We start from the raw sequence: 241,643 nt of genomic DNA on the forward strand, positions 1-241,643 counted from the left end.
AGGCAGTCTTGTATCGTAGTAGCCTTTTGCTTTTCAACTGTATAGCATTTGGATTAATAATTTTGCAGCAGTCGCGCAACTGTGTGACCGCTTTCCCAAATTAAGGTAGCTGAGGAACACTGCGCAACTGTGCAGCTGTAATTTGGACTGAGTGCAGCGCAAATGTGTTGCTTTTGGATTGGTTTTTGTTGGGCTTGGGAGGGGAATTGTGCACTTTTTCTCTACAGAAATCGGAGTGAGTCTGGCGCAAGCACGAATGACTTCTTCTAACCTGGAACATGTAGGAAGGTGTTTACATTTTTCACTATATTCATTTAATAAGACCCCTGTCATGTTTTAGTTTGATTCAATGGACATCTTGAACTGGCTTACTGTTAACTTCCATTAATAACCATCGTCAAGCCATGCTTTTACCGGCATATGCCTTGGCCCCAGAGCCTTACTGCTTTGCATCTTTAACAAATTAAGTTGAGTAAAACGTCATGTAGGTATTGTGAGTACTGTGGTGGGAGAATGTGTTTGTGTAGAAACCTCTTCGTTTCAGATCATTCTCTCGTCTCACTGTCCACTACGATTGCGCCTCCTGCATCTGAATGTATCAGCCGCCGGGAACTGTCAGCAAATGAGTGTGGCCACTGAATGAAGTACCTACCATCTCCCTCTAGTCGCTTGAGCTTAAAGTCAACCTCCGCCCGACGTTCTTCACCGTCTCCTCTCCCTCTGCTGTGTTTGTGCCCCTTTCCTTACCCCCTTTTGGTTTCTCAGGTGACAATTTCTCAATCCGAAGTAAAATGGTCTTGAATTGGCATCTGATCTCTCCCCTAACGGCGTGATGAAACACTGAGAACCCAGTCACTTTCAGATGAAGAGCCACAAGCTTGTCTTGCTGCTAATTGAGCATCTCTTCAGTTTCTTGTTTACTAAGTTAAGTCATTTTGGGTCCCATTTGACTTTGAACACACCATGGCTATGTGTAACTCAACCTTTTGACTGCATGCACATCAGCTCTGCATAACATTAAGATTTTCAGAATATGCAACCTAAATGTTCCATGTAGCTATTGCGTAAAATGGGCACATTCCAGTAGTTTTGAGTGGACGCAGGGAGGGTGGGGGCAACACTTTTTTCTTTCTTCCTTTCAGATATCTCTTGAGTCAACTTGTGTTTCTACGGAGCCCTGGGACAGCTCGCAGCTTCAGGGTCACAGGAAGTGCGTCTGTCTTGGTTTGATCCAGTTCTTGGAAGTAGAGAGCGTCAGTGTGGAGAAACCGGTTGGGCGCGGTTTGTACTGTTTCTGTCAGTCACAGTAAATGACAATCTCAAAAGGAGTTCAATTTCAGAGAATATCGGGTTCTGCGTTGGGTGGGGTGGAGGTAATTGTCCCTCTTTTCTTATTACAGCTTCAAATCTAAGAGCTTGATCCTTGCAAGTTTGACTAACCTCTGAATCTGGACCACGTCATTGATAAGAGATCTACATAATGTCTTGAGTTTCATGTATCGTGTCTGAAACATAGTAATGTTGTGGAATTGTTCTTATGACATTTAGCGCACCAATGAAGTGTCTTTCTGGGGGGGAGGGCACTTATATTTTCCTCTAGTTTCAGGCTCGCGACGAAGCTAAAGTCCTCAGGTTCGTGTAGAGCAGCAGGTACTAAGGGTTTTTCTTTTCCTGGGGGAACAAACCTTCTGGTTTTTGTTCCTCCAGGTTTTGCTTTTTGTCCTTCAACAAAAAAGCAAAAGACTCCGGTGGTGGCACTCCTGATATTCCTCAGGACGGGGTTCAATTCCCTGCGCTGTCTTTGCTTTTCTCAACCTGCTGCTTAGGGAATCTCGTTAAAACTGGCGAACCTAGGTACTTTTAATACGTTTAGTCAGATTGCTATTTTAAATAATTCAAGTATTGCGCCTTAAAATATTGAATAAAATTGCTGCCGTTATAGATGGGTTAGCTGACATCACAAACGATGCGCACGCATCAATGGGGCAGAAGTCCGTGAGTAGTTGTGATTCTGTATGGCCAGATGTTTACCAACAATGACAAACTGCCATGTGGGAGTCATAAGTGACTCGTTTCATCTTGTTCTTGATACCACGTCTGCTAAATGGCATATTGTTTTGACTGATTTCATATCAATGCTAATTTGGCAAATTTGTGAGCTAACCCACTAACTATGTATTTGAGACTAGTGCTCATTGTGCAATGCAATGCAATTGTTTTCAATTAACATTGACAATCTAAGCCAACCTAGTCTGTTTTGCCCTGTAGTTACACACGCGTCGGTTTTGTTGCTAAACAACCAACCAGTCAATTGAGGCTGTTTACAGGGTTAATATGGTCATGAAAATCCTGTAAATGTTTTAAATGGGTGTTTTGGAAAAGGAGTAAGTCCATACATTTTTGGGGAGGTTTTGGAAATTATTTTCATAATAAATAACTGTTCATGTAATTTAGGCAGTTAAATGTTGATTTTAATTTGTTAAAATACTTTGTATCGGCCAGGATCAGAATTACACTTTAGCGCGTCTGTTTTCGCTCATCACCTGCATGTGTGCGAGAAAGGTGGGCCGTTTCTCAAGGAGAGAGAGTCTGACATTGCTGCAGCAGGTAGGCCTAGCCTATAAAATAGGATAGAGAACAGGCTAATTAGGTAGCCAATTCAAAACATTGTACCATCTAGCTAACTGTTAGCTAGTATTAATGTTTTTCTCTTGTCTTTAACTTCCATTGACACTTGAAAAAGACCATTCAAAGTTTATTTTTAAAAATGATTAATTTCAACAATTTTCTTTGCCATTGTATTAGTTGAGAGTCGGTTAAATCGGGGTGATTCGAATCATGTGACTCAAAATAAATTTAAATTTATTTAACCAGTTAAGCCAGTTGAGAAGAAGTTCTCATTTACAACTGCGACCTGGCCAAGATAAAGCAAAGCAGTGCGATTTTAAAAACAGAGTTACATGTGGGGTAAAACAAAGTCAAAAATACAACAGAAAATATATATACAGTATGCAAATGTAGCAAGTTATGGAGGTAAGGCAATAAATAGGCTATAGTGCAAAATAATTACAATTAGTATTAACACTGGAATGATAATGTGCAAGAGATTATGTGCAAATAGAGATACTGGGGTACAAATGAGCAAAATAAATAACAATATGGGGATGAGGTAGTTGGGTGGGCTCCAGTGATTCAGTTATTCCGGCAGAAAATCTGATGTTCTGGGTGAAAACCGCTAACTATGGCTAATAGCAAGTAGCTAGTTAGCTGGCTGGCTAGTTTCAATTGGAGATTGTAGATAAAGGTGAGTAAATAATAGAATCCGTTCCACATTGAGTGAGGCGGGTTGCAGGAAAGTATATTTAGTAGAAGGATGAAAAGTGTGATAGGGAAATATATACAAAAAATTAACAGGCTATTGACATGGACACACAAGAGAACACGACCGCACTGCTACGCTATCTTGGAAAACCAAATGTAATAATTTTAGGAAAAAATATGAATTTAGCCTTTTGGGTATGTGGCTTTAACTTGTTTTGTAGATGCTCCCAGTTTATTTGGCCATCTTATGTATGGAATGCTGCAACTCAATAGCCTGCAAAGTAAACACTTCTAAGAAGACTAAACTAGAAAAGGTTTCCTGAATTTGTGGGCTTGCTTCAGCTGAATACAAATAATTGTAGCCTGCCATAGCCAATTGATCTATGAAATATATTTTTTCAAAAGGCAACTTATTTGGTTGAAATGTTATACGTCAAGGGTGGTCAACTAGGGCTGTAGTGATGACATTTTGTCAGCCGGTTAATGTCATGCAAAAGACTGCCGGTCTGACGGTAATTGACCGTTAATTAACAAACATTTAGCATCTCCTCCACACATACAAGCCGCTGATGCGAGCCTTTGGAACATCTACATTAAAATAAGTAAATCAATTTAATATACACCATCACAATAAATCCATTTATTTTATGCAGGTCTAAAGAAACATCATGATATGAACAATATGAGTTGGCCTACTGTATGTTCTGGCTATGTGCCATGCCATAGGCTGTAGGTAGGCTTGTTCATTTAGCAGACAAGATATGTACTGTGCCATTTTATATTATGTTGAACAAAAATGTAACATGCAACAATTTAAAATATTTTACTGAGTTACACTTCATATGGAAATCAGTCAATTGAAATAAATTCCTTAGGCCTAATCTATGGATTTTCACATGACTGGGAATAAAGATACGCATCGGTTGGTCACAGATGCCTTAAAAGAAGGTAGGGGCATGGATCAGAACCAGTCAGTGTCTGGTGTGACCACCATTTGCCTCATGCAGTGTGACATCTCCTTCGCATAGAGTTAATCAGGCTGATTGTGGCCTGTGGAATGTTGTCCCACTCCTCTTCAATGGCTGTACGAAGTTGCTGGATATTGGTGGGAACTGGAACATGCTGTCCTACACGTCAATTCAGAGCATCCCAAACATGCTCAATGAGTGACATGTCTGAGTATGCAGGAAGAACTGGGACATTTTCAGCTTCCAGGAATTGCGACACGGGGCTGTGCATTATGCTGAACCATGAGGTGATGGCGGTGGATAAATGGCATGACAATGGGCCTCAGGATCTCGTCATTGTGCATTCAAATTACCGTCGGTAAAATGCGATTGTTGTCCGTAGCTTATGCCTGCCCATAACCTCACCGCCACCATGGGGCACTCTGTTCACAACATTGGCATCAGCAAACCGCTTGCCCACACGACACCATACACATGGTCTGCAATTGAGAGGCCGGTTGGACGTACTGCCAAATTCTCTGAAATGACGGAGGCGGCTTATGGTAGAGAAATGAACATTACATTCTCTAAAACCGCTCTGGTGGACATTCCTGCAGTCAGCATGCCAATTGCACGCTCCCTTGAGACATTTGTGGCATTGTTGTGACAAAACTGCACATTTTGGTGGCCTTTTATTGTCCCCGGCACAAGGTGCACCTGTGTAATGATCATGCTGTTTAATCATCTTGATATGCCACACCTGTCAGGTGGATGGATTATCTTGGCAAAGGAGAAATGCTCACTAACAGGGAGGTGCACAAAATTGGAGAGAAATAAGCTTTTCGTGTATGGTAAATTTCTGGGCTCTTTTATTTCAGCTCATGAAACATGGGACCAACACTATACATGTTGCGTTTTATATTTTTGTTCAGTGTATATGATTTTATAGTAAGAAGAATATAATTGAATTTAGCTTAATAAAATGGAAATGATATTTTTCCCATTCTGGCGTGGGTGCGCATATGAAGTGGCTATGTTGAGTGTGAAAGTTATAATTTGAACCAGGTCCTATAGGCTACGCCAGGAGAGCTAATGGTTGTGCAGGTTTTTATTCCAGTCCCCCTCTAACAAACCATATTTGAGAAATTAGCTGCTCAATCGGACCTTGATAAACTGGCTCTGATGTGTTTCAGCAGCAGGGCTTGATCAGAATGGCTTGCACACCCAGTAGCGCTCCAGACTGTGGGTTGACCACGTGTTTTATACAGTTGTCTAATTAAGCAATAAGACCTGAGGGGGTGTGGTATATGGCCAATTTACCACGGCTAAGGGCTGTTCTTAAGCACGAAGCAACGCGGAGTGCCTGGATACAGCCCTTAGCCATGTTATATTGGCCATATACCACAAACCCCAGAGGTGCCTTATTGATATTATAAACTGGTTCCCAATGTAATTAGAGCAGTAAAAATAAATGTTTTGTCATACCTGTGGTATATGTACTGATATACCACGGCAGTCAGCCAATCTGCATTCAAGGCTCAAACCACCCACTTTATAACCGGTAATCTACTTTGTGGGGGGTTAAGAGCCTTGCGCAATGACAGGAGATGGTACATGGGATCAGAGAGCAGCATCCCACTGTCAATACCACATTACATATACTTTTTTTTATATATATACATACATAGACGCCGCCAATTGTTGGTCATGGAAATGTGGGTAAAAGTCATGAAATGCCATCTGTCGAAATGTGTATGAACCCTGTTTAGTATGCACCCCTCACGACAAAGGGTGAATATCAGTCATCTTTATTAATCCTGGTGTTCCGATATGCAGAGATGAATCTTTTGACATTTTACATATATTCAAACAATTGTCTCAATTACACAACCAACTATGCTTGAACGTCAGGAGAAACTGGAATTTTCGACTGGATTTTTGGGGGGGGTTTAGTCTATTGGTTGGGTATGAGGATCATGACTTGCGATTCGAGACATGAGAGAACTGTTGGAAATGGTGTCATTTACTGTATGAACATAAAATCAATTAACTGTACAAAATGTGTCCTATTATTACAATTAAAACTTGCCTTCAATCTTGACCTTTCAATTTCACTGGCTTTATTTGGGTTACACGTCTCGACGTGCTTTTTGTTTTTATAAAAACTCAAGGGAGTCTTGTCCCTAGAAGGCCTGTTACAGATCAGCACTGTACCAGAGGCAATGGTGCATGTCAGGAGTACAACCGCACAGAACATTCAGCGCGTCTCATATACTGCTTCTCTCATTTATTACTGAATATACAAACAGGTCCCGTGTGGCTTAGTTGGTAGAGCATGGCACTTGCAACGACCAGGTTTGTGGGTTCAATTCCCACGGGGACCAGTACTGGAAAAAAGTGCACTCACTACTGTAAGTCGCTCTGGATAAGAGCGTCTGTTAATTGACTAAAATGTAAACCGACAGGCCCATAGGACACAGTTTCCTGTCTAACAGAACACAGAGGGTGTTCTTTAATGGAAGCCTCCAACATAATCAGGAATTCCCCAGGGCAGCGGTCTAGGCATTACTTTTTTCAATCTTTACTAATGACATGCCAATGGCTTTGAGTCAAGCCAGTGTCTGTATGCGGATGACTCAACACTATACATGTCAGCTACTACAGCGACTGAAATGACTGCAACACTTAACAAAGAGTTGCAGTTAGTTTCAGAGTGGGTGGCAAGGAATAAGTTAGTCATTATATTTGGGACAAATCATTCACTAAACCCTAAACCTCAACTAAATCTTGTAATAAATCATGTGGAAATTGAGCAAGTTGAGGAGACTAAACTGCTTGGAGTAACCCTGGATTGTAAACTGTCATGGTCAAAACATTGATACAACAGTAGCTAAGATGGGGAGAAGTATGTCCATAATAAAGCGCTGCTCTACCTTCTTAACAGCACTATCAACAAAGCAGGTCCTACAGGCCCTAGTTTTGTCACAACTGGACTACTGTTCAGTTGTGTGGTCAGGTGCCACAAAAAAGGACTTAGGAAAATTGCAATTGGCTCAGAACAGGGCAGCACGGCTGGCCCTTGGATGTACACAGAGAGCTAATAATAATATGCATGTCAATCTGTCCTGGCTCAAAGTGGAGGAGAGATTGACTTCATCACTACTTGTGTTTATGAGAGGTGTTGACATGTTGGGTGCACCGAGCTGTCTGTTTGAGCTACTGGCGCACAGCTCGGTCACCCATGCATACCCCACAAGACATGCCACCAGAGGTCTCTTCACAGTCCCCAAGTCCAGAACAGACTAAGGGAGGCGCACAGTATTACATAGAGCCATGACTACATGGAAGTCTATTCCACATCAAGTAACTGATACAAGTAGTAAAATTAGATTAAAAAAACAGATAAAAAAACACCTTATGGAACAGTAGGGACTGTGAAGTAACACAAACATAGATGCAGACACATGCATACACACACATGATAACATACGCACTATACACAAATGAATTTTTGTACTGTTGATATGTTTTTTAAATCTAATTTTACTACTTGCATCAGTTACTTGATGTGTAATAGAGTTCCATGTAGTCATGGCTCTGTGTAGTGCTGTGCGCCTCCCATTGTCTGTTCTGGACTTGTGGACTGTGAAGAGACCTCTGGTGGCATGTCTTGTGGGGTATGCATGGGTGACCGAGCTGTGCGCCAGTAGCTCAAACAGACAGCTCGGTGAACCCAACATGAACACAAGTAGTGATGAAGTCAATGGGGATCCATAATAAATACAAATAGGTCCCATGATCACTTAGAAGAGCCAGTGGATTTATTTACCGGTACTGAAATATACATTCAGGAAGAAAGTCAACATTTGAACCACCCACTGCTTACAGTAGCCAGGGTGCCACTATGGCACTCTGCTTCCCCCAAGCGGTGGAATCAACTTCAGGGAAGGATCTGATCTATCCCGAGTAGCCAGCTTGCTAGCAGGCTGCGGTTCGCCATAGCTAGTTGTTTGCTTGATGTAGGAGAGATGTGGTCCTTTTTCGCTCGGGATCCAGTCAAAGACTTTAATTATGACATTTTACCGGACACTCAAGAAACGTCCGGAATATGGACGCTGCATCGGGGCAAGCGAAAGGTAAATACAATAGTTGGGGCATAAATATATTTGACAGATGTCTTGTTAGCTGATACAAGTTCAAGGCAGGACGCCATTCTTATTTTTGGGATGAAATGGATGTTTAATTGCCATAAGATTATCACGATGTATGACTATATATATATATATATATATATATATATATATAGCGTTGTGAGGATATGTATCGCCTAGTTAAAACAGCACGGTTAGCGAACGTTACTACTAGGCTAGTATAGCTAGCTAGCTAACTATATTTTGTTTATGCTGGGCCACGTATTCTCGCCACGTCAATCTCTGCTACAGTAACTAGTTAGCTAGCTAGCCACTGTTGTCACCTAACGAGCTAGCAACGTCAGCTACTTACATGCTCATGCGAAATGTATTTCGACAAACTGTCATGTCATTCTTGTTTTGACTGTTAACTAACTAACAGTAGCTAGATGCTAACGTTATCCGGCTAATTTGTCATCAAAGGTTCCGCTTAACATTGTTTGTTCCTTTTCCTTATTGTTCAATGCCATGCAGATGCAATGGTGGAACCTTTGATGACGTACGTGTGTAGGTGTCGTTCTGTGTTTCACCTGAAATAGGTAGCTAGTTGACTGAGACAAATTGTATGGTGACATGACAGCAACCCTTATTGCAAGGAACAGGGTTGAACAACACCACTCCTGTGAGTGTGATTGAGGTCTCTGGCCTCACCAGGGAGACTGTAACTTCAGCTCTCCTAAATCTCAATAACATCTCTCCTCTTACCAATGACGAAACATGACATTGTCACATTATGACATCTCCTTAGACGGGTGGGGAACCAGTATCGGTGTTTGTGTACGAGGTGTCTTCGGGGACAGAGGAACAGACCCAGCTAGCCAAGGCAGCGTTCAAACGCATGAAGACCCTCCGACATCCCAACATCCTGGCCTATGTAGATGGATTGGAGGTCTGTGTATTTCACCCCAAATGCAAATAGCATAACATCAGAATTTAGTTGATATTTAAAAGGCAAACAGTATTGCATAACACTCATTCTGTCACCATTTTCTCAGTCTTCTGTATTTGTTTTTCTTGTAATTGTTTTTCATGCAGAGTGTGGTGAGTATCAGTTAGTTCCCCTGTCTACCAGTTCTAGAGAGAAACAGGAGCTAGTGTGCTAGTCGTTAGTGTACTCCCTGTATAATAGAACCATACTTAAAAGACTAATGCACATTTTAACCAAGTCATCATGAATGCATTAATGTTGTCCCTTTCTGGTGCGTTGCAGACAGAGAAGAGCCTGTACCTGGTCACAGAACAGGTCACCCCCCTGGCAGCCCACCTGAAGGCCCAGTCAGAGAGGGGGGGCTCTGGGGAGCTAGAGGTGTCCTGGGGCCTGCATCAGACCGTGGTCAGTAGACTGGAGGGAGATGGGTGCTCTAATTTCCTCATGTGTTTCTGTATGTTGAGTGCTGCTTGTCCTTTAACAATCCTCTTCCACCTCTACTCCATTATCCTCCTTTCTCTCTATCAATCTCTTACTCAATGGAAAGATGACTTTCCATCTTCTCTGAGAAGGCCCTTATATATTAATCACATAGCACTGAATGTTCTCTAAACACCAGCCCAAAAGGCTCATATGAAGTCACAACATCAGCTGCTACAGAATCAAACAGGTTCACAGATATATTATCAGTGTGTCCCCGGCCCAGAATGGCGTCAAACTTTAACCATAGCATTCAACACTGGCAGACATTTGATACTGGCAGTTTAACAGGTCAAAGGTAGGAACAGCAGTACTCAGTTACAACAGATGATTGTAGACTAACTTTCCTCAAAGGAATGCATCTGTCTGCGTCTTCCCACACATCATGTTTATTACATATCAATCTATATCAAATCAAATACAGGCAAATAATTAATCAAATCATCTCTCACACACTCTATTTCCCCTTTGTAGAAAGCCCTTAGTTTCCTGGTGAATGACTGCCACCTCCTCCACAACAACCTGGGTATCTGGGCTGTGTTTGTGGACCGGGCTGGAGAATGGAAGCTTGGCGGTCTGGACCACATGACCCCTGAGAACGGGGACGCCTCCACATCACTACCCTCCGCCAAAGCTGTTCACCCTGACATGGACAAATACGACCCCCCTGAATCACCAAACAGTGGAGAGAAATGGTAAGGCAGACCGAGAATGAGTTAAGAATGAAAAAGACTGATTTCATGGCAAATTGTATTCCTGGTATCTCGCATACAAAGTTTTTAGTTCAATGCTTGATGTAATCTGAAGATACTTCATATTTGTATTGTCTGAATCCATCTCTCTGTCCTCCAGGGCTGGGGATGTGTGGCGGCTGGGCTGTCTAATCTGGGAAGTGTTCAATGGTCCACTGCCCCGAGCCTCCTCCCTACGCTCCCTCGGAAAGGTACCCTACACCCCACCGTTTACCTTCTAACATTTTACCAGAGCATCACACATTTTAAGGAAATCCTAAAGTGATTCTAATGTACTCCTGTCAAAAAGATCAAAGGTCATGAATTAATTGGAAGTGATGTGAAAACATATTATGGTTTGTTGTCCCTCAGATCCCTAAAGCATTGGTGCCTCACTACTGTGAGCTGGTAGGGGCCAACGCCAGGGCCCGGCCTAACCCAGCCCGCTTCCTCCAGAACTGCAGAGCTCCCGGAGGATTCCTTAGCAACAGCTTCGTGGAGAGCAACCTTTTCCTAGAGGAGATCCAGGTGCGATTCCTGACCCCCGTCCCCGCTATAGAAAAAGTTTGACACAATAGAGATGACACAGCTCTCATTGAAATGTGTTGACTTACCGATAAAATGTTTTATTTAGTGAAGTGTGAAATCTATCTTATCTATTCTATCTGATCCAGATCAAAGACCCAGCAGAGAAGCAGCAGTTCTTTCATGACCTGAGTGAGAACCTGGACTCATTCCCAGAGGACTTCTGTAAGCACAAGGTGCTGCCACAGCTACTCACCGCCTTTGAGTTTGGCAACGCCGGGGCTGTCGTCCTCACACCTCTGTTTAAGGTATGTGTGCTGTGGAGGCAGAGAGGAGGGATTCAGATAGGAGAATGGCTCACTGGCCTGGCATTGAATTGCTCCTCTCTTTTATGCAGAAGTGGGAAAACTATGTCATATCTATGTAAAGCATAATCATTAGAAGGGGTTTAGGTTAAAGGCATTTCTTCAGGGGAAACATGCTTTTGGCAACTAATCATCAATCAAATGTATTTTAGAAAGCCCTTTTTACATCAGCAGTTGTCACACCAGATACCCATCCAACCAGGCAGGATATAACCCCACCCACTTTTCCACAGCACAGCCCCCACACCACCAAAGGGATATCAACAGACCACTAACCCACCTCACGATCCCGAGAGGGCAGAAGATCATTCCTTCTTCCATGTCTCCTCTTTCTTTCTGTCTCTGTCAGGTGGGGAAGTTCCTGTCTGCGGAGGAGTACCAGCAGAAGATAATTCCTGTCATTGTGAAGATGTTCTCCTCTACAGACCGGGCCATGAGGATACGACTGCTTCAACAGGTACAGTGTACCACACATCAGAGTACAGAGACGGCCATTACGACAGAATGAGTGTTTGCTGCAGAACCCTTGTTTTATTCCTCTTTCAAACCCCTTTCTCATCCCTCTATTTCCTTCAGATGGAACAGTTTATTCAGTATCTAAACGATGCGGCGGTAAACTCGCAGATCTTCCCTCATGTCGTTCACGGTTTCACAGACACAAACCCAGCCATCAGAGAACAGACTGTCAAGGTATAACTGGCTCACCCAGTCTGTCAGACTGTGATTAACATACACTCACAAGACCAGATGGCTTCACTCACTCCTTCGTTCAAGTGTAACTGAAAGTGTTCCTTCCCTGTAGTTAATGGTGTTCCCAAAGGTCTGTTCTTGTTCTTTTCCTCCCTCTCCCAGTCCATGCTGCTGCTGGCCCCTAAGCTGAATGAGAGTAATCTGAATCAGGAGCTGATGAGGCACTTTGCACGGCTGCAGGCGAGAGACGAGCAGGGACCAATCCGCTGCAACACCACCGTGTGCCTGGGAAAGATCGCCCCCTACCTCAACGCTGGGGTAACTTGCACCTGCCTCCTGCTCTCTCTCTCTCTCTCTACCGGTCTCCCTGTTCCTCTCTCTCTCCCCCTCTCTCTCTGCCTTTCTCCCCCTCTCTCTCTGCCTTTCTCCCCCTCTCTCTCTGCCTTTCTCCCCCTCTCTCTCTGCCTTTTTCCCCCTCTATCTCTGCCTCTCGCTCTCGCTCTCTAGCTTTCTCTCGCTCTCTCTCGCTCTCTAGCTTTCTCTCTCTCTCTCTCTCGCTCTCTAGCTTTCTCTCGCTCTCTAGCTTTCTCTCGCTCCCTAGCTTTCTCTCTCTCTCTAGCTTTCTCTCTCTCTCTCTCGCTCTCTCGCTCTCTCGCTCTCTCGCTTTCTCTCGCTCTCTCGCTCTCTCGCTCTCTCGCTTTCTCTCGCTCTCTCGCTCTCTAGCTTTCTCTCTCTCTCTCGCTCTCTAGCTTTCTCTCTCTCTCTAGCTTTCTCTCTCTCTCTCGCTCTCTAGCTTTCTCGCTCTCTAGCTTTCTCTCTCTCGCTCTCTAGCTTTCTCGCTCTCTCGCTCTCTAGCTTTCTCTCTCTCTCTCGCTCTCTAGCTTTCTCTCTCTCTCTCTCTCTCTCGCTCTCTAGCTTTCTCTCTCTCTCTCTCGCTCTCTAGCTTTCTCTCTCTCTCTCTCTCTCTCTCGCTCTCTAGCTTTCTCTCTCTCGCTCTCTAGCTTTCTCTCTCTCTCGCTCTCTCTTTCTTTCTTTTAATTCATTGCCAAAGCAAGTGAAATAGATGATGAACAGTAAACATTACACTCACAAAAGTTTCAAAGGAATAGAGACATAGTGTTATAAAGATGTGCAAATAGTTAAAGTACAAAAGGGAAAATAAATATGGGTTATATTTACAATTTACAATCAGTGTTTATCAAAATTAGATTTGTTTTCGAATTCTTTTTGTGTCTGTGTAATCTGAGGGAAATATGTGTCACTAATATGGTCATACATTTGGCAGGAGGTTAGGAAGTGCAGCTCAGTTTCCACCTCATTTTGTGGGCAGTGTGCACATAGCCTGTCTTCTCTTGAGAGCCAGGTATGCCTACGGCGGCCTTTCTCAATAGCAAGGCTATGCTCACTGAGTCTGGACATAGTCAAAGCTTTCCTTTATTTTGGGTCAGTCACAGTGGTCAGGTATTCTGCCACTGTGTACTCTCTGTTTAGGGCCGAATAGCATTCCAGTTTGCTGTGCTTTTTGGTAAATTCTTTCTAATATGTCAAGTAATTATCTTTTAGTTTTCTTATGATTTGGTTGGGTCTAATTGTGTTGCTGTCCTGGGACTCTGTGGGGTCTTTGTATTTGTGAACAGAGCCCCAGGACCAGCTTGCTTAGGGGACTCTTCTCTGTTACGTTACAGCCTTGGATTAAATTATTTATTTTTCTCATCAATCTACATACAATACCTCATAATGACAGTGAAAACAGGTTTTTAGAACATTTTGCAAATTTATATATTTAAAAAAACAGAAATACCTTTATTTGCATAAGTATTCAGACCCCTTGAATTGAGACTTGAAATTGAGCTCAGGTGCATCCTGTTTCCATTGATCATCCTTGATGTTTCTACAACTTGATTGGAGTCCACCTGTGATAAATTCAATTGATTGGACATGATTTGGAAAGTCACACACCTGTCTATATAAGGTCTCACAGTTGACTGCATGTCAGTCACATAAGTTAGACGCATGAGTTTCGACTTTGTTATGATGAGTTTCTGGTATTGAGAAGTTCAGGATGTAAGAGAGCAGTTGACACGGATGGAAGTTTGATTTACGTTTATTTCAGTACTGGATCACATAATAAGACGAACGTGCTCTGCCTCTTATCATATGACTGACTTCCTTACCACATCTTTCAACTTATATAATGCCCTTCCTACTTCCTACCTACTTTTATCGTACCCAGTTGCTAACTATTACTAACTGCCACTCACTTCCTACATATCATTCCTCTCCTTGGTGTCGGGTGGCACCCTAGCCAGGCCATTCCATCACGCACCAATCCTAAAATTAGTAACAGTGGCCCCCCAATCTATCTTGCCACACTGACCTTCTAGTACTCACTCGTGACCGACATAACACATGGCTTGTCCTTGTTCTCTGTCCACATACAGCTTATGATTTCTCCATACATTAATGAATCTTGTATCACAAATCATCATAACAATTCCTATTTTTCTTTCTATTTGTTGTTGCAAAGAGAATTCCATTAATATAACATTAATTGAACCAAACAAACCAAACATACAAATGAATTCCTAACATCCTGACATCATTCCACAAAATACATTGATTCATGACCTCTACAATGGAATAAGATGATATAGATGAAGAATGAATACTCCTAATACCTTCCTGTATGTCTCTAATATTTCCCATAGCTTTACTTAAATTCCAATACCTTACTAATCCTGATGTCAAGCATGTACAACATGATTCTCCCCCTATAATTGCATACATTCCCCCTTATCTACTATAATTGCATCCAATGCTATGCGATTATCAATTGCAAATTGTCTAATGAGTTCCATCTTAGAACCAATAGCTTGAAAGGCTCCCTCACGACGCCAGGACAGCGGAGTCACTCACCACCTTCCGGAGACACTTGAAACCCCACCTCTTTAAGGAATACCTGGGATAGGATAAAGTAATCCTTCTACCCACCTCAAAATAAAAAAAATAAACATATATTGTAAAGTGGTTGTCCCACTGGCTGTCATAAGGTGAATGCACCAATTTGTAAGTCGCTCTGGATAAGAGCGTCTGCTAAATGACGTAAATGTAAATGAAAACCCATGACTGTTAATAGGTACAATATTCAACACTGTTCAACCCCTAATATGCCTGATGAGAGACACAGTATAACACTCCGTTTTCAGCCCCTGTTAAATGAGTACACCCCTGAACTAGTTAGGATTGAGATATTCAACCACAATATCTATATGACAGTTATCTCAATTGTACAATCAATATCCTTCATGCTGTAAATAGTTAGTTACTAATATATACTAATGATTTACTTAAATCCCTCAGTCATCTTATATTATAACCAAAACCAAATTTAGAATGACAATTCTTATTGATTCACTTGGTCCTTATCAATCAAAATTAAAACCCTCAACTTTATCACCCATTTCAACTGTCAGAATGTACACTTATATTACAGTATAAATATCCATAATTATATTATGACCTTCCTCATCCTGATAATAAATACAGATCATCCTCTCAATGCATTCTTAATACTATTAATTTAGCAGTGTATATACCTCCTATTCACATTAGCTAATTTAGATAAATCCAAATGTATTATCAACACAGCTAAGTAACCCCTTCTTTTTCCCGGCACTTAAATCTTCAGGCGTCTCTTCATTATGTTCTTCAGACATCTTCATATTTCAAAATGAATTGCCCATGACAATGTCCCAACTTCAATGTCTCATCCAAGTCACCACCTACCCTACAACCTCCTTTGTCTTGCCCATTTGCCAACCATTATACCAACAACATTACAAATGTTGTATTTGAACATACATTTCTCCATTCTCACTCAATGGTGGACTCCTTTCCCACTCTCTTGATATAAAAACATGATAAAATCCGTTGATAGCTTCAATTGTCTGTTTTACCCCGGTTGCCTGTAGAAGTTGTGCTTTACAAAAACGTCTTCAACGCCTCTGATGTTCATCTTCAGCCGGTACAGAGGTTGTTTCTTTTTAAGGTTCACACCATTCTAGGCCAAATTATCCCTGCTATGCATCAAGACACCATCTGTATTTACCTCACTAGAAGACAGAACATAACAGTTCATTTCATTTCTAATCCAAGAAACCATATAAGCATTGACTATATTACAAATTATTATGTTATACCAATTATTCTTAATACCAATTTCTAATATACTTCCCAATTTCTGTTCACATCACTCTGTGTAGTGTGTCCTTCTTTCAGCGTACCAATAGGGAAGTAGAGAGAGACTGCTCTCCACCTAGATTCTGTTCCGCTCTTACTTTATGTAATCCTTTACTGCCACATAGTCTCCATGGTGCATACAATGTCCAGATTCTCCTGTTAGGCTGGGCAGAGTTGCCTTCGCCCTTTGAAAAAAATCTTCAGAACATTGTTAGGTGAGGCACAGTATGCTACTTTATCCTGTCTTCATAACAGTCAGTAGCAACTTTGTTTTAGTTATCCATATTATCAATATCCAATCCATGCACTGACATTACGTCACCTCAATCGTTTAATCTATCAAACCCTTAGGTAACTCCAAAAAATGACTACCACGAAATCGTCTCACTATTCCTGTTAAATAAGTTAGTATTTCTATTTGAACCAAACCACGCTACAAGACTTCCTTTCTACATCACCAAACCAAATACTTTTTTCGTCTCTGTCTAAGCAACACATACCAACAGTTGAATGACACTCATAAACCCAGATTTGTTTACTCTATGCCATTGCCCCAATGCTATTGAAATGACACAGACATCCCACAAATAGCGCAATGACAATGGTTTGTCATCTTAACCTCTTATACACAATGAAGCACCTTCACGTCACCATCCTAGCTCCACAATAATAATTAGTTAAATGGAAACCCTACATTGGCTTTGTACAATATTACAACTTACGTCTATAAATTCCACTCCGTATGGGCAGTTAATTACTTAAATGTTATCACTACCAAAGGATCTAACAACGGTACAACTTAGAAAACCCATATTAATTACTCCCCCACCCATGACGTACGTCTACGTTTGGGTGAGCAAGTTAATACATATATAACGTTAGAAACTTCTAGGTACTCACATCAAAGAATCCCTTCGTGGTGTTTTTAACCAATTCTTAATAGACACAAATCACTTCTACAAACACTCCCAGCGGAACCAAAAAGAACAGACTGTAGTTTCAAGGACACTGACCTTCTAGTACTCACATGACCGACATAACACATGGCTTGTCCTTGTTCTTTGTCCACATACAGCTTATGATTTCTCCATACATCGTTCTATATTGTGGTAGGCGGTTTTAGCAACAGCTGTGCTGGACTGTGGTCGACATGGTTGATAGTTGTGATGGTATGGGTGGGGGAGATTAAAGTCAGGGACCAGGATGGTCTGTTGGGAAAAGTAAAGGGAAAAAAGAATGGCCCTGCTATTGAGAAGAGGGTGAAGGTAGTGAAAAACAAAAGTAATGATGTGTCGGAGTGGAAAGTTGTAATCGTGTTTGATGCGACCACGGGGTATCATCTACACCCTATTCGATTAACCAATGCCATTAAGAAAGAGATAGGGGAATTCACATTAGCCTGGTTCATTGGTAATGGTAGACTGTTAATATTCTGTGCTGACTATGTTCAGCAAGGGAACATTCTGAAAATGAAAACTCTCAATGGGAAGAAAATCATGTCCCTGGAGCTTTGGCTAAGCTGAGGGGGGTCATTTCTGGGGTTCCACTACAGTTGAAGTCGGAAGTTTACATACACTTAGGTTGGAGTCATTAAAACTCGTTTTTCAACCACTCCACAAATTTCTTTTTAACAAACTATAGTTTTGTCAAGTTGGTTAGGACAAGTAGAGGACATCTACTTTGTGCATGACACAAGTAATTTTTCCAACAATTGTTTACAGACAGATTATTTCACTTATAATTCACTGTATCACAATTCCAGTGGGTCAGAAGTTGACATACACTAAGTTGACTGTGCCTTTAAACAGCTAGCACAATTCCAGAAAATGATGTCATGGCTTTAGAAGCTTCTGATAGGCTAATTGACATCATTTGAGTCAATTGGAGGTGTACCTGTGGATGTATTTCAAGGCCTACCTTCAAACTCAGTGCCTCTTTGCTTGACATCATGGGAAAATCAAAAGAAATCAGCCAAGACCTCAGAAAAAATATTGTAGACCTCCACAAGTCTGGTTCATCCTTGGGAACAATTTCCAAACGCCTGAAGGTACCATGTTCATCTGTACAAACAATAGTACGCAAGTATAAACACCATGGGACCACGCTGCCATCATACCGCTCAGGAAGGAGACGCGTTCTGTCTCCTAGAGATGAACGTACTTTGGTGCGAAAAGTGCAAATCAATCCCAGAACAACAGCAAAGGACCTTGTGAAGATGCTGGAGGAAACAGGTACAAAAGTATCTATATCCACAGTAAAACGAGTCCTATATCGACATAACCTGAAAGGCCGCTCAGCAACGAAGAAGCCACTGTTCCAAAACCGCCATAAAAAAGCCAGACTACGGTTTGCAACTGCACATGGGGACAAAGATCGTACTTTTTGGAGAAATGTCCTCTGGTCTGATGAAACAAAAATAGAACTGTTTGGCCATAATGACCATCGTTATGATTGGAGGAAAAAGGGGGTTCTTGCAAGCCGAAGAACACCATCCCAACCGTGAAACACGGGGGTGACAGCATCATGCTGTGGGGTTGCTTTGCTGCAGGAGGGACTGGTGCACTTCACAAAATAGATGGCATCATGAGGAAGGAAAATGATGTGGATATATTGAAGCAACATCTCAAGACATCAGTCAGAAAGTTAAAGCTTGGTCGCAAATGGGTCTTCCAAATGGACAATGACCCCAAGCATACTTCCAAAGTTGTGGCAAAATGGCTTAAGGACAACAAAGTCAAGGTATTGGAGTGGCCATCACAAAACACTGACCTCAATCCTATAGAAAATTGGCGGGCAGAACTGAAAAAGCGTGCGCAAACAAGGAGGCCTACAAACCTGACTGTTACACCAGCTCTGTCAGGAGGAATGGGCCAAAATTCACCCAACTTACTGTGGGAAGCTTGTGGAAGGCTACCTGAAACGTTTGACCCAAGTTAAACAATTTAAAGGCAATGCTACCAAATACTAATTGAGTGTATGTAAACTTCTGACCCACTGGGAATGTGATGAAAGAAATAAAAGCTGAAATAAATCATTCTCTCTACTATTATTCTGACATTTCACATTCTTAAAATAAAGTGGTGATCCTAACTGACCTAAGACAGGGAATGTTTACTAGGATTAAATGTCAGGAATTGTGAAAAACTGAGTTTAAATGTATTTGGCTAAGGTGTATGTAAACTTCCGACTTCAACTGTATGTCCATAGATGATACAAAAGAAATGTAGAGGGGGGCATAGTGGTTGAAGCCAAAAGGCTGTTCTGTAAGAAAGAGGGGCAGAGAAGTGAAAGCCTGTCAGTATTATTCATGTTTGAGAAGGCTGTACCTAAGAAAGTACAGATGGGCTTCCTGGCTGTTAGAGTTTGTCCCACCTCCATTAAGGTGTTTTAAATGCCAAAGAATGGGACATGTAGGGCTCTGTGCAAAGGAAAGAAAAGATGTGCCAAGTGTGGAGGGGAACATGATTATGGTGAATGTGGGAACAATGCCAAGGTTTAATGTTGTAATTGTGGGGGGATCTCAGTGCAGCATTTGGTGGATGCCAGGTGCAGAAAGAGAGAGAGGCCCAAAGATGGCCTCCTGATCCCAGGCTGTGTCAAAGTCAGTTGTGACCAGGAGACCCATGAAGCGGCGCACAATTGGCCCAGCGTCGTCCGGGTTAGGGGAGGGTTTGGCACGCTGGGATTTCCTTGTCCCATCGCACTCTAGCGACTCATTGTGGAGGGCTGGGCGCCTGCAAGCTGACTTCGGTAGCCAATTGGACGGTGTTTCCTCCGACACATTGGTGCGGCTGGCTTCTGGGTTAAGCGAGCAGTGTGTCAAGAAGCAGTGCGGCTTGGCAGGGACGTGTTTCGGAGGACGCATGGCTCTCGACCTTCGCCTCTCCCGAGTCCGTAGGGGAGTTGCAGCGATGGGACAAGACTGTAACTACCAACTGGATATAAAGAAAAAATTGTGCAAGTAAAAAAAAAAAAGAGGCCCAAAGATCTCTTATGCAGATTGGTGGAACTATTAGGTAGAATGATGGAGATAATAGGGTTACTCCTGGAATAAGTAGACCTACTGTAGGAAATGTTGCTTCTGTTGGTCCAGACATGGATACGAGACCTGTTCAGAAATCTTGCTCTCACAAATGTGTCATTTCAAAGGACACCTTAATAGTTAATCAGATTGACTTCATAGTTTTCATTGGAAAGGTTATCAACCAGACTGCATTTGTGGAAAGAAGAACTGCCAAGTTGAAGATCATTGTGGAAGCGGCAACAGAGTTTTTAGGAGTAACAGATGTTACTGTCACCATGATTGTTGATACAGTCCCTTCGGAAAGTATTCAGACCCCTTGACTTTTTCCACATTTTGTTACGTTACAGCCTTATTCTAAAATGGATTAAATGAAAATAATTCCTCAGCAATCTCCACACAATACCCCATAATGACAAAGCGAAAACAGGTTTTTAGAAATGTATGCTAATTTTTTACAAATAAAAAAACAGATACCTAATTTACATAAGTATTCAGACCCTTTGCTGTTTGCTATGAGACTCGAAATTGAGATCAGGTGCATCCTGTTTCCACTGATCATCCTTGAGCTGTTTCTACAACTTGATTGGAGTCCACCTGTGGTAAATTTCAATTGATTGGACATGATTTGGTAAGGCACACACCTGTCTATATAAGTTCCCACAGTTGACAGTGCAAAAACCAAGCCATGAGGTCGAAGGAATTATCTGTAGAGCTCCGAGGCAGGATTGTGTCGATGCACAGATCTGGGGAAGGGTACCAAAACATTTATGCAGCATTGAAGGTCCCCAAGAACACAGTGGCCTCCATCATTCTGAAATGGAAAAAGTTTGGAACCACCAAGATGCTTCCTAGAGCTGGCCGCCCAGCCAAACTGAGAAATCGAAGGAGAAGGGCCTTGGTCAGGGAGGTGACCAAGAACCCGATGGTCACTCTGACAGAGCTCCAGAGTTCCTCTGTGGAGATGGGAGAACCTTCCAGATTGGTAAAAGCCAATTTGACATTTGCTCAGTACATTGTTTTCACTGAGGAAATGTACGAGTTTGCTGTTAATGAAAATGCAGAGGATTTTCCCAAGGTTGCTGTTGAAGCATATCCCACAGTAGTTATTGGAGTCAAATTTGTCTCCACTTTTGTGGATTGGGGTTATCAGTCCTTTGTTCCAAATATTGGGGAAGATGCCAGAGCTAAGGATGATGTTAAAGAGTTTAAGTATAGCCAATTGGAATTTGTGGTCTGTATATTTTATCATTTAATTTAGGATACCATCAACAACACAGGCCTTTTTGGGTTGGAGGGTTTGTATTTTGTCCTGTAGTTCATTCAATGTAATTGGAGAATCCAGTGGGTTCTGGTAGTCTTTAATAGCTGATTCTAAGATTTGTATTTGCTCATGTATATGTTTTTCCTGTTTGTTCTTTGTTATAGAGCCAAAAAGATTTGAGAAGTGGTTTATCAATACATCTCTGTTTTGGATAGATAACTCTTAGTGTTGTTGTTTGTTTAGTGTGTTCCAATTTTCCCAGAAGTGGTTAGATTCTATGGATTCTTCAATTACATTGAGCTTATTTCTGACGTCCTGTTACTTCTTTTTCCATATTGTACTTCTGTATTGTTTTAGTGATTCACAATAGTGAAGGCGTAGACTCAGGTTTTCTGGGTTTTTGGTTGGATAGGTTACTTAATTTCTTTCTTTAGGTTTTTGCATTCTTCATCAAACCATTTGTCATTGTTTTTAATTTTCTTAGGTTGTCTGCTTGAATTTGTTTAGATTTGATAGGGAAGCTGAAAGGTCAAATATACTGTTTAGGCTTTCTACTGACAAGTTTACACCTTCACTATTACAGTGAAATGTTTTATAAAAGGGAATGAATTTGTTGTTGCCCAATAGTTTTTTGGTAGGTTTCTACACTACTTTCCTTACATCTATAGCATTTCTTAGTATTGTGCTGTTCCTTTGGTTTTGATGCCGCATGATTGCGTGTTGCTTTGTTCAAGTAGACTGTGATTTTGCTATGATCTGATAGTGGTGTCAGTGGGCTGACTGTGAGGTCAGTGATAATGTAATCTACTGTACTACTGCCAAGGGATAAGCAAACCGTAGGAGTCCCCTCGAAGCCTACCATTGACTATGTACAGCCCCAGTGTGCGACAGAGCTGCAGGAGTTGTGACCCATTTTTGTTAGTTGTTTTGTCATAGTTGTGTCTAGGGAGGCATATTTTGGAGGGAATGCGGTCACCTCCAGGTAGGTGTTTGTCGCGCTGTGTGCTGAGGGTGTTCGGTTCTTATCCAGTTCTGGCATTTAGGTTGCCGTAGACTAGTACATGTCACTGGGCCTGGAAATGGTTGATCTCCCCCTGTAGGATGGAGAAGCTGTCATCGTTAAAGTTTGGGGATTCTGTTGGAGGGGATATAGGTAGCACACGTGAGGAAATTTTTTCTGTTGAGATACTCTCCTTATTCATTTCTAGCCAGATGTAAAATGTTCCTGTTTTGACTAATTTAATAGAGTTGGAAAGGTCTGCTCTATACTAAATTAGCATACCCCCTGAGTCTCTTCCCTGTTTCACACCTGGTAGTTTGGTGGGTGGGACTACCAGTTCTCTGCAACCTAGAGGGCAATTAGTGGGTCCGTCTCCTCTATACATTACATTTTAGTCATTCAGCAGACGCTCTTATCCAGAGCGACTTACAGTTAGTGAGTGCATACATTTTTCATACTGGCCCCCCGTGGGAATCGAACCCACAATCCTGGTGTTGCAAGTGCCATGCTCTACCAACTGAGCTACAGGAGGCCTATACCATGCTTCTTGTAGGAAGACAATGTCTGTATTTCCAATTTCTTTGATGAAGTCTGGGTTCTTGCTCTTTAGGCCAAAGGCAGATGACCTCAGGCCTTGTATATTCCAGGATGAGATAGTAAAAGCTTTGTTCCATAGTGTCTAGTGTTGTTTTCGTGTGGTTTAGACTCGAACCATTACAGTAGGAGTGAGCAGAGCATGTTGAGCATCTCTTTCTATCCTGTCTTTTTCTCTCTCTCTCTTTCTCTCTCTCTCTCTCTCTTCCCCGTCTCCCCCTTTTTCTCCCTCTCCCTCTCCCTCTCTCCATCTCTTTCATCTCCCTCTCCTTTCCTCCACAGACGCGGCAGCGAGTGTTGATCTCAGCGTTCTCTCGGGCCACTAAGGACCCGTTTCCCGCCTCTCGGGCGGCCGGAGTTTTGGGCTTTGCAGCGACGCACAACTACTACAGTGTGATGGAGAGCGCAGCACGGGTACTACCAACGCTCTGTACCCTCACTGTTGACCCTGACAAGAACGTTAGAGATCAGGTGAGAAGCACTACAAACATTTTACATTACATTTTAGTCATTTAGCAGATGCTCTTATCCAGAGCGACTTACAGTTAGTGAGTGCATACATTTGTATTTATTTTTTATACTGGCCCCCCGTGGGAAACAAACCCACAACCCTGGCGTTGCAAACGCCATGCTCTACCAACTGAGCTACACAGGGCCATTCCATATGTGTTATTTCATAGCCCCGACGTCATCACTATCATTCTACAATGCAGAAAATAGCAAAAACAAAGAAAAACCCCGGAATGAGTAGGTGTGCCCAAACCCCCGACCGGTACCACATCTTTACCCCTGCTACCTACATGTACATATCTACCTCAACGTACCTTGAGTATTTCTCTCCGTTAATACAGGCGTAATAAAGTTCACCAATTTTGTGAGAAAAAAAGTATATTTTATTATTATTTCTATATTAGTTATTTATTTATCGGGGGGGCTGCAGCCACCCTACTTCCCATGGCTATGCCTTTGGACAAAGGGCTCTAGACTGAATTAGTGCACTACTATACTATGTGGGAGAGAGTGGCTGTGTTCCGATTCTCTACCCTTCTGCAGAAGTGTACACTCGTTCACTCCCCCTCATGCATTTAAAAGCATTGGAGGGGTGTAAGCATGGCTTGAGTGAGTTTCCACCATATTCCTTACAGAGCTAGTATGTCTAGTCTGTGTAAGATCTAAACCATGATCTGGTCAGTCTGTCTGTCCGTCTGGTCCGGGGTCTGGCTGCTGTTGTCTGGTGGTCAGGACTGCAGACTGGAGAGCAGCCACCTCCGCTGACAACTCTACCACCTGTTTGAATGAGGCCTGGGCCTGTTTCAGGGTCTGAGGCACTAGGATTCCAAACCACTTCAGTGGGTCCTGCTGGGGGGTGGGTTCAGGTTTGGAGAAGGGAGCCTTACACAAACACCTTAGACATTGAAATAACTGCACTAGTACATTTAGCTTACATTCTGTTTAGAATCATTTAGTTTAGAAACACTCCATCTGCATGTGAAAATCTATTTTTACTTACTCTCTCATTTCACATTGCAACATTCCATCTGTAAGCAGGTTCCATCCAACCTTTTTGTGCGTGTAAAGTATAAAGAATGCCACGACGGGCCTGATGGAAACAGCTAATTTGGCAGTGAACTTTCCAAATATCGACAAAACAAAATACGCTAGACAAGGTGGGATCTTTTTGTGTCTGTAAAATGTATTATGTGAGAAATGGCGGTGGCAACGCTTTTATGCGCAAATGTTGATATACAGTGGGGAGAACAAGTATTTGATACACTGCCGATTTTGCAGGTTTTCCTACTTACAAAGCATGTAGATGTCTGTAATTTTTTATCATAGGTACACTTCAACTGTGAGAGGTGGAATCTAAAACAAAAATCCAGAAAATCACATCGTATGATTTTTAAGTAATTAATTTGCAATGTATTGCATGACATAAGTATTTGATACATCAGAAAAGCATAACTTAATATTTGGTACAGAAACCTTTGTTTGCAATTACAGAGATCATACGTTTCCTGTAGGTCTTGACCAGGTTTGCACACAGTGCAGCAGGGACTTTGGCCCACTCCTCCATACAGACCTTCTCCAGATCCTTCAGGTTTCGGGGCTCTCGCTGGGCAATAGGGACTTTCAGCTCCCTCCAAAGATTTTCTATTGGGTTCAGGTCTGGAGACTGGCTAGGCCACTCCAGGACCTTGAGATGCTTCTTACGGAGCCACTCCTTAGTTGCCCTGGCTGTGTGTTTTGGGTTGTTGTCATGCTGGAAGACCCAGCCACGACCCATCTTCAATGCTCTTACTGAGGGAAGGAGGTTGTTGGCCAAGATGTCGCGATACATGGCCCCATCCATCCTCCCCTCAATACGGTGCAGTCGTCCTGTCCCCTTTGCAGAAAAGCATCCCCAAAGAATGATGTTTCCACCTCCATGCTTCACGGTTGGGATGGTGTTCTTGGGGTTGTACTCATCCTTCTTCTTCCTCCAAACACGGCGAGTGGAGTTTAGACCAAAAAGCTCAATTTTTGTCTCGTCAGACCACATGACCTTCTCCCATTCCTCCTCTGGATCATCCAGAGGGTCATTGGCAAACTTCAGACAGGCCTGGACATGCGCTGGTTTGAGCAGGGGGACCTTGCGTGCGCTGCAGGATTTTAATCCATGACGGCGTAGTGTGTTACTAATGGTTTTCTTTGAGACTGTGGTCCCAGCTCTCTTCAGGTCATTGACCAGGTCCTGCTGTGTAGTTCTGGGCTGATCCCGCACCTTCCTCATGATCATTGATGCCCCACAAGGTGAGATCTTGCATGGAGCCCCAGACTGAGGGTGATTGACCGTCATCTTGAACTTCTTCCATTTTCTAAAAGTTGCCGTCTCACCAAGCTGCTTGCCTATTGTCCTGTAGCCCATCCCAGCCTTGTGCAGGTCTACAATGTTATCCCTGATGTCCTTACACAGCTCTCTGGTCTTGGCCATTGTGGAGAGGTTGGAGTCTGTTTGATTGAGTGTGTGGACAGGTGTCTTTTATACAGGTAACGAGTTCAAACAGGTGCAGTTAATACCGGTAATGAGTGGAGAACAGGAGGGCTTCTTAAAGAAAAACTAACAGGTCTGTGAGAGCTGGAATTCTTAATGGTTGGTAGGTGATCAAATACTTATGTCATGCAATAAAATGCAAATTAATTACTTAAAAATCATACAATGTGATTTTCTGGATTTTTGTTGTAGATTCCGTCTCTCACAGTTGAAGTGTACCTATGATAAAAAGTACAGACCTCTACATGCTTTGTAAGTAGGAAAACCTGCAAAATCGTCAGTGTATCAAATACTTGTTCTCCCCACTGTAATAACCAACATATCGAAGTAAACTTGGAGTCACGAGATGACATGTTTTGTGGTCCTCCCACTATGCAGTTTGTTAGGCTAAAGGTTGAATCCGTTATGATGAACTTCACAGGGTGAGCTTGATGCTCCTTTCCAATAAATATTGAGTGTCTTATTCTGGTGACTTGTTCGATACTTGGCTGCCATTTGACAAATTAAAAATAATCTTGTTCTTTTGTCCATAATAATCTCATAATATAGGCTATACCTGCACTGTATCTGCGAGCTGTTCGCTAGAGCACACATGCCAACACCAGAGTGGGTACATTAGCTATATAGCACAACATTTATGGTGATGAAACCATCAGTAGAGTTGAAAATGTGATGGAAATCCATTTACATTTTAGTCATTTAGCAGACGCTCTTATCCAGAGCGACTTACAGTTAGTGAGTGCATACATTTTCATACTGGCCCCCCGTGGGAAATGAACCCACAACCCTGGCGTTGCAAGCGCTATGCTCTACCAACTGAGCTACATTTAACTTGTATTTTGTATTCGTACATGGGAATTAAATGCAAAAGTTATTTTTATGTGCACTACGTCATCACACAGACTTTTGTCCACAACAAGTAATTTGATGGAACACATCTCTGGTGGGGAAATGCATATAATTTATTTAATGAAGATTTTAGAATATTCGCATGAAAATCTGTTGCTAATTGGATGGAAACCTAGCTTGTGAAACACGTTTTTTTCTGTCCCTCAGGCATTTAAAGCCATAAAGAGTTTCCTGACGAAGCTGGAGACTGTTTCTGAAGATCCAACCAAGCTGGCTGACATAGGTCTGTACACAGTCGCAAACCTCCAGGTCGCCAAAGACAACAAGGCCTCAAGCACTGATCTCACATTAAAGGGATAGTACTGGTTTTTGGCAATTAAGTCCTTTATCTTCTTCCCCAGAGTCAGATGAACTCGTGGATAAATTTTTTTGGAAGTTTGAGGTAGTTTTGTGAGCCAATGCTAACTAGCGTTAGCGCTAGCTGTACCGGAAGACTTCCAGTCATTGCGCTATGCTCGGTATCATTTGCTCGCGAAACTACACTATATACACTACCGGTCAAAAGTTTTAGAACACCTACAAATTCAAGGGGTTTTCTTTATTTTTTTACTATTTTCTACATTGTAGAATAATAGTGAAGACATCAAAACTATGAAATAACACATATGGAATCATGTAGTAAACAAAAGTGTTAAAGAAATCAAAATATATTTTATATTTGAGAGTCTTCAAATAGCCACCCTTTGCCTTGATGACAGCTTTGCACACTCTTGGCATTCTCTCAACCAGCTTCACCTGGAATGCTTTTCCAACAGTCTTGAAGGAGTTCCCACATATGCTGAGCACTTCTTGGCTGCTTTTCCTTCACTGTGCGGCCCGATTCATCCCAAACCATCTCAATTTGGTTGAAGTCGGGGGATTGTGGAGGCCAGGTCATCTGATGCAGCACTCCATCACTCTCCTTCTTGGTAAAATAGCCCTTACACAGCCTGGAGGTGTGTTGGGTCATTGTCCTGTTGAAAAACAAATGATAGTCCCACTAAGCCCAAACCACATGGGATGGCGTGGTAGCCATGCTGGTTAAGTGTGCCTTGAATTCTAAATAAATCACAGACAGTGTCACCAGCAAAGCACCCCCACACCATAACACCTCCTCCTCAGTGCTTTACGGTGGTAAATACACATGCGGAGATCATCTGTTCACCCACACCGTGTCTCACAAAGACACGGCGGTTGCAACCAAAAATCTCAAATTTGGACTCCAGACCAAAGGACACATTTCCACCGGTCTAATGTCCATTGCTCATGTTTCTTGGCCCAAGCAAGTCTCTTCTTCTTATTGGTGTCCTTTAGTAGTGGTTTCTTTGCAGCAATTCGAGCATGAAGGCCTGATTCACACGGTCTCCTCTAAACAGTTGATGTTGAGTTGTCGGTTACTTGAACTCTGTGAAGCATTTATTTGGGCTGCAATTTCTGAGGCTGGTAACTCTAATGAACTTATCCTTTGCAGCAGAGGTGACTCTGGGTCTTCCATTCCTGTGGCGGTCCTCATGAGAGCCAGTTTCATCATAGCGCTTGATGGTTTTTACGACTGCACTTGAAGAAACTTTCAAAGTTTTGACTGACCTTCATGTCTTAAAGTAATGATGGACTGTCATTTCTCTTTGCTTATTTGAGCTATTCTTGCCATAATATGGACTTGGTCTTTTACCAAATAGGGCTATCTTCTGTATACCCCCCTACCTTGTCACAACACAACTAATTGGCTCAAACGCATTAAGAAGGAAAGAAATTCCACAAATCAACTTTTAAGAAGGCCCACCTGTTAATTGAAATGCATTCCAGGTGACTACCTCATGAAGCTGGTTGAGAGAATGCCAAGGGTGTGCAAAGCTGTCATCAAGGCATAGGGTGGCTATTTGAAGAATCTCAAATATAAAATATATTTTAATTTGTTAAACATTTTTTGGTTACTACATGATTCCATATGTGTTATTTCATAGTTTTGATGTCTTCACTATTATTCTACAATGTAGAAAATTGTAAAAATAAAGAAAACCCCTTGAATTTGTAGGTGTTCTAAAACTTTTGACCGGTAGTGTATATACAAAAGTATGTGGACACCCCTACAAATTCGTGGATTCGGCTATTTCAGCCACACCTGTTGCTGACAGGTGTATAAAATTGAGCACACCGCCATGCAATCTCCATAGACAAACATTGGCGGTAGAATGGCCATACTGAAGAGCTCAGCGACTTTCAACATGGCACCGTCATAGGATGCCACCTTTCCAACAAGTCAGTTCGTAAAGTTTCTGCCCTGCTAGACCTGCCCCGGTCAACTGTAAGTGCTGTTATTGTGAAGTGGAAACGTCTAGGAGCAACAATGGCTCAGCCGCGAAGTGGTAACCCACACAAGCTCATAGAACGGGATTGCCGAGTGCTGAAGCGCGTAGCGCTTAAAATCGTCTGCCCTCGGTTGCAACACTCACTACCGAGTTCCAAACTGCCTCAGGAAGCAACGTCAGCACTAGAACTGTTAGTTGGGCGCTTCATGAAATGGGTTTCAATGGCCGAGCAGCCGCAAACTCGCACACAAGCCTAAGATCACCATGCGCAATGCCAAGCGTCGGCTGGAGTGGTGTAAAGCTCGGACTCTGGAGCAGTCCGACGAACGAATCTGGGTTTGGCTGATGCCAGGAGAACGCTACCTTGTGTCAGTTGTAAAGTTTGGTGGAGGAGGAATAATGGTCTGGGGCTGTTTTTCCTGGTTCGGGCTAGGCCCCTTAGTTCCAGTGAAGGGAAATCTTGACTCTACAGCATACTACATTCTAGACGATTCTCTGCTTCCAACTTTGTGGCAAAAGTTTAGGGAAGGTCCTTTCCTGTTTTAGCATGACAATGCCCCCGTGCACAAAGCGAGGTCCATACAGAAATGGTTTGTCGAGATCGGTGTGGAAGAAATTGACTGGCCTGCACAGAGCCCTGACCTCAACCCCATTGCACACCTTTGGGATGAATTGGAAAGCCGACTGAGCCAGGCCTAATTGCCCAACATCAGTGCCCGACCTCACTAATGCTCTTGTGGCTGAATGGAAGCAGGTCCCCGCAGCAATGTTCCAACATCTAGTGGAAAGCCTTCCCAGAAGAGTGGAGGCTGTTATAGCAGGGGGGACCAACTCCCTATTAATGCCCATGATTTTGGAATGAGATGTTCGACGAGCAGGTGTCCACACACTTTTGGTCATGTAGTGTACCTGTAACTTCCTTCATTGCCAAAATCCCAAACTATCCCTTATAAGGAATCTGATTACAGCCTTTGAGTCTCTAATATTACTTATCTCACTCTCACCCTAGAAAAGGATGTGATGTCATCAGCCCAGCCGGCTGGGGCAGCGGCCAGTTGGGCAGGCTGGGCAGTGACGGGGGTGTCCTCTCTGACCTCCAAGCTCATCCGGACCGGCCCGGGGGCAGAGGGGGGCGGCCTGGCCGAGAACACCCCTGCTGCTGGTGGTGGTACTGCCTCTCCTTGCGCCGGGAGCCCTGTGACAGATGGAGTACCTGGGGGTAAGGAACTAACTTATGAGCAGGATCACTCAGATCTTAGATATGTTTCTTTTTTGGTTAGGGTGGCATCCCCCATAGAAGCATAGGAAGAGCCGGCAAAGCTGGATCCATCCGCTATTTACATCCACCTTTCACCTCACCATTCTCTCCTCCCTCCATCTCTCCTTCCTCCAGGCGCTGAAGTTAAACCACCGCCGGGCTCCATGACTCTACCCATTGCTTCTGGCCTTGCTACCCAATCAGACTCTCCTAAGGTGACAGAGAAGGACGAGGAGCCAACTGGAGACCGGTGGGATGACGAGGACTGGGGAAGTTTGGAGGTAATTCACATGGATTGGATTTGTGGTGCAATTTGACAGTTGGGACCGTGGGACATCAACTGTCACAGAACATGGGAAACAGTGATGTTTGTATTGGAGAGGCATGTTCTATTTGATCAGTTAACTCATTCAACTACTCTTGCTCTCTCCCCCCCACAGGACCCAGAGAAGGTACAGGCAGCAGACCCAGATGACTGGAACTCCTCTGATTGGTCAGGAATGTCGTCAGTCAAAAAGAAGGCCAGTGTAAGAGGAGTACGTATCTGGTTTTCTCCAGACCTGAGGCTTATTCATGGAGGCAGAATGTTTGAATAGAGTCAAAGATAATGGCACATTGCATAGTCACGCTAGTTCTGTAAAGTAACTAACACTCGCACTTATCTTTTCTTACTAGCTCTGACTTTGCGGATTATATATTTTGAGGAAAAATTGACTTACTATGACTGAGATATGTGGTTCTCACCTAGCTATTTTAAGATTAATGTGGTAACTGTATTCTCTCTGGATAAGAGCGTCTGCTAAATGACTAATATGTAAATACATTCCTGTCTGCAATTTCCTGAAAGTTCCAACCTACTGAATAAGGGTTCATGATTTAAAACCGTGTGAGTGCTGAAACTTCATGGGGAATATTCATTCATTGCTGTCTCCATCTCCATCCAGGTGGGTCTAGCAACTTCTGAGGCAGTGAAAAAGCAGAGCTCTGATTGGAGCAGCTCGGGCTGGGACGCCGACGACAGCTGGTCCAATGAGAAGGAGGCTGACGGCCAGGGTCAGAGTTCACCGGGAGAGGAGGGGTGGGGCAATGACTGGGAGGAGGAGGGAACGACTGCTCCAGCCACTAAGAGTGCTGCTCTGCCGGAGGGGGTTCGGTTAGCCAGCGAGTATGACTGGGACAGTAAGGGGGCCACGCAGACTGACTTCCTTGCCAACGTGTCTCAGAGAGCAACGCCCACCCCCACTGCTACGGTGAGGAAAGGAGGGGGGGGCTTTATAAATAAAAGTTTGACAGGAGTAGGCTTTGTGTTTTGAAGAACTGACAAGCAGGTTTGTCAAAGTGGAGGTAAAAGTTAGGTGTTGATGCTAAGTGGGGAACAGTTGAGGTGGAAATGGGAGGACGTCACGATACAATACATGTTTTAATGTGTTTTCTGGTTCATGCTAGGCGGGTGATGGGAGTGCAGAGCCTGCTGTAGACTGGGGAGCCGAGGAGAGCTGGGAGTCTGTGGACGGAAGTCAAGGTGAGTCTCAACCTGCTCTAACATCTATCTCAACTCCATTATCTCTCTCAATGATCTGAAACCAGGGAGTCCTTTAATAATAATATAATATGAGATGCTATTCATGTTGTAAGCCCCAAGCCAAGCCCCAAGCCAATCCATAACAGCTGTCTCTCTGTTTCCTAAGCAGGCCTCAGCAAGGCAGAGCTGGCCAAGAAGAAACGTGAGGAGAGGAGGAAAGAACTGGAGGCCAAACGGGCAGAACGCAAAGCAGCTAAGGGTCCTCTCAAACTGGGCGCTCGGAAACTGGACTGACTGGAAGGAAGAGGAGGGCTGGCGGAAGACAGGAATCAAAGCAGACAGAGTGCTATGATGACTTTTCCCTGACTCCCGCAGAGAGGGTGGAATGTATGGAAGGTTCAACATTCCATAATCAAAAAAAGAAGAGGATGGAAGACGAGACACTGTGAACTTGACGACTGTGCAAGCTGCTCATTGGCTGAGAGGGGAGCAGAGTGCCAGAGGCTGAGGCATGTCTCATCCAGACTATTACCGGCTTTAAACATTACATTCACATTACAACGTAAATATTGTTTTTATATAAAAACAAAGATGTAAAGAAATGTACATAGGTGGTGCATTTGTCTGAATGTTTTTTTTTCCTTTTTTATTATATTGATATATAGTGTGTATATGCTGAATGTTTACTTCACATATACGCATAAATAGTTATGAAGGTTTTAGATAAGCTGTCAGTCACACTGCAGAAATAAGACTGATAGTCTGCATGCATGGGTCTGTATATGTGACTGACCTACCAAACGGCATATGGTACCTCCCTGTTGGGTGATGCTGGGACACGGTCAGCAGGGATAGAAATATGTTATGGAGAACAAACATTCCTCTCTCACATGCCAGGTCTATTCATGATATTTCTATCTTCAACGTTCCACAACGTTTGCCTACTGAATGTGTCCCTGGTCTCTGTTGATTAACGATACCTCACTGTACGCAGATGAATAATATACACCTGGCTACATCCCCTCGGTGCCAATCAGTTATTATTAGTGGTGGTGGGTTGACTGACTTGAAGCTTTCATATTCAGCATGGACGGTGTTATGCAATCTTACCTATAGATTCTTCCTGTATATTAATGGAGTCACTTAGCTATTTAAAATGAAATCATAAAAGTTCAAGATAATTCTGCTCATCAACTATCTTGTTATATTGGTACTGTTGGGTGGGTCAAGGGAAAGAGAAGGTTCTGTTTGTGCCTTTATTTGATGGCAGCACTGTTTACTGGGGTTAGGTGGTCAGATGGGCTGTGTTCTGTGATTTTGAAATATGTTGTGGGTGGCGAGGGAGGGATGTCCGTATGGGAGAGGAACAGACAGTGAAATCAGATGCATTGTTTTATAGAGAAGGAATATTGTGTACTATGAACAATTCCCAAAATAAAACCATGAAAATAAAGTGTGTTATGTGAAAGGGTGTGCACTGTTTTACTAATATATTCAGAACAAGTTCTACTTCTGTCAACCTTCAAATCCACTGGAAAATTCCTTGTGGGATTACAGAGGTGTTTGTTTTGTTTACTAAGACAAGTTTAATTTAATCAGACCCCAAACCTATTAGAGACCAAACAATGTTTATTAAACATTTACCAACTTAAAGCAAAGAGCAAATCAAGACCAAATCGACTAATCTAAAATGCTAATAAAGTTCCATTTATTAATTATAAATATATTTAATGAACTTAACTAATGTGCAAACTCAAGTTTTTATGGATCAAACACCGGTTAAGATTAAATATTTTCAATCCAACATTTAGAATATTTAAACGTATGAAATTGCTAGTATACTCAGTTTTTGTTCATAACACTGTTAGTCATAACAAAGCGATATAAGGTGCATGAAATGTATTCAGTGGCGACTTTAGCATGTAAATCTTGGTGGGGGGAAATATTTTAGATGCATGCCAGCAAAGCCACAACACTAAACAATACATGAATTGCACTATAACGGTGACAACCGGTGCCCACAAACTGTTAGGGCCTACATAAAGCTGTCCCAACAGCAGAGCTTTCTTTTCAGCACCATGGAGTGAATCAAAACGTATTTTCCCGAGAGCCTCCCGAGTGGCGCAGCGGTCTAAGGCACTGCATCGCAGTGCTAGGGACGTCACTACAGACCCGGGTTCATTCCCAGACTGTGCCACAACCGGCCGTGGCCGGGTGTGCCATAGGACGGCGCACAATTGGCCCAGCATCGTCCGGGTTAGAGGAGGGTTTGGCTGGTGGGGCTTTACTTGGCTCATCGTGCTCTAGCGACTCCTTGTGGCAGGCTGACCCCGGTCACCAGTTAAACTGTGTTTCCTCTGACACATTGGGTGTTAAGGAGTGCAGTTATGCGGGCCTCTCCTGAGCCCATTGGGGAGTTGTAGCGATGAGACAAGATCGAAAACATTTGGGAGAAAAAAAGGTTTCTCTTGAACTCACTGAAGTCTGAGATTTCCCAGTTCTGAGTTTCCAGTTGTTTTGAACGTGGCAGAAGTCATGCTGGATTGACAACATGGCTAATTTATTCAAACTTTTCTGGCCCATGGTTTTGAACGTTTATCCTTTTAAGCTTGGAAACGAGACCCTTAAACCCAGACTTGGACCACACACCCACTCCACTGAATAGCAGGCTAGTGATTGGTTTGCAAAGCTTGCAGTTAGCCACTGACTCCTTCAAACCACTCATTGTTGAATTTGCGATTTCCAACTTGTTGTGTAATGTTTATGTATAATGGCCGATGAGCACCGATACGTTTTTATCTATAATTTCTCTTCATATGACAAGGATTGAAAAGGATTTGCCAGTAGATTGTCGACATGATTCATGATGATGACTGCTTGTCTAGCTTTCTAGCTAAGATTTTGAAAGTATGATGTTGACATGATCAGTCCAATCAAAGCTACGGTAGATATAACGTGATTTGACGTAATTTTATCAGTGGCCAATGACCTTGAGCCTTCTTGGATGGGCACTTCTAATGTAACTCAATAGCAGCACCCAAGCGGCTTGAATTGTCGAGCTCTACCCTTAGATTTTGCAGTGACGTAGTGTCCCCATGAGTGACAGAACACTGAGCCAATAATGGCACAACTAGAGAACATTACCAACCCCTACGCTCCGTATTTTCCGCTGGCTGCCCCACCACCACAGAAAGCACTGAGCTAGGCTGAAACACCTGCATTTTGGAGCTGCCTTAGTCAAGAAAGCAAAAAAGAGACTGTTTGTATGCGGCTTTATTAACTCAATGATTCATTTTTTACATTGTTTGCTAACTGATATGTGACACGTTTTAATGCCAAAATAACATGCAAAACAGGCACACAAAAAATATATATTTATATATTTTTTAGCTAAACGGGCTCTGCCCCACCTGCCCTGAATGATGGGTCGCCACTGGATGTATCCACTCTGACCTGAACCAGGAGTAGTTCTGTGGGTCCTAGAGACAATTGACTTCATGATAGAAATATCAGAACTTCAGTGGAATACCATTTAATACCATTATAAACAGATCTCAGTCTCACTCAGTAGCTCAATTGGTAGAGCATGGCGCTTGTAACGCCAGGGTAGTGGGTTCGATCCCCGGGATCACCCATACGTAAAAATGTATGCGCACATGACTGTAAGTAGCTTTGGATAAAAGCGTCTGCTAAATATCATATTACATTACATAAATATGTTGAAACTTTAGTAGGGAATCAGCTAGCTTTAAAATCAGCTAGCTTAGTCTAGCAGCCAACAAGGCTATGGCACCTCCAAGGCTGTCTACCTTGGAATTATAACGAGACACTGTTCCTCATTTCATTTGTGCTTTCAATTCCTGTCTGTGTAACTCTAAAAGTTTTAAAAAATATGTATGGAAATACTCAATCCTCCCTTCTGAAAACCCCAGAATTATTCAAGTGACGAGGGCAGTAGTACTGTAGTTGAATAATGAATCTCTATTAGGCTTATTGGTGATTGGCTGCTCAGGAAGCTATCATACAGGTGCTCACTTATATTCTCCTTCTTTATTCTTCTTTTTGCTTCCGCCTCCAAAGATGGCCGCCGCGACACCTGCAACAGCAAGGACTCCGAAGCCCACCATCGCAGCCATTCCCACCGTTTCCACAGCCTGCTGAACCTGGGCAGAAAAAGACAAACATTAATTTGAATGAATGACTGATTCAGAAATAGTCATAGGTGCTTTGAATGTTTAACAATAAGTAATCCAGTTACTCTACACTCTCTTGACACACATTCATAGCTTGAGAATGTTATTATGGCTCACGAGATTACTCTACGCTGAGCAGAGTACACCTATCGATGAGCACCAGTCCATTGTACCTACCTGTCGAGACTCAGCCTTCCCATATCTCAGCTCTGTGACAAAGTGCTCACAGTTCCCCTTGAAGATACAGAAGGGCAGCTCCTGGTCAACATAGGCCTGGGCGTTTCTCAGTATCTCACGGATGGGTCTGACCTATAATAATATAATGCATGCCATTTAGCAGACGTTTTTATCCTAAGCGAACTTACAGTAGTGCATGCATGCATTTTCATATGGGTGGCCCCAGCGGGAATCAAAAACACGATCCTGGCATTGCAAGGACCATGCTCTATCAACTGAGCAACGTAGTGTCCCAAATGGCATCCTATTCCCTACATAGTGCATTACTTTTTACCAGGGCCCATGGGGTGCAATTTGGGACGCAGCCATACTGTACTTACTGGTACTGACCTTGTATTGCTGATCCAGCTGGTTGTTGATGCACCACTGATCATGCCCCACCACGTCCCATATCTCTTCCTTCTTCACCTTAGCCTTGTCACTGAGCACAGACATCATGCTGTTGGAGCTGGCTCCAGGCACCTCGGCTAGGGAGCAAAGAGACATGGGAGAGGGAAAAGTTCCAAGGGAGGGGGTGCACAGACAAAAGATGTCATAAAACATATCATCAGAGCCAAAGATGAGTTTAAAATTGAGTTTTGTCACATTAGTTTTTATCAGAAAGTATATATATTTTTTTGCGTTACAGCCTGAATTTAAAATGGAATAAATTGACATTTTGTGTCACTGGCCTACACACAATAACCCATAAATGGAATTATGTTTTTCAAAATGTTTACAAATTATTTACAAATTCAGTCAATAAGTATTCAACCCCTTTGTTATGGCAAGCCTAAATAAGTTCAGGAGTAAATATTTGCTTAACAAATCACATAATAAGTTGCATGGATTCACTCTGTGTGCAATAATAGTGTTTAACATGATTGATTTTTTAATTACTACCTCATCTCTGTACCCCACACATACAATTATCTTTAAGGTCCCTCAGTCGAGCAGTGAATTTCAAACACAGATTCAACCATAAAGATCAGGGAGGTTTTCCAATGCCTCACAAAGAAGGGCACCTATTGGTAGATGGGTAAAAATAAAGAAAAAGCAGACATTGAATATCTGAGCAAGGTGAAGTTATTCATTACACTTTGGATGGTGTATTAATACACCCAGTCACTTCAAAGATACAGATGCCCTTCCTGACTCAGTTGCCAGAGAGGAAGGAAACTGCTCAGGGATTTCACCATGAGGCCAATGGTGACATTAAAACAGTTACAGAGTTTAATGGCTGTGATAGGAGAAAACTAAGGATGGATCAACAACATTGTAGTTACTCCACAATACTAACCTAATTGACTGAAGGAAAATAAGGAAGAATGTACAGGATAACACATGCATCCTGTTTGCAACAAGGCACTAAAGTAATACTGCAAATAATGTGGCAAAGAAATGAACGTTTTGTCCTGAATACAAAGCATTAGGTTTGGGGCAAATCCAACACATCACTGAGTACCACTCTTCATATTTTGCTTTCCAACAGACACTGGGAGACAAATTCACCTTTCAGCAGAACAATATCCTAAAACACAAGGCCAAATATACACTGGAGTTGCTTACCAAGGCGACATTGAATGTTCCTGAGTGGCCTAGTAACAATTTTGACTTAAATCGGCTTGAAAAGATATGGCAAGACTTGAAAATAGCTGTCTAGCAATGATCAACAACCAACTTGACAGAGCTTGAAGAATTTTATTAAGAATAATGAACAAATATTGTACAATCCAGGTGTGCAAAGCTCTTAAGAGACTTATCCAGAAAGACGCACAGCTGTAATTGCTACCAAAGGTGTTTCTAACATGTATACAGTGCATTCGGAAAGTATTCAGACCCCTTGACTTTTTCCAAATTGTTAGGTTACAGCCTTATTCTAAAATGGATTAAATAAAATTGTTTCCTCATCAATCTACGCACAATACCTCCTAATAACAAAGCGAAAACAGGTTTTTAGAAATGTGTGCAAAAAATATATAAAAAACCTGAAATACCTTATTTACAAAAGTATTCAGACCCTTTGATATGACACTCAAAAGTGAGCTCAGGTGCATCCTGTTTCCATTGATCATCCTTGAGAGCTTTCTACAACTTGATTGGAGTCCACCTGTGGTAAATTCAATTGATTGGACATGATTTGGAAGGCACACACCTGTCTACATAAGGTCCCACAGTTGACAGTGTATGTCAGAGCAAAAACCAAGCCATGAGGTCAAAGGAATTGTCAGTAGAGCTCTGAGACAGGATTGTGTCGAGGCACAGATCTGGGGAAAGGTACCAAAAAATGTCTACAGCATTGAAGATCCCCAAGAACACAGTGGCCTCCATCATTCTTAAATGGAATAAGTTTAGAACCACCAAGCCTCTTCCTAGAGCTGGCCACCCGGCCAAACTGAGTAATCGGGGAAGAAGGGCCTTGGTCAGGGAGGTGGCCAAGAACCCGATGGTCACTCTGACAGAGCTCCAGAGTTCTTCTGTGGAGATGGGAGAACCTTCCAGAAGGACAACCATCTCTGCAGCACTCCACCAATCAGGCCTTTATGGTAGAGTGGCCAGACGGAAGCCACTCAGTAAAATGCACATGACAGCCCACTTGGAGTTTGCCAAAACGCACCTAAAGGACTCAGACCATGAGAAACAAGATTCTCTTGTCTGATAAAACCAAGATTGAACTCTTTGGCCTGGGATCAGGAAACCTGGGATCATCCCTACGGTGAAGCATGGTGGTGGCAGCATCATGCTGTGGGGATGCTTTTCAGCGGCAGGGACTGGGAGACTAGTCAGGATTGAGGGAAGATGAACGGAGCAAAGTACAAGCTTCTAGCATCATACCCAAGAAGACTCGAAGCTGTAATCGCTACCAAAAGTGCTTCAACAAAGTACTGCGTAAATGGTCTGAATACTTATGTAAATGTGATATTTCCGTTTTGTATTCTTTATACATTTGCAAACATTTCAAAACACCTGTTTTTGCTTTGTCGTTATGGGGTATTGTGTGTAGATTGATGACGGAAAAAAACAATTTACTCCGTTTTAGAATAAGGCTGTAACGTAACAAAATGTGGAAAAGGTCAAGGGGTCTGAATACTTTCCGGATTCACTAGTGTTTTGTGTAGATCGTTGACAGAAAATGACAATTAAATCAATTTTAATCCCACGTTGTAACCACAAAATGTGGGAAAAGTACTTTCTGAAGGCATTGTCTGTACTCTATATCTATGTAGGCTACTGTGTATAAATTGTTGAGTGCACTATATCTTCTAAAATAAAGATTTGACCATACTCAATATTATTACTCACAGGGTGGGGCCAGGTGAATGACAAAACCGTCACCAATGTACAAAGTCCAGTGCTGGTAGTTCCCTCTGAATATCTCTATCAGATCCCCTGGCTCCGGCTTCTCGTCGTACTGTCAAGGGAGAAATAATAAGTATGATTTAGCAAATCTGTGTATTGCCACATACAGGGGTGTTGTTGCTAGACACCCTCTTGTTGAAGTATGCAACTGCCAACCAACTGCCAAGTATGCCGTTCTGAAAGGGAAAGTGCTTAGATCAGGGAACAAAACTATTACAAGTTCTTCAGTCATGCAAACACTACCTTGTACAAACAAAATTTAAATATTTGCATAAAAACAGGTAGACCACACAGAGACAGTGGACACAATCAATATTTGGATTGGACATTACTTACCAATGTTGGCGCCATGGTTACTGTTATTTCCTTTCCACAGCTTTGATTTCCCTTCTGCTTGTAAATAACTTTCCGTTTCCTATTTCCTGAGCTTTTATCTCAACCCTGTAAAGTCAGAACGAAATCTATGGGTTATATTTTGGGGCCTGTTTTCCTAAGACATTAGCTAACAAAATATTAGACAATCTATTGGCTAATAAACTAGACAGTGATCTAATTTCACTATGTTTCGGTGTCAATAAAAAACCAGTGCCATGTATTCATGGATGCAAAGGGAAGCCAGGCTTCACCCAAAAATTGACAGAGAAAAAAAAAGAGGGTGGGGGGGGGTATACAGAAGATAGCCCTATTTGGTAAAAGACCAAGTCCATATTATGGCAAGAACAGCTCAAATAAGCTAAGAGAAACGACAGTCCATCATTACTTTAAGACATGAAGGTCAGTCAATATGGAACATTTCAAGAACTTTAAAAGTTTCTTCAAGTGCAGTCGCAAAAACCATCAAGCGCTATGATGAAACTGGCTCTCATGAGGACCGCCACAGGAAAGGAAGACCCAGAGTTATCTTTGCTGCAGAGGATAAGTTCATTAGAGTTACCAGCCTCAGAAATTGTGTGAATCAGGCCTTCATGGTTGAATTGCTGCAAAGAAACCACTACTAAAGGACACCAATAATAAGAAGAGACTTGCTTGGGCCAAAATACACGAGCAATGGACATTAGACCGGTGGAAATTTGTCCTTTGGTCTGGAGTCCAAATTTGAGATTTTTGGTTCCAACCACCGTGTCTTTGTGAGACGCGGTGTGGGTGAACGGATGATCTCCGCATGAGTATTTCCCACTGTAAAGCATGGAGGAGGAGGTCTTATCGCGTGGGGGTGCTTTGCTGGTGACACTGTCTGTGATTTATTTAGAATTCAAGGCACACTTAACCAGCATGGATACCACAGCATTCTGCAGTGATACGCCATCCCATGTGGTTTGGGCTTAGTGGGACTATCATTTGTTTTTCAACAGGACAATGACCCAACACACCTCCAGGCTGTGTAAGGGCTATTTGACCAAGAAGGAGAGTGATGGAGTGATGCATCAGATGACCTGGCCTCCACAATCCCCCGACCTCAACCAAATTAAGATGGTTTGGGATGAGTCAGACTGCAGACTGAACGAAAAGCAGCCAACAAGTGCTCAGCATATGTGGGAACTCCTTCCAAGAATGTTGGAAAAGCATTCCAGGTGAAGCTGGTTGAGAGAATGCCAAGCGTGTGCAAAGATGTCATCAAGGCAAAGGGTGGCTATTTGAAGAATCTCAAATATAATATATATTTTGATTTGTTTAACACTGTTTTGGTTACTACATGATTCCATATGTGTTATTTCACAGTTTTGAGGTCTTCACTATTATTCTACAATGTAGACCCTTGAATGAGTAGGTGTTCTAAAACTTTTGACCGGTAGTGTAAATCATGTCAAATTATTTTAAATTCATATTAACCCCTCCTACAGAATATGCTTTGGCAAGTTTTTGAGTGATGAAATAAATGTCAAAATATTCCATAAAAAAATAGTTTGAGTGGCAAAGACTCCAGTGGTCATACATAATTCATAGAGTCACCAAACATCTATTATTCTATGTTTCATTATTCCTGGTATATACTACTGGTTATCATTGCAGACACAGCCCAGAGAATGGGATGGTGCAATAATGAATTAGTCATATTTTGATAAGGTGCATGCATGGGGATGTCCAACTCACCCAGAGATATGCCCATGCTGTAGAGATACACCTAGCGGACTGAAACTTCACTGTTGTAGGCATAATACAGCTAGTGCTATCTAGACTTGCCCTGGCAAACAAATCCATTACATTAGCTACCTAAATGTGAAGTAAACTCAACTGAGGAGTAATATAGAATGGAGACTTTTAACTTGAAAATGTGCAGGATGCCTCTTTCCGGTTTCCCTGACTTCCGTTTTTTTATACTGTGTTATGCTTGTTCTCATAGCACTCCTCACAGGCCGTTTGGTGTACGTTTGTTGTTGTTGGTGAGATGAAACTGCCAAAACTCTGAAAGGTATTATTGTACATCAGAATTGCAACACAAGATTTGTTCAAGCCTAAAATGTTAGTCCGTAATCGTAACATGGTGTTTGTATGTTCAAAGATGAAATTTCACATTTACGTTTCATGTTTCACGCATGGATTTTCTTACGATCCTAACGATACATATGTTCAACCTTTTGGCAGCTATCTGGCTCCATATGTATCTCACCTAAGAAAGCATCTGAAAACAGCGCCCCTCTGTCTCTCTATGTGTAGGCCATCTATCTGATGCTGTCTGGTCCAAACGAGTATGACATTGTTGCCGACCATAGCATTGAATGGAATGCAAGGGAAGCCTGCGAGCATTTGGCCTCCCTTGATAAAAAAGTATAAAATAATTGCCAATCAGCATTGAGCTAAACTGTGCGAGCTCAACTGTGAATGGTCCTGGCGCACCAAAACATTTTTTAAAGGGAAGCCAGCTTGGATTTTGGCGTCACTCCTATCAAATCGCATTGAGCGCATATGTCATTGACAGAAACAACTTCAATTGTTGCATCTCGTTGTGTTGTTGTCCTAGCTAGCTAAAGTTGGCCCTTTCCTAAATTAGCCATGGATGGAGATAGGGATTTGGACTTGTGGTTTTACTTAATTCTCCATACTGGCCAATGATTATAATGGCGATTCTGATCCAACCATTAATTCATACATTGTTGTGCCCCTGGCCTGAGAGGATGGAAGTTCAACATGTAGCTAGATGTAGAAGGGTAATGTTAACTAGCTAACGTTCCTCATGAATGGAACTTAAGCTAGCAAGCAACCATTTTAGCCAGGTAGTCTAGACCAACAAAAAATAACAGTCTGTACTGTATGACAGTGTGATAGACCGTTTCCTCAACATGAAAGAGAGGAGGATGGCATTGGCGTTTCTCTACAAGTAGGGTGAGTCAACATATTTTTCTACTTGCAGGAATGCGCAAGGCACACATAAATCAGAACCATGGACAGCCACATCATATTTATCTTATCAAACAAAGGTGTGGGTGAATTTATTATGCCACTGTGTCTTATTATCTCGGTCTTTAGGCCTACATATCACGGTGGCAAGGCATATTAATTAACAGGTTATACAGCAAACAACGCAATTATCACAACACATAGGTTGTAATATGGCTTTTTTTATGGCTTCCCCAGTGATTTTACCCACGCACCACTACTGTAAAAAACATTCATTATGCAACGAAATAGCTAGCTACTGTAGCTACGTTACTGTAACTGACCACAGACGGCACACAACAGAGACAATGTTTGCGTGCTGTCAAGAGTCATGGCATGACTTCGATCCCAGTTAGCTAGCTATTTGTAATTCTCACAAGTATGTTAGTCCAGATAATAACTGAAATACTTGTACATTCTTATAACTTACAGTAAATTCGGTGTCGTGGCCTCGATGTTGATTACTTTACCTCGAACACATAAATAACGTTAGACGTCAACGATCAGCTGACTCGGAAAAAGCGAACAAATCCGAGGGCGTATCTGCTGGCAACGTGCGTGCTGACGTGGTTTCCAAGAACAGTGTCAGGCCAGTAGATGGCAATAAATTACCCCTCGAAAGACATGATAGAAGAAGAAAATAAAGACTTCCGGTTTTGGAGCGCACTTTTGTTATTTGTCTTGAACGTTGCTTAAAAAATATCATCATATTTGACGTGTAGAGTTGATTATTCGTAGTTTGTTACAAGGGGAGAGTTGTTCATGTTCTATTTGCAGTTTGGGAAGTTGAACGATGTCTGCCGTGTTTGACGGGACTTCCCTGACAGTCACCATGCAGACCTCTCTCACTCACACACCGCAGAATGCATTTAGGTGAGTTGCTTAGCATAGCTAGCTAGCTAGCATGCTAGCTAGCCAGTAGTTGGAGCTATGTGCAGTAGTTGGAGCTATGTGGCTGCTTCCCTACTGTACCAACAAGTTATACGGCTGTTATTATGCTAAGGTTATTGTGGAAAGATGCAGTGGTCAGCATTTTTCAAGCATATATATGAAATGTTTTAGTCTGAGAGAAAATACAAATGATACCAATTAGAATTACGTTTGTTTTTAGATTTTTTGCAACTGTGTGAACTTTTGTCTTGTGTGTAGCCCCCAGGAACTGTCCCAGGAGATCAAATCCTTCATCAGTGGCGTGGACCAGACCCAGGGTCGTAAACTCAGCGTCCGCGAGCATGCCCGCTGTGCCGTGCGTCTACTACGGTCCGTGCCTGCCTGTCGCGGGGCGGTCCTTGAGCACCTAAGGGGCGTGTACAACGAGCACGTCTCAGCCTTTCTTCACAATCTAGAGACGGACGGCGAGGGCGACGGGGACTCCAACTTGGAGGACGTCATCACGGAGGTCCATGGCGTCCTGGCGGAGTTCATCAAGCTCAACCCCCGAGCCTGGGCTCCCCTCGTCTCTACCTGGGCTGTAGACCTGCTGGGGCAACTGAGCTCCAAGCATGCTGGCCGTAGGGCAGCTCCCAACTCCTCCAGCCTCAATGAGCTGCTGCAGCTGTGGATGTCCTGTGCAGCTACACGTTCCCTCATGGAGGCCTATACCCAGTGCCTGGCGGCCATGATAGCCTGGTGTCCTGACCAATGTGTGGACGCTCTCCTGGACACCTCCGTGCAGCACTCCCCGCACTTCGACTGGGTGGTGGCCCACATTGGATCCTCCTTCCCGGGCACCATCATCAGCCGCGTCCTGGCCTGTGGCCTTAAAGACTTCTGCTCCCACGGGACGGCTGACAAGTGTCAGGGAGACAAGAGCAGCCGAGTGCCTAAGATCGGCTCTGTGGTGGGGATCCTGGGCCACCTGGCGGCACGGCACTCTGACAGCATCCGGCGGGAGCTGCTGAGGATGTTCCAGGAGAGCCTCAGTCCCCCGACTATACCCCCCAGCTCTGGGTCCACCTCCTGGGAAAACTTAGCCCAGCTCCGCAGAGCCACAGTGCCCTTCCTTCTCCAGCTGGCGGCGCTGTCTCCCTCTCTGCTGGGCGCCGTGTCTACAGAGCTGGTGGAGTCTCTACGGCCTCCAGTCTTGCTCCAGCTCCAGGCTGTTCTACAGGGCCTTCCCAGGGACGAGCTGGACAACATGCTGGGGCTGGCTGTCCACCTCATCGCCCAGAGCCCTGCTGGAGGGGCACACGTCCTCCGTTTCCTAGCCGACACGGCCACCCCCGCCTCCGTCATCATCTCTGGCCCCACGTCTTCCCCTCACGAGGGGGTGCGAGAGGCCTGCGACCGCCTCCTCCAGATGCTCCTGCTGCACCTCCACAAGCTGGTCTACACCCGCTCAGAGGGGGACGACGGCTACTACAGCCGCCCCCACTCTCCCTCCTCCCAGGCCCCCCGTGTGGTCCCTTTCCTGGAGGAGCTGCAGTCCCACGTGGGAGAGCTCTGTGCCGAGACGCTGAGACTGGAGAGGAAGCGTCATCTCTGGCTGCACCAGCTGCTGTGTCTGCTGTGTCTGCTGTCTATATACGGGGGCCCTAGCGTGGCCACGGAGGCCCTCTGTCAGCTGCTCATCCTGGCCCGGAACCCAGACCAGCTGGCCCTGGCCTGGCAGCTCCACACCCCACTGTCCGCCTGCCTGCCAGGCCTCATCCCTGCCGCAGTGACCCGCTGTGTGGCCCAGATCCACACACACACCCTGGGACCCAAGCAGCTCTGCCAGCTCCTCCTCAACCTGGCCTCCGCCGTGCAGAGTGTACAGGAGGAGGAAAGGAGGGGTCCAGGAGGAGGTGCTAGTCCTCAGTCCTCCATGGCAGTGCAGGTTGGAGCAGCGGTCTCAGGACACCTCCATGACTTCTGCCCTCTGCTCCTCCATGGTGACCCGGCGGTATCCCACGCTGCAGTGCGGCTCCTGTCCCGCAGCCCCCTCCCCCGTGCTTTCCCGCCTTCCCACCTGCTGCTCGTCTGTCGGGCCGCCGTCACACACTTCTTCCTGGCGCTGCGGAGGAGAGGAGAGGCAGGGAAGGGGACAGATGAAGGCCAGGGAGGAGAGGCGGTAAACTGTTCGGTGCTCCTCCTGTCCCGTCTGGTAGGTTACTCCCCTCTAACCCTCAAATGTGTCCTGCAGCAGCTGGTGGAGGGAGCTCTACATAAAGGAAACGCTGACCTGTTCGGAGGGCAGAGTGAGGCCATTGGAGGGGACACCCCCATCTTCCTGTCCCTGGCCCCTGACCGGGGGGGCTCCCTGCTGGACATCAACTGTAGGTTCGGCACCACGGTCAACTTCTCTGGCAGCGTGTGGTCTGTGTTCCATGCTGGGGTGATAGGGAAGGGTCTGAAGCAGCGCAGCGCTACACCTCACCCCGACCCAGCCAGTGTCATACAGAACGTCCAGACTCTGCTGGCTGTCGCCGTCCAGTGCTGCAGCACGCCATCTGGGAATGGCGGCAACGGTGGAGGCGCCCGACACCAGCCCTCCGTTCCCGACGAGCCGCCGCCCATCAACGCTGAGGCAGCCAAAATGATGGCGGTGACGCTGGTGGAGTATATCTGCCCCGACGTGGCCAACGGGGAACTGTCATGGCCGCCAGAGGAACATGCCCGCACCACTGTAGAACGTGACATACACATCCGCCGCTGCTTCGAGGCCCACCCTGTCCTCTTTCCGTTACTCCATGTTGTGGCGGCCGGGCGTCCTGCTCTCTGTTACTGTTCTGCGGTGCTCCGGGGCCTTCTGGCCACTCTGCTAGCCCACTGGGAGGCTTCGAGGGAGGCTTTGGCAGTGGACTCCCCGTGGCACCTCCAGGCCTCCTGCATGCTGGTGTCCTGTATGGGCGAGGGCCAGTTGTTGCCCCCCGTGCTGGGCAACGTCCACGAGGCTTTCCCCTACCTGACGCCGTTCGAGGTGAGGCTTCTCCTCCTGGCTGTGTGGGAATATGTGAGGGGCAACGGCCCCATGCCACAGAAGTTTGTCTTCAGTGCCGAGAAGGGCCTGTTCTGCCGGGATTTCTCGCGGGACGGAGACGTGGCAAGATACGTAGCGCCCATCCACAGTGTCCTGCATAAGAACATTGACCGGCTGGGGCATCTATGCTGGCGTTTCCAGCTCTGAACAAGGGAAGGAGAGAACTGAGGGAGGGATGGAGAGGGAAAGGGTGCAAGAAGGGGGATGGTTGGGATTGTTTGTGAAAAATTAGGATAGGGGTGGTTGGTTATAGGGAATTGTGTTGATGTTGCTTTGCTGTTTTCTTGTTTGTCGCTCAATAACTAATCTAGTTCTGTATGCACTCTGAAGCATATACTTCACCAAATGCTGAGCATGTTATATCTACTGTTTATCTCTCCTGTTTTGTATCATTTTCTAGATTAAGTAGAATTTTGTATGTAGCTGTTACTGTAGGGGGATAAAAACATGTAATATACCATAAATAAAGTACCAGGAAAAAGAGTGATGATCATATTTTTGTTGTTTCAAATATTTGGCCTTTGAACTTGACTGTCTACATTTTGAGTTACAGTAGTTCTGTGTTCTGAATTTCAATAAAACTATTTTTTTCTCAAATTGAAATAGAAATACAACTTTGTAATGAAAAGGTACAAACACAGTCTGCAGGTATATGATGAATTACTCAAATATTCCTTAAAATGTCTTTACATACAGATTTAAGTTTGAACCAGATCTCCTAATAAATGTGCAAGAGTGCAGCAAAGCTAAGACTGTTATTCTATCAACACTACACCTTTGCTGACACTTAATGCAATTTTCAATTCAGGAATTGACCCCAAATGTGCATGCCATTCTAAACAGAGCCATACATATGTAAAAGATGATTGGCTCTGATTTCCATATGCTCTGTGTAAATGGTTCACAAAGTGGTTTTATATTGGGAGAGCCTGTAAGTGTGTTTGTCCCTGAAGGAAAAAGATGCAAGTGCAGTCCAACCAGAGTAGTACAAATAAATGACAGATGATTGCTCCAGAACTGACCACCTCGAGCTGACGTGTCCGTGTTTAAGAGGATAAAGAAATACAAGGAGCGGAATATACCGGGTGGACAACTTCCGGAAGAATCATAAATACAAAATAATAGTTTCGAATGTAATTGACGATGAGAATTGTATATATAATCAATAAATATTGAAAATAATCCACCAATGTCGAATTTTGTCCTACATTTAAAGACTGCAAAAAAAATATTGTTACTCTCCACTATATTTGTTAGTTCGACGTGAAACGGGGCTGGGCCAAGGTTGGAACTAAACCAAGATGGCCGCCTTCGGAAGGTAAGACAAAGCATTTCGGTGGTTAAATTATGCATTTAACTAGTGGTTTCGAAAAATATTTCGCATGCACAGTGATTAGCTTGTATATCCGGGAGTAGATTGGTCGAGTTATCGTTTTACTGTCTCTAGCTAGCAGCAGTCATAGGAATAAGCGCGAGCCCTCTTGAATTGAAATAGCGCTCGGTATGAGAGCTCTAAGCAGCTAACCTTTCAGGATGATCTAACTAGCTAGATGATGGACGTACATGGGTACGCTAACTATTTCGAACGGTGAAATATATGTTCGTATCTGTCTTTTGTGTCCTACATTTTGTATTAGGACGAGGATTTAGCTAGCCTGCGACCGGTGTTGCCTAACTAGTTAGATTTGACAGGACCAAATCGACGTTAGCAGTTAGCTAGCTAACTGGCCAGCTGAAGAGATCTTCCAGCATTTTAGGACAGCGCGAGGCAGCTAGCCCAAATCACGACAAGGAGCCATGCTAGCCAGATAATATTTTTCCAAAGATGGGCTTTCTATTACCCATACATACTAACCAATTAACATATATAGCTAGCTGTAACGTTAGTGATTCATTATAAACATTTTAGACGAGGTTAATCAACAGGATAGGCTGCTTCCGGTTGTCATTTCAGCAAGTGCCATTTTTTATTAACGTTTTTTGAGGAAGTATAACTTGGTTAAAGTCAATTTTAGTGTACATTTCCACATACATTTCACCGTCTAGGCCAGTGTTGCCCAACTTTGATCCTTGAGTACAGCATACATTTTTGTTGTAGCCCCAGACAAAAACACTTGATTAAACTTGTCAAGGGCTTGATGATTAGTTGACAAGTAGAATCAGGACTGCTTGTCTGGGGGCACAACAGAAATGTGTGCTGTTGGGGGTACTCGAGGAGTTGGGAAACACTGGTCGAGGCGTTTATGACTCGTTGTCAGCATCATTATCTATCACTGTAACATTACAGAGCTGAACGTATGAAGTATTTCATTCTCTTAACATTTACTTCCCATTTTCTGTTTCTCTCTTCTGCCCTCTCAGGATGGGGCCTCTGTTAGTGTTGTGGCTGGCTGTCTGCCTCAGTGGGACCTGGGCGGTGGACCGGGGGAACTTCAAAACCTGTGACCAGAGTGCCTTCTGCAAGTAAGTCCTGGACGATACGCAGCTACAGCACTTTGCAGCATCATAGACATAGTCTACTCTCATTGATTGTGTACGGTCAGTGTCTAAGTGACTGATAGGTAATGTGTAAGCCCTCAACAAGTCTACCCCCATTCTCTTCCTCACTTATGGTCCAGTGTTCACAATATGTACTTCTACATCCACACAACATGTTTATCAGGGTTTGTGTTAACTCGATGTGTGTTTGTGCACTCAGGCGTCAGCAAGCGTTGAAGCCTGGCCAGTCCCCGTACAGAGCCCTGCTGGAGACCCTGGAGCTCACCAACACCAAACTCACACTGCAGCTCATCAATGACAACAACAAGGTTTGTTACACACACACACATACACACAGACTTTAATTCACAGATGATGTAATATGTTATTGTACATCTATACATATATTAACAGGTGTGTTAAAACCCCTTTGGGTCCTGGTCTCTTGTATTTTTTAGCCCTCATTCTACCCCTCCCTCTCTCCCCCGCTCCCTCAGGTGCGTCTGCTGCTTGAGCTCTATCGTCTCCAGGGCAACATGACCAGGGTGAAGATAAATGAGTTGAAGCCGTTGAAGCCTCGTTTTGAGGTCCCCGATGTGCTCATCAACGACCCTCCCACAGAGCCGTAAGTCTCACAGGCAGCCATCTGGAGTAGCGGGTGGGTGATGGGTGACATTGAGCCATGTGGATGGGGAGAATTAAATAATTGGTTAGGACAGAGTTAAAAGGAAATTTAGTTAGTGGAGGCTAGTGGAGGAAGCAGGAAAACACTACCTGAGGGCATGCAGTAAATACATGGCCTGGCTCTCAGGAAGTGGCTTAGATTTGTTGATAATGTTATAGCCTCCAGCACCAAGAGAGAATACATCTGTGTGAATGGACAGTGGAGACAAGATACACAGAATAATTTCATGTACATTATTTGTGTGTTTTCTGTTGCCTTATTGTTTCCACCCATTATTTTATCTCTTTCACACTCATCTCGTTCTCTCGCTCTCCCTCTTCTTCCTCAGTTTGTCTCTCCTGTCTCAGGATGAGAACGGGGTGGTTCTGTCTTTGGGGGCAGACTCTCAGCGGCTGATCGTCAGCGCTAAGCCGTTCCGATTGGACATCATGGAGGGGCGGGAGGTTCTTCTGTCACTTAACTCCCGTGGCCTGCTGGCCTTCGAGCACCTCCGGATCCGCAAGGATACGTGAGTGACACCCATACACACCCATATCCCTCATTTTATTTGTCACATTCACGTGTTTAGCAGATATTATTGTGGGTGTAGTGAAATGCTTGTGCTTCTAGCTCCGACAGTGCATTAGTATCTATCAAGTAATATCTAACAATTTCACAACATATACCCAATACACACAAATCTAGTAAGGAATGGAATTGAATAATATATACATATATGGACAAGCCATGACAGAGCGGCATGGACGAAGATACAGTAGAATATTATAGAATACAGTATATACATATGAGATGAGTAGTGCAAGATATGTAAACATTATTAAAGTGACTAGTGTTCCATTTCTTAATGTGGCCAGTGATTTCAATAGGCAGCAGCAGCCTCTAATGTGCTAGTGATGGCTATTTAACAGCCTGATGGCCTTGAGATAGAAGCTGTTTTTCATTCTCTCGGTCCCAGCTTTGATGCACCTGTATTGACCTCGCCTTCTGGATGATAGCGGGGTGAACAGGCCGTGGCTCGGGTGGTTGATGTCCTTGATGATCTTTATACATGTTTCTTTGTTTGTTTTCTTGCTTTTTCACTGCTTGGTATTGTTTCTCCATTTCATCATTATTTTCTTCCATTCTGTTCCGTTCTTCTCTTCTACCTTTCAGCATCTCCTATAAGATAAAAAGCAAAGTTAATAACATGTGGGAAAACATCAAGTGGGTATTCTCTAGGTAAATTCCTTCAGCTTTGTAGGTTTGCGTTTGTCTGTGCTGGCAATGTAGGAGTATGGAGTTGAGTTATACAAGTTTAGACATCCAAAAATGACATGCCCAAATGGCTCAAGGATGTGGTGACTTATTTTCCTGTCTAGGCATGAAAGCCAGTTCTAGGCTCACTACCATTTGGTTTGCTCTTTACCCGTCTTCAGAGTAGTTCACACGCCTTTTTCCTCCCACACTTTTTATTTTTATTTTTTATTTTTTACTTCAAACGTCTTCATGGTACAGCCTTTTCACCACTCCGTTGACCCCAACAGTCATGTTATATGTAGAGGCTGCGTAGTCTAATCCCATAGTACTGAGTAGACCAAAATCTATCTTTCTCAAGGCTTGTTTGTGCTGGTCAGTGTGTGCTGTAGGAGGAGGTATGTGTGTAATGCAGGGTACTGGTAGTATTTGGGGGGAGTCTCTTGGTGTTTAGCTCAAAATAACCACAAGGTAGGGAATTGTTCTCCTCTTGTTCCCCCTTGTCATTAGAGTGAAATCTTAGAGGGTGAAGTAGTTTGACACTAACTCTATTTTCATTCTAGTGAGAAGGCTGTGTGGGGTCATAATGATTTTCCTTATTTATGTTCCCTCTTCCCTGTGTGCTTCTTGTACCTATTGGGATTTGTATTTACTCAGTCTGTTTTGGTGACATTTCTCTCTCTCCCCCACAGTCAGGTAGACCCAGAAGGAACTGAGAAGAAAGAAGAAACTGATGCTGCCAACGAACCGGCAGGAGGAGAGGAGGAGGAGGTGTGTGAGGGTGTGAGGGAGGGAGAGGTAACACTGTAACCAAGGTTTCCCCCAGGCTTCTGATTTAGGATCATTGAACTGAACAAGAGATGCAGTTAAAGGGTTTTGTAACACTGCTTTCTATTGTACCATTACTGCCTTTGCCAATGGGCTGAAATCAAACCCCTTTCTGTTGATTTCCCCATTTTCTCTCTCTCCACAACAATGCTATTCTCCAATTATTTCCATCTGTCTCCACCATTGTTTGTTCCTTCCTTCCTAGACTGTAAAGGAGGATGAGAAAGTGGAAGATGGAATGTGGGAGGAAACATTCAAATCGCACAAAGACAGCAAACCCAATGGTACGGACACTTTTCTGTGGACCCGTAATTTCAATTGACAGGTGAAAGAGGCGGCTTGCAGTTGAAGACTTGGTATTCTGATCCTGGGTCCTCACCGCTCATCTCCTGGAGATATTATTTTATGATTGGATGAGTTTTATGACTTGCTTTAGTCACAGTGACCAGTCAGTGTTGATTTGGTTTTTAAATATATCCTGATTGGCTGTTCTCTCTCTTAGGCCCTTCCTCCATCAGTCTGGACTTCTCTCTGCCAGGGGTGGAGAACGTCTATGGCATCCCAGAACACGCAGACAGCCTCAAACTCAAAACCACTGAGTGAGTGACACTGACATTGGCCATGACATTGGTTCATTGAGACAGTAGTTAACTAAGACTACTGCATGTTTTCAGATGGTTTTCTAGCGTATGTATTTTCTGAGGGTGCAAGACATCCTTATACGCTCTGTTTGTGTATGCATTTTATTTTCAACGTTGTGGGTTGAAGATTTTTTAATTACACGAAATGACCAACTATATGACAGTACAATAATATATACGTATGCATTTTCCAGTGGAGGGGATCCGTACCGGTTGTTTAACCTAGACGTGTTCCAGTATGAGGTGTTCAACCCCATGGCCTTGTACGGTGCCATCCCTGTCATGCTGTCCCATAGTGCACAGCGCACCATGGGCATCTTCTGGCTCAACGCTGCTGAGACCTGGGTGGACATCAGCTCCAACACCGCCGGCAAGGTAAGACACACACACACACAGTTAGTCAGTCAATCCTTTTTCTCCAGGTTCCCACTGAGACTCACACCTCTGAGCCACCCTGTATATAGACATTGAAGGGTACTGTCAGAGAGAACACGCACCCTCTTACCCCTACGCTGGTTCTCTCTGGTTGTGCAGACAGTGTTTGGCCAAATGCTGGACTACGTTCAGGGCTCCAGTGAGACGCCACAGACAGACGTGCGTTGGATCTCAGAGAGCGGCATCATCGACGTCTTCATCATGCTGGGACCCACTCCCACTGACGTCTTCTCCCAGTATGCCTCACTCACAGGTCAGACTCCCACTACAGAAACCCAGTTCATATTCCCAGTCCACTTTTGCAGTTCACCAGTCTATTTTCTAAGTCCCTGTAGAGGTTAGTGTCGCAGATCGTGCCACTTCACTCATATCACCCTCACACACCTAGTCTCTCTAGGCAGACTGTTTGCTTCCGGCAATGTACAGTTGAAGTCGGAAGTTTACATACACCTTAGCCATATACATTTAAACTCAGTTTTTCATAATTCCTGACATTTAATCCTAGTAAAAATGCCTTCCCTTGTGTTAGGATCACCACTTTTATTTTAAGAATGTGAAATGTCATAATAATAATAGAGAATTATTTATTTCAGCTATTTCATCACATTCCCAGTGGGTCAGAAGTTTACATACACTCAATTAGTATTTGGTAGCATTGCCTGTCAATTGTTTAACTTGGGTCAAACGTTTCAGGTAGCCTTCCACAAGCTTCCCACAATAAGTTGGTTGAATTTTGGCCCATTCCTCCTGACAGAGCTTGTGTAACTGAGTCAGGTTTGTAGGCCTCCTTGCTCGCACACGCTTTTTCATTTCTGCCCACATATTTTCTATAGGATTGAGGTCAGGGCTTTGTGATGGCCACTCCAATACCTTGACTTTGTTGTCCTTAAGCCATTTTGCCTCAACTTTGGAAGTATGTTTGGGGTCATTGTCCATTTGGAAGACCCATTTGCGACCAAGCTTTAACTTCCTGACTGATGTCTTGAGATGTTGCTTCAATATATCCACATAATTTTCCTTCCTCATGATGCCATCTATTTTGTGAAGTGCACCAGTCCCTCCTGCAGCAAAGCACCCCCACAGCATGATGCTGCCACCCCCGTGCTTCACGGTTGGGATGGTGTTCTTCGGCTTGCAAGCCACCACCTTTTTCCTCCAAACATAACAGAATATTTTTTTTGTCCCATTTGAAATGTCAGAGAACCTGACATCCTCCCCAGGCCTTGTGCCATTGCATATAGGCTTAGGTACCCAGGCCTTCCCTCCCCTGTCTGCGCTGGCCTGCCACCATGGTCCCTCATAATACAACTATCTGTATATGACCACCCAGCTCTCGCTCCCCTCCAGGTACCCAGGCGTTCCCTCCTCTCTCTTCACTGGCTTACCACCAGTGCCGCTGGAACTACAATGACCAGGAGGATGTGGCGGCGGTGGACCAGGGCTTCGACGAGCATGACATCCCCTACGACTTCATCTGGCTGGACATAGAGCACACGGACGGCAAGCGTTACTTCACCTGGGACCCTCACAAGTTCCCCCAGCCCAAAGACATGCTGCAGGGTCTGGTAGACAAGAGACGCAAGGTGAGCACATTCATGTGTTACAGCTGTCTGGCCAGGGCTCCCTTGTAGAAGACGTTTCTGTCTTATTGGGACTTGACTGGATAAAAGGCTGAAGAATGAAAAAAGTAAAAGGTTCTGTGACACGTTGACAAGTTGTCTCATCTCAGTTTTGCTATTTTCCTTCTCCCTCATGTTCCCCCCTGTACCATTAGATGGTGACCATTGTGGACCCCCACATCAAGGTGGACAGCAACTACAAGATCCACAATGAGATCCGCTCCAAAGGCTTCTACGTCAAAAACAAAGATGGTGGAGACTACGAGGGCTGGTGCTGGCCTGGTAAGGGATGGGGAAATTAGTCTGATCCACAATCAAAGAAAGTGAAGGAAATTAATTACAGAAAAACACATTGCAAGTATTCAACATCTCTAATCTTTCCTCTTTCTATTCTAGGTAATTCTGGTTACCCAGACTTTACCAACCCTGAGATGAGAGCTTGGTGGGCCAGTATGTTTGCCTACGATCAGTATGAGGTAAGTCCCTTCTGCCCGGGTTTGACTTTTGCCATCAAAGCTGTTGCTCAAATACAGTGGGGAAAAAAAGTATTTAGTCAGCCAACAATTGTGTAAGTTCTCCCACTTAAAAAGATGAGAGAGGCCTGTAATTTTCATCATAGGTACACGTCAACTATGACAGACAAATTGAGAAATAAAAATCCAGAAAATCACATTGTAGGATTTTTAATGAATTTATTTGAAAATTATGGTGGAAAATAAGTATTTGGTCACCTACAAACAAGCAAGATTTCTGGCTCTCACAGACCTGTAACAACTTATTTAAGAGGCTCCCCTGTCCTCCACTCGTTACCTGTATTAATGGCACCTGTTTGAACTTGTTATCAGTATAAAAGACACCTGTCCACAACCTCAAACAGTCACACTCCAAACTCCACTATGGCCAAGACCAAAGAGCTGTCAAAGGACACCAGAAACAAAATTGTAGACCTGCACCAGGCTGGGAAGACTGAATCTGCAATAGGTAAGCAGCTTGGTTTGAAGAAATCAACTGTGGGAGCAATTATTAGGAAATGGAAGACATACAAGACCACTGATAATCTCCCTCGATCTGGGGCTCCACGCAAGATCTCACCCCGTGGGGTCAAAATGATCACAAGAACGGTGAGCAAAAATCCCAGAACCACTCGGGGGGACCTAGTGAATGACCTGCAGAGAGCTGGGACCAAAGTAACAAAGCCTACCATCAGTAACACACTACGCCGCCAGGGACTCAAATCCTGCAGTGCCAGACGTGTCCCCCTGCTTAAGCTAGAGTGCATTTGGATGATCCAGAAGAGGATTGGGAGAATGTCATATGGTCAGATGAAACCAAAATAGAACTTTTTGGTAAAAACTCAACTTGTTGTGTTTGGAGGACAAAGAATGCTGAGTTGCATCCAAAGAACACCATACCTACTGTGAAGCATGGGGGTGGAAACATCATGCTTTGGGGCTGTTTTTCTGCAAAGGGACCAGGACGACTGATCCGTGTAAAGGAAAGAATGAATGGGGCCATGTATCGTGAGATTTTGAGTGAAAACCTCCTTCCATCAGCAAGGGCATTGAAGATGAAACGTGGCTGGGTCTTTCAGCATGACAATGATCCCAAACACACCGCCCGGGCAACGAAGGAGTGGCTTCGTAAGAAGGATTTCAAGGTCCTGGAGTGGCCTAGCCAGTCTCCAGATCTCAACCCCATAGAAAATATTTGGAGGGAGTTGAAAGTCCGTGTTGCCCAGCGACAGCCCCAAAACATCACTGCTCTAGAGGAGATCTGCATGGAGGAATGGGCCAAAATACCAGCAACAGTGTGTGAAAACCTTGTGAAGACTTACAGAAAACATTTGACCTGTGTCATTGCCAACAAAGGGTATATAACAAAGTATTGAGAAACTTTTGTTATTGATCAAATACTTATTTTCCACCATAATTTGCAAATAAATTCATTAATAATCCTACAATGTGATTTTCTGGATATTTTCTTCTCATTTTGTCTGTCATAGTTGACGTGTACCTATGATGAAAATTACAGGCCTCTCTCATATTTTTAAGTGGGAGAACTTGCACAATTGGTGGCTGACTAAATACTTTTTTTCCCCCACTGTATCTCATTCCCGTCTCTGATCTCAGGGTTCCATGGAGAACATGTATACTTGGAACGATATGAACGAGCCTTCAGTGTTTAACGGACCAGAGGTCACCATGCATAAAGATGCCTTGCACGGGAAATGGGAGAACCGTGACCTCCACAACCTCTACGGACTCTACGTGGTGAGTGAGTGTGTGCCACATCTTCACTAGAACTGGGGCAATGGTAGACTTTTTCTTAAAAAATAAATAGTTGCACACTAATATACATACATACATACATACATACATACATACATACATACATACATACATACATACATACATACATAACCAGTCAAGTTTGGACACACCTACTCATTCAAGGGTTTTTCTTCTATATTTTTCTTATTCTATGTTGTAGAATAATAGTGAAGACGTCAAAAATATTAAATAACACATATGGAATCATTTAGGAACCAAAAAAGTGTTAAACAAATCTAAATATATTTTATATTTGAGATTCTTCAAATAGCCACCCTTTGCCTTGATGACAGCTTTGCACACTCTTGACATTCTCTCAACCAGCTTCATGAGGTAGTCACCTGGAATGCATTTCAATTAACAGGTGTGCCTTGTTAAAAGTTAATTTGTAGTATTTCTTTCCTTCTTAATGCATGTGAGCCAATTAGTTGTGTTGTGACAAGGTAGGGGGCTATACAGAAGATAATTTATTGGGTAAAACACCAACGTTTCGGCATCACTGTGCCTTCTTCAGGGTGACGTCATGAAAGCTTGAACCAGGTTATGTAGAGAATTAGTGCAACCAATGACAATAGAGAGGGGTGTGTCATAATAATTAGATTGATTAGAATGAATTGAGTGAAACTGTTAAAATACGATAGTTTCCAGCATATAGAATATATTAGGCTGTTGTTATCATATGGAAACATCATTAGATATTGTACATAATATTAGCATCAACATACATTATTGTTTAATTTAATTTCATATCTATATATATATTTAATTGTTTCCAATTTAATTACATTTTTGTTACATGTAATATTTTTGTTCAACCATAATGCATAATAAGCATCATCAACAGGGGGAACATATTGAGTGTACGCTGATAAGCTGTAGAAAGAATATATTCATTTATAAGACTTGTTCATAAAGAAGCAAGAAGTATTGTTCATAGGAAGGCCCTGAGATCAAAGTCAATATTCAGACCACTAGGGGTCAGTGTTTTTAGATAGGATATCCAGTAGGCCTTCCTCTGTAGTAGTAGGATCTCCAGGTTATTACCTCAATACTTTTTCTTGAAGAAATGACTGTTAATGTTTCTACTGAGCTTTGCTACTTGCAGTAACCACCTCTGCTCTCTCCCTCAGCAAAGGGCCACAGCAGAGGGTCTGATTGAACGTTCAGGGGGAGTGGAGAGGCCATTTGTCCTGACCAGAGCCTTCTTCGCTGGCTCCCAGCGCTACGGTGCTGTGTGGACAGGTGATAACGCTGCTGAGTGGGACCATCTGAAGATCTCCATCCCCATGTGTCTCAGCCTGGGCCTAGTTGGTGTCTCTTTCTGTGGAGGTGAGTCTGACTCAGTCTTAGCTAACACCCCTGTTTTCCTCTCCACTAAAAGCCACAGCTTAGAAATTAATACATTGGAAATATTTAGCAACATTTTATGTTGGGGTTATCTGCTTGTTTACACTACTTGTTTACATGACATTATTATGGTTCATTACCTGTTTCTTTACACCCCACCACATTGTAAATGGTTATCTCTGTACCACTGCTCATCCTCCTCCTCTCTCCCCCTCTCCTAGCTGATGTTGGTGGCTTCTTCAAGTCTCCCAGTACTGAGCTCCTGGTGCGCTGGTACCAGACGGGAGCGTACCAGCCCTTCTTCCGGGCCCATGCCCATCTGGACACCCCCCGCAGGGAGCCCTGGCTGTTTGGGCCCGAGAACACGGCTCTGATCAGGGAGGCTGTCCGCCAGCGCTACGCCCTCCTGCCCTACTGGTACCAGCTGTTCTACCACGCCCACCACTCTGGCCAGCCCGTCATGAGACCCCTGTGGGTGGAGTATCCTCAGGATACGGCCACGTTCTCCATGGATGACCAGTTCCTGCTTGGTGAGCGAGATCGTGTTATTCCCTAGTATAGCTCAGTGTCAATAGATATTCCTGTATTTGCTTACCTTTTATGACTGATACCATGACTGAGTCACATTCCACCTATCCTGCTGGTTCAGGGAAAGATCTGCTGGTGCACCCCGTGACTGAGGAGGGGGCCAGGGGTGTTACTGCCTATCTGCCTGGAAAAGGAGAGGTGAGTCTCTCTCAGGAACTGTCATAACGTTATGTTACTATTATAAGTATTGTGTAGGGTATGTCAGCCGTCTATTTGAAACCCTCTCCTAACTGCTCTGTTCTGTGTCCTTCAGGTCTGGTTTGACGTCCACACGTTCCAGAAACACAACGGAGCCCAGAACCTCTATATCCCTGTCACCATGAGCTCTGTAAGAAACTCTACAACACACTCATGCTCAGGGGGCTAAATGCTTATTTAAACAGTCACATACAGTTAAGACCATATTAAGTTCTGTTGAGAGAATTGTGTAAGCTTGGAAAGACACTCCCTGTCTGACTCTCTCGTTCCCAGATTCCGGTATTCCAGCGCGGTGGTTCCATTATCCCCAGGAAGGCCCGGGTTCGAAGGTCATCATCCTGCATGGAACACGACCCCTACACCTTATTCGTTGCCCTCAGCCCCAAGGTAACACAAACACACACCTTGTCACTTATACTGTGTCCCCCATTTGGATGGATTTCTGCAGCATGAGAAGTGGGATTCAGGATTTGACCTTTTAACATTTTCATATTTTATGTCCGTTAGAGATTTGCCCAGGGTGAGCTCTACATAGACGACGGCCACACCTTCAACTTTGACAAACAGAAGCAGTTCATCCACAGAAGACTTTCCTTTGCCAATAACGCCCTGTCCTCCAGGTCTGTCAGATCATTTCTCTCACATAATGTTTACATTCGTTGTTACTCTCCTTGCTTTTTGTCTATGGTGAGTGTAACTCTGAATTCCCTCTCTCTCCCTGCAGGAACCTGGCCCCTGGTTCCCAGTTCACCACTCCCTCATGGATTGAGAAGATTGTCATATTGGGGGCCAGTAAGCCCAGCAAGGTCACTCTAAAGACTCCTGGTGAGTTTTTCCCACTGTCTTATTAGTTCTATGGATTAGTTAAGATGCCAGTAAGTCATTGTGTGTTTGAATGTTTCCTGTTTTCACACCCAAGTAGGCAATTATGAGACAGAAACAGTTGGGCGATAAAACTGTCATTTAATTTTTTTTTTAATTATTATTGTATTTTTTTAGGGGGTAGATCAGCTTTAATATTTCAGATAGATTTTAACTTCCATCAATGTAATTGTCTGCATCACTTCCAATCCCCCATATGGTTTTTTTTCTCGCAAATATACATATACATATGTATGTGTGTGTATATGTGTGTGTGTGTATATATATATATATATCACAAGTGTGTGTGTGTGTATGGATGTATGTATATATACACAGTATCTCACAAAAGTGAGTACACCCCTCACATTTTTGTAAATATTTGAGTATCTTTTCATGTGACAACACTGAAGAAATTACACTTTGCTACAATATAAAGTAGTGAGTGTACAGCTTGTATAACAGTGTAAATTTGCTGTCCCCTCAAAATAACACAACACACAGCCATTGTCTAAACCGCTGGCAACAAAAGTGAGTACACCCCTAAGTGAAAATGTCATAATTGGACCCAATTAGCCATTTTCCCTCCCCGGTGTCATGTGACTCGTTAGTTTTACAAGGTCTCAGGTGTGAATGGGGAGCAGGTGTGTTAAATTTGGTGTCATCGCTCTCACACTCTCATACTGGTCACTGGAAGTTCAACATGGTACCTCATGGCAAAGAACTCTGAGGATCTGAAAAAAGAATTGTTGCTCTACATAAAGATGTCCTGGGCTATAAGAAGATTGCCAAGACCCTGAAACTGAGCTGCAGCACAGTGGCCAAGACCATACAGCGGTTTAACAGGACAGGTTCCACTCAGAACAGGCCTTGCCTTGGTCGACCAAAGAAGTTGAGTGCACATGCTCAGCGTCATATCCAGAGGTTGTCTTTGGGAAATAGACGTATGAGTGCTGCCAGCATTGCTGCAGAGGTTGAAGGGGTCGGGGGTCAGCCTGTCAGTGCTCAGACCATACGCCGCGCACTGCATCAAATTGGTCTGCATGGCTGTCGTCCCAGAAGGATGCCTTTTCTAAAGATGATGCACGAGAAAGCCTGCAAAGAGTTTGCTGAAGACAAGCAGACTAAGGACATGGATTACTGGAACCATGTCCTGTGGTCTGATGAGACCAAGAAACTTATTTGGTTCAGATGGTGTCAAGCGTGTGGCGGCAACCAGGTGAGGAGTACAAAGACAAGTGTGTCTTGCCTACAGTCAAGCATGGTGGTGGGAGTGTCATGGTCTGGGGCTGCATGAGTGCTGCTGGCACTGGGGAGCTACAGTTCATTGAGGGAACCATGAATGCCAACATGTACTGTGACATACTGAAGCAGAGCATGATCCCCTCCCTTCGGAGACTGGGCCGCAGGGCACTATTCCAACAGGATAACGACCCCAAACACACCTCCAAGACGACCACTGCCTTGCTAAAGAAGCTGAGGGTAAAGGTGATGGACTGGCCAAGCATGTCTCCAGACCTAAACCCTATCTGTGGGGCATCCTCAAACGGAAGGTGGAGGAGTGCAAAGTCTCTAACATCCACCAGCTCCATGATGTCGTCATGGAGGAGTGGAAGAGGACTCCAGTGGCAACCTGTGAAGCTCTGGTGAACTCCATGCCCAAGAGGGTTAAGGCAGTGCTGGAAAATGATGGTGGCCACACAAAATATTGACACTTTGGGCCCAATTTGGACATTTTCACTTAGGGGTGTACTCACTTTTGTTGCCAGCGGTTTAGACATTTAATGGCTGTGGGTTGTGTTATTTTGAGGGGACAGCAAATTTACACTGTTATACAAGCTGTACACTCACTACTTTACATTGTAGCAAATTGTCATTTCTTCAGTGTTGTCACATGAAAAGATTATACTCAAATATTTACAAAAATGTGAGGGGTGTACTCACTTTTGTGAGATACTGTGTATATATACATACATCCATACACACACACACACACATCCTTTTTAAAATAAAATTTCCCTTCATTACTTTCTAACCCCACCACCCCTTCCCCAATTGGAGTAAACTAGTGTCATTCTTTGTGTATATTGATTACTGTGTGTATAATGGCAGGTCAGTCTCAAATGACTGTTATTGATCTATTCTGATGTCTTTCTCTCTGTAGATGGTAAGGAGAGTCTGCTGGAGTTTGAGTTCGATGCCTCCATGTCAGTGTTAACACTTCGCAAGCCGGGCGTCAACGCAGGGGTGGACTGGACTGTGGTGCTTCAGTAACCAAGGAGATGAAAAAGGGGGAGGATGACGACTGAACAGGAAAGGAGAGAGATGGAGGGACTGAGTGGACACGGGTTGCAATCGTAATGCACCAAGCAAGATATTGGAAGGACTGCTCTAATGTGGTACACAGACTAGACAGGGGATACAGGACTATCCAAACACACAATGTTCCATAACAAGCTTGCAAACAAACACTGCCTGTAGATCTGAACCGCGTCTCTTCCATGTCCATCTTGCATTCAGTCAAACTGACAGTTGGTCAACTTACTGAAGGGTTACCAGGTAGATTATTGTTTGTTAGTTGCATTTAGGGAAAAATTATTCACAGTTCAAACCATGATGATGTTGTAGTGAATGTTTGAGAGTACTCAAAGACATTCAAGTCCGATGGATGATTTTTTTTTTTGTTGGTTTTCCGTCAAGTATGCTTTAGATGTAAGAGATCATTGAATAAGTTTGCTGACAACAAAATTAAGACATTCAGACAGAGGCTGTAGTGTAGTTAGTATTTAATAATAATTCCATATGGCCATGTTTTATGACTTTAAATGATTTATTTCAAGTTTTCATTCCATTACCCCTTGTAATTACTGAAGAGCAATCAACAGGAAAGCCAAATCGCTCCATTTTACTTTCAACTCGTGCTACTTTCTATTCAGGTTTTATTTTAAACGCTCCACCAAGCAACAATGCTGCACTGATCAAAGACCATCTGTAAATGTCATGTGCATTTCTCTTCTTATTGCCATAAGGTGTATTGAGTCTTATCGCTAATATCCCTAATTTAAGGTTACTCATTCCTCCTTAGTTTGTCCCCGAATTAGTTTCTGATCAGATTGTGTGTACTTACATCAGTCATTACTATGTCATGTTTTAATGTACTGGTGGTAAAAGACATGAAACACATGGTCAGTAACAACTTAATGGAAGGGGATTTGGCTTTTTAAGTTTGCTCATATTGGAATTATTCAGGGGTTAGAACCACTGACTTTTGGAAATTCATCCTAATAACATGTTTCTGTTCTGACTTGTCTATGTTCAATTTGTTTACTTGATTTTCAAATGCACTTGAAGAGAGGACGCTGAGAGCTTTTTGTCCAGATTGAACCTAAAGCAGTTAGGGTCAGGCATTGGGGTTAGATTGTGGGTTGGGGTACACGGTCACGGTCCAGTGTCTTCAGAGTGTCATATGCTCTTTACATTGTTGATCAAATTTGTCTAAATGTGACTAAGAAAAGGGGGGGGGGGATAAATAATTAGAGATATAGAAATGTAGTTAGTTTACAAATATGCTGTGAATTCTCTGGAGACAAGGGACCGGTCATGGTTGATGAAAGCATATTTTTGGGGTTGTTGTGTTCCCTACTGTCCTTGGTGATAAAGCATTTTGAAGAGTTTTTCTTGATTATTTTGTGGTTGAGGATTAAAATCTTACTGCAACATTCTCCGGAAGTGTGTTCTTAGGTGTTGGAACCGGGAAGCAAGGAGGCCCGTTGTATGTGATAAGATGGCAGACCAAGTTAAAATAAACTTGACCAAATGTGAGAGGGCATTGTTGTTTTTAATTATATTAATTAATGCGGCTTACGTAGATAGGGGTGGTAATAAAGTAACTGTACATTCCCAATCAAATGTCTTTGTTTTGTTGTACCAAAGAAAGATATTGTGTAAACCTAAATCTTTTCTTTACAATTGTGTCTGTACAGAATACGAGTTTGGACTACGATAATACCAGCCATTTTTAAGAAAAGTCACTGATCAGGGTCCGCTTATCTTTTTCCTATGAATACTGTCTGTGAAATATATGTCGAAACTGACCCTAAATCAACGCTGAACGTTTGCAAAATATACCAAAACAGACCATGCCGGGGTTTGAGAAGTCAATGAGAGAAGTGAAAAATTATTCCTTAGTTAATTTTCTCAATCTAAAGGCACAACCTAGATAAGAGCCAATTATGTAGTTGAACATGTTATTACTCCAACCTCGTGAAAGTGACAAACTGACACGTTTTCATTTCTGTCTAAAACAACTTTATATCGAAGGAGTGCGTTTGATTTGACGGCCTGCACATGTGCAGTTCGACGGGAGACGACCGTTAGACCGATGACTTGTTTCTCTACAGGTGGCCGGTGGCACCTTAATTAGGGAGGACGGGCTCATAGTACTGGCTGGAAATGAATAAATGGAATTGTATCGAACACATTAAACACAGTTTCCAAGTGTTTGATAACATTCCAGCCATTATAATAAGCAGGGCTCCGCTCAGTAGCCTTCTGTTGTAGACGTCTTGAGCTTTGCTAGCCAACGTTTGCCGTAACTTTAACACCTACCCTAACCTTAACCCTTACCTTAACCATTTTAAACGTCAACTTCAATGGAGTAATGGGAGGTATAGCCGTCCCAGGGATCCCAGATAGCACGGACCAACGTTTTTATGCCGACTAGTTACCACAGCCACAAAGTCAAAATGGGCTATATCGTAAACGATAATGAAAAAAACATATTTTTGGTCTTAATTTAAGGTTATGGTTAGGCATAAGGTTAGCAAGGTGGTTAAGGTCAGGGTTAAGGTTAGATTTAAATCACATTTTTTAAGAAGAGAAATAGGGTTTGGTTTAGAAATAGGCGGGGTTTATAACTTTGTGGATGTGGTAACTAGTGACGACCTCTTGCAGAAGGTACTTGTCGCATGGGAGTGACGTAATTTTTGGCATTTTCAATCATGGCGGCCGAAGGCTCGGATTTAGAAGACCTGAGCAGCAACGGGCTAATGGAGGATCCTTCAGGTTGTAAAAGCATTAAATAATACAAATATATTGACGAAGTTATTCAGGAGTAACGCAGAGATCATATGCATAGTCGTTTGTAACTTCACATGTCAGCTAGCAGTCGCAACGACGCATGTGAAACGATGGCTAGCTTTCTAACTAGCCGACATGGCTAACATTAATTTATGTTGCGCAAACTGGCGAAACAAAAATAGGCTTTCTCCTAGTTAGTACCAGAGTAAATGAACTAGCTAGTACTTACCAGGCTGGTTATTTTGTTATAGTATATTAATCTAATCTAACTACTGTAGATGCAGACATAAATCGCAGTTGCCCTGCTGAATTTCAGCAGTTTATGCCATTTGTTGACATTGCCGACGTCATGATCTGTGTGTAGTATCTATAAATCCTAATGAATGAATGAATGGCTACAAATACCATCAGTGACTGGAATTCCCCATATAATGGCATTAATCTACATTTCATCTGTAAATGACATCTGCTTATGCGTTATCGAGCAGGCCTGCCATTTCTTTGTGTTATAGATAAAACAATTTTCTTCCCTGTGTAACTTTCTCAATTTCTCATTTGATAGCTCCGGAAGCCATGGAGGCTGTCCAACCTCCAACGGAGATGGAAGAGGCATCAGAGGAGAATGGTGGAGAAGAGGCTTCAGAAGCAGCAGCTGCGACAGCATACAACATGCCTCTGGTGGAGAATGAGGAGGAAGAGGACGGAGAGTTGCCGGTGGACTTTGACCGACTCTGGAAACTGGCCCATGACAATCCACAGGACTTCTCTAGCTGGACTGACCTGCTGCAGTACAGTGAGCAAGAGGTGAGGGGACAGACAAGATTCCTATTGGCATTTTGACATACAACCAAAGCTCTTCTGCGTGAATAATACATTCATAGCTAACCATATTACTGTTGTTAAGGAATGCAGTGTTGAAGTGGAAACCAACACTTCACAACAATAATGATTTAAACTAAACTGACAACTAAACTCATTGTTCCTTAGTGAATTTGCAGCTAACCCAGAGTTCTAATGGTCCCCAGAGTCACATGACAGCATCACGTCGAGCGCTGGTTGCCTTTCTGGCGCGTTACCCCCTGTGCTACGGATATTGGAAGAAGTTTGCCGACTTGGAGCGACGTGCAGGCTACACCAACAAAGCTCAGGAGGTATGATGAAGAAGAGTGACATGGATGTGTGTCTTCTAGTGCTGAGCGATTAGTGCTTTTTTTTAGGTCGTTTTGGTTTGATTATATATATACCAAAATCACTGTTTTCGATTTCTGTTTCGATTATTATTATTTTTTACATTAAATGCATTATGAAATACCTATTTAATGGAAATTCCAAAGCCAAAAATAGTGAACATTCAATTGCCAAAACATTTAAAATATTCCATTGTCTCTGTCAGGTCCACATAGAAAAATAGGAAATTACTATGAAATAATAAAATATTTCATTTAAAATTACTTACTTTTATTTGATGACTTTATAATTGTTAATTCCTTAGTCATCAACTGATCTCTGCTCAGGCAGTAGCAGCCAGCCAGCCAGACAACCATCTAATGTTATCTCTGTGCTCCCCATACTGTACTGTCTTTAGTCATCCTATTTAGCTAGGCTAACCTGCCTAAGTATGCTGCAGAGCTGTCTGACAATTATTTTACTAGTTTTTCAAAGTAGATCAGGTATTCTTTCATGAACTGTCTCTATCCCTTGCTCTACTAAATGGAATTACAGTAATTGAACCGATGTCGGTCAATTAGTTGTTTAATAACCAGCATCTGCTATGTTTAATAGCCATTGACTAAACAAAGAGCACACACTGCAGTGCTACATTTTTTGAAAGTCTTTGGCACTAGGAAATGATCTAAGTGATGTGATTCCTTCATAATGTTTTTGTGTTGTTCCAGGTATGTGTTCAGGGTCTGAAGGCCATCCCTCTGAGCGTAGATTTGTGGATCCACTACATTAACCTGCTACTGGGCACGCTCAACATGAACCTGCCAGAGTCCTCTCAGCGCATTCGCAGGTACACACTCATACACTCTTAAAGTCAGTGTCACACTTATACACATTTGTTTACTTCTTTTGTCATCTTTACATTCAACACTAGCCAGAACACTCCACATTTTTTAATTCAGTACTTATTCTCATTCAAAAGCTTAATGTTTAAACAACTATTTTTATATAAATCTGATTGACTGATCCTTGTCCCTTGTCTATTCTCCCCAGTGCATTTGAGGAGGCGGTGGTGGCAGCAGGACTGGACTTCCACTCTGACCGTCTGTGGGAGCTGTACATCGAGTGGGAGAAGGAGCAGGGAGACATGAAGGCTGCCACTGGAGTCTACGACAGAGTCCTCAGAATCCCCACTCAGCTGTACAGCAGCCACTATGAGAAGTGAGACTATACACATTCAGAAACAGTAGCGCTTCAAATCAGTCAAAACTATGACATTTTAACATTGGATTAAATTCTAGATTTTGATAATTGGATGATTATCAAGCTCACTTCTTAATCGGGACCTCATATTTGCTGACCTGGTGAATCTTATCCACTCTCTCCATCCCTCCTCTCTCTCTCTCTCTTACAGATTCAAGACTCATCTTAATGCCCATGCGCCCAAGGACGTCCTCTCAGCAGAGGAGTATGAGGGGTTTCTTGAGGAATCTAAACAGAGCCACAAGACTGAGAAGTCTGAGCTGGCTGAGGGGGAAGATGAGTTACCACCTGGGGAAGAGAAGGAACCTACAGAGGTGGTTTAAAAATGACAAATCCTTGCTAGTGTTGGATAAATATTTAAAATGAGTGTCAGATGCTGCCAAAATAGCAGATAGTGGAGACATTTTAAGCTGTGGAGTGAGGTTACAGTATACGATCTAACTCTGTTAAACTGATTTAAAAGTCTGTCATCAAAACTGTCATGTTACGGTTCACCCAATCAGGAAGAGCTGATTCCGAAGATGCGAGAACTCCTATTGGCTCGCAGGGAGAAGGTGTACCAGGACCTGGAGGGAGAGGTCAGGAAGAGGTGGAACTTTGAGGAAGCTGTGAGTTACCTCTGACAGACACACACACACTCATCCCTTCTATGTGCAACTCAGAAGCTATGATTGAAGTGTGACACTTTCATTGGTTGGAAACATTGACTTATCTTCCCTTCTGTTCCCATTCCTCCCTTCATTCCAGATCAAGCGTCCGTATTTCCACGTGAAGCCTCTGGACCGGACCCAGCTGAGGGCCTGGCACTCCTACCTGGACTGGGAGCTCACCCAGCTGGGAGGGGGGGATGAAAAGGAGGTGAAGACCGAGACAGAACCAGAGGCCATGGAGGGCCAGGAAGAGGAGGAAAAGGAGGAGGGGTCAAAGAGCAGTGGGATTGTTGCCGGGGGAGACCGGAGGGTACGAATCCTGTTTGAGCGCTGTCTGATCGCCTGCGCTCTCTACGAGGAGTTCTGGACCAAGGTAAAGACGGGCTGCAGGGGTGTGTGTGTCAGTAACGTGTTTGTATGTCAGTGTAACTAATGTATACTGTATGTATGTTTCTCAGTATGTTCAGTACCTGGAACCTCAGAGTCTGGACGAGGCGCGGGGAGTGTTCCGGCGAGCCTGTGAGATCCACCTGGCCCACAAACACACCATGCACCTGCAGTGGGCCACCTTCGAGGAGAGGCATGGTGAGAGAGGAAGACACACGTCAGATGAAAAACACAGGACACCATTACCCAGTGTTGTAGCCCACTCACGCCCTCCTCCCCTCCATCTCCTCCCAGGTGATCTAACAGAGGCACGGCGTGTTCTAGAATCTCTGGAAACCTCTATCCCAGGATTGACCATGGTCCGGCTGCGCAGGGCGGGGCTAGAGAGACGGGCGGGCCAGCTAGATGAATCAGAAGCTCTGCTCAGGGACGCTGTGGCCCAGGCCAAAGAGACTCCCCACCTCCATGCGTTCTACTCTATCAAACTGGCCCGGCTGCTGTTGAAGCTCTGCAAGAACCCCAGCAAGGCCAGGGGAGTCCTGCATGAGGCGCTGGAGATTAGCCCGGTGAGAGAAGGGGGGATTGAGGGAGATACCTGATCAAGGGAATAACAAAGCTAGAAGCTTTTAGTACAGAGGGGAAGAAGATCACTTGCTCTAACTTTTACATGAAACCTCAGAGAAAATATCACTTATGGTTTGATGCCAGATCTCCCTTTCTTTCTTGATGAAGATCTCTTGACCAAGCAGTAGGTTATAACTCTCTGTCCCTCTCTTTCCTCTGTTTCTCTCCACCTATCCTCTCTCCCTTTCCCAGGATAACGGGAAGCTGCACCTGAACCTGCTGGAGCTGGAGGTGTCTGGTGACCCCAGAGGGTCGGCCGAGGGGGTGCAGCAGTGTGTGACTCGGGCACTGGCCGCACCCCTCTCCCCACGGACCAAGATCCTCTTTTCCCAGAGGGGCCTGCAGTACGCTGAGGACTATGGGACCTCTGTGCAAAGGTCAGGGGTCACAGGATTGTTTGTTGTTTTTAGATACAATCAGGAACCCAGAGAAAAAGAAACATCTCAAGGCATTTAATTTAATGAAAATGGTAGGAATGCAATTTATAATGTTTTAAATGTTACTGCTGCTGTCCTCTGGCCTGCAGTGTGCTAACAGTCTATGAGGAGCATCAGAAGCTGCTGAAAGAGCTCGGCAACAAGAAGAGAGGGGCTGAGAATGGGTGAGATTTATAGCATATCTGTCAATATCATGCAAGGGTTTATTACCGATAAAATAGTGTGATGTAGTGACTCAACATATTGAGATGTGACAGTCGACTATGGAGAAGCAAATGGATAAACTGTTCATGGCTTGGTTATTGACGTAGTTGTTGTATTGATTGATCTGCAGAGACAGTGAGGACCCAGAGAAGATGAGTAAAGGAGAAGACTGCTCCGCTGTTCCCGCTCCACCACAGGCCCCTCCCTCAATGCCCCATGTTCCCATGACGACACCACCTCCACCCATGATGGGTGGGGACATGACTGCGGCTCATGCAGGCTACGGAGGATATGGAAGCTGGTATCAGGTATGAGAGATTGTTACACTGTACAAACTATGATACATGAATATAGGTTACATACACTCTTACATGGTCAATGTCTTTAGAAATTGAGCCAGATATTAGAGACTAAAGCCTGGATCTCGAAATCTGGACCTCGAAAACAGTTCCACTGTGTTTCTTACATTCTTCCCCTCTAATCAGGGACTGATTTAGACCTGAGACACCAGGTGGGTGCAATTAATTATCAGGTAGAACAGAAACCCTACGAGGTCCAAACTACTTCTGGTTAAGATTTGAATACCCCTGCACTAAAGTGTTGATTAGAGATGGGGTGTTCCTTCATTTTTTAAATGATGTTCCTCTCCTCTTTCAGCAACAACAGTATGGGGGATACGGAGGCTACCAGCAACCCTGGAACTACAATCAGGGTTACTACCCTCCCAGCTAAGGGGGAAGATAAATGATGTGACACCAACAGACAGCAGAGGTTACCAAGGATGATTCAGCATTGAGGACCCAGTGTTCAGTGAACTCACCACCACCTCAGTTTAAACTCCATGGATGTGTCCCAAATGGCACCTTATTCCCTATATAGTGCACGATCTTTGTCTAGGGGCCATAGGGCTCCGGTCAAAAGTAGTGCACTTTGTAGGGAATAGGGTGCCATTAGGGATGCATCTCATATCTTTTATCAGGAACAGGGGTGTGACCTGTGACATCTACTACTCATTTGGTCTTTGAAAATGTGCTCTTGTACATTGTTTTAATGATAAACTATTTTTGTATTCTATTCTACATGCAGCCCCTTTCACTTTAAGCAAAACCGTCTCTCTCCATAGGTCCTGTATTATTTAAAGTCTTGCATCATTCCAGAAGTATAGGCTAGTCTTTTTTTCCTAATGTACATAATGGTGTTTTATAGTGTGAAGTCAGAGCTCTTTTCGTATACGAGCAGGTTAAGATCAATCTATTGCCCCTCATTCAATGCTTGTGGATCGCCATTCAAGTTTCTGCCCAGTCGAGTCCTCCAGACATAAGATAGGGAAGCCATGTTGTTGTATGCAGGTGTACCAGTGCCTCTGGTCTGAGGCTAAGCAAGGAGTAGTAAGTGTATGTACGCTGTGCTGTACCTAATGTCCAAAACCAACAGTATCGGTCATGTTTTGGTTCATGTTTGGTAAAACTTTAGGAGTAGGAAACTGTTAAATGTATGGCTAAATCCACTCATAAACCACCACGACTTTTGCCTTTATCTCTCAGTTTTTGAAAATGTCTGACAATGTAACTTTTTAATCTTCCCTTTTAACATTGCTCAATAAAACATTTCAGTGAAGCACAATGTGCTTAATGTGAATTCTTGGAAATTTGATATGACACGATTTCTTGTATGTAGAAGGTATATGTTAAGCTGATTTGGAGCTTCATAAAAAATAACAGGTTATTCCTGTAAGTTTTAAATTGTTGCATTCTCTATGGAAAGTATGTTCAGTCCACCACATTACTCTCCAAGTAAGTTTTATTCAAGTTTGAGTGAGTATGCAATAACACCACTGTAAAATGATTTAGCTTTGGAAAACTACAACTTGCAAAGCAGTGGAAAGTGTCAGTGTCAACATGAGCCAGGTCTAACTTTAGGACCCATGAGAACCAATAAAGTAATCCATTTTGTGTTGCTACAGAAGATTCAGATTAAAGTTCAAAGTGTTTGTTGAAGGAGATCCAATCCATAGTTGACATCCTCATCTCTGTCCTGTTGGGGTGATACATGATGTGTTGGCTCATAAAGCATAGTTTTACTTCAGGTCCTTATTTCTTGGCAATGACCAGCACAGCTGAAGGCACCAAACCTGAACAATGACACAAAACAGTTGAAACAGTATCAAATGAAACACACCTTCAATCTCAGATTAGATTCCTCTATAACTGCACTGATCTGACAACACAGGATAGAAGAAAGCAATATGGCTTTGGCTGATTTTGACCTCTCCAGTCCTTTCAGATTAGTGCGGATGAAGGAGACAAGCATCATCCTGTCTGCTCACCCAGCTCCTGTAGGGGTTTCTCCATGTCCAGCTCTGTGTAGACGCGGCGGGGGTACGGGGACAGCAGCGTGAAGTCCTGGCCCTCGGGGGCGTCGCCATTCATCTGGATGTAGACACGCACGGCAGCCAGCGGCTCCTGGGCCTTGAACACGGAGGTCAGCGCCGAGCCGTCCAGCATACGCACCTGCGGACAGAAGGATGAATGAATAAACGTTATTGACTGTTGAGACACCAAACAACGGTTGTGTAAAGATTGTTGAGCAAACAAACATATCTGTTGTATTACAACTGTTGTGTTCAATGCGTTGTACATCAGTTGTGAGTGTGAACAGAATGTGAACTAGGCCGTAGACATCCATGGCCCCTTACCTGGATTCTGCACTCGTTATAGTCCTTCTTGGCGGGAGGCGGGCCCTGACTGGGCGGAGAGGAGGGAGGGCCCTCTGCTGAAAGGGAGGTTAGAGCTGTACTAGAAGAACCGCCTCCAAACTGGAGAGGGAGAAGAGAGGAGTAGAAGGGGTTAGTGAGTTCAACTCTTTCTATGAAAGATATGGAGACATTATTTAGCAACAGTTCAGCATAGGAGTCAGATGCTGTAGGTGCAGTCTGTACCTTAAGTGCTCTCTCCTCTCTGTCGCGTGCTATCTTGTCTCGCACCCGCTGCCTGAGAGAGAGAGAGAGAGAGAGAGCAGTCATTGGATAAAGAGAAGAGTTGTGGAGTGGGAATAGACCTTATTTGCACTAAGCCGTTTAGAAGAAGTAACTATTGGCTGTGTCTGAAAACGTTACTAACTATTCTTGTTTCCTCAATTCTTCTCAAAGCTCATTGGAGGAGGTTCGAGGGAGGGACCTTGGATCCTCTCCTCCAATGTGCTTTGAGACAACAGCCATTGGCCATGTCGAGAGCATCAAATCCATCCGTGATGTATTGTGGGTAAATTGTGACTGACTAAATGACCTACAAATAATAATACTTATATGCAAGGTATTCTGTAGATCAGTTAATCGGCAGTCGCCTGCAATGTTGGCTGAAATGTTGAACAAGCCCATTGACATCTTGGCTTACTTGGCCATTCTGTCACCGTCCTTCTCTCTCCGGCGCAGGTCCACCATTTTCTTCATCTCATCCTCCTGCAGTTTCTGTTTGACCTGCAGCAGCTCCTGGCCCTGCCTCCTCCTCTGCTTCTCCCTGTCCACCTCCTCCGCTCGCTCCCTCTCTCGCCGCTCCTCCTGCTTCACCCGCATCAGCTCCTCTAGCCTGGTACACACACACAGGTTTCATTGTATGCCGTCTCTTTGTATTTCCAACAGAAGGCCTTGCTTTTTCCTGATACTTCCATCTTACTGAGTAACATCTATTGACCAAACCTGAGAGGACATTTCCCCAGTTTCTGACAGAATAAGATAACTGTGTTAACAGAACCTCAGTGGTGGTGAATTATCTGACCTCTTTATCTGCTCACGTTTCTCCTCCTCTATCATTGGTCGTTTGGTATCACCGTCATGGATCATCTGGTCACCACCATCTGTAGCTAAAAGGTAGAGTTGACATAGAAGAGTCGAGGGACAAGAAGACAATGTAAACCAACAACCATGTTAACCAGTAATGGGAAGTTGAAGTCATAGTTATAACTAGATCATAACAATATAAGTAACCATATTGCAATATGCTGTCATGACAATTTACCACTTACCAGGGTCTGCTCCCTGTGTTGTGGGTTGGGCTGCTGGACTAGGCAGTTGTGGGTCACTTCCTCCAAGCACGTTCCCCACAGGAGGTACATAGGGCTCGTCAATGTCTGGGTCAACCTCATGTTCCATCAACCTGTGGAAGACGCATGATAGAAGAGAGACATCACGAATCCGTTATCCAATGTGAATAACTTAACTGAGGAAGAAGAAGCCTCTGAGACTAGCTCACCAATGCCCCTACCAGTTGCCTTACCAGTCCATGGCCCGCTCTATGCCCTGGTTTCCTGTGTGTGCCACAGCCTTTTCCCTGCAAGCAGACGAAATATGGACAGGATCAGAGTTGATCACATCATCTTATCATGATCTTTAGTGTGTAGAAGAATAGCCACATTAATTCAGTTAGCTACTTACACTCTGTTTCTGTCAAATCCCATTTCCAGCAGGCTGTCCAACGTTGTTTGTTCTGCCATCTTGCTGAGAGAACATGAAAGCGAAGAGTTTCACTTCGTAGTCTGATACTGTAAGCAAGTAGCTGGGCATGTGAAGTAGATCCAAGGGCCACAAACATGTATCGTTATGTCTATATGATTGAGATTCAGGTTTAACCAATTACATGCTACCCGTATAACTAGTTTAGTTAGATGGGTTGTTACATAGGTCCAGAATGTGCTGGCTAGCTAGCTGTGTAACGTTAGCTACTTGATTAGACTGAACTGCCTATGAAGATAACAAAGCAGCATCACTTAGGTAACGTCCCGCAGGAAACATTTTAGTATCTACAGACCACCACATGAAAATCATGAATTAACCAAATAAGAATTGTCCAGTAACTTTGCCGTATTATCTGTGTTTACATATAGCTGGCTAACTAACTGTAAACTGACGTTAGCTAGTATGATGGATGAATGAGATGGCTAATTTCAGTTAGCCTCTCCTGCTAGCTTGTAAGAAGAACCCTGTTTGCAGAGTAAATTGATAATGGGCTGTAAAATATAGCTAGGGTGACTATTGCATTGCACTTGTAAAAATGATGGCGCTCAACCATTTCATAAACGTTATTTTACAAAATATCATTATTTGTTTGTGCAACATTAGCTAACGTTAGCAACTCACATTCAGAATCGGTCAACACACAACACCGCTTTCAGACCGACCAGTCCACATGCAAGTACGGAGGCCTGATAGGATAGAAAATTACCACATTTTCCAAACATTCTCATTCACAGCACATTGCTGCCATCTAGTGGCACACCTTCCCTGACGTCACCCTGAATTTAATTCCACTGCTCTATCGATTGCTGAGAAGAAACGTCAGTTGGCCGGAGCGATGTGAATGGGGTATCCAGTCAACACCACACTAACAGTGTCTTTATAACCTTTTCTGAACACTGTGTGATTTATACACACACATTATAGTTTCATTATGGGTAAGCTCCACTTTTGTTTGCCGCCTGTATTGTACACTGCTCAAAAAAATAAAGGGAACACTTAAACAACACAATGTAACTCCAAGTCAATCACACTTCTGTGAAATCAAACTGTCCACTTAGGAAGCAACACTGATTGACAATACATTTCACATGCTGTTGTGCAAATGTAATAGACAACAGGTGGAAATTATAGGCAATTAGCAAGACACCCCCAATAAAGGAGTGGTTCTGCAGGTGGTGACCACAGACCACTTCTCAGTTCCTATGCTTCCTGGCTGATGTTTTGGTCACTTTTGAATGCTGGCGGTGCTTTCACTCTAGTGGTAGCATGAGACGGAATCTACAACCCACACAAGTGGCTCAGGTAGTGCAGCTCATCCAGGATGGCACATCAATACGAGCTGTGGCAAGAAGGTTTGCTGTGTCTGTCAGCGTAGTGTCCAGAGCATGGAGGCGCTACCAGGAGAAAGGCCAGTACATCAGGAGACGTGGAGGAGGCCGTAGGAGGGCAACAACCCAGCAGCAGGACCGCTACCTCCGCCTTTGTGCAAGGAGGAGCAGGAAGAGCACTGCCAGAGCTCTGCAAAATGACCTCAGGCAGGCCACAAATGTGCATGTGTCTGCTCAAACGGTCAGAAACAGACTCCATGAGGGTGGTATGAGGGCCCGACATCCACAGGTGGGGGTTGGGCTTACAGCCCAACACCGTGCAGGACGTTTGGCATTTGCCAGAGAACACCAAGGTTGGCAAATTCGCCACTGGTGCCCTGTGCTCTTCACAGATGAAAGCAGGTTCACACTGAGCACATGTGACAGACGTGACAGAGTCTGGAGACGCCGTGGAGAACGTTCTGCTGCCTGCAACATCCTCCAGCATGACCGGTTTGTCGGTGGGTCAGTCATGGTATGGGGTGGCATTTATTTGGGGGGCCGCACAGCCCTCCATGTGCTCGCCAGAGGTAGCCTGACTGCCATTAGGTACCGAGATGAGATCCTCAGATCCCTTGTGAGACCATATGCTGGTGCGGTTGGCCCTGGGTTCCTCCTAATGCAGGGGTGTCAAACTCATTTTAGCTCAGGGGCCACATGGAGGAAAATCTATTCCCAAGTGGGCCGGACCGGAAAAATCATTGTATATATAACTTAAAAACAACAACTTCAGATTGTTTTCTTTGTTTTAATACGATCAACATACAACATAAAGCTGGAGCCTGAGGACAGTGTGTCCAAAATAGTACAAGCACAACATCACTATTAATCATAAAACACGTCAAGTTTATTTGAAAATTCTAAAGAAAAAGAACACACAAACACACAATGCCTCAGTGATTAACAGAACTGTTTCACAGATCACAGAACTATATCAGGGTGTCATTTCTCAGGCAGAAATGTAGATACAAATAATGAAATCCTGTTCCCCAAACAAGTGCAAGAACCACAGAGTCAAGAATAGGTTAAATATACAAATAAAATCAATTAAAAACAATAGCACATCAACATAAAAACATATAAACATAAAGCTGGAGCCTGAGGACAGTGTCCAAAAGCACAACATCACTATTAATCATAAAACACCTCAAGTTATTTGAAAGTTCTGAGGACAAAGAACACACAAACACACAATGCCTCAGTGATTAACAGAACTGTTTCACAGATCACAGAACTATATCAGGGTGTCATTTCTCAGGCAGAAATGTAGATACAAATAATGAAATCCTGTTCCCCAAACAAGTGCAAGAACCACAGAGTCAAGAATAGGTTAAATATACAAATAAAATAAAATCAATTAAAAACAATAGCACATCAACATAAAAACATATAAACATAAACTGGAGCCTGAGGACAGTGTCCAAAAGCACAACATCACAATTAATCATAAAACACCTCAAGTTATTTGAAAGTTCTGAGGACAAAGAACACACAAACACACAATGCCTCAGTGATTCACAGAAGTATATCACAGATCACAGAACTATATCAGGGTGTCATTTCTCAGGCAGAAATGTAGATAAAAATAATGAAATCCTGTTCCCCAAACAAGTGCAAGAACCACAGTCAAGAATAGGTTAAATATACAAATAAAATAAAATCAATTAAAAACAATAGCACATCAACATAAAAACATATAAACATAAATCTGAAAGCGTTGCTCAAACTCCCGTAACAGTCCCGTTATTTTATCTTTGAACCGCTTCATGTCTGCCACATGTTGGGTCGCGCACACATTTTTCAGACAGGGGAAGTGAGCTGCATCACCACCGGCAAGTTGCGTCTCCCACAATGACAGCTTCAACTTGAAAGAACGTATGCTGTCATAATACTGCGTGACAACTTTGTTGCGCCCTTGCAGCTGTTTGTTCAAGTTATTTAGATGCTCTGTAACATCCACCATAAATGCAAGGTCCTGCATCCATTCTGCGGAATGAAATTCTAACACTGGTTTGCCCTTTTCTTCCATGAACTGTTCAATTTCTTCTCGTAAATCAAAGAAACGCCTCAGCACAGCACCTCGGCTTAACCATCTTACCTCAGTGTGGTATGGCAGGCCATAGATGTGGTCTTTCTCTCTGAGCAGGCTGTCAAACTGACGGTGATTCAGGCTTCTGGATCGGATGAAATTAACAGTTTGGATGACCACCTTCATGACGTTATCCATCTTTAATGACTTGCAACACAAAGCCTCCTGGTGCAAAATACAGTGAAAAGTCAAAAAATCACGTCCTCCATTTGCAGATTGCACTTTCTCTCTGAACTTTGTCACAACGCCTGCTTTTTTCCCGATCATTGAGGGCGCACCATCTGTAGCCAGGCTGACAGCGCGGGACCAGTCCACTCCGACCCTGTCCAGCGCGCCGACGAGTGCGGTAAAAATATCAGCTGCTGTCGTTGTATCTGTCATCGGCACCAACTCCACAAACTCCTCGGTGACGGTCAATGTGTCATCAACTCTGCGGATGAAAATGGCCAGTTGTGCAACATCTGTAATGTCCGTGCTTTCATCAATTGCAACCGAAAACGCAATAAATGACTTTACTTTTTGCTTCAACTGGCTGTCCAAATCCACTGAAAGATCGGAAATCCTGTCTGCAACTGTGTTTCTTGTCAGGCTGATATTTGCAAAAGCCTGCCGCTTTTCAGGGCACACAATCTCCGCTGCCTTCATCATGCATGTTTTTACAAATTTACCCTCACTAAATGGTTTTGAAACCACTGCGATTTCATTAGCAATGAGGTAGCTAGCTTTCACTGCAGCGTCACTGATGTCTCGGCTGTGAGTAAACACAGACTGCTGTTTCTTCAGACCCGCCAACAGTTCATTCACCTTCTCTCATCTCCGCTGTCCTTGAAAGTTGTCATATTTGTCGGCATGAAGACTCACATAGTGGCGACGAAGGTTATATTCTTTCAGCACTGCAACATGCTCTGAACACACCAAACATACAGCTTTCCCATTCAATTCCGTGAATAAATAGGATGACCATTTTTCTTGGAACACTCTGCACTCTGCGTCCACTTTTCTCTTTTTTGACAGAGACATATTGGGGCAATGAGGGTGCCAAAGCACATAATGTTAAAAGTAGAAGCCGTAATAAATATCGCGGGCCAAACAAAGTAGCTCATTGGCTGCACGTGCTTGACCTACTTGCTCTGCCCCGGTATAAACAGTTTGCTTGCTTAACACAATTGCTATTGCGCCATCCAGTGTACGCAATTGGAACAGCAGTTTATTTTATTGAAAAATTGCAGCGCATTTTTATACTTTACAATTTTTTTTATTATTTTTTTTGTTATATATATATATATATTTTTTTTTATCATCTCGCGGGCCGGATTAAACCCATTTGCGGGCCTGATCCGGCCCGCGGGCCGGACGTTTGACACCCCTGTCCTAATGCAAGACAATGCTAGACCTCATGTGGCTGGAGTGTGTCAGCAGTTCCTGCAAGAGGAAGGCATTGATGCTATGGACCACCCGTTCCCCAGACCTGAATCCAATTGAGCACATCTGGGACATCAGGTCTCGCTCCATCCACCAACGCCACGTTGCACCACAGACTGTCCAGGAGTTGGCGGATGCTTTAGTCCAGGTCTGGGAGGAGATCCCTCAGGAGACCATCCGCCACCTCATCAGGAGCATGCCCAGGCGTTGTAGGGAGGTCATACAGGCACGTGGAGGCCACACACACTACTGAGCCTCATTTTGACTTGTTTTAAGGACATTACATCAAAGTTGGATCAGCCTGTAGTCTCGTTTTCCACTTTAATTTTGAGTGTGACTCCAAATCCAGACCTCCATGGGTTGATACATTTGATTTCCATTGATAATTTTTGTGTGATTTTGTTGTCAGCACATTCAACTATGTAAAGAAAAAAGTATTTAATAAGATTATTTCATTCATTCAGATCTAGGATGTGTTATTTTAGTGTTCCCTTTATTTTTTTGAGCAGTGTATATAAAGTTATATCTGATTCCTGAGCATACGTTTACAGTTACTATTTGAGTTTAGGGTGTGTGTGATTGTGTGTGTGTGTGTGTGTGTGTGTGCGCGCGCCCGTATGTGTAGGCTTTGTGTGTTTGCTAAGGTCTTACAGTATGACTGTATACCTATAGGTATTCAAACAGGATGCAGAGTTTATGGGCAAGGATTCAGAGTTTATGGGCAGGGCCTGTTACATATTTACTGTACATATAATTATTCATTTCTCTCTCCCTCTCACAGTCTTAAGCAGCCCTCACTCACTCCTTTACCAGTCCTTTACTGAACTTCAGTTCCTGAGGGTGAGTAGGTTCAGTTTGTTTTCAAATTGTTATGTTTAAATCTCAACCTGTCTACATCATGAGATCCCCTTGGATGAGACGAAGGAATGTAGTAAAGTGCAATAGATCATTCCATCCATAGTCCGTTTTATTTAGGACACTGGTAGCCTTTCATCTTCTGGTTTCCTCTTCTTGTAACTGACAGGCGCAGAGAAAGTCAGCTGATTTCCTAACTTCTTTAGGTACTTGATTTAACGGATTAAGTACTTTGTAATTCTAAGTGATTACATTATTATATTTCGTGATATGTGAATTCACTGATTAGACAAAGAAACTCAAATGAATTCAAAAATATAGAAAGAGAGCAATGTGTAAGACAGAAAGGTGAACAAAGTTGAAGGAGGCAATAAGGGTCCAAAGTCACTCTCTTGTTATTTTATTTTATTGTTTTGTTTTGCAAAGCTGGAAGGGTAAAGATCAGTGAGTCAAAGTCTAGAGAGATTCTGGGAAGGACAGCAAGAAAGAGAAGGCCTAAGATTCTGGAACTAGAGAAGGCCTACGATTCATACTATGTTTATCATAGTAAGTTCAATACTGTTTGAAATCCTCTCAATTCAATAAATGTAATTGAAATTCAATCATGAATGCATATAAAAGTATTTCATTGATTGAAGTTGAATAACTGAAACCCCTTTGCAGGACACCCAGACTACTTATGTGCTGAACGGGACCAACCCTTTGAGAACATTGCGCTGGCGGGCACAGTCACCATGCCCTTTAGTCATATTGTTTCATTCAGATAATCACCATGCCCTTTAGTCATATTGTTTCATTCAGATAATCACCATTCCCTTTAGTCATATTGTTTCATTCAGATAATCACCATGCCCTTTAGTCATATTGTTTCATTCAGATAATCACCATGGCCTTTAGTCATATTGTTTCATTCAGATAATCACCATGACCTTTAGTCATATTGTTTCATTCAGATAATCACCATGCCCTTTAGTCATATTGTTTCATTCAGATAATCACCATGCCCTTTAGTCATATTGTTTCATTCAGATAATCACCATGCCCTTTAGTCATATTGTTTCATTCAGATAATCACCATGCCCTTTAGTCATATTGTTTCATTCAGATAATCACCATGCCCTTTAGTCATATTGTTTCATTCAGATAATCACCATGCCCTTTAGTCATATTGTTTCATTCAGATAATCACCATGCCCTTTAGTCATATTGTTTCATTCAGATAATCACCATGCCCTTTTGTCATATTGTTTCAGTCAGATAATCACCATGCCCTTTTGTCATATTGTTTCAGTCAGATAATCACCATGCCCTTTAGTCATATTGTTTCAGTCAGATAATCACCATGCCCTTTAGTCATATTGTTTCATTCAGATAATCACCACTCTCTTTAGTCATACTGTTTCATTCAGATAATCAACATGATTTTATTGCCATAATAAGTGATACACAATCTGTATTGTAAATAAGCAATGAGCTAGATCAAAGGTAAAGAAAGTACTACTTAAGTAGTTTTTGGGGGTATCTGTACTTTACTTTACTATTTCTTTTTCACAACTTTTACTTTTACTTCACTACATTCCTAAAGAAAATGATGTACCTTTTACTCAAGTATGACAGTTGGGTACTTTTTCCACCACTGATTATCACATGCATTTTATGCATTGACAGAGAGGTTGGGTTAAATGCGGAAGACACATTTCAGTTGAATGCATTCAGTTGTACAACTGACTAGGTATCCCCCTTTCCCTTTCCTTTCATCACATGTTCAGATTTATGGCACAGAAGCTCTGTGTTGTAATTCTCCTTGACCAACAGGAGGCAGTCTAATCTCACACTTCATTACATGACTCCTTGAGACTTGGGATACAGTCCTTAAATGGTTTACTATTGAATCATGTGGATTTATGGCTGTGTGACAAGGTGCAGTATAACTCCAGTGTCTGGTGCTTGCTGGCTGTAACAGCATCTCCATATGGAATAGCTCAGGGTTCCAGTGGAGCTGCTGTTATGGGCGGAGAGACACCTCTGGTCGTCACCCTGGATGCACGGTGTAAGCCTTAATCTACTGTGTGTGACGTTGTTTATGTACTTGTATGTACTTGAATAGGCCTTTTAATTCTCATGTATACATCAGGGCTGTTCGATTCCGGTCCTGGAGGGCCGAAACACTTCTGGTTTTTGTCTCTACCTGGTAGTAAATTGCACTCCCCTGGTGTCCCAGGTCTGAATTTGTCCCTTATTAGGAGAATGGGTATACCTAGTTAGTTGCACAACTGAATGCATTCAACCGAAATGTGTCTTATGCATTTACCCCAACCCCTCTGAATCAGATAGGTGCGGGGGCTGCCTTAATTGACGTCCACGTCATCGGAGCTTCTTTATTAGAAGGAGAGGATGAAAACCAGAAGTGTTTTGGGCCTCCAGGACTGTAATTGAACAGCCCTGCTATACTTAAGCAATAAGGCCCGAGGGGGTGTGGTATATGGCCAATATATCACAGCTAAAGGCTGTTCTTAGGCACGACGCAGTCCTTAAATGGTTTACTACTGAATCATGTGGATTTATAGCTGTGTTACAAGGTGCAGTATAACTCCAGTGTCTGGTGCTTGCTGGCTGTAACAGCATCTCCATATGGAATAGCTCAGGGTTCCAGTGGAGCTGCTGTTATGGGCGGAGAGACACCTCTGGTCGTCACCCTGGATGCACGGTGTAAGCCTTAATCTACTGTATGTGACGTTGTCTATGTACTTGTATGTACTTGAATAGGCCTTTCAATTCTAATGTATCTGTATAGTGTTACTTTTCACAATAAATATACTGATATTTACTGTAATTGTCTCTCCTTTTCACTGGATCTGGTCTTCATCACAGCCTACCATATATTTGGGCCAGCAATGAACACACACACACATACACACAGCAGATTTTTCTTTGGCTATCAGATGGGGCACTATAGAGCTGAGTCCATCTTTTAATGAATTGCAGAATAGTGAGGCCAAACCTTAGGGCCAAACCAGCAATGTGCAGCAGCTATCACAAGACTTGGTGAGATGACGAGAAGTCAGGTATTAATTATCTGTTTCTTTATCCTCATTCCTCACAATCATCTGAATCATTTTGAGCGATCATAGGCCTACGCACTTCATTAATTCGCTGGGACTTTTATTTTGAAGTTCACATTCCACTTCCGCTTCCTGCGTGTCTCACACACACACACAAGTGTCAGCCAGCCGGTGAACACGGCCACAGAACACAAACGGACAGGTAAAAGTGATGTTTTCCTCCTTTTAACGGATAGCGTGTGGTTATTATTTAATGTTTAAGAGAAATTACGCTCTCGACTCCTACAAAAGATAGTTACTTGCTGTCGCGATACATTAATTCTCAAGTTAATAACTAGCTGGGGCGTGTTTGGCTAGTCAGGAAGGAGGGACGATCAACACTTCAAGACCTCGCCTACTTTAGCATCTCTAGCTAACGTTACTCTACTACTGTTATCTGTGATAGTTGCTTGCGCTAACTACATCGCCATCTCTCTCTCTGCTGTTTTCAGATCCAACGCGACAGTGCTGTGTCAAACCAGCTCAACAGCCCACCATGTTCCGCAGTAGGGACAAAAAAACGCCTGAACCGTTCCAGGATGTTTCGCAAGGTTTGAAAAAGCTATATCGGACTAAACTCTTTCCCCTGGAGGACACCTACCAGTTCCACGACTTCCACTCACCGGCGCTCGAGGATGCCGATTTCGACAACAAACCCATGGTTCTCTTGGTTGGTCAGTACTCGACCGGGAAAACCACCTTTATTCGGCACCTGATGGAGCAGGACTTCCCCGGTATGAGAATAGGTCCGGAGCCGACGACAGACTCTTTCATAGCCGTGATGCACGGTGACCAGGACGGGATGATACCTGGAAACGCCTTGGTTGTCGACCCCCAAAAACCCTTCCGCAAACTCAACGCCTTTGGTAACGCGTTCCTCAACAGGTAAATAAATACTCATGCCAAGTTCCCAGGCCCAATGGGAATTTAATAGGATCTCTATGGTAACACCTCTCTCAACATTCCATAAAATACCTCCCTCACAAGCCTCTGCATGTAGGGACTATTTGAAGCAAAACTATCTCTACTGTTGCATCATATTCCTCCTGTCATTTAGCCCAAGGTGTTTACCCCTTTATTTCATCACCACAACAGATTGTAGCCTCTGTTCCATCCACCATACCTGTTGTTAACCCACCTGGACAAGTCACCTTGCCAAGTTGAGAGAACCTTTTCCCCTTGGCTATTTGAACAGTGTAACAACACCTAGCCTAATCTAAACTATAGTCACATCCTAGTCTGCAACATTGTTTAGCCTGCAGCAGCACTGAAAGGTAAATGGAAAATAATGGATTGTGTTTTCAGCAGGCAGGCGACAGTGCTTTATCTTTCTTCTCCTTAGTTGCACACCCCAGAAAAGGCTACGGTTGCCACATCAGTAGTAACAGCTGGCCAACTCCCACTGAGGCTTCTGCCTGCTATGATGCATTAGGAAATCCTAGTCAAAGTGCAGTGCTGGTATGTTCTTCATGGTAGTGTGACAGCACAGTCAGTCAGCATCTAGGCTATGGCTACTCAGTACTCAGCTGGTCTTCTTGTGTATTCAGTGACTCATTATCATGACACATCAAAGTGATTCAGCGATCCAGACTGCTCTATGGTGCATTCTGACACCACAGTCAGTTGTTCTAGTGCATTCTGACACCACAGTCAGTTGTTCTAGTCTGTTCTACGTGGCATTATGACAACAATAAGTTAGTTTGTCTGTTCTGGGGCTTTATGTGTGTACTCTTATCTTTGTCTTCAAACACACAATCCCTCAAGGTTGTTTTATTGTAGTGTCCTTTGCTGAAGTATCCGCTAGAGAGAAGGTCTATCTCCTCTCTGTGAGAGCTTGGCTGGCACCACAATACACAGCACTCAAACAGATGGTCAGATAAACCTGGCCTTGTCTCTCTCCATGTTGGAGAGACACAGACTGACTGTACAGGTTTTAGAGGAAGTCATGTGCTGAACCTGGCAATAGGGGATTTCCTCAACCCCAGATTAGCTGTGGTGCCTCACACACCGCCATATGCTGGCTCAAGACACATGGGTCAACACTGATGCTGGATTAAACTCCTCCTCACCCCTGTTCTGGGGTACTACATTACCCAGGGTGCACCTGTACAGTTGATTTCCATTGACTCATAGCAGAGAAAGTAAATGAGGGTCAATTGATAATTATTCTCGCAAGTCATCACAAGGCCCATGAGACAGGGCTGTTTTACAACAAGACTGATGACTATTGTAACTGAGAGGACAGCACAGACAGATGTTGTGGTAATTATAGGTCTATAACCGTAGCGTTGACCTTTAACTACCACAACCAGCCATCGGCCACTCTGTGCGTTTGTGTTCACAATGGGAGTAGTAAGAGTCAGTGGGTTGGGGTTCCGTTTTACTGAACTCTGTTTTAATGACTGACTGACTCTGCACATTACTGCATTGCGGCTTCCAGTACCATGTGTTGTAAAGTACGTAGGTCTACTTGTCTTGCACAGCGGCACAGTCCACCACTTCCTCAGTGCTCATACAATGAATGGCAATGCTGATAGTATTTCTTCACTTTGGGAAGTTGAAGGTCTTCCTGGTGGGGGTGAGGAGGGGGACAACATGATGTGGTTACTGTTTCAGTGTGTGATGGAGAGAGAGTCATTCTGAGGTTAGCCCAATTGTGTGGGAAATGTTAGATAAACGGGAAGGCTTGGCCAGAGTTCCGCAGAATGTACAGTTGAAGTCGTAAGTTTACATACACCTTAGTCAAATGCATTTAAACTCAGTTTTTCACAATTCCTGACATTTAATCCTAGTAAAAATTCCCTGTCTTAGGTCAGTTAGGATCACCACTTTATTTTAAGAATGTGAAATGTCAGAATAATAGTAGAGAGAATGATTTATTTAAGCTTTTATTTCTTTCATCACATTCCCAGTGGGTCAGAAGTTTACATACACTCAATTAGTATTTGGTAGCATTGCCTTTCAATTGTTTAACTTGGGTCAAACGTTTCGGGTAGCCTTCCACAAGCTTCCCACAATAAGTTGGGTGAATTTTGGCCCATTCCTCCTGACAGAGCTGGTGTAACTGAGTCAGGTTTGTAGGCCTCCTTGCTAGCACACGCTTTTTCAGTTCTTCCCACACATTTTCTATAGGATTGAGGTCAGGGCTTTGTGATGGCCACTCCAATACCTTGACTTTGTTGTCCTTAAGCCATTTTGCCACAACTTTGGAAGTATGCTTGGAGTCATTGTCCATTTGGAAGACCCATTTGCGACCAAGCTTTAACTTCCTGACTGATGTTTTGAGATGTTGCTTCAATATGTCCACATAATTTTCCTTCCTCATGATGCCATCTATTTTGTGAAGTGCACCAGTCCCTCCTGCAGCAAAGCACCCCCACAGCATGATGCTGCCACCCCCGTGCTTCACTGTTGGGATGGTGTTGTTCGGCTTGCAAGCAACCCCCCTTTTCCTCCAAACATAACGATTGTCATTATGGCCAAACAGTTAAGCACGGGGGTGGCAGCATCAGACTAGAGGTCATTTCTCCAAAAAGTATGAACTTTGTCCCCATGTGCAGTTGCAAACCGTAGTTTTGGAGCAGTGGCTTCTTCCTTGCTGAGCGGCCTTTCAGGTTATGTCTATAGGACTCATTTTTACTGTGGATATAGATACTTTTGTACCTGTTTCCTCCAGCATCTTCACAAGGTCCTTTGCTGTTGTTCTGGGATTGATTTGCACTTTTCACACCAAAGTACGTTCATCTCTAGGAGACAGAACGCGTCTCCTTCCTGAGCGGTATGACGGCTGCGTGGTCCCATGGTGTTTATACTTGCGTACTATTGTTTGTACAGATGAACGTGGTACCTTCAGGCATTAGGAAATTGCTCCCAAGGATGAACCAGACTTGTGGAGGTCTACACATTTTTTCTGAGGTCTTTGCTGATTTCTTTTGATTTTCCCATGATGTCAAGCAAAGAGGCACTGAGTTTGAAGGTAGGCCTTGAAATACATCCACAGGTACACCTCCAATTGACTCAAATGATGTCAATTAGCCTATCAGATGCTTCTAAAGCCATGACATAATTTTCTGGAATTTTCCAAGCTGTTTAAAGGCACAGTCAATTTAGTGTATGTAAACTTCTGACCCACTGGAATTGTGATACAGTGAAATAATCTGTCTGTAAACAATTGTTGGAAAAACTACTTGTGTCATGCACAAAGTAGATGTCCTAACCAACTTGCCTAAACTATAGTTTGTTAACAAGAAATTTGTGGAGTGGTTGAAAAACGAGTTTAAATGACTCTAAGCTAAGTGTATGTAAACTTCCGACTTCAACTGTATGACATACAAAGTGGAAAAATACACTGTTTTTTTTTTATACTTGGCAAATATTCCCATTGTAATATGATACGACTCTACCACAGGACCCCCCCCCCTTATTTATTTGACTTCTTGTTTGGCCTTAAATGTTCTGTCCCCCCCTCTTCTCTCTATGAAACGTCTGTTGTAAACGGTCCAGTTGTAGACTAGATCTACTATCCTGGGAGAATGTAAGTTAAGAGCTTAGTTCTTGTAGTCTTGTGACCTAATGCATGTAGCATAATGTCCAGAATATTAGTTCTGAGGGAGCAGTGTCCAGAATATTAGTTCTGAGGGTGCAGTGTCCAGAATATTAGTTCTGAGGCAGTAGTGTCCAGAATATTAGTTCTGAGGCAGCAGTGTCCAGAATATTAGTTCTGAGGCAGCAGTGTCCAGAATATTAGTTCTGAGGCAGCAGTGTCCAGAATATTAGTTCTGAGGCAGCAGTGTCCAGAATATTAGTTCTGAGGCAGCAGTGTCCAGAATATTAGTTCTGAGGGAGCAGTGTCCAGAATATTAGTTCTGAGGGAGCAGTGTCCAGAATATTAGTTCTGAGGGAGCGGTGGGGCAGCAGAGTTCTGGGATGAGAAGTAATAGAAGTTGTAAAGCTAATGCAAGATGACAACATCATGTGTTGTATGGGTTTGGGCAGCGAGTCAAGGTTATTCTATGGATAATTGAAGAAATTATGCAGCATTCAACTCTCACAGAAAACAGTTCTCTCCTTGTTTGAATTGTGCTTTGTTCCACTTCCAGTCAAACCATTCAGTTCCCATTTCTAGCTGTGACAGGTTGACTGGAAGCATAGTTTGGGCATACATTAATGCCTTGCTTTGTTTCAGCATCCTTACTTAACTGTCTTTTTCTCTCTCTCTCCTCTCTCCTCTCTTCTCTCTCTCTCTCTCAGATTTATGTGTGCTCAGATGCCCAACCCAGTCCTGGAGAGCATCAGTATCATCGATACCCCTGGAATCCTGTCAGGGGAGAAACAGAGGATAAGCAGAGGTCAGCCACACACACACAAACTAATATATCACCGTAAACTCAAATGTGTCAAGCCTGCCAGTGTCAACCACTCAAAGCGGGTCAGAGGTAACACAGGCCATTTAAAACTCAGCTAAGAGGAGAGAATAGTATCAAATACTTATCTTTTCTGTCAAGAGAAGTGCAAGTAATCCAACTGTCTCGTATGACATTTGGGGTCCTGGGAAGGGAAGCTGACTAGAACTGAGATGACTGTGAATTTCCCCATAACCCCAATATTGCACATTCTTCTGATATTGCTCAGCCAATATTTTCCTTATTGGCTCATCCTGCTGATAATATTTATTAGTATCATCTCTTATTGGGTCAGTTATTTCCCCTACAAGTGAAAGGTTGAGAGGGAGAGCTGGGCAGAGATCTTAAGAGAGGAAAGACAGGAAAGAAGGGACAAAATAGAGAAGTATGAGAAAGATAAACAGAGATGAGAGATAATAATAATATAATATGCCATTTAGCAGACGCTTTTATCCAAAGCGACTTACAGTCATGCGTGCATACATTTTTGTGTATGGGTGGTCCCGGGGATCGAACCCACTACCTTGGCGTTACAAGCGCCGTGCTCTACCAGCTGAGCTACAGAGGACCACAATGTGGGGGGGAGGAGTGTGTAAATGCATACATGAATGTGTGTCAAGGTGACCCTGTTTAACCTTGGGGGGAGACGCAGGCGAAACGTGATACTGGAATACCACATTCATACCTCAGACGCCTATGATTCCACACACGGGGCTGACTGTATTGTTCGTCAGCAGTATGACAGTGCCGGGGCCTGGTAGGGGACTGGGTTAGAAGCAACAGTTGTCATTGTGAAACTGAGTGAGCGTCAAGAAGCGTGACCCCTCACTTCCGGTAGAAAAGATGGCATATTGAATACAGAGCGGTACGAATCACCTCAAGATAAAAACATAATATTCAATATCAGTAGGTTAGACTAAATATTAGCACTTCATATATTTGCGGGTAATAACATTCAATCTGGAGAATAACACAAAACAAATCATAAGGCTAGAGAAATGTATCGACAAATATTACAACAACAAGCAACATTCAAACATGACGGAGGATAAACGAGGAGAATCAATCTCCAAGAGAAAATGCGACTCATCGACTGATACAGATGATTTATGCTTTTCACCACTGGGACTAGTAAGTGTGGAAAGCGATCTGTTAAATGACAAACTAGGCGTACTAGAGTTGGTCAGTAATGATGTAAAAGAGTTGAAGGCGAGTCTTGAAATGGCTGATGGAAAAGCTGCAATAATGGAGAACGATACAAAAAAACTAAAAGGGACAGTCATTAGGATGGAAACGGACGTTAAAGAACTTAAAAAGGAGAACAACTTTCTGAGAGAAGCCTTACAAGACATTCAAACTAGATTGATGAGAGAACATCTAGTACTTACTGGTATCCAAGAAAAAGAAGGAGCGGTTATCGAAAAAATTGTGAAGGACTTCTTTCTTACAGCGCTTCAAATCCCACTCGAGGCTGTCGATAAAATCCAACTCGAACGTGTACACCGTTTCGGACAAAGAGGACAGAGATATGAGCGTCCAATCGTTGCCAAATTCAATTTTTTTTAGGATAATGTAATGGTTAAAAGCCTAGGTAAAATACTTGCTGGCACGAAAATAGGCATGAATGATCAGTTCCCAAGGGAGATTGCAGAACGGCGCAAAGTTCTGTACCCAATCTTCAAGGAAAATAGATTAAAAGGGAAGCGTTTTGCTCTCGTTGTCGATAAACTGTATATTGACAACCAAATGTTCCGCGACACAAAGACTACTCCATGGCTATTCTGAAAGTTCTAATAGAGGAGTCGAATAATGGAACACCCAATACTAGCCATGGTAGGGATTGTAATAATAAAGCACATTTATAGTATTTTATAAAGGGATAAGATGGTATTACAAGAAAAGATAACAAGCAAAATAATACATCTTCAAATACAACTAATTAGAACACAAGTACTCAATCAACATAGTGGAGATAAAAACATAGCAGACAGAAGACATAGAAGGCACAGTATGTGGGTATGGGTGGATGTATTGTGATAGAAGGTGTGGTGTGCGTTTTTGTGTTTGGAAAAAGTGTGGCGTTAAGTGATTGAGAAAGGAAATGGTTGCATATCCCAGAACCAACGTGTGCCTGTGAGCGGGGGTTGTGAGAGAGAGAGCTTTCAATTTTGTGCAGATGAGGGACATACATTTTAAAATAAAGTATACATCTAATCTATTTTTTTATTGTCCTATCATGATGGAACAATCCCCAACCCTATATCCTAGACACCCACCTGAGCGACCCATACACCAAAGAGAAGTCCCCATCTGTTTTATGGCCCTGCTGTGAGTTGCCTATATGCAGCCAAAACAGAAAAATAAATGCGGTCAGAGACATACAGTGGGGAGAACTAGTATTTGAGACACTGCCGATTTTGCAGGTTTTCCTACTTACAAAGCATGTAGAGGTCTGTAATTTTTATCATAGGTACACTTCAACTGTGAGAGACGGAATCTAAAACAAAAATCCAGAAAATCACATTGTATGATTTTTAAGTAATTAATTTGCATTTTATTGCATGACATAAGTATTTGATACAGAAAAGCAGAACTTAATATTTGGTACAGAAACCTTTGTTTGCAATTACAGAGATCATACGTTTCCTGTAGATCTTGACCAGGTTTGCACACACTGCAGCAGGGATTTTGGCCCACTCCTCCATACAGACCTTCTCCAGATCCTTCAGGTTTCGGGGCTGTCGCTGGGCAATACGGACTTTCAGCTCCCTCCAAAGATTTTCTATTGGGTTCAGGTCTGGAGACTGACTAGGCCACTCCAGGACCTTGAGATGCTTCTTACGGAGCCACTCCTTAGTTGCCCTGGCTGTGTGTTTCGGGTCGTGGTCATGCTGGAAGACCCAGCCACGACCCATCTTCAATGCTCTTACTGAGGGAAGGAGGTTGTTGGCCAAGATCTCGCGATACATGGCCCCATCCATCCTCCCCTCAATACGGTGCAGTCGTCCTTTCCCCTTTGCAGAAAAGCATCCCCAAAGAATGATGTTTCCACCTCCATGCTTCACGGTTGGGATGGTGTTCTTGGGGTTGTACTCATCCTTCTTCTTCCTCCAAACACGGCGAGTGGTTTAGACCAAAAAGCTCTATTTTTGTCTCATCAGACCACATGACCTTCTCCCATTCCTCCTCTGGATCATCCAGATGGTCATTGGCAAACTTCAGATGGGCCTGGACATGCGCTGGCTTGAGCAGGGGGACCTTATGTGCGCTGCAGGATTTTAATCCATGACGGCGTAGTGTGTTACTAATGGTTTTCTTTGAGACTGTGGACCAGGAAAGGGGTGGAGTATGTTAGTGTGTGTGTGTGTGTTTATCGCACATCTGTTGCAAGGGGGTAAGGATGTTAGGGAGAATATAGAATGAACCACAGTAATTGTTTGCTAAAATAATAATTGCTTGACAAAAATGTAATGTAATACAATGGCAATCCGGGTTATAGGTAACAATCCTACGCATGAACTGCCGACATTATTACACATATTAATTGATAATGATGGAAATTAAGATATGCAAGATATTTGAATAGATATATATTTTTAAATAGCTATATATATATATATATATATATATATATTTAGGTGAGAGCATTGGAAATGCTTTTGGCGGTTGACCTGCTTCTGTTTTGTGGGTGGCACTGTGTGCTGTTCTCGATGGATGGGTCCTGGATACATTAGAACTAGTAGATATATGGAGGCTTAAATATCCTGATCTAGTGAGATATACATGGCGGAGACTCAATCAAGCTAGTCGTCTTGACTTCTTTCTTATGTCATTCTCGTTGGCACCAAAAGTTTAAAATGTGTTGATACAGTGGCTTGCGAAAGTATTCACCCCCCTTGGCATTTTTCCTATTTTGTTGCCTTACAACCTGGAATTAAAATTGATTTTGGGGGGGTTTGTATCATCTCATTTACACAACATGCCTACCACTTTGAAGATGCAAAATATTTTTTGTTGTGAAACAAACAAGAAATAAGACAAAAAAACAGAACTTGAGCGTGCATAACTATTCACCCCCCCCAAAGTCAATACTTTGTAGAGCCACCTTTTGCAGCAATTACAGCTGCAAGTGTCTTGGGGTATGTCTCTATAAGCTTGGCACATCTAGCCACTGGGATTTTTGCAGATTCTTCAAGGCAAAACTGCTCCAGCTCCTTCAACTTGGATGGGTTCCGCTGGTGTACAGCAATCTTTAAGTCATACCACAGATTCCCAATTGGATTGAGGTCTGGGCTTTGACTAGGCCATTCCAAGACATTTAAATGTTTCCCCTTAAACCACTCGAGTGTTGCTTTAGCTGTATGCTTAGGGTCATTGTCCTGCTGGAAGGTGAACCTCCGTCCCAGTCTCAAATCTCTGGAAGACTGAAACAGGTTTCCCTCAAGAATTTCCCTGTATTTAGCGCCATCCATCATTCCTTCAATTCTGACCAGTTTCCCAGTCCCTGCCGATGGAAAAACATCCCCACAGCATGATGCTGTCACCACCATGCAGCACTGTGGGGATGGTGTTCTCGGGGTGATGAGAGGTGACATAGCGTTTTCCTTGTTGGCCAGAAATCTCAATTTTAGTCTCATCTGACCAGAGTACCTTCTTCCATATGTTTGGAGAGTCTCCCACATGCCTTTTGGCAAACACCAAACATGTTTGCTTATTTTTTTCTTTAAGCAATGGCTTTTTTCTGGCCACTCTTCCGTAAAGCCCAGTTCTGTGGAGTGTATGGCTTAAAGTGGTCCTATGGACAGATACGCCAATATCCGCTGTGGAGCTCTGCAGCTCCTTCAGGATTATCTTTGGTCTCTTTGTTGCCTCTCTGATTAATGCCCTTCTTGCCTGGTCCGTGAGTTTTGGTGGGCAGCCCTCTCTTGGCAGGTTTGTTGTGGTGCCATTTTCTTTCATTTTTTAACAATGGATTTACTGGTGCTCCGTGGGATGTTCAAAGTTTTGGATATTTTTTTTATAACCCAACCCTGATCGGTACTTCTCCACAAATTTGTCCCTGCCCTGTTTGGAGAGCTCCTTGGTCTTCATGGTGCCGCTTGCTTGGTGGTGCCCCTTGCTTAGTGGTGTTGCAGACTCTGGGGCCTTTCAGAACAGGTGTGTGTGTATATATACTTATACTGAGATCATGTAACAGATCATGTGATACTTAAATTGCACACAGGTGGACTTTATTTAACTAATTAAGTGACTTCTGAAGGTAAATGGATGCACCAGGTCTTATTTAGGGGCTTCATAGCAAAGAGGGTGAATACATATGCACGCACCACTTTTCCGTTATTTATTGTTTTGAATTTTTTGAAACAAGTTATTTTTTTAATTCCACTTCACCAATTTTGACTATTTTGTGTATGTCCATTTATATGAAATCCAAATAAAAATCAATTTAAATTACAGGTTGTAATGTAACAAAATAGGAAAAACGCCAAGGGGGACGAATACTTTTGCAAGGCACTGTAGGTGACAGAATACGGTCGGACCATCATATAATTGGCATAGACATTACTCTTACTGAATTTCCACGTGGGCGAGGATATTGGAAATGTAATCAAAGCCTATTGGATGAAAACTTGTTTTTAACTAGGACAGAGGAATTTATAACTGAGTTTTTCCGACATAACATAGATACAGCAAATTCCCTTATTGTATGGGACACTTTTAAATGTGCCTTTAGAGGCCATGCAATTCAGTACTCATCTTGAAAACAAAAGCAATTTAGGTCAAAAGAGTCCATACTAACAAAGGAAATAGAAGGTCTAACAGAACAGATAGATAGCAAACTGTAACATAGAGGCTCAGAATAAATTAGAGGAAAAACAAAAAGAAATGGAGAAACTTATTCAAGAAAGATCAAGTGTAATATATTATAAAAAATAAAGCAAACTGGATGGAATATGGGGAAAAATGCACCAAATTCTTTTTTTTATCTTCAACATAGAAATGCTACCAAAAATAATTTACTGAAACTAGTTACAAATAAAGGAGTCACCCATGATTCACCAAATGATATTTTGAAGGAGGAAACAAAGTACTTTAAGCATATGTTTTTATTTCAGTCGCCTCCATCTCCTCCAACTGAAGCTAATTGTAGAGATTTGTTTTCTATTGATAATGTAAAATTAACAGCCATACAGAAAGACTCATGTGCAGGTGAAATTACAGAGGAGGAACTTCTGGATGCAATTAAAGACTTTAAGTCCGGGAAAACTCCAGGGTTGGATGGCATACCAGTCGAGGTATACCATACCTTTTTTGACACTCAGAGGACCGTTATTAGCATGTTTTAACCACTCCTATGTAAATGGAGGTTTATCAGACACTCAAGAAGAAGGTCTGATTTCATTACTACTGAAACAGGATACAAGTGGAAAATATAAAGATCCAGTCCATTAAAAAAATTGGAGGCCGCTTACACTTCAGTGTTGTGATGCAAAAATTATAGCAAAATGTATAGCGCATAGAATTAAAAAGGTATTGTCGGACATTATTCATTCTAATCAGACAGGTTTTTTACATGGACGATACATTGGAGATAATATAAGGCAAGTACTGGAAACAATAGAACACTATGAAAAATCTGGGAAACCAGGCCTGCTATTCATAGCCGACTTTGAAAAGGCATTTGATAAAGTACGACTGGGGTTTATATATAAATGCCTGGATCATTTCAATTTTGGAGAATCTCTTATAAAATGAATTAAAATCATGTAGAGTAACTAGTAAATAATGGCTATTTCTCAGAAAGTTTTAAACTGTCAAGAGGAGTGAAACAAGGTTGTCCACTATCGGCATATCTATTTATTATGGCCATCGAAATGTTAGCTATTAAAATCAGATTCAACAATAATATCAAGGGATTAGAAATCCAGGGTTTAAAAACAAAGGTGTCATTGTACGCTGATGATTCATGTTTTCTTTTAAATCCACAACTTCAATCCCTCCACAGCCTCATAGAGGAGGATCTAGATAACCTCTCTGGATAAATGTACTATATTACCTATTGGATCACTAAAAAATACAATGTGTACAATTTGTACATTACCATGTAGTTTACCAATAAAATGGTCTGTTGGTGATGTGGATATTCTCAGAATACATATCCCAAATGAAATAAATGATCTCACTCCAAGAAATTTTAATAGAAATTTAGCAAAAATAGAAAAGATCTTGCTACCATGGAAAGGTAAATACCTGTCAATTTTTTGAAAAATCAGTTGGTAGACTGTAGAGTGGTGTAATTGTCATTGTGGGGACAGTTGGTCGACTGTAGAGAGTGGTGTAGTTGTCATTGTGGGGACAGTTGGTCGACTGTAGAGAGTGGTGTAGTTGTCATTGTGGGGACAGTTGGTCGACTGTAGAGAGTGGTGTAGTTGTCATTGTGGGGACAGTTGGTAGACTAGAGAATGGTGTAGTTGTCATTATGTGGGGACAGTTGGTAGACTGTAGAGAGTGGTGTAGTTGTCATGTGGGGACAGTTGTCATTGTGTGGGGACAGTTGGTCGACTGTAGAGAGTGGTTTAGTTGTCATTGTGTGGGGACAGTTGGTTGACTAGAGAGTGGTGTAGTTGTCATTGTTTGGGAACAGTTGGTCTACTGTAGAGAGTGGTGTAATTGTGGGGACAATTGGTAGACCTGTGGAGAGTGGTGTTGTTGTCATTGTTTGGGGACAGTTGGTAGACTGTAGAGAGTGGTGTAGTTGGCATTGCGGGGACAGTTGGTCGACTGTAGAGAGTGGTGTAGTTGTCATTGTGGGGACAGTTGGTAGACTGTAGAGAGTGGTGTAGTTGTCATTGTGGGGACAGTTGGTAGACTGTAGAGTGGTGTAGTTGTCATGTGGGGACAGTTGGTAGACTGTAGAGTGGTGTAGTTGTCATTGTTTGGGGACAGTTGGTCGACTGTAGAGAATGGTGTAGTTGTCATTATGTGGGGACAGTTGGTAGAGAGTGGTGTAGTTGTCATTGTGTGGGGACAGTTGGTAGACTAGAGAATGGTGTAGTTGTCATTGTGTGGGGACAGTTGGTAGACTGTAGAGAGTGGTGTAGTTGTCATTGTTTGGGGACAGTTGGTAGACTGTAGAGAGTGGTGTAGTTGTCATTGTGTGGGGACAGTTGTTTCAAACTATCCATTTGACGGAAGGAATGTCCTCTAAATCCCATGTGCCTCTGACTTTCAGATTCCCTCATCTTTCAATCTCTCTCTGTTTCTGTCTCTCTCCATTTCGCTCTCTCTGTTTCGGTCTCTCTCCATATCTCTCTCTGTTTCTTTCTCTGTCTCTCTCTCTCTCCATAACACTCTCTCTCTCTCTCTCTCCATGGCTCTGTTTCTGTCTCTGTCTTCATCTCTCTCTCTCTCTCTCTCTCTCTCTCTCTCTCTCTCTCTCTCTCTCTCCATATCTCTCTCTGTTGCTGTCTCTCTCCATATCTCTCTCTGTTTCTGTCTCTCTCCATATCTCTCTCTGTTTCTGTCTGTGACTCTTCATCTCTCTCTCTGTTTCTCTCTGTGTCTCTGTCTCTGGCTGTGACTCTCTCTCTCTCTCCTGTCTTGATATGCTGGTGGTATGATTTACCTTTTTCTCTCTCTACCAGTGATTGTCTCTTTGTCACTTTCACTTTCACTCAAATCAAATCAAATCAAATCTTATTGGTCACATGCGCCGAATACAACAGGTGCAGACATTACAGTGAAATGCTTACTTACAGCCCTTAACCAACAGTGCATTTATTTTAAACAAAAAAAGTACGAATAAAACAACAACAAAAAAAGTGTTGAGAAAAAAAGAGCAGAAGTAAAATAAAGTGACAGTAGGGAGGCTATATATACAGGGGGGTACCGTTGCAGAGTCAATGTGCGGGGGCACCGGCTAGTTGAGGTAGTTGAGGTAATATGTACATGTGGGTAGAGTTAAAGTGACTATGCATAAATACTTAACAGAGTAGCAGCAGCGTAAAAAGGATGGGGTGGGGGGGCAGTGCAAATAGTCCGGGGAGCCATGATTAGCTGTTCAGGAGTCTTATGGCTTGGGGGTAGAAGCTGTTGAGAAGTCTTTTGGACCTAGACTTGGCACTCCGGTACCGCTTGCCGTGCGGTAGCAGAGAGAACAGTCTATGACTAGGGTGGCTGGAGTCTTTGACAATTTTGAGGGCCTTCCTCTGACACCGCCTGGTATAGAGGTCCTGGATGGCAGGAAGCTTTGCCCCAGTGATGTACTGGGCCGTACGCACTACCCTCTGTAGTGCCTTGCGGTCAGAGGCCAAGCAGTTGCCATACCAGGCGGTGATGCAACCAGTCAGGATGCTCTCGATGGTGCAGCTGTAGAATTTTTTGAGGATCTGAGGACCCATGCCAAATCTTTTTAGTCTCCTGAGGGGGAATAGGCTTTGTCGTGCCCTCTTCACGACTGTCTTGGTGTGTTTGGACCATGATAGTTCGTTGGTGATGTGGACACCAAGGAACTTGAAGCTCTCAACCTGTTCCACTACAGCCTCGTCGATGAGAATGGGGGCGTGCTCAGTCCTCTTTTTTTTCCTGTAGTCCACAATCATCTCCTTTGTCTTGGTCACGTTGAGGGAGAGGTTGTTGTCCTGGCACCACACGGCCAGATCTCTGACCTCCTCCCTATAGGCTGTCTCATCGTTGTCGGTGATCAGGCCTACCACTGTTGTGTCGTCGGCAAACTTAATGATGGTGTTGGAGTCGTGCCTGGCCATGCAGTCATGGGTGAACAGAGAGTACAGGAGGGGACTGAGCACGCACCCCTGAGGGGCCCCCGTGTTGAGGATCAGTGTGGCAGATGTGTTGTTACCTACCCTTACCACCTGGGGGCGGCCCGTCAGGAAGTCCAGGATCCAGTTGCAGAGGGAGGTGTTTAGTCCCAGGATCCTTAGCTTAGTGATGAGCTTAGAGGGCACTATGGTGTTGAATGCTGAGCTGTAGTCAATGAATAGCATTCTCACGTAGGTGTTCCTCTTGTCCAGGTGGGAAAGGGCAGTGTGGAGTGCGATAGAGATTGCATCATCTGTGGATCTGTTGGGGCGGTATGCAAATTGGAGTGGGTCTAGGGTTTCTGGGATTATGCTGTTGATGTGAGCCATGACCAGTCTTTCAAAGCACTTCATGGCTACAGACGTCAGTGCTACGGGTCGGTAGTCATTTAGGCAGGTTATCTTAGAGTTCTTGGGCACGGGGACTATGGTGGTCTGCTTGAAACATGTTGGTATTACAGACTCAGTCAGGGACATGTTGAAAATGTCAGTGAAGACACTTGCCAGTTGGTCAGCACATGCTCGGAGTACACGTCCTGGTAATCCGTCTGGCCCTGCGGCCTTGTGAATGTTGACCTGCTTAAAAGTCTTACTCACATCGGCTACGGAGAGCGTGATCACATAGTCATCTGGAACAGCTGGTGCTCTCATGCATGCTTCAGTGTTGCTTGCCTCGAAGCGAGCATAGAAGTGGTTTAGCTCGTCTGGTAGGCTTGTGTCACTGGGCAGCTCGCGGCTGTGCTTCCCTTTGTAGTCTGTAATAGTTTTCAAGCCCTGCCACATCCGACGAGCGTCAGAGCCAGTGTAGTATGATTCAATCTTAGACCTGTATTGACTCTTTGCCTGTTTGATGGTTCGTCGGAGGTCATAGCGGGATTTCTTATAAGCGTCCGGGTTAGAGTCCCGTTCCTTGAAAGCGGCAGCTCTACCCTTTAGCTCAGTGCGGATGTTTCCTGTAATCCATGGCTTCTGGTTGGGGTATGTACGTACGGTCACTGTGGGGACGACATCATCGATGCACTTATTGATGAAGCCAGTGACTGATGTGGTGTACTCCTCAATGCTGTCTGAAGAATCCCGGAACATGTTCCAGTCTGTGCTAGCAAAACAGTCCTGTAGCTTAGCATCTGCGTCATCTGACCACTTTTTTATTAACCGAATCACTGGTGCTTCCTGCTTTAGTTTTTGCTTATAAGCAGGAATCAGGAGGATAGAGTTATGGTCAGATTTGCCAAATGGAGGGTGAGGGAGAGATTTGTATGCGTCTCTGTGTGTGGAGTAAAGGTGGTCTAGAGTTTTTTTCCCTCTGGTTGCACATTTAACATGCTGGTAGAAATTAGGTAGAACGGATTTAAGTTTCCCTGCATTAAAGTCCCCGGCCACTAGGAGCGCTGCATCTGGATGAGCGTTTTCCTGTTGATTAATGGCCTTGTACAACTCATTCAGTGCAATCTTAATGCCAGCATTGGTTTGTGGTGGTAAATAGACAGCTATGAAAAATATAGATGCAAACTCTCTTGGTAAATAGTGTGGTCTACAGCTTATCATAAGATACTCTACCTCAGGCGAGCAAAACCTCGAGACTTCCTTAGTATTTGATTTTGTGCACCAGCTGTTGTTTACAAATATACACAGACCGCCACCCCTTGTCTTACCAGAGTCAGCCGTTCTGTCCTGCCGATGTAGCGTATAGCCTGCTAGCTGAATGTTATCATTGTTGTCGTTCAGCCACGACTCCGTGAAACATAAGATATTACAGTTTTTAATGTCCCGTTGGTAGGATAACCGTAATCTTAAATTGTCCATTTTATTCTCAAAAGCTTGAACGTTGGCTAATAGGATTGATGGAAGAGGCAGTTTACTCGCTCGCCGTCGGATCCTTACAAGGCACCCGGATCTGCGTCCGCGATATCTCCGTCTCTTCCTCACGCGAATGACGGGGATTTGGGCCTTGTCGGGTGTCTGTATGATATCCTTCGCGGCCGCCTCGTTGAAGAAAAAATCTTTGTCCAATGCGAGGTGAGTAATCGCTGTCCTGATATCCAGAAGCTCTTTTTGGTTATAAGAGACGATGGCAGAAACATTATGTACAAAATAAATTACAAATAACGCGGAAAAACACACATAATAGTACAATTGGTTAGAGGGTTGGTTAGAGGGCTGTAAAACGGCAGCCATCTTCTCCGGCGCTGTATATATAAAAGTACTCACTCACTTTCTCTTGCTCAAATGTTTTCTCTCCCACTCTCACTTTCCACTGATCTCCCCCACCCCACCCCGACACGCACGACGCACAAAGCCTCCCCCTGCAATGCGTGTGCAGCAGAGCTGGTGCTGATTGTGTGGTCAGCCGCGTAGATGAGATTTTTAGACAGACTGACTGCATTCTTCCCCGATCAGATGACACCGGCACTAATCAAAACCATCATTCTCTCTCTCTCTTTTTTTCTATTCATCTTTCTTTTCCTTTGTCTGTTTAAAGAGCCTCGGTTTGCTGCGCCAGAACTCCCCAGGCTTCTGTTCCGAAGAAGAAAAGGCCTCTCTGTTCCTATTACGTTTCAGCCTCATCTGTTTCCTGTTGTTTTTTTAAAAATAGGTTAAAGAGGATGGAACTGAATACGTTTGAATATTTTGACAGAATCAGCAACGTTTTGAAACACGTTGCATAGGGTCTATAGTTTCAGTATGTAGTTGTCAATTTATAGGATCATGTTAGTGTCCAACCCACAGAATACAAACCAAAACCAACAACCCACATCCTCAAAACCCGATACCCACTTTTCCTCTTTATTTTGTCTCTTCGCCATCTCATCTGTCTCCTCGCCATCTCATCTGTCTCCTCGCCATCTCATCTGTCTCCTCGCCATCTCATCTGTCTCCTCGCCATCTCATCTGTCTCCTCGCCATATCATCTGTCTCCTCGCCATCTCATCTGTCTCCTCGCCATCTCATCTGTCTCCTCGCCATCTCATCTGTCTCCTCGCCATCTCATCTATCTCCTCGCCATCTCATCTGTCTCCTCGCCATCTCATCTGTCTCTTCACCATCTCATCTGTCTCCTCACATCTCATCTGTCTCCCTACCTGTCTCCTCGCCATCTCATCTGCCACCTCGCCATCTCATCTGCCACCTCGCCATCTCATCTGCCTCCTCGCCATCTCATTTGGGGTTCCTCCTCAACATAAGTCTTGCTGATAGACTAGTCCAGACTGGTGTTTGTGAATCCACCATAACCACCCTCCCCTTGCAGTATGAAAAATGTATGCACTCATTAACTGTAAGTCGCTCTGGATAAGAGCATCTGCTAAATGACTAAAATGTAATGTAATATGTAAATGACTAAAATGTAATGTAAAATGTAAATTTCTCCAGGGTATGACTTTGCGGCGGTACTCGAGTGGTTCGCAGAACGCGTGGACCGCATCATCCTCCTGTTTGACGCCCACAAGCTGGACATCTCAGACGAGTTCTCTGAGGTGATCCGCGCCCTGAAGAACCACGAGGACAAGATGCGTGTGGTGCTGAACAAGGCTGACCAGATCAACACGCAGCAGCTAATGAGAGTCTACGGCGCCCTCATGTGGTCGCTGGGGAAGATCATCAACACCCCCGAGGTGAATTATTATTATTTTATTCATTTCCACAAAGGTGCATCCGAAATGGCACCCTATTGCCTATATAGTTCACTTATTTTAAACAGGGCCAACATAGGTCTCCCAAATGGCACTCACTTCCCTATATAGTGCACTACTTTCCCATGGTCAAAAGTAGCGCACTCTAGTGGGAATAGGGTGTCATTTCAGATGCAGACAATTTTTAAATGCATATAGAATTGCCTTAGCCATCAGACTACAACACAACAACACATACATTAAGGATGCAAAGTCTACTAACTTATTTCCATTGTGGTCCTGCTGGGGCCGTGCCTGGCTACCCAGACTCCTTGCTACGGCCAAACGCTACACCACGCCCGTGGACGTTAGTTTCTTCTCAATGAGTCTGGATCTGACCTTCCCTACTCTTCACCGAATGCGAACACATTCGGGGGCGTCTGATGAGTCCATGCCCTGTCCTCAATATTAGGAAGGTGTTCTTAATGTTTTGTACACTGTGTTGAGATATATATATATATATATATATATATATATATATATATATATATATATATATATATTGTGGTCCTCAGGTGGTGAGGGTGTACATCGGGTCGTTCTGGGCCCAGCCTCTCCTGATCCCTGACAACAGGAAGCTGTTTGAGGCTGAGGAACAGGACTTGTTCCAGGACATCCAGGGTCTTCCCCGGAACGCAGCGATACGGAAGCTCAACGACCTCATCAAGAGGGCCCGGCTAGCTAAGGTGAGGTGAGGGGTCCAGATGTTTGAAGGAAGGTATGGGGGCATAGAATGGAGAAAGAAGTGGAGGGCACTCAACCAATGGGAGTCGAGGTGCAACATGTTTTTCTTTTATAATTGAAAAGGCGCAACACTCGTTCACCATTATAAACTCATTGTTCTATTTAAGCTATATTAAAAGATTGGGACTAGGAATAAGGGAATATCCAAGAGGGCACTTTAGCAGAGAGGAGCAGAGTTCAAGTTAGTAGTATTTTGTTGTGGGTCAACAGCAGTGGTGTAAAGTAGCTAAGTAAAAATACTTGAAAGTACTACTTAAGTCGTTTTTTTGGGTGTCTGTACTTTACTTTAATATTTATATTTTTGACTACTTTTACTTGACTACATTCCTAAAGAAAATTATGTACTTTTAACTCCATACATTTTCCATGACACCCAAAAGTACTCGTTACATTTTGAATGCTTAGCAGGACAGGAAAATGGTCTAATTCACACACTTTTATCAAAAGAACATCCCTGGTCATCCCTACTACTGCCTCTGATCTGGCGGACTCACTAAACACATGTTTCATTTGTAAATGATGTCTGAGTGTTGGCGCGTGCCCCTGGCTATCCGTAAATTTAAAAAACTAACAAGAAAAAGGTGCCGTATGGTTTGCTTATTATAGGGAATTTGAAATTATTTATACTTTTACTTCTACTTTTGGTACTTAAGTATATTTTAGCAATTACATTTACTTTTGATACTTAAGTATATTTAAAACCAAATACTTTTAGACTTTTACTCAAGTAGGATTCTACTGGATGACTCACTTTTACTTGAGTCATTTTCTATTAAGGTATCTTTACTTTTACTCAAGTATGACAGTTGGGTACCTTTTCCACAACTGGTTAACAGGTAGTTTCTAAAGGATGTTTCAACCCTTGTACATGCCTACATCCTCAACTAGATGGTTTATTATGGCAGAATATCAGTCTGGGTCAATGGCTTGTTTCTAAAGGTTATGTGAACTTTGAACCCTTGTCCAGGTCCATGCCTACATCATCAGCTCTCTGAAGAAGGAGATGCCCAGTGTGTTTGGGAAGGAGAACAAGAAGAAGGAACTGATCGCCAACCTGGGAGAGACGTACCTGAAGATAGAGAGGGAACATCAGATCTCCCCTGGAGACTTCCCTAAACTCAAGAAGATGCAGGTGAGATGGAGACTCTGAATCCATATCTAGTGTAGCTTCCTCAGAGAAATGTTGCTGGAATAGTTTCCGTACGCATGTCCACACCAAAGGTTAATCAGTGTGACTCTACAAACTGAAGTGTTATGCCATTATTTGTATCATGATGTTGTAGATGTAATGAAGACCGTCCAATGATGAACATATTCTTTGTTAATAACCTCAGACCTTTAACATAGTATTCATCTCCCCTCGTCTCTGAAGGAGCTCCTGGCTGGCCACGACTTCTCTAAGTTCCCTGCCATGAAGCCCAAGCTGCTGGAGGCTGTGGAGGACATGTTGGCCAACGACATCGCCCGCCTCATGACCCTGGTTCGCCAGGAGGAAGCCGCCATGCCCAGCCAGGCTGTCCACGGTGGCGCCTTCGAAGGCACCATGTCCGGCCCCTTCGGTCACGGCTACGGAGAGGGCGCCGGGGAAGGCATCGACGAGCAGGAGTGGGTGGTGGGCCGGGACAAACCCTCGTACGATGAGATCTTCTACACTCTGTCACCGATCAACGGTAAAGTGTCGGGCGCGGCAGCCAAGAAGGAGATGGTGAAGTCCAAGCTGCCCAACACGGTCCTGGGCAAGATCTGGAAGCTGGCCGACGTGGATAAGGATGGTTACCTAGACGATGAGGAGTTTGCGCTGGCCAATCACCTGATCAGAGTGAAGCTGGAGGGACATGAGCTGCCAGGGAAGCTTCCGGAACACCTGGTGCCACCTTCTAAACGCCACCAGGAGATTGATATGGGAGAGTGATATGGGGCTGGGAGGAAGGGGGAAAATGCAATCTAATGAGCCAGAGAGAAGCTGGGGAGGGCTGGGTTAGGGAGGGGTTGTTTTGAGTTGTGGGGGAAATGTTTCTGAAGATTTGATGAGAGGGAGGGTTGGGCGGGTGGAGAGTTGGAACTGATGAATGGACATTAATGCAACAGAATGTGTTGATGTTGCGTGAGGGGATGGGAAACTTGTTAAAGACATTTAAAATATACTGTCCATATGTTGAGCCAAAGAGACGTAATTAACTTGTCCTTTTTGGTGAAAAAATATTCTCACTTAGAATTGTTTTAGCTATATTTTTGTATTTCCTGTCTGTTTACTATGAGATGCTTTCAAATGCTTCCATTTTATTTTTTTCTCAGATGAATAAAAAGGAAATATTGATCCCAATTAAGTAGTGTATTATGTACTACGTTGGAAACTCTTATTTTGAAATGTCTACCTGTATTGAATTTAATACATAAGTGCCCCCCTGTCGGTGAGCTGGACGCAAGCACCTGAGGACAGGACTCTGCTTATGTATCTGCTTGTCAAATATGTTTTGACCAAGGGTGGAGAGATACAGCTGTAGGCCTACTGATCAACTGAAGATACTGACCGAGAAAGAAGGAACTGATTATGAGATTCTGGAACACATTCACGGTGAACATGTGGAGATCATTTAGAATGCTGGAAGCACAGTTGAGAAAGTTCCAGAACGTTGACACAAATAATAAACAGAAATGTTTAGTTGAAAGTTTAAACCATTGAAGCTTTCAAAATCAGGTTTTAAACTACTAGACTGGTTTCACCTCAACCCTAGATATTGTTAGATGGCAAGTCTAGATGTGCCAGTTTTGCATCATTCAAATGCTCTTAGTTCCATATCTTTGATTCAAACTGCGAGCACTCGAGAGAGTAACTATGTTTAAACTTCCACTCAACAAACTGTACTAGATTGATTGCAATTGACAATGTTTACTTTTTCACAACTCCCATACCATCACGATGACAGTCACCCCCCAACCCCGCCTAGTTGTTTTGCCCCCAATGCCTTGTCTCTATGGTGATCATAGATCTTTCTCTTCATACATGGCACTGAAATTACATCTAACTAATGGAGAATAGGCCAGGGACAGGAATGTGAGTTATGCAGAGGTACCCTGATCTGGTTTCCTGTGCGTTAGTCTGTTCATGCATGTTTACTGTATAGCAGGCTCATCTGCTGTTTGAATGCAGCATGGGGATTGTTTTACATCTGGAGAAGCAGCTAATTGTTTACACTTTGAAGCTTGTTTTTGTGCTCTGTGTTGCACCTCTTAATATTTGAACTTGATGCCCACTACACACAATAAAGGTTATACCTACTACACAATAATGACTGCAGTTGTTTTCTTCTTTATATGTTTCCTTTGTGTCTCCATGACAGCTCTGATTTTGTCTGCATCTTTCTTCCCTTTAGAACCTGATTTTTGTGGTGTATCTTATCTTTTGCTAGCATCAAAAACACACACACACGTTTTTCCTCGTGTCAAACCCTCAGCTATGGGCCCAGCATGAAACTCAGACTGTGTGATACTCTGTCATGCTCTGACCCTGTTCCGCATGATCCCCACAACATGCCTCTGGTGTGACAGGATTAGGTTTGAACCGGTTTACACTGTTTTCCTTTTGATTGGTACTAGGGCAATATCTTGAGTTATTCCTACATACACTATATCTGTTACTGTTCTACTGACTGACCTGTAAATGCTATAGTTCCTCTTGTGAGTAATAGATATGGGTGAGATACTGTTCCAAAAGTTTCCATCAATACAGTGCTTGTGTGGCATCTTTGTGATAGGCTACTGTATGTCTGTGTTGAACGTATCTGTACAGTACACTTAAACTAGAACAATCTGTTAACAGCTCAAATGATCTCATAATATTATTAGTAGTATAAGGCTATCAGTACCCTAAGGTAAACCAACAGCACATGATGTAAGTCCCATGACACAGCCATTTCACAGGTCTTCCTTAGCATTGCTCTGTGTTCTTCACACATTTGATTAAATAGAACAGCTTCCACGCCATGCACAGTGTGTCAAAAATAACCTTGCCACTCATAACATTGACTCCACCATGGCCTGAATGTACAGCTGAGAGAGAACCACCCAGTTGTCTGGTTTAAACCACTCTTCAAAAGAAAAGGGTGCTAGAATGGCCACGGTGGTGTGAAGTGAGTGGGTGTACGTATCCTCCTCTTAACTCAACCCTTATACTCCCTGTCTCTCTCTTCCCCTGTCTCTCTCTTCCCCTGTCTCTCTCTTCCCCTGTCTCTCTCCCCCTGTCTCTCTCTTCCCCTGTCTCTCTCTCCCCCTGTCTTTTTCTATACGTGTCTCTCTCTACCCCTGTTTGTGAAGCTGTCTCTCTCTAACCATCTCTTTCTCTCTACTTCCATCAGTCCATTTCTGGGTCACTGTCATTCTGTCCTCCTCTGAAAATACCTCGGCCCCATAGACTTAGATAGACATCGCATCATTGTATCTGTCCCATTATGCCGTCTGTGGGAGCATGTGCAGCGCCATTGAGGCCATCTCCATTTTGAAAGTAGTACATTTTCTTCTTCTACTATTTCTATGAGTTGGCAAACAAACTGAAAGGGTGCATACTGCCACCTGGAGTGTGTTGTTTGAACAGGTATAAAGGTATAAAGCCAGTATAATTCATTGGCTGATCCCTCCTGATGACATGGATGGAATTGTGTGATCCTTTCTTAACCAATAGGAAATCCCTTGCAGTTGACTACTTAAAAATGGTGAAAGTCCTTAATGGCGATGCCCATGCTAAAACAGGATTTTGGGCACTAGAGTCCTCTATCTATCTCTATGCTCGGCCCCCTCCTCACACCCCTGTTCCCCCCGATGACCCTGTGACACACTGACCCCTCCTGACCCGTACTGTTAAAGGCAGCCAGGGGGGTTTGTAACACAGCTAAATGTAGAAAGGTGCCACATCTAAGACAGAGGTGGGAAGCAGCATGGCAGCTTTGTGTGTCAGTACAGTACAGTGTGTGTGTGTCATGGCATGCCTGTACGTATGGGCATGTTCCAGTAATCATACATGACTAATATAACTCATGACTTTCTGAAGTTACTGAAACTTGGGTGATGCATGTGAAGTCATGCATTCATGACTTTGTGTCCTTGAACAAAAAAAGACATGCTGTTACATGATCACAAGGCTGTTATGATGGCTATATGATGCTATGGGGAATGGTCAATTACAGGCTTGTTTGACTACCCATAAATCAAACCATAGTATACATTAAAAGGACATGGAGTTTATTTGGGAAATTTGATTACATTTGATTTCACAGAGCACAGCATTGTTAGATATACAACATGAACACATCTAAGTCTTCATTGAGTATAAACAGTCCAAATAACACATGTAACACTTTGACTAACTTGTAACATTGTGTTTAATAACACTGTGCCTGAAGGTCAAAAATTCACATTTTGTAGGAATGACAATGTTTCATGAGGAAGACAGAAAGGAATGATAATGTTTCATGAGGAAGACAGAAAGGAATGATAACGTTTCATGAGGAACACAGAAAGGAGATCTTAAAGGAGCTTTAAGTGCTAAGAAGTAAAACCAGACTATGAGAAGATCTTAATTGCATACTCCTCGTGTCCTCGCTCCTCGTCTCCTTCGAAAAAACCCATTGTATTTGAAAGCAAGAGGTCCCACTCCTCTGACCTTCTCCTCCAATGGGTTTTAAGAAGGAGACAAAGAGCGAGGACGTGAGGAGTATGCAATTAAGATCTTCTCATTGACCTTATTTTCCTCCGTTTCAACATGTTTCTTGTGAGAGGCGGAGGAGGTAACAGATAGGAGACATGGGGGACCCCAGAGCACCCAACAGACCTCAGTGGTTCATGGAAGTGATACAATATCAAAACAGGAAGGAATTTCACTTGTGTCAGGGTGAGTATCCACAAGGTAGGGCATCCCTCTCCAACCTATTTCTCTCTGGTGTTACGACAATGATCTCTTCTGATATTTTACTCAATTATTACAGAGTTATTATAGAGGTTTCTTTCTATTTCTTAAATCTCCTTGAATAAATCGATAAATCAAATAGAGTCCAATCATCTCAGTCCAACTCTGGCAGAGCTGGAAGTGGTCAGAAACTAACCAAGAGAAGGACAAAGGTGCAGTACAGTGATTCGCAGTCCATTCGTGAGGTAGAAGGGCGGGAGAACAGAGCACATGAAAATCCAACCTTTCCTCCCGTACACTGTCACTTCATCGTCAAAGACTTGACAGGTGAAAACAATATGGTGGAAGCTCATCATTACTTGGACTGGCTTCACCTGGTGAGAGAGGAAGCGAGGAGAGGACAGATCTTTCAGACATGGTTTGGGCTCAGCGGGGATGGGTAGCATCTGCATCCCCTCCGAACATGTCCTGTGAGGCGTAGGTGATGTAGAGGAAGCCATCCGGGTCGCTGTACTGAGAGTAGACCTCTCCCATACTGGACGACATGCAGGACATGCTCCTCTCCGACACCAACAGATACAGAGCCTGGGTGGACTCCAAGTCAATCTTACTCCTGAGGAGAGATAGAGAATAGGCAGGGGCGGTTTAATGCAGGGGCTTACCGGGGCTGAAAGCCCTGGGCCCAGGCCCGTGGGGGGCCCAAAAGGCAGCCAAAAAAACAATGTAAAAAGAACACTTAATTATTTAGGAAATATATACTGTATATATTATATATGTAGTTTATATTTTATGTTTTTTCATTGCAACCACCAACCACAGGAAGACTCAGGAGCCAGCTCTCAATGAGTGTAGACAGCCTGCTGCTGCCTGCTGCCGCTCTGCTAATCATCAGAAGGGGGGAGGAGAGAAGGTAGGGGGCTCACGTGGGTAAATGGGGGGCCCTGCCTTGATTGGGTAACTGATTAATCAACAACAACAAAAATCAAATGCATAATAAATAAATGTGACTGGTCAATTATGTGAGTCAGGGGCTGGGCCCAAGCCCGTAGGGGGCCCAAGAGGCAAAACAAATACAAATGATGTTATTGTTTTTATTATCCTTTTTTATCCAATGACAGCAGCCCATTCTCAATGTTCAAAATACACCAGAGAGCATCATTTAGCCACAGAGGATCAATTGTTCTCACAAGCACATACAGGTATCTGCCAAAATTAAGGAAACACCAACATAAAGTGTCTTAATAAGGATCAGACCCTTTTTTTTTGTAGCTCAGGACCTGAAGCAAGGATATGTATATTCTTGTTACCATTTGAAAGGAAACACTTTGAAGTTTGTGGAAATGTGAAATTAATGTAGGAGAATATAACACATTAGATCTGGTAAAATATAATACAAACCAAAAAACATGCGTTTTCTATTTATTTTTTTGCTCCATCATCTTTGAAATGCAAGAGAAAGGCCACAATATAATATTGCAGTTTAGGCGCAATTTTGGCCACTAGATGGTAGCAGTGTGTGTGCAAAGTTTCAGATTGATCCAGTGAAGCATTGCAATACTGGACTATTTTGTATCAAGTCTGCCCAAATGTGCCGAATTGGTCAATTGATATATTTTCAAGTACATAACTATAGAGAACACACAAAAATGATATGGTAATTCAATATGTAAATTTACACACTCCCAGGAATGTCATACATGATGGATCATTAGCTTATACACTAACTTTCACACATCTAGATGGCCGGGCGGGGTGGGTGTGGAGCCAGAGACAGCAGGGGTTCAAACTGTAGAACCCAGTTCCTACATTTCAATATACAAATGGATTTTATCAAACAAAACTATGCTACATTTTATCTCTGGGACCCTTAGGATGACAAATCAGAGCAAGATTACTGAATGTAAGTACATTATTTACCTTCAGAGGTGAATGTATCAAACCAGTTGCCGTGATACATTTTTTGTTGTTGTGCACTCTCCTCAAACAATAGCATGGTATTTTTCCATGGTAATAGCTACTGTAAATTGGACAATGCAGTTAGATTAACACGGTTCGATTCCCACGGGGGGCCAGTATGAAAAAAAAAAAAAATGTATGCACTAACTGTAAGTTGCTCTGGATAAGAGCGTCTGCTAAATGACTGAAATGTAAAATGTAAAAATTTTAGAATTTAAGCTTTCTGCCCATACAGTTGAAGTCAGAAGTTTACATACACCTTAGCCAAATACATTTAAACTCAGTTTTTCACAATTCCTGACATTTAATTCTAGTAAAAATTCCCTGTCTTAGGTCAGTTAGGATCACCACTTTATTTTAAGAATGTGAAATGTCAGAATAATAGTAGAGATAATTATTTATTTCAGCTTTTATTTATTTCATCACATTCCCAGTGGGTCAGAAGTTTACATACACTAAATTAGTATTTGGCAGCGTTGCCTTTAAATAGTTTAACTTGGGTCAAACGTTTCGGGTAGCCTTCCACAAGCTTCCCACAATAAGTTCGGTGAATTTTGGCCCATTCCTCCTGACAGAGCTGGTGTAACTGAGTCAGGTTTGTAGGCCTCCTTGCTCGCACACACTTTTTCAGTTCTGCCCACACATTTTCTATAGGATTGAGGTCAGGGCTTTGTGATGGCACTCCAATACCTTGACTTTGTTGTCCTTAAGCCATTTTGCCACAACTTTGGAAGTATGCTTGGGGTCACTGTCCATTTGGAAGACCCATTTGCGACCAAGCTTTAACTCTGACTGATGTCTTGAGATGTTGCTTCAATATATCCACATAATTTTCCTTCCTCATGATGCCATCTATTTTGTGAAGTGCACCAGTCCCTCCTGCAGCAAAGCACCCCCACAGCATGATGCTGCCACCCCCGTGCTTCACGGTTGGGATGGTGTTCTCCGGCTTGCAAGCAGCCCCCTTTTTCCTCCAAACATAACGATGGTCATTATGTCCAAACAGTTATATTTTTGTTTCATCAGACCAGAGGACATTTCTCCAAAAAGTACGATCTTTGTCCCTATGTGCAGTTGCAAACCGTAGTCTGGCTTTTTTATGGCGGTTTTGGAGCAGTGGCTTCTTCCTTGCTGAACGGCCTTTCAGGTTATGTCTATATAGGACTGGTTTTACTGTGGATATAGATACTTTTGTACCTGTTGCCTCCAGCATCTTCACAAGGTCCTTTGCTGTTGTTCTGGGATTGATTTACACTTTTCGCACCAAAGTACGTTCACCTCTAGGAGACAGAACGCGTCTCCTTCCTGAGTGGTATGACGGCTGCGTGGTCCCATGGTGTTTATACTTGCGTACTATTGTTTGTACAGATGAACGTGGTACCTTCAGGCGTTTGGAAATTGCTCCCAAGGATGAACTAGACTTATAATAATATAATAATATGCCATTTAGCAGACGCTTTTATCCAAAGCGACTTACAGTCGTGCGTGCATACATTTTTGTGTATGGGTGGTCCCGGGGATCGAACCCACTACCTTGGCGTTACAAGCGCCGTGCTCTACCAGCTGAGCTACAGAGGACCACTTGTGGAGGTCTACAATTTTTTGGCTGATTTCTTTTGATTTTCCCATGATGTCAAGCAAAGAGGCACTGAGTTTGAAGGTATGCCTTGAAATACATCCACAAGTACACCTCCAATTGACTCAAATTATGTCAATTAGCATCAGAAGCCTCTAAAGCCATGACATAATTTTCTGGAATTTTCCAAGCTGTTTAAAGGCACAGTCAACTTAGTGTATGTAAACTTCTGACCCACTAGAATTGTGATACAGTGAATTATAAGTGAAATAATCTGTCTGTAAACAATTGTTGGAAAAATTACTTGTGTCATGCACAAAGTAGATGTCCTAACCGACTTGCCAAAACTATAGTTTGTTAACAAGACATTTGTGGAGTGGTTGAAAAACGAGTTTTAATGACTCCAACCTAAGTGTATGTAAACTTCCGACTTCAACTGTATAAGACATGTCTATGTCCTGGAAAGTTTGCTATTACTTACAACAGTCATGCTAATCACATTAGTGCATGTTAGCTCATTCGTCCCGTATACGGGACATCGATCCCATAGAGGTTAAAAGGGTGTTGCAATACCATCAGCTGCCAGAACAGCTTCAATGCGCCTCGGCATAGATTCTACAAGTGGACCTAAACCATGCCAGGAAAATGCACCCCACACCATAACATATACTTTGTATTCCTTGTTTACTCAAGTGTTTCCTTTATTTTGGCAGTTACTGGTATGCCTACAGTCGCGAAGGCCGCACTTTGGGCAGCATGCTAGCTACAGCTTGATGCTTCGTGGTCATAGACAAATAATCCAAAGAAGGATTTTGTAACCTCTAACCCTGGCAATTTGACTGTTAAAATCATGGGTACACTAGCAATGGATGCCAGTCCTGACTTGAATGGGAACTGCCATCTATGGATTATATATTTATATGGTTGGTTGCGCTTGTCAATTTGACTTTTGCAGATTTCAAAATACAAACGCACTACCAGTCAAAAGTTTGGACACACCTACTCATTCAAGGTTTTTAAAATTGTATTTGTACTATTTTCTACATTGTACAATAGTAGTGAAGACATCAAAACTATGAAATAACACATATGGAATCATGTAGTAACCAAAAAAGTGTTAAACAAATCAAAATATATTTGAGACTTGAGATTCTTCAAAGTAGACACCCTTTGACTTGATGACAGCCTTGCACACTCTTGGCATTCTCTCAACCAGCTTCATGAGGTAGTCACCTGGAATGCATTTCAATGAACAGGTGTGCCTTGTTAAAAGTTAATTTAGGAATTTATTTCCTTCTTAATGCGTTTGAGCCAATCAGTTGTGTTGTGACAAGGTCGCCCCCCCCCCCCCCCCCCACCACCTTGTATACAGAAGATAGCCTTATTTGGTAAAAGACCAAGTCCATATTATGGCAAGAACAGCTCAAATAAGCAAAGAGAAACGACAGTCCATCATTACTTTAAGACATGAAGGTCAGTCAATCCGGAAAATTTCAAGAACTTTGAACGTTTCTTCAAGTGCAGTCAAGTGCTATGATGAAACTGGCTCTCATGAGGACCGCCACAGGAAAGGAAGACCCAGAGTTACCTCTGCTGCAGAGGATAAGTTCATTAGAGTTACCAGCCTCAGAAATTGCAGCCCAAATAAATGCTTCACAGAGTTCAAGTAACAGATACATCTCAACATCAACTGTTCAGAGGAGACTGTGTGAATCAGGCCTTCATGGTCGAATTGCTGCAAAGGAACCACTACTAAAGGACACCAAGAAACACAAGCAATAGACAGACAGGTGGAAATTTGTCCTTTGGTCTGGAGTCCAAATTTGAGATTTTTGATTGCAACCGCCGTATGAGACGCAGTGTGGGTGAACGGATGATCTCTGCATGTGTAGTTCCCACCGTGAAGCATGGAGGAGGAGGTGTTATGGTGATTGGTATCTGTGATTTATTTAGAATTCATGGCACACGTAACCAGCATGCCTACCACAGCATTCTGCAGTGATACGCCATCCCATCTGGTTTGGGCTTAGTGTGACTATCATTTGTTTTTCAACAGGACAATGACCCAACACACCTCCAGGCTGTGTAAGGGCTATTTTACCAAGAAGGAGAGTGATGGAGTGCTGCATCAGATGACCTGGCCTCCACAATCACCCGACCTCAACCCAATTAAGATGGTTTGGGATGAGTTGGACCGCAGAGTGAAGGAAAAGCAGCCAACAAGTGCTCAGCATATGTGGGAACTCCTTCAAGACTGTTGGAAAAGCATTCCAGGTGAAGCTGGTTGAGAGAATGTCAAGAGTGTGCAAAGCTGTCATCAAGGCAAAAGGTGGATACTTTGAAGAATCTCAAATATAAAATATATTTTGATTTGTTTAACACTTTTTGGGTTACTACATGATTCCATATGTGTTATTTCATAGTTTTAATGTCTTCACTATTATTCTACAATGTTGAAAATAGTAAAATTAAAGAAAAACCCTTGAATGAGTAGGTGTGTCCAAACTTTTGACTGGTACTGTATATTGCCTCCTAGTATTGTACAATCTGTGTGTCGCTTCATTGGCCTGGGCTATTGTTTGTTTGAATTCAAGACCAGATTGATCTCAATTTGTCAGAGTAGCCACTCGTTTTTGTGGTATTAAAAAAGATTAAGATAATGTCTTCTGTCATGTAAATGAAGTATAACTGCATGAAATGCGTTTTTAAAAGGCATGTTTCTTGCGGACCCTGCTAAAAAACATTCCCTATGTGTGAAAATCGTACAAACACCTCTGCTCCACTGTAGCCTATGCCACATGGCAAATGCTATTATGGCTTTATTATAACGGGGCTTTTCTTCAACAGTACATTTACAACGCATCAAATTGCATCTTGGTGCACGGATTTGTTTACAGAAAATGTTGGTGTGCCGGGAAGAGGGGAGGGAAGGGGGTCTATGATTTCTTAATCCGGCCCTGAGGATAGGAACCGGGGTTATCACAGGGTTCCCGTGAAGACATGGTCAATCCCATATGCACACACAATAATCTCGGAAACCACACGCACGCATGCACACACACGCACGCACGGATACACACACACGCACACACACACATACAAACTGTTAGCAAATGCACTTTGATTTCCTCACACATCCTTTTTCACACACACCCTACCAGTGTTCACCTGAGTAGACAGAGGAACTGACCGAAGGTCAGCTCGAATGGAACCAGGAATTTGGTCTTGTCCAATAGGGGAAGGGTCTTCTCATGGAGGTAACGCTCTACGATCACCTTTGCAGTTACAGCACACAAATAGACAACTGTTAGCATTCCTTGCATTTGATTGGACGCAATAATTTACCATAATGTCAAGAGCAGCAAAATTACTCACAGGTAACTTGTTTGGGAATTTAATACGAATACTGCACACTTCATGTTTTCTTGTCGCTAGAAAAAGCATAACAGAAGAACATTACCACTTTATTATAGACCACTAGAATCTCTATTATAGGGGTTGGAATGAACCAAAACATCACGTGACCAACATTTATCATGCGCTATGATCACCATAATGACAATGCATCAAGAAGACTAGAGCTATCATTTAAAAATGACTATAGAATAGAACAATAGAGTAGAATAGAAGCACCAACTAAGGCATTTTCTTTGTTTGAATGGCATCAGCTCCATAGATTTGTCGAAGGGAGGCATTTTTCTTCTCGGGGTGGTTTTGCTTCTTGCTGCGGCTGCTGGCTGCTTGTTGCGCCCGCGGCGGTCCTTGACCCAGGCTGACGGTAGTAGTCCACTCCGGTGAAAGTTGGCACAAACTCCAACTCTTCACCGTTTACCGCTGGCTTTTATGTCGAGGCGGGCTGCCATGGGAGGGGTCGATATGTGGCTCAACTATGGGAACATGCTTACATAAACAAATCTTGGACCCACTCCCAGTCCTAAGGATATGTTGGGCATTAGCCCTGGCCTCATTATTGGTTCAGATCCACTTTACCCATACTGGTTATCTCAGACCATTTACAGCTTATCTCAGACGTTGGCGTCATGAGGGCTCACGCTCTCACTGTTGAATAATAAACTCCAGAGGATGCGCAATAAAAAATAACAATTGTATGTTTTTGATATGAAGCAGGAAATGTTGATATTTCATAGGGATTAAATAAATCATGTAATGTTTACTCTGTGACTGTATTCATGTTTTTTATTACACACAGGGTACATTTGAAAACAGATATATGGGGGCATTATTCTAGAATGATGGGAGTCTGAGTGTAAATAATTTGTGCATTGGGAATGGAACATACACTACCATTGCACAACCCCCATTGTTTGTCTGCAAGAGTATGCTGTTTCTGAAGTTTTCACAATCTCTCTCCTTCTCTCTCTCTCTTTCTGTAACTCCCTCCCTCCATCCACACACACACACACACACACACACACACACACACACACACACACACACACACACATACACACACACACACACACTTATTTGACCCTTGGCTGGACTGATAGCCAGCTCCAGCTGACTGGGATTTTGACAGTAGCTTACAGGCAGCTTGGTGGCAAGTAAAACTCTGTATTTTATATTACTGCACACCTACTGTAATATGAATATGGTATCAAAGCAAGTACTGTGTAATGACACATAGTACAATACCTCAAAATTGATTGCATTACACTGTCAAAAAGTAAATGCTACCATAATCGGAATTAAGGAATTAATGAATTAAATTCGTTGAAGGGAGAGGTTTATATTTCACAGTATTTTACTGTAATTACAAGGGATTGGTGCAAGCAGGTTGTCTGCTAGGTTAAGTGTTTACAAACATTACAGCATATTATTGAATATTTGGTGTTTTATATCACTTGCACTTCTAGAGGCCGTAGCTCTTTCCTGCAGTCAACTGACCTAGTGGCCTCATGGGTGGAATGTTATTCATATTTATCATAATTTCCTAATTAATAAACATTATTTCAAAAACCCGCCAAAAATCCAGTGTTTGTATGTCAAACGGTTTTGTTATATTTCAGTTTTCTGTGATGTATATCAAGTGTAATATTGGGATGCAAACTCAACATTGAAAACATTTCAACTCGATCTCTCCCTTTGCATTGTATGCACCTTGAAAAACCGAAGTGGGGCTTTAGGGAGTTGTGTATTTTGTGCTCTAGGTGGGAGAATGTTGCTCCACTTACATAATTTGAGTTTGAACAATCCCCTTTGTAATACGCTCAGGCTTGTTTTACAGTGAGAAAACATGAATTATAGAATTGATCTAGAGAGCAAAAAAGCTACTATAGACCAAAACCAAAATGGCTCTTGGAATGACCCACATTTGTATACCTGTAGGCAAAGATTGCTCTCTGCTGGTTGAAGGTTGACATAACAGAGTGGTTTTCAGCAGAGTAGACAGGGGGAGGTGCACCTGTCTGATCCAAAGGGACAGAACTTATCCCATACAGTAACCCTAAAATGGTTATTGATGCAACTGTAACTTGAACATTTCATTTCCAAAGACTCACAATAATAAGCCTAGTAAATGTTTAGACTAAATATACTACACTGAACAAAAATATAAACGCAACATGCAACAATTTCAAAGATTTTACTGAGTTGCAGTTCGTTTAAGGAAATCAGTCAATTTAAATAAATTCATTAGGCCCTAATCTATGGATTTCACAAAACTGGGAATACAGGTATGCATCTGTAGGTCACAGATAGCTTAGAAAAAGGTAGGGGCGCGGATCAGAACACCAGTCAGTATCTGGTGCAGCACAACACATCTTCTTCGCATAGAGGAAATCAGGCTGTTGATTGTGGCCTGTGGAATGTTGTCCCACTCCTCTTCAATGGCTGTGCGAAGTTGCTGGATATTGGTGGGAACTGGAACATGCTGTCGAACACGTCAATCCAGAGCATCCCAAACATGCTCAATAGGTGACATGTCTGGTGAGTATGCAGGCCATAGAAGAACTGGGACATTTTCAGCTTACAGGAATTGTGAACAGATCCTTGCGACATGGGGTTGTGCATTATCATTCTGAAACATGAGGTGATGGAGGCGGAGGAATGGCGCGACAGTGGGCCTCAGGATCTCGGCAAAGTATCTCCGTGCATTCAAATTGTCATCAATAAAATGTAAATATATTCATTGTCCGTAGCTTATGCCTGCCCATACCATAACCCCACCGCAACTATGGGGCACTCTGTTCACAATGTTGACATCAGCAAACCGCTCACCCACACGACACCATACATGCTGTCTGCCATCTGCCCGGTATAGTTGAAACCGGGATTCATCCGTGAAGAGCACACTTCTCCAGCGTGCCAGTGGCCATCGAAGGTGAGAATTTACCCACTGAAGTCATTTACGACGCCGAACTGCAGTCAGGTCAAGACCCTGGTGAGGACGACGAGCACGCAGATGAGTTTCCCTGAGACAGTTTCTGACAGTTTGTGCAGAAATTCTTTGGTTGTGCAAACCCACAGTTTCATCAGCTGTCCGGGTGGCTGGTCCCAGATGATCCTGAAGAAGCCGGATGTGGAGGTCCTGGGCTGGCGGGGTTACACATGGTCTGCGGTTGTGAGGCCGGTTGGATGTACTGCCAAATAAAAAAATTAAACGACGTTGGATGGTAGAGAAATGACCATTAAATTATCTGTCAACAGCTCTGGTGGACATTCCTACAGTCAGCATGCCAATTGCACGCTTCCTCAAAACTTGAGACATCTATGGCATTGTGTTGTGTGACAAAACTGAGTGGCTTTTTATTGTCCCCGGCACAAGGTGCACCTGTGTAATGATTATGCTGTTTAATCAGTTTCTTGATATGCCACACCTGTCAGGTGGATGGATTATCTTGGCAAAGGAGAAATGCTCACTAACAGGGATGTAAACAAATGTGTGCAAAACATTTTAGAGAAATATGCTTTTTGTGCTTATGGAAAATGTATTTTATTTTAGCTCATGAAACATGGGACCAACACTTTACATGTTGCATTTATATTTTTGTTCAGTGTATTTCAATTGAGGAGGCTTTGTAACACTTTTTGCAACAAGCTTTGCATCATCGGGTTCAAGTTCAAGTTTTATTGTCACATGCAGTGGAATGTTTAACTTGCAAGCTCTACCCAACAGTGCAGTAATCAATATCAAAATAGTAGAACTAATAATATATATATATATAATAAAGAAAACATGAGACATAAGAGAGGAAGCTATATACAGGGTCAGTGCCAATACCACATTTACAGTGTGCAGGGATGCTGGAGTATTGAGGTAGATATGTACATGTAGGCTGGGATTAGGACAAAGTGACTGGTAACAGGATAAATAATAATAATAATAATAATAATAATAGTAAACAGTATGGCAGCAGCATAAGTGGTGGTGAGTGTGTGTGTAAGAGTGTCAGTGTATGCGGGATATTCGGATATACATGTAAACAGGGCTGAAAAATGACTGGTAGCAGGACAATACACTGAGTGTACAAAACATTAAGAACACCTGCTCTTCCCATGACATAGACTGACCGGGTGAATCCAGGTGAAAGATATGATCCCTTATTGATGTCACCTGTTAAATCCACTTCAATCAGTGTAGATGAAGGGGAGGAGACAGGTTAAAGAAGGATTTTTAAGCCTTGAGACAATTGAGACATGGATTGTGTATGTGTGCCATTCAGAGGGTGAATGTGCAAGACAAAATATTTAAGTGCCTTTACATTTACATTACATTTACGTCATTTAGCAGACGCTCTTATCCAGAGTGACTTACAAATTGGTGCATTCACCTTTTGCTATGGTGCCAGACGCACCGGTTTGTGTCAAGAACTGCAATGCTGCTGGGTTTTTCACACTCAACAGTTTCCCGTGTGTATCAAGAATGGTCAATCACCCAAAGGACATCCAGCCAACTTGACACAACTGTGGGAAGTGTTGGAGTCAACATGCGCCAGCATCCCTGTGGAACGCTTTCGACATCTTGTAGAGTCCATGCCCCAACGAATTGAGGCTGTTCTGAGGGCAAATGGGGGGTGCAAGTGCAACTCAATATTAGGAAGGTGTTCTTAATGTTTGGTATACTCAGTGTATAAATACTTATGGTAATATACTAGTGGTAATATACTAGTGGTAATATACTAGTGGTAATATACTAGTTGTAACATACTGTGGTAATATACTGTGGTAATATACTGTGGTAATATACTAGTGGTAATATACCAGTGATAATATACTGTGATAATATACTGTGGTAATATACTGTGATAATATACTGTGGTAATATAGTAGTGGTAATATACTAGTGGTAATATACTAGTGATAATATACTAGTGGTAATATACTGTGGTAATATACTGTGGTAATATACTAGTGGTAATATACCAGTGGTAATATACTAGTGATAATATACTAGTGGTAATATACTAGTGATAATATACTAGTGGTAATATACTGTGGTAATATACTGTGGTAATATACTAGTGGTAATATACCAGTGATAATATACTAGTGGTAATATACTAGTGGTAATATACTAGTGGTAATATACTAGTGGTAATATACTAGTGGTAATATACTAGTGGTAATATTCTAGTGGTAATATACTGTGGTAATATACTAGTGGTAATATACTAGTGGTAATATACTGTGATACTATACTGTGGTAATATAGTAGTGGTAATATACTAGTGGTAATATACTAGTGGTAATATACTGTGTACATGTAAACAGAAGTAATAGTGACGAGTAGCAGGATGAAATAGATAGATACTAAAGGTAATGGCAATCAATAATCAATGAACAGTAGCGTAGTGTAATAATACAGCTAATCAATAATCATTTTAGCAGCAGCGTAGGTGAGGGGGAGCAGTAGTTGTTAGCCATTTAACAGTCTTGTGGCCAGGGGATAGAAGCTGTTTAGGAGTCTGTTGATCTCAGCCTTGATGCACCGGTACCGCCTGCCGGACAGGAGCATGGAGAACAGTCCATGTCTCGGTTGGCTGGTGTCTTTGGCAATTCTTCGGGACTTTCTCATACACCATCTGGCATGAAAGTTCTGGATGGCTGGGAGCTCACCTCCAGTGATACGCTGGGCCGTCCTCACCAGCCTCTGTAGGGCCTTCCAGGTCGAGGGCGGTGCAGTTGCCATACCAGACGGTGATACAACCAGTCAGGATGCTCTCGATGGTGCAGCTGTAAAAGTTCCTAAGGATCTGAGGTGCCATGCCAAAACGTTTCAGCCTCCTGAGGGAGAAGAGGCCCTGTCATGCCTTCTTCATGACTGTGCTGGAGTGGGAGGACCATGTTAAGTCCTCAGTGATGTGGACACCGAGGAACTTGAAGCTCTTGACCCTCTCCACTGTGGCCCCTGTTTCCTGAAGTCCCCGATCAACTCCTTGGTCTTGCTGCCGTTGGGGGAGAGGTTGTTGTCCCGCCACCACACTACCAGGTCTCTGACATCCTCCCTGTAGGCTGTCTCATCGCCGTTGGTGATCAGCAAAGTTGATGATGGTGTTGGAGTTGTGCGTGGCCACACTGTCGTGGGCTAACGGAGTACAGGAGGGGGCTAAGTACACACCCCTGGAGGTCCCTGTGTTGAGTGTCAGCGTGCCGGAGGCGTTGCCTAATTTTACTACCTGGGGTCGGTCCGTTTGAAAGTCCAGGATCCAGTTGCAGAGGGGTACCAAGCTTAGTGATGAGCCTGGATGGCACTATGGTGTTGAATGCAGAGCTGTAGTCAATTAACAGCATTCTAACATAGGTATTATAGGTACATAGGTACCCCCCTTGGGTGATCCTAATATGAAACCAATATAGAGGATTAAGATGGAATATGGTTTGATAATCTCCTTATTGTTATACATGTGAATCTTTAGTCAGCATGCTTCACTGTAGCCTATAATCTTATGGTTTAGAGATAATTAAGTAGGCTAGGCAATTTTGCCAACGAATCATTGGTTGAGCTGGGCGGGAGGATACAATCTTGCTATTGTTGATTGTCAGAACATATGTTGCACTGACTTGTGCTGGACCATAGCCCATTGTGATTGAGACCAAGCTCATGAGCTCACCAAGCTCATCAAGCACCGCCGATTCAGCCGCCACAATGGCTGGCCGCGGCAGCTGTGTGAATTCGCTCTGGTCTGGCACCGAGCGGGTTCGGATTGGCGAGCGTCTGAAAGCGACCCTGGCCGGAATCCTAGAGCTGGACCTGCTCCGGGGACAACATCTAGACATGATCGATGCTGAACTGGACCTCAAAGAAACCAGCAGCACCGGTACCACCGTGACTGTCATCACCGATCAACAGGAGGAAAACCTCGAGAGCGCAGCATCCGATGGCTCTGCGACATCCCGCAGGCAACAGGTTAGTGTGTATGTAGCCCTAGATCTCTTGACAAGATTGGTCGTTATTAAATATGAATGCATTCTGATCTGCCAGTAGGGTATTCCAATCCCGTTCCATCAAACAGACTGCTGAGCTACGCTTCTCCACTGATTGAACGATGGAGTCATAAGCACGGAGCTACATTACACAAAGGTGTTTTATCTGTCCAATATAATTGACAGCAATCCATCTGCCTCTACTGCATCTAATTCCGTCTTGTATCAGTCAAGGTTAAGAAGACAAAGGGTGTTATGGTTCTGTCCCCTTTATGGATCTCATATGATGAGTGTCAATGCCCACATCTTTTCACATTCCAGTTTTCCCCAAGGACATCACATAGAAATGTATCTGTGTAAAGAATGTACACTGTGGGACACACCCTATAGATACAATCATACACCTAGGTCAGGTCATACTGTAGATGGCAGATTTCTACTGAGTTCTATATTCTGTATAGGCCAAACATCTTCTTTGTAAGTAGGCTACTGTATGGGAATATGTTGATCTTTTTGTGTGAGATAACATTATTTGATTGGGAAAGCCCCATAGTAAAACAACTTGGCACACAGGATGAAGTAGACCTATTGAATAAAGATCTTGTTATTCACTTGAACTCTTTCACCATGGATGCGGCCTTCCGCTTTCATTGTACCATTTGGACATCTGTTAGGCCTAGTTTGTACAATACTAAGAATATAATGCAGAAGGCCACAGAGCCCTACACTGCCTCATATCTGAGTTTGAAGTCTGAAGCTTAACCTGTTAGTCTGTGTGAACCCCCTGTCCTCATGTAGGGTAGGCTACCATGCTGCTTTGTTGTTACAGTGTTTGGTGAACAGTCACTTAACTCCAGTAATTGGGACAAGTCAAGTCATTCCATTTTATAAATCAAATAGAGCATGATCAACTGATCCAGAGGGAAGGAATCAGCACAACATTCTACTTACTGCTTTTTCCTTCTCAGAAACCCTGTGCACCAATTAATTTTCTATAGGTTCCCTGTGGCTTTCAGCAGCATCCATCCTATGCTATGTTAGATAGTATTAGTCATCACCAACACCATAGCTCTGTAACTGCCCTTCCATCCGCCAACGCAGCCCTGATTTGCATATTAAACAACAAATGGAGCGACATGTTGCTTCTGCTGTTGTTGTTTTCAACATGACAGTTATCACCTCTCCAATTCTGCCCACTGGGAAGAGAAGAGAGGCAAGCGGAGAGGGGGAAGAGGAGAGGAGAGATGAGAGAGGAGAGATGAGAGAGGAGATGAGAGAGGAGAGGGGAGATGAGAGAGGAGAGGAGAGGAGAGGAGAGGAGAGGAGAGAGATGAGAGAGATGAGAGAGATGAGAGAGATGAGAGAGATGAGAGAGGAGAGGAGAGGAGAGGAGAGGAGAGGAGAGGAGAGGAGAGGAGAGGAGAGGAGAGGAGAGGAGAGGAGAGGAGAGGAGAGGAGAGGAGAGGAGAGGAGAGGAGAGGAGAGGAGAGGAGAGGGGAGGGGAGATGAGAGAAGAGAGGAGAGGAGAAATGAGAAAGGAGAGGAGACGGGAGATGAGAGAGGAGAGGAGAGGAGAGGGGAGATGAGAGAGGAGAGGAGAGGGGAGGGGAGGGGAGATGAGAGAGGAGAGGAGAGATGAGAGAGGAGAGGAGAGGGGAGAGGGGAGATGACATGTATTGCTGGCCATATATCAACCTCCAGTCTCCATTTGGACCATGACATGTATTGCTGGCCATATATCAACCTCCAGCCTCCATTTGGACCATGACATGTATTGCTGGCCATATATCAACCTCCAGCCTCCATTTGGACCATGACATGTATTGCTGGCCATATATCAACCTCCAGCCCAGACAGATAAACATCAGAGGGCATTATCTTGGATTGAAACGTCAGGCTCCTCTGGCTCCTCCGTTTCTTCAGTTGCAGTCAACAGAATTAATCAATAATGCATAACCAATGTCTGCCTGCTAGTGCTGTTAATAATGTAGCCTACCTTTCCCAACATGACATTTTTTTAAAAAGCGTCCCGTTTTGAAAATAACTTATAAAGGCTTTATAGAGCATTCATAAAGTGTTCGTAAGCCCTACATAAAAGCTTCATGAAAATATGTCACAAAAGTATGTTATACTTTCATATTATATAATCCTTCATTCTTATTGGAGTATTTGCTGTAATTGTCTGTGCATTGTGTGTGCGTTGTTCCATTAGGGAAAATGGCAGTGTCTCTCTGTCTCACATAGAAGGATATCATATTACAGAGCTCTTAGCACTGAGGGGCCCCCACCTGCCTCACTCTCTCTCCTCCTGATTTGATCATACTATAACTTTACACTGTGGCAACTTTATGTCCATGCAGGTGTGGGGGGGGTGGACATGTGTTTGTACGGTTATCAGTGTGTGTGTGTGCACGTGTGTGTGCACACTCGTGCAACTGTGTGTGTGAGCTCGCTTTCTGTGTGTGTGTTTGTTTGCATGTGCAAGCTAGTGTATGTGTGAATCTTAGGGCATTTGTTATTTGTCTTTTAGTGTGTGGCAGGCAGGCAGGCAGGCAGGCAGGCAGGTAGGCAGGCAGGCAGGCAGGCAGGCAGGCAGGCAGGATCTGGATGAGTTAGATGTTCTTCTGCTAGGTCTGTTGTGTGGGTGGAGAGTGAACAGGAACTGGAGCATTTGCACATCGTTACAACACTGTATATAGACATAATATGACATTTGAAATGTCTTTATTCCTATGGAGTGTAATGTTTACTGTTCATTTTTTATTGTTTATTTCACTTTTGTTTATTATCTATTTCACTTGCTTTGGCAATGTAAACATATGTTTTCCATGCCAATAAATCCCTTTCAATTGACATTAATTGAATTGAGAGCAGCTGTAGCTATGGTGAGGAGGGGGTGGCTTGAAGTTATTATGGGGGTTGAGGCGGGGGGTGGGGGGTATCCATCAAGGTGCCTCTTTCACACACTTGTTCCCTCCCTGACTCACTCACTCTTTCACTCCCCTCTTTTCACTCTCCATTAGCTCCCCCACTCTCAAGCACCCGCTCACTTCCCATTATAAAATGACTTTTCTAACTTCATAAAATGTGGAAAAAGTAGCAGAAGAGAGAGGAGACAGAGAGAGAAAGAGACCCCCCTGTCACCCCCCTTTCATTCACCCTGTCACCCCCCTGTCATCTCCCCTGTCATCCCCCCTTAGTCATGAATTGGCTATTGAGGAGAAAGAATACATTACCTTCACAAGTGTTCTAGAACTTCCAGTAAGGCTGATGACATCAGTGTTTGGTAAATAAGAACATTAGAGATCCATTCTACACCACTCTCTAAGTATCATCTCTTTAAAGATGTGTTGTGACTTGAACACCCCTGTTTTCTGTTTTCTGTCTTTCAGGTTTCCTTTCCTCCTTCAGAAACAGCGTTACCGTGCCACACCAGCACATTGGACAAGGACAGTGGGGAGAACTCTGGAGGAGATGGGCCGGTTCATTCCAGAGTTGATGGGGGTGGAGGGGATAACTCACGCTGGTCCACCCTCTCTTGGGATGCCCCGTCTGACCTGCTCTTACCCCCGGACCTTGATAGTGCAGTCCAGCTGGAGTATTACTCCAGGCACAGCTCAGGTACTGGGCTGTGTGGTTGTGTGATTGTACCATGGGGGGTCATTTGGGGGTGGTCTGTGACACTCATAGGGCTTTGACCAGGGCCGGACTACCAATTCTGGGGCCCCGGGACACCTACAGTACCTCCAGGGCCCCCACCCGAAAAAGCAATGGTTTATGACGTGTTCATATGCTATCTGGGGGGGTCCCGACCTCCAGGGGGCCCACAACTGATGTGTTCATATGCTATCTGGGGGGGCCCGACCTCCAGGGGGCCCCCAACCAACGTGTTCATAGTATGCTTTCTGGGAGGCCTGACCTCCAGTGGGCCCACAACCGACACATTCATATGCTATCTGGAGGGGCCCTGACCTCCAGCCCTGCATGCCCATTCGGTAATCTGGCCCTGCCTTAACCAACAAAGCTTCTCACCTTCTGAGACAGTTTTGTTTACTTTGTGAGATGCCATGTTGCAAAGCCATATTAAATACAAACCCTCTCCTCTCCCTGTTCCTTTATTTACTCCTCCCTTGTTATCTTCTCAACACCACTTAATCACTCTTTCTGGTGACCACCTTCTCACTCTCTCTCTTGGCCTACACTCCCTCTTGCTTTCTCGCTCTCTATTTATCTCTCTCTCCCCATCTCTCTTCCTCCCTCTTTATTTCTCCCACCCTCCCTCCCTCCCTCTGTATTTCTCCCACCCTCCCTCCCTCTGTAGGTTTTTATTCGGTCAGTGGCAGCTCCCTATCAGACTCCTGCTACTCTGTGTCCAGTGAGGCAGCCATGGCCCAGGGGGGTCCAGTTCCAGGTGGGCTAGTCCGTGCTGGACCAGGACCACCCTCAGGGGGAGCCTTCAGGCTGTGGGAGCAGCGGCCCCTCTCTGCAGACCACAGTGACACCCAGTGGCCGGAGGCCGCGCAGCAGCCAAGAACTCAGAGCATTGAGGAGACCACAGAGATCGCTGATAGGAGACCAGTGCCTACGGGTCAGATATAACACAGACATAACACACATACAGTGCATTCGGAAAGTATTCAGACCTCTTGACTTTTTCCACATTTTGTTACGTTACAGCCTTATTCTAACATTTATTAAATAAAACAATGTCCTCAATCTACACACAATAACCCATAATGACAAAGCGAAAACAGGTTTTTAGAAATTTTAGCAAATTTATTGCAAATAAAAAACAGAAATACCTTCTTTACGTAAGTATTCAAACCCTTTGCGATGAGACTCGAAATTGAGCTCAGGTGCATCCTGTTTCCATTGATCATCCTTGAGATGTTTCTACAACTTGATTGGACATGATTTGGAAAGGCACACACCTGTCTATATAATGTTCCACAGCTGACAGTGCATGTCAGAGCAAAAACCAAGCCATGAGATCAGGAATTGTTTGTAGCGCTCCGAGACAGGATTGTGTCGAGGCACAGATCTGCGGAAGGGTACCAAAAAATGTCTGCAGCATTGAAGGTCCCCAAGAACACAGTAGCCTCCATCATTCTTAAATGGAGGAAGTTTGGAACCACCAAGACTCATCCTAGAGCTGGCCGCCCGGCCAAAATGAGTAATCGGGGGAGAAGGGCCTTGGTCAGGGAGGTGACCAAGAACCCGATGGTCACTCTGACAGAGCTCCAGAGTTCGTCTGTGGAGATGGGAAAACCTTGCAGAAGGACAACCATCTCTGCAGCACTCCACCAATCAGGCCTGAAGGGTAGGGTGGACAGACGGACGCCACTCCTCAGTAAAAGGCACATGACAGCCCGCTTGGAGATTGCCAAAAGGCTAAAGGACTCTCAGACCATGAGAAACAAGATTCTCTGGTCTGATGACACCAAGATTGAACTCTTTGGCCTGAATGCCAAACGTCACGTCTGGAGAAAACCTGGCACAATCCCTACGGTGAAGCATGGTGGTGGCAGCATCATGGTGTGGGGATGTTTTTCAGTGGCAGGGACTGGGAGATTAGTCAGGATCGAGGGAAAGATGAAAGGAGCAAAGTACAGAGAGATCCTTGATGAAAACCTGCTCCAGAGCGCTCAGGACCTCAGACTGGGGCGAAGGTTCACCTTCCAACAGGACAATGACCCTAAGCACACAGCCAAGACAATGCAGGAGTGGCTTCGGGACAAGTCTCTGAATGTCCTTGAGTGGCCCAGCCAGAGGCCAGACTTGAACCCGATCGAACATCTCTGGAGAGACCTGAAAATAGCTGTGCAGCAACGCTCCCCATCCAAACTGACAGAGCTTGAGAGGATCTGCAGAGAAGAATGGGAGAAACTCCCCAAATACAGGTGTGCCGAGCTTGTAGCGTCAAACCCAAGAAGACTCGAGGCTGTAATCGCTGCCAAAGGTGCTTCCATAAAGTATTGAGTAAAGGGTCTGAATACTTATGTAAATGTGATATTTCAGTTTTTGCTTTGTCATTATGGGCTATTGTGTGTAGATTGATGAGGGGAAAAACGATTTAATAAATTTTAGAATAAGGCTGTAACGTAACAAAATGTGGAAAAATTCAAGGGGTCTGAATACTTTCCGAATGCACTGTACGGGCACATTCAAATGCACTCACTTACTCTTCAGTACAGTTCATCTGTATTTAACCAGTAGAAGCCATTCAGCCATAATTGTCACTGTTTTCCAGAGAGTCCTGATACCATAGTCCTAGATAAATGTCACTGTTTTCCAGGGAGTCCTGGGACCATAGTCCTAGATAAATGTCACTGTTTTCCAGGGAGTCCTGGGACCATAGTCCTAGATAAATGTCACTGTTTTCCAGGGAGTCCTGGGACCATAGTCCTAGATAATTGTCAATGTTTTCCAGGGAGTCCTGGGACCATAGTCCTAGATAAATGTCACTGTTTTCCAGGGAGTCCTGGGACCATAGTCCTAGATAATTGTCAATGTTTTCCAGGGAGTCCTGGGACCATAGTCCTAGATAATTGTCACTGTTTTCCAGAGAGTCCTGATACCATAGTCCTAGATAAATGTAAATGTTTTCCAGAGAGTCCTGGATAAATGTCACTGTTTTCCAGGGAGTCCTGGGACCATAGTCCTAGATAAATGTCACTGTTTTCCAGGGAGTCCTGGGACCATAGTCCTAGATAATTGTCAATGTTTTCCAGGGAGTCCTGGGACCATAGTCCTAAATAAATGTAAATGTTTTCCAGAGAGTCCTGGATAAATGTCACTGTTTTCCAGGGAGTCCTGGGACCATAGTCCTAGATAATTGTCAATGTTTTCCAGGGAGTCCTGGGACCATAGTCCTAGATAATTGTCACTGTTTTCCAGAGAGTCCTGGGACCATAGTCCTAGACAATTGTCACTGTTTTCCAGGGAGTCCTGGGACCATAGTCCTAAATAAATGTCAATGTTTTCCAGAGAGTCCTGGTACCATAGTTCTAGATAATTGTCACTGTTTTCCAAGGAGTCCTGGGACCATAGTCCTAGATGTTTATCAATGTTTTCCAGGGAGTCCTGGGACCATAGTCCTATATATTTGTCACTGTTTTCCAGGGAGTCCTGGGACCATAGTCCTAGATAAATGTCAATGTTTTCCAGGGAGTCCTGGGATCATAGTCCTAGATAAATGTCAATGTTTTCCAGGGAGTCCTGGGATCATAGTCCTAGATAATTGTCACTGTTTTCCAGAGAGTCCTGGGACCATAGTCCTAGATAAATGTCACTGTTTTCCAGGGAGTCCTGGGACCATAGTCCTAGATAATTGTCACTGTTTTCCAGAGAGTCCTGGGACCATAGTCCTAGATAAATGCTTTTGCTTCTTTATAAGCTGACGGACATTCATCAACTTTCTGCCTCTCGTCGTTTGATCTCAGGTGAGCTGGAACTGAACAGCCTCCTCTTCTTGTCTGACCTGTGCTCCAGCCTGGGCGACCCCCATCCCGGCTCCCTCCTCCCACTCCCTGACCCCCGACCCCAACTCGACCCCAGGTTCTGTTCTGACTTGGTGTCCCGGAGGACCAAGGAGGTGTACACATACCCCAGCCCCCTCCATGCCGTGGCCCTCCAGAGCCCCCTCTTCACCTACAGTCAGGACCTCTCTCCCTCCCCTTGCCTCTTTCCGAGTCCGGACTCCTCTACCCAGGCTGAAGAATCTCAGTCCACTCCCCTCTTCCGGCCCCCCCAGCCTCCTCACCCCTCCACCTTCACCCAGCTGGAGCAGTACATCACCAGGCTGGCTCGCCAGTACCGCAGCCGGGTTGCCCACCCTGACACCACCCTTACCGCCATCCCCGGGCCAGGCTCCCACAGGGGCCCCAGAACCCCTGGCCACGGCTCCACTCAGTCGCTGTCGGCCTTCGAGAGCCGCAGTACCCCCTCCAACCTGACAGGGGGCAGTGTGACGCCCTGCAAGTCCTTTCTGGGAAACTCTGCACGGTTCAGCCTGAGTAGTATCGGTAAGAAGGCCAGTAGGAACTCCATCAACCTGGGCCACCTGCCCTCAGTGACGGGAGAAGACCTCAAAATCAACCTCCACCTCAACCTCAACCTCAACCTCAGCCCCAATCTGAACAAAAAACTGGATTTGGACTCGAAAAACTCCAAAGAAGGTATTAGCACTAGCACTAGTGGTGGATTAAAGAGTGACCATGCTACCCCCACTGCCTCCCCCTCTCCTTCCACCTCCTCCCTCTCCACCGCCGCCACTCCCACCCCTGCCCTGAGGGCGCGGCCACGCATCTCAACCTGTCCCTCCAACCTCAATCACCGGAGCTCTCTGGAGGTCACTGGGTCAGGGGCTGGGTCAGGGCTAGGGTTCTCCCGCTCGCTGGACTGGAGTGGATTGGATTCTTCACCAGGGAAAGTCGCAATGAGTCAACCCAGCATCAATGCCCCGGACACCAGCCCTAGTAAGCTCAGCGAGGACTCGGCAATGGTGAGGGAGATCTCCCGTCTCTCTGGCCTGCCCTGGGCTGTGGTGGTGGGCCTGATGGAGCAGGGCGTGGAGCTGGATGTCGACTGCTTTCAGAGCGACACCGAGAGAAAAGGTCAGGGGTCAGAGTTTAAAGGCCAAAGCTACTCCCCTTCCTCTCGCCAGACAGCCCAGAATGATCACCAGTCTCATCATCATGAATATTCCAGCATCCGCCACCTCCACTCCAGTAACGAGACTGACCTTGACCCCCAGAGGCCGATCCATCTGTCCCTCAGTGTCACCCACTCCTCACAGTCCCACTCCGGCCTCACTCCTCCCAACTCCTCCAGTTCCCATTCCAGGAGCCCCAATCACCCTTACCAGTCCACCTCAACCCACCTACCTACCCATCATCATGTCACCCACCACCACACACACACCTTCCACTGCCAACAAACCCCTTCGCCATCCGACCCCTCCTCCACCGCCTCCTCCCCCTCGTCCCGTGACCGCCCCAGGGTACGCTCCCCACCCCGCCCTCTCCAGCCCTCCCCACTCGCCACTACTCCATTCTCTGTGTTCCGACGGGATGACCCATTTCAGTGCGCCCTGCCAGGGGGCAGCATCCGGCCCAGAGGGGGGTCGCTACGGCAGTGTGCAGGGGGTGGAGGTGGTAGATGGAGGGTAGATGGGGAGGGAGAAGGATGGGAGAGGGTGGATGGGGAGGGGCTCTACCAGGGGAAGCATGCGTCGAGGGAGTTGGTGAGGGCATCGACGGTGAGCAGCTTCCACAGGAAAGGGAGGTGCTACAGCAGCAACTGTGAAGAGGAAGGCAGTCACGGTGCGGCCCAGACGCCAAAGAAGGGGGTGGCCAAACTCTGGAGGGGCTTTGAAGGGCGTTCATGGGGGAAAGAGGCTGAGGAGGAGAACAAGGAGATGTGGAAGAGAGAGGGGATCAGGAGAAAAGAGAAAGATTACCAAAAGGAGAGGCAGCAGGCCAACAAAGAGACAGAGAGGCGACAGAAAGAGAGCAGTGCCTCAAAATGCAAAGGGAAGGGTGGTGGTGGTGGCTGGGACAAGCGTAGCTCCAGCCTGAGGCTGTCCAGACAGGCTCTGTTCCGCAGTGAGTCCCAGGGGGATGTGCTGGATCCTCGAGCCCTAAAAGAGGAGCATCTGAGGGGGGCACAGTGGACCTCCTCCCTGGACATCGACAGGGGCATGGAGCTCAGCGTGGAGGGGGTTTGTCCGTTGGCGTTGGGAGGAAGAGAGGAAGAAGACAAGCGCTTGTCCTCTACTGCCAGCCTCTTCCACCTCTCTCGCTCTCAGAGTCTGGAGGGTAGCTGTCCCTCCCTCTCTTCTCCTCTCTCCTCCCCATCATTCTCTCCATCCCCTCCTCCTTCTCAGCAACCCCTCACACGCTCACGCTCACTGAGGGACCTGAGTAAAAGGGTGTTTAGCTCAGTGAGGTCTCTCAGTTTGAAACACAAGACGCCGAGGAAGTGAGACAATCACAATGAATGAATGCACCCAGAAAGTGTTTTTGCCACTAAGTTACAGTCAATATTTCAGTCAGTATTTTGGGTGGTGATAAGGGGGTGCCAATGTTTTCCCTTTCTAAACTTGATTCTGTTGAACTTGACTCTCAGTAGTACTATGCGACTGTGTGTGACTGTGTGTGCCTGTGTGAGTGGTCCCCTCCGCATGCAGCTCTGTGACTTATCTCTGTGCGCTGTCATAGCTATCGTTAGTCTGTGAGCTTGTTCTCCTCTCTGAGTGTATATCAAATATAAGTTTTATACACTGTATGTTGCCTTTGAAGTACAATCATATTGGCTATAAAAACCAAAATCAGCAAACAAAATGTTCTATAAATTAATATTGTGCTCAGGATTTTGAAATGGATATCAATAAAATTATAATATTAAGAATAAAATGTTATTTGAAACAAATGCGTGTATCTTGGATTATTATTATTAATAAAGGCAACTAATTCAACTTATTTGACTCTGAATACTTCCATCCACCTCGCTGTAGTAACGCCAGTGTAGCGCTGTAGTAACGCCAGTATAATGCTGTCATTTCAAAAAAATATTTATTAAGTTGAATCAAAACATTTTGTACACAAAAAGTAACACATAACTGATCATTAGACCAGAAACAACCACATTCAGAAGGCATAACATTACTTTTGAGTTTGAACAGCGCACAAAACAGTCTCTCTTTAGTACCCTCGCTTTGACCTTCAACCCTTTTGAACCTCCAACAACTTAGCTTCCTGTTGGTCATCAGGCAAATAACTACTCATTATGTGATCAATATATTATGTGATCAATATTAGCCAACCGGCCTTGCTCAGGCCAAGTCCTTCTAACGTGCTGTAGTCCAGTCTAGGTTTGTTTCCTCTTTCTTTTCAATCCTCAGGGTCAGAACAACAGAACATCCCCCCTGATGGGAACTTATTTCTGGGCGACTCCACCGCTGGCCCCCTCCCCGGCTCTCTGACTGGAGGAGAACATGCCTCGGTACAGAGCCTTCTCCTTCTGGTACTCTGTGCTCAGCCTATCCTCTGCTTGCTGCAAGTGCCTCCTCACATTAGTGTCTGTCAAAGAGATACAGTGACAAATAAAGAAATTCAAATTTCAGTCAACATTAGGGGAATGGGAATAGCATAGAGACACAATAATACAATATATTTACATAAAAAAAAAAAAATTTAGTCATTTAGCAGACGCTCTTTTCCAGAGCGACTTACAGTTAGTGAGTGCATACATTTTTCATACTGGCCCCCCGTGGGAATCAAACCCACAACCCTGGCGTTGCAAGCGCCATGCTCTACCAACTGAGCTGTGATCTACTTCATTCTGTTGGGGAATAGAATAGTATGCCTATAACACGCCCTCACAACTCATCAATAATCTGTTTTGTTTTACTCAAAGGCTGTGGTAGGGAGAGCAGTCCCTAACCAGGAAGATAGTAACCAAAAGGCTGAGCTACCGTTGGGTTGTCCTTTGCTGGCCTGAGTGAGGTATTGCTTGGCACTCTGTGCGTCTCCCAGCTGCAGAGAGGCCACTCCTGCTCTGTACAGGGCCTTGATGTCACCCGGACGCCACTTCAATACCCGCAAGCTGTACTCCTGGACACGCGTGTAGTCTACACACTCTCTCTGCAACAGACAGGCTGAGAAAGGGGGTGACAGAGAGACAGAAAAGGGAGGAGAAATGTAAGTCAAGAAAGAGGGGGGACTGCGCATTGTGCTTAGCATTATGCATGACTTTAAGAGGATAATTCACTGCATGACACTTATCGAGGCCTGTAATACCTGCTAAATTGTTGTAGCAGTCGACCTGTGTGTTCCTAAGTAGTTCCTCTTGTCCTGCGGTGAGTACAGGAGCCTCAGGACCAAACCCTTTCACTGCCGCAGTGACATCAGAGTCTAAACTACGCAGAACGAGCAACGAACGGTGGTAACGTCCAATGGCAGACCGAAGGTTTTTCTCTTTGTAGAATTTGTTCCCCTGCGTTTTTAGGTGGATGGCATCTTGGAGGTGGGAGTCTACTTTGGCACCTGAGGGGCCAGGCTTGATAGAAGAAGAGTCTGAACAGCTTGCCACTGCAGCCCCGGCCCCCAGCTCCATACGCTCATCTCCTGGTGTCTCTGGACTCGCCATGGTACTTGATGGCCAGTGGTGATGGTAACATAAGTACATGAGAAAACATGATATTAGATGACTTGACACATTGTTGTGTTACTTGGGTGGTACACACCAACACTAAATCTTAAGACAAAACTTAGTCACTGTCACTAGCCGGCAACCACCCGGTTACTCAACCCTGCACCTTAGAGGCTGCTGCCCTATGTACAAAGACATGGAACACTGGTCACTTTAATAATGTTTACATAATGTTTTACTCACTTCAAATGTATATACTGTATTCTACTCAATGCCACTCCGACATTGATCGTCCTAATATTTATATATTTCTTCATTCCATTCGTTTACTTTGATATTTGTGTGTATTGTTGTGAATTGTTAGATACTACTGCACTGTTGGAACTAGGGACACAAGCATTTCGCTACACCCGCAATATCGTCTGCTAAATATGTGTATGTGACCAATATTATAATTTTTCTATATGAGTAAAGATTTGGAGATGCTATAACCCTGGAATCTGAGACCTCCCTTTGATGTTAATCACATTAGCTTTTAAAATAAGAACTAGCAAGTCATTTCAACTCATTCACTAAGGCGTTATCTGGGTTGTCCTACCTAGGTCCTGTACGAGCTAACAAGAAAAAAACGTTTTTATTGACGCTAGCTTGCGCGATAGACAAGCATGTGAGCGAGCAAGATGCAAAGTAACTTCGTGACATCGTCATATGTTGACCGTTATAAAAAAGTGTAATAACGACTTACCTTACAGTGTATTGATCTTTACACAAAAGACAAATACAATACTTGAACTTGTCCACCTAGCAACTGCACATCCAAACAATCACAACATTTGCGGTCAGGCAGGCACTTCCTGCTTTTTCTTCTTCCGTGGTGAGAGTAACCCAACCTATTTGACTGCAACGGAACTTATTTTATTGTTTTTTATTTTAGCGCCACCTGCTGTAGCAACATGGACATGACTCTGTGATGCATCCATCAATGAAAGAGCGTTCATCAATACTGTAAAGTACAATTGTGTAATGTTTATCTCTTTGGTGAATTGATGAAGGGTGTGAGAAGTTTGTAGAAGTTTGGTTGGAACAAATAAAATAATTCATAAATTGTAGACAACATAGGCTGCAGTATTTCTTATGTATATGACGTAATCCTATACATTATTTATAGGACAGACTTTTGCAATGGTCCATTGTTAGGAAGGTTGATCGGATTAATGTTGTCCTACTGACCGACTTTAAATGACAGGAGGTGGGGGTCGCCTTTGTCCCCCCTTTCGACCCTGGCCTACATTCTGTCCCATGCATATTTTATAACTAAAAAAACACATATTTGTCGTTATTATGGATAATGATTGATTAAAAAGTATCACTCAATTGATTGAGTCAAATAATACATTTGCAAAATGACAATGTTTTGACAGCAATTCACTGCATCTCTTATCTAGGCCATTTGTCCAATGCTCCCATACGTGTCGTATGCAAGTACGTCACTGGCAAATTTGTAAGGGGAAGCGAGTGTTGTAATGCCAGTTTGCGTGCAGGCTGTTCTTTAAATATCCTCTGTTTTCTTTCAGAAATATAACACATGGTAGCTTAATAATTCAAGATAATACCGAATAAACGGGACGGTACTGCCTTAAGATATCCTGTATTTAGTTCGTTTTGGTCGATCTTTTGGATATTTGGGATATGGAGCTTGATCGGCGACTGTTGGTGGCTCACTGCGCAGCCCACACCCTATCAGTCCTGGCCGGGTTGATGGTGGTTGTCCCGCTGGCGCTCAACGGCTCAGCTTTCAAAGGGCGTTGTGCGCTTTTCACCACGGGTTCTTGGAGGACGGACAATCGAACCGACATTTCTGGTGAACAGGGTGAGATTTCACACTTGGTGGTACAGCAATGGGGTCCACCGGCTGCATGCCAGTTCGCAACTTTTGTCGGTGTTTTCACGGTGCTGTATGGTGCTGCGCAGGGCTGGAGAAGCATATTCTATCTCCACGGACGGCATGACGAGTGAGTACACTTTCTATGGGCTTTGAAATAGTTAATCAATAGTACAAAAAGTAGGCCTATATTTAAAAAACAACAACGATACAAATGGAAACGTAAATGACATAAATCGCCTGATAATAATAATAATGACCATTATGAAATATCAAATTGTGCAATGCATTATTAGTCCTATGTGTCATAGGCTACCTGCTATTACATAGTTATAACAGTTTATGTCAAATTACAATGTTTTCACTCGTTCACAGTCACCAATGTTATTATTGTATTTATTTTCCAGCACCTTGTTCTCCGCCTTCCTGACCCTGATCCTGAGCCTGTGTGTGTTGTTCCTGTCAGGAGGGGCCAGTGTCACCCTCTCCCTGGGGCTGGCCTCCTGGTGCAACACTGTCACAGACGACAACACCAGACCTTACAGGTAATGTTCATATACTGAGGCATACAAATCAACAGGTCATACTTTAGGGTCTTCCAGGCCAGGTCATTTGGTCAGGAAAAACTCTGGGCCCTAGTACTGTGCATCGACCTGTGTGTCGCATACATTGCAGTGAGTGTGAGGGTCAAGCTGCAGGGGTTTGACTGTAGCCTTGTTAAGCATTGACAGTTTCCTGTCTCTCTGTCTGTTTGCGTGCAGCTGTGCAGAATACCAGTCCATCCCCATGTACCTGGATGTAGAGACGTCCTCCTTCTTCACTCAGCTCACCCTGGCAGAGGTATGTAGTCCCCCATAGCTGGCCCATCTCATGCCAGTGGGCTTTCCCTGCTCAAAATAGAAATCTTCTGCATTGCATTAACATGAGGGAGTCAGTGTACTTGTGATTTAGTTTCAGTTTTTCTCTCCCTCTCTGTGCTCTCTCTATTTCCACCTACCCCCTCTTATTATTATTATTATTATTATTATTATTATTATTATTGTGTAATAACTCTCTTTCTCTTTTTGTTTCTCTGTAATAATACTAATAATATATACTTTAACTGATAATAATCTTTCTCTCTCTCTCCAGGTTGCTCTGTGGAGCGTGACAGCATTGTGGCTGACCCACTCCATCCTGTCCTTCATGCGTCTCTACCACTCCCACAGCCAGCACATCAGCGGGCCCTGCCTGCCCAGGGAGAAGGAGCATCTCCTGGGTCACTCTCCCTCCTCCTCAGGCTCATCAGGATCAGACCGGGGCTCACCCTCACCCACACAACCCCTATCAACAGCGCCCAGTGTCATCTTTGTCTAAACCCCTAACCTCAATGGAACTCCACGCAGCTACCCGTTATGAGGGGTGGAACTCTGTATGAAACAAAGAAAGCTGAGAATGTATTGATTCAAGAGACTGGACTACAGTTTGTAGTTTGATTTAACCCATGTTCGTTCCATTTGAATTTTTATGAGTTCCATCCCTCATAAACCCACACTACCAACACCCAGTGTTTTTATTGAACCCCAACACCTTTGTTCTGCTAAACCTCATCACCACCACCATTCACCACTTACTGTAGCCTCTTATGTAACAGGGTTCTACGTCCAACCTTACATTGTCATCTACCAATTATTTTTCAGACCAAAGGGGATTAATTGAACGTACGGTAACCAAAAAGGGAATAAATTAAGTAGTGTTATGGCATTTATTAATTAGATATTTAACTAGTACCATCTTATCTTAGAGTCTTAGACATATGGTTTAATATGTGATCACAATCAGTATTATATAAGCAAAATTAATCAGTGCATAGCTCACTAACTTCATAACAAGGTAGCTGACTGACTGACTGAGCCATGCCAAATTAGTTACATATAAATACAAAGTTATTATTTTACAGGGTTGTCTGTTTCAACAAAACATGGCCTAAAAGTGTTTGTTCAATATGTATGTCTGTTATATCCAACAGTTCCAAAGTTGGCAAATGTACCATTTGCATGTTGTGTGCATTAGCTCTCAAGGCAAAAGTCATTCATTGTTTTGAGTAAATGCACATTTGTACTGTGGCACTTTCATTGAGAAGCAAGAAGCATGTGGTATTTGTGAAAGAGATACACTATATTCAAACAGGATCACTGTGTGAGCAAGACACATTCATGTTTTATTGTGTCGCAGAATCACTCTCTTCCTCTAGTGAAGGTTGTCATATGATGCTATTTGTGTAGATGCAGCTGCTTTCAAGGCATTTGAAGCATCCAGATTTCTCACAAATATATAGCCTTTGATGATAGTAGTATCAGAACAAGTATATGTGTGAACTAGGCTGAGCCAAGAAGGTTTAGGGAGGTATAGGATAGAGACAGAATACACACTGAAAAGTGTCTTGACCTTCAAACTCTGAACCTTGACCTCAGTAGTTGTGGTGACACACAGATAGCGGAGCAAGAAACCGGAAGAGGGATAGACTGTCTATAATCTATTGCATTTTGGAGTATTACTGGCAATATTGATTATGTTTTATACTGGTTATTTATGTTCATGTTTTTATTTATCATCCTGTTTGTGTAAATCAATAAAAATATCTTCCTGTGAATGATGACTGATTCTTTGTAAAAAAAACAAACAAAAAAAAAAAAAAACATTTTGGGTGTAGTGACTATGTTTATAACTTGTTGACGTTACACTAGGCATTGAACTACGAGTTGCCCTCCGATGCTGATTTAAGATCAGTTTTGTTTGTTTCTAGATCATTCGTAGACAAACATTTCAATTGGTTGAGCAACTTCGGCTGATCCTAGATCTGCGCTTATTTGGTGAATAAAGCAAGTGTGATTGGTCAACCCAGTCCAGCGGAATGAGACGTGTCTATGGGCGGTCCCAATTTACATCAATAGCAGATAGGGCTTGGATATCAAGGCGGGTTATTTTCCCGATGGACCAATCAGAGAGTAGAACTGCATATTGAATTTTACAGTACAGCAGTCGTTGGGTGTGTTTTGGCTGCGAGCAGTCGCTTGCTTTTACCAAAGTTTTTTACTGCAGAACAGTCATTTGGAAGCTCATGAGGTAAAGTAACTTTTTTAACTTGATAAAAGCAACGCACATTTCAGTGGAAAATGAAACTGTCAGAAGTCAAAAGGCTAAAAGTGGCCGAACTACGAGCCATGCTCAAAGAGAGAGGACTGGACACCAAAGGACTCAAGGCCGAACTTGTTGGGCGTTTGATGTCCGCTTTCGAAGCTAAATTGCAAGCTCCAGAATCAAGCGATCTTGGACAAGACAAGGGAGTCCCTGGTCTTGGAGAAGAGCCGAAGCCACAAGATGACGAGTCACCCAGAGCATCCACAGTGTTAGCGATGGAGAGAGAATTCCCTCTACCGGGAGAGGAGGCGAAAGTCACTGGACACGATGGAGACGTTGCAGGCGCGGCAAGTTCAGAGATGATGGTGGGACCTGGAGCTGATTGTTCTCCCACCGGTGCAGACACAGAGGCACCTGCAATTTCAGCAGCCGAACTTGATAACATGTCAACAAGTCAATTGGAAGACGTGTGTGTAATCAGCACTTTTGCCATGAGCCTGTGTGCAGAAACCACGGCAGACAAAGAAGGGTCGATGGATCAGACCTCGTTAAATCAACAAGTTGAACAACAGCAACATGTCACCCAAGAAGAGAGCGCTCAAGAACAACAGAGTGAGGAGGAACGTGCACTTGGAGTCTCCAAACGGACTGCCACACAGGAAGCAATGGAGGAGGAGAAAACGACATCAAACCAACAACAACTGAACACAGCAAGCATGAGCACCAGTCCAATTCAAAATACATTTAATACATCACAGATATCACTGATAGACATCGGGTATCAAGACACAAGTATGTTGGTTGTTGGGCAGTCTAAAGAAGAGCATGCCGGATCAGCTGTGGAGGAGGAGGACAGTCTCTCCATGGTAGCACAGAGAGGGAGCAGCACTGAACCCAGCCTCAGTCTGGGATCTGTCTCTGTGACCAGTGACCAGACCAGCCAGGACACAGGTAGATATGATATGACACACACTGAATAATGTAATGCTTATTTTTATTGTATCCATCAGGGTTGGGGACAATTCCATTTTATTTACAGTCAATTCAAAAAGTGAACCAAACTCCAATTGAAAAAAAACAAAAAAATCCTAATTGAAGAGAATTGGAATTGGAATTTTAGTGTTCTTCCTGACTGGAATTTAAATGGAATTGACCCCAACCCTGGTATCCATATGTTACAGGTTTATAACCAATGTTGTACATTGGCCTACACTTTTAGAGTGATCAATCAATCAATCAATCATAACCCCCTCCTCTCCCTCTCTCGTTGCAGTGTTTCACATGGAGAAAGCCAAGGAAAATAGGCCTGGAGGTGGAGGAGAGAAGCGGTGGGTGAAGAGGCCTGCTCAGGGTGAGATGACCAGAGGCCGGGCCTACTACGAATTCAAGGAGGAGATCCAGTACAACAGGTATACTTACAGTACCTTTCCTCCATGACTCAAGTTCTGCAGGGTTTTCTGAGTGAGCCTGGGGAAATTATCCCCTACCCATCAGATGAGTGTCTTTAAACATGACCAAACTCACTCTCTGTCTCTCTACACAGGGCCAAATCCCCATTGCCTCAGCCTGAGAGTAATGGTGTTGATACCGAAGAAGGACGGGTCAGACTAGACTCCTGTGAGTTTAATTATGAAGGATCTCTCTCTCTCTCTCTCTCTCTCTCTCTCTCTCTCTCTCTCTCTCTCTCTCTCTCTCTCTCTCTCTCAATGCCATGGTTGACCAGTGTGATGTCAGTGCAAACGCTGGATAATGGTCAGTTGGGCTCCCTCCCCAATCTCCACAGACGGCGGTGACCTGCACTTTGAGGTGGGCCGGGACGGCTGCAGCGGCCAGCCAAGGTTCTGGGAGCGCTGCCCTCTCCTGTGGTCTGGATGCAGGCTGACACACGGAACTCACCAGGGGAGGGTGGGCTTCGAGGCTAGGTTTGACAAAAAGCTGGTGTCCCCATCACTGGACCCTGAGGACCCTGAGCACCATGGTCTGAGACTGGGCTGGTCAGTGGAGCATTGGAACTCCAGCCTGATGCTGGGTAAGGACTGAATGTTTTTCCAACAAACAATTTGACAATTATGTGGATATGTTCTGGTTATAAATGTCCCTTGGTTTAACAGAGGTACTTCTTTGAGTCTTATGAATAAAATACTGTGTTTCAGTATGATTTGTGCATATTTTTTTCTTTCTGTCTCTCATTCAGGTGATGTGGACTTGTCTTACGGTTACGACGCTAGGGGCAGAAAAGTGACGGCTGGGAAAGAGGAGGAGTTTGGAGAGCCCTTTTCAGAGGGCGATGTCATTGGCTGTTATGCTGTGAGTGGCACTAGTTTTTTTAACCCCTCCCTCCCTTTCTTCACTCTCTTGAATACAGTACATGTTGAAATGCCATTTTAATGATAACAGTTAGAATCTAAAAAATACAAACCTTGGAATTACTATTGTAGTCATCTGTGCCTCGCTTTGTGTTTATGGGTTTGTTCGTGTCTCCCTGCATCTTTCCATCCATAGTCTTTCTCTAAGGAGGAAGGAGTTGAGCTCTCCTTCCATAAGAACGGTCGCCTTATGGGAGTGGCGTTCCACCTGAGTCCTGCTGTTCTCTGGGGTTCTGTGCTGTACCCCCACGTCCTCTGCAAAAACACCTCTATCACCCTCAACTTGGACCCCACCTCTCCCCCCTGGTACCCCAGCCCTGCAGGGTACACCCCCATCCCCTCCCTGCCTGCTGGACAAAGGCTCAGTGCCCCAACCCCACCAACCTCCAAACTGCAGTGTGAGGTGAGAGAGCAGAACAGAGCAGAGCAATGGCTGCCAGCACTAACATGAACTCTATCCTCTGGCCTGTGTGCACTTTATTTACGCTCTACCCCTCTCCCTCCTCTCTCTACCCCTCTCCCTCCTCTCTCTACCCCTCTCCCTCCTCTCTCTAACCCCTCTCCCTCCTCTCTCTACCCCTCTCCCTCCTCTCTCTACCCCTCTCCCTCCTCTCTCTACCCCTCTCCCTCCTCTCTCTACCCCTCTCCCTCCTCTCTCTACCCCTCTCCCTACCCCTCTCTACCCCTCTCCCTACCCCTCTCCCTCTTCTCTCTACCCCTCCCCCTCTCCCTCTTCTCTCTACCCCTCTCCCTCCTCTCTCTACCCCTCTCCCTCCTCTCTCTACCCTCTCCCTCCTCTCTCTACCCCTCTCCCTCCTCTCTCTACCCCTCTCCCTCCTCTCTCTACCCCTCTCCCTATTCTCTCTACCCCTCTCCCTCCTCTCTCTACCCCTCTCCCTCCTCTCTCTACCCCTCTCCCTCCTCTCTCTACCCCTCTCCCTCCTCTCTCTACCCCTCTCCCTCCTCTCCCTCCTCTCTCTACCCCTCTCCCTCCTCTCTCTACCCCTCTCCCTCCTCTCTCTAACCCCTCTCCCTCCTCTCTCTACCCCTCTCCCTCCTCTCTCTACCCCTCTCCCTCCTCTCTCTACCCCTCTCCCTCCTCTCTCTCCCTCTTCTCTCTACCCCTCTCCCTCCTCTCTCTTCCTCAGGTATTGATGATGGTTGGTCTGCCAGGGGCAGGTAAGACCCACTGGGCCAGGGCTCACATGAAGCAACACCCAGAGAAGAGATACACCTTGCTGGGCACCGCAGGCCTCCTACCCTGCATGAAGGTCAGACCACCAGACACACAACTACCCACTATTACAACACCATTATAACACCATTATTGCACCATTAAAACACCATTATAACACTAACACTATTCATAGTTTTATTCACGTATTGATTATATAACTTCCAAAAGTGTGTGTCTGTGTGTCTGTGTGTCTGTGTGTTGTTGGCTGTACCTATGTGTTCCTCTCCACAGGGGCAGGGTCGTAGAGAGAGCAGGCTGCAGCAGGCCTCTCAGTGTCTCAGTGAGCTGATCAAGGTGGCGGCTCAGACTCCACGCAACTACATCCTGGACCAGGTAGGTAGATATTTGATAGGACAACCAGGGGAGGCAGGGTCTGCTGATAGGGCGCTAAATATTGATAGGCTAGCTCCCTGAAAGAGGGATGGTGTATTAACTGATAGGCCAGGAATAAAATCTATCATAATTAAAATGTGATAGTTTAGACCAGGGGTGTCAAACTCATTTTAGCTCAGGGGCCACATGGAGGAAAATCTATTCCCAAGTGGGCCGGACCGGAAAAATCATGGTATATATATAACTTAAAAACAACAACTTCAGATTGTTTTCTTTGTTTTAATACGATCAACATACAACATAAAGCTGGAGCCTGAGGACAGTGTGTCCAAAATAGTACAAGCACAACATCACTATTAATCATAAAACATGTCAAGTTTATTTGAAAATTCTAAAGAAAAAGAACACACAAACACACAATGCCTCAGTGATTAACAGAACTGTTTCACAGATCACAGAACTATATCAGGGTGTCATTTCTCAGGCAGAAATGTAGATAAAAATAATGAAATCCTGTTCCCCAAACAAGTGCAAGAACCACAGAGTCAAGAATAGGTTAAATATACAAATAAAATAAAAACAATTAAAAACAATAGCACATCAACATAAAAACATATAAACATAAAGTTAGAGCCTGAGGACAGTGTCCAAAAGCACAACATCACTATTAATCATAAAACACCTCAAGTTATTTGAAAGTTCTGAGGACAAAGAACACACAAACACACAATGCCTCAGTGATTAACAGAACTGTTTCACAGATCACAGAACTATATCAGGATGTCATTTCTCAGGCAGAAATGTAGATAAAAATAATGAAATCCTGTTCCCCAAACAAGTGCAAGAACCACAGAGTCAAGAATAGGTTAAATATACAAATAAAATAAAATCAATTAAAAACAATAGCACATCAACATAAAAACATATAAACATAAAGCTGGAGCCTGAGGACAGTGTCCAAAAGCACAACATCACTATTAATCATAAAACACCTCAAGTTATTTGAAAGTTCTGAGGACAAAGAACAGACAAACACACAATGCCTCAGTGATTCACAGAAGTATATCACAGATCACAGAACTATATCAGGGTGTCATTTCTCAGGCAGAAATGTAGATAAAAATAATGAAATCCTGTTCCCCAAACAAGTGCAAGAACCACAGAGTCAAGAATAGGTTAAATATACAAATAAAATCAATTAAAAACAATAGCACATCAACATAAAAACATCAACATAAATCTGAAAGCGTTGCTCAAACTCCCGTAACAGTCCCGTTATTTTATCTTTGAACCGCTTCATGTCTGCCACATGTTGGGTCGCGCACACATTTTTCAGACAGGGGAAGTGAGCTGCATCACCACCGGCAAGTTGCGTCTCCCACAATGACAGCTTCAACTTGAAAGAACGTACGCTGTCATAATACTGCGTGACAACTTTGTTGCGCCCTTGCAGCTGTTTGTTCAAGTTATTCAGGTGCTCTGTAACATCCACCATAAATGCAAGGTCCTGCATCCATTCTGCGGAATGAAATTCTAACACTGGTTTGCCCTTTTCTTCCATGAACTGTTCAATTTCTTCTCGTAAATCAAAGAAACGCCTCAGCACAGCACCTCGGCTTAACCATCTTACCTCAGTGTGGTATGGCAGGCCATAGGTGTGGTCTTTCTCTCTGAGAAGGCTGTCAAACTGACGGTGATTCTGGATCGGATGAAATTAACAGTTTGGATGACCACCTTCATAACGTTATCCATCTTTAATGACTTGCAACACAAAGCCTCCTGGTGCAAAATACAGTGAAAAGTCAAAAAATCACGTCCTCCATTTGCAGATTGCACTTTCTCTCTGAACTTTGTCACAACGCCTGCTTTTTTCCCGATCATTGAGGGCGCACCATCTGTAGCCAGGCTGACAGCGCGGGACCAGTCCACTCCGACCCTGTCCAGCGCGCCGACGAGTGCGGTAAAAATATCAGCTGCTGTCGTTGTATCTGTCATCGGCACCAACTCCACGAACTCCTCGGTGACGGTCAATGTGTCATCAACTCCGCGGATGAAAATGGCCAGTTGTGCAACATCTGTAATGTCCGTGCTTTCATCAATTGCAACCGAAAACGCAATAAATGACTGAAAGATCGGAAATCCTGTCTGCAACTGTGTTTCTTGTCAGGCTGATATTTGCAAAAGCCTGCCGCTTTTCAGGGCACACAATCTCCGCTGCCTTCATCATGCATGTTTTTACAAATTCACCCTCACTAAATGGTTTTGAAGCCACTGCGATTTCATTAGCAATGAGGTAGCTAGCTTTCACTGCAGCGTCACTGATGTCTCGGCTGTGAGTAAACACAGACTGCTGTTTCTTCAGACCCGCCAACAGTTCATTCACCTTCTCTCATCTCCGCTGTCCTTGAAAGTTGTCATATTTGTCGGCATGAAGACTCACATAGTGGCGACGAAGGTTATATTCTTTCAGCACTGCAACATGCTCTGAACACACCAAACATACAGCTTTCCCATTCAATTCCGTGAATAAATAGGATGACCATTTTTCTTGGAACACTCTGCACTCTGCGTCCACTTTTCTCTTTTTTGACAGAGACATATTGGGGCAATGAGGGTGCCAAAGCAAATAATGTTAAAAGTAGAAGCCGTAATAAATATCGCGGGCAAAACAAAGTAGCTCATTGGCTGCACGTGCTTGACCTACTTGCTCTGCCCCGGTATAAACAGTTTGCTTGCTTAACACAATTGCTATTGCGCCATCCAGTGGACGCAATTGTAACAGCAGTTTATTTTATTGAAAAATTGCAGCCCATTTTTATACTTTACACAAAAAAAAAAAAAACTTTTTTTTTTTTTTTTTTTCCTCAAAATCATCTCGCGGGCCGGATTAAACCCGTTTGCGGGCCTGATCCGGCCCGCGGGCCATACGTTTGACACCCCTGGTTTAGACAATCTTTCTCTCCACTCCTCTCTTTGTTGCCTCTCCACCTCTCCCCCTCCTAAATAACCCCGAGCAAAAAATAGGAATTGGAGTTCTCTGTAAAGACAATTGGACAATAAAGTATTCTTCTTTGTCCCCAGCCCAACGTCCACCCCTCAGCTCAGCGCCAGAGGCTGCTGTGGTTCGGGGGTTTCAGGCGGAGGGCGGTGGTGGTGTTCCCATCTAAAGAGGAGTGGAAGAGGCGTCTGCAGGAGCAACAGGAGGAGGAGGGGGACCAGATCCCTGAAACTGATCTCCACAAGGTCAAAGGTCAGGGAAATACGATACAGAAGATGAGCAATGACCTTTTTAAGGATACTTTCGTAAGCATTTACACAATTCAAAAACGTCTATAGAGTAGCAGCATATCAATCTTTGAGTTGTTCTGAGTTGCATAGTTTTCACACAGATTAAGTTTAATGGAGTAACATACTATGCAAGCCTATACAGTGAAAGGAGAACCTAACTGAAGGTATGGTTGCTTTTGATGCTGTCTTGATGTCCTCTCCTCCCCCCCAGTGAGCTGCACTCTGCCAGAGCAGGGGGACCTGCTGGAGAAGGTGCTGTTTGTGGAGCTAGCCAGAGAGGAGTCACAGGCTCTCTTGGAGGGGTACAAAAAGGAGGCGAAAAGCCTGCTCCCCCCTGTCTCCTCCGCCCCTAAACAACGGAAGAAACCCCGCATCCGATACAATAACCCCTCTAGCCTCGGACTTCAATCTTATCACCTTAACAAGACGAGATTTGGAAGGATGGCCACGCGAGACTATAACCCCCCTAACCCCCTCCCCAAGGGCCAGACGGACGGGGGGTACAATCCAGTGGCTGCTGGTGACTTGAGAGGTCAGGGAGAATGATTGATGAAAACATGTATATATATTTGGGGGGAAACTTGAGTGCCGCTATTACTGTGTAATTATTCCTTAATATGTTTGGTCTGGTAATATGTCATGCCTTGGGGTACCTATGGTTACAGCAATAACATTACTGATTTTGGTTTGTTTGTCTGTAGGTTGGGACTGCACATGGTTCAACCAGGGCCAGCCATACCCGTATGGTCATCAGCAGTACTGGGCACCACAGCAGCTCAGATATGTGAGTCTTCGTCTATCCAATAAACCTCTGATAGATATACTTCACCTTTACATAGTTTCCTTCTGTTCCGCTTTATTAATTCATACATTTTTGTGATTTTTTCATTGATTTAGAATTATTAGTTTATTGGATAGGACAGAAATAGACTAGAATGATATAGTAGAGAGTTGCTGATATAGCAGTGGGCCAGATTGGAAACCATGCAGCAGTGGTATATAATCTAGAGACAGTGGTATATAACCTAGAAGCAGGTGTATATGATCTAGAGGCACGGGTATAATCTAGAGACAGTGGTATATAACCTAGAAGCAGGTGTATATGATCTAGAGGCACGGGTATATAATCTAGAGACAGTGGTATATAACCTAGAAGCAGGTGTATATGATCTAGTGGCACGGGTATATAATCTAGAGACAGTGGTATATAACCTAGAAGCAGGTGTATATGATCTAGAGGCACGGGTATATAATCTAGAGACAGTGGTATATAACCTAGAAGCAGGTGTATATGATCTAGAGGCACGGGTATATAATCTAGAGACAGTGGTATATAACCTAGAAGCAGGTGTATATGATCTAGAGGCACAGGTATATAATCTAGAAGCAGGTGTATATGATCTAGAGGCACGGGTATATAATCTAGAGACAGTGGTATATAACCTAGAAGCAGGTGTATATGATCTAGAGGCACGGGTATATAATCTAGAGACAGTGGTATATAACCTAGAAGCAGGTGTATATGATCTAGAGGCACGGGTACAGTGGGGAAAAAAAGTATTTAGTCAGCCACCAATTGTGCAAGTTCTCCCACTTAAAAAGATGAGAGAGGCCTGTAATTTTCATCATAGGTACACGTCAACTATGACAGACAAAATGAGAAAAAAAAAATCCAGAAAATCACATTGTAGGATTTTTAATGAATTTATTGGCATATGATGGTGGAAAATAAGTATTTGGTCAATAACAAAAGTTTCTCAATACTTTGTTATATACCCTTTGTTGGCAATGACACAGGTCAAACGTTTTCTGTAAGTCTTCACAAGGTTTTCACACACTGTTGCTGGTATTTTGGCCCATTCCTCCATGCAAATCTCCTCTAGAGCAGTGATGTTTTGGGGCTGTCGCTGGGCAACACAGACTTTCAACTCCCTCCAAAGATTTTCTATGGGGTTGAGTTCTGGAGACTGGCTAGGCCACTCCAGGACCTTGAAATGCTTCTTACGAAGCCACTCCTTCGTTGCCCGGGCGGTGTGTTTGGGATCATTGTCATGCTGAAAGACCCAGCCACGTTTCATCTTCAATGCCCTTGCTGATGGAAGGAGGGTTTCACTCAAAATCTCACGATACATGGCCCCATTCATTCTTTCCTTTACACGGATCAGTCGTCCTGGTCCCTTTGCAGAAAAACAGCCCCAAAGCATGATGTTTCCAACCCCATGCTTCACAGTAGGTATGGTGTTCTTTGGATGCAACTCAGCATTCTTTGTCCTCCAAACATGACGAGTTGAGTTTTTACCAAAAAGTTATATTTTGGTTTCATCTGACCATATGACATTCTCCCAATCCTATTCTGGATCATCCAAATGCACTTCAGACGGGCCTGGACATGTACTGGCTTAAGCAGGGGGACACGTCTCGCACTGCAGGATTTGAGTCCCTGGCGGCGTAGTGTGTTACTGATGGTAGGCTTTGTTACTTTGGTCCCAGCTCTCTGCAGGTCATTCACTAGGTCCCCCCGTGTGGTTCTGGGATTTTTGCTCACCGTTCTTGTGATCATTTTGACCCCACGGGGTGAGATCTTGCGTGGAGCCCCAGATCGAGGGAGATTATCAGTGGTCTTGTATGTCTTCCATTTCCTAATAATTGCTCCCACAGTTGATTTCTTCAAACCAAGCTGCTTACCTATTGTAGATTCAGTCTTCCCAGCCTGGTGCAGGTCTACAATTTTGTTTTTGGTGTCCTTTGACAGCTCTTTGGTCTTGGCCATTGTGAAGTTTGGAGTGTGACTGTTTGAGGTTGTGGACAGGTGTCTTTTATACTGATAACAAGTTCAAACAGGTGCCATTAATACAGGTAACGAGTGGAGGACAGAGGAGCCTCTTAAAGAAGAAGTTACAGGTCTGTGAGAGCCAGAAATCTTGCTTGTTTGTAGGTGACCAAATACTTATTTTCCACCATAATTTGCAAATAAATTCATTAAAAATCCTACAATGGGATTTTCTGGATTTTTTTTTCTCAATTTGTCTGTCATAGTTGACGTGTACCTATGATGAAAATTACAGGCCTCTCTCATCTTTTTAAGTGGGAGAACTTGCACAATTGGTGGCTGACTAAATACTTTTTTTCCCCACTGTATATAATCTAGAGACAGTGGTATATAACCTAGAAGCAGGTGTATATGATCTAGAGGCACGGGTATATAATCTAGAGACAGTGGTATATAACCTAGAAGCAGGTGTATATGATCTAGAGGCACAGGTATATAATCTAGAAGCAGGTGTATATGATCTAGAGGCACGGGTATATAACCTAGAGACAGTGGTATATAACCTAGAAGCAGGTGTATATGATCTAGAGGCACGGGTATATAATCTAGAGACAGTGGTATATAACCTAGAAGCAGGTGTATATGATCTAGAGGCACGGGTATATAATCTAGAGACAGTGGTATATAACCTAGAAGCAGGTGTATATGATCTAGAGGCACAGGTATATAATCTAGAAGCAGGTGTATATGATCTAGAGGCACGGGTATATAATCTAGAGACAGTGGTATATAACCTAGAAGCAGGTGTATATGATCTAGAGGCACGGGTATATAATCTAGAGACAGTGGTATATAACCTAGAAGCAGGTGTATATGATCTAGAGGCACGGGTATATAATCTAGAGACAGTGGTATATAACCTAGAAGCAGGTGTATATGATCTAGAGGTACGGTATATAATCTAGAGACAGTGGTATATAACCTAGAAGCAGGTGTATATGATCTAGAGGCACGGGTATATAATCTAGAGACAGTGGTATATAATCTAGAAGCAGGTGTATATGATCTAGAGGCACGGGTATATCATCTAGAGAGTGGTATATAACCTAGAAGCAGGTGTATATGATCTAGAGGCACGGATATATAATCTAGAGACAGTGGTATATAATCTAGAAGCAGGTGTATATGATCTAGAGGCACGGGTATATAATCTAGAGACAGTGGTATATAACCTAGAAGCAGGTGTATATGATCTAGAGGCACGGGTATATAATCTAGAGACAGTGGTATATAACCTAGAAGCAGGTGTATATGATCTAGAGGCACAGGTATATAATCTAGAAGCAGGTGTATATGATTTAGAGGCACGGGTATATAATCTAGAGACAGTGGTATATAACCTAGAAGCAGGTGTATATGATCTAGAGGCACGGGTATATAATCTAGAGACAGTGATATATAACCTAGAAGCAGGTGTATATGATCTAGAGGCACGGGTATATAATCTAGAGACAGTGGTATATAACCTAGAAGCAGGTGTATATGATCTAGAGGCACGGGTATATAATCTAGAGACAGTGGTATATAACCTAGAAGCAGGTGTATATGATCTAGAGGCACGGGTATATAATCTAGAGACAGTGGTATATAATCTAGAAGCAGGTGTATATGATCTAGAGGCACAGGTATATAATCTAGAGAGTGGTATATAACCTAGAAGCAGGTGTATATGATCTAGAGGCACGGGTATATAATCTAGAGACAGTGGTATATAATCTAGAAGCAGGTGTATATGATCTAGAGACAGTGGTATATAACCTAGAAGCAGGTGTATATGATCTAGAGGCACGGGTATATAATCTAGAGACAGTGGTATATAACCTAGAAGCAGGTGTATATGATCTAGAGCAGCCAAACCCAACTGGCCGGACACAGAGAGGGGTCAATCCAGACCGGATAACATCGCATTTTGTTACATAAAAGTCAATACATTATTTTTAGACAGCTTTACTAAATCAACCGGGCGCGGCGGCCTCTTTAACTCAACAACCGCTCTTTCTCGCTCTCTCTCTCGAAGCAACGCCCACCTCTACTAGTGCCCCGTCTAATACAATGCCGGGGTTATATGCAAATACAAGAGACTGCGTCTTACCCAATCACATGAATCCAAATATCCTCAGCGGAACCTTGGGACAAGCAGGCAGAAAGAAACTGAAAGATTTGATCGTGGTTCAACTGTAAATATCACAGATAGGAGCTTAGTTACCAGGATCTTTGTTAATATGGCTTGTTAAAAAAAAAGACAAGTTGACTCTGAAAACCGTATATTCAAAGACGAGTGGACGGAACAGTATTTATTCATTCTCCCTGCAACTAGCACAAAACCAATGTGCCTGATATGCAGTGAGTCCGTAGCTCTCGTGAAAAGTGCCAATGTTAAGCACCATTATGACACCAGGCATAGTAAATTGGATCAGACGTATCCCCTAAACACGGAGGTAAGAACAAACAAGATTAACCAACTCAAATCCCAAAAATGAGAGCTCCACCAAAGTCCTAGAGGCAGGGGTATATCATCTAGAGGCAGGGGTATATCATCTAGAGGCAGGGGTATGTCATCTAGAGGCAGGGGTATATCATCTAGAGGCAGGGGTATATCATCTAGAGGCAGGGGTATGTCATCTAGAGGCAGGGGTATATCATCTAGAGGCAGGGGTATATCATCTAGAGGCAGGGGTATATCATATAGAGGCAGGGGGATATCATCTAGAGGCAGGGGTATATAATGGGGGTATGAAAAATAATGTATGCACTCACTAACTGTAAGTCGCTCTGGATAAGAGCGTCTGCTAAATGACTAAAATGTAAATGTAAATGTATAATCTAGAGGCAGGGGTGTATAATATAGAGGATAATCTAGAGGCAGGGTTGTATAATCTAGAGGATAATCTAGAGGCAGGGGTGTATAATCTAGAGGCAGGGGTTTATAATCTAGAGGCAGGGGTGTATAATCTAGAGGCAGGGGTGTATAATCTAGAGGCAGGGGTGTATAATCTAGAGGCAGGGGTGTATAATCTAGAGGCAGGGGAGTATAATCTAGAGGCAGGGGTGTATAATCTAGAGGATAATCTAGAGGCAGGGGAGTATAATCTAGAGGCAGGGGTTTATAATCTAGAGGCAGGGGTGTATAATCTAGAGGCAGAGGAGTATAATCTAGAGGCAGGGGTATATGATGCCACACATTTCTGTGATATTTATCTGGCAGGATGAAACGTTCAATGGAGCAAACTACCAGTACCGCAGCAACGACTTTAGCCATGAAGCATACAGGGAGTACAACAGACAGCTAAACTACAACAAACAGCTAGAATGCTACAGACAGGAAGAATGCTACAGACAGGAAGAATGCTACAGACAGGAAGCATGCTACAGACAGGAAGCATGCTACAGACAGGAAGAATGCCACAGACAGGAAGAATGCTACAGACAGGAAGCATGCTACAGACAGGAAGCATGCTACAGACAGGTAGTGGTACACACACACACAAACAGGCATGCACATTGGGTACCTGTCAGGGTTTCCATTAGCGGTAATAGCCGGCTTTTGGCCGAAAACAATATGAAAAGCCGATAAATAAAAATGGCACCGGCAAATTGTCCAGGAGTAGAAAACAAATCCCATTGCGGAAATGCATTTTAGCCTATTCATTGATTAAAATATCTGTCAATGTAGCATGAGAGCTGCTGCTACAGCTCATCACACAGCTTGTTTGTTGCTACTGGAGTGAAACGTGCTTTTATAAGCCCAATCATTGTGCGACAATTCTAAATGCAATTGCGTGTTAAAAACAGTTTTGATGGCCAAGATTAGAAATAGCTACTATTTTTATTTCTCAACTGGTAATTGAAGTGTGCTTCCCATTCAAGTGCATAGGTAACTAGGCAGGCTTCACACCACTTTGCAATGAGCTGGAGGCAGTATGTGCATTTTGAAAACATACTTAATTGTTTGAAACCTGAACGTTTTACTACATTATGAGGCATGTCTTACCTTGCTTCAAAGTAGCTTAGCCAAAATCCAATCAAACTTGCAGGCAATTATTTTTATGAAGACTTCCATATGCCATTGAAACCAGTAGCCTATTTAGCTCATGTTTAGTTGTTTTTCAAATGTATTTCATTGTCCAGTAGCCAAAGGCCCAATCCTAGTCATATTAGCAACCCATGCTAGCTGTTCCATCTTTATCTCCACTCTTCCTACATTTCTAACAGATGCATTCATCTCGGTCTCATGAAACCGCTTGCATGTGCAGTGCTTTCCTGCTAAATTGCAGTATGGAACGAACATTCACGCGTAGCCTACTGCCTTGAAATAATAGTTGATCAACGTTTTAAGCTAAACGCTCTGATCTGTTGCACGAGCCTCATTGCTTTTTAACGTTGTTTTGGATGTATCCTAGGCCTACTGGTTGTATGAATTTGGGATCTATCGTCCCACAACTGTCCCAGAGTCTGTTTGGAATAGGCTATTTCTTTCTCGCACAGAACGACAAGCTGACCAATAGAATAGGTTCACTTTTCTACTATGGGGGCTAGTATATTGACCTAGGCTAGTGATTTTGCTAGTGTCTTCTTGGCTGAGGAAAAGTAAATGTGGACAGTTATTCTAACATCTTAAAATTCCACATCGGAATTCGGTAAGGAGCACATTGCATCCTCGAGTTGCATGTTCTGTTAAGATGAGTTACCATAATCTAAATGTGATTTGTCATTCTGAGTACCGTGGGTGGACGCCCTAATCAGGTTACGCACCCAATGCATATGGGTCCGGTACATTAAAATGCTGCCGGTCAAATGTCCTGCACCACATTTTCCTAACTGAGACCCTGGTACCGGTGTGTGTGCAAAACAGGTAAATGCTATAGACAGTGTAGATGGTAGAATAGAGAGAGAGCATACCTGTGTACAGAGCTCTGAGAGGAAGTGCAGTCCAATCTTTCAGCACCATAGACAGTCTCACATGTTAAAAGTCTCCCAGTCAAGGTCTCTGTTGAACAGTATGAATGATGTATTTTATTCTCTCTCTCCCCCTCTCTGTTCAGTGGAATCAGAGTTACCAAGACCAGGACTACTACGGCAACAAGAATCAGGGTTACCAAGACCAGGGCTATTACGGCAACAAGAATCAGGGTTACCAAGACCAGGGCTACTATGGTAACAGGAACTACGCTTACGATAGTTACCATTACCAGGGTTACTGTTAAACGTCTAAAGAGAAGAGCAAAATCATCAGGTGGTTTTATAGAGATTTATTATACATGTTTGTTAGATTTCTTACATTATCACAGCATTTTTATGCAAAGTTGGGAAATATTGTGCCTCCACCAGGTGCCTAAGTGTCAAACATCAAGCAATGTTCATATGGAGTTCTCTTTTTCTGTAATACTGCTGGAACTTTATATCAGGGAATGTTTACTTCGACATTTTCATAGCAGGGGGCTTAAACTTTCTACAGCAGTATTGTCTCTTAAAGCAACAACAGCAACATTAAATCGCTGCTTTTTCGTTGAAGAAAATGTCTATTGTATTCATTTCATCATCTGGAAATTTTATCCAGTGCCGTAGCTGGAGTCTGTGATAGATTGCTTTTGTCTTCTCGGTCAGGCAGCACTAGTTGATAGAGCAGCACTGCACCCTTGGCTGAAGGACACAACTCCGACCACAGGGGGGCGCTCTGGTCTAGACGTAGCACCTCCTTCAATTCACAAGACATGTTCAGAGATTCATTACACAAGGTGTTATTAATGTGTAATAAACTGTTTACAAACTATTTGTATGACATTGTTCAATATCTATGTTTCAATGATGAAAGATCACTTTCCATATGCTTTGTTCTGCTGTGTTCTTAGACATTACATTTTCTTTATGCACAGATTACAGTTTCACAGATAACGGTAACTGTTGTGGCGCTCCTTACCGTTTGGCTCAAGAACATGATATCTGTAGACTCCTGGGCCTCGACGCCCCCCTGCCAGTAAAGCTCTCGAACTTCTGTGGAAGTCAGCGAACAACTGGGGACAGACACGACACAATATAGGAATTGTATAATACTGCATGTCTTATCATTTTGTGGACAGTTACCAAACATGGGCCTGATAATGAAGGGCTCTTTTCTATGATGTAATTTCCTGTGTGAGTACCTGATGTAGAACTCTGCGCTGGGTCTGCCTGCACTGGTGTTATTCAGAGCGATGCCCATCAGTACCGGCTCACCCAGACAACAAAGAGGAACATTTACCTGCAGACAGACAGTGAGGTCGTAATGAGATGAATGAAGACAAACTTAATGAAAGAGAGAGAAAGAAAGAAAATGATAGATGGAGAGAGGGATGAAGAGAGAGAGAAAGAATGCTTCAAAGGAGGCAGGCAGACAGACTGTCCTTGACCACTCAGTCTCATGGCCAGCAGCTAGGTTTCGTCTCACCTCGTCTCTAATCTCAGTGCACACAGAAGAGAACAGCTCTCTGACCACAGCCTCTTCCATCCGCTGCAGCATCTCCACCCTGATCTTGTCCATCTCATCGAGGCCTTCAAACACAGCCTGGGGGAAAGGGGGAGGAGGCGGCTAAGGTAATTAGATATCATAAGTAAGTTACCATAAGTATGGCAAACAATGGAAATAGAATACAGTTCAACACTTGTTTGGAATGAGTAACCTCACAAGTATGGAGGATACAATACCACATTTCATACAGTATTGGTTTAACTTTCACCCTGTCTCACCTTTGGTTCGGGGTGCCCCCCAGGGATGTCCAGCAGCCCCCCTGCCTCGGCCACTTGCTGGCTCCTCCTGATCAGCACCACCTGTCTGTCAGCCGTACACAGGACCCCACCCACCCCCAGCGGCTGGGCCAATAGAGCCAGGGGATCCCCAAACTCCGCCTCCGCACGCTGGCATAGCTCCCCTGCTCTCTGAGACCAGTTGGTGCCCAGGAAGTCCCTATAGCAGGTCAGGCCCAACCTCAGGGTCAGGATGGGAGTGGGCCCCTCACCCTTCCCACCCACATCTCTCTGTAGGCAGGGTTGAGCTTCTGCTGCACTGCTCCCCACAGCAGGATCTTGGTTTCCGCACCCTGGGGTAGAGGTTTGTGAGTCTCTGAGGTTCCCCTCTCTCTGCTTATAGCTATTCAAATCAATGTCATTATGCTGTCGTTCGCCGATTACTTCGTCTATTTGATCTCTTTGGTGTCTGAGCACCTCTGCTCTTCTAGAGTCAGTGTTCCCCTTTGTCTCATGTAAGCCCTCTTCCTCCTTCTGAATGCTACATTGCCTTCCATCTCTGTCTCCTTCTCCATTCATGCAGGGAGGCTGGGGTGTAGGTGGGCAGGAGGGCTGGGGGGAGGCCAGACTGAAAGAGTGCAGCCTGAATTTGGCCCCATTGAAAAGCCATGGCTCCCTGGTCACCCTCTCTGTCCACACCTCCTCTATGTGACGCTCCAGTGCTGGCTCTGTCTGACGGTTAAACCTTGACGGATAGAAAGAGAGAGAGAGATGGAGGGAGAGGACAATAGATCCATTGTGTTTGATAACTGGTTTTATAGTTAGTTGGTTGTTAGAAGTAGTCTATCGATTGAAAGTAATGAATTATGAATTTACCTGGCAGAAAGCTCCACCTGCACCTGTGGTTCCAGGAGACCTCCCCAGGCGGTGCAGTGCAACAGCACAGAGACCTCACGATCCATTCTGATTAGGCCTAATCAAATTGTAATCATATAAATCAGCTCTCATGTTTGCGTAGAATAAATTAAAAAAGATCATTTTCAAATTGAGGAAGGCCAGGATAGTTTTACCTAGCCCAATATTGGACTAAAGGAGTCTAACGTTTCTCCTTATAGTCCAAGGACCTTACATGTTCTGTTTAAAGGGCGAAGTGGCTCTCGAAGTTAAAACAGCCAAATACTCCATCTAAACGTGAATTCTCAATTATGGTTCTAGCAACATATGTCATTGATAAATTAGCTTGTCAGTACACGGTCAAACGAACTGATTGAACTAGCTAGCTACTAGCCCAAGATGTACTCTTTTTTTAAGGATCCTAACGTTACTCCTTAAGGTCCTTGGACCTTACAGGTTATTTTCAGAGGTAGACTGGCTCTGGCAGCCAAAACTCCATCTAAACGTGAATCGATTCTCAATTGCGATACGGTTCTAGAAACATAAAGCCCTCTACTTTCATATCACATCAAAAATAATTTCACAAATGCAAAATACACACTTACTTCACACTGTTTTAACCGATTTTAACAGTTGCAGGCGACAGTATTTTTCAATGACAACACATTTGTGGCGTCCATCTTCCGTTTACACACAGGTGTTCGAAGAGGCAGATAGCTAATTAGCACAGGTAGTCCATTCTGTCTTCTGTAAACAAGCGCTCTAACATGGGAATATGTGTGGGAACCCTATAAAAGGTGTGTATCAATTTAACCTTTAGTTTTTAGAAAATTATTTCTCGCCGATATGAAAGATAAGATCCTTATGCTTCCAAAACCGTACCGCAAGAGATGTGTGTTAATGTTCAGGCCAAGCGTTGTGGCTCTTAACAAAACTCTCCCGTACAGAAGATGCCTTCATCCAATGACTTATGTGTAATGTAATGGAACTAAGAGTCATGATCAAGGGCTAAGTTTTACCATGTGACTTAGCCCAGAAGTGTAGAGCTATGTGTTTACAGAAGTGATGCTGGAAAAGTACTTGAATGAATTTTCAAGTCAAATATCGGGAGAAAACTGTAGCTATGAAGCTGCTGTAAAGTGAATAGCTAGCAAACTTGATCGTGACTCAGTTCCATTCCATTACACAAGAGTCATTGGATGAAGGCATCTTCTGTAGGGTGGAAGTTTTGTTAAAAGCCCCGACTCACAGTTTGAACATCAACACGCATCGCTTGCCGTACGGTTTTGGAAGCATAAGGACCTTATCTTTCTTATCGGCGAGAAATAATTTTCACACCTTTATACGGTTAGTGTTACCACATTGCCATATCTTCATGTTTACTGAAGACCAACCTGATCTCAGAGCATCTCGTACTACTCTGTACGTAAATCCGATACACTCCATTCAGTATGATATGTTACATTTCGTAGGTATGTATTAATGAGTGGATGTCTATCACCCATTTCGTATTATACTTTACGAATTTTCTAAATGTATATGTTACGAATTTGAAAAACGTATGATAAGATACGAATTCTAGCTAGGTGGCCAACGTTAGCTAGGCTAGAGGTTTGGGTAGGTGTTATGTTAAAAGGTTAGGTAAAAGGGTTAAGGTTAGGGGGAGAGTTAGTTAAAAAGGTTAGAGTTCGGGGAAGGGTTAGCTAATATGCTATGTAGTTGCAAAAAAGTAGTAAGTAGTTGAAAAGTTCCTAATTAGTTAAAATGCTAAAGGTGTCTCTGATTAGATTCGAACTCGCAACATTTGGGTTGCTAAACGTTCGCGTTATACACCCACCCCAACCATAACCATATGTCTTATGTAACCATACCAAACCGAACATATCACACTAATTTGACTGTCCCGGATATACATTTACTATGTTACGTCTGAGACCAGGCTGGGAAGCTATCTAGCATGCTCCAAACAACTGTGTGTAACAGCAGAAGGCCGCCAGAACCGTGTTGTCACTGAAAAATACTGTCAGCTGCAATTGTGATAAAGCCGTTAAAACAGTGTACAGTAAGTGTATATTTTGTATTTGTTAAATTTGTGATTGAAAGTAGAGGGCTTAATGTTTCTAAAACCGTATTGTAATTGAGAATTGATTCACGTTTAGATGGAGTTTTGGCTGCCAAAATAACCTATAAGGTCATTGGACCTTAAGGAGTAACGTTAGGCTCCTTAAGAGTACATCTTGGGCTAGTAGCTAGCTTCTTGCTAAAATTCTTTCACCGTTTGAACCCAGCACCTTGTTCTGACAACCTAATTTATCAATTACTTTATCAATGACACAAACATGGCTATAGTTTGAAAGATTGATCCTTACCTATAGCTTCCCTCCACTGCTATATCATAAACAAGTCAAGCCTTAACAACGAACATATAGATTACTTTTATAAATGGAGTGGACGCTGACTGAACCAAAGCCTCGAGCGTTTGGGAAAGTCATAAACATATTTTTTTTTTAAAGTGCGCTGAGAGACAAATGCAAAGATACTAGTAACTAACCCTGTCTGACAAATGTGTGGTCTTAAAAGTCCAGGAAGTGATTTTGGGGACGGGTCATAACAATCAGGTCAGCACCGCCCACTTCCACAGCTGATTGGAGGAGGCGTGAGGTTGGCGAGGACAGAAAGTAAACTGCTGTGTATGCATTGATGAGTAAAATACTATTTTTGGGTGTTGAAGAAAAACCAAAAAGTGTGTGAAATGCATTAAATGTCCGTATTTTCTGTTGTTAGCCAGAAGAAAAACAATCAATGTTTGATGCATTTTCTTGTAGAGAATAGAAAGGCATGGAATGGTTAACCCCAAAACGTGCAGTAGTGTGCGGTCGTGTTCAGTATGGGATACACGTTATGAAAAGGAGTGAAACTGGGTGCTAGCGTCCTGAATTTGTCCACTAAGAACAGGGATTTTGTTTTCAGTTGCAAACGGAACGAAACGGGGAGGGACCTACCTGAATTTGTCCAATATAAACTATAGTTTACGATTTCCGTTGGGCGTAAACGCAACAGACTAAACGTTTTGCAACAGAATCGGCGAAATGATTAAACCCCAGCACTCTGCCAGAGACAATTTTATGCAACAACCCCCAGTATATTTGTTATGAAGCGAAAGAAAGTGCAATATTTCGGTACGTCTATGCTTCTCTACCCTTGCAATTCACAATTTCTTTCTCTGTCTTTTGTTCAAATACTTGTGTGTTTTTCCGCGTGAAATCATAGGTCAAAAGCTTAGCCCAGTGTCTTTAGTCGAGTTAGCTAGCAAGCTTATACAATTTTATAGCCACAGCTACAATACTGAACAAAAATATGAATGCAACTTGCAACAATTTCATATGAGGAAATCAGTCAATTGAAATACATTAATTAGGCCCTAAACTATGGATTTCTCATGACTGGGAATACAGATATGCATCTGCTGGTTACAGATACCTTTAAAAAAAATGGGCCTCACAATGGGCCTCAGGATCTCGTCTCGGTATTTGTGCATTCAAATTGCCAATTGATAAAATGCAATTGGGTTCATTGTCTGTAGTTTATGCCTGCCGATACCATAACCCTACCGCCACAATGTGGCACTCTGTTCACAATGTTGACATCAGCAAACCGCTCACCCACAGGACGCCATACACATGGTCTGCGGTTGTGAGGCCGGTTGGATGTACTGCCAAATTCTCTAAAACAATGTTGGAGGCGGTTTATGGTAGAGAAATTAACATTACATTCTCTGCCAATAGCTCTGGTGGACATTCCTGCAGTCAGCATGCCAATTGCACACTCCCTCAAAACTTGAGACATCTGTGGCATTGTGTTGTGCACATTTGCCTTTTATTGTCCTTAGCACAAGGTGCACCTGTGTAATGATCATGCTGTTTACTAAGCTTCTTGATATGCCACACCAGTCAGGTGGATGGATTATCTTTGCAAAATAGAAATGCACACTAACAGGGATGTAAACAAATTTGTGCAAAACATTTGAAAGAAATACGCTTTTTGTGCGTATGGAACATTTATGGGATCTTTTATTTCAGCTCAGGAAACATGTGACCAACCCTTTACATGTTGCGTTTATATTTTTGTTCAGTGTAGATGGTTAGTTTTTTGCTTCAACACACTAACCAGCTAACAAAGCTAACGTTAGCTAACAGAACAGCATTGGAATCAATGAAGTAGCTAGGTTGTCATTAGGTTACTAGCTTGTTAGCTAGCATGTTAGCTAGTTTGCAATGCAAAGGAAAAAGGACAATGTGTACTGTGTGGATAGACATTCAACTGTGCAGATAATGACTTGATTTTATGACTGTGACAATTTAGTTGTTATCATGCTGCAACTTCAATCTCTTCTAACTTTGTATTGGGTCTGGCATCAACGTCAGTGGAAAGATTCAGAGAAAACTGTGGAGGTAACAATGTTTCCCACCATGCAGTTGGAGACCCATCTGCATCTCTGTCAGAGCTGTCTATGGTGCTGCAAGAGTGGACTGCGCCTGCTCTCTCAGAGCTCTGTACATAGGTACGCTCTCTCCCTCTTTCTTTACAGCATTTACCTTTATGCAGAGCTTACAATGTGTGTGCCTGCCTGTGTGCGCTTGACACTGATACTTGTCTAATTACACTGTACTTACACTAGTATGCGGGCGGCAGGTAGCTTAGTGGTTAAGAGCGTTGTGCCAGTAACCGAAAGGTCGCTGGTTCTAATCCCCGAGCCGACTAGGTGAAAGATCTGTCGATGTGCCCTTGAGCAAGGCACTTAACCCTAATTGCTCCTGTAAGTCGCTCTGGATAAGAGCGTCTGCTAAATGACTAAAATGTAAATGTAAATGTATGCTGATGATAGTGGTCTGTTTAGAGGCAGTGTTCAGTCCATGGTCCCAATACTGTATGTATTTGATTAATTATTTACCTTTTTTTGAACAGAGAAGACATATTGAGACCTAGGTCTCTTTTACAAATGCACCTTGTATATACAACATACATATACACATTATGCTATATATATATATATATATATATATATATATTACACAGTACCAGTCAAACATTTGGACACACCTACTCATTCAAGGTTTTTTCTTTATTTTTACTATTGTCTACATTGTAGAATAATAGTGAAGACATACCACATGGAATCATGTAGTAACCATTTTTTAAAAAAACAAATCAAAATATATTTTTGATTTTAGATTCTTCAAAGTAGCCACCCTTTGCCTTGATGACAGCTTTGCACACTCTTGCATTCTCTCAACCAGCTTCATGAGGAATGCTTTTCCAACAGTCTTGAAGGAGTTCCCACATATGCTGAGCACTTGTTGGCTGCTTTTCCTTCACTCTGCGGTCCAACTCATCCCAAACCATCTCAATTGGGTTGAGGTCAGGTGATTGTGGAGGCCAGGTCATCTCATGCAGCACTCCATCACTCTCCTTGGTCAAATAGCCCTTACACAGCCTGGAGGTGTGTTTTGGGTCATTGTCCTGTTGAAAAATAAATGATAGTCCCACTAAGCGCAAACCAGATGGGAAGGCGTATCGCTGCAGAATGCTGTGGGATCCATGCTGGTTAAGTGTGCCCTTGAATTCTAAATAAATCACAGACAGTGTCACCAGCAAAGCACCATCACACCTCCTCCTCCATACTTCATGGTGGGAACCACACATGCAGAGATGTTCAGCTACTCTGCGTCTCACAAAGACACGGCAGTTGGAACCAAAAATCTCAAATTTGGACTCATCAGACCAAAGGACAGATTTCCACTGGTCTAATGTCCATTGCTTGTGTTTCTTGGCCCAAGCAGGTCTCTTCTTCTTATTGGTGTCCTTTAGTAGTGGTTTCTTTGCAGCAATTCGACCATGTTGATGTTGAGATGTCTGTTACTTGAACTCTTTGAAGCATTTATTTGGGCTGCAATTTATGAGGCTGGTAACTCTAATGAACTTATCCTCTGCAGCAGAGATAACTCTGGGTCTTCCTTTCCTGTGGCTGTCCTCATGAGAGCCAGTTTCATCATAGCGCTTGATGGTTTTTGCGACTGCACTTGATAAAACAAGTTCTTGAAATGTTCCGCATTGACTGACCTTCATGTCTTAAGGTAATGATGGACTGTCGTTTCTCTTTGCTTATTTGAGCTGTTCTTGCCATAATATGGACTTGTTCTTTTACCAAATAGGGCTATCTTCTGTATACCACCCCTACCATGTCACAACAACTGATTGGCTCAAACGCATTAAGAAGGAAAGAAATTCCACAAATTAACTTTTAACAAGGCACACCTGTTCATTGAAATGCATTCCATGTGACTACTTCATGAAGCTGGTTGAGAGGATGCCAAGAGTGTGCAAAAGCTGTCATCAAATATATTTGGATTGTTTTTTTTTCTCACTTTTTTGGTTACTATATGATTCCATATGTGTTATTTCATAGTTTTGATGTCTTCACTATTATTCTACAATGTAGAAAATAGTAAAAACAAAGAAAAACCCTTGAACGAGTAGGTGTGTCCAAACCTTTGACTGGTACTGTGTATTTATATATATGTGTGTGTGTGTGTGTGTGTGTGTGTGTGTGTGTGTGTGTGTGTAAGGAAAAACACAGTCATGGGAAGCATAAATAAAACATCACAAATCACCCAGAAAAACTTTTACATTCCTCCACTAATAAGTCCCCAATCAATACTTTAAATTGCCCAAACGGCACCAGAACATCAAGATTAAATTTATTTTGAATTTTGTTACAGCAATACTGTGCGTTAAAACTAAAAGCAGATTTACCTAGCTCGGTGGAGACCCTAGGAACCTCGAGTTAACCAATCCTGTGAACGGGTTAAGCAACTCTGGTGTCTCTACTTCAACAGCAAAGTTGGATAAGACAGAAGTTTATGAAGTAGGGCCTTGTAAACAAAAAGGGAGTAATGTAGAGATCTATGGGTCTTTAGCGAAGTCCAGCCAACCTTTTGATATAGGATACAGTGATAAGTATCAAAACTGTCACCTGTAACAAAACGAAGGGCACTGTGGTGGATTGCATCCAAATGTTTAAGAGTAGTAGCAGCTGCACTTTGATAAATAATATCACCATTATCAAGAACAGATAAAAAGGTTGACTGAATAATCTGCTTCCTACTGCTTAGAGAAAGACAATCTAGAAAACACCAACTTTAAATCTTAGCTTCTTAACCAGCTCATATATACTGAACAAAAATATACTGAGTTACAGTTCATATAAGGAAATCAGTCAATTTAAATACATTCATTAGGCCCAAATCTATGGTTTTCACATGACTGGGCAGAGGCCCACCCACTGGGGAGCCAGGCCCAGCCAATCAGAATGAGTTTTTCCCCACAAAAGGGCTTTATTACAGACAGAAGAACTCCTCAGTTTCATCAGCTGTCTGGGTGGTTGGTCTCAGACGATCCCGCAGGTGAAGAAGCCTGATGTGGAGGTCCTGGGCTGTCGTGGTTACACGTGGTCTGCGGTTGTGAGGCCGGTTGGACATACTGCCAAATTCCCTAAAACCACGTTGGAGGCAGCTTATGGTAGAGAAATTAACATTAAATTCTCTGCCAACAGCTCTGGTGGACATTCCTGCAGTCAACATGCCAATTGCACGCTCCCTCAACTTGAGACATCTGTGGCATTGTGTTGTGACAAAACTGCACATTTTAGAGTGGCCTTTTATTGTCCCCAGTACAAGGTGCACCTGTGTCATGCTGTTTAATCAGCTTCTTGAATGCCACACCTGTCAGGTGGATGGATTATTTTGGCAAAGGAGAAATGCTCACTAACAGGGATGTAAACAAATTTGTGCACAACATTTGAGAGAAATAAGCTTTTGTGCGTATGGAACATGTCTGGGATCTTTTATTTCAGCTCATGAAACGTGACCAACACTTTACATGTTGTGTTTATATTGTTGTTCAGTATATATGTTTTTTTAAATGTCAAATCCACATCAATACAAATGCCTTAGTATTTACAGTGGCTTGCGAATGTATTCACCCCCCTTGGCATTTTTCCAATTTTGTTGCCTTACAACCTGGAATTAAAATTGATTTTTGGGGGGTTTGTATCATTTGATTTACACAACATGCCTACCACTTTGAAGATGCAAAATATTTTTTCTTGTGAAACAAACAAGAAATAAGACAAAAAAACAGAACTTGAGCGTGCATAACTATTCACCACCCCAAAGTCAATACTTTGTAGAGCCACCTTTTGCAGCAATTACAGCTGCAAGTCTCTTGGGATATGTCTCTATAAGCTTGGCACATCTAGCCACTGGGATTTTTGCCCATTCTTCAAGGCAAACTGCTCCAGCGCCTTCAAGTTGGATGGGTCCGCTGGTGTACAGCAATCTTGAAGTCATACCACAGATTCTCAATTGGATTGAGGTCTGGGCTTTGACTAGGCCATTCCAAGACATTTAAATGTTTCCCGTTAAACCACTCAAGTGTTGCTTTAGCAGTATGCTTAGGGTCATTGTCCTGCTGGAAGGGGAACCTCCATCCCAGTCTCAAATCTCTGGAAGACTGAAACAGGTTTCCCTCAAGAATTTCCCTGTATTTAACGCCATCCATCATTCCTTCAATTCTGACCAGTTTCCCAGTCCCTGCCGATGGAAAAACATCCCCACAGCAGGATGCTGCCACCACCATGCTTCACTGTGGGGATGGTGTTCTCGGGGTGATGAGAGGTGTTGGGTTTGCGCCAGACATTTTCCTTGATGGCCAAAAAGCTCAATTTTAGTCTCATCTGACCAGAGTACCTTCTTCCATATGTTTGGGGAGTCTCCCACATGCCTTTTGGCAAACACCAAACGTATTTGCTTAATTTTTTTCTGGCCACTCTTCTGTAAAGCCCAGCTCTGTGAAGTGTACGGCTTAAAGTGGTCCTATGGACAGATACTCCAATCTCTGCTGTGGAGCTTTGCAGCTCCTTCACGGTTATCTTTGGTCTCTTTGTTGCCTCTCTGATTAATGCCCTCCTTGCCTGGTCCGTGAGTTTTGGTGGGCGGCCCTTTCTTGGCAGGTTTGTTGTGGTGCCATATTCTTTCCATTTTTTAATAATGGATTTAATGGTGCTCCGTGGAATGTTCAAAGTTTCAGATATTTTTTTTATAACCCAACCCTGATCTGTACTTCTCCACTACTTTGTCCCTGACCTGTTTGGAGAGCTCCTTGGTCTTCATGGTGCCGCTTGCTTGGTGGTTCCCCTTGCTTAGTGGTGTTGCAGACTCTGGGGCCTTTCAGAACAGGTGTATATATACTGAGATCATGTGACAGATCATGTGACACTTGGAGTGCACACAGGTGGACTTTATTTAACTAATTATGTGACTTCTGAAGGTAATTGGTTGCACCAGATCTTATTTAGGGGCTTCATAGCAAAGGGGGTGAAACAAGTTATTTTTTTCATTTCACTTCACCAATTTTGACTATTTTGTGTATGTCCATTACATGAAATCCAAATAAAAATCCATTTAAATTACAGGTTGTAATGCAACAAAATAGGAAAAATGCCAAGGGGGATGAATACTTTTGCAAGGCAGTGGATATGTGGGAACACTTTAGATTGGAGAACCATCTGTTGAGTGAACATGTAGTTCATCGGAAACATTCTTATGAGAGTTTGAAAACAACATGTATTTCGTTTTGCCTGTATTAAGTACAAGTTTTAAATCAGCAAGGTCGTTTTGACACAGCCAGATCAACAGTTGGGGCAATAGCATACATAATAGTATCATCCGCATATAGATGAAGTTTTCCATTTTTAACAGATTGACCGACAGTGTTTATATAAATAGTGAAGAGAACATGTCCCAAAATCAACCCCTGTGGTCCATCTTTATGTACTTCAAGAAATTCAGACTTAACCCCATCAATCACGATGGCCTGAGTTCTGTCACTAAGATAGTCATGAAACCATGAACAGGTGTCAGAGCTCAGGCCTATCTTATTTAATAAAATAGCATGATCAACAGTATCAAAAGCTTTTGACGGGTCGACAAATAAAGCAGCATATTTCATTGTAGTGTCTAAAGCATCGACAAGATCATTAACAACTAAAGTGGTTGCTGTAATAGTGCTATGGCCAGGCCTAAAACCTGATTGGTTTACATTCAAACTACATTTCTAAGATAAAAATAAGCAAAGTTGTACATTTACCAAGGATTCAAGAATCTTAGCTAGACAAGGAAGCCATGAAATGGGGCGATAATTATTAAGATCACCACTATCCCTGCCCTTATGGAGTGGCAGCACCAGAGCTGATTTCCATACTTTTGGAATATTTCTTGATAACAATGTTAAATAAAAAATATGGGTTATTGAGCCAACAATGACAGGCGCTGCACACTTAAGCAGACCGGGATCCAATTGGTCAGCCTCTGTGGATCTCTTGTCTATTTGTAGCAAAGCATCCAGACTTCTTTTTCTGTAAATAGACTAAAAGAAAAGCTTTAACTATAATTTCTCTGATCATTCAGTAAGTTTACCCAATCAGCATCCAGCCCAATAACATTGTGAATAGGCTTAGAAGTTCTTTCAAAGAGATAGCCGCTGAAATGAAATAGTGATTAAATGCATCAATGATGGCATTTTTTCCCCGTAATGAGGCCAGTGTCTGAATTAATTTGTTGTGGCAGAGAGGAGGAAGTAGAATCCTTCAGGGATTTGACAGTTTTTTTCCTGAATTTTGCCAGGTTCCCATTACAATCCGAATGAGTGGTTACATAATAATCAGATTTAGCCTTTCTGATTGGTCTTACACAATGATTCCTCAGTTGTTAAAAGCTTTCCAGTCCGGGCCCGTGATCCCAGTACTGTGTGTTGTCACTCTGTTTAATTAGCATTCATTGTGTCTCATTGCAGAGCGGCAGTAAACTAGTACAACCTTCTTGGTGTAAAACCTGATGCCTCACTAGAGCAAATAAAGAATGCATTTTTTGACAAATCAAAAAAGGTACGACAATCTCCTAGCCTATCATTTAAAAGCTTCACATACTTAGTAAATGTAGGAAAGGCACAGTTCAAGCAGCACAGATTTAGGGTTTGTTGCATGACAGTTTATATTGCAGCATCTCTGTCCAACCACACGAGTGCACTCTTGCACAGTATTTTTCTACTTTCTTCCAACATGACATTCCCACGGTGTTCATGTATAATATATTATATTTATTTTGTTGTTGTGAGGATCTCTATGTTAACAGGGCTGTACAGTATGTTTACCAGTATATATCTGTGTTGTGTGAGCAGTGGTCAATTTTAGCATGTAAATCTTGGTGGGGAAAACTCCAAACATTTTTTTCTTTGATGCATGCCAGCAAAGCCACTACAGAACACAACACAACACTAAACAATACATGAATTGCACTATAACGGTGACAAACGGTGCCCACAAACTGTTAGGGCCTACATAAAGCTGTCCCAACAGCAGAGCTTTCTTTTCAGCACCATGGAGTGAATCCTTACCACTGCTACACCTGGCTGTCAACAGAGCCTTGTCTGGCAGCGACAACAGTTAATTCAGCCTAATTTACTGCCTTTAAAAAAAACATAGCTGATATGGCTGACTTGCTTAAACAAATGCGGTTTCTACTGACAATTGAGATGTACAAACTATGGCATAAGAGGACGACGAGCGGATAAGAGGCAATCCATAATTTCGATTAAGACATTAATGAGTGAGCTAGGATGGACCTAGTCAATGTAACTATTTGTTCAGCACTTTTGGAAATGTACAGCAACAGAATTCAGAACATGGGCCGTTCTTATAGTGTTCTCCCTGTACACCAAGTCAGAACCGTAGGATAAATAAAGGGGGCATATAAGCAGACAATGAAAGCTCTTACAATATTAGATGATTACATTTCTCTAAAACAGGTTATAGGCTACATGTTCACTACCACGTCAGAACAGTAGGCTAAGTTATGAGGAGGAAAGGGACCAAATTATTAGGGTGAGGCACATGGGCTACTAACAGCTTACTACACAACATACACTTAGTATTACTTTCTTACATACAGTATACATATCTCCCTGGCATATTACATCATTTATGCAGCAGCATACAATACATTTTTGGACTCACCTTGTTGTGCTGTGGTCACTTGAACAGGAAGGTGGCGCGGCAGTCTTTGTGGGCGAATTTTGTCATCAAACTTTGTCATCAAAGTCTGGCATTCTCTGGATTTATGGTGCTTTCAAGACAACTGGGAACTCTGGAAAAAAAACAAGGTCGAATCATGACGTCAGTGATCTTCAGGTCAGAGCTCTAGAAAGAGGACCGAGTTCCCGACTTTGAATTCCGAGTTGGATGACTATTCAAAACGTATTTTCCCAGTCAGAGCTAGTTTTTTTCGAAGTTCCCAGTTGTCTTGAACTCACTGAAGTCTGAGATTTCCCAGTTCCGAGTTTCCAGTTGTTTTGAACATGGCAGAAGTCATGCTGGATTGACAGCATGACCCATGTTGAATGTTTATCCTTTTAAGCTTGGAAAAGAGACCCTTAAACCGAGACTTGTACCACACACCCACTCCACTGATTGCTTTGCAATGCTTGCAGTTAGCCACTGATTTCCAACTTGTTGTGTAACGTTTATGTCCAATGGCCGATGAGCACCGATACGTTTTATCTATAATTTCTCTTCATAATTTATCTTCATATGACAAGGATTGAAAAGGATTGCCAGTAGATTGTCGACTTGATTCATGATGATGACTGCTAGCTAAGATTTTGAAAGTATGATGTTGACATGATCAGTCCAATCAAAGCTACGGTAGATATAACGTGATTTTACATTTTATCTGTGGCCAATGATCTTGAGCCTTCTTGGAAGGGCACTTCTAATGTAACTCTATGACAGCACCCAAGGGGCTTGAATTTACGAGCTCTCCCCGTAGATGACAGAACACTGAGCCAATCATGGTACAACTAGAGAACATTACCAACCCCTACGCTCCGTATTTTCCGCTGGCTGTCCCACCACCACAGAAAGGTCTCCCTCTCTCTGACTCCCTCTCTCTGACTCCCTCTCTCTGTCTACCTCTCTCTGTCTCCCTCTCTCAGAGCGGAGGCTCAGGAGAGTATGCGCTACTGGTATCAGTTCAAACGCTCTCAGCCTCAGGAGACCATGGCTGAGGAGTGGGGGAGGAAGAATAACTTTTAGAATAGTTAGCTACTGTATGCTCATCATGTGACTGAGCATCAGCGCTCACGTTCTCTTCAGGTAACATCATGGGGAAAGATCAGAGTGAAATTGATACTGTATGTATGTATGTACACTCTCATAGTTAAATAAGAAATGCAGTAATTCTGTCACGTTCAAGGAAGGTAATCTGTCACTCCTAAACCAAATGCATTTCTGAATTCTGCCAAACATCTGTGCCAAAATGTCACAATTGCCTATTACTGCTATTACTATATTGTTACTCATTCATAGTCTAGACTAAATAGTCTGGAGACTCAGATAACTGTCTGTCTGTAGGCACAGGTGCCCCTGGCTCAGACCCAGGTTATGCTGTCATAGATCTGGTAATCTGTGTTTTTGCACGTTGAATTGGCAGCATTTTTATTGTTTGTAGAGATTCAACTTTTCCTGGTATATGACTTACATTTGTACTAGTACAGAATAATAAAACATGAATAATAATGAAAATGCCAATTCAACTGCCAACGCTATTCCTCTGTGTGCTGTGTGGACGTCTGTGTTGTCTGACAGGTGTCTCTCTGTCTTCCGGTCACACAGAAAGTTGGAGTGTGTCCATAACAACTTCATGGACGAGAAGGACGGTCATCACACAGATCTACAACGAGTCCAAAGAGAGGGCAAGGTGTGTGAAACATATTATTACATGTATTATGACTTATTACCCAGTTATTACATGTTATTACACTGTTGTAGTTACGGTAGTGGTAATAATCAATATTGCATGGAATATGTATTCATATGATTTGTTGGTATGATATACCTGAGGCAGGAACTGATTGTATATTTCTTCATTTTGATTTCGCAGAGTGAACGGGTTTAAGAAGCAGACAGAGATTCTCAAACAGAAACATGCAGAGTTCCTGGAGAAATACAAAATCACTCGCAACAGTGGAGAGGGCAAGTAGGAGTTTAGTAGAATAAGAGTACATCTTAAAACAAGGGGGATTGAGTTGGCCGAAGGCCTCTGGAGAGGAATGGAGTCGGTCAGGAAGGGGAGTGAACGGTTGAATGAGTTAGGAGTAGTTAGCTTTTTTAAATGGTTTTGTGGCAAACGTTGTTGATGTGCACAGCTCAAGTTTGCTTGGACCTCGGATACTAAGCTGAGGAGTTAAAAACATAATGTGTAATACCTGGGTGAAACGGGAACAGTAATGGGGTACATGTCTTTGTCACAGTAAAGTCTCGCCCCACAGCCATTCTAGGTTTCTCCAGAAGGAGAATACGTTGTGGAGGTTTGGTCTGGTATCACAAGACTAACAGCAGTAGGACACGGTCATTAGCAGCACATCCCTTCCCCTATTGGATGGAACCAAGACTCCTGTTAGCCAGTTGCTAATTGGTTTGCATGCCATTGACATGCCGTTTCCCCCACGGCTGTGCAGAGGCAGTCTCAACGAGGTTCATGGGACTGTGAGTTTTCCCACTGGAGATGGGGCATTCCGGATACAGTAAAACTTCAGTGTTGCGTAATGTAAGTCTATGGTTGCGTACTGTAAAGACTAATCAAAGATAGAATCCCTTAATGACAGATAGGGGGTGTTCTGCACAGCTGCCATTGAACCAATGGGATTCAGTCATTGTGCCTCTGTGTGTCAATGATATCATGGAACTCTTGACACTGCTACTGGGGCTAAGGTGGACCCAAATACAGTCATAAAAATATACTTTTCAGGACAAGAGTTTTTCCTGACAATGTTACCTACATGCAATATTTAAGGCCTACAGCTTTTCCTGGTTATGTGATGAGGAAAAACTGTCCCTAGATATAATATATTATTTCCTATTGAAAGGACATGGAATCAAGAGAAATTTGAAAATTAAGTAATATTATGACTTTTTAAAATAGTATTTAATTGTGCACTTGTCTGATGTTGAAGAATTCATTTTAGGAATGTTAATTATACTATGGAAAGTACTGAAGTGCCGCGTGGCCAGATTCACATTTCTGAGATTAGAAATGTATTTCATTTATTGCTGTGGTGACGGCCAATGGACACTTACCATAAGTCACAGATTGTGTTTCAGTGATGTTTAATGACAGCCTTAACTCTTCCTGGTGTCATGTGGATTCATGCAATGATGAATAGGTAAATAAACACTGTTCCTCTGATCTCAACCAACAACATCCAGGGTTTTATTTTGAGCTTGTTTCTCACCTGATTCCACTCTCACATGTCCTGTCAGGTTTGGGGTGTTGAAAAACATGGGGTGCAGAGTGTGTTAATGACTCAATGGCCTTGTGTTGTTTCTCAAGCCCTTAGCTGAAACCACAGGAGATAACAGGTCCCCGCATACCGACATCCCCCATGTAGTGCACGAGTGCCCCCTCATAACCCAAACACACCACCACACTGACAAGAGACTCTTCTGTCGATGTAAAGACAAACTGATGGGATACAGGGTTCACTGTCTGTGCTGCTGATAGAGGTTTTGTAATCCTCTGACTGTGACCTAAATGAGTTGGGCAAATGTATTATTCTTTCCAAATAAATTATTAATATCAATTCACTGGGGGTGATCAGTTATTGGTTGGTGTGTTTTATGTCTGTCTGTGAGAGAGAGAGAGAGCTTGGAGTTGAATTTGGATTTGGGTGAATGATATAAAGAGATCTTAGTGCAATAAAATTACCCCCTTTATTGTATCATTATTAAAAATGTATTATGTGGCTGAGAAAGTGGAGTGGTAAATGATTGACTGACCTGCTGAATGACGAATTGAAGGGCGACGTTCACCTGTCTCCAGTGCGCGAGTGCGTCCATGTCATTTTGAAAAAGTTGGCAGTGCAACGGTTACGCGGAATTTGGAGTGCGCCTTTTAATTGTGATCTGAAGGGCAAAGGACATGAGCAACCAATCATAACAAACCAAGAGACGCTGTCAAGGACCATTCTCTTTGTGGACTGCTCTGGCACCATGAACTTCAATATGTTATTATCAAAGAGGACAAAAGGATAAGTCGCGGCGGCACAAGCTTCTTCAACGAAACGTCATCTAGGCTATTTCTCAGAGACACCGCTGTGGATAGGCTACGCAGTGTCATGAAATGTGCGTTCGGCACCATAGCCTATGTGATTCAAGACATTCGTGTTGGATCGTAAATAAGGGATATTTGTCCTTTTTAAACGTTTTTAGAGACAAGGATACAATATCGCAAAATATCTTATCGGGACTATAAATGGACCTGTAGTCACGCCACTACTGACGCTCACCCACGGACCGTTTCATGGGTTTCTGGCCAACAATGGGCGAATGTAACCGGCTTACAGACCCAAACCTCTGGCTTTGGAATATTGGGGGCCATCATTCAAAGTTCACACAACTCTCAGTAAAATAAATGCAACCAAACTGTATTGAATTGAATGTGAACGACTGAGATTTATTAAATTAGGCTATTTGTCAATATGCAGGCATCAAATTTGTGCGCTTGATTGCCAAGAATGATTAAGCCGATTGATGGCATTAGATTATAAATTGTTACATTGTAGCCAAATACATTGTGCAAATATTGATGAATTAAGTTACAGTTTCAAGCCAATCATTGGAGTGTTAGCCTACTCATTTGCTATAGACGGCTTCATCATTCCTTATTTGTATCAAATTAATACATTTCACGTTCATGCTTAACGAACGGTATGGGAATGCCACCCCGGCTGTCAATACATAAAATGGAACCTAAGGACTACAGATGGAATATTGATTAAGTGGAGAGAAAAAACTAAAGAAAATAACCAATTCATTGACGAAAATTTTGGCGTTCTTTTTGGTGTACTGCACAATGGGGATTATGCTTCAAGTTATTCTAGGAATGTTTCAGTTCCTCTTGCTCTCCAGAATACCCACGTCCCATGCCAAGGTATGTCAGATAACTCACTACACTATTTTAGACTATTGTCTGCATGGGAATCTCAGGAGTTTAGATTTGTTTTATTCCTTTGTATTATGCTACAAAACATCTAGTTTATTTGAAGGGAAAATAAAGATAGGAAGAAAATGAATACAGTGACTTTAGTAGCAGTATAGCCTATTTCTTTCTAATATTTTAAACTGATCTTTGTGTGTTTGGAGCTTACCCCCATGGTCATTGACGCTCTGAGCTTACAAAGCTTTATGGAATTATGTGGTGCACCTCTCACTCTCTCCTAGACATATGTACCATGTTGACTAATGGTAGACTCATGTACCATGTATGGATAGGCACAATGTGACACAACTCTGCCAGACTGACTGGCATGTACTTTGTAACACAAGGCAGATGTACTGTACATGAGTGACATATGGGGATAGATAATAATTTGCCAACATAATAGTCTCCATAGACTCTCAAACACACAGCTCTTCACATGGCAGATTGGTTTTATTTATGTCTGGTGTTTTCATATCAAGAACATGTAGTGGCCTGAAGCTGCCCTGATTGAGCTGCGTGGCCATGGGATATATCAGGTTGGAGGTCCTGGGAATCATGTTGCATTGGGGCCCAATCTCTCTCTCTCTCTGTCGCACGCGCACACATACAGTGAGGGAAAATAGTATTTGATCCCCTGCTGATTTTGTATGTTTGCCCACTGACAAAGAAATTATCAGTCTATAATTTTAATGGTAGGTTTATTTGAACAGTGAGAGACAGAATAACAACAAAACAATCCAGCAAAACGCATGTCAAAAATGTTATAAATTGATTTGCATTTTAATGAGGGAAATAAGTATTTGGCAGTTAGAGGGTGTAAGACTCTGCAGCTGGCATTGTGTGGGCTGCTGCAAGAGCTTGGCTGGCACTGTTTAGATTACTTGTGTGTGTTTGAGAGAGAGCAAGTGTGTGTGTGTGTGTCTGTGTCAGAGAGAGAAACACAGAGAGAGTGAGAGTGTGCCAATTCCAGTGTCAGACAGGATCAGATCCAACCAGACTGGAAGGGGAATAGTCTCCTCTGGGAAAAGCAATACAGAAACACACACTTGGGGTGACAGTATCAACTCCTTCTAGGGGCCAGTCTGTGGAGCTATAGCCCACCCTACTCCTTCTAGGGGCCAGTCTGTGGAGCTATAGCCCACCCTACTCCTTCTAGGGGCCAGTCTGTGGAGCTATAGCCCGCCCTACTCCGGGGGATGTTGTGTACTGATCGATTTGTGATATGAATGAAACACCAGTGTGATCTGACATGTTTCTTGTTGCTCAGACACGTACTACAGTATATGTGTTCACAAAATGGCCACACACACATCGGTGAACTCTGAATCAAATGGAACCATACCAGAAACTGTCGATAGAGCACGGGGGCAGGGTAGGGGGGTGGGGCGGTTGAAAGGGGGGCAATTGGGCAAAGTCTACATTCTCTCAGCAGTGGCCTTGGTCCACTCAGACCTAATAATGACGTTGCGTGGGTGGGTGTGGGTGTGTGGTGTGTGTGTGCGTGCGTGCGTCTGTGCGTGCCTGTGTTTGAGATTGTGTGTGTGAGAGAGAGTGTGTGTGTGTGCGTAAACTAAGTAGTATGTATTTTGTGTGGTATTCATCTGGCTAAGGTATTTGGTGTCAGTGTAGAGCATGAGAGGGTACGAGGGGCTGTAGGGTACTAGGGGCTGTAGGGTACTAGGGCTGTAGGGTACTAGGGGCTGTAGGGTACTAGGGCTGTAGGGTCCTAGGGCTGTAGGGTACTCAGGGCTATAGGGTACTCAGGGCTATAGGGTACTAGGGGCTGTAGGGTACTAGGGCTGTAGGGTACTAGGGCTATAGGGTACTCAGGGCTGTAGGGCTGTAGGGTACTAGGGGCTGTAGGGTACTAGGGCTGTAGGGTACTCAGGGCTGTAGGGTACTCAGGGCTGTAGGGTACTCAGGGCTGTAGGGTACTAGGGGCTGTAGGGTACTCAGGGCTGTAGGGTACTAGGGCTGTAGGGTACTAGGGGCTGTAGGGTACTCGGGGCTGTAGGGTACTAGGGGCTGTAGGGTACTAGGGGCTGTAGGGTACTAGGGCTGTAGGGTACTAGGGGCTGTAGGGTACTAGGGGCTGTAGGGTACTGGGGCTGTAGGGTACTCGGGCTATAGGGTACTAGGGGCTGTGCGGTACTAGGGCTGTGAGGTACTCAGGGCTGTGAGGTACTGGGGCTGTGATGTACTCGGGGCTGTGAGGTACTAGGGGCTGTGAGGTACTAGGGGCTGTAGGGTGCTAGGGGCTGTGAGGTACTAGGGGCTGTGAGGTACTAGGGGCTGTGAGGTACTAGGGGCTGTAGGGTGCTAGGGTCTGTGAGGTACTAGGGGCTGTAGTGTACTAGGGGCTGTGAGGTACTAGGGGCTGTGAGGTACTAGGGGCTTGGAGGTACTAGGGGCTGTAGGGTGCTAGGGGCTGTGAGGTACTAGGGGCTGTGAGGTACTAGGGGCTGTGAGGTACTAGGGGCTGTGAGGTACTAGGGGCTGTGAGGTACTAGGGGCTGTAGGGTACTAGGGCTGTAGGGTACTAGGGCTGTGAGGTACTAGGGGCTGTAGGGTACTAGGGCTGTAGGGTACTAGGGGCTGTGAGGTACTAGGGGCTGTGAGGTACTAGGGGCTGTAGGGTGCTAGGGGGTGTAGGGTACTAGGGGCTGTGCGGTACTAGGGCTGTAGGGTGCTAGGGGCTGTGAGGTACTCGGGGCTGTGAGGTTCTAGGGGCTGTGAGGTACTCGGGGCTGTGAGGTACTAGGGGCTGTAGGGTGCTAGGGGCTGTAGGGTATTAGGGGCTGTGAGGTACTAGGGCTGCCTTCACTGTATATAAGGTTAAAAACATGCAGGGATTTTCCACCTGACACACATCTTCTTCTGCCACTCCTCTTCCAGCTAGCCCACTGGAGACCTGCAGACACCACCCCCAAATCTAGAGAAGGTACTCTCCCCCCCCCCCCCCCCCCCCCCGATAATCACACCAGCATACAGTGTCTTCGGAAAGTATTCAGACCCCTTTACTTAAAAAATTATAATCCTCAGCAATCTACACACAATACCCCATAATGACAAAGCGAAAACATATTAAAATGCAAATGTATTAAAATCTTAAAACATAAATACCTTATTTACATAAGGATTCAGACCCTTTGCTATGAGACTCGAAATTGAGCTCAGGTGCATCCTGTTTCCATTGATCATCCTTGAGATGTTTCTACAACTTGATTGGAGTCCACCTGTGTCAATTCAATTGATTGGACATGATTTGGAAAGGCACACACCTGTCTATATAAGGTCCCACAGTTGACAGTGCATGTCAGAGCAAAAACCAACCCATAAGGTCGAAGGAATTGTCCGTAGAGCTCCGAGACAGGATTGTTTCGATGAACAGATCTGGGGAAGGGTACTAAAAAATTTCTGCAGCATTGAAGGTCCCCAAGAACACAGTGGCCTCCATCATCCTTAAATGGAAGAAGTTTGGAACCACCAAGACCCTTCCTAGAGCTGGCCACCCGGCCAAATTGAGCAACCGGGGGAGAAGGGTCTTGGTCAGGGAGGTGACCAAGAACCCGATGGTCACTCTGACAGAGGTCTAGAGTTCCTCTGTGGAGATGGGAGAAATTTCCAGAAGGACAACCATCTCTGCAGCACTTCACCAATCAGGCCTTTATGGTAGAGTGGCCAGACGGAAGCCACTCCTCAGTAAAAGGCACATGACAGCTCACTTGGAGTTTGCCAAAAGGCACCTAAAGACTATCAGACAAAGAGATTCTTGATGAAAACCTGCTCCAGAGCGCTCAGGACCTCAGACTGGGGCAAAGGTTCACCTTCCAACAGGACAATGACCCGAAGCACACAGTCAAGCCAACTCAGGAGTGGCTTCGGGACAAGTCTCTGAATATCCTTGAGTGGCCCAGCCAGAGCCCGGACTTGAACCCGATCGAACATCTCTGGATAGACCTGAAAATAGCTGTGCAGCAACGCTCCCCATCCAACCTGACAGAGCTTGAGAGGATCTGCAGAGAAGAATGGGAGAAACTCCCCAAATACAGGTGTGCCAAGCTTGTAGCTCGATGCTGTAATCATTGCCAAAGGTGCTTTAACAAATCATTGAGTAAAGGGTCTTAATACTTATGTAAATGTCGAAAAACCTATTTTCGCTTTGTCATTATTGGATATTGTGTGTAGATTGATGAGGAAAAAATACAATTTAATCAATTTTAGAAAAAGGCTGTAACGTAACAAAATGTGGAAAAAGTCAAGGGGTCTGAATACTTTCCGAAGGCATTGTATGTGAAGAGGCTGATGATGAGTCACTTTGTGTGTATGAATAACAGATGTGAGATTCATAAAGTGAGAATGAATACATTATGACTAGATTTGTGATGTGTTAGTGACCTTGTCAAACTCATGCATCTGAAGTCTCTCGCTCTCCTTCCCTCCAGTGCGTCGGTGGTTGGAGGTGTACTCTCGGAGTGGTTGTGAGCCCAGGGATAACCTGGTGGAGGTGTGGAGGGAGTTGCCGGGGGAGACGCATCACCTCTTCGTGCCCTCCTGTGTGTCGGTCCGCCGCTGTGGCGGGTGCTGCTCCGACGAGGCACTGGAGTGTGTGCCCTCACTCACACAAACTATCACCATGGAGGTACACACTCACACAAACTATCACCATGGAGGTACACACTCTCTCACCATGGAGGTACACACTCACACACACTATCACCATGGAGGTACACACTCACACAAACTATCACCATGGAGGTACACACTCACACAAACTATCACCATGGGGGTACACACTCACACAAACTATCACCATGGAGGTACACACTCACACAAACTATCACCATGGAGGTACACACTCACACAAACTATCACCATGGAGGTACACACTCTCTCACCATGGAGGTACACACTCACACAAACTATCACCATGGAGGTACACACTCACACAAACTATCACCATGGAGGTACACACTCTCTCACCATGGAGGTACACACTCACACAAACTATCACCATGGAGGGACACACTCACACACTCTCTCACCATGGAGGTACACACTCACACAAACTATCACCATGGGGGTACACACTCACACAAACTATCACCATGGAGGTACACACTCACACAAACTATCACCATGGAGGTACACACTCACACAAACTATCACCATGGAGGTACACACTCACACAAACTATCACTATGGAGGTACACACTCACACACTCTCTCACCATGGAGGTACACACTCACACAAACTATCACTATGGAGGTACACACTCACACACTCTCTCACCATGGAGGTACACACTCTCTCACCATGGAGGTACACACTCACACACACTCTCTCACCATGGAGGTCCACACTCACACACTCTCTCACCATGGAGGTACACATTCACACAAACTATCACCATGGAGGTACACACTCTCTCACCATGGAGGTACACACTCACACAAACTATCACCATGGAGGTACACACTCACACAAACTATCACCATGGAGGTACACACTCTCTCACCATGGAGGTACACACTCACACAAACTATCACCATGGAGGGACACACTCACACACTCTCTCACCATGGAGGTACACACTCACACAAACTATCACCATGGGGGTACACACTCACACAAACTATCACCATGGAGGTACACACTCACACAAACTATCACCATGGAGGTACACACTCACACAAACTATCACCATGGAGGTACACACTCACACAAACTATCACTATGGAGGTACACACTCACACACTCTCTCACCATGGAGGTACACACTCTCTCACCATGGAGGTACACACTCACACACACTCTCTCACCATGGAGGTCCACACTCACACACTCTCTCACCATGGAGGTACACATTCACACAAACTATCACCATGGAGGTCCACACTCACACAAACTATCACCATGGAGGTATACACATATACACACACACACATAATGATTAGTAACTGTAGTTTGTTTCTTTGTCCTCTGCAGCTAATGAAGACCTCCTTTATGAAGCATGAGCTCATCGAGCTGGACTTCGTTGAGCACAGCCAGTGTGAGTGCAGGTGAGCACACACACACACACACACACACACACACACACACACACACACACGCACACACACACACACGGTCTATGCATGACTGTATTCTCTCAGTGTGTGTCCTCAAATAACCCGCTCTCTCTCCCTGTAGACTAAAAGAGGATCTTCAATCAGCCCCTACCAGGTAGAGTACTGAATGTATGTGGCTGTATGTGTACATGTGTGTTTGTCAGAGAGTGTTTGTCAGAGAGTGTTTGTCAGAGAGTGTTTGTCAAAGAGTGTTTGTCAGTGTGTGTCTGTTAGTGTGTGTCTGTGTGTGTGTCTGTGTGTGTGTGTGTGTGTCTGTGTGTGTTTGTCAGAGAGTGTTTGTCAGAGTGTCAGTGTGTTTGTTAGTGTGTGCGTCTGTTAGTGTGTGTGTGTTTGTCAGAGAGTGTTTGTCAGAGTGTCAGTGTGTTTGTTAGTGTGCGTCTGTTAGTGTGTGTGTGTGTGTGTCTGTCATTGTGTGTGTCGGAGAGTGTTTGTCAGTGTGTGTGTGTGTGTGTCTGTCTGTTAGTGTCTGTCTGTTAGTGTCTGTCTGTTAGTGTCTGTCTGTTAGTGTCTGTCTGTTAGTGTCTGTCTGTTGGTGTGTGTCTGTTACTGTGTGTCTGTTAGTGTGTGTCTGTGTTTGGGTCTGTTTCTGTGTACCTCTGTCTGCACCTCTAGCTTAGTGATTTAGCGTCTGTGATGCTTGAGCGCTAGCCTAATATCCCATGGGACAGTTCACATGCCACTGTCTCCATAGAGATGTGTCTCCATAGAGATGTGGTCCTCTGTAGCTCAATTGGTAGAGCATGGCGCTTGTAACACCAGGGTAGTGGGTTCGATCCCCGGGACCAGCCATACGTAAAAATGTATGCACACATGACTGTAAGTCGCTTTGGATAAAAGCGTCTGCTAAATGGCATATTATTATTATTATTATTATATTATATTATTAGCCTTCGTGCTGAGTGAGTGCTCTGAGAGGGATTACCAAAGCAGATAGAAACATCAATGTCACATGTTTGGAAGCCCCAGCCCACCCCTGTCTGAGTGGCAGAGTAACTAGCTGGCCTTAGACCAACATAGCTGGACAGAGGTCAAGGCTCACAGAGAGGGAAAGTTAGGGAAAGAGTGAGAACAGAGGGATAGAGGGAAAGAGTGAAAAGGGGTAGAGACAGCTTTAAAGGGAGACAGAGGCAGACATTTTATTTTCTAATAAGGCTGTTGGACTCTAAGGGAATCCCCAAAAAATTGAATTAGAGACATTTAACTCAAAAAGTCTATAATGTATCTATTTAGATTTTGATCTGCTATTGGGATGAATTGTTGTTTGACACAGATGTATGTCTCTGACTAACAGGCCTGCAAAGCCTCTGAGGAAAGGCAGGAAAAGGGAGAGAGGAAAATCCAAACGAAAGAAAAGTGGAACTATCAAAACTATGTAAGTTCAACTAAACATGCTTAATTAACCCCTGAGTTATTGCTTCTTTCTCCATTTACATAAAGCTTTTTGCACAAGTCTAAGCAAGTGTCTGTTTCTCTCTGGGTATGCGCACATAATTCCCAGAAAATCGCTCCACCCAGAGAGCAGAATTCAGCCCTTCTTCTTTTTCATCAATTCCACCTCCTCCCTCTCTCTCTGTGGCAACCCAGCCACCACCTCCTCTCTCTCTCTCTGTGGCAACCCAGCCACCACCTCCTCTCTCTCTCTCTGTGGCAACCCAGCCATCACCTCCTCTCTCTCTCTCTGTGGCAACCCAGCCACCACCTCCTCTCTCTCTGTGGCAACCCAGCCACCACTTCCTCTCTCTCTGTGGCAACCCAGCCACCACCTCCTCTCTCTCTGTGGCAACCCAGCCACCACCTCCTCCCTCTCTCTGTGGCAACCCAGCCACCACCTCCTCCCTCTCTCTCTGTGGCAACCCAGCCACCACCTCCTCCCTCTCTCTGTGGCAACCCAGCCACCACCTCCTCCCTCTCTCTCTGTGGCAACCCAGCCACCACCTCCTCCCTCTCTCTGTGGCAACCCAGCCACCACCTCCTCCCTCTCTCTCTGTGGCAACCCAGCCACCACCTCCTCCCTCTCTCTCTGTGGCAACCCAGACACCACCTCCTCCCTCTCTCTCTGTGGCAACCCAGCCACCACATCCTCTCTCTCTGTGGCAACCCAGCCACCACCTCCTCTCTCTCTGTGGCAACCCAGCCACCACCTCCTCCCTCTCTCTGTGGCAACCCAGCCACCACCTCCTCCCTCTCTCTCTGTGGCAACCCAGCCACCACCTCCTCCCTCTCTCTCTGTGTCAACCCAGCCACCACCTCCTCCCTCTCTCTCTGTGGCAACCCAGCCACCACCTCCTCTCTCTCTGTGGCAACCCAGCCACCACCTCCTCTCTCTCTGTGGCAACCCAGCCACCACCTCCTCCCTCACTCTCTGTGGCAACCCAGCCACCACCTCCTCCCTCTCTCTGTAGCAACCCAGCCATCACCTCCTCCCTCTCTCTCTGTGGCAACCCAGCCACCACCTCCTCCCTCTCTCTCTGTGGCAACCCAGCCACCACCTCCTCCCTCTCTCTCTGTGGCAACCCAGCCACCACCTCCTCTCTCTCTCTCTGTGGCAACCCAGCCACCACCTCCTCCCTCTCTCTCTGTGGCAACCCAGCCACCACCTCCTCCCTCTCTCTCTGTGGCAACCCAGCCACCACCTCCTCCCTCTCTCTCTGTGGCAACCCAGCCACCACCTCCTCTCTCTCTCTCTGTGGCAACCCAGCCACCACCTCCTCTCTCTCTCTCTGTGGAAACCCAGCCACCACCTCCTCCCTCTCTCTCTGTGGCAACCCAGCCACCACCTCCTCCCTCTCTCTCTGTGGCAACCCAGCCACCACCTCCTCCCTCTCTCTCTGTGGCAACCCAGCCACCACCTCCTCCCTCTCTCTCTGTGGCAACCCAGCCACCACCTCCTCCCTCTCTCTCTGTGGCAACACAGCCACCACCTCCTCCCTCCCTCTCGGTGGCAGCCCAGCTGTAAAAACGACCAGCTCATCTCCTTTCCAAGACCCCAACTTTCTTTTGGTTTTCCTATTGGAATAAGGTTACGCCAATCATCATAATTTTATTAGCCAATCAGCAGTCTTTTTTTCCGGGACTGAACGTAATACCCGACCAGGCAGGGCCTCAGGCAATCTGTAGTTTCCATTCTGATGACCAACCTGTTTTTCTCTCCTGAAATTGCTTTTCTTTCGGATGTTTATTGTGCGTGCAGCTAAATAACAATTAGAATCAGAGAGAGTGGTGTTGTGTGTGTGGATCTTCATTAAACCTTGAACTGGAACTACTGCTTCCTCGTGTTCTGAACGGACACCCTGTGGTGGTTGCTACCGGCCTAAAATCCAGCACCTACGTTTTTTTAATCCCTTTTTATTGGTCCTTCGAATTCATAAACAACCCATATTTTTCACCAGCCATGACCACTCAGTAAGTCAGGCCCACACACAGATGTCCTCTTTGTCTCTGCTTCATTAATTAAATCACTTCATTAAAGAAGTCCATTAGCCTCCCAGACAGGCCAGGGTGAGTTAACTCAGCCATGGATGGGCTCACTTAGACAGACACAGACTGAGGTTAACTCCCTAATGGGAGTCCCAGCCAATGGCACATTAAAGAGCCTCTCAGACGAGGGGAAGTCTACTATGTGGAACATCAGGTTTGAAAGCCACTGGTGTCTGTTTAAAGTTGCTGTATTTATTATATTCATAAATTAAGTGACTATTCTCTTTACCACCCCAGACCTTCCTCTCCCCCCACTACACCCTCTCCTCCCCCCACTACACCCTCTCCTCCCCCCACCACCCCGTCTCCCTTGCCAGGCCCTCGATGTACCCCCTGTCCTGGGAGGAAGTGGACACTCGATTTGCATTTGTGTCGGTGTCGCTGCAACGTGACCGCAGAGAAATGCAGTCAGAAAGGGAGAAGACTCAACCAGCACCTCTGCAGGTCAGTGTCCAGTGACAGCAAACCACCATCAGAACCAGAGCTATAGAAGGAGAGCTCGGACCACTACCACAGATAAAGTACCAACCATGACCATGCATCACAACCACATTCAACATGGCTAAACCACAACCAAACATTATGCATTTAATCAATCTGATTTGAACTCTCTCTCTTGTTTCATTTTTGTTTTAGATGTGAGGCCTGGAGGTGGTGATGCTCTTTCTCTCTCTCTGTCTCTCCGCTGGTTCCAAACTCACTCTCATCCATGCTCAGCGGAAGTCTGGGTAACAAAATATGAGTGGGGGATGTACCCCTAACTATCCCCTTCCTTGTCCTCCAGAAACACCAAGTCAGTGCAGTATTACAACGTAAATATATGTACATGTGCACCAACTGTGTCTAGATCTGTATCTGTATATGTGCAGTCAGTCAGTCTCATCATCACACAGCTTCTTCAGGCGTTTAGCTGCTATCGTCCAGTCAGCATGTATGGAACACTCTCTCCTTCACAAGGGTAAATGATGGGACCAAATGTAAAGCACCGTTTAGATGTCCGGTAACATGAGGGTGATGTGAGGCAGTGGGTGGCCAGGACGTTAGTTGTGGACCAGCCAGAATTCAACACTCACACCTCCGATGCTGTATGGGACATTGGAACTTTGGACATGAAGAGGATTTAGAGACTGATCACAGATCAGATATAACAGACACGTTCATGATGAGTTTTGTTGTCTTCTTCATAGACACGGTGGGTCAGTGTTGCCCATGAACTGCTGTTGGACTGTTTTGCGAAAAGACAATGGCAACAGTTATGATGATCCTGATATTGATACACGTGTTATAGTTTTTGTACAGGGAGACTCCGATAGGAGAATGATTCCAGGGTCAAGTCATTAAAGTGCAGTAAGGATATAGAATAGTGAACGGACACATGCACATGCACACACACGTACACACACACACACATGCACACACACACACACGTACCAGCTATGTGTTGTGTGTATGAAGCCATCAGGCTGCACCACCATGGACCTATAGCTAAGTGAGTTGAATAGCTGCATAGACTGTATCTGTGTGCATAGACTGTATCTGTGTGCATAGACTGTATCTGTGTGCATAGACTGTATCTGTGTGCATAGACTGTATCTGTGTGTTCCACACACTGAATGACACAGATGGGTTACCCAGCCGCCGTTAGTCTCTCATTCCCAGCGTATGGTCACAGGCTGGATCACTGAGGGGTTTTCTGTCATTTGTTTGATTTGGTTTTTGTCTCCATCTCTCCGCTCCGGAGTGAAAGAGCTGTTCACGCCGACGGGGCTGTGGGGGGAATGACAATGATGAGGCCTGGCTATAGTCCAAGGGTTCACACACACACACACACACACACACACACACACACACACACTTCTGATTAGAAATGAATGCAATATAAGTCTAAATAAGTCCAAATGTTTTTTCTACTTCATTTTCTTTGTATAATTTGTTATATTTTGGCATAATTTTGTCCTGTTGACTTAATAGATGTTGTATATTGTGGCATGTTTCTTTGTTTTGTTTTTGTTTGTCCTTAATCTGTCTACATAAAGAGTCCCTCTGGGTGGCCGACTAATACCGTTATGTAGACATGAGGCATATCGCCACCTGTGTAGAATTTGAAACAGGGAGAGAGGTCTCAATGGCCACAAAATAGAACACAACATACATTCTAATGTGTAACTAAAATGATCACCAGGAAACTTGCCAGTTACAGAAAGACACTTGGAGAAGGGACTATATGCTCCATTCATACAGTAATAAACTACCCATGTCCATGAAATATCCAATATGAATGTGCTGGTTGCTTCCCTCAGCCACTGTGTTGTAGACCCATGAGTTTGACAAAGCGAGTCTAGGACATACCCTATATACTGTAGACTGTCCAGGTAGACCCATTCTAGCCCCCACTGTCTTATACTCAGCTATAGCAGGCAGACCCTGACTAAAAGTACATAATAATATCTTATAATGTCTTATAACCAACCACCATCTTGTGTATGATGTAGAGCATACTTTAGAATGTCTTGTCTTGTTATTCATTCCAATTATACTCCCATGTTACATACTTTACAATTACAAATGCATTGTAATGTGTATAACACTGATACTATTTTTGCTGCTACACCATTTGTGCCCTATCTAATGTAAGTGTGCAACTGTTTGTACCATGCAGTTTTGTGTCAGAGTAGGCCTATATTATGTCTGATTAATCAATTTGATGTCTATGTAAACAAAGCATACTGTCCTATTGAAGATGTTAATACTACCAGGAAATGTTAAAAACAAACGACCATGATACAATGTTCCAGATATTATTAAAGGAAACGTCTTATTTTTCATAAAATGTTTTGTTATTGGTAGTCTCTCCAATGTCCTTCCAATGCCCTTCCAATACCCTTCCAATGCCCTTCCAATGCGTCCAATATCCTTCCAATGCCCTTCCAATGCGTCCAATACCCTTCCATTGCCCTTCCAATGCGTCCAATACCCTTCCAATACCCTTCCAATGCGTCCAATACCCTTCCAATGCCCTTCCAATGCGTCCAATACCCTTCCAATACCCTTCCAATGCGTCCAATACCCTTCCAATGCCCTTCAATGCGTCCAATACCCTTCCAATGCCCTTCCAATGCGTCCAATACCCTTCCAATGCCCTTCCAATGCGTCCAATACCCTTCTGTAATCTCTTTGATGTCATCCCTTTTTTTCCCTCCTCCCTCCTCCCTCCTCTTCACTCCTCTCTTCCTTTTTCATCTCTCTGAACGGTAATGAAAGATAAACAGGCTGATGATTAGAGTGATACCCTGGAGTGAGGGATGGAGGGATAGAGCGTGTGTGAGTGACGTGATGATATGAGAAATAATATTGTCTCTCCTCCTCCTCACAAGAACTGTGCTGAGTCACCCGCTACGCGAAGTACGGGGGGGGGGGGGTGGGGGGGGGGGGGGGGGGGTCTACGTCACTGTCTGTGTTGTGTCTGTGTGTCTGTGTGTGTGTCTGTGTGTGTGTGTGTCTGTGTCTGTGTGTATTGCTGAGTGGCAATTATTTTCATCTTCAAACAAGTGATGATAATGTGAATTTATGGGAATGTACTCAATCGTCTCATATTGACTTTTCATGTCAGAGGTTGTGAGAGGCAGTGACAGTGCAATTTCCGTTAGCAGATGATATCTTGGAATTGGCTTCTAAGAGGAGTAATGCTTCCCCATCCAGTCCCTCTATCTCTCTCAGTGATGCAGTTCATCTTTTGGGGCCCACACTGATAGAGAAAGACAGAGTGGGGCTCCAGTGAGAGTGAGCTCAAGGCTGATGCTGCCTGGCCTACCTGTCATGAAGGGCATCCTGCCAGTGACTAAATATAGAAGCCTGCACAAGATTAGGGAACGGAGGGAGAGAAGGGAGGGAGGGAGGAAGAGAGGGAGGGAGGAAGAGAGGGAGGGAGGAAGAGAGAGTGACTCATCCATCAGGAGACAAGGATTCATCCTATTCATCTATTTTTGTAAAAATGTTGTCTACAATGAAAATACCCCAGAACCTTGTCATGTTAGTGAAGAACAATATTGGAATTGACTAACTGTGTCTGCTATGATGGTGAACTGACTAACTGTGTCTGCTATGATGGTGAACTGACTAACTGTGTCTGCTCGATGGTGAATTGACTAACTGTGTCTGCTATGATGGTGAACTGACTAACTGTGTCTGCTATGATGGTGAACTGACTAACTGTGTCTGCTCGATGGTGAACTGACTAACTGTGTCTGCTACGATGGTGAACTGACTAACTGTGTCTGCTATGATGGTGAACTGACTAACTCTGTCTGCTCGATGGTGAACTGACTAACTGTCTTCTACGATGGTGAACTGACTAACTGTGTCTTCTACGATGGTGAATGGACTAACTGTGTCTGCTATGATGGTGAACTGACTAACTGTGTCTGCTACGATGGTGAACTGACTAACTGTGTCTGCTACGATGGTGAACTGACTAACTGTGTCTGCTCGATGGTGAACTGACTAACTGTGTCTGCTACGATGGTGAACTGACTAACTGTGTCTGCTCGATGGTGAACCTGACTAACTGTGTCTGCTACGATGGTGAACTGACTAACTGTGTCTGCTATGATGGTGAACTGACTAACTGTGTCTGCTCGATGGTGAACTGACTAACTGTGTCCTGCTATGATGGTGAACTGACTAACTGTGTCTGCTCGATGGTGAACTGACTAACTGTGTCTGCTCGATGGTGAACTGACTAACTGTGTCTGCTACGCTGGTGAACTGACTAACTGTGTCTGCTCGATGGTGAACTGACTAACTGTGTCTGCTACGATGGTGAACTGACTAACTGTGTCTGCTATGATGGTGAACTGACTAACTGTCTTCTACGATGGTGAACTGACTAACTGTGTCTTCTACGATGGTGAATGGACTAACTGTGTCTGCTATGATGGTGAACTGACTAACTGTGTCTGCTACGATGGTGAACTGACTAACTGTCTTCTACGATGGTGAATGGACTAACTGTGTCTGCTATGATGGTGAACTGACTAACTGTGTCTGCTACGATGGTGAACTTACTAACTGTGTCTGCTACGATGGTGAACTGACTAACTGTGTCTGCTACAATGGTGAACTGACTAACTGTGTCTGCTACAATGGTGAACTGACTAACTGTGTCTGCTACGATGGTGAACTGACTAACTGTGTCTGCTGCGATGGTGAACTGGCTGTGTCTGCTATGATGGTGAACTGACTAACTCTCTCTCTTTCTCTCTTTCTCTCTCTCTATCTCTCGCTCTCTCTCTTTCTCTCTCTCTCTCGCTCTCTCTATATTTCTCTCTCTCTATCTCTCTCTCTCTCTCTCTCTCTCTCGCTCCCCTCTCTCTCTCTTTCTATCTCTTTCTCTCTCTCGCTCTCTCTCTCTCTCTCTATCCTTCACTCCCTGTCTCCTTTTCTCACTCCCCTCTCTTTCTTTCTCTCTCTCTCTCTCTCTCTCTCTCTCTCTCTCTCTCTCTCTCTCTCTCTCTCTCTCTCTCTCTATCCTTCACTCCCTATCTCCCTTTCTCGCTCCACTCTTTCTCTCTCTCTCTCTCTCTCTCGCTCCCCTCTCTCTCTCTTTCTATCTCTCTTTCTCTCTCTATCCTTCACTCCCTGTCTCCCTCTCTTGCTCCCCTCTCTTTCTTTCTCTCTCTCTCTCTCTCTCTCTCTCTCTCTCTCTCTCTCTCTCTCTCTCTCTCTCTCTCTCTCTCTCTCTCTCTCTCAATTCAATTCAAAGGGCTTTATTGGTTTCCAAAGGAATAGAGACATTTCACATTTCATATTATGGTTATATACAGTATTGTAACGATGTGCAAATAGTTAAATTAGAAAAGGGAAAATAAACATAAATATGGGTTGTATTTACAATGGTGTTTGTTCTTCACTGGTTGCCCTTTTCTTGTGGCAACAGGTCACAAATCTTGCTGCTGTGATGGCACACTGTGGTATTTCACCCAATAGATATGGGAGTTTATCAAAATTGGATTTGTTTGTTAATTATTTGTGGGTCTGTGTAATCTGAGGGAAATATGTGTCTCTAATATGGTCATACATTTGGCAGGAGGTTAGGAAGTGCAGCTCAGTTTCCACCTCATTTTGTGGGCAGTGTGCACATAGCCTGTCTTCTCTTGAGAGCCAGGTATGCCTACGGCGGCCTTTCTCAATAGCAAGGCTATGCTCACTGAGTCTATACATAGCCAAAGCTTTCTTAAATTTGGGTCAGTCACAGTGGTCAGGTATTCCGCCATTGTGTACTCTCTGTTTAGGGCCAAATAGCATTCTAGCTCTGTTCTTTTGTTAATTCTTTCCAATGTGTTAAGTAATTATCTTTTAGTTTTCTCGTGATTTGGTTGGGTCTAATTGTGTTGCTGTCCTGGGGCTCTGTGGGGTCTGTTTGTGTTTGTGAACAGAGCCCCAGGACCAGCTTGCTTAGGGAACTCTTCTCCAGGTTCATCTCTCTAGGTGATGGCTTTGTTATGGAAGGTATGGGAATCGCTTGCTTTTAGATGGTTGTAGAATTTAACGGCTCTTTTCTGGATTTTGATAATTAGCGGGTATTGGCCTTATTCTGCTCTGCATGCATTATTTGCTGTTTTATGTTGTACACAGAGGATAGTTTTGCAGAATTCTGCATGCAGAGTCTCAATTTGGTGTTTGTCCCATTTTGTGAATTCTTGGTTGGTGAGCGGACCCCAGACCTCACAACCATAAAGGGCAATGGGTTATATAACTGATTCCAGTATTTTTAGCCAGATCCTAATTGGTAACGTCAAATGTTATGTTCCTTTTGATGGCGTAGAAGGCCCTTCTTGCCTTGTCTCTCAGATCGTCACAGCTTTGTGGAAGTTACCTGTGGCGCTGATGTTTAGGCCGAGGTATGTATAGTTTTTTGTGTGCTCTAGGGCAACGGTGTCTAAATGGAATTTGTATTTGTGGTCCTGGCAACTGGCCCTTTTTTGGAACACCATTATTTTTGTCTTACTGAAATTTACTGTCAGGGCCCCAAGTCTGACAGAATCTGTGCAGAAGATCTAGGTGCTGCTGTAGGCCCTCCTTGGTTGGGGACAGAAGCACCAAATCATCAGCAAACAGTAGACATTTGACTTCAGATTCTAGTAGGGTGAGGCCGGGTGCTGCAGACTGTTCTAGTGCCCTTGCTAATTCGTTGATATATATGTTGAAGACGGTGGGGCTCAAGCTGCATCCCTGTCTCACCCCACGGCCCTGTGGAAAGAAATGTGCATGTTTTTTGCCCATTTTAACGGCACACTTGTTGTTTGTGTACATGGATTTTATAATATAATAATCAATTTGTATAGCAGACTCTCATGCCAAATTTAATCAAAAGCTTTTTTGAAATCAACAAAGCATGAGAAGACTTTGCCTTTGCTCTCGGTCCCTCTATCCTTCACTCCCTCTTTCTCTCTTTCACTGTCTTCATTTTTTTACTATTTAAAAAAAAACTTGTTTTAGTCTCTCTCTCTCTGTCTGTCTGTCTGTCTGTCTGTCTGTCTGTCTGTCTGTCTGTCTGTCTGTTTGTCTCTCTGTGAAAGTGGTTTCCTGTATTTTTCCACCTTTCTCTGTGTGTAGTACTATATTTTTATAATGATAAAATTCTCAGGCTTGTTTTCCTCTGCTTTTGTAGCAGCAGCTGTGTTGAAGCAGGTAGTGGACGGTATCTGGACTGTGTGTGTTGTTAGATGGTATCTGTGTGTGGGAGAGGGAGAGAGAGTGCAAGTCATTTTAGGCCTACAATGTGTGTGTGTATGTTCTGTGTGTTGACTATGGCCAGCCATGTCTCTCTGACAGGAAGATGAATGTTGTTTAAAGTCCCCTGTGACTTTGGTGAACAAAAGAAAAGAAAAGCAGTGTTATCTGTTACGGAAACATGCATCGCTGTGCTGCTTTGACTCATCGTTTAAAAATAATAATTTTAGAGAACATAAAAGCCAATAGAAGATTTATGACATCAATTTGAGACATTGTATAATGTATTTACAATATTAATGTCCTTAAATGCACAGATATTGTTTAGTTTTTCCCCTGCAGCATCAGAGAACATAGGCTTTTATCACAGAAGGGGTTTGAGGCAGGCGGAGAGAGACTAGGTTATAGGAAGAGAGATTAAGGGGGAAAGAGAGGAGAGGGTATAGGAGAGGTGAGTGGGAGAAGATAGGTGAAGACATAGTTGTGGTCTGAACATGCCAGCTCTTGTTGAGGTAAAGATGTGGGAGCCAGTAGGTATATAATGAGATCTGAGCAAGTCCTGTATGTTATCTCTCTACCTGTATTCATCTGTGTAGCTATATCGCCTTCCCTCTGTCTCGCTCCCCCTGTTTGTCTCCCTCTCACATTCTGGAGCTTGGTTTTCACTGTTATCTCCACTATACTCTGTAAGGGCCACATTATCTACGCATATCATTCCTTTCACCATAGTGTTACATTTAACTGGTTCATAACATTTAATTTTCAATACTGAATTTTTTTCCCTTACTTATGAAGCAGGTTTCAATAGAATACAGTCAAGTCCCTTGAGAGGGTCAGAATCAGATGTATGTTAGTAAAAGTGCAATATTATCATAAAGAGACATATACTTGGAATACGGAGGAGGAATGGAGGGAAAAAGAGAGTCGGAGGAGGTAGAAGAGAGTGAGGGAGGAAGAGGGTGAGCTTGAATCGGTTGAATTTACCACAGGTGGACTCCAATCAAGTTGTAGAAACATCTCAAGGATGAACAATGGTAACAGAATGCACCTGAGCTCAATTTCGAGTTTCATAGCAAAGGGTCTGAATACTTCTGTAAATAAGGTATTTCTGTTTTTCATTTTTTATAAATGTGCAAAAATTTCTAAAAACCTGTTTTTGCTTTGCATTATGGGGTATTGTGTGTATATTGCTGAGGAAAAATAAATAATTTAATCCATTTTAGAATAAGGCTGTAACGTAACAAAATGTGGAAAAAGTCAAGGGGCCTTAATACTTTACAAATACACTGTATGTGGTTTCAGGGTGGGTGAAAACAGAGTTGGGTGCTGTGGTATTGGTAAAGGTAACCAGAAGTGGTCTGGTGATAATTGTTTGTGTTTCTGCTGGTCAAAGGGAGCAGACACTCTGCGCCACACGAATGGGGACAAGAGCTGTGACTTGCTTTGCTCTCAAGAAAAGGCGCCATTGAAAGGAGTGATTTCTGGGGTAGCTGTAAATGTGAAAGTGGACAAACTGAATGGGAAGATTCCCGGTGTTTGTGATGCTCGTCGTTTGGTGCGACGCAGAAAGGGTGGCTGGAGTGGTGAAACAGAAGAGTCATTGTCCGTTCTTTTGAGTTTTGATGTTGAGTCTTTGCCCCACAAAGCGATGTTAGGATATTTCAGTTATCCTCTACAAGTTTTTTCCCCGAATCCATTATGTTGTTACAGGTGTCAAGCTTTTGTACATGTGGCAGCAGTGTGTAGGAGGGAGGTTCCTAGGTGTGAGAAGTGTGCAGAAGGGCATGAGACAAAGGAATGTGTAGTATTGGGGAAAGAAGCTGTATGTGTTAATTGTAGGGGGGCCCATGGGGCTGGGGATCAGAAGTGTCCGGTGCAAGAGAGGCAGGTTGAGGTTACCAGGGTTAGTGCAAAGTAGTACAGAGGGTGTCGTATGCTGAGGCAGTGACAAAGTAAAGGAAGATGGGTCAAGGGGGATGGATCCTGAGAGGATTCGTGTGAGTAGTAGATCTATGCCAGTAGAGGGATAGGCCAACGAGTGATATATGCATCAGTAAGATTGGCTTTTTAGCGTTCATAGCAATGGTTATCAACTGTACCTCAGGGATGAAACATAAGTCGAGGAAAATAAAGGTTGTGGTGGCAGCTGCAGAGAAGTATTTGGGTGTATGAGACTTGACATCAGAAGAGTAACAGGGTGTTGAGTTATTGTTTCCAGGCCTTCCAGGCCATTGGCCTGAGGTAGGACTAGATAGGTTTAAGTAGTGGAATTGGGTGGTGAGTTTTTAATGAGTGTAGGGTTAGATGGTAGGGTATTTGTTTATAATTATAATTGTTTTTAAAAAATCAGTTTCCCTTTTTCCACGCAAAGTATAAGGGATTTATAGCCCAGTCTAGTTGGTGGCAGTAATGCAACATGTATTGGATGCCAACTGCCGTGGAAGAAGATGACTATAGTCCAGTTGGCTTGAATGCTGCACTAGTTGACATATCTGTTAGAAAACATAACATATGGCGACATCTGGTGGTGTATTTGGGCTGGTGCTCAAGCAGTGGTGGACGTGGCAGTGACGTCGGCATCCGGAAATGACCCGGATTCAAACTTTTATTCCACCAGACTCAGCTTGCTAATAACATCGAAAGATCTGTGAAGTCTTGTGGAATTTTGCTAATAGTAAGTTGAAACTGATCACATTTATCGAGTAAAGCTAGATATATACATTTGATTTGAGTGGTTATGAGCGAAAGTTTTCGTTCTTCAAACAAAACATTCAAGCCACGTCGCTAGGGTTAGGAAAACATCAGCTGTGATGGAGTCGACTCTTTAAATAACGTTAGCTTGGCGTAACTAAATAGCTCAGTGTCTAAGAACATGTAAATGACAACAGCTATATCTAGCTAAGGTTTGCAATAATTCTATATTTTAGCACTGTCATGCTAGTGTCTGGTAACATTTGTTTGTGTTGCCGTGGTAATGTTGGCTATGCTAACGTTAGCTTACTTGCTACTAGCTAGCTACATATTATGGGGTGGCTAGCTGGATTGCTAAACAAATTGACCAAGCTCAGATTTTTGGGGGAAACCGAGACGTAGTATTGGTAGCTAGCTAGATAGTTAAGTTAGTTAGGCAGCCCGGGGCACCGGTGACCGCATAGCAAAATGTCACTTTACTTGAATTAATTTGATTCGGTTCCTCCTATCATTACAGATACATTGAGAATGTATATTTGAACATCAATGGACACGGATCGACGCCTCGCTGTTAGGAGTTGACGTCAGGAGGTGTAGCGACTGTTTCCACTGAGCACGGACCGTCTCCAGGACACTACCAAGATCGTTCAGACCCTTCCTACTTGGCGTGCCCAGTGCAGGCTGGTGAGATACCTGCGCCAGGATGACGTGCAGGGATCGCACCAACGAGTTTCAGTCCGCTTGCAAATCCCTACAGACCAGACAGGTATGTACAGTTGAAGTCGGAAGTTTACATACACCTTAGCAAAATACATTTAAACTCAGTTTTTCACAATTCCTGACATTTAATCCTAGTAAAAATGCCTTCCCTTGTGTTAGGATCACCACTTTATTTTAAGAATGTGAAATGTCAGAATAATAGTAGAGAGACTGATTTATTTCAGCTTTTATTTATTTCATCACATTCCCAGTGGGTCAGAAGTTTACATACACTCAATTAGTATTTGGTAGCATTGCCTTAAACAATTTAAACTTGGGTCAAACGTTTCAGGTAGCCTTCCACAAGCTTCCCATAATAAGTTGGGTGAATTTTGGCCCATTCCTCCTGACGGAGCTGGTGTAACTGAGTCAGGTTTGTAGGCCTCCTTGCTCGCACACGCTTTTTCAGTTCTGCCCACACATTTTCTATAGGATTGAGGTCAGGGCTTTGTGATGGCCACTCCAACACCTTGACTTTGTTGTCCTTAAGCCATTTTGCCACAACTCTGGAAGTATGCTTGGGGTCATTGTCCATTTGGAAGACCCATTTGTGACCAAGCTTTAACTTCCTGACTGATGTCTTGAGATGTTGCTTCAAATATCCACATAATATTCCTTCCTCATGATGCCATCTATTTTGTGTAGTGCACCAGTCCCTCCTGCAGCAAAGCACCCCCACAGCATGATGCTGCCACCCCTGTGCTTCACTGTTGGGATGGTGTTGTTAGGCTTGTAAGCCACCACCTTTTTCCTCTAAACATAACGATGGTCATTATGGCCAAACAGTTCTATTTTTGTTTCATCAGACCAGAGGACATTCCTCCAAAAAGTACGATATTTGTCCCGATGTGCAGTTGCAAACCGTAGTCTGGCTTTTTTATGGCGATTTTGGAGCAGTGGCTTCTTCCTTGCTGAGCGGCCTTTCAGGTTATGTCTATATAGGACTGGTTTTACTGTGGATATAGATACTTTTGTACCTGTTTCCTCCAGCATCTTCACAAGGTCCTTTGCTGTTGTTCTGGGATTGATTTGCACTTTTTGCACCAAAGTACGTTAATTTCTAGGAGACAGAACGCGTCTCCTTCCTGAGCGGTATGACGGCTGCGTGGACCCATGGTGTTTATACTTGCGTACTGTTGTTTGTACAGATGAACGTGGTACCTTCAGGCATTTGGAAATTGCTCCCAAGGATGAACCAGACTTGTGGAGGTCTACAATTTTTTTTCCTGAGGTCTTGGCTGTTTTCTTTTGATTTTTCCCATGATGTCAAGCAAAGAGGCACTGAGTTTGAAGGTAGGCCTTAAAATACATCCACAGGTACACCTCCAATTGACTCGGATGATGTCAATTAGCCTATCAGAAGCTTCTAAAGCCATGACATAATTTTCTGGAATTTTCCAAGCTGTTTAAAGGCACAGTCAACTTAGTGTATGTAAACTTCTGACCCACTGGAATTGTGAAACTTATAAGTGAAATAATCTGTCTGTAAACAATTGTTGGAAAAATTACTTGTGTCATGCACAAAGTAGATGTACTAACCGACTTGCCAAAACTATAGTTTGTTAACAAGAAATTTGTGGAGTGGTTGAAAAACAAGTTTTAATGACTCCAACCTAAGTGTATGTAAACTTCAGACTTCAACTGTAGGTATGGGAGAACCAAGGGCAGTGATGTTGAAATACCCAAATGATCAAGGCCGGGAGATACAGAACATTACCTATGGGAGATACAGAGATTCCTATGCCTTTTCCCTCATGTAATCTGGCACAGTGATCACTGTTTTCATCTTTCTTTCGTTCTGCAGAATGGCGTTCAGCCCACCAAGCCAGCCCTCAGTGCTCTCAAGCAACGCAGTGACTTCACCCTCATGGCCAAGTGAGTCCAACTGCCAGCGCCACTCCCACCAATCTCACCCAAAGAGCCAGCCAACCTGTTTACAGTACACAACCCCATTTTCTCAGGGGTGTCGCTGACACCTGTGTGTCTGATTGAAGTTTAGTAAATAGCCAGTTATTGTTGTGTTGCTGTTAGTTTCTCCATGGTGTTTAGTAAATAGCCAGTTATTGTTGTGTTGCTGTTAGTTTCTCCATGGTGTTTTGATCACATTGTAGCTTAGTGTGATCTTTTTGGAATGTAGGCTGCTCTTTTCTGTTATCTTATCATCTTACCTTACAAATCAAATTTGATTGGTCGCATACACATATTTAGCAGATGTTATTGCAGGTGCAGTGAAATGCTTATGTTCCTAGCTCCAACAGTGCAGTAATACCTAAAAATACAAAACACATTCATCTAAAAAATATGAAATATCAGAACGAGCAAGGTCTGAGTCCGGAATATAAATATATATGTATATAATGGTGTGTATAGACAGTATGGAATATAAATATATATGTATGCATACAATGGTGTGTATTGACAGTATATGAATAGAAAATGTGTGTACAGCAGTAGTTATATAGGATGAGCCTTGACTAGAATACAGTATATACATATGAAGTGGGTAAAACAGTATGTGTTCCATGACTATGTACATAGCGCAGAGGTCTCTAAGATCCAGGGTAGAGTACCTGCACCTTCATGCAGCTATGCACATGCGTTAGCAGATTCCTTTCACTGTTTTGATGTTTAGTCCTATGACTGTGATGCCAATCTCCTGTTCTGTTTAACCCTTCAGGAGAATAGGGGAAGACTTGAGTAAAACGTTTGCTAAACTAGAGAAACTCACTATATGTAAGTATATGTCAATATTTATGTTTTAACGTTTGGCATGAATAGCAATTTTGAATAACTTGTTATGTCAAAGTTATGCGTATATGACTGTTTTGACCTTTTCAGTGGCTAAAAGAAAATCTCTATTTGATGACAAGGCAGTGGAGATTGAGGAGTTAACCTACATCATCAAGCAGGTGAGATTTTTTATTTTATTGACACAGATACCGTAAAAGCAGTCGGCTGTCTCTCGTCATGAATTATAAATGGCAAACACGATGACTAGTCCGTCAGGTGGAATCTCGTCAAAAGGCAAACCTAGCTGTTTTAGTGGGCGCAGTCTGTCTATTACACTGCTGTTCCCTGTTTGACTCTTCTCTTCTGTATGTCTCCCTCTATTCCCCCTCTTAGGACATTAACAGCCTGAACAAGCAGATAGCCCAGCTGCAGGATCTGATCCGTTCACGTGGAGCGCCCAGTGGCAGACACATCCAGACCCATTCCAACACCATCGTCGTCTCCCTGCAGGTCTTACTGCCAGTGCCTCTCTACTGCATTATGTAACTGATGTGGATGAGTAAAATGATGTAGCCATATGAAACCTGAGGCTTTAATAATCAACAATCACGTTTTTTTGTTTTTTTGCAGTCCAAACTGGCGTCTATGTCCAATGACTTCAAGTCAGTTCTAGAAGTAAGAACAGAGGTAAGATTCACTGGAACTTCCGGCCACTGGAACTTTCTGCCATTGAACCTCAAGAATTCTAATAATTCTAGTTTACATTTATCGTTCTCTCTCTCGTTCTCTCGTTCTCTCGATGCCTCTCTCTCTAGAACCTGAAGCAGCAGAAGAGCAGAAGAGAACAGTTCTCTCAGCCTCCTGTCTCTTCTTCTCCTCTCCTCGCCAACAACTTCAGTAAGATAAAACACCATGTTTACCTCACCTTCAGCCTCTCATTCCTACACCAGATAACTTCACGAATGTCTCTTTGAATTTCAAACACAGAACTTTATTTTCTCTTCTTTCTAACTGACCATCTCATCTGCCAGAGAGTTCAGTGTTGATGCAGGATGAGTCCAGGAATATGGGGGGTGAGGTGGCCATCGACATGGACAACCAGTCTAACCCTCTACAGCTCCAGCTCATTGATGAGCAGGTACAAACACTTTATTATCACTTGTATTGTGTGTGTGTCTGTCAGTGTTACTATAATGTTGTTTCTCTGTGGTGTAGGACTCGTACATCCAGAGCCGTGCAGACACCATGCAGAACATTGAGAGCACCATCGTAGAGCTGGGCTCCATCTTCCAGCAGCTGGCTCACATGGTGAAGGAGCAGGAGGAGACAGTACAGAGGTGAGGGAGGTGAGGGAGGGGAGGGGAGGGAGGGAGGGGGGGAGGGAGGGAGGAGGGGAGGGAGGGAGGAGGGGAGGGAGGGAGGGAGGGAGGGAGGGGGAGGGAGGGAGGGAGGGAGGGGAGGGAGGAGGGGAGGGAAGGGAGGGAGGGAGGAGGGGAGGGAGGAGGGAGGGAGGGAGAGGGGAGGGGAGGGAGGTGAGGAAGGAAGAACAGAGGAGAAACTTTGAGATGCTTAAGCACTGCCAGATCTTTCTCTAAAGCCCTATGTGTGTGTTCCTGTCCTCCTCTGTAGGATTGATGCTAACGTGGAGGACACCCAGCTCAACGTGGACATGGCTCACACAGAGATCCTCAAGTACTTTCAGTCTGTGTCCTCCAACCGCTGGCTCATGGTCAAGATCTTCCTCGTCCTCATCGTGTTCTTCATCGTCTTCGTGGTCTTCCTCGCCTGAGCAGGGAGAAACTACAGAGAAAGAAGAGGATTGAGAAGAAGAGGAGGAGGAAGGTGGATAAGTCTGATTGGTCACTCCTATAAAACACTAGTCGACCAATAGTTCAGGCGGAGTCATGCGATCTGAAATAAGACAATGGGAAAGGTTGGACTGAGACGAGGGCTTGCCACAGCATCAGGGCAGTGGGACTGGTGGAGTGTTATTGGACGGTTTGGGACTTGAGGTCCAGCAGACCAATAAATTATAGTAGTTCTCCCCCCACAGAGATGAATGAAATACCTGTAATGAAAAGGATATGGTATCGAAATATACTTTATAATATGACCAGAATACTTGTCATACTGTTCTTTGTTACTTTAGAGACTAAATCATCATAAAACGTTTAATCAAAAATGGCTATTTAATGGTTTGATTCTGCAAACTAGTTTTGGTTTTTGGTTGATTTTCTTTGACCCCTCATGTAGTGTTGATTGATTGGTTGTAAGACAGGAAGTGCTTACTCATCAACCAAACGTTTTCTTTCTCATATTGTAATTATGTCTTCTAGTTTTTGTTCCTCATTATTATCCTATTTGTATTAAAGAGAGCGAGAATTGTTTAAAGTCCCTCTATCATTCACGCCATGCATGAGTGCAACCAGTTGTTGTTGGGGGGGTGCTTTCAAGTCTCTTTATTTGCCAAATGGGGACTTTCAATTTCAAAGAAATGTGACGACACCTGTGGTACTAGCTGTTGTTTTATGAAGTACAGGAGGGTTAAAGGTGGTTTAAACTGACGAGGACATTCCCTTCATATACCCAATCATAAACACAATGTGACGAGTCAGACCCGAACAGTTTGTAACAAGTTACATAACACTTATTGCAGATCTAACAGTTTAGATGACCTGGTTTACCTGCCAGCAAGTCAGCTGGGGTCAGTTTGAATACTGTTACCTGTGGCTGTTTCCCAAATGGCACTATTTCCTGTATAGTGCACTACTTTGATCAGAACTTTATCAGCCCTGGACAAAAGTAGTGCACTAAATAGGGAGTAAGGTGCCATTTGGAATGCATCCTGTGTCATTACGTTGTATTGTCATTTGAGATAAACCCTTTTAACAGGTTGTTGTAACAGCTGTTATAAACATGGTTATGACAGGCTATGAAGGGCTGAAAGGACACTAGTGAAGTGACTTTCTCTACCAAACTTCTCCGAAACTGGTCAGTTTGGACCTCCCTGCTTTATTGGAGACTGTCCTCTTCATCTCCTCATTCTCTCTGAGGACAGACGTCTCTGAGGACAGACGTTTATGTACAGGCTATTATTTAACCACCAGAACTTTGTTAATAAGAAAACACTCCTATTTCTTCCCTCTTTTTTAGCCAAATGCCTTGACTTCTACAGTGTATAAAGAGCTAATACTGCTAATGTATTGAAAAGAAGTGCATATTAAAAAAGAACAATGGGGAAGTTGTGCAAAGGACTCTAATTCTTTACTGAGTAAGAGGATTATAGAAGGTTAATATAATTAACTGTTATAGAGTAACCATGACAACCAAAGGACTGGAACCGTAGAAATGGACCCATTGTATTGGGCCCACACAGGAATCCACGCACAAACTCAAGGTTCTGTTGAAAAATAAGGTTTTATTTTATGCATTCAAAATCTAGTTCATTTTACATACATTTCAAGTGTTAACACATTCAGAAAATGTAATTCACAATAAAAACAATGTTAGAAATATGGCATATCTGCTGGCTAAGCTTGCATTTCTACTCTAGTATATGTTTGATATAACTGCCTCCTTTTGTCTAAACAGTCAGTGGAAATCTGCTGAGGTGTGAGCTGTCCTCATGTTGCACGTCTCATCGAGAGACATATTTGACCTTCTCTTTTGTCGCATTTCCTTTCTCTGTCCCATTCCTCCCTTCCTCAACCAATCAATCAGATGTATTCTATAAAGCCCTCTTTACATCAGCAGTTGTCCCTCCCTCTCAGCCAAGTGCACTCTGTTCGATGGGGGTGATATCAGGCATGCTCATACTCCTCCCTTTCCTGGCCGCTCTCGCCACATTCGCTGCTCCCTCCTGCTCCTCCACCTCTTCCTCGTACCAGTTCGACTCCTCCTGCAGGTTGCCGCGCGACCCGCCCAGGCCCCCGCCCCTGAAAGGAGCGGGGCGGAACTTGGAGCGGAAGGTTACGAAGGAGAGGCTCTTGCTGCGTTGTTTGTCCCAGCCGGCTGACCTCCTCCTCATCTCCTCGCTCTCCTCTTCTCCCTCCACACAGTCACGGAGAACCGTGCGGAACAGACGAGCCACCTCGTGAACCTCCGGCTCGATCTCCGTCACCAGATTCCTGAACCTGGGGTAGAGGGCAAAGGTCAAAAAGGAGTTGATATTGATAGAGAGACAGAGCGATAAAGGTTACCCCAAGTTCACTTTGAAGACATAAGAACCTGTTGAGAATTATCATGAATCCATCTCCATTATCTACCAGTGACATTCAGGATATGTGTAGTGTACGTACACCTCTCTGACACTGATAAGGTACAAAGTCCCACCTGACAATGACCGGGCCACACTGAGACGGTGGCACCCTGGCACACAGGTCCTGCAGCTCTATCAGGTCTCGGGGGGTCAGCTCGTAGGGTTGGTGGGCGGGGGCAGTGGCCAGCCATCTGTAGTCAGCAGAGGAGGAGCTACGTCGGCGCCGGCCCTCTTGTGTCGCCCTCTCAAGGCGGATACGTTCGGTGCGCTTCACATTGGCACCCAGCTCCAGCATCAGAGTGTTGGTGACTAGTTCTTCTGCCGTACGCTGTCCAGGCACCTTCGGCTCCAGAGAAAACACTGCTGACCAGGGGAACATCTAGGGACGGACAGAATTCAATTAAATCAACTTTATTCATTCTAGATGGGCAATTATTGTAAGAGAGGGGGATAGTGAAATAGAAGAGAGGGGGATAGTGAGATAGGGAAAGAGAATGAGCAAGAGAGCAGAGAGAGGAATTAGCCATGGGGATGGGACCAATACAAATTCTTGAAACTGTTTTCATGCTGCAAATTCATGCTATATTATACAGGATATTAATTTTTTTTAAATGCTTAAAGTAAATGTTGTTACATGTATCTTAATTGTTTAACTTTGTTCTTAAATCTTAATCAGATAAGTGCTTCATTAGGTAGAGAAACACACCTGGGGATATGATACTTGACTGATAGAACTGCAACTACAGGTAATTAGATTCACTGCAACAATGTATTTTTGTCTTAAGATGTCCTGCCCTTTTCAAGACACAATGTAAAAGTACATTTACCTGTAGTCAAACAAAAGTTTGATAGCTTACCTTTACAAAATTCTATGAGTAAATTATTGAATAGTCTCTTTGTTTGTCACAAATCCTCTTCTTATCAAAAAGCAGACAATTAAATCATTTCACAGTATAAAAAATATGTTTCTGTTGTCTTTGGTATCCAGCTGGGGGAAAAAATGGTTAAAAGGAAATCTAAACTCTTTCACACTCCTACACACTACTAACTGACCACCTTGCTACCTCGAAGGTCCGTGGCAGATAGGCATATGTGTTTGTTCGGGATTGACAATGAATGTAATCCTGTATTAATATACAGAGTGATTGACAGGTATTTTACCTCACAACAGGACTAACCTCATAAGCACACATGGAGGTGTTGCTAGACATGTGTCAGTCTGTACATATGCAGACAGCCAACTAGAGCAGCGTAGCAGCAGGGGGTCCCAGCAGTTTTGTTATGTCATCTGTGAATCAAAACAGAGACACTGGACCTTAAATATACAGTAAAACACAAGCAATATCCTCAGCGAGGAATCCTGATGAAAAGGCTCTACTTGGATGCTAGTTGGTAAAGGAATGGTGTGGGTTTTGTCAATGATACTTGCATTTGATGAAGTTGAAATGATAAAGCTCAGATAGATTTGTATGGAACCCTAGACCTATAGTGAGCTGAGTATGACATTGGCAAGGTATTTCCTCTCTTCCTGGAAGACCAAGGCACATATAGGAAAACTACCTCATTAGTGACAACAATAGTAACATCAACAACTATTATATTTAGATCATAATCATCGTCCTAATAATTCATCCTAATAACTCCGATGCAGTTCCAGGTATCGTCGTCTGGATTTGAGCGTAATCTGAGATTAGGTCTGTGCATGAGGTAAAGCCGCCTCAATGCTGAGTGGTGTGGAAACCAAGAGGGGTTAGAGAAGTAACCACGTCTCATATAGAGAGAGAGAGAGAACGAGATAAAAGAGACAGAGAGAGAGATAGACAGAAAAGGAGGGAGCGGGAAAGAGAGAGAGAAAGAGAACGAGAGAAAAGGGGGGAGAGAGAGAGAGAGAGAGAGAGAGATGGCTGGTGGGTGAGATTGCTGTAACCTACTAATGAGAGAGACTGAGTTGGATGGGTGGGTGGATGGGGGTAGGGTGGAGCGGGTGGAGCGGGTGGATGGGTAGGGGGAGTGTCACTCAGATGCCCTATAATGGATGACACACTCATGTTATGTAATCTGAACATGAGCGTTATAGTCTGAACATGAGCGTTATAGTCTGAACATTTATTTCAGATGCTTGTGTTTTCATATCAAATGTTCAAAAATGTGTTGTCCTTGACCTTGGCAATGTTGACCATTTATCAATATGTATCTGTTTCACAAACTAGTCAATGGGCCTAGTATTACAATATGGACATAACAATGACATAATTTATATCCAGAGAAAATGAAGGTTCTCTTTATATTTTCTGCAGTGATTGTAATTTCTGCAATGATTGATAATGTTATAACTTGTGCTCGAAGACTAAACTGGTGGTCCTCTGTAGCTCAGCTGGTAGAGCACGGCGCTTGTAACGCCAAGGTAGTGGGTTAGATCCCCGGGACCACCCATACACAAAAAAAAAAAATGTATGCACGCATGACTGTAAGTCGCTTTGGATAAAAGCGTCTGCTAAATGGCATATTATTATTATTATTAAACTAAAGCTGAAGACCCCCTCTTGAAAAGATCTCTCTATTTATATAGTTTCATCATACAGTATAATCTTTCATCGCTAGGTGTCATCAAAGAGGCCTTCATCGCTGCGAGGACTTTCCTAAATTTTCCCCCTCCACTCTGACCATACGTCACTGACCCACGCCTCATGTCAAATCGGTTTTTGTTGGCTTGTCGGGCGGCATGAGACTCGCGGTTTCTTAGCATGCAATTGTTGAAATGAAATGATAGCAGATTTTGAAACCATCACCAGTCACGCGGCTGCTGAAATATTTCCATTAAACCTGTATTCTGCCACCTGTGAATTAACAAATCTGAGTGTATCTGAAGTTGTTGCGTTGGATTTCACATCAGTATAAACAGGATCTGGGCATAAATGATAACTCATCCTAGCGAGTTAACGTTAGAGGCTAGCTGGCTAATGGTTAGTCTGGTTTGGCTAACTTGAACTAGCTAGCTGGCAATATAATCCAGTGTAGAATTGTCAATACTGTCTATATGGCTAACTTCCTTACTCCTTTTTACTGTCATTACATTTCTAGTTAAAGTAAAGATACGTTGATTCTAGCTAGCTAGCTAGTATTTTAATATTCAAAACAATGCCATAGCGTGTTGCATGGTGTGTTGTTTCAGTGAATCAAACAGACAACAATATTGTCTTACTCCACATTCTTGATTTCATCCAAGTGGTGGTTGAATACAAGCGTGACAATCCTGGCTATAGACTGACTCTAAATATTTTCCTGTCTTGTTGGACAACGTTGCAACTGCTGTTTCCTAAGCACATTATTATTTATTGGCAAGCAGTATTTCCAAGGAAGGGCCACGTCATGGTCCATTCAATTTCAGCAACTCTTGCTATGATCAGTTGTAGCTAAATACTGTAAACATTTTCAGAACTGTGAATTGCACTATGGCCTCTACCTAGCATGAAGGAAGCCAGAGGAGCTGTCAAAACCTTAGGCTCCTCCAAAAGTGAAAACATGCACACACAGTGTTGTGTAGAATAATAAATATAAGACTAAACATTCATATAAATTGGATTTGAATCCAGCATGCCTCCTGAAAAGTGGCCTGTCCTTGAAGAAGGCTGTCTGTGTTGTGTTAATGTGCTGGTGGAAACTGACTAGCTCTGTCTCAGAGTCAAACTCCCCAGTCCCCACAGCTCCACTGTAGCTGCTACCAAGTCAGTTCTGTTCCCCTCAGGAAATCTGGCCTTGGTTACACGGTTCAAACTAAGGCAAGCTGCAAGATAGATTGAAGCATGTTCAGATGTTTCTTCTTCTTCTTCTTCTTCTTCTTCTTCTTCTTCCTATACTTACTATTTTTCCTTCTACTTTATTGAATGTCACTGTGTATTTCCTTGGGCGTATTGGGTCTGGTTCTCCAGTGTGCCAACCCTGGTGTCTGAGAGCTCTACCCTGATCGGGAGGAGATGAGCTGGGCAGAGGAGGACTGGACGGTGGGCCTGCCTGGCCGGGCCCTGCAGAAGGTCAAGGAGCTGCAGGTCCAGCAGGAGAGGCTGAACCGAGAGAGACAGCAGAAACAGCTGCAGCTGGACAGCACACAGACCTCCCTCAACAAACAGACTGTCAAGGTACGAGGCCTATGTTAAGTTAATGTATTGTGTTCAGTTCACGAGGAAGAGAAAGTTGTCATCTGAGTTAGGTGATGATTACTGTAGAGATAAGAGATGAAGCTGTACAATAACAATGCAGCACTTTGCTCAGCTGGTTTAATACTCGTTTAACATGCTTTTCCTCTCATTCTACCCTTACGCTGTGAAAACTATTTCGCTTTAGTCATGTTTGTCGTTAGTAGCCTAAACACCAGTCTGTTGTTGCTTTTAGCCAACTGCTATGTTGTTGGTTAAAGCAGAAACAGACTGGCTCCCAGACTAGTGTGTACTACTTCTATGTCAGGAAGTAAATGATGTTTTCCTGGTATTCTTTAAATTGTTATTTCCTGCTTTCCTGATATTATTGAGCTGATATTTAACCTCTCTCTGTCTGCCCATCTCCTCTCCCTCTCCTCTCTCCTCCTCTCTATGTCTGCCCATTTCCTCTCTACCTCTCCTCGCTCCTCTCCCTCTCCTCTCTCCTCTTCTCTCCCCTCCTCTCTCTGTCTGCCCATCTCCTCTCCCTCTCCTCTTCAGTATGAGGAGGTGTGCGGGGAGCTGCAGTGTGTACAGAGGGAGTTACAGGGGGCTCGTGAGGAGGTGCAGGCAGGTGTCTGTGCGCAGGAGCGTCTCTCTCAGGATCTCCAAGTGAAACAGGCCCAGGTGTGTTCACTGGAGGGACAGCTGGGCTCGGCACGAACCCTCACACACACCCTCGAAAAGGAGGTCAAAAGGTGAGTAGCAGCAGCTATGGACATTTGACCTGCAACATTTTAATTTACCGGACATTTGACCTGCAACATTTTAATTTACCGGACATTTGACCTGCAACATTTACATTTACTGGACATTTGACCTGCATCATTTTAATTTACCGGACATTTGACATGCAACATTTTAATTTACCGGACATTTGAGAAATTTACCGGACCCATATGCATTGGGTGCGTAACCTGATTAGGGCGTCCACCCAAGATGCTCAGAATGACAGAAATAACAACACCAAAATAAAAGCTAGACAGGGAGAATCCAACATTTAAAAAATGATTTATTTAGAAATATCTTTGTCATGGCCATTGATTTTGTTATGTTTGAGTTACTCAGATAGCATAAGCCATGGCAAGATGTGTAGAATTGCAGGAAATTTGCTTTAAAACCGCAAATCTTTATCTCTGCCACATGGCAAAATGTGTAGAATTGCAGGAAATTCGCTTTAAAACAGCAAACATTTTATCCAGAAAAAACCCTGTGTGCAGGTCCTGTTCTTTGTTTCCTATGTTCTCTCTTCTCCCTCTCTCCCTCTCCTTCTCTCCCTCTCTCCTTCTCTCTTTCTCTCTTTCTCTCCCTCTCTCCTTCTCTCCCTCTCTCCTTCTCTTCCTCTCTCCCTCTCTCATTCTCTTCCTCTCTCCCTCTCTCCTTCTCTCCTTCTCTCCTTCTCTCCCTCTCTCCCTCTCACCTTCTCTCCCTCTTTCCCTCTCTCCCTCTCTCCCTCTCGCCCTTTCTCCTTCTCTCCCTCTCTCCCTCTCGCCCTCTCTCCTTCTCTCCCTCTCTCCCTCTCTCCCGCTCACCCTCTCTCCCTCTCTCCCTCTCACCCTCTCGCCCTCTCTCCCTCTCTCCTTCTCTCCCTCTCTCCCTCTCTCCTTCTCTCCCTCTCTCCTTCTCTCCTTCTCTCCTTCTCTCCCTCGCTCCTTCTCTCCCTCTCTCCTTCTCTCCCTCTCTCCCTCTCTCCCTCTCTCCCTCTCTTCCTCTCTCCCTCTCTCCCTCTCTCCCTCTCTCCCTCTCTCCCTCTCTCTCTTTATCTCTGCCACATGGCAAAATGTGTAGAATTGCAGGAAATTCGCTTTAAAACAGCAAACATTTTATCCAGAAAAAACCCTGTGTGCAGGTCCTGTTCTTTGTTTCCTATGTTCTCTCTTCTCCCTCTCTCCCTCTCCTTCTCTCCTTCTCTCCCTCTCTCCCTCTCTCCTTCTCTCCTTCTCTCCCTCTCTCCCTCTCTCCTTCTCTCCCTCTCTCCTTCTCTCCTTCTCTCCCCCTCTTTCTCTCCTTCTCTCCCCCTCTCCCCCTCTCCCTCTCTCCCTCTCTCCTTCTCGCCCTCTCTCCCTCTCCCTCTCTCCCTCTCTCCTTCTCGCCCTCTCTCCTTCTCTCCTTCTCTCCCTCTCTCCCTCTCTCCTTCTCTCCCTCTCTCCTTCTCTCCTTCTCTCCCTCTCTCCTTCTCTCCCTCTCTCCTCCTCTCCTTCTGCCTCTTTTCTCTTCTCTCTCTCTCTCCCAGGTTGGAGGCGGAGCTAGAGAAGTTACAGACCACTAGCAGCTCTGGAGATTCCATGTTGTTTTCCAACCCATGCTGGAGTATGACATCACCACGGTACCACAATGGTACAGCACACTCTACTCACTCTCTTGATTTCCTCCTGCACCACCCTTTTTCTCTCTTGCTCTCTCTCTTGTTATCTTCTTTCTAGTCTTCTCTCCCTTTGGTCCTCAGTCAGGAGAGCTCTTTCTTAGCTGAGTCGGAGTGTTGCTTAGTAACTGAACTATGGATGTTGTGTTGTGTCTCTGTAGGTGGGAGACAGGAGGACAGGCAAGGACAGAGAGAAGAGGGGGACAATAAAGCACTACACGTCAGAGTGAGTTCAATACCTAAAACTGAGGCCTTCTCAGCCAACCAGCCACACATGTTCTGAACACACTGTATTCTTTGGGCTCCCGAGTGGCGCAGTGGTCTAAGGCTGTATCACAACCGGCCGTTATTGGGAGTCCCATAGGGCGGCGCACAATTGGCCCAGCGTCGTCCGGGTTTGGCCGGTGTAGGCCGTCATTGTAAATAAGAATTTGTTCTTAACTGAACTAGTTAAATAAAGGTTAAAAAAAATATATAATTTTTTATTTTATTTGTCATCCTACCATATGGGTTCACAGTGCAATAACCCAGTGCTATAACCCAGTGCTATAACCCGGTGCTATAACCCGGTGCTGTAACCCGGTGCTATAACCTGGTGCTATAACCCAGTGCTATAACCCAGTGCTATAACCCGGTGCTATAACCCGGTGCTATAACCCGGTGCTATAACCCGGTGCTATAACCCGGTGCTATAACCCAGTGCTATAACCCAGTGCTATAACCCAGTGCTATAACCCGGTGCTATAACCTGGTGCTATAACCCAGTGCTATAACCCAGTGCTATAACCCGGTGCTATAACCCGGTGTTATAACCCGGTGCTATAACCTGGTGCTATAACCCAGTGCTATAACCCAGTGCTATAACCCAGTGCTATAACCCGGTGCTATAACCCGGTGCTATAACCCGGTGCTATAACCTGGTGCTATAACCCAGTGCTATAACCCGGTGCTATAACCCAGTGCTATAACCCGGTGCTATAACCCGGTGCTATAACCTGTTGCTATAACCCGGTGCTATAACCCGGTGCTATAACCCGGTGCTATAACCTGGTGCTACTGGCTATAGGGTGAACGCACCAATTGGTGAGTCGCTCTGGATAAGAGCGTCTGCTAAATGACGTAAATGTGCCCCTGAGCAAGGCACTTAACCCTAATTGCTCCTGTAAGTCGCTCTGGATAAGAGCGTCTGCTAAATGACTAAAATGTAAATGTAAATGTATAACCTGGTGCTATAACCCAGTGCTATAACCCGGTGCTATAACCCAGTGCTATAACCCAGTGCTATAACCCGGTGCTATAACCTGGTGCTATAACCCAGTGCTATAACCCGGTGCTATAACCCAGTGCTATAACCCGGCCCGGTGCTATAACCCGGTGCTATAACCCGGTGCTATAACCCAGTGCTATAACCCGGTGCTATAACCCAGTGCTATAACCCGGTGCTATAACCCGGTGCTATAACCCGGTGCTATAACCCGGACCTATAACCTGGTGCTATAACCCGGTGCTATAACCCGGTGCTATAACCCGGTGCTATAACCTGGTGCTATAACCCAGTGCTATAACCCGGTGCTATAACCCGGTGCTATAACCCGGTGCTATAACCCGGTGCTATAACCTGTTGCTATAACCCGGTGCTATAACCCGGTGCTATAACCCGGTGCTATAACCTGGTGCTATAACCCGGTGCTATAACCCAGTGCTATAACCCGGTGCTATAACCCAGTGCTATAACCTGGTGCTATAACCCGGTGCTATAACCCGGTGCTATAACCTGGTGCTATAACCCGGTGCTATAACCCGGTGCTATAACCTGGTGCTATAACCCGGGGCTATAACCCGGTGCTATAACCCGGTGCTATAACCCAGTGCTATAACCCGGTGCTATAACCCGGTGCTATAACCCGGTGCTATAACCTGGTGCTATAACCCAGTGCTATAACCCGGTGCTATAACCCAGTGCTATAACCCGGTGCTATAACCCGGTGCCATAACCCGGTGCTATAACCCGGTGCTATAACCCAGTGCTATAACCCAGTGCTATAACCCGGTGCTATAACCCGGTGCTATAACCCAGTGCTATAACCCGGTGCTATAACCCGGTGCTATAACCCAGTGCTATAACCTGGTGCTATAACCCGGTGCTATAACCCGGTGCTATAACCCGGTGCTATAATCCGGTGCTGTAGCTGCACTTGTTTTCATCCCTCCCTCTTTTTTCCTCCCACCTTCAGCAACAGCTCAAGTTCTCAGACCCTGGCATCTTGTCCACGCCCATGTTCCCACAACAACAAGTGCACGCCCCACCGGCGCCCGTCCCGCCAATCAGACTCCTCCACTCCCTCGGCTGTGTTTCCGTGGGAACGGGACGACCCAAAGCCTTCCGCCAGGGGACGACTCACTCCTCCTCCCTCTCCCACTCTCCCCTCCAGCCATGTCATCAGACGAGGCCAGGAAGCTGGGGGTTGTGGGATGGTGGAGGACCTCAGGAGAGAGACAGACAGTACGTGTCACTTTGTCACCTGTGTTATCATTTATTGACAGATCAATCATGTGTTCTGATGTCAGACTCCACTCCAAGCACCTTGGTTTATCGTATACTGTATGTCACAACATCATGTATTTCATACATTCTGATGTCTGGCCTCAAATCTCTCTCTAGTATTTCCAAGAATCTGAGGATTTGTTTCTTTTAGTAGTCCAATAATGGTAGTATTTGTTTCCATTAGTAGGGCAATAATATATGGTAGTATTTGTTTCCATTAGTAGGGCAATAATATATGGTAGTATTTGTTTCCATTAGTAGGCCAATAATATATGGGTAGTATTTATTTCCATTAGTTGGCCAATAATATATGGGTTATATTTATTTCCATTAGTAGGCCAATAATATATGGGTTATATTTATTTCCATTAGTATGGCAATAATATATGGGTTGTATTTGTTTCCATTACTATGGCAATAATATATGGGTAGTATTTGTTTCCATTAGTAGGGCAATAATATATGGGTAGTATTTGTTTTCATTAGTAGGCCAATAATATATGGGTTGTATTTGTTTCCATTAGTATGGCAATAATATATGGGTAGTATTTATTTCCATTAGTTGGCCAATAATAAATGGGTTGTATTTGTTTCAATTAGTATGGCAATAATATATGGGTGGTATTTATTTCCATTAGTAGGCCAATAATATATGGGTTGTATTTGTTTCCATTAGTAGGCCAATAATATATGGTTGTGTTTGTTTCCATTAGTTGGCCAATAATAAATGGGTTGTACAGTGGGGAAAAAAAGTATTTAGTCAGCCACCAATTGTGCAAGTTCTCCCACTTAAAAAGATGAGAGAGGGATGTAATTTTCATCATAGGTACACGTCAACTATGACAGACAAATTGAGGAAAAGAAATCCAGAAAATCACATTGTAGGATTTTTAATGAATTTATTTGCAAATTATGGTGGAAAATAAGTATTTGGTCACCTACAAACAAGCAAGATTTCTGGCTCTCACAGACCTGTAACTTCTTCTTTAAGAGGCTCCTCTGTCCTCCACTCGTTACCTGTATTAATGGCACCTGTTTGAACTTGTTATCAGTATAAAAGACACCTGTCCACAACCTCAAACAGTCACACTCCAAACTCCACTATGGCCAAGACCAAAGAGCTGTCAAAGGACACCAGAAACAAAATTGTAGACCTGCACCAGGCTGGGAAGACTGAATCTGCAATAGGTAAGCAGCTTGGTTTGAAGAAATCAACTGTGGGAGCAATTATTAGGAAATGGAAGACATACAAAACCACTGATAATCTCCCTCGATCTGGGGCTCCACGCAAGATCTCATCCCGTGGGGTCAAAATGATCACAAGAACGGTGAGCAAAAATCCCAGAACCACACGGGGGGACCTAGTGAATGACCTGCAGAGAGCTGGGACCAAAGTAACAAAGCCTACCATCAGTAACACACTACGCCGCCAGGGACTCAAATCCTGCAGTGCCAGACGTGTCCCCCTGCTTAAGCCAGTACATGTCCAGGCCCGTCTGAAGTTTGCTAGAGTGCATTTGGATGATCCAGAAGAGGATTGGGAGAATGTCATATGGTCAGATGAAACCAAAATAGAACTTTTTGGTAAAAACTCAAAGAATGCTGAGTTGCATCCAAAGAAAACCATACCTACTGTGAAGCATGGGGGTGGAAACATCATGCTTTGGGGCTGTTTTTCTGCAAAGGGACCAGGACGACTGATCCGTGTAAAGGAAAGAATGAATGGGGCCATGTATCGTGAGATTTTGAGTGAAAACCTCCTACCATCAGCAAGGGCATTGAAGATGAAACGTGGCTGGGTCTTTCAGCATGACAATGATCCCAAACACACCGCCTGGGCAACGAAGGAGTGGCTTCGTAAGAAGCATTTCAAGGTCCTGGAGTGGCCTAGCCAGTCTCCAGATCTCAACCCCATAGAAAATCTTTGGAGGGAGTTGAAAGTCCGTGTTGCCCAGCGACAGCCCCAAAACATCAATGCTCTAGAGGAGATCTGCATGGAGGAATGGGCCAAAATACCAGCAACAGTGTGTGAAAACCTTGTGAAGACTTACAGAAAACGTTTGACCTGTGTCATTGCCAACAAAGGGTATATAACAAAGTATTGAGAAACTTTTGTTATTGACCAAATACTTATTTTCCACTATAATTTGCAAATAAATTCATAAAAAATCCTACAATGTGATTTTCTGGATTTTTCTTTCTCATTTTGTCTGTCATAGTTGACGTGTACCTATGGTGAAAATTACAGGCCTCTCTCATCTTTTTAAGTGGGAGAACTTGCACAATTGGTGGCTGACTAAATACTTTTTTTCCCACTGTATTTGTTTCCATTACTAGGGCAATAATATATGGGTAGTATTTATTTCCATTAGTAGGCCAATAATATATGGTATTATTTGTTTCCATTATTAGGGCAATAATATATGGGTAGTATGTATTTCCATTAGTAGGGCAATAATATATGGGTAGTATTTATTTCCATTAGTAGGCCAATAATATATGGTATTATTTGTTTCCATTAGTAGGCCAATAATATATGGTAGTATTTATTTCCATTAGTAGGCCAATAATATATGGGTAGTATTTGTTTCCATTAGTAGGCCAATAATATATGGGTTGTATTTGTTTCCATTAGTAGGCCAATAATATATGGGTTGTATTTGTTTCCATTAGTAGGGCAATAATATATGGGTTGTATTTGTTTCCATTAGTAGGGCAATAATATATGGTAGTATTTGTTTCCATTAGTAGGGCAATAATATATGGGTTGTATTTGTTTCCATTAGTAGGCCAATAATATATGGGTTGTATTTGTTTCCATTAGTAGGGCAATAATATATGGTAGTATTTGTTTTGTGAGTGCAGGTTTGGAGCAGGAAGGATGCAGTTAAAGTTAAACCAGTAAAGAAAGCTAGCTTCCTTTGACAACAGAAGGGCAGAGGGAGTGTGTCAGAGGGAGTGTTTAGCCTGAATGCACCCCCATTGTCTGTCATAGTTGACGTGTACCTATGGTGAAAATTACAGGCCTCTCTCATCTTTTTAAGTGGGAGAACTTGCACAATTGGTGGCTGACTAAATACTTTTTTTCCCACTGTATTTGTTTCCATTACTAGGGCAATAATATATGGGTAGTATTTATTTCCATTAGTAGGCCAATAATATATGGTATTATTTGTTTCCATTATTAGGGCAATAATATATGGGTAGTATGTATTTCCATTAGTAGGGCAATAATATATGGGTAGTATTTATTTCCATTAGTAGGCCAATAATATATGGTATTATTTGTTTCCATTAGTAGGCCAATAATATATGGTAGTATTTATTTCCATTAGTAGGCCAATAATATATGGGTAGTATTTGTTTCCATTAGTAGGCCAATAATATATGGGTTGTATTTGTTTCCATTAGTAGGCCAATAATATATGGGTTGTATTTGTTTCCATTAGTAGGGCAATAATATATGGGTTGTATTTGTTTCCATTAGTAGGGCAATAATATATGGTAGTATTTGTTTCCATTAGTAGGGCAATAATATATGGGTTGTATTTGTTTCCATTAGTAGGCCAATAATATATGGGTTGTATTTGTTTCCATTAGTAGGGCAATAATATATGGTAGTATTTGTTTTGTGAGTGCAGGTTTGGAGCAGGAAGGATGCAGTTAAAGTTAAACCAGTAAAGAAAGCTAGCTTCCTTTGACAACAGAAGGGCAGAGGGAGTGTGTCAGAGGGAGTGTTTAGCCTGAATGCACCCCCATTGTCTTTCCTGCTGGTCGGTAGACACTGGCTGCAGTATGGGCTTTGTGTCATCCTGTATGGCTCCAGACACATTTAATTACTAGCCTTTCAGTACAGACACTGCGTTCCTCAACACAGGAGACAAGACTGCTCAAATGTACTGTGAAATGAGCTCAAAATGGATTTCACATGACTTGGAATTGTGAAACCCCAAACTAGAGTTAAAGGCATTGGAGAAACAGAGCTGATAGTGCCTTGACAGTTGACTGACTCCTCTTAGTCAATCTGTATGGATAGTCCTACATTCACAATCACCAACAGTTGCTACAGTGTTTTTGTTGTTGTTTTTCGGCCCATCCACCACCACTCTTTGGAGGACAAAAATGAACTTTCTCTTTTGTTGTTACATGGACATTCTACACACATTTTACATACATTGCACTTTATTTTATATTTTATTTTACAGTAGTTACATAGCAAGAATGCAACGCCAGGGTTGTGGGTTCGTTTCCCACGGGGGGCCAGTATGAAAATGTATGCACTCACTAACTGTAAGTCGCTCTGGATAAGAGCATCTGCTAAATGACGTAAATGTAAATGTAATGAGCTTTTAAACCCACCCCTCAGCTACTTTCAGTCCATCCTACCTATCGCCGTAAAACACCCTCTTGTGATTTCCATGGGCCATATTATTTTCAACTGTGCTGTTTCACATATTCTGAACCTGTTTAATCGCATAGTATCTACAATTTGTAAGTTCAAGATAACTATTTGTACTAAAAATATTATTATGTTGATTGAATTCCAAATCTCCCAACAGTGCTATTTGTAGGGTTAATTTGAGATAAATGTTGTGATTTTTCAGCGATTCCTGAACCTGTGACCAGAATCAAGCTACATAGGGGCAATACCAGAATAAATGATCTAGTGATTCTGTCTCTTCGCAGCAAAATCTGCAGAGCTGAGATTGTTATATGCCCCATATACAGTTAAAGTTGGAAGTTTACATACAGTTAGGTTGGAATCATTAAAACTCGTTTTTCAACCACTCCACAAATTTCTTGTTAACAGACTATAGTTTTGGCAAGTCGGTTAGGACATCTAATTTGTGCATGACACAAGTAATTTTTCCAACAATTGTTTACAGACAGATTATTTCACTTATAATTTACTGTATCACAATTCCAGTGGGTCAGAAGTTGACATACACTAAGTTGACTGTGCCTTTAAACAGCTAGGAAAATTCCAGAAAATGATGTCATGGCTTTAGAAGCTTCTGATAGGCTAATTGACATCATTTGAGTCAATTGGAGGTGTACCTGTGGATGTATTTCAAGGCCTACCTTCAAACTCAGTGCCTCTTTGCTTGACATCATGGGAAAATCAAAAGAAATCAGCCAAGACCTCAGAAAAAATATTGTAGACCTCCACAAGTCTGGTTCATCCTTGGGAACAATTTCCAAACGCCTGAAGGTACCATGTTCATCTGTACAAACAATAGTACGCAAGTATAAACACCATGGGACCACGCTGCCATCATACCGCTCAGGAAGGAGATGCGTTCTGTCTCCTAGAGATGAACGTACTTTGGTGCGAAAAGTGCAAATCAATCCCAGAACAACAGCAAAGGACCTTGTGAAGATGCTGGAGGAAACAGGTACAAAAGTATCTATATCCACAGTAAAACGAGTCCTATATCGACATAACCTGAAAGGCCGCTCAGCAAGGAAGAAGCCACTGTTCCAAAACCGCCATAAAAAAGCCAGACTACGGTTTGCAACTGCACATGGGGACAAAGATCGTACTTTTTGGAGAAATGTCCTCTGGTCTGATGAAACAAAAATAGAACTGTTTGGCCATAATGACCATCGTTATGATTGGAGGAAAAAGGGGGTTCTTGCAAGCCGAAGAACACCATCCCAACCGTGAAACACGGGGGTGACAGCATCATGCTGTGGGGTTGCTTTGCTGCAGGAGGGACTGGTGCACTTCACAAAATAGATGGCATCATGAGGAAGGAAAATGATGTGGATATATTGAAGCAACATCTCAAGACATCAGTCAGAAAGTTAAAGCTTGGTCGCAAATGGGTCTTCCAAATGGACAATGACCCCAAGCATACTTCCAAAGTTGTGGCAAAATGGCTTAAGGACAACAATGTCAAGGTATTGGAGTGGCCATCACAAAGCCCTGACCTCAATTCTATAGAAAATGTGTGGGCAGAACTGAAAAAGCGTGTGCGAGCAAGGAGGCCTACAAACCTGACTCAGTTACACCAGCTCTGTCTGGAGGAATGGGCCAAAATTCGCCCAACTTATTGTGGGAAGCTTGTGGAAGGCTACCTGAAACGTTTGACCCAAGTTAAAGAATTTAAAGGCAATACTACCAAATACTAATTGAGTGTATGTAAACTTCTGACCCACTGGGAATGTGATGAAAGAAATAAAAGCTTAAATAAATAATTTTCTCTACTATTATTCTGACATTTCACATTCTTAAAATAAAGTGGTGATCCTAACTGACCTAAGACAGTGAATTTTTACCTGGATTTAATATCTGGAATTGTGAAAAACTGAGTTTAAATGTTTTTGGCTAAGGTGTATTTAAACTTCCGACTTCAACTGTACATTACATTCTGTTTGTGGCAAGAATTTTGTATAATAATTTAAAAACTCTTTAAAGTTTTGAATCAAGCGTAGTTTTGCGTATCAGTTCATAAACCATGTGCCATGGAATCGGCACATCGAAAATCTCTTTCCAACTATTTTGGTATGGCGACGCGGTCAACATTTTGGTCCTCACGTAAAACTGACATATTTGTGTGCCAATTTTGGTCTTAAATAAAGGGCAGACAAACAACTTCCTTCTTCCTCTTTCCTCCTCAATTCTTTACAGTAATGCTGCAATCACTTGGTTGTCATTTTGGAAAGAGCAGACAGCTACAGTCTTAATCAATGTGTTAGTCGTTCTGTGAATCAATCTGACAGCTATCTGATAAATCAGTCACTTCCCTGTTTACATTCTCAACATATGACAACAACATCCACTATGTATCTACCATGAATCACTAAGATTCTCACTCAAATACATGTAATTAAATTCAAGACCCTTTTAGAAATAACTTTCATTGCCAAAGCAAACAGGGAACATATTCTCTCTCTCCTCATCTCTCCCAGTGTCAGGGTGTGTAGCAGAGCTGCAGGGGCGTACGTGAACCCTACAAGGGGAGCTGAAGGCTGAGTGTGAACGGTTCAGACAGACCCAGGACGCTCTAGCCAACGCCAGGAGAGACCTGACCACCAGAGAACAGAGTGTACAGAGGGCCAAGGACGAACTGAGCCTCGCTCACAGGAGAGCGATCGGGTTTGGATACACACACACTTACACTGTATGAAACACACACACGGGTGAGTGACTGCCAAACAAACTGCACACAAGAGTGTGACTACCAAGGCAGAGGGACACAGTCACACCTATCACACATTCAGTTATACTGTGTGTCTCCTCTCCAGGCCCAGTCGTTGGAGCAGGGTGTGAAGCAGCTGCAGGAGGAACTGAAGTGTCAGAGACAGAACACTGAGAGCAGCTGGCTGCAGCACCAGCAACGCACCAGAGACCTGGACAAACAACACCAGAGGGTGAGGGGGGGAGAGGGGGATGGGTGTGTCTGAAGGTTGCATACACCCCTCCACTGTGTGTAAGATGATCTGAAGAAGGACAAACAGAGGGTGAGGCTGTGTGTGTGTGTGTGTGTGTGTGTGTGTGTGTGGGGGGGGGGGGGGGGGGGTCTCATACACCTCTGTAGCTACTCACCCAGGTGTGATGGTGTGTAAGGTGATCTGGAAAAAGTCTAGTGTCAACTCAAGTAAAAAAAAAAAGTATGAAAATAACAATAATGAGGCTATATACAAGAAGTATCAGTACTAAGTCAATGTGCAGGGGTACAGGGTAGTAATGAGGCTATATACAAGAAGTATCAGTACTGAGTCAATGTGCAGGGGTACGGGGTAGTAATGAGGCTATATACAAGGAGTATCAGTACTGAGTCAATGTGCAGGGGTACAGGGTAGTAATGAGGCTATATACAAGAAGTATCAGTACTAAGTCAATGTGCAGGGGTACAGGGTAGTAATGAGGCTATATACAAGAAGTATCAGTACTGAGTCAATGTGCAGGGGTACGGGGTAGTAATGAGGCTATATACAAGGAGTATCAGTACTGAGTCAATGTGCAGGGGTACAGGGTAGTAATGAGGCTATATACAAGAAGTATCAGTACTGAGTCAATGTGCAGGGGTACGGGGTAGTAATGAGGCTATATACAAGGAGTATCAGTACTGAGTCAATGTGCAGGGGTACAGGGTAGTAATGAGGCTATATACAAGAAGTATCAGTACTGAGTCAATGTGCAGGGGTACGGGGTAGTAATGAGGCTATATACAAGGAGTATCAGTACTGAGTCAATGTGCAGGGGTACAGGGTAGTAATGAGGCTATATACAAGAAGTATCAGTACTAAGTCAATGTGCAGGGGTACAGGGTAGTAATGAGGCTATATACAAGAAGTATCAGTACTGAGTCAATGTGCAGGGGTACGGGGTAGTAATGAGGCTATATACAAGGAGTATCAGTACTGAGTCAATGTGCAGGGGTACAGGGTAGTAATGAGGCTATATACAAGAAGTATCAGTACTGAGTCAATGTGCAGGGGTACGGGGTAGTAATGAGGCTATATACAAGGAGTATCAGTACTGAGTCAATGTGCAGGGGTACAGGGTAGTAATGAGGCTATATGCAAGGATTACTGTCCCGTGTAGCTCAGTTGGTAGACTATGGCGCTTGCAACGCCAGGGTTGTGGGTTCGATTCCCACGGGGGGCCAGTATGAAAATGTATGCACTCACTAACTGTAAGTCGCTCTGGATAAGAGCGTCTGCTAAATGACTAAAAATGTAAAATGTAAATGAGTTCCGGTACCCGAGTCAATGTGCAGGGGTACGGGGTAGTTGAGGCAATACAATATGTACACTGAACAAAAACATAAATGCAACATGCAATAATTTAAAAGATTTTAATGAGTTAAAGTTCATATAAGAAAATCAGTCAATTTAAATAAATAAATTAGGCCCTAATCTATGGATTTCACATGATTTCACATCACATGAGAGATGTGCATCTTGTTGGTCACAGATACCTTAAATAAAAGGTAGGGGCGTGGACCAGGAAACCAGTCAGTATCTGGTGTGATCACCATTTGCCTCATGCAGCGCAACACATCTCCTTCGCATAGAGGAAATCAGGCTGATTGTGGCCTGTGAAATGTTGTCCCACTCCTCTTCAATGGCTGTGCGAAGTTGCTGGATATTGGTGGGAACTGGAACACGCTGTCATACACCTCAATCCAGAGCATCCCAAACATGCTCAATGGGAGACATGTCTGGTGAGTATGCAGACCATGCAAGAACTGGGACATTTTCAGCTTCCAGGAATTGTGTACAGATCCTTGTGACATGGGGCCATGCATTATCATGCTAAAACATGAGGTGATAGCGGCGGATGAATGGCGCGACAATGGGGCCTCAGGATCTCGTCACGGTATCTCTGTGCATTCAAATTGCCATCGATAAAAATGTTAATTGTCGGTTACTTCTGCCAAATTCTCTAAAACAATGGTAGAGAAATTAACATTAAATTCTCTGGCAACAGCTCTGGTTGTTGCACGCTCCCTCAAAATTTGAGACATCTGTGGCATTGTGTTGTGTGACAAAACAGCATATTTTAGAGTGGCCTTTTATTGTCCCCAGCACAAGATGCAACTGTGTAATGATCATGCTGTTTAATCAGCTTCTTGAATGCCACACCTGTCAGGTGGATGGATTATCTTGGCAAAGGAGAAATGCTCACTAACAGGGATGTAAACCCATTTGAAAGAAATTAGCTTTTTGTGTTCGTATGGAACATTTCTGGGATCTTTTATTTCAACTCATGAAACATGGGACCAACACATTACGTGTTGTGTTTATATTTTTGTTCAGTGTACATGTAGGTAGGGGTAAAAGTGACTAGGCATTCAGGACAGATAATTAACTGAGTAGCAGCAGCGTATGTGGAGAGTATGAAAGTGTGTAGTGTGTATGTATGTGCGTATGTAGTGTGTGTATGTGTGTTGGAGTGTCAGTGTAGTGTGTGTGGATCCAGTGAGTGTGCATAGAGTCAGTGCAAATTATTTTTTATTTTTTATAAAGGGGTTCGATGTAAATAGTCCAGGTAGCCATTTGATTAACTGTTCAGGAGCCTTTCGGTCCCAGACTTGATGCACCGGCACTCCATTTCCTATATAGTGTACTACTTTTGACCAGGGCCCATAGGTTAGTACACTATGTAGGGAGTAGGGTGCCATTTGGGACTCAGATCGCAGTGTTTCCCCTATATGCATTATCTGCTAAATCGTAACAAATTTTAATACGTTAATTATTTATAATGTAGATGTATAAATGTACATTGAGTGTACAAAACATTAAGATCACCTTCCTAATATTGAGTTGCACCCCTCAGAAAAGGGCTGTACATTACAGTAAAAGAGATGCTTGGTTATTCCAGGCTCACAGGTGCTACTTAACACTTTCTGAGAATATTTCCCACTCTACTACTAGTCTAGCTTTTCAACCTCTAGTTCATGAATGATAACAATGAATCACTTTCAGTTCCTCCAGTCAGTCACCACAGTCTAGTAAATCAACCGCAGGCCTGACCTCAGTAAAATACAGTGCATTCGGAAAGTATTCATACCCATTCCCTTTTTCCACATTTTGTTACATTAAAGCCTTATTCTAAAATTGATTAAATAAATACAAATCTCATCAATCTACACACAATACCCCATAAGGACAAAGCTAAAACAGGTTTTTAGAAATGTTTGCCAATTTATTTTAAAAAAACTCAACTGAAATACCTTATTTACATAAGAATTCAGACCCTTTGCTATGAGACTCGAAATTGAGCTCAGGTGCATCCTGTTTCCATTGATCATCCTTGAGATGATTCTACAACTTCATTGGAGTCCACCTGTGGTAGATTCAACTGATTGGACATGATTTGGAAAGGCACACACCTGTCTATATAAGGTCCCACAGTTGACAGTGCATGTCAGATCAAAAACCAAGCCATGAGGTCAAAGGAATTGTCCGTAGAGCTCCGAGACAGGATTGTGTCGAGGCACAGATCTGGGGAAGGGTACCAAAAAATGTCTGCAGCATTGAAGGTCCCCAAGAACACAGTGGCCTCCATCATTTTTAAATGGAAGAAGTTTGGAACCACCAAGACTCTTCCTAGAGCTGGCCGCCCCTCGGCCAAACTGAGTAATCGGGGGAGAAGGGCCTTGGTCAGGGAGGTGACCAAGAACCCGATGGTCACTCTGACAGAGCTCTAGAGTTCCTTACAGAAGGACAACCATCTCTGCAGCACTCCACCAATCAGGCCTTTATGGTAGAGTGGCCAGACAGAAGCCACTCCTCAGTAAAAGGAACATGACAGCCCGCTTGGAGTTTGCCAAAAGGCACCTAAAGACTCTCAGATTCTCTGGTCTGATGAAAACAAGATGGAACTCTTTGGCCTGAATGCCAAGCGTCACATCTGAAGGAAACCTGGCACCATCCCTACATTGAGGCATGGTGGTGGCAGCATCATGCTGTGGGGATGTTTTTTAGTGGCAGGGACTGGGAGACTAGTCAGGATCGAGGGAAAGATGAACGGAGCAAAGTACAGAGAGATCCTTGATGAAAACCTGCTCCAGAGCGCGCAGGACCTCAGACTAGGGCGAAGGTTGACCTTCTAACAGGACAACGACCCTAGGTACACAGCCAAGACAACGCAGGAGTGGCTTCGGGACAAGTCTCTGAATGTCAGTGAGTTGCCCAGCCAGAGCCCGGATTTGAACCCGATCTAGCATCTCTGGAGAGACCTGAAAATAGCTATGCAGCGACACTCCCCAACCAACCTGACAGAGCTTGAGAGGATCTGCAGAGAAGATTGGGAGACACTCCCCAAATACAGGTGTGCCAAGCATGTAGCGTCATACCCAAGAAGACTCGAGGCTGTAATCACTGCCAAAAGTGCTTCAACAAAGTACTGAGTAAAGGGTCTGAATACTTTTATTTTTTACCCCTTTTTCTCCCCAATTTCGTGATATCCAATTGGTAGTTACAGTCTTGTCCCATCGCTGCAACTCCCCTTTGGACTCGGGAGAGGCGAAGGTCGAGAGCCATGCGTCCTCCAAAACACAACCCTGCCAAGCCGCACTGCTTCTTGACACACTGGTTGCTTAACCCGGAAGCCAGCCGCACCAATGTGTCAGAGGAAACACCGTCCAGCTGGCGACCGAAGTCAGCTTGCAGGCGACCGAAGTCAGCTTGCAGGCGTCCGGCCCGCCACAAGGAGTCGCTAGAATACGATGGGACAAGGATATCCCGGCTGTCCAAACCCTCCCCTAACCCGGACGACGCATGGGCCAATTGTGCGCCGCCTCATGGGTCTACCGGTCACGGCCGGCTTTAGATAGATAGATAGATAGATAGTTGTGTTTGCTAATCCAAGTTTATCATTTTAAAAGACTAATTGATCATTAGAAAACCCTTTTGCAATTATGTTAGCACAGCTGAAAACTGTTGTGCTGATTAAAGAAGCAATAAAACTGGCCTTCTTGAGACTAGTTGAGTATCTGGAGCATCAGCAATTGTGGGTTCGATTACATTTACATTTTTAGTCATTTAGCAGATGCTCTTATCCAGAGTGAATTAGAGTTATCCAGAGAAATTGCCAAGAAACTGAAGATCTCGTACAATGCTGTGTACTACTCCCTTCACAGAACAGCGCAAACTGGCTCTAACCAGAATAGAAAGAGGAGTGGGAGGCCTCGGTGCACAACTGAGCAAGAGGACAAATACATTAGTGTCTAGTTTGAGAAACAGGCGCCTCACAGGTCCTGAACTGGCAGCTTCATTAAATTGTACCCGCAAAACACCAGTCTCAACATCAACAGTGAAGAGGCGACTCCGGGATGCTGACCTTCTAGGCAGAGTTGCAAAGAAAAATACATATCTCAGACTGCCCATCTTAATCTTTTCTTTTTATTGGCCAGTCTGAGATATGGCTTTTTCTTTGCAACTCTGCCTAGAAGGTCAGCATCCCGGAGTTGCCTCTTCACTGTTGACGTTGAGACTGGTGTTTTGCGGGTACTATTTAATGAAGCTGCCAGTTGAGGACCACATTTCTAAGTGACCCCAAACTTTTGAACGGTAGTGTAGATAGATGGATAGATACAACAGGATCTGTCCTATAGATACAGTGGATATAAAAAGTCTACACACCCCTGTTAAAATGCCAGGTTTTTGTGATGTAAAAGAATGAGACAAAGATAAATCATGTCAGAACTTTTTCCACTGTTAATGTGACCTATAATGTGAACAATTCATTTGAAAAACAAACTGAAATCTTCGAGGGGGAAAAATGAAAAATAAAAATCTTACAATAACCTGGTGTGTAGACTTTTTATATCCACTGTATATACAGTGGGGAGAACAAGTATTTGATAACCTGCAAAATCGGCAGTGTTTCCTACTTACAAAGCATGTAGAGGTCTGTAATTTTTATCATAGGTACACTTCAACTGTGAGAGACGGAATCTAAAACAAAAATCCAGAAAATCACATTGTATGATTTTTAAGTAATAAATTTGCATTTTATTGCATGACATAAGTATTTGATCACCTACCAACAAGTAAGAATTCCGTCTCTCACAGACCTGTTCATTTTTCTTTAAGAAGCTCTCCTGTTCTCCACTCATAACCTGTATTAACTGCACCTGTTTGAACTCGTTACCTGTATAAAAGACACCTGTCCACACACTCAATCAAACAGACTGCAACCTCTCCACAATGGCCAAGACCAGAGAGCTGTGTAAGGACATCAGGGATACAATTGTAGACCTGCACAAGGCTGGGATGGGCTACAGGACAATAGGCAAGCAGCTTGGTGAGAAGGCAACAACTGTTGGCGCAATTATTAGAAAATGGAAGAAGTTCAAGATGACGGTCAATCACCCTCTATCTGGGGCTCCATGCAAGATCTCACCTCGTGTGGCATCAATGATCATGAGGAAGGTGAGGGATCAGCCCAGAACTACACAGCAGGACCTGATCAATGACCTGAAGAGAGCTGGGACCACAGTCTCAAAGAAAACCATTAGTAACACACTACGCCGTCATGGATTAAAATCCTGCAGCGCATGCAAGGTCCCCCTGCTCAAGCCAGTGCATGTCCAGGCCCGTCTGAAGTTTGCCAATGACCATCTGGATGATCCAGAGGAGGAATGGGAGAAGGTCATGTGGTCTGATGAGACAAAAATATAGCTTTTTGGTCTAAACTCCACTCGCCGTGTTTGGAGGAAGAAGAAGGATGAGTACAACCCCAAGAACACCATCCCAACCGTAAAGCATGGAGGTGGAAACATCATTCTTTGGGGATGCTTTTCTGCAAAGGGGACAGGACGACTGCACCGTATTGAGGGGAGGATGGATGGGGCCATGTATCGCCAGATCTTGGCCAACAACCTCCTTCCCTCAGTAAGAGCATTGAAGATGGGTCGTGGCTGGGTCTTCCAGCATGACAACGACCCGAAACACACAGCCAGGCCAAATAAGGACTGGCTCCGTAAGAAGCATCTCAAGGTCCTGGAGTGGCCTAGCCAGTCTCCAGACCTGAATCCAATAGAAAATCTTTGGAGGGAGCTGAAAGTCTGTATTGCCCAGCGACAGCCCCGAAACCTGAAGGATCTGGAGAAGGTCTGTATGGAGGAGTGGGCCAAAATCCCTGCTGCAGTGTGTGCAAACCTGGTCAAGACCTACAGGAAACATATGATCTCTGTAATTGCAAACAAAGGTTTCTGTACAAAATATTAAGTTCTGCTTTTCTGATGTATCAAATATTTATGTCATGCAATAAAATGCAAATTCATAACTTAAAAATCATACAATGTGATTTTCTGGATTTTTGTTTTTAGATTCCGTCTCTCACAGTTGAAGTGTACCTATGATAAAAATTACAGACCTCTACATGCTTTGTAAGTAGGAAAACCTGCAAAATTGGCAGTGTATCAAATACTTGTTCTCCCCACTGTAGATAGATAGATAGATAGATACAACAGGATCTGTCCTTTAGCTCAATAGATAGACACAACAGGATATGTCCTTTAGATAGATAGATAGATAGATAGATAGATAGATAGATAGATAGATAGATAGATAGATAGATAGATAGATAGATAGATAGATAGATAGATAGATAGATAGATAGATAGATAGATAGATAGATAGATAGATAGATAGATAGATAGATAGATAGATAGATAGATAGATAGATAGATAGATAGATACAACAGGATCTGTCCTTTAGACAGATAGGTGGATAGATAGATACAACATGACCTGTCCTTTAGCTCAATAGATAGATACAACAGGATATGTCCTTTAGATAGATAGAAAGATAGATAGATAGATAGATAGATAGATAGATAGATAGATAGATAGATAGATAGATAGATAGATACAACAGGATCTGTCCTTTAGATAGATAGATAGATAGATAGATAGATAGATAGATAGATAGATAGATAGATAGATAGATAGATAGATAGATAGATAGATAGATAGATAGATAGATAGATAGATAGATAGATAGATAGATAGATAGATACAACAGGATATGTCCTTTAGATAGATGGATACAACAGGACCTGTCCTTTAGATAGAAGGATATGTCCTTTAGATAGAAAGATACAACAGGACCTGTCCTTTAGATAGATAGATATATAGATAGATAGATAAATAGATAGATAGATAGATAGATAGATAGATAGATAGATAGATAGATAGATAGATAGATAGATAGATAGATGGATAGATGGATAGATAGATAGATAGATAGATAGATACAACAGGACCTGTCCTTTAGATAATGTCCACATAGCCCCTCCGTGTTTGTTTCCTTCCCTGTGGCTACTGTTCCTGTGGCTACTGTTCCTGTGGCTACTGTTCCTATGGCTACTGTTCCTGTGGCTACTGTTCCTGTGGCTACTGTTCCTCTCTATTCCCAGCCCCCCCCCCCCTTCCTTCCATTGTTTCCTTTTATTCTCCACTGGCCTCCTGCCCTTTCCTCAAGAGTTCATTTTTTACTACTTCCTTTTATATGTAATCTTCTCATAATCCTCCCCGGTCCTCAACTTTTCCTTAGTGAGTACTTCCTTCCTCAATTATGGAGTAATATTCCTGTACCTCATCTCTCTCCCAGGTGTGCCTTCAGAAGCAGGCATTGGAGAGGGATGTAGACGCTCTGAAAGAGAAAGTCAAATGGACTAAGGGGGAACTGAAGGAGAGTGAGAAGAAAGAGTCCCAAACACAAACGAAACTAACGGTATACACACACAATGATCAACTACAGATGGACAGACTCTTGTGTCCTTTGGTCTAGACATGTCAATCTATTATGCCTGAACTAAGCAGTGGCCACGTTATGAAGTCACTGAATCATTTAGTCCATATGTTATTGCTATAGAATTGGCTGCTGTTATCTAAAGAATAGGTTGGTTATTAAAAGTTGCATAGTTATTACATAGTTATTGACTTCATGCATGTGAATGTGTGCTGTTTCTCTCCTGTTGCTCTCCTATAGGAGTCGGTGAGAGGGAGGGGCTGAATGTAACACTGGAGCAGAACAGGAGGAGAGAGAGAGGACTGGAGGAGGAGGTGAAGAAGCTGACTGATGAGCAGGCTGAAGGTCAGAAGGTGAGGAGGAGGAGGAGGAGGAGGAGGAGGAGGAGGAGGAGCGGAGGAGGAAAGAGGGCTGTTGTTGATAATGGGGTGTTTACCCTTTATGACTAGAGACGATAGACAATGCTGTTGTCTGTTCAAGGTTCAGAAATTTGAACAGGACGTGTTTGAGTTAACAAAAGAGTGAAATCATTCCTACACCAAAGTCACTCACTTCCTTTGAGCTGCACAAGCTGTTAGTCTTGTTACTGATACCTTCAGCGGTATTACACCCTGGCTCATGATATTTGGTTGATTATCCAAATAATGAACTCTAAACAAATAATTAACATTTTCTTGAATTAACATGCCAGTTTGAATGATAATAAGTCATTTGGTTTATCTTTTCCAGACCAGAAGACAGTCCAGCCCTCTGCTGCTCCAATGGAGGAGAGGAAACAAGATAATGAGCGAAAAGAGGAGGCAGAGTCGGTAGTAGATGGCTGCATTCCTGGAAAGGAAACATCCACCAAGGACAAAAACACACTCAACACACAGAGCTCTCTTTCTCCAACAGACCAAAGTCTCCACCTCTCCAGCTCCGCTAGCTCCGATACAGACTACGAGAGCGAGACCCTGTCCAGCCACTCCAAACCCCGAGCCCAGACCACCAGGGCTGAGGCCAAGGCCAGGACCAGGCTCAAGCAAATCAGCCGCAAACACGCCTCCCAGGCTGAGACCACCAGAGAGATGGAAAGGAGGAGGGAGTTAGAGGAGAGGGCAGAGATGGGGAGGTTGAAGGAGGCACTGGCTGAACTTGAGATAAAGGTCAGGAGAGATGGAGAGGACAGGGAGAGGAGGGAGAGCGAGGACAGGGAGAGGAGGGAGAGCGAGGACAGGGAGTCTGAAAGCATGCTGCTGAACTTCCAGCTAAAAAGCAGCTGGCTGAGTTGAAGACGGAGCTCTTGATAGAACAGGAGGAGAGAGAAAATGAGGAGGAGGGAAAGAGAAAGAGATTGAAAAACAAAGGGATAGAAGGAACGATTGACCTGACTGTGAAGTTTGAAGAGCTCCAGGCAGAGTTGGAGGAACTGAAGAATCGTGGACGTCTTGAAGTGAAGAACATGGTTGATAAAAACACCACTCTGACATATCTCACCCTGCACCATGACATCAACTCTAACTCCAACAACAACACTGTTGTCCCTGACTACAAGCTACTACCATCTCCAGACCAGCACCATCTCCTGTGTGAGAATCCCAACCTCCCAGGCAACAGCAACAACAGCTGATCTGATCCAGGAAGACTGAACTCTGACCAAAGCTCCAGAACTCTCCAGACCTATTGGTGAGGCAGAGACCACTGTGGAGGCCCAGGGGGGTGTATCTGCCTCTGAGCTGGGTGAAACCACTGTGGAAGCTGAGAAAGGGGTATCTCCCTCAGACCAGGGAGAGACCAATAAAGACCTTCTGAGAGGTGTATCTCCCTCAGACCAGGCTGAAACCACCATGGAGCTCCAGAGTGGAGGCCTCTCTGCCTCAGAGCTAGCCCAGGAGGTGGAGCATCTGCGTGGGGAGAGTGCCAGGGAGGCTGGGTGAGCCAGACAGACCCAGGCCAAGCTGGTGGCTCTACAGAGCCAGGTGACCAGGCAGACCCAGCAGCTGACCCTGGCCTTCGACCACCAGAGCAGACACATCCAGGACCTGCTGGCAGACCTGCAGGAGAAGGACGGCGGCCTCCTCAGACAGGGACAGGAACTGCAGCGCTGTAGAAATGAACTGGCCACACTCAGAGAGGAGAAGGAGAGACAGGAGGAAGAGAGGAGGTGGGAAAAAGAGGAGGGGGAGAGAAGGGAGGAAGCGAGACAGAAGGAGGAGATAGAGGAAGGTAGGGCCACTATAACCCGTCAGCAGGCTGACCATTACACAGATGTACATCAGATCACCCATAGCACTCAGAATGAGTCTGCCTCTGGGAAAGAAGAGAGTACAGACATAACAATGAAACCACTGAACACTACCCAGGCTTCCTCTGCACTTTGTGATGAGGGAGGTCAGCTGACCACTCCACAGAAAAACTGTGTCACAGAATCGCATTATGTAACAGACAACACTACCACTCTGAGCAGCCATCCTGTTGAAAATGAGGTGGCGAAGATGGTGGATTCTAAGGCTTCTGCTCAGCCAAGCAGGAGTGAAGAGACAGTTGAAAACACAGAGAAATTCAAATCGGACCATTTAACTGTCACACGTTCCAAGGAGAAGATGGAACATCCTGAGGGTTCTTGGCTCCAACAGCAACACGCCCTAGTGACGGACACACCATGGACAGCCTTGTCTTCAGGAGAGTTACTGAAGAGTTACAGCTATCCCAGAAAGACCTGAGTCTAACCAGGACTGAGAACACACATCTTACTGCAGAGCTGGAGAAGCTTCTGGTCCTACCAACAAACAACAGTACACCAGTGGACAGGGTAGACAAGATGGTAGTGAAGAGAGTCCGGCTGAAGAGCTGCGGTCTCTAAAACAGCAGAACGAACAGCTGAAACTCAAACTTCAAGATGTGGCAACCACAGACGGAGAAACTAGTTCTGTCAGTAACACGACACTACCAGCCACCTGTGGAGACCAGGCTGAAAGAAAAGCAAAGCAAAGGAAAGAACCAGAGAGAAGGACAGGAAGTTATCTCCACCTCTGGAAAGCTAGAGCAAGTCAGTGACATCAACTCGGGACGGGAGGCCACACTGCAGGATGGAGGGAAACCCAAAGACGAGGAGAGAGGGGGAGTAGAGTCTGAAGGAGAGAGGGAGAGAGGAGCTGGGGATGAGGGTAGGGGATGTAGAGTCTGAAGGAGAGAGGAGCTGGGGATGAGGGGAGAGGGAATGTAGAGTCTGAAGGAGAGAGGAGCTGGGGATGAGGGAAGAGGGGAAGTAGAGTCTGAAGGAGAGAGGAAGAGAGGAGCTGGGGATGAGGGGAGAGGGGAAGTAGAGTCTGAAGGAGAGAGGGAGAGAGGAAGAGAGGAGCTGGGGATGAGGGGAGAGGGGAAGTAGAGTCTGAAGGAGAGAGGAAGAGAGGAGCTGGGGATGAGGGGAGAGGGGAAGTAGAGTCTGAAGGAGAGAGGAAGAGAGGAGCTGGGGATGAGGGGAGAGGGGAAGTAGAGTCTGAAGGAGAGAGGAAGAGAGGAGCTGGGGATGAGGGGAGAGGGGAAGTAGAGTCTGAAGGAGAGAGGAAGAGAGGAGCTGGGGATGAGGGGAGAGGGGAAGTAGAGTCTGAAGGAGAGAGGAAGAGAGGAGCTGGGGATGAGGGGAGAGGGGAAGTAGAGTCTGAAGGAGAGAGGAAGAGAGGAGCTGGGGATGAGGGGAGAGGGGAAGTAGAGTCTGAAGGAGAGAGGAAGAGAGGAGCTGGGGATGAGGGGAGAGGGGAAGTAGAGTCTGAAGGAGAGAGGAAGAGAGGAGCTGGGGATGAGGGGAGAGGGGAAGTAGAGTCTGAAGGAGAGAGGAAGTGAGGAGCTGGGGATGAGGGGAGAGGGGAAGTAGAGTCTGAAGGAGAGAGGAAGAGAGGAGCTGGAGATGAGACTCTACTAGACACTACTCCACTGGCTCCACTCCAGATCACCTGCCTAGAGAAGCAGGTAGGTTTCTATACTCTAAATCTTACTGTGAACGTACAGTTGAAGTCGAAAGATTACATACACTTAGGTTGGAGTCATTAAAACTTGTTTTTCAACCATTCCACCATTTCTTGTTAACAAACTATAGTTTTGGCAAGTCGGTTAGGACATCTACTTTGTGCACGACACAAGTAATTTTTCCAACAATTGTTTACAGACAGATTATTTCACTTATAATTCACTGTATCACAATTCCAGTGGGTCAGAAGTTGACATACACTAAGTTGACTGTGCCTTTAAACAGCTAGGAAAATTCCAGAAAATGATGTCATGGCTTTAGAAGCTTCTGATAGGCTAATTGACATCATTTGAGTGTACCTGTGGATGTATTTCAAGGCATACCTTCAAACTCAGTGCCACTTTGCTTGACATCATGGGAAAATCAAAAGAAATCAGCCAAGACCTCAGACATTTTTTTGTAGACCTCCACAAGTCTGATTCATCCTTGGGAGCAATTTCCAAACGCCTGAAGTTACCATGTTCATCTGTACAAACAATAGTACACAAGTATAAACACCATGGGACCACGCTGCCGTCATACCGCTCAGGAAGGAGACGCGTTCTGTCTCCTAGAGATTAACGTACTTTAGTGCCAAAAGTGCAAATCAATCCCAGAACAACAGCAAAGGACCTTGTGAAGATGCTGGAGGAAACAGGTAAAAAATAATCTATATCCACAGTAAAACGAGACCTATATCGACATAACCTGAAAGGCCGCTCAGCAAGGAAGAAGCCACTGCTCCAAAACCGCCATAAAAAAGCCAGACTACGGTTTGCAACTGCACATGGGGACAAAGATTGTACTTTTTGGAGAAATGTCCTCTGGTCTGATGAAACAAAAATAGAACTGTTTGGCCATGATAACCATCGTTATGTTTGGAGGAAAAAGGTGGTAGCTTGCAAGCCGAAGAACACCATCCCAACCGTGAAACACGGGGGTGGCAGCATCATGCTGTGGGGTTGCTTTGCTGCAGGAGGGACTGGTGCACTTCACAAAATAGATGGTATCATCAGGAATTGTGAAAAACTGAGTTTAAATGTATTTGGCTAAGGTGTCTGTAAACTTCCGACTTCAACTGTAGTTATCAATGTAAGTTAGCATTAATACAGTACTTCAACAATTTCCCCCCATATCTTAAGCATGTGGTTGTCCACAAACCCTACTACAGAATGCTTAATACAAGCTGGCTATTTTGAATAAATGTATTTTGAATTATTTTGAATGAATCCTAAATGTTTTATTGTCTCTCTCCTCCTGTCCAGGTGGTGGCGCTGCAGGCTGAACTGCAGTCTCTCTCTGAGGAGAACCAGAGGCAGGCTGAGGAGCTGGCATTGTGGAGGCTGACAGCCCAGACCCCCTGTCTGGACCCAGAGGACCCCACTGCTGCTACCCTCAGCCCTGGACACAACACTGTGACTGTGATCAGGGAGGATGAGCTGCTTCTCTCCTGCACCTCCAATAGACTCTATGGGAGGACCCTAGCCTCAAGGTAATGGAAAATTAAGCACTTGCAGGAAACATTGCTATGGTGACAGTAATGCTTTTCATATACTGCTTACAGTGCATTCGGAAACCCCTTGACTTTTTCCACATTTTGTTACGTTACAGCCTTATTCTAAAATTGATTTTTTTTAAACAACCTCTTTAATCTACACACAGTACCCCATAATGACAAAGTGAAAACAGTTTTTTCGAAATGTTTGCTAATTATTTTCAAATAAAAAACATAAATATCTTATTTACATAAGTATTCAGACCATTTGCTATGAGACTCGAAATTGAGCTCAGGTGCATCCTGTTTCCATTGATCATCCTTGAGATGTTTCTACAACTTGATTGGAGTCCACCTGTGGTAAATTCAATTGATTGGACATGATTTACACACACCTGTCAATATAAGGTCCCACAGTTGACGGTGCATGTCAGAGCAAAAACCAAGCCATGAGGTCGAAGGAATTGTCCATAGAGCTACGAGACAGGATTGTGTCTAGTGTTTCTCTGAAGACCATCCAGTTTTGATTTCTATTTGCCATATAATTTTCCACTGTGATGTTTCAAAAAATCCTGAACCTTTCTATTCTCATAGTTTCTACAGATTGTAAATTAAAGATAAACACCTTTGCTAAGAGTATTATTATATTATTGATCAATTGACTATGACTTTTCAAATCACCCAGCAGTGCTATTTGCAGAGTTGGCTCCAAGTAAATGTTGCAATTTTTCAGCCATTCCTGAACCTGTGACTAAAAACAAGCTACATATGGGCAGTACCAAAACAAGTAATCTAACGATTCTGTCTCTTCGCAGCAAAATCTGCAGAGCTGGGATGGTTGTATCCCCCATATAAATAAACATATACATGTTATACAGATATATACACAGATACAGTGCATTCGGAAAGTATTCAGACCCCTTCCCCTTTTCCACATTTTGTTACGTTACATCAATATTCTAAAATTGATTAAATTAAAAAAGAATCTCATCAATCTACACACAATACCCCATAATGACAAAGCAAAAACAGGTTTTTTGAAATTTTTGTAAATGTATTACAAATAAAAAAGAGAGACCTTATTTACATTAGTATTCAGACCATTTGCTATGAGACTCGAAATTGAGCTCAGGTGCATCCAGTTGACAATGCATGTCAGAGCAAAAACCAAGCCATGAGGTCGAAGGAATTGTCCGTAGAGCTCCGAGACAGGATTGTGTCGAGGCACAGATCTGGAGAAGGGTACCAAAACATTTATGCAGCATTGAAGGTCCCCAAGAACCCAGTGGCCTCGATCATTCTTAAATGGAAGAAGTTTGGAACCACCAAAACTCTTCCTAGAGCTGGCCGTCCGGCCAAACTGAGCAATCGGGGGAGAAGGGCCTTGGTCAGGGAGGTGACAAGAACCCGATGGTCACTCTGACAGAGCTCCAGAGTTCCTCTGTGGAGATGGGAGAACCTTCCAGAAGCACAACCATCTCTGCAGCACTCCACCAATCAGGCCTTTATGGTAGAGTGGCCAGACGGAAGCCACTCCTCAGTAAAAGGCACATGACAGCCCACTTGGAGTTTGCCAAAAGGCACCTAAAGGACTCTGACCATGAGAAACAAGATTCTCTGGTCTGATGAAACCAAGATTAAACACTTTGGCCTAAATGCCAAGCGTCACGTCTGGAGGAAACCTGACACCATTCCTACGGAGAAGCATGGAGGTGGCAGCGTCATGCTGTGGGGATGTTTTTCAGCGGCAGGGACTGGGAGACTAGTCAGGATCGAGGGAAAGCGGAGCAAAGTACAGAGAGATCCTTGATGAAAACCTGCTCCAGAGCACTCAGGACCTCAGACTGGGGCGAAGGTTCACCTTCCAACAGGAGTGGCTTTGGGACAAGTCTCTGAATGTCCTTGAGTGACCCAGGTCAGAGCCCGGACTTGAACCCGAACATCTCTGAAGAGACTTGAAAATAGCTGTGCAGCGACGCTCCCCATCCAACCTGACAGAGCTTGAGAGGATCTGCAGAGAAGAATGGGAGAAACTCCCCAATTACAGGTTTGCCAAGCTTATAGCGTCATACCCAAGAAGACTCAAGGCTGTAATCGCTGACAAAGGTGCTTCAACAAAGTACTGAGGAAAGGGTCTGAATACTTATGTAGATGTAATATTTCTGTTTAATTGTGTTATTTAAAAAAAAGAAAATTTCTAAAAACCTGTTTTCTCTATGGTGCATCTGTAGAAGTTGGTGAGGGTCTTAGGGGCCAAGCAAAATTACTTTAGGCTCTTGAGGTTGAAGAGGTGCTTTTGCGTCTTCACTAAACTGTCTGTGGATGGACCATTTCATTTATTTTTATTTTTATATATATTTTTTTGTCATTTAGCAGATGCTCTTATCCAGAACGACTTACAGTAGTGAGGTTGTCGCCTGATGTCCACCAGATGAAAATGTTTAACGCATGCAGTACACAGAACGCACCGCAGCCTATTGCGGCACCCCCAATGTATCGTTGTGGACTGCTCCATTGGCCACGCAGTCATGGGTGAACAGGGAGTACAGGAGGGGGCTGATCACGCACCCTTGTGGGGCCCCCGTGTTGAGGATCATTGTGGCGCAGGTGTTGTTGCCTACCTTCACCACCTGCGGTCGGCCCGTCAGGTAGACCAGGAAGTCCAGGACGCAATGTCGGGTAAGGTGGAGGTGATCTGATCCTTAACTAGCCTCTTAAAGCACTTCATGATGACAGAAGTGAGTGCTACGGGGCGATAGTCATTTAGATTCGGAGATTCAGATTCAGTGTTTAATAGTCACATGTACAGGGTTGCAGGTTTGATTTCAGGGTTCGGTTACCTTCGCTTTCTTGGGTACAGGAACAATGATAGACATCTTGAAGCAAGTGAGGACAACAGACTGGGATAGGGAGAGATTTAATATTTCCGTAAACACTCCAGCCAGCTGGTCTGCACATGCTTTATAATCCGTTATTGTCTGGAGTCTCTGCCATATACGTCTCATGTCTGAGTCATTGAATTGCGATTCCACTTTGTCCACGTACTGTCATTTTGCCTCTTTGATTGCCTTACGGAGGGCATAGCTGGTCTGTTTGTACATGTCCATGTTCCTAGTCACCTTGCCATGGTTAAATGCGGTGGTTCGTTGCTTTCAGTTTTGCGCGATTGCCGCCAATCTATCAACGGTTTTTGGTTCTAATCGTCAGTGGGAACAACATCCTCTATGCACTTCCTGATGAACTCAGTCACAGAGTCAGTGGCCGAATACCTATACTAGCGTACTAAATAGTATGCGGAAAACAACGTTTTATAGTATGTGAAGTTTCAAAAATAGTACTCCGAATGCGTCATCTAATGCGCGATTGCGTTAACTCCCGCCATTCGTTGATTTTGGTACAGTTGTTGTCATGCTGTTATCAGCTGTCAAACACGTGAGTCAAAAAAGAAGAGTGAATTCTACTAGATCAAACGGCAAAATTAGTTTATGTATGTAGTACGCTAGTATGGGTATTCGGACACGGCCAGTGTATACGTCAATACTATTCTCAGAGGCAGACCGGAACATTTCCGAGTCCGTGTGATTGATCAAAACAATCTTGAAGCATAGATTCCGATTGGTCAGACCAATGTTGAACAGTCCTTACCACAGGTGCGTCCTGTTTTACATTTCTGCCTAAATCGGGAGGAACAAAATAGAGGCGTGATCTGATTTGCCGAAGGTAGGGCAGGGGAGGGCCTTGTAGCCGTCCCGGAAGGGGGAGTAGCAATGATCAAGAGTGCTCGATGAGCGAGTGCCACAGGAGATGATAAAACTTCGGTAGCGTTTTCCTCAGATTTCCTTTAGTGAAGTCCCGAGCTACAATAAATGCGGCCTCAGGATATGCGGTTTCCAGTTTGCACTAAGTCCAGTGTAGTTCCTTGAAAGCCGCCGCGATGTCGGCTTGGGGGGGGGGGGGGGGGGGGAATTATCTTGGGTGGTAATACGGTCAGCATTTGATGATGAGGTATTCCAGATCGGGAGAACAAAAGGACTTGAGTTCCTGTACGTTACCACAATCACACCATAAGTAGTTAATCATGAAACATACACCTTCACCTTTTCCCGGAGTGTTCCTTCTACCTGTCCACGCCATGGACGGAGAACCCTGCTAGCTGAATAGACGGTAATAGTATATCCGGAGAACCATGATCCCGTAAAACAGAGTATGTTACACAGTCCCGGATGTCTCTCTGGAAGGAGGTCCTCGCCCTGAGGTCGTCGAATTTATTGTCCAGGGACTCAACGTTCGCAAGTAAATATACTCGGAAGCAGTGGATGGTATACGCCTCCTGAGTCTAAGAGCCCACTCCTTGTTCCTCTTCTCTGGCGACGGCGACATGGAGCAGTTTAATTCAAAATGACAAAAGCTGCGAAAGGAGAGTTGAAAAGTAATTTTGGGAAAATATTTGGTGAAGTGGTAAAATAAAATTATAGCAATGGCGGATATTTTATGTGTGATGATTGTGAGGCGCTATTCAAATGTAACAGTCAAGACGGGACTTCAAATAGGCCTATGGCATGTCAATGGAACTGTAGCCTACTGTTTAGATGGGTTAAATGGAAACTGAAATCTGGACATTGACTAACCAGAATAACCTACGTTTTTTGGTAAACTCCAAAGTCCTCTGATACTAGTCCCGTGCGAATCGACATCCCTGTGTTTTGAGAGAAATGTCTGAGTTTGACAGGTGTTGCTCGCGGTTTGAGCAAGAAAGCAATAACTGATTAGAGAAATGGAACTTAGTGCTGTGCATAGCCTATATACGAAGGGCCTACGTGTATGAACTTTCACAGTGAATGCTTTTGTTTATACGTTTTGTGCGAATGAATTGAACATCGCCAAATGCATCATAAAAAAATATTGCGCCTATTTAATGCAACTCTTGCTGTTAATAAATCGCAAAGCAGTGTACTACTGAGCTAAACATTTGGTACAAGTTCACTTTCTCATCCATCGACTAAAAACGCATATCAAAAGCAAGTTAGGCCTAGCTGTTTAGCTCACATCTGAAGGCTGGGGGGCATTTAGGACGTCTTTTAATGCGTTTCGCTAAAATATCCGAATGATTATGATCACACTTCCTCAATTCAAATATTATGGCAACTACAGTATACCAAAGATGGTTTGGTATGGTTTAGAACCTTGGGAACCAAGCTCGAGTTATCAGTGTAGCCTGTTATCACCTGGACTTGTTGAAATACTTTATTTTCATACCTAGAAAACACTTGTCACCCTCTGTCAAAAAATTGTTCTGCAGTCTTTGACTGTAGCTTATAGCGCATGTTCTATATTTGCGGGTTAGGGTTGGGTGCAGGCCTCAGATTTTCAATTTATCACATATAGTCGGGCGGTTGTGGATGGGTTATTAGCAATTGGGTGCAGGTGAACAAACAGCTGACCCGCGCACCACTAATCTACACCAGTCACACAAATGACAGCTGCATCATCACACTGTTTACTTTCGGCACATATTTCACATCTATCACAGAGTCTGTATAGTCACAATGTAAAGTCATGTAGCTACTGAATGTGATAGCGGATACAAAGTCTGTAGTCTAATGTTGTCTTTAGAAAGGACTTCATGTGGAGATGACATTAACTAGTTCCACATATGACTTCACTTAATCCTCTTGGCCTCCTTGGGAGTGTAGGGCGTCCACCATGGCTCTCCACCTTACGCTCTTCTTATTATTTGTTGTGTGTGTGTTTGTACAGATCCACTGGGAGACCGTCAGAGGAGAAAGAGTCCCTTTCACTGGACCTACTGCGTACCGCCTCCTGACCTGATGTACTGACTCATGGTACTGGAACATAGAGATCAAACAAAACACCTTTCATCTCTGTCTACTGAAACACCTAGACCTCAAGAGGGACAACAACTCTATCACCTGCTGACGTTTCAGACAAGGCCTTTTATTGAGTTTTACCACGGCTCATTGGTTTCTCAGCCCCTACCACAGTACTATTCTTAACAAATCTACTGATACAGATTGCCTTGATGTGCTTAAAACAATACTTTTTTTATAAGCTACTCGCCCTGACGCCAAGGTTGTTATGATTCATCTTATGGGTTAGGCCATGGTCAGTGGTCTGTTGTGAAAACTTCAATTTTTGTTTGAGTAGCCTTATTTATAGACTGTTGAATGTGTTAGTGTGTGTGTTCATATCGGCTTTTATAAGCAGTGGGTGTACATTTGAGTGAGTGTGTGTGTTGGTTTGTACAAAACTGTGTGTACAAGGATGAGTACGTACTGCATGTGTAGGATGATGTGTGGGTCGTTATGTTTTCTCAATATTAGCGTGTGTGCCTGTGTATGACTCAACCTAACCTGAGCTTGTTTCCGCTCCTTGTATGGTGATCCACTGTGAGCGCTCCCTCTCTCCCCCTCCCTCTCTCCCCCTCCATCTCTTCCCCTCCCTCTCTTTCCCTCCCTCTCTACCCCTCCATCTCTTCCCCTCCCTCTCTTTCCCTCCCTCTCTACCCCTCCATCTCTTCCCCTCCCTCTCTTTCCCTCCCTCTCTACCCCTCGCTCTCTTCCCCTCGCTCTCTCCCCCTACCTCTCTCCCCCTACCGCTCTCCCACTCCCTCTCTCCCCTCCCCCTCCCCCCACTCTCTTTCCCTCCCTCTCTTTCCCTCCCCCTCTCTCTTTCCCTCCCCCTCTTTCCCTCCCTCTCTTTCCCTCCCCCTCTCTTCCCCCCTCTCTTCCCCTCCCTCCCCCTCTCTTCCCCCCTCTCTTCCCCTCCCTCTCTTCCCCTCCCTCTCTTCCCCTCCCTCTCTTCCCCCCTCTTCCCCTTCCCCTCCCTCTTCCCCTCCCTCCCCCCTCTCCCCCTCCCTCTCTCCCCTCCCTCTCTTTCCCTCCCTCTCCTTCCCTCCCTCTCTACCCCTCGCTCTCTTCCCCTCGCTCTCTCCCCCTACCTCTCTCCCCCTACCGCTCTCCCACTCCCTCTCTCCCCTCCCCCTCCCCCCCTCTCTTTCCCTCCCTCTCTTTCCCTCCCTCTCTCTCTTTCCCTCCCCCTCTTTCCCTCCCTCTCTTTCCCTCCCCCTCTCTTCCCCCCCTCTTCCCCTCCCTCTCTTCCCCCCTCTCTTCCCCTCCCTCTCTTCCCCCCTCTCTTCCCCTCCCTCTCTTCCCCTCCCTCTCTTTCCCTCCCTCTCTTCCCCCTTTCTTCCCCTCCCTCTCTTTCCCTCCCTCTTCCTCTCCCTCTCTTTCCCTGCCTCTCTTCCACTCCCTCTCTTCCCCCTTTCTTCCCCTCCCTCTCTTTCCCTCCCTCTTCCTCTCCCTCTCTTTCCCTCCCTTTCTTCCCCTCCATCTCTTTCCCTCCCTCTTCCTCTCCCTCTCTTTCCCTCCCTCTCTTCCCCTCTCTCTCTTCCCCTCCCTCTCTTTCCCTCCCTCTCTTCCCCCTTTCTTCCCCTCCCTCTCTTTCCCTCCCTCTTCCTCTCCCTCTCTTTCCCTCCCTATTCCCCTCCCTCTCTTTCCCTCCCTCTCTTCCCCTCCCTCTCTTTCCCTCCCTCTCTTCCCCTCCCTCTCTTCCCCTCCCTCTCTTCCCCTACCTCTCTTCCCCTCCCTCTCTTCCCCTCCCCCTCTTCCCTCCCTTTTCTTTCCGTCCACTCAGAAACGTTTTAAAGCTTGCACGCCGTGTTCTTACATTTACGCAAATGCCAGACACTTATGAGTGAGGGCTATTTTTGTTTTGTTGATACGCTTTATTTAAATTGTCCAGGTTTAATCTCCTTTTTTTACATTTGAGTTTTTTCTAGATTTAATATATTTTTTAAATATTTTGATAGATAT

At 43.9% G+C, this 241,643-nt stretch overlaps 16 protein-coding genes and 1 pseudogene across 28 annotated transcripts; 11 read left to right on the forward strand and 6 right to left on the reverse strand.

Annotated features, from left to right (window-relative positions):
• The first annotated feature begins 8,210 nt into the window (after positions 1-8,210).
• On the forward strand, positions 8,211-33,768 carry LOC311104648 (N-terminal kinase-like protein). 4 transcript variants are annotated; one of them, XM_084146502.1, is made up of 18 exons: positions 8,211-8,404; positions 9,207-9,347; positions 9,669-9,791; positions 10,341-10,561; positions 10,719-10,809; positions 10,970-11,125; positions 11,272-11,430; positions 11,837-11,944; positions 12,064-12,177; positions 12,340-12,495; positions 23,578-23,766; positions 27,383-27,458; positions 30,533-30,742; positions 30,917-31,062; positions 31,222-31,317; positions 31,726-32,031; positions 32,228-32,303; positions 32,473-33,768. In XM_084146502.1, exons 1-18 carry the CDS (start codon positions 8,297-8,299, stop codon positions 32,595-32,597), a joined length of 2,601 nt encoding a protein of 866 aa, XP_084002628.1. In that variant the 5' UTR covers positions 8,211-8,296; the 3' UTR covers positions 32,598-33,768. The 4 variants fall into 4 exon arrangements, with proteins under 4 accessions (XP_084002628.1, XP_084002630.1, XP_084002629.1 ...); XM_084146504.1 differs by having other exon boundaries at positions 8,244-8,404; positions 31,222-31,308; XM_084146503.1 differs by having other exon boundaries at positions 8,244-8,404; positions 31,222-31,308; positions 32,470-33,767.
• A 1,790-nt stretch (positions 33,769-35,558) lies between these two features.
• LOC311104768 (phospholipase A and acyltransferase 4-like) lies at positions 35,559-43,980 on the reverse strand. Its single transcript, XM_084146670.1, has 6 exons — positions 43,878-43,980; positions 40,409-40,513; positions 40,016-40,124; positions 37,064-37,200; positions 36,674-36,805; positions 35,559-36,466 (listed from the first exon to the last, which is right to left on the reverse strand). Exons 2-6 carry the CDS (start codon positions 40,421-40,423, stop codon positions 36,335-36,337), a joined length of 525 nt encoding a protein of 174 aa, XP_084002796.1. The 5' UTR covers positions 40,424-40,513; positions 43,878-43,980; the 3' UTR covers positions 35,559-36,334.
• LOC311104766 (integrator complex subunit 5-like) lies at positions 43,371-47,901 on the forward strand. 2 transcript variants are annotated; one of them, XM_084146668.1, is made up of 3 exons: positions 43,371-43,393; positions 44,225-44,320; positions 44,597-47,901. In XM_084146668.1, the coding sequence occupies exons 2-3, from the start codon at positions 44,241-44,243 to the stop codon at positions 47,553-47,555; spliced, it is 3,039 nt and encodes a 1,012-aa protein (XP_084002794.1). In that variant the 5' UTR covers positions 43,371-43,393; positions 44,225-44,240; the 3' UTR covers positions 47,556-47,901. The 2 variants fall into 2 exon arrangements, with proteins under 2 accessions (XP_084002794.1, XP_084002793.1); XM_084146667.1 differs by lacking the exon at positions 43,371-43,393 and having other exon boundaries at positions 44,068-44,320.
• A 764-nt stretch (positions 47,902-48,665) lies between these two features.
• Positions 48,666-64,473, forward strand: LOC311104767 (neutral alpha-glucosidase AB-like). Its single transcript, XM_084146669.1, has 22 exons — positions 48,666-48,726; positions 49,770-49,871; positions 50,107-50,215; positions 50,384-50,511; positions 50,900-51,079; positions 52,497-52,575; positions 52,838-52,916; positions 53,135-53,231; positions 53,468-53,648; positions 53,808-53,961; positions 55,056-55,291; positions 55,483-55,609; positions 55,724-55,803; positions 57,457-57,597; positions 58,788-58,986; positions 59,226-59,534; positions 59,654-59,730; positions 59,846-59,920; positions 60,064-60,177; positions 60,298-60,410; positions 60,515-60,615; positions 62,816-64,473. Exons 1-22 carry the CDS (start codon positions 48,710-48,712, stop codon positions 62,923-62,925), a joined length of 2,808 nt encoding a protein of 935 aa, XP_084002795.1. The 5' UTR covers positions 48,666-48,709; the 3' UTR covers positions 62,926-64,473.
• Positions 64,474-65,586: 1,113 nt separating this feature from the next.
• LOC311104845 (pre-mRNA-processing factor 39-like) lies at positions 65,587-72,082 on the forward strand. Of its 3 annotated transcripts, XR_014610191.1 has the most exons (15): positions 65,627-65,715; positions 66,293-66,534; positions 66,756-66,881; positions 67,626-67,744; positions 67,948-68,115; positions 68,309-68,471; positions 68,661-68,765; positions 68,905-69,180; positions 69,266-69,392; positions 69,489-69,760; positions 70,011-70,195; positions 70,345-70,419; positions 70,590-70,767; positions 71,117-71,306; positions 71,403-72,082. XR_014610191.1 is itself a non-coding variant. In XM_084146782.1 (14 exons), exons 1-14 carry the CDS (start codon positions 65,652-65,654, stop codon positions 71,189-71,191), a joined length of 2,175 nt encoding a protein of 724 aa, XP_084002908.1. In that variant the 5' UTR covers positions 65,587-65,651; the 3' UTR covers positions 71,192-72,082. The 3 variants fall into 3 exon arrangements, 2 of the variants coding, with proteins under 2 accessions (XP_084002908.1, XP_084002909.1); XM_084146782.1 differs by having other exon boundaries at positions 65,587-65,715; positions 71,117-72,082; XM_084146783.1 differs by having other exon boundaries at positions 65,664-65,724; positions 71,117-72,082.
• A 161-nt stretch (positions 72,083-72,243) lies between these two features.
• Positions 72,244-75,647, reverse strand: LOC311104678 (UBX domain-containing protein 1-like). 5 transcript variants are annotated; one of them, XM_084146552.1, is made up of 10 exons: positions 75,591-75,647; positions 74,889-74,951; positions 74,731-74,784; positions 74,480-74,610; positions 74,233-74,317; positions 73,852-74,043; positions 73,398-73,449; positions 73,155-73,274; positions 72,786-72,969; positions 72,244-72,590 (listed from the first exon to the last, which is right to left on the reverse strand). In XM_084146552.1, exons 2-10 carry the CDS (start codon positions 74,945-74,947, stop codon positions 72,550-72,552), a joined length of 918 nt encoding a protein of 305 aa, XP_084002678.1. In that variant the 5' UTR covers positions 74,948-74,951; positions 75,591-75,647; the 3' UTR covers positions 72,244-72,549. The 5 variants fall into 5 exon arrangements, with proteins under 5 accessions (XP_084002678.1, XP_084002680.1, XP_084002679.1 ...); XM_084146554.1 differs by having other exon boundaries at positions 74,889-74,989; XM_084146553.1 differs by having other exon boundaries at positions 74,889-74,995; positions 75,591-75,646.
• Positions 75,648-83,910: 8,263 nt separating this feature from the next.
• Positions 83,911-106,726, forward strand: LOC311105212 (EH domain-containing protein 1-like). The gene is made up of 7 exons (XM_084147273.1): positions 83,911-83,966; positions 84,256-84,688; positions 89,054-89,151; positions 102,399-102,640; positions 103,213-103,383; positions 104,409-104,573; positions 104,814-106,726. The coding sequence occupies exons 2-7, from the start codon at positions 84,300-84,302 to the stop codon at positions 105,351-105,353; spliced, it is 1,605 nt and encodes a 534-aa protein (XP_084003399.1). The 5' UTR covers positions 83,911-83,966; positions 84,256-84,299; the 3' UTR covers positions 105,354-106,726.
• A 2,954-nt stretch (positions 106,727-109,680) lies between these two features.
• LOC311105236 (microtubule-associated protein 1 light chain 3 gamma-like) lies at positions 109,681-116,672 on the reverse strand. Its single transcript, XM_084147318.1, has 4 exons — positions 116,510-116,672; positions 116,248-116,303; positions 116,041-116,147; positions 109,681-109,953 (listed from the first exon to the last, which is right to left on the reverse strand). The coding sequence occupies exons 1-4, from the start codon at positions 116,565-116,567 to the stop codon at positions 109,767-109,769; spliced, it is 408 nt and encodes a 135-aa protein (XP_084003444.1). The 5' UTR covers positions 116,568-116,672; the 3' UTR covers positions 109,681-109,766.
• Positions 116,673-122,980: 6,308 nt separating this feature from the next.
• On the forward strand, positions 122,981-133,243 carry LOC311105008 (uncharacterized protein; the record flags this gene model as incomplete). Its single annotated transcript, XM_084146992.1, has 4 exons — positions 122,981-123,241; positions 126,651-126,879; positions 127,580-127,846; positions 130,701-133,243. The coding sequence occupies 4 exons, from the start codon at positions 122,981-122,983 to the stop codon at positions 133,241-133,243; spliced, it is 3,300 nt and encodes a 1,099-aa protein (XP_084003118.1).
• Positions 133,244-133,815: 572 nt separating this feature from the next.
• LOC311104733 (tetratricopeptide repeat protein 9C-like) lies at positions 133,816-136,269 on the reverse strand. Its single transcript, XM_084146627.1, has 4 exons — positions 136,157-136,269; positions 135,060-135,412; positions 134,735-134,917; positions 133,816-134,339 (listed from the first exon to the last, which is right to left on the reverse strand). The coding sequence occupies exons 2-4, from the start codon at positions 135,406-135,408 to the stop codon at positions 134,197-134,199; spliced, it is 675 nt and encodes a 224-aa protein (XP_084002753.1). The 5' UTR covers positions 135,409-135,412; positions 136,157-136,269; the 3' UTR covers positions 133,816-134,196.
• A 631-nt stretch (positions 136,270-136,900) lies between these two features.
• Positions 136,901-139,925, forward strand: LOC311105051 (transmembrane protein 179-like). The gene is made up of 4 exons (XM_084147039.1): positions 136,901-137,423; positions 137,701-137,838; positions 138,055-138,133; positions 138,425-139,925. Exons 1-4 carry the CDS (start codon positions 137,101-137,103, stop codon positions 138,647-138,649), a joined length of 765 nt encoding a protein of 254 aa, XP_084003165.1. The 5' UTR covers positions 136,901-137,100; the 3' UTR covers positions 138,650-139,925.
• A 357-nt stretch (positions 139,926-140,282) lies between these two features.
• Positions 140,283-156,236, forward strand: LOC311105323 (uncharacterized protein). Its single transcript, XM_084147439.1, has 12 exons — positions 140,283-141,364; positions 141,687-141,822; positions 141,957-142,030; positions 142,197-142,442; positions 142,608-142,720; positions 142,916-143,182; positions 143,928-144,050; positions 144,248-144,349; positions 147,431-147,599; positions 147,849-148,169; positions 148,339-148,421; positions 155,510-156,236. The coding sequence occupies exons 1-12, from the start codon at positions 140,449-140,451 to the stop codon at positions 155,669-155,671; spliced, it is 2,712 nt and encodes a 903-aa protein (XP_084003565.1). The 5' UTR covers positions 140,283-140,448; the 3' UTR covers positions 155,672-156,236.
• On the reverse strand, positions 155,702-160,664 carry nudt22 (nudix (nucleoside diphosphate linked moiety X)-type motif 22). The gene is made up of 7 exons (XM_084147440.1): positions 160,451-160,664; positions 158,064-158,160; positions 157,191-157,932; positions 156,892-157,008; positions 156,608-156,705; positions 156,385-156,478; positions 155,702-156,162 (listed from the first exon to the last, which is right to left on the reverse strand). Exons 2-7 carry the CDS (start codon positions 158,147-158,149, stop codon positions 156,004-156,006), a joined length of 1,296 nt encoding a protein of 431 aa, XP_084003566.1. The 5' UTR covers positions 158,150-158,160; positions 160,451-160,664; the 3' UTR covers positions 155,702-156,003.
• A 1,886-nt stretch (positions 160,665-162,550) lies between these two features.
• LOC311105009 lies at positions 162,551-172,384 on the forward strand (annotated as a pseudogene). The gene is made up of 6 exons: positions 162,551-162,642; positions 168,993-169,083; positions 171,189-171,205; positions 171,325-171,348; positions 171,868-171,952; positions 172,136-172,384. The product of its transcript is annotated as an uncharacterized misc_RNA (transcript).
• A 1,736-nt stretch (positions 172,385-174,120) lies between these two features.
• vegfba (vascular endothelial growth factor Ba) lies at positions 174,121-187,778 on the forward strand. The gene is made up of 8 exons (XM_084146784.1): positions 174,121-175,183; positions 178,130-178,175; positions 179,680-179,876; positions 181,224-181,297; positions 181,428-181,460; positions 182,658-182,738; positions 185,081-185,287; positions 185,480-187,778. Exons 1-8 carry the CDS (start codon positions 175,106-175,108, stop codon positions 185,499-185,501), a joined length of 738 nt encoding a protein of 245 aa, XP_084002910.1. The 5' UTR covers positions 174,121-175,105; the 3' UTR covers positions 185,502-187,778.
• Positions 187,779-195,140: 7,362 nt separating this feature from the next.
• LOC311105067 (syntaxin-5-like) lies at positions 195,141-202,273 on the forward strand. Of its 2 annotated transcripts, none has more exons than XM_084147059.1 (11): positions 195,141-195,248; positions 195,783-197,317; positions 197,829-197,899; positions 198,702-198,757; positions 198,863-198,933; positions 199,148-199,264; positions 199,385-199,441; positions 199,570-199,651; positions 199,786-199,892; positions 199,970-200,091; positions 200,384-201,993. In XM_084147059.1, exons 2-11 carry the CDS (start codon positions 197,285-197,287, stop codon positions 200,541-200,543), a joined length of 876 nt encoding a protein of 291 aa, XP_084003185.1. In that variant the 5' UTR covers positions 195,141-195,248; positions 195,783-197,284; the 3' UTR covers positions 200,544-201,993. The 2 variants fall into 2 exon arrangements, with proteins under 2 accessions (XP_084003185.1, XP_084003184.1); XM_084147058.1 differs by having other exon boundaries at positions 195,144-195,248; positions 195,783-196,031; positions 200,384-202,273.
• Positions 202,274-202,520: 247 nt separating this feature from the next.
• Positions 202,521-203,391, reverse strand: LOC311105052 (protein RD3-like; the record flags this gene model as incomplete). Its single annotated transcript, XM_084147040.1, has 2 exons — positions 202,521-202,887; positions 203,087-203,391. 2 exons carry the CDS (start codon positions 203,389-203,391, stop codon positions 202,521-202,523), a joined length of 672 nt encoding a protein of 223 aa, XP_084003166.1.
• Positions 203,392-241,643: the final 38,252 nt, after the last annotated feature.

This window comes from Coregonus lavaretus (assembly GCF_964263955.1).
Source record: "Coregonus lavaretus genome assembly, chromosome: 29".
In the NCBI taxonomy this organism is placed as follows: domain Eukaryota; kingdom Metazoa; phylum Chordata; class Actinopteri; order Salmoniformes; family Salmonidae; genus Coregonus; species Coregonus lavaretus.

Excerpts from the sequence above, each read along its gene's own strand:
- LOC311105236 (XM_084147318.1), bottom strand. The coding sequence starts at position 116,567 with ATGCCTCCCTTCGACAAATCTATGGAGCTGATGCCATTCAAACAAAGA. Across the intron at positions 116,148-116,247 it reads AATTCCCAAACAAGTTACCT|GTGATCGTAGAGCGTTACCT; the intron begins GTGAGTAATTTT and ends GTAACTGCAAAG. Across the intron at positions 109,954-116,040 it reads CAGTTCCTCTGTCTACTCAG|GAGTAAGATTGACTTGGAGT; the intron begins GTGAACACTGGT and ends ATCTCTCCTCAG.
- nudt22 (XM_084147440.1), bottom strand. The coding sequence starts at position 158,149 with ATGGATCGTGAGGTCTCTGTGCTGTTGCACTGCACCGCCTGGGGAGGT. Across the intron at positions 156,479-156,607 it reads AGCGCAGAGTTCTACATCAG|TTGTTCGCTGACTTCCACAG; the intron begins GTACTCACACAG and ends GTCTGTCCCCAG. Across the intron at positions 156,163-156,384 it reads TCATGTTCTTGAGCCAAACG|GAGGTGCTACGTCTAGACCA; the intron begins GTAAGGAGCGCC and ends TGTGAATTGAAG.
- LOC311104678 (XM_084146552.1), bottom strand. The coding sequence starts at position 74,947 with ATGGCAGAACAAACAACGTTGGACAGCCTGCTGGAAATGGGATTTGAC. Across the intron at positions 74,785-74,888 it reads GGATTTGACAGAAACAGAGT|GGAAAAGGCTGTGGCACACA; the intron begins GTAAGTAGCTAA and ends GTCTGCTTGCAG. Across the intron at positions 73,275-73,397 it reads GAGAGGAGAGAGCACTTAAG|TTTGGAGGCGGTTCTTCTAG; the intron begins GTACAGACTGCA and ends CTCCCTCTCCAG.
- vegfba (XM_084146784.1), top strand. The coding sequence starts at position 175,106 with ATGGGGATTATGCTTCAAGTTATTCTAGGAATGTTTCAGTTCCTCTTG. Across the intron at positions 178,176-179,679 it reads CACCCCCAAATCTAGAGAAG|TGCGTCGGTGGTTGGAGGTG; the intron begins GTACTCTCCCCC and ends CCTTCCCTCCAG. Across the intron at positions 181,461-182,657 it reads CTTCAATCAGCCCCTACCAG|GCCTGCAAAGCCTCTGAGGA; the intron begins GTAGAGTACTGA and ends TCTGACTAACAG.
- LOC311104767 (XM_084146669.1), top strand. Across the intron at positions 55,292-55,482 it reads TGGTAGACAAGAGACGCAAG|ATGGTGACCATTGTGGACCC; the intron begins GTGAGCACATTC and ends CTGTACCATTAG. Across the intron at positions 59,535-59,653 it reads GGATGACCAGTTCCTGCTTG|GGAAAGATCTGCTGGTGCAC; the intron begins GTGAGCGAGATC and ends CTGCTGGTTCAG.
- LOC311105212 (XM_084147273.1), top strand. The coding sequence starts at position 84,300 with ATGTTCCGCAGTAGGGACAAAAAAACGCCTGAACCGTTCCAGGATGTT. Across the intron at positions 103,384-104,408 it reads AGAGGGCCCGGCTAGCTAAG|GTCCATGCCTACATCATCAG; the intron begins GTGAGGTGAGGG and ends ACCCTTGTCCAG. Across the intron at positions 104,574-104,813 it reads CTAAACTCAAGAAGATGCAG|GAGCTCCTGGCTGGCCACGA; the intron begins GTGAGATGGAGA and ends TCGTCTCTGAAG.
- LOC311105051 (XM_084147039.1), top strand. The coding sequence starts at position 137,101 with ATGGAGCTTGATCGGCGACTGTTGGTGGCTCACTGCGCAGCCCACACC. Across the intron at positions 137,424-137,700 it reads CTCCACGGACGGCATGACGA|CACCTTGTTCTCCGCCTTCC; the intron begins GTGAGTACACTT and ends TTTATTTTCCAG. Across the intron at positions 137,839-138,054 it reads GACAACACCAGACCTTACAG|CTGTGCAGAATACCAGTCCA; the intron begins GTAATGTTCATA and ends GTTTGCGTGCAG.
- LOC311104648 (XM_084146501.1), top strand. The coding sequence starts at position 8,297 with ATGTGGTCCTTTTTCGCTCGGGATCCAGTCAAAGACTTTAATTATGAC. Across the intron at positions 12,178-12,339 it reads TCAGAGAACAGACTGTCAAG|TCCATGCTGCTGCTGGCCCC; the intron begins GTATAACTGGCT and ends TCCCTCTCCCAG. Across the intron at positions 27,459-30,532 it reads AACCAAGCTGGCTGACATAG|AAAAGGATGTGATGTCATCA; the intron begins GTCTGTACACAG and ends CTCTCACCCTAG.
- LOC311104845 (XM_084146782.1), top strand. The coding sequence starts at position 65,652 with ATGGCGGCCGAAGGCTCGGATTTAGAAGACCTGAGCAGCAACGGGCTA. Across the intron at positions 65,716-66,292 it reads GCTAATGGAGGATCCTTCAG|CTCCGGAAGCCATGGAGGCT; the intron begins GTTGTAAAAGCA and ends CTCATTTGATAG. Across the intron at positions 67,745-67,947 it reads TCCTCTCAGCGCATTCGCAG|TGCATTTGAGGAGGCGGTGG; the intron begins GTACACACTCAT and ends TATTCTCCCCAG.
- LOC311104768 (XM_084146670.1), bottom strand. Across the intron at positions 37,201-40,015 it reads CATTCACCTGGCCCCACCCT|CCGAGGTGCCTGGAGCCAGC; the intron begins GTGAGTAATAAT and ends TTTGCTCCCTAG. Across the intron at positions 36,467-36,673 it reads GGAAGGCTGAGTCTCGACAG|GTTCAGCAGGCTGTGGAAAC; the intron begins GTAGGTACAATG and ends TTTTCTGCCCAG.
- LOC311105067 (XM_084147058.1), top strand. The coding sequence starts at position 195,969 with ATGACGTGCAGGGATCGCACCAACGAGTTTCAGTCCGCTTGCAAATCC. Across the intron at positions 196,032-197,828 it reads AATCCCTACAGACCAGACAG|AATGGCGTTCAGCCCACCAA; the intron begins GTATGTACAGTT and ends TTCGTTCTGCAG. Across the intron at positions 197,900-198,701 it reads GACTTCACCCTCATGGCCAA|GAGAATAGGGGAAGACTTGA; the intron begins GTGAGTCCAACT and ends TTAACCCTTCAG.
- LOC311104733 (XM_084146627.1), bottom strand. The coding sequence starts at position 135,408 with ATGGCGAGTCCAGAGACACCAGGAGATGAGCGTATGGAGCTGGGGGCC. Across the intron at positions 134,918-135,059 it reads CTGCTACAACAATTTAGCAG|CCTGTCTGTTGCAGAGAGAG; the intron begins GTATTACAGGCC and ends CCCCTTTCTCAG. Across the intron at positions 134,340-134,734 it reads CAGCAAAGGACAACCCAACG|ACACTAATGTGAGGAGGCAC; the intron begins GTAGCTCAGCCT and ends TCTCTTTGACAG.
- LOC311105323 (XM_084147439.1), top strand. The coding sequence starts at position 140,449 with ATGAAACTGTCAGAAGTCAAAAGGCTAAAAGTGGCCGAACTACGAGCC. Across the intron at positions 142,031-142,196 it reads ACGGGTCAGACTAGACTCCT|ACGGCGGTGACCTGCACTTT; the intron begins GTGAGTTTAATT and ends CAATCTCCACAG. Across the intron at positions 142,721-142,915 it reads ATGTCATTGGCTGTTATGCT|TCTTTCTCTAAGGAGGAAGG; the intron begins GTGAGTGGCACT and ends TTCCATCCATAG.
- LOC311104766 (XM_084146668.1), top strand. The coding sequence starts at position 44,241 with ATGTCTGCCGTGTTTGACGGGACTTCCCTGACAGTCACCATGCAGACC. Across the intron at positions 44,321-44,596 it reads ACACCGCAGAATGCATTTAG|CCCCCAGGAACTGTCCCAGG; the intron begins GTGAGTTGCTTA and ends TCTTGTGTGTAG.